This window comes from Parasteatoda tepidariorum, chromosome 1, assembly GCF_982258835.1.
Source record: "Parasteatoda tepidariorum strain Cologne lab strain chromosome 1, Ptep-v5.0, whole genome shotgun sequence".
NCBI classification, from domain to species: Eukaryota; Metazoa; Arthropoda; class Arachnida; order Araneae; family Theridiidae; genus Parasteatoda; species Parasteatoda tepidariorum.
This window is the reverse complement of record NC_141755.1, coordinates 5,663,501-5,907,873: the sequence shown is the minus strand read 5'-3', so window position 1 is coordinate 5,907,873 and position 244,373 is coordinate 5,663,501. Positions and strand designations below refer to the sequence as shown.

Here is a 244,373-nt window from a genome sequence, read left to right as displayed (position 1 = left end):
TCTGCATTTTCGGAAAAAAAATCATTCGATCGTAATAAAAGATCATATATAAATTTAATACTACTTAATTTTAAAAAAAAAAAAACTTTTCCAACTGAGTATTAAGAAAATTCTGAAGTATATAGTAGCAAATTTTTAGTTCAATAGAAAAAAATTTAATTTAGTTAAAATAGTTTGAAATTCATATATTTGTTTCAAGACATTTTGTGAAAAATAGCTTTTTTTAGTTATTAATTACAAATTCTACCTTTGAACAAACGTTTCCTTTTTTAAAACATAAATAACTATAAATATGATCTTATGAACTAGTTAAATAATTCGATGCATTAAAATTTTAAAAATAAACACGATAAGCAAAAACGTTTTTGGGTAAACAGCTAGCAGTTGACAAGAAAATGTAAAGAAAGGAGCGAGGTCAAAACAATAATTCGCCATACCTTTAATTTTTCTGAGATTGAAAAAGTTTTTGTTTTATGTTCAGTCAAATGCTTAAATTTCAAAATTTGTTAGGAAGAAAATAGATTTTTCGAAGAATTAGTTCTGTTTTTGGCAAATCCCAAAGACGCATTTTCGTAGCACTAAAAATGGCGTCAAAAATCAGCTAACAATAAGGAAATCCAAAAGATGATATTCAGGATTATTTGATAATTTTCTATAGAATCGTTTTCTACGTCCGATTATGAATAAGCAAAAAACATGAGCAAGTTTATTTTAATGTGAGGAATTTTTAGGTTTTTTCGTAAACATTTTTCACTTTATGTTTTTTAGTTTCCAAATAATAATTTTTATTAAAACTTAAAATTGTTGTCAAAAAACTTTTTTTTTACAAAATTAAATTATGAGGCTCATATATACTTTTTGCTTATTTTAATGTTTGAAGTAATGATTCTTAAAACTATGGAATGTAAAGTATTCGTCTCATACAACGCCCCCTATAGTTCATTGCGATCGCGAATTAAATGCTTATTGATACGCTTTATTTCATCAATTTATGTAACTTCTCCTATTACTCAAGTTCCCACGCGATCTTGAAGATTCCGTTACTTTGACTACGATGTTATTACGACACGCGAGTTCCTTATCACGAGCTTAAATAATCTCTTTCTGATACTATTTATGCACATTTCGTCGCAAGTATAATTTATTCTTCGTCGCTTCATTTAGCAGTTACCGTAATGCATTTTTAAGTGGCACTTAAAATCTCTAATAAGAGGCTACTGCAACCTAAAAAATATAATCAAGTGGAGGAAAACGAATTAACTGTTCATCGCTCGTAATTTATATTATAAATTTTTCGTAACGTAGATGGTTTCAGGATGTATTTAAATTTCATAAAACCTCTTGTGATTCAAGAAAATTTAAATATTTGATAAGATTCAATACCAAATAAATAGTGAGTCTTATTTTGTACTATAATGGCTTTGTTCTAATATTATGTTTTAACACTATAAACTTTCTTTAATTAAAATATGTATATTTTTTACACTTTATTTGTTCTCTCCCCTAATATTTATTTTTATATTGATAATAAATCAATTATTGATAAAAGGGAAAAAATTAAGAATTATGTTTTAGTTTTTGAATGAATTCTAATAATCAAAAATATTTAATATTCAAGAAATATAGTACTTATATTTTTGATTAAAAAAAATGTAGTGCTTAGAACAATACGTAGATATAAAAACTATATTTGCCGCTATTATGACTAGGACTGGGCTATAAATCGATATATCGCGACACATCGATTTACGCCTATATCGGCAAACCGATACAGCAACTTTCATTCCAAGCGATGCATCAGAAATCTGATTTAAGCCGTCGAGTGAAGAAGACGATATAACGATATAGCGATACACGCAAGGACTTTCTCTTACGTTCCGATGCCAACTCGCGCTGTGGAAGACGATATTGTTTCGTTATGTTGAGACGGCCTTGACTGACGAGCGGTAGAATCAGAATCACTTTTGATCGTTATATCACATGTTCGTTTTCGCACCTTCGCGATTTGAAATCGTTTCTTGTAGATTATTTTCAATGGGATTAACTTCGTGATCGCCGTCATAACCTTGTTCTGAACGCAATCTATTATTGAAAAGAATTTATAAAGAAAAGTTTCTTCATTAATTAGGTAAGTTTTTTATTTATTTTCTGACAAAACTTTTTTTATATTTTTAAATGTGAAAATTATCGGAAATCTAATTTAAGGCATCCATAAGGAATTAAATTACAAAGTAAATAAATTTGTTAGGTTATTTTTTTACTTTCTTTTAATTTATTAAAAACCTTTCGGATAAAACTTCTAATAATTTAATGGGCTTCTATTACTGATTTTAAATTTATAAATCTTGAGTTGTTTTTATTTTTAGAAATAAAGTTAAAACAAAACTTATTTTTTGGACATAAGTCAATAAACTTTATTTGTTCAAAAGAATTTGAAAAGCTTGCGAATTTTATTCATTTCTTTTTTTTTTATCAATTACAGGGCTTCAAGTGGCAAAACATGGTTTTGGAGCAACAAAAAAGCAATTTTGGAGCAGCAAAACAAAGATTTGGAGCACAATAAATAGAATTAAAAGAAGAATTTAATAACAAGAATTTTTAATTTTGTCCATTAATAACATATCTTATTTTTTACACTTTTTTGAAGGTCCCTGCATTAACAAATTAAGTTTCTTTTTGGTACCTTCCAATGCTGTTAAATATTCTGCTATCCTCGACTTAGCCTCAGATAAGAGGATCCGTCCGCTTTCTATAACCGACATGTCTTTATTATTTTACCCATCTTTAATATTTTTCCAGCTGCGGCTAAGAGATCTTGAGAAGCCTTCAATTTTTTTTTGCAAATCAATTTCAGCAGCTTTCAATCTGCTTTCCTCAGTTTCAGTGTTTTTTGCTTTCTTTTTTCTCAACCTCTAGTCGAGCAGAATAATTTTTAAATGCTGCACGAGCCACTTTAATCATATCTTTGTCAACTTAAAAGTTATTTAAACCCCTATTTTGTTGATATGTGACACAACTTCTCTCAAACCATTAACACTATGCAAATTTAAACTTGCCTTATTGTCAAGTAGCTTTTTGTTCACACTTAAACCTCTTTCAACATCGGCATTCCCATGTGGTACGCACAATAGAGCTTTGTTATAAGAGGATATTTGATATTTCCCAAATTATCTTTCTTCACAAAATAGTTTTTCCAAAACACATCAATTTGTGCATATTCATTTGAGTCAGAAGAATAACCTTCTGGTTCCCCATGTAACCTTGCCCCCTTCATCTAGTAACAAAGATGCCTCTCCAGGTTTTATAATGGATGGGGTTACTGTTGCCAGATATCTTATTGACTTAATAGAAGTTTCTTCCATTCTCATTACAGGATGCAACACTTTAAGAGGGCACAGTAACCTATTTTTTAGAGGCAATGCTTTTAATAAATGTTTTGTGCATGCCAGGTAAAAAGATCTGACACCTAAATACATAATTTTTTTTCTGAAGAAGATAAGGATGTCATCACCTTTGTGGTATCTAGTCCAACATCTATTAAATTTGAATTTTGCCAAATTTCTGCGTTTTCAACATCCAATGATTTTAAGTCCTTTCCTGACAAACATGAAAACCAAAACTCTTTAAAAAAAACGCCCTAACAATGCTTTAACTAGGAACACCATTTCATCATACAGCAAGTGAATCAATGGTGTTTCAGTGTGGAAAAGACCTAAAAATTTATTTAATATTGCCGAAATATTAAAAAAAAATTAATAAATTCAACATTGAGTGGCTCATACTATTTTTTAAATTAATAATTACTTTATTTAATTCTGTAAAAGGTAATTCAAAACTCTAATTTAACTATTATTTAAGGTTATCGAGTGTAATTTTATTAAAATTTAAATAAATGTTATTTGTAATAGTATATTAAACACAACATTAACAAGATTAATATTGATCATACCAAATTTATAAAAATATGTAAAGAATTAAGCAAATTAAGAAAACTTTAATAAATTTATATTACAAATGTAAATTAGTGAATGGCCCCAAATAAATTTTTATTAAAATTGGTTACTTATAAAGTACTGCATTAATGAAATGATTAAAAAAAATTAAATAATTTTTAAATGCAAATACAATGAGTATTGAAGCTAAAAAAAAATTTTCAGAAGTAAATTATTATATTGTCCCTACACTCATAATATTTAGCAAATCTGTGATAATTAAAATTTTTTATATCAGTTGCTTTAAATCAAATCATTAAGAGATGAATTAAAGTATTTTTGAATGACAAATCTGAAAAACATAAGATTTTTTGCTGCATTTAAAATATTGAAAACCCCTCTCTTCATACTTATTTAAAATCTTGCCTCTAAATATTATTAAGTTATTTCCTAAAACAAAATAAGAGCACTGAAAATTTTGAAGGTAATAATACAATAATAAAATGCAATAAGTAAAAAAAAAAATTTTTTTAAAAAAGTAACAAAGTAAAATAATTGTTTAAAAACAATCTGCAATTAGTGGATGGTCCCTCAGATAAAAATTTAAGTTATGAAACTCAATTAGTTCTTATCCTTATTGAATCTTATCTTTATCTAATTACATGAATAAAACGGAGATAGAAAGTTTGAGGTTATGAAGCTTTGTGATTCTTGACTGTTCTGAGGATCAACATGAAATTATGTACTTAGTGGATGGTCCCCTAGTTAATTCAAGGATCATGGTACTAATCTATAAATAGAATAGCGCAAGAAGGCCATTAGCTTTCCATTGACGATGGTACATCAATAACGATGAAATCAACAAGAGAAAAATTTTCTTTTGCTATTAAAATTTGGCAATGTTTAGTTGGTCCCCAAAACATTTTTGGCGCTAATTTAACATAAAATGTCGTTTCTGCGCAGTAATGCGCAAATATACCGATTTGGAGCAAAATGCGCAGCACTTGAAGCCCTGCAATTACTACTTCGTACGAGTAAAATCATTATTTTTTTTTAATTTTCGTTTTATATTATTAGTTAATTAGCTAAATATATTACCGAATATCACAATTCTTTTGTTTTTATTTTTAAGAATTTAATTAAGAAACTTTGCCTTACTTTGTTTTTCGTTCGTTCATTATTTAATTTAATTTAATTATTTATATGAAATAATAATAAAAATAGTGTTTAAGAAGCATTTTTTTTTCTAAAATTTATTTAGCTCTTTGTTTTAAGCATACAAATAATTTTTTAACGAACTTATTTTTTAAATTTTGTTCCTATGCTGTTAGGTAAATATATTGATAAATTTCACTTTTATTTATATTTTTATTTTTAAACTAAGAAATCTTTTGTTATTTGCGTGATCATTTTTAGAAAATATAACAAAACTTGTGTTTACTTCTTCATTAAGAATTTGAACATTACGATCGAACTTAATAATTCTGTAATTATTTACGCATAATAGTACAAGCAAATATTGATTTGTTAAAAAAAGTTTCTTTTTTTAAAAAAAAAAAAATATTTTTAACACTTTGTTTTAAGTGTAAAATGAATTTCTTAACAAACTTTTTTTTTAATTTTTTAAATTTTCTTTCAATAATTTCAGCTAGATATCTTTATAGAATTCCCTTTTTATCTTTAAACTGAGAAATCTTTCAGAGAACGAAAATTTTAAGAAATTATTACAATTCTTATGTTTACTTTTTAGATTAAAATTCGAACATTTTTAATTTTAAACTTCGGCTTTTAGTCATAACTTTTATTTTAATTAAAATATATTTTGAAATTTTAAAATCAGCTTTTGTTTAATAACAATATTTTTTTTCATTAAGGGTGTTTTAGGGGTTAACTTAAATTAAGACTGCTTATACCTTATAAACGATAAAGAAGTGCAAATATTTCATTCTGTATCTACACACATTTTTTCAATAAATATTTTAAGTAAGATTTGTACATCTTAGTCAATTTATTTAATATCTTTCTTTAGCAAAACATATATATTTTCAAATTTATAAATTTATTTAAATCAATATGCGTATGAAGTCTTGATAGAAATCTGACTTTCTGTGCCTTAAAGTAAATGAAATTCAAAAATACTATATCGCGATACATCGCTATATCGCGATACATCGCTATATCGCGATGCAAAACTGACGATATATCACGATATATAACTTCTAATATCGCCCAGTCCTAATTATGACTAAATATGCATGTAGTACTTCGTTACAATTATTCTGACTTACATGGAGAAACAGGTCAACTTTCAACAAGCTATTTTGCTTATTATCAGCTGGAGCCGACATAGGTCACAGCTGCGATATTTTCTCTAAGCGCAAGTACCCAATTACTCTGAATAAAATAAATACGTGGATATATCTGACTTAGCGTACAGCTGCATTTTACATATGCGCAGAATGTTCTTATGTCGAAAGCGACCTTTGTGCTTTGAACTTTCTGTATGCCAAATTTCATATAAGACAAGTGAACCTAACACAACATACAAACAGATGTTTTTTTATTTGTAAAGGTTATTTACAAAAGTTTATGCATCAGCAATGGTTACTTCAACTTCAACACCAGGTTCAATACTGATGGAGGTTATCTGTTTCACTATTTCAGATGGACTGTGCAAATCTATAATACGCTTGTGAACTCTCATTTGGAAACGATCCCAGGTTTTGGAACCTTCTCCACAGGGTGTTTTGCGAGTTGTGATACGTAGAACTTTAGTTGGCATACGGACTGGTCCCTTCACCTTCAACTCCTTTTCTTTTGCCCCCTTGATGAGATCATTGCACACTGTAAAGGAACATTCCATAGTTAATTGCTTTGAATAAATGTATTAATAAAATAGACGCTAAGAGCTGAAATTAAGCATTTAATGTTGCAGAGAGAGAGTCGAGATTCACTATCTGCTGGTGAGAGGCCAATGAAAAATATAATTATAATAGGTTTTGGTGAGTCTTTACATACATGCCCAAAAGAGGACTGCAATTGCATTTATGCTTGGATCGTGCACTATTTAAAACAGCTGCATCGTACTTTATTTCATGTTAAAAGTTTGAACGGACCAGGTTCTTAAACCAAACATTACCTTGTTTAAGTGAAAAATACTGCCTTTATTAACACACAAAAGATTAAGACGTGATATAAAAACATGTATCTTTAAAATATACAAAAATTGACACATAAAAAGTAAATTGATGAAAAAACTTGTAGTAACTGTTATGAAAATAGTAACTTTCTGCACTCAGCTTTATTTCTCAGTTTCAATTACATGATTTAAATCAGGTTTACTCATAGGATAGGACAGATAATTCATCACTAAATAAAGCTGAAGTACAACTTTTTATTACAAAGAAACTGAAATAGAAATTTTATATAATGCACTAAACGTCAGAAAATAATTGTTTTCATGTCTTTCAAAGGATTGACAGATAATTTGTAATCATCACTTAAAATAAAACAAAGGATTCACTATCTGCTGATGAGAGGCCAGTGAAAAATATAATTATAATAGGTTTTGGTGAGTCTTTACATTCATGCCCAAAAGAAAAAGAGGACTGCAATTGCATTTATGCTTGGATCATGCACTATTTAAAACAGCTGCATCGTACTTTATTTCATGTTAAAAGTTTGAACGAACCAGGTTCTTAAACCAAACATTACCTTGTTTTTTAAGTGAAAAATACTGCCTTTATTAACACACAAAAGATTAAGACGTGATATAAAAACATGTATCTTTAAAATATACAAAAATTGACACATAAAAAGTAAATTGATGAAAAAACTTGTAGTAACTGTTATGAAAATAGTAACTTTCTGCACTCAGCTTTATTTCTCAGTTTCAATTACATGATTTAAATCAGGTTTACTCATAGGATAGGACAGATAATTCATCACTAAATAAAGCTGAAGTACAACTTTTTATTACAAAGAAACTGAAATAGAAATTTTATATAATGCACTAAACGTCAGAAAATAATTGTTTTCATGTCTTTCAAAGGATTGACAGATAATTTGTAATCATCACTAAAATAAAACAAAGGATTTACGAATAATTTGTTAACATTGTTCAAATAAAACAAGCTTCATTTTTTCAAAATTCCACTCCACTAGACTTAGCACTCCTACTAAATTTTAAGACTAAACTAGGTAGGAAAATCTGCTATTAAAAAAAAAAAAAAAAAAAAAAAAGAGTCTCTGTGTATGTCCTTATTAGGTTTGGTAGTAGTAGGAATGGGCAGAAAATTGATCATTAAATGCAACGTTTTATTACACTACAAAAGAAACTTTGACGGAAACGTATATAACTGTACTAAACTTCAGATAAAAATTGTTTTCATGTCGTTCAAAGGATTGACAGATAATTTGTAATCATCACTTGAAATAGAACAAACTTAAAAACAAATTCTTAACCTCAGCAACTAAAAATAACAAACCTCACTAGACTTCAACTTAAGCATTTCAACAAAATTTCTGGTAGGAAAAAATGCACTGTTGCTTTATGTCAGTAACATCACTTAAATCACAATGATCATAGGATAGGACATAATGAAATTCATCACTCAAAGCTAAAGCACAAGTTTTGAACTCTTATTATAATATAACATATACTTTAACACCAGTAATTATATATACTTTAACACCAGTAATTATATATACTTACTGACTACATTTTCAGTTATAAACCAAATATAAGCATTTGCATTTGCCAAAATAAAAAATATGTATATAAATTTTAATCTAAAGATTATTTAAAACCCATATTTATAATCACTTAAACTATTAACACCCAACATACTGCAGTACTGGCAATAGCACCATCTACTGAGGAATAAAGAAGTATTTTTGCCATCAGCAGATTTACCACCAAAAAAAAATTTTTTTTTTTAAATTTCTGTAACAAATAGAGATATTTGAGAATACACTGGTAAACAGGAGATAATCGCAAAATACAGGAAGTTTCGTTAAAAAGGAGACTTGGCAGACATGGTAATGACTTTCATAAAAAGACAGTAGTATTTAACTCTTTGTTGTTGACATTCAATGGGACACTACCTGCTGCTAAGTAATAAATCCTGCACAACTATTACATGAAATATATTAAAATAAATTCCTAAACTTAAATGTAACAATTATTTCATAAACCTAGATATACGATAATTTAAACAAAATTTTTAAAAAAAATATTTAGCGAATAAATAATTCTGTAAATAAATTATGTCATTAAAAATTTAAAGTATTTCGAAAATTCAAAAAATGTAAGTTTTTTTTAAAAAAATTGTAACAAACTCAGTGAATAATTTTCATCATTCTTCATTCAGGTGAAGAAATTCAATAAACATCATCACAGCATGTTTACTAACTCAAACTTTAACAACACTTAGCATTTATTTCATATTTGCACAAATTTCCTTTAATTTTCCCTCAATACAGAAATCTCATTTAATGTGGGCAGATGTTATTTTGACAGGAATAGCACAGCAAACCAGGTTAAAATATACAGTAGAGCGCCGATTATCCGAACCCTTATTATCCGAACGTCCAATCATCCGAACTGTGTCCGAATTTTCATTTCTTTTTCAAAGTTTAGAATACTTTAACTTATCAACAATTTTTCTAAATTTCTGAAAAAGTAGATCATTCGGATGAAAAAAATGCCAGGTTATGCAGCAGAAGAAATAGAAGACTGGTGTTGAGACACTGAAAACGTCCCGGTATTTCAAATGATGCGAAATAGTTGCTAAAATTTTGAACGAAAATCGGAACTCCACAGACGGAGAGGAAGACGTAGGTGATCAAGATCAAAATAGCGCACCTTCTCATATAGAAGCATGCAATTCATTAGATATTGCAATGAATTGACTAGAACGCCAAAATGATGTTGATCCAGTTCAGTTGATTTATTTAAAAGAATAAGGGATATGGCTGCTCAAAAAAGAGCATCTTCTTTAAAACAAAAGTCTTTGCTGGATTTCTTTTGTAATGAAAATGAAGAAAAATGTGGTTAAATCAGTAATTGACAAAAAAAATTAAAAAGCTGAAATATGATTAAAAAAATTCAAAATGAAAAAAGTTTTTAAAAAAATAAATAAAAGTATTTAAAATTTGAAATTTTTTTTTAAACAGAGCTATTTTAGATAGTACTGCCAGTCCTAAACCTGGAAAAAATGTGAAGGCAAGTTAGTGCATAAATAATGATCATTTAAACTAGATTTTAAACAACCTTCCAATTATCCGAAATTTTCAGATGCAGAGAACCAATTTAGTTTCATAGCAATTTACAAAACTTTGATGAACCTCATGCTAATTAACAGAACCAAATGCAATAAATACTATAATACTCAAAACATTTGGCTATTTCCTAAACATAATCAGAGCCTTACATTCATTCATGTCTGTTCTTCAACTAATTTATTCACCCACCCAAGGTGCTGGAAAAAGAAAATACCAGGAGAACCCTGAAACTCCTCTGTCAAACACTAATGGGCTGTTACAGTGTATAACAGGGTGTTAGATAGAAGAATAGATTCAGAGAATGGATTTATTATCATCACAAATAATTATAATAATTCAATTGACAAACTAAATTACTGAAATACTACACAGCATTTCAGTCATGGCATCTATTTTTAAATTAATCAGAGCCTTTATTTCACCAATTATCACAACTCTTACTATTGACCCACTCACCGTGAATGACAGGAGAACCAACACCTCCTAGAAAAGAGTAGGCCTCTGCACGGGTTACCATAAATATCCTTTAGTAGTCCAAACGCAATGACATATTTCGTATTTTCAACCACTGCGCAGCTTAGTACCCCGAACGTAATAACATCTTTCTTATTTTTCATCAACTGCGCAGTTAACTTCGTCACATCGGACTACTAATTTGATCCGTGCTGAGGCCTTCATTATTCTAGGAGGTGTTGGGAGAACCCTGACATCTCTTCATGATACACTGGTGAGCTTGTAACTGGGCACAAAAAAGAAAATGACTATATTCAGAGAATGGATTAGGCTTCATTACATGTAAGTGCAAATATAACAGTACATATGACATTCCTCAATAGTATTCTTTCAGAAACAAAGCCGCAAAATATGTTATTTTCATCATGATTCAAACGGTAACTCCTAGTTTCATCATCAAGTATGTACCTGCACCTTAGAAATAATCTAACAGCCATCTAAACTTCCTAATGATGTATAGAAAATCATCTCAGAAACAAAGCAGCAAAATAGATATTTTCACAATCATTCAAACTCATAGTTTCAGCAAAGAAATGATCGCCCTTAAGAGTCAAAAGTAGATACAGTCAGACCTCGCTATAAGGTCATCCGCATATAAGGTCACCCCGCATATAAGGTCACTTTTCCAAAGTCCGGGCTCACTGAATAGGAATTCTTTGTTATAGATTATCGGATATATGGTCATGTTTCAAAAACCTTTATCGCTTATAAGGTCACTTTTATCTGAGGCGAGGAAAGCTCTTCTAACAAAAGCCTATTTAACTTCCTTACAAGACGATTACCCCTCTCGAGTTCTAGGAAAATGTTGCAGCCAACGAACACACCTGGACCTGGAGAGAGTTTCCACCCCCCAGTTCACAAAGAACCCCAGCTTTCACTGCCAGTAATTGCTCGTCCCTGTCCATACTTCCAGGGAAGGGGGGGGGGTGCTTTCGCCGTTCGGGCGAGAACAAAAGATAAGTTTTCCCATCGCGTCACGTGACCATTTGCTGACCACACCAGATAAAAGAATTTCATTCGAACCTCTCTCATCGTGTCATCATGTTGGCAAAGAGAAAGACGTTTACTCTATCAGAGAAAGAAAAAATCGCTGAGGATTTTGAAAATTCAAATTTATCAAAAGCACGTTTTGCGGAAGAACGTGGTATACCACGCACCACCTTAAACAATATTCTGTCTTCTCATCGCATTGGAAATGGGAAAAGAAAAAGAATGCGTTTTTCCCCTTATGAGAAAATTGAAGAAGCCATTCTCCAATGGATAAAAATGGCTAGAGCTCAAAATGTTCCGATATCGTGTTCAGTACTGAAAGAAAAAGCTCTGCAAATAGCCGCGGAATTGGGAGAACCTAATTTTATGGCGAGCAATGGATGGATTCAGAGATTTAAAGTAAGGCATGCTTTAACTTTCAAGACAGTATGCGGTGAAGCCGGAGGTGCTGACGAAACTGTTTTAAATGACTGGAGGAAATCTGTGTTAGAAGATGACATCTTGAAACGGTATAAGCCCTGCGATGTATTCAACGTCGACGAATGTGGTCTTTTTTTTCCGAGTCTTACCTGAAAAAACTCTAGCTTTCAAAAATGAGAAATGTGTAAGTGGCAAAAAAAGTAAAGAAAGACTTACAGTATTTTTAGGGGCCAATATGGATGGCTCTGAAAAATTGAGACCTCTTGTTATTGGTAAATTCCAAAAGCCACGTTGCTTTAAAAACGTGAAATCTTTACCAGTGGATTACGACGCTAACAAAAAAGCGTGGATGACCATCGCCATTTGGGAGAAAACAATACGGCGTTTAGACAGGCAGTTTGCGAAGAAGAAGCGAAAAGTTGTTTTCATAGCAGACAATTGCACAGCTCATACCAACATCGCACAGTTAGCCTCGATTGAGCTTGTTTTCTTGCCTCCCAATGTGACCAGCGTTCTCCAACCATTAGATCAAGGAGTTATTCAAAACCTAAAAGTGAACTATCGTAAGCTCCTCCTGAAGGACTTAATCGCTGCCATCGACCGAAAAAAGGAGTTTCACGTTACTGTCTTGGATGCCATTTTCTATGTGCACAAAAGTTGGAACATGGTGTCCACCACATGCATAGCGAATTGTTTTCGTCATGCTGGTTTCGTGAGTTCACTGAATATCGTGGATGACGAAACCGATGAAGACGATATTCCTCTATCTGTTTTGATGGAATATTTGAAAAATCGTGGCCATGCCATTGAAGGGGAGGCTGAATATGGTTTGGTTGATGAGGAAATTGCCACCACTTCTGAAGCTACAATTTCTGAAATTGTTTCACAAGTTTCACAAATTGTGGACAGTGAGGACAATGACAGTGATCCTGAGACTGTAGTTGTAACCCAAGTGGAAGCCTTCAATGCAATAAATGTCTTACGAAATTTTTTTACAAACCATGAGGGAGCTGAGGAACATTTTGAGAAGTTACAAAATCTAGAAAACATTGTTCGAAAAATGAAACCAAAAACGAGACAGACCTGCATAAATGATTATTTTAAATAAGGTAAGATGTAATGTATGTATGTACACTTTGAGAAAATCTGTAAACAGCTTTATTTTAAATTAAATTTTTAAAAAAAAATCTAACTTTCTTTAATTCTTTACTAGTTTTGTTAAAATTTATTGACTTAAATATTTAATTTATTAACTTAAATATTAATATATTTAATTTCTTGGCTTAAATATTTATTTTTCGGTTGTAATACCATTTTTAAAAATCATAATGTGTACTATTTACATGCTTAGTTACGAACTGCTAATGAATCGGTTAAAAGGTCACCCCGCTTATAAGGTCACTTTTGCGATTCCCTTAGGGTGACCTTATATCGAGGTCTGACTGTACTATGGTGTATCCTGATATAAATACAAAACACTTTAACTTATTAATGAAGATTATAATGAGCATCTGGTCTGTATTTATGATTATGCCAGTTGCACACAATAGTTGAAGTAAAAATTAAATATTATGTTAAATGAAAATAAAAATATTCCTTCAGAATAAATGATGCAAATAAATAATCTTTACTTTTAAAAAAAAAAAAAAAAAACCTTAGTTTCATTGTTTGAACAGCAAATTCATCAGCGAACTTAGTAAGTTCATCTATGCAACGCAAAAATCTAAAGAGTTCCTAAGAACTAATTTAGAAATCTAAGTAGTTCCAAGTACTCCTTGTAGACTTTTTTATTTCCAAGGAGTTTCTAAGGAGTATAAGGAGTCTGCGTGCACCCTGTTTTCATTATCCAAACGACGTTCGGTCCCGAGCAGTTCGGATAATCGGCGCTCTACTGTACTATCAATCGCATAAAAAAATTGCTCAGATCAAATTATCATCAATTATGTCAGGTGAAGAAATTCAAAAATAAAAATCATCATAGCAATAATTAAAATATAATTTTTAAAAACCAAAAGCATATAGTAGTCATTCAGAAACTTTACTCTTCATGAACTATCAGTCGGGGAAAGAAATTTTCATCATAGAACTAGACAAAAATAAATATGCTAATAAAAATTTAAAATGGACAAAATAAGACAAAAATAAATATGCTAATAAAAATTTAAAATGGTTACACTAACCCTTTATATAACAAATCAGAAATTTTAATTACAAAATTTCACAAGTAAAACATTCAAAAACACAGAAGACAAAATTTCTAGATGATAGCTGATCAAATAACTTTTCTTTTCATTAACTAGTTCATTAGTTAAATCTAAATATTAATATGCCAAGTGAAATAGTGCGAATAAAAATCCTACTTTAAATTCTAAAAAAAGGTTTAAAAATAACATTCAGAAAACTAAATCCTCATTAGGAAAATCAGTCGGGGAAAGAAATTTTCATCATTTTTATACAACAAATGCTTGGCAATATAGTTTAAAACAATATTTCAAGAAATAGCTCTTCAGAAAACAAATTCCTCATTAAGGATTCAGTCGGGGAAAGAAATTTTCATCATAGAACTACACTGAAAACTTTCAATTCAATTTTATATTTCCTGAGAAATGTTTACTGAAGTTAACTCTCACTCTGATATTCTGAATAACATAAAAGAACATCTTAAATTTTGCTAGAATGATGAGTTTGCAAATATGACGTTTACACTTATATTTTATTACGTATTTTTAATTATGCTATTAAATTTGAGCAAATTATATTTTAAAATATGAAATCAGACGACAAAAGGTACTTTACTTGAATTAACATACTTTTAACAAATTCTGATTCCTGATCCCTAAAATATCAGCAGTTGTAATTTGTAAAATATCACAGCAGTTTAGTCCTGATCAGGCTTGGCTTTTTGCCATGCCAGTGGCAGAAACTGGTTATAACCGGTAAAAACTAAAAAAACATCTATATTCGTTCTAGTAATTGCTAAGTGACATTTTGTCTAAGTAAACTTAAAAATGTTAGAAGAACTGTTCAATTGCAGATTCCTGTGATATTTGGATTAGTCTAACAAAGGAAGAATCTTATGGCTGTTTATGCAGGGTTGCCCCAGAAAAAAAATTGAACAAAATAGTTGCTTTTAGTAGCCTAAAACATGAAAATAGTAGCCAAAAACTAGGAAAACAGTTGCCTAGCTAAGAACAAAAAATCATCAAAAATATGACTAAAATTTTGTTAATGACTTGTCATATACCATGATCCATAGAGTCAAGTTGATGGCAAATATGATAATTTTTATATAAGAGTAAATGTTTATATATATGAAAAGTGATTACTCAAATTCGTAAGTATTAAATATTTTTTTTTTTAAAACATGCGGAATTTTGTAGCAATAATCATTGAAATGGCGATCGAGAAATTAATTAGACTTACAAATGAGTCTTCTAAAGTTTCACGCGCGCATAGCAAATTGAAAAATTGTTTAGGTTTAGAAACTGCATCAAAACTTGTCTTTTGTTATAGATTACTGCAGAGTGTAAACAATGTAATATTATGTATTGAATGGTGATAATTTTGCAAATAAATTTTACTTTGTTTAACATTTAATTGTTTTTTTTTTTGATGAATTACCCATTGTATGTCAATCTCAGTTCATACTTTTATGTCATTTTCTAAACTTCTGCCACAAATGTGGCAGAAAAGGGTTTCGATCAGTGGTTTTAACAACCTCAGCAGAAACTTGCCAACCTTGGTCCTGATAGAGATTTAAAGCTTTAACACATGAACTCCTTGCCTGCAGGGTTGCCACAGAAAAAAATAAACGATGTTGCTTTTAGTCACCTAAAGCATGAAAATAGTTGCCCAAAACTATAAAATTTTAGCTTAAATAAGAACAATTCATCAAAAATATGACTAAAATATTATTAAATGACTTGTCTTATACCAAGATCTATTCAGTCCAAGTTGGTGGCAAATATGATAAACTTAACATAAACGTTAGTGTTCTAGCACTAAATTTTTATATCAAAAAAGTATATTAGCAGAAAATTAAGTACTTTTAATTACAGGGTATCTGCTACATTTTAGATTTTCAAATTCATGACTAATAATCAAAATATATATGACTAATAATAATTTTCATGATTTAATGGAGTTACTATTTTCTCTGACAAAAACACAACAATAAATTTAATAAAGCATTATAATACCATAATTAAATGTTAGGTATAACCAAAACTGTTACGCTCTGCATCTTCATATTTATAGATTTAAAAAACAGAGCAAAGAAAGAGTTGAAGCAATAAAATAGCTAAAAAAAAAATACAAAAGCAGAAAATTTTTCTTTCCTTTTTCTGCAGAAATATATTCTGATACTTTTCTTGTATGGGAAAGAAAAGAAACAGATTTTTCTGTCCTTATTTCAGAATAAAAAAAATTCGCCTATGACTGGCTTGCTTTAGCAAGAGTTTCAAATTGATAAAATGAATAACAAAGATTTTTTTAAAGGAAAACTTTTTAAAAGGTCCAGGAATGATGTTTTTCCTTTTATTTTTTGAAAGAGCACCAATTATTAAGGAACATGATAAAACATTTTATATTTAAAAAAAAAAAATAGGAACACCATGAAATTGGTGGGGGGAACATAACATGACTTTAAATGATTTCTCATGACTTTTTAGGTGCGCAGATACCCAGTAATTACCATTTCTACAAAAAAATAATTTTCATTTTAAAAAGAACATACTTTTTCTAAAATATATTCCCTGTTATCAATAATTGACTTAGCAAATATATAAATACATAATGCGAAGAATTTAGTAGCAATAACCATTTTAAAAATGCGATCGAGAAACGAAACAAACTTTCAAAATTTTTTATTTTTAAAGAAAAAAATTCAGCATGTTCAGAAGATTCTGCAGGTCACAGGTTTTCAACCAAATTAATGCTAAAAAACATTGTTAGGAGTACAGAAAAGTCTCCTAATAGCCTCCTTTTTCTGAAAATAGTTGCCTTTTCAGGTAAAAAAAAAAGTAACCATAGTTGTCTCATGCTGAAAATCTTTATATTACATTGCCTGAACTCACTTCCTCTAATATATAATTTACTATTTTTTCAATAGATGGCAATGCTTGTTTTAGAATTTTCTATGCAAAAAAAACTGATGTTTTGTGTGGTCAAACTTTTGTAATTTTGCAGTTGAATCATAATATTTTTTTATTATATTTATCTTGAAAAATATGCCATTTGATTTACTTAGCTTTAATTTGAGCAAAAATTATAGTAATCCATTAATATTTCCCATAGATATGAAATAATTGAAAGTAGTTTAGTTTAAAAAATTTTATTTTTTCAAAAAATTCTTTACTTCCAACATTTTGATGATAGTAATGAACAATATAAAACACAAGGCTCCCACAAAATTTTAAAAAAAAAGTCAGTCTTTTCAATGACTTTCAAGGACCCAAAAACAAATTTTTCAAGTACCTAATTTCAATTTTTTCAAGGACCTTTAAAAATAAGATGTTATAAAATGTATTATAATTAAATACATATTTTTCCACGTCTATTCGCATTTTTTAATTTTTCGAAATCTCACTTAACTTTTCGAAATCTCACCCTGTTTTTGAGAAAGGGTGAGAAATTCTCTCATTTTTTTTCTGTAATAAAAACACTGATAAATTTTAAAATATGACATTTTAAAGAACTATTTTCATTCAACTAAAATTTATTAATTTTAATTTATTCATAAAATATAAACATTTCATCAAATAATTTTACTATTAACTTAAAATTTGACTACTCCTTACACATTGGACCCACTAATAAATGAACAGTTATGAAAATTTACTGTTTTATATATTTGTACTCCTATATATTTTTTACTGTTATATGATCCTTAAATTGTGATAAAATCATTGTTACCATAAGTAACTTTTTCGTACATATAAACAAGGATACTGGCTTAAACTGATGGACTTGTGAAAAGACGGCTGAAACTATTTTAAAGAATAAAAATCTAAATATGTAAGTAAAAAAAATGTTCCTGTACTGATGTGAATGTTTTATGTACTATTTTATTTATGTAGTAACTTAAATATCTTCATCAAAAATTGGCATATTCTCTCCACAATTAAGACTCCAAGCATAATAAAATCAGTTACAAATATGGCTCTATTTTATACATTTATTTTTATTTTAAAAATGTCAAACTCATTATTGATTTAAATTTATAAAATATTTATCAATAAAAAATGTTAAAGTAACAAGTACTGAAACATAATTACATCTAATATCAAATTTTGAGAACATAAATTAAATACCTTTCTCTAAGCTTCTAACATTTAAACTGGTGAGTGTAATTCGAATTCTGTGATTCAGCCAATTTTGCGTCTCTTCAACACCAGGTTTCATTGAATCCTTGTAAGCTGACTACATAATAAACCAAATGAGCACATAAATAAAACATACTAAATATAACAATCATTAAACTACACGATAAACTCTGATAAAAAAAAATTGCAGGCAAGTGACCAGATATTCAGCAGAAATTTTCGGGAGGAAATAACAATAGCATACAGCAGATCAACAGAAGCTCCAGAAGTATACAGCAGAAAATTTTAAGAAATAAGAGTCAGTTGAAATATAAATATAAAAAAATCAAAAATAAGTGAACACTTAAATTCGCTGTTTTAAAATTCTATTTCCTGAACTCATAAATTTGAATTCTTAACTGAGAAATGAAAGATGTTCAATATTAGTCCATATTCAATTTTCGTCAGAAAATATTAACAATATACATTAATGTAGTTAGGGTGACCTGGGCTAGTTCCTGATCAAAAAATGCGAACATCTATTTTGTGAAAAAACTATTCAAGATAGAATTTTAAAATTTACTGGAAGTTTGAGGCTATATGAGATGAGTCCCATGCTACCTTCTTTTGTTTGAAAATCTAATTAGAATTTAAAAGATTTTAAATTTTTAGTGATCAGGAATTACCCCTTCTCTAGATCATTTCTGGGGTAATTCCAGATCATTTCTGGGGTAAATCCTGATCATTTCTGGGGTAATTACTGATCACCAGTTTTTATAGTAAATGGGCCGTTTAAAAATTATACAATGGTAATTAACAAATAAGGCATTCAGATCAAACAAATAAACCAAAAAGATATGTTTAAGCAGCTAATAAAACGTTTTATTTAATAGCAGAAATAAAGATTAACACTTCAGCTCTGGCAGCAGCTCTCACACTGAAACTTTCATTTTCAATCATTAGAAATTCACTATTTTAGCTTTCAAGAAGTTTATTATCCTTTTTAGGCTTATAATTTATCACCATATTTATATTAGGCTAATTTATCAACTTAAAAATTATTCTATCAATGTACACACATAAAATTGAGATAGAAGCAGGGTAAGACAAGCTAGAAATGGTTCATATCAGAACACATTTGTCTTGTATACAGTTAAAACAAATTTTGTGATTATAGTTAAAAAAAATATTTTATAGTTGTTCCACTTAATAAATATGAACTGTTATTTAAGAAAAGACAATAAACTATTTATTAGCAATTTTTTATACTATTTATAAGAAGAAATTATAATGATCAGGAATTACCCCAGTGATCAATAATTACACCACCTGTAGGGGCAACATTTGATATAGTTTCCTATAATCAATTATAATGTTTACAGTAGATGTGAAACAATTAAACGAAAGCTTACACTATTTTTATATCAAAGAAAGTAACTCAAAATATTTATTATTAGGAGAAGGAGGGGGATCTTTGCAGAAATATGCACATTTTGAATCCCATCTTTGAAATGGAAAATACAGAAAGCATTTTAAAAGATACTTTATTTTGTTAGATTAAACAAAAAACTATTATTAAGTAAATGTAGTTATACTTTAGTAAAGTGTATAAACATTCTTGTCCATGTCTCAAATTTAAAAAAAAAAAAATTTTTTTAAATAAAACTTAGGTGATCATTATTTACCCCAGAAACAGAGTGATCGTGAATTACCCCGGGTCACCCTACTAACAAAATTAGAGCAAACACTAAGCATTCGACACCTTGCTAAATTCAATAAAATATTAAATTTAGAGGAACAGAAAAAGTATGGTAATATGAATGAGACCCTTTAATGTAGGGTCTCATTTTTGGAAGTACAGTGAACTCTCACTTATGCACCGCTTTAAGGGGCCAAGAGAAAAAAGCCAGGGGTCTGTCTAGGTTTTTCTGAGAGCAGGGGTCTGTAAGTTTTCTGAAAAGAACCGATTTTGTGAAAATTTAGACATAATTTGTGAAAAATTATATTTAAAAATCAACACAAAAACATGGTAAAAATATAGATTTATTGTTTCTTAAGGGATACAAAAATAAATTTTTAAGAAAAAGAATTTTTTGAAACTACCATTTTTCCTAAAGTTGAATTTGTGAAACTACCGTTTCACCTAACAATGAATTTGTGAAGGTACCGCTGAACGGTAGTAAATTCAGCCCAGACAGACCCCTGGAGAGGTACCTATTTTGTGATAAATTTAGACATAATTTGTGAAAAATAAAAATTATATTTAAAAATCCAACACAAAAATATGGCAGGAATATGGATTTATCATTTCTTAAGGAATACAAAAATAAAATTAAGAAAAAACATTTTGTGAAACTACTGTATTTCCCAAAATTAAATTTGTTAAACTACCGTTTTTCTAAAGTTGAATTAGTGGTACCGCTAAACGGTAGTAAATTTGGTCTGGACAGACCCCTGAAAACGCACAAGTGAAAAACTTCAAAATTCTAAAACGCAACGTAAATTGCAGCGCTATTCAAAAACAGTTTCTTCCAGTTCATATAAATGGGATAAGGGGGAGTTTCAGAAGCAAAATTAAATTGTAAATAGTCAGGAATAGTGTCGAAAGCTTACAATACTGCAGTGTGATTTGGAGGAACTTTATCATTTCGTCAGTATCATCCACCACGTTTTCATCGTTCACAAGTTTTGGTTAGATATAAATTAACAGTTCTTCACAAAAAATTTGAGTTTTATGGGAGGGGGTGAAACATCACATGATAAATTTCTAAGAAAAGTACTGACGTCATAATATGCTGCACAATAAGTTGTTCAAGTACTTCTGTCACTATACAGATCGCCTCCTTTTACTAAAACACATGGGAGTAAAACTAACCTCTGGACAAGAGGAATGATCATTTTCTAAAAGATTAATGGGCTTTCATTGTTGTTAGTGTAACAGATAAGACACCCTTTTAAAATTCTAGAATTCATGTCTTTCCAGAAACAGCAAAAATTAAAAGGCCACGGGAAGCAAATTCAAATGGATCTAACATATATTTCTTTTTATCTGAAACAAGGATTGCTAATTTGCTTCATTTTTTATTTAAAACATTTTTTTTTAAAAGAAAAAATATTTAAAAGATTAAAAAATTAAAACGTTAGCCTAAAGTTTCAGCGCATAATTGAAAAATTTATTTTTAGAGCGACGCATAAACGAAGGATGTCTATCATTTTCCTATTTAATGTACTGGGACCTATAAAAATCGTCGTATAAATGAAAAAGGTGCATAAAGGAGGTGATTCATAAGTGAGAGGTCACTATAGTATAATCATTATTAAAAATTTAATTAAATTTTCTTAACGCAACTTAAAACTAGGCTAGGACCAAAAAAAATTAAAACTTAGATTAGAACTTCTCTTTTTCTTTACTCAGAGCAAGTAATATAGTTAACATAATTTACTTAGAAGTAAGTAGAGTTTCATCTCTATGCAGAATAAATCTTCGATTTTTTTAAGAACAATATGCATCATTGAATTTATTTAATACCAGGTTTGCCACTCAAATCTGGAAAAAAAATTCCCTGTGTTTTCCCTGTACATGTAATACGCAATATATTAAGAGGAAACGAGCTAACTATATTTATTAGTTTCAATTGCTGGAAAAACAGCTGAACATACTCAAATATGAAATAGTTTAGTATAGGTGAAATATCATGGTTAAATATCCCATTACGCTTTGAGTGGTCACCATTTTTTAAGAGATCAAAATTAAAAAAAAAAAAAAAATTCCCTGTATTTTCCCAGTTTGTAAAGAAAAAATGAAAATTCCCTGCATTTTCCCTGTTATTTTAGGTGATTTTTAAATTCCCTGTATTTTCCAGGTTTTCTCTGTGGAGTGGCAACCCTGAATACGAAAAGGCGCAAACTGAATGCATATTATAATTGCATTGTTGATAGATGTAAATCAGTATACAAAAGCAAATAATAACTAGCAGTGTTTTCCCTACAGAGCGAGAACGCGAGAATCTCGCATATTTTTTTTCTTTTCTGGCATTCAAAAATGATTACCGTGAGAAATTTGGGCATTCTATAAATCAATTTCAAAATTCGGGAATTTCTCGCATTTTGGAAAAAGCTTCGATACGCCCTTTAGAATAAAATCCGTTTCACTTTTCTTCCTGGATCTTTCATTATTTTCAACATCTGCCCCGTTATCTAGCTTCCCTAATTACCAGTATTGTTCAGAACCTTTTCAAACAGAACACAATCACGCAGGGTGTAAATGATTTTAATCAAATGATTAAAATCATTGATTAAAATCATGATTTAAATCAAATGATTTTTTAAAAAAAATCACTGATTTATTCAAAAAAAAAAAAAACAATTTTTTGTATAGTCTTGAACATTTTTTGTATATTTTTCTTAAGTTTCAAACATAAGCAAGTAAGTAGACTGTTCTATATATTTCTCAGATCTCACTCATATAATTCAACATGTCTACTTTCAATGTGACTCATTTGCTTTTAAAAACAGTTTACATATTATATTTATAGTTCATTGGGCAAAGAAATGCAGAAGATATGCTTTTAATGTTAAAACCCATTTCTGTAGCATTAGATAAAATGCAAAAAGATAATTGTAGTTTATCAAATGTTGTCAACATCTGGAAAAATTTAAAGGAAACTCTGAAAGATTCTAATAATAATTGCTGCAAAAATTTTTTTACTAAACGATATGAACAAGCGTTAACACCAGCTCATTTCCTAGCTTACCTCTTGGATCCTAATTCTGAAGTACAATGTTTAACACTAAATGAAAAAGATCAAGCTGTAAACTTTGTTAAAGAAAAGTATGGAGAAACCTCCTTATTAAGTATTTTGCTAAAATTCATTGTACGCTCTCCTCCGTTTAATGGAACTTTGTTTGATAAAGAATCTCTAGAATCTTTAAACATCTTGGAATGGTGGAAATCAATTGCGCTTCTAAAGAACTGTGTAGGTCAAAAAGAGTTTGTTGCAATACAGTTGTTAAGTACTGCAAAAGGAACAACTACAGGGATAGAGAGGATGTTTTTCACTTTTGGACTTGTACATACTAAACTACGGAATGAATTGGGTGTAGAAAAGGCAGCTAAATTAGACCTTATGTTTAAATCTTTAAATAAAACTAATTAAATGATTATTTAAATAATTTGATATTGTAAATGTAGAATTAATAATTATCACATATTGTTTGATAAACAATTTCTTTCTTGATTTGTAGTTTGAAATCACTTTGTTATTGTTTATTTCTTATTTCACCTTTTGCTTTTAAATTATTAAGAAATATTTTGTTGATATTGGTTAGTAATGTTTATTTCCAATGTATACCATAAGTAACAATAGTAATACAATACAACTTTAAATCTATGGTACACAAAATTGATTATATTCCATAGAATTGAAATTATTAAAAAATCATGATTAAAATCAAAAAAATCCGACTTTTTTTATTTCTTTAAAAAAATATGATTTTTATACACCCTGCAATCACGGAACCCCTTTCAGAACACATTTCTCTGCAACCACGTGTTTACCGTAGGTAAGGTTTCTTCATGCAAGACGTTCGAATTTTTTATGTGCTAATGTAGATGTAATGTAATGTAAGATGGACAAATGCATTGTAAAGGCAAAATCTTCTATGATGAACCAAAAATATTCAATGCTTTAAAAAATAGAAGACGTTAAAAATGATTTTTTTTCAAGAGTTTTTAGAAATCTCACTTAACTTTTTGAAATCTCACCCTGTTTTTATGAAAGGGTGAGAAATTCTCCCCCATTTTTTTTCTATGATGAAAACACTGACTAGTAAATACCTAAGCAGACCCAAATAGCATGTGAACTTCGTCGAAAATATTCCACTGCCAAATTTGGAAAATGTTTCGGAACCTTTATTAACTTTACTATAAGACATTGTATATAATATTAAAAAAAACACTTTAAAAAAAGGATATTAGTAAAATTATATAGATTGAGACGGAGAAAAAATGGTGACGATCGAAAATACCAACGACTAATTTTACTAATGGCAGGAATGAAATTATTAATTACCTAGTATGAATATCAATGAAAATTTTTAAAAAAAAATATTAGTTTAATAAAGCACAAAAAAAAGGATTAATAACTTTATAACATGGTCTATGATCGTGAAGGCTTAACTTTTAAGCGTGGATCTTAGAACTAATTATTGATATCCGTCATCAAAATCATTATTTTAAAGATCAGAGAGGAAAGTATGCAATTAAAACACTTACCATTTTTAATTTTTCGTTTGGCCGACTTAATCAATTTCGAATAATAAAAAAATGGAAATTGAACAGCGGTGAGCCAAATTCAACGTTCGCAGTTCAACGTGGTTTCTTGCTTCTTTTCAATGCCGATGCTGGTCGCAGTGATCAGCAGGACACAGTTATAAAATATAAAAACGTTCCTAGAACTTCCGTTGCCGAGCTAAATCTAATAATCTATAGATGGCGCTTTATGTGAAAATCAGGACCAAGTTTTATTCAGTCAATCATCTGTAAAAATATATCATCAAAAATATAGATTTTCTTAATATATCACAATATTTTTCAATATAACTATGCTTTCGTCATCAGTGGGAAGAAATTCATAGGAGAAGGAAGTACAGAAATTTCTCTCTTGATTTTCAAATAGATCAAAAACTTTTAAGCTTGTTAGGAAACTATATAGCACTGAAAACAACATTGTACAAAATTCTAAAAGAAAGCGTCTTGCAAGTTTTTAAAAAATATTTGGTACAATTAAATACGTAAAATATCGTAAGAAAAGGGAAAATATCGTAGTACATTCCTATGTAACTGAAGAAAGGGGATGGGTAGAAGCAGAGAACCGGTTCGGCCGTATTCAAGCGTTGCGAACACGAATCATAACTTCAAAAAATACTGAATTAAATTTATCAATATGTAAACTGGGACATAGAAAAATATTATCTTTATGTAAATTTATGAACAAAATTGCTTATTTCTGTGCATCTTTATTTATCAAGTTCCTAATAAAAATTGGAAAGTGGAGTTACCGTTGCAGTAAAAGAGTAAACAAATGTTTTATAAGTGTCACCTGGAAAAAAAAAATATTAAATTTCACCACTAGATACATTTATTTGGAAATATTAAACGTAGTTGGTATGAAATTAGATAAATCTTATTTTTCTTATTTTTGTTACCACTTTTTAAGATTTTTGCGACGTCAGAACATTGTCCAGTCCAGTTTGTATCCAAAAATCATGTTTACTGTTTTACAAAATCAACACAAAAATTTCAATATTATGGGCTATTTTGACATATAAAAGCTTCTAACTTAAGATGAACAGACGTCTTCAAACTTTGAGGGTAGTCCTGCCCTCGCCTCTTTCATCAAAACTTTCGAACCTTTTCTGGAGCAAAAATGTCCTCCAATCTTAATGTATCGTCTCAAATGTCCTCGTTCCATCCGAAAACACCTCGTCGTTTCTTTTTTTATATACAGCGAAATATTAACAAAAAATCAGAAATGAACATGTTTTATTGAACAAGATACTTTTGTCATACGGAGAGTATTATAAAAAAACTATTAAATAACAAAAAACTAATAATATTGGATGAGTAATAATAATAAAATTAAAATAAATAATACGGTATAATCTCGATAGCTCCAATTTCGATACATCGACAACCTTGTTATATCAAAGAAATATTTTCCCCCTTATAGCAGTACATATCCACTTAATGTTAATTTGAATTCGTATGTTGAAGAGTTCCTTCTCGAAACCTTGTTATGTCAAACATTTTTCGATGCAAAAAATTAATTTTTGGGGGGAAAATCACCGTGCCTAGGTGTATTGTATATGTATCGAAATCAAGAATCTTCAAATAAATGTCTCATATTTTTCGTAACGCTTTTCAAAGACGTACACGATATAAATTCCGACGATTCCAATTGAGCAGCGAGTGAAGGGAGAGAAGTAGGTCTCACACCCACCCAAGGTCAGTTTCAATTATTTTAAATTGAAGGGTAAAAAGTTGAGAAAAACAAATTTCTACAACAAAACATTTTAAGGAAAGGTGCATAGGAACATGCACAGCAAATCCAGGGCCTGATTATAGCCTAGGCCCAGTAGCCATGGGCCTAGGGCCCACAATTTATAAGGGGCCTCAAAAATTAGTAAAAAGTCTAATGAAAGTTGGGCTAACTATGTGTTGGTTAAAATACTAAATCGAAAATAATTCCAGCTTACAATAAAAAATAATTCAGCTAATCAGTGACTTTTAGCAAAAATCACTGATTTCAATTATTTCTGATCACCAAACTATTTTTATTTTGACACAACTTTTTCATTAATAGGACTACTCTTCCGTAATTTAATTTCAAAATATTTTGTAAAGGGCCCAGAAAATTTGGTGGGCCTTGGGCCTGAATTTGTCTTGATCTGTCCCTGAGCAAATCCGTTAGAAGATCGTGACTCATGGGGGAAGAGAAACCATTCTTCTTCGACATGTCTCGCCAGTCATTTGCACAGGTTTGTTACTTAGGTTTGTCTTCTTATCAGAATTTTCTGCGTTTGTTAAAATGAGTCGAGGAAAAGCGGCAGCAAAAAAAATGGAAATTTCTTTAAAAAAAAAAGAAGAAGAAGAAAACAGAGAGTGTAAATATTGTTCGTTAATATTTTTTTTTCAAGAAAATTGTCGATTTATTTTGAAGTTTAGATAAGCTCCATGCGCTAAATGTTTAATTAAATTTAAATATTATTTGTTAATTTCAATTCTATTTACATTTCTTTTCAAATTGAAGGGGGGAAAAAATTATTGATTTTTCAACTAATTTCCATACAGAGTAGAAAAAGCAAGTTTCGGCAAAAAAAAAAAATTAAAATCGCCCTTTTATAAACGTTTAAGACTGTTGAAATGACTATTAAATGTGTTGCGGAACCTCATTTTGAAATTTTTTCTCTAGAAGTTTTTTTTCTCGATCTTCTAGAGCAGGGATGGCGAACCAATGGCACGCGTGCCATTTATGGCACGAGACACAATATTTTGGGCACGCCGCCGATCACAATTGTTATTACACAAATGTTATTACACAAATGTTATTACACTATGAAGCATATGTAACAGTTAAATTAAAATTAAAAAAATAAACAAAATAATAAACAATTATTAATAAAAAAATTAACTATTAAAGCTAAATAAACAATTAATAACCATAAAAAACAAGCTAACAATAAATAACTAACAAAGACAGTCCTGCTTAAACTAACACCTTACAACCTAATATAAGTCATTTATCATCTAATCTGCAACCACAGAAGTCACACTGATGTTACTTTATGTTGTTTTAAGACATGGCAAAATGCATTTTTTTTCAATGTAAATAAAGAGTTTTGAGTTGATAGTATTTAGCATTATTATTTTCCCAATAATCACGAAGTCAAAATTATTTGACGGCACGTCTATGACCTCATTAAACAATTTTTTAGAAGCATTGGCACGTTGGTGTATAAAGGTTCGCCACCCCTGTTCTAGAGAGTGTGTCAAAAAAGTTTAGTCATCAAAATTAAAGAGCATGGAACTATTTCAATTTCCAGTTCGATGTAAAATTTTTGTTTTGAGAAACACTACATAAAACATTCACAATAGCAAATTTTTGTAATAGAAAAGCAAAATAACACTATTGTCAAATGTTTTACAAATTCGTATGATATTAAAAATTAATATGCTTTTTTATATAATTTAATTAATATTAAATGGTCAAAATTAGAAAATCGATTTTTCGAGTGACTTTTACGATTTTGGGAGTCCACTGTAACCTCTTGACAAACTATTCTTTGGACGACACTTACAATACTGATGAAACGGTTCTTCTATTTAAAGAGTAAGTATGTAAGCAAGAGAGCAAGTAAGAAATCGTAAGTGGGAAAGCAACAATATTTTTATTTGCACTTCCGAAAAATTTTATAAGCAAACTACCGAAGTTTGTAATTATTACTCATTCCAACCATATCATCTTCAAAACAATATAATCATCGTTTATACATAGGCTATTTTGTCAAATTTAATTATTGATAGATTATTGATTTAATATTACTCACTTTAAAATGTTCCTAATTAGTAAGATAGTTTTTAAATCCCAATCGTATTTAAAAAAAGAAATCTTCAAAATAATAAATAATTTTTTTTTTCTCCATAAATTAATCGTTCTTGAAACAAATAATAATAATTACTCAAAGAAATTAAAAAGCCAGAGAGATATTCAGTACCATTTATCGACTACTCGGTTGCTTAAAAATGCAAATGCTATTAGGTCCAAAAGAATTTTAATAAAATTTTGCAAGCTTTTTTGTAATCTTGTAAGTTTTTTGTATTTTGATAAAAATAAATAAATTCTTTGATTTGACTTTTCAGAAATAAAATTACCAGCATTCATTATTATTTTTCTTAAATATATTTTGAGCCATAAATTTCGAAGAAAAGAACATATATGCTTCGAAATTACTTTTTTTTTTTTTTTTTATAAAATCGTTATTTTTAAAAATTAGATATATACAGATAAAATGATCAATATACTTATTATAAAGCAAAAATTAACACTGTGTGTTCTATATCTCATCTAAAAAAAAAAAAAAAAAATTCATTTTGATATTTTGTAATTATCGGGTATATAGCTACCCTAATTTAAAGTTGTACCAAATTAAAGATTGCCACAAAACCAGAAAATTAAAAATCTCAAATTTCAACCACATGTTCCTTATTGGTGATCGAAATGGGCTACAGGTGACAAATAGTATGATACAAAACTTGTAGCGTGGCTACCACTACAACTATTAAATTCCAATTCAATACTTCACTAGTATATAAGACATGATAACTTGTTAAGATCTTGGGATGCCTCTTGATAGGTGAAAGTTGACATTGAAGGTAGTGAGCCGAGTTTGTGGGGCTAGACTCTAGCCCCACAAGAGCGGCTCACGGGCTTTCTAGCCCAGATGAACACTCTAAATAGGTAAAATTCGTACGTGATCTGAACACGCCTATTTCCCCAGAAAAATTCAACTTAATATGAACACGCCTAGTTTGATGGGTGCAACACAGTGAACAATTGACTTGCAATTTTTAACTGCTACATTGAACTCCTCGTGCTGTTGCTACACAGTCTAGATAGGTCACAACAGGGTCCTTTAGCCTAGCCCCACATGGGTAACTCCCGAACTTGATCTGAACAAGCTTGCCCCAACCAACACTCTACAAGCCAATATTAGGGTGTCTATATTTTGTAATATTGCTCCTAAAAATGGCTTTCAATAAGGAAACAATATCATTTCATACGTAGGACCCTTGTTGTTGTTATGTAGGATAATGTTGGGTAAGCATTGGAATGTCCAGATTTTTCAATATTGGTCCTAGATAGAAATGAATTTGGTTCCATTATTGAAAGTCATTCTAGGACCAATATTGAAAAATCTAAACTCCCCAATGTCGTTATGGAATCCATATTAGCCAATTTCCAATTAGCCCATATTAGCTCAATTGAAATGTAAAATTGTTGCTAGGGAAGCTTGATGTCAGGCTTCGTGTAAACGGGGAAATAAGTCACGAAGCGTTGTGTAGGGAATGTTATTTACGTCGCACGAGAGCTGTATAATGAGCAATTGACGACAGTCTGGGAAACATCCATGAGGATGATCCCAGAGGATGATCCATGAGGATGGATCATGAGGATGATCCAGATCCGAAGACATGACATCGCAAATTTGATCATCAGTAAGTAGCGGGAATTATACTATTGGAGACTTTGGTAAACGACCTGCGAGAGAAGTCGAGCACTTTACATTAGAACAGTTTAATGAGGACCAATACCGCGCATCCTAGGTCCTTACGCAGGCTGATGAAAGTGGTCACCCACCCGCTTACTGACCGTAGCCAGTGATGCTTATCCTCGGTATTTTACTGAGAACCGTGTCTTTACCACGAAGCGTTGGATTTTCGCAGACGGTGTAGTAACCGCATTTTGGAAAATGTTGGTTTACCATCCATCATTGCAATGAGCGATAAGAATTGGACAGAAATAGGTATTTCAGCTTTTTCTCTTTTCATAAAGCCGGTGTCTGTTTACTTTCTTATCACGTCACACGTCATCATAAAATACAAATATGGCTTCGGAGTATTTGGTAAAATTTTTAATTTTTCCTTTAAATATTTTACTGTTTTCATAAGTTGATAATTTCATTTGTGAAAAAGAAATTCTTTCGATTTCGAAACCTTGTAATAGCTTATTTATCTGACCCCATATTTTTAAGGAACATTTTATTCACTTCATTTTAAATATAGTGGATAAAAGCAAATTTTAAATAAATATCGTTTATTTTGTGTCAATTGAGATACTTTTAAATGGTTACTTAGGTCATTACAAATAATTAAGAATGTAGTCTATTTTTTATTTATTTATTAGAAGTTATTAGGTGCATACTAAGTTGCCGTCTAATTTTGTTTTTTGTTCTAGTAGCCCGATGCATTAACTAATTTTCTTCAATGAAAATAATGGGTCGATGTCAAAATATCCTATATTATCCGAAAATGTTGTATTTGTAAGATATTCGACTTGCTTGCATTATATGGCAATTTTCAGTAATTGCTGTTTTATGTGGAAACCAGACTAAAAAAAAAAACCCTTCGGTTTATTGCTTAAACCTCATACAGAAGATTGGTAAAAATTAAAAAAGGCAACTTTTGTTAAAAAAAATTGTGTGCAAAAGGGACAGAATATTGTTAAAATAAAAACAGTAGCTGGATGCTTGAAGTAATATGGAGTTGACAGTTTCGAAACAGTTTAAATCAGCAGCTTTGTGTAAAATACTGAAAATTAAACTTCTTACTGCTATGCTTACTTCTTCTGACCAATTTATCTACGTTGGCAACAAAATATGTTATCATTTTGGGTAAATCTTAAGTGATTCTGTGGAAAATACCAGATTTAATTTGAATTAAATATTGATAAGTTATGGAAATGGCTATACATTTCTTTGCAATGATAAACGGATTAAAATTTTTTACTATTTTTTGTATTGTGCTTAGATTTGGATATCCAAACTAAACCTAAGTGAAGCAGATTTGGAAAGAAAACAAAAAAAGATTTTTTTTTTTTCTGTTTGAATTAGGTTTTTTAGTAAAACTGTTTTTTTTTCCCCCTTCTGCAATTTTATTTTAAGACCTAAATTTAATCAAACTGAACCACTCAAAAGTATTTCATAGTATTTAACTAAGAGTGAAGTAAAACATTTTTTCAACGGCCTTTTGTGAGTCAGTAGGGGGCTCCCCAATTTCGTGACCAACGGCATAATTGTGGCAATGTGGTCAGCAAGACTGTGCGCAGGCCACCATTGCTTCCCAAACAAGCTAGACCCCTTTGAGCTGAGGGTGGGTGGAGATTGAACCCCAGTTCTTCTCAATACAATTCAGTGCCTTAACCAATGAGCCACCACAGTTCAGTTTTTAGCAATTATTGTTTTCAATAACAATAAAGAAATATTGACTTTTATTCCTAAATTATGCTAACGTAATAATAAAAAAAGCAGTTTTTTAAATATACTTTATATTAATCCACATCATTTCTATTAATTCCACTTAACTTTAATTTCTCCCTTTGCTTGTCTGTAATATAAATATGCAATAGTTCATTATTTTTTTAATATCATTATTTGCTTATAATTTATAATATTAGTATTAAGATTTATAAAATATGCATTTCTCTTTTGTATTTTTTTTAAAAATCAGAGCAAATTTTAATATATTTCATGCAATGTATCGTAGATATTTTAAAACTGTGTAATCTTATATAAACACTTAATATTAAAAATTTATGTTAGTACTATATGTTTAAGAGTGATTGCAACCACCCTTCGCTTGTTTCTATAATGTATATTTGGTAAATATAAACTTTACCAAACTTATCAATAACACAACTTTAAACTTTAAACTTTAGAACTTTTGCCAAATATACATTACTTGTTTTTTTTTTAATCCATTTTATATCAATCTATAGATTTCTTGTTTTTTTAATCACTAAGTTTTAAACATATTAAAATTTGAATCAATACAAATTTTAATATATTCAAGAGACTGTATTGTATGTATTTTATAAATTTATAATAATTAAAAAATACTTGTAAGTAATGGAAGGATGAAAAGGTATGAAAATTACATGGCTTGCATATAAAATAGTTAAAGTAAGTGTTAGTACTAATGGTTTAATAATAAATAAAGTGTGAATGGTTTAATAATAAATAAAGTGTGTTTTAAGTTTAATAATATCAGAGTTAGTAGTTCTGAAATTTCTGATTTTCCTGATAAAAATATTTTGTCGTTATTTGTGCTTTATTTTTAGCTTTTTGTCCTCATATTTCTGGGTTTTGTGTGTTTAGAATTTTCTACAAATATATTCTTGAAATAATTGGTTTGAATAGTCGAAAGATATGGATTTTGGATCTAATATCTTTATATTTTAATATTTTATCCAGAAAATTACTGTAGAACACAATTGTTAAGACTTTTATTCTTTGTGTTTTCGTTTTGTAATTATTGAAACCCTTTTTTAAAATATTTGATTATAAGTCAAGAACTCTATTGTGAATATATGCAATAAAATAGTCATTTTTTTTAAAAAATTTGATTTTTTAAAATGTTTGACACTGTGTTAAATTTAATTGAAATAAATGAAACTATTACAAAGTGAATTCTATTGTTATAATACTTATTTCTAAACAATTTTCTTGATTTTTTTTAGTATCTATTTTGTCTAGATACTAAATTCAATTTGTCTACTTTTTTTTCTCATTCTTTCACTCTAAGAAATAGTAGGTTTGTTCTGCACAAAATCTCGATCCTGCTTTAAATGTGATAATTAGTTTGTGTAGTGGATAGTTTAAGTTACAAAATCAAACTCAAAAATTGTATTTTCTCTGAATATTAAGTAAACTTTTTTTTTTTATCCACTATTTTCCAATTTTCAACCCTTAACATATGAAGTTGGTTGTCACCTAGAAAATATGAAACTAATGGATAAGATAAGCAAGTGGTAAAAACTTTAAACTATGTAATGTTATTTTCTGTTTTTCCTATTTATTTTGCAATATCTCTTAAACTTTTTATTTGAACTAGTTTTTCTGACAGCAGTTGCATACAAAAGAATAATAATTGCAAATAATTTTAAATTAATGTATGCAATACTTTGTTTTGGAAATTTTATCCCTTTAGGGTTGATTATTCAAATTTTTATATAGTCATTTTAACAGTTTAATATTATGCAATACAGTTTTTGCATAGTTTAAAATTATGTAAAAATTTGTATACTTTATAATTCATAAATTTTTTGAACAATGTCGTGCAAAAATATGCGTAACATATTTCATATAATTTAAAAAATAAATTATTTCTTTTAATCCTTTTATTAATAAAATAAATTATTAATATAATTGGCAATCTTTTCATTTATCAAGGTTGAGATATGAATGAAAATCAGTGTGTTAAGAGATCCCATCTCAGGGGTCTGTCTAGACATTTTGTGAAAGGTCCGTTTTTCGTGAAATTGTGAAAAAATTACTCACATTCTTTCAACCAGGGTCCGCTTTTATGAATTTGTGCACATAGGGTCCGTTATTACAAAAAAAAAACTTTTTCAAGGAGTTTTTAAACTGTAAATACATACAAGATTATGCTCAACACTGTAAAATTATAATTAAAAAAATTAAATTTTAAAAATAAACAGCAATAGCTGCTACTAAATTAGAGATGCAACATACAAATATTTGGTATTTAGCCTATAGTGCTGAACGCAGAATATTCATTCCGGACGAATAATGGAAGAATCGTCTGCCGAAGACAATACTTAATTCGTTTACATCCATCTTTCTTGTTTTCTGCCCTGGAAAGGGTTTATTCGATTAACAAAACAATAATGAAGATAAACAAATTTGTGAAGGGTCCGATTAAAAGAAAAATCATATTGTGAAGGGTCCGTTTTTAAGTTATAATATTTTGTGAAGGGTCCGTTTTTATGAAAAGATATTTTGTGAAGGGTCCGTTAACAGACCCAAATTTCTTCTAAACAGACCCCTGCATCTCTACCATGTTTGCATAAAATTAAAAAAACTATTGCATGTTTGCTAATATCTTTTGTCTATTGTAAAAAAGTCATGATTTCGCTTAGCTTTTCTCCAACACATTTGAATGCATAAAGCTAAGGAAAAATATCTTGGTAATTGTTTATAACATATAAGTCAAACTATTGATTTTTTATTATTTAGTCAAAGTTTGATAGCATCTAAAATTTAGCACTTGCTTTCATGATTTTTAGTAGAAGGATATACTCTGTTGCGGTGTGTTTTCCTCCTCATTTGCACATTCATTTCTTTATTATAAATTAGTATTTATGAAATAGCATGTTTTGGAAGTATTCTTTTATTCAACTTTTCTAGATCTGCATTTTTTTTTAAAGAAAGTTTTTATTCTTATTAACCCTTTGCAGTCTTATTAGGTTTATACATGACTGTCTTGCTGGTCGGAATTAATTTACTTAAACACAATTTATAAAATATTATTTCTATTTTCACGTATCTCCAAAGCTTGTCGACTTAATATAATACAGGATCAGTATGGTTCTTTGCTGTGGTGGCTGAGAGCAGACATACGACTAGAATGGTAAAAAAGCGTTGGTGGCTGAGAGTAGACACACGACCGCAAAGGTTCATATCCTAGTTCATCATCCACCATTTATTTTCTCCATAATCTATCTGGAATTTATTTTTATAAGACATAAATGTCATCCTGAACTAAATTTTATTTTCCGTATCAATTCATTTAACAATAATTGTAATGTATTGTATTGAATAAATTGTGGACCAAAAATTTTATTTTTTTTAATTATGCAATTACTATACAATTTATTTAATTATTTCTCTTTTAGCACATTTGTTAAACCTGTTTCTGGCTTGAAAAATAAATCCAGTTTCAGATTTTATGCACTATATTTGTTTCTAAGTCATACATTTTTGAAAATTCACCAATTTTTTACATTTATAAACAGTTGTACCTTTAGACCGGTTTGATTTAGATAGCTAAATTTTGTGTCACTTTGTTCAGTTTTTGTCATAGATATAACTTAGTTTGGTTATTTTTAAAAACTATTTTGTTGTTATTTTGCTATTACTAATTTTTAAAAAACTCTTAACTGAAAATTTTTAATTTTTCTGAATTTTTTTTTGTATAGCTCTTTTTTCAGCAATGTGTGTTTCAAAAAATTTCAAGATGGCATTTTCTAGTTGCATCATAAGGAAAGAGAAAAAAGTTTTCTAGTTTAACACTGAGTTTAAGTTTGCAAAATATTGCCTGCATTAATTAATTTGCATATTTAGGTTAAAACTCTCAAATAATTAGACTTCAAGTTATTAATGTTTTTCATTTCTTTACTTTGGGCTCTGTTAAACAATTATACAGAATCTTAACTCAGAAAACTTTTAACACCATAATTTTTTCTAGAAAGGTAAAAATCAGTCAGTATAAAAATAGTATTAGTAAATATATGATTAAAGTTACATAAATTTTTCTTTTTGCCTGATCAGTGAAAAATATTATTTTTAAAAATATAATATGCACCTTCACTTTATTTTAGGGACAACTTGTGACCAAGCCTTCATTTTGCCAATTAGCCCCCAAAATTACTGTATATTTAACCAATGACCATTTACAAATGAACTATACTATCTGTAACAACTTTGTTCTTAATTCTTTTTATTTGTAAGACTGTATTATGACATTTAATTCTATTTAATTTTTTCAATATTTTTTACATTAGTTTCTTTACAAATCAATTACAGTCAAACCTCGTTAATGCGAAATCGGTGGGACTATCATAATTATTTCATGTTAACTGAATTTTGTTTTATCTGATACATCACGGAAACAATTTATTTCTTGCTATTTATGCATGTTATGTACTACATTAATGTATGCTAACGATTCTATTGTGAACTAAGCAAATTAAAAGTTATAACTACTTTATTAAACTATTTTATTTTAAGTATTTTATTTATTTGCACATCTGCTACTTCTAACAAAGGAAGAAAATAGAAATAACATTCCTCCAAATGAATGAGTGGGATCATTCATTACAATAATACAATAACTCGGTCAGGTAATGTATTAAAACATACTATACTGCCATACCTAATTATTTATTATCTATGCTGTATCCAGTTTCTTTTCATGTTAAGCAATAATCAGCTTGAAAATTTCATGTTAAACTTATAAAATACAACAATAATTGATTGTTGACTCATGGGTCAAACACATGTTTCATGTAAAGCGATATTTCACATTAAGCGGTTTCACATTAGTGGGGTTCAGCTGTATAAGTTAAGCTTATAATTGTTTTGCCAAAGATTAATTTCTTCTCAAACCTGACATTTTATTAATAAATATCTCTTTTTATTTTATGATATATTTTATTCATTAATAATTTGTAGTTTTAATGTACTTTTTGTTTCTAGATGGGTTTGGAACACATGAGTAGATATGTGAGTCCTGTGAATCCTGCAGTTTATCCTCATCTCACTCTTGTTTTATTAGGAATTGGACTTTTTTTCATGGGATGGTTCTTTGTGTATCCTTTTTAAATTTTTTCAATCTGAAGCTTCTTAAATTTTATGAAACTTATTAAAACTTAATAATTTAGTTAATATTTTGCAAATTAATATGTGTAGTTATAAGTAATTGGAAGAGATGGTCATTTTGTCGTGTTTTTTAATTATTATTGGTAATAAGTAATTTAATTTTTTACTTTTTTTTTCCCGAATGCACTGATTCCTTGGAAAAATAATCTTGTAGTCTATAAGAATTTTTGCTTATCTATTTTCATTATCACTAACTCAACAGATAGCTTCTTCATAATTTATATTTTTCATTCTTTCTGAATATACATGTAAATACGCTAGGAAAATTGCATGAAAATCTCTCAGTTATAATTTTACTGTTATATTACAGCTACGATTTAATACTGCTCAACTATAATTTATTTTTAATTTTAAATTAGGATGTGATTACCCAGTGTAAATTTTTGCCTTGGAATTCTTTACACTGACTTTTTTTAGGTTAAAAATAATTCTCGCTTTTTATTTCTTCTTGGCCCAGATAAGTAGGGACTTTTCAAAATAATTTTGAGGTGCATGGGTAATATGCGGTTAATATGAAGTGCGTGACTAATATTCATTCTTGAATCTAATTCAAGAACAATCTTGAATTTAATTTTGTTTTGAATTTCATTAAAAAATAAAGTGTTCTTTGTAACTTCATGTGAACTGAGAAGTTTGTTGTTTTAATATTACAAACTCAATTCCATAGCAGATTAACTGGCTATGGAATTGAGTTTGTAATCTGAAGATTTGATTATTACTGTGCATGACAAATCTACTGTAACATAAATGAATATGATTAACAGAAAGAAAAAAGAATGTCATCAGCCTGAAAGCTATTTTGTAGAAAACAATTTGGATAAGTATTTATATAGATAGTAATTTTCATGTCTTTGTTATAGCATTTTTCATGATTATAAAATGTATATATTTCAATATTTATGGATTTATTTAGTCCTCAATTTTAGTTTACTTTTCTCAAGTCTGGTTTTATTGTTGCTGAGTGCTATGAATTTAATTTGATTTAATGTTGTATGAAAATCATTCAGTTATAATTTTACTGTTATATGCTGCTAAGATTTGATACTGCTCAATATCTATGCGATACCATGCCTTCAAAAGTAAGATAATCCAAGAGACATTGGATAATTCAAATAAATAGGCATCTTATTAATTTATAAAGTTTATTTGATAGTTGCATGGATTACAATGAGAGGTGTCCATAGCAGGAATGTTGGGATTTGGCACAGATTTATCTAGACATGAAAATATGAAAAAACCATGCATTTTAGATGGCTCTTACTATTTAAGCAGGGATTCTGAAAACGAATTAGTTATACGAATATCTTTAACTTAATGAAACATATTTCAAATCAGAAAAAATTAGAGATTTTGATATGTTCCAAAACATGACGATATTCTGACGTTAGGGTATTTTTGGGATTTTCTTAATGTGTATTTTTCTAAGAATCATTAAAGCTTATGATTTAATGTAGTAAGACTCGTTTGAGATGATCTATATTACATATTGGAGGCACTTTGGTTCTGTGGTGTAATTTCCATTTCTGGCAATGAGGTTATACCAGGCTATTTTCTACAAAAATCCAATATAAGCAGTTAAATTAACTTAATATAAATTAATAAGATGCCTATTAATTTGAATTAGCCAAAATCTCTTAGATTATCAGGCCTTTGAAGGCATATTATTACAAGCTGGCAGGATTCGAATCTGTGCAGGGAAACGCCCAATGGATTTCAAATCCATTTAGTATTCTTTTTTAAAAAATTATTTTGTGGAGCTTAAATAGTTGCATATTTATCTATACATTTGTAATAAACATCAATAGATCCCAGAAACCTTTGCAATGATTTTACATCTGTTTGAGGTTTAAATTTTTTAGTAAATCAATATTATTATTGTTATTTGTTGTAACAGTGCCGTTTGTTATTTCATACCCCAAAAAGGCACTTTCAAAAAGTTATAAATATGGCTAGAATTATGGCTAGAATTTACTATTCAACAGTTACCACCTCATTCTGTATGATACTCTTCATAGCTATGGAAGTGTTGCAGATCTTGATGGCAATACACCATGGTATGGGGCCCGACTCTTCCAAAACATTAGCACACATAAGAGTTCTCATGTTAGTGTCCCATCATCGAACTCTGATTCAGATTCCCTTCCGAAAGCTGGGTGGGAAACTGATTTGAATTCTTCAAAGGAAAAAATATATGAAGATAAAATTCAAAACAATCTCAATTCTGTTATCAACGTAGTAAATCAAACTGATAAGAAAATAAAACACGCAGACACAACCCTGTTTGACTCTGTTGTTGATTCATCTGGATATTTTTGAGATGTATCTGATTAGAGCCCACCTGATTAGAGTATTAATAACATTTTCATAGATGAATCTCCAACTGATAGACAGGATTCATCAAGTGTTCAAAGTACTGATTCCAACAGTTTTGTTAGCCAAATTGAGGATACCTGATCAGGATGGAAATGCATGTCAGTAAACTCAAAGATGGCCCTCAAATCTTAGAGATAACCAAATTCAGGATTTATTAAAACATAAAAGAAATTTCTTCCTAGTAACGCTAGTATTTAAAAAGGGGGAAAATAAAAAATAAGAAAACTCGTTTACATGCAGATTTTAGACAATTAAATCAGGTGACGAAGTCGGATGCTGATGCTAAACCGTTACGTTTAATGGAATCTTTGATTGATAAATTTGCTCAAAGTTTTTATTATTCTTGTATTGACCTACTTAGTGGATATTGGCATTTACAAATCCACCCAAAAGACACGGAAAAGCTAGCATTTGCAAACACAATGGGTTGTACGAATGGTTATGTTTACCTTTTTAAATTTATATTCAGTTTATTTTACAGCTTACGTTGGATTTTTGCATATAATGATGGGTTTCCATTGCAGGAATTGTAAAAGTGTGAATGTGAACATTAATTATATTATTATTACATGTTTAGTATTCCATGTTTTGGCAACAGCAGTTCTTGTGTACGATATAAATTTTGAGTTTTTAGAATAACGGTGTGCGTAAATTTTAATAAAAGTAAACAGTAAATTTTTAAAAGAAAACAAAACAACTGTGTTTGTTTTGTTTTTCTTTTAAAAGTTGTTTCTTACATTATCAGAAGTGGGATAAACAGGACTGTAATTAATTTTGAGTTTAAAATGGCATTTTTATCGCGACTTTGTAAAGATCAGTTACGTTATGTAGCTAATGAGATATCTGAAGATGTTACTTCTATTACTTTGAAAATCCCTGACTTGAGAAAGTTAATATTGAATAGAGAGAAATACGATGAGTAAATGGTTCAAGGAATGGTCGAAAATTTGGTTTAAGATGCCGAGCGCCTTTGTCAAGAAGAGAAAGAAAAAGCCGACCTCGAACATGCATTGGAAAAAGAAAAAGCCGATCGGGAACATGCATTGGAACTCAAGAAGTTAGATATTGCTGCTAAAACTTCAGAAGTAGTCAAAACTGAAGTAATAACATCGGCGCCAAAAGTTGATTGGCAGTCACAACTGAGAAAGTTTTCTATGAGTAATGAGGATATCAGCCTTTATTTAGTACATTTCGAGAGAATAATGAAAAGAGTACAAATGCCAAGTACATTGTGGATGGCATGTTTAATTAACCAGTTATCGAGTGAAATTGTCCAAATGATAATGAGAGAACCAGAAGAAGAGTCAGAAAATTATGACTATGTTAAATCTCTTTTGCTTAAGTGTTACAGACTAAGTCCTGAAAAATTTAGACAACTTTTTTATTCTCATGAGAATGCTGGTGGAAAGTCATGGAAAGAATATTACCACGAGCTTGAAATGCATTTAAATGGGTGGACTGCCTGACTTAAAATAAGTAGTTTTGAGAGTTTATCATCACAGATCGAATGAAAGCTCTGGTGCCTCCAGATATACGAGAACGTTACTTGGATCAGTGGACCCATATAATTTCACCTTATACATTAGCTGAAAAGGTAGATGAACTTATTGAACTCAAAGATGTTTATAAGAATCATATTCAGTATAATAATAAATCTAGTAACAATAAGTTTTTGAAGGAAGAAAATATCGCCAAAGGCAAACAAACGGAGCCAAGTTGAAGTACAACTAATAATCAAACTGTTGCTACAATTGTTATGATACCGGCCATTTTGCCCGTGATTTTGTAAAGCCGAAACGTCCAAAGTTTTGTACTGCCTGCAAAACAGAAAGACATGGTACAAAGGAATGTCCAAAGAGAGCGTCTTTCCCATTAGTCAATGCAGTTTCGTTTTTACCCAGTTCCAGTAATAGTACAACGAAGAATATTATCATAGAAGAAGTAAATACTAGTGCTTTTATGGATTCCGCTGCTGATATATCTATGTTAAAATATAGTTTTGATATAGTTAGTTTTTATCGATAAAATATAGCACAAACATTTAATAAAAATATACATAAAAATATAGTTACACGAATTCAAGGTATTGGAGGTGTAAGGGATTCACTAGGAATTATCATACTTAATGTGACTATAGACAGGGTAAAGTTGAAGGAAGTTCTGTTTTATGTAGTGACTGATGATACATTTGAAGGCCCTGATGTTCTCATTGGGAATGACATCATTGATTCACCCGAGATAATAATGGTTAGAAATCAAGGCAGATCCAAGTTAGTTCATGTGGAAGAGCTGGATTTTTTGCATGATTTCCAGAATAATGAAATGCCTGATAGGGTTGTGTTGAAGACCCTCGAAAAGTTCGTGATTGAACCGCGTACAGTTCAATTGGTAACTGTCTTCAGTGCATGTAAATCTCAGAACGGATTTATTTCCTGCAGTGGTCGAGATGATCTAAGCTATCCACGTTTGCTATCCACAATGGCAAATCCCCCCCCCCCCGTGAATCCTAGTAGCATAAATTACAATTAAAGAAAAATCTTGTTATCTTGCGAGGAAATTAGGTATATGAAAATAGTTACAATTCAGTGGTTAAAAAAGATGCGGATTCAACCCCAGCCGTTTTATTAGCAAAAGAAATTGTGCGAAATCCAATCGATAGAGAATGTGTTAAAATTGGACCATCAATAAATAAAGAAAAACAGCAAATTTTATGTGATTTATTAAATGAATTTAGGTTGTGTTTTGCTTTAAAACAAGATGAACTAGAATGCATTAATAATACAGGAGGGAACCGATTATCCGGAACGATCGGGACCATCGATATTCCGGATAACTGATTTTTCTGATTTTCTGAATCTCTACAAAAAACCGTTTTTTTTATAGTTAAACCCAACTAAAAAAAAAATTGGAAATAATCTTAAAAAGAAAAAAAAACGATGAAGAAAAAAAACTAATGATTATTTCCAAAATGATGGTAAGGTAAACAGCTTTAAAAAAAGAACGAAAAATCCTAAAATCTTATGAGGAAAAAAAAATTATTATTTTTTTTAAAAAGCGGGAAAACTAATCGAATTTCGTTTTGGTTTTTTTGGTTTTCCGGTTTTCTGATTTCCGGATAACGGGTTCTGTACTGTACTATAATGCGTATCGTTGAGACACCGGGTAGTAGACACTGTTTCTCGTTCACCCTATTGAGCTTCGAACTACGAGAGACAAGTTTTAAGAGAAATTGTTCAAGAATTAAAAGATCAGGGTGTTATTCGTGACAGTTCTTCTGAATGTAGTAGCCCTGTTTTGCTCGTATCTAAGAAAACTGGTGATCATCGTATGGTAATTGATTACAGACATTTAAATTCAAATGATATGTCAACAGTTTTGGTTTCCACCTATGGCAAGTTATATCAAGCAGCATATACAACAGAGTGTCATATGTGCATTTACAAAAGTACCTGGTAGGAAAGCTCAAGGTAAACTTAATACCATTCCACCTGGTAGTCGCCCATTTGAAGTTGTTCATATGGATTTCCTTGGCCCATTTGTAACAAGTTCAGCTCGCAACAAGGAGCTTTTGGTTTTTGTTGACAATATGACTAAGTTTGTGCACCTCCGTCCATGTCCTAGTTGCTCAACTAAAAGCGTTATGAAGTGTCTTGATGAATTTACTGATGATTTTGGTTCTCCGAGGTGAGTCATTGCAGACAGAGGGAGCAGCTTCACGTCCTCGGCGTTTGAAGGCTATTGTAAGCAATTGGGAATCAAGCATACATTAAACTCCAGTCAAAGACCACAAGCTAATGGACAAGTTGAACGCATAAATCATATACTTATTCTAATGATATTTTCCAATGTCCAAACGGAATCTCACAAGGATTGGGATAAAATATTACCAGAAGTACAAATGTGTATTAACTGGTCTCCGAGTAAGTCGACTGGAAAACCTCCTTTTGAACTCTCGTATGGATACACGCCAGTAAAGCCTGGATATTTTCCACAAGATCTACTACCAACATCAAATGACTACGTAAATCCAACAAAACTGCAAAGAGATGCCCAGGAAAGTATTATCATTGCACAAGAAAAGATGAAAAGGAATTATGACAAACATCGATGTGATGCATTTAAGTACAATATAGATGATGTTGTGGTCGTAAGACGATTACCTGAACAAACTGCCTTATCTAACACTAAAATCCAAGTTAAGTACAGAGGTCCTTAAACAGTCATCAAAATATTACCATCCGACACTTATCAAGTTGCTGATTTACGCGCAGTTGGACAAGGATGAAGAAGGCAACATAATTATACGACTACCGCCCACGCTTCGCAAATAAAACTATTACATCTGGTCAACAACGAAGATCTGTCTGATGATGGGGACAATATTACTGGAAGTAAGGAAAACTTCATTGCTTGTGAACCCATAAACGACAACAGTACAAATCAATGCAATGACGATCCAAATAAAAATTTAAGCCAAGATAACAGTAGACCAAAGAGATGTAAAAGTGTGCCGCTTCACTTGCAGGATTATAAGTTGTTTTGAAGGGACGAGGTCGTCCAAAAGTCAGGATGATCGAGTGTAAAAGTGTGAACGTGAACATTAATTATATTCTTATTACATATTTAGTATTCCATGTTTCGGCAACAGCAGTTCTTGTGTACGATACAGATTGTGAGTTTTTAAAGTAACGGTGCGCGTAAATTTTAATAAAAGTATACAGTAAATGAACTGCGTTTGTTTTGATTTTCTTTTAAAAAGTTGTTTCTTACAGAATGTTGGGATTTGGCACAGATTTGTTAAGCCAAGAAATTATGAAAAAACCACACATTTGTCCATGGCTCCTGCTATTTAAACAGGGATTCAGAAAAGGAATTAGTTGCAAGAATATCCTTAACTTATTCAAATGTCATGCGAATGGGAAAATTTAGAGATTTTGATATCTTCCAAAACATGACACCATTCTGACGATAGGTAATTTTTGGGTTTATCTTAGTGCATTTTTTTTAAAGAATTATTACCTATTAACTTCAGAAAATAATCTTTTAATTGGTATCTTGACTTTTTATGGCTCTTTGTGAAAGTACAATTTTTACCTCTTAAAATTAATAAGAAACAATTAAGTTTATGATTTAATATAGAAAGACTCGTATGAGACATTTTATATTATATGTATTATATATATATATATATATATATATATATATATATATATATATATATATATATATATATATATATATATATATATATATATATATATATATATATATATATATATATATATATATATATATATATATATATATATATATATATATATTTATATATATATATATATATATATATATATATATATATATATATATATTTATATATATATATATTTATATATATATATATATATATATTTATATATATATTTATATATATATATATATATATATATATATATATATTTATATATATATTTATATATATATATATATATATATTTATATATATATTTATATATATATATATATATATATATATATATATATATATATTTATATATATATTTATATATATATATATATATATATATATATATATATATATATATATATATATATATATATATATATATATACAGTGAGTGTATTTCTTAAAATATTTAATGTGCAAACATTTGATATATTTTGTAAAATTACCATCAACTTTTGTAAAATTACTGTCCCAAATATTACAAAATGCCAATAAAACACTATAGATAGTTTTACTTGAATAAAATATAACTTCTGGGTTGCAAAGAACGCAAGTTCTTAGCGAACAGTAAATTTTAATTGCAGTACCATTTATTTTAGGGTCACTAAACTTAGTTTAATTTTCTGTGCCAGGCCAACAGGTACAAGAAAAAGAGGATGACCAAACCTAAGATTTTTAGACTGCCTTGAAAAGGACCTACAAATTTGAAAGATAATTAACTGGAGAACCTTGGATAAGGGAAGAATGTCTTGGCATAGGCTTGTTGAGAAGGCCAAGGCCCATCCTGGGCTGTCGTGCCAATGAGAAGAGAAGAAGAAAACTTAGTTTAAACTGAAAAATCTGATTTTATTGATTCATTTAAGTACTGAACTATCAGGCTACCAGACTTGGATACAATGGAAAATTTTCTGTGAACACAAAATCTCTATTAAAAATATTTCTGCAAGTAGGCTAATTTTTTTTGAACCTTTATAGTTATTGTATTATTATTTATACCAATCAAGTGCAATGATGTAATCACGGGGGAGTGCAGCAACGTGAAGTAGAGGATTCTCATATCAATTTCTGCGACGTTGACGTGTTGGTTGATTACATGGTAGTGATTTTGGCAGTTTTTTTGTTTATAATGAAATCTACTAAAAAATTCATGAAAATTTTGATTATGAAAAGAAAGTATATATTTCTTTGTATATATAGAAATAATGTAGAAACACTGATTAATTAAAAAAATTTAACTTGTTTATTTGTGCTTATTTCACTGTTATTATGTTTTAGCATGGTTACTCCCATTTTTACATGAATATTTTTGTGATAAATTGAAAATATAATCCTTTGAAATTTTTATTATTTTCTAGTGTTTCTTTAAAAAGGCGATTCAACATTAGAGGAAAGTTTACCAGTTTTCTCTGGCAAAATTTAACGTTTTTGGAACAACACTCAACTAGTAAAAAATCTAGTTTGATTATGAAGAGAAAGTAGATATTTTTTGTGTTTATTCCATTGCTATTCTGTTTTAGTATGGTTACTCAAATTTTTAAATGAATATTTTTGTGATAAATTGAAATATTCATTTGCAATTTTTATTATTTTTTAGTGTTTCTTTAAAAAGACAATACAATGAAATTTTTAAATGAAAAGAATTTATTTAGGTTTCTATTATACCTATTAAAAATGTGGTAATTTAAATTTATTATCAAAAATAGGTATGGTTTTCTTTGTGCTAGTGTTAAAATTATATAGTAATATTGATTCATTTAAAAAAAAAAAACTAGCTTATTTGTGTCTATTTAGAATGGTTACCTTTTATTATGTAGTTTTAAATTAGTATATTTTGTAAACATTTTGAACTGTCAACTTGGGTATTTGTTAATCTTTTATAATCGTTTCTATTTATAGTACATTGTACAATAGTTTAGTACTTAGTTTTGTTAAAACATTATCTTTCTTAATATTTGTTAAGTTATGAAGTGACTTCAACAAAGTTTACAAGAGATGTCTTCAAAGAGCTTTTGATATCATTGGTTGCTGCAATTTTCCTGGGATTTGGAGTATTGTTTCTTCTTCTTTGGGTTGGAATATATGTTTAATAGGTAATTTTTTTCTTTTTATAAATCAGTGTTGTCTTTATGTATTTCACTTTTATATTTGACATTTCAAATAATGCTTTTCATATTTCACACAAAAATTCACATTCAAAACTTCGAACAACTTTTTTTTTTTAAAATTCTATGTTCATACAATTAATGTATGACAGACACAGGGCTGGAAATTTTTTTTTTTAAATATCCCAAAAATCTGGATTGTTTTGGTTCAAACTAACTTTTTATAAATTTTTGTAAACAATATGTTGAATAATATTTTATGCCCTTCATTAAAATTAACTTAGCCATTCTAAAGTCTTTTATTCTGTTTATCTATTAAATGTTTTCAATAAACAATATAGAAGTATCCACTTTTGTTTCTATATGCTAACAAAATAATAAAAGTGAATATTTTTAAATATGTTTTTATTTTACTTTATAACTCTTCTTAACATTCAAAGTAAATACTCAACATTTAAAATTTATTTTAGTGAGATTAGTATATTAAAGAGTGATTTTCCCTGTGGTTGTCTGTAATTTAAAAATGCTATATTTCAGTATTTAATTAATATCATTATTTAGCTGTATAGGATTTATAATATTAGTATTAAGTTTTATCAAACATAAATTTTTTTCAATCTCTTGAATATCAATCCATTGATTTCTTGTTCTTTTCAATCCCTTAAATGTAATAAAATTTGAATCAAGACAAACTTCTATGTATTTAAGACAATATATTATATTTATTTTATTTAAATAATAATTTAAAAATACTTTAAAATAAAGGAATGATTAAAAGGTGCAAAAATGACATTGGTTGCCTATAAAATTGTAAACTATTTTCTTTCTAGTAATTAACATTAACTAGTATTTTCATTTCAACATAATAGAGTTTTAAGTTCAATAATATCAGAGTTTGTATTGTCCTAAAATTTCTGATTTTCTTGTTAAAAAATATTGTCCTTTATTCTTAACTTTTTGTATTTCTTAGCATTTATTTTAATTTTTATATTTCTGATTCTGTTATTCAGAACATCCCATTTTCTAAGAATACTACTGCAGTTCTCAACATAATCTGTTTGAATAATCTTAAGATTTAGGATTTCCATTGAATATCTTTTTATTTTAATTAATACTTCTCCCAGAAAATTACTTTTGAACACAAATGCTAAGAGGCATCTTCACTGTGTTATTATTTCAAAATGTTTGAAACCCCATTTTATAATATCTGATTAAAGAAGACCTGAACTCAATTGCAAATTTTAAATAAATATTGGTATGAACGAATATTAACTAATTGTTGCTGATTATTTTTTAATGTAATAGTTCTATTTAAATTGTCTAATTATTGATCTCAAACTAATGAGTTGCTCAGTGCTCCATTAATAGAATTTCACTGAAATAACTTTTAAAAATCGAATATTTTATTTTTTTGCAATAAATTTTGCCCTTATTGTACTTGAGTAGAGCAAATTAAACCTTTTTTAATCTGTTATTTGACCTTTTAAAAGTTGTCTGGTAAACATATACTCTACCAAAAATGTCCTAATTTTTTTTTAATGAGGTCTGCAATTTGCTTATTAACACAATGCAACATTAAATAAAAGGAAATACAAGGAAAATATTGTAAATGTAGGGTGACCTGGGGTGATTCCTGATCAAAAAATGCAAACATCTATTATGTGAAAAAACTATTCAAGATTGAATTTTAATATTTACTGGAAGTTTGAGGCTATATAAGATGAGTCCTATGCCACCTTCTTTTGTTTGAAAATCTAATTAGAATTTAAAATATTTTAAATTTTTAGTGATTAGGAATTACCCCTGGTCTTGATCATTTCTGGGGTAATTCCTGATCACTTCTGGGGTAATTACTGATCACCAGTTTTTATTGTGAAGGGGCTGTTTAAAAATAATTATATAATGGTAATTAACAAATAAGACGTCAAGATCAAACAAATAAACCAAAAAGATATGTTTAATCAACTAGTAAAATGATTTATTTAAAAGCAAGAAGAAAGATTAACACTTTAAATTTTCCAAAAATCTTTGCATCGTGCCATACATTTTAGGCAATCAGCCAACTCATTCTCGTGTTCTGCTGAAATATAAGAGTTCCCATATGGGTTAATTTTGCTGGATTTTTTAACTTCTTTAAGGGATAGTGTACAGTTAAGTAAGGTATGTCAACAGCTCTGGCAGCAGCTCTCACACTGAAATTTTCATTTTCAATCATTAAAAGAATGTCACTAATTTTGCTTTCTAGAAGCTTAGTATCCTTTTTAGGCTTATAATTTCTCACCATATTTATACTAGGCTAATTTATAAACTTAAAAATTATTCTAACAATGTACACGCATAAAATTAAGATTGAAGCAAGGTAAGACAAACCAGAAATGGTGCAAATCAGAATACAGTCTTGTATACAGTTAAAAACAAATTTTGTGATGACAGTTAAAATATATTTTGTAGTTGTTCCACTCAATAAATATGAACTGTTATTTAAGAAAAGACAATTAGCTATTTATTAGCTATTTTATATACTATTTATATGAAGAAATGACAATGATCAGGAATTACCCCAGTGATCAATAATTACCCCATCTGTAGGGGGGCAACATTTGATACAGTTTCTTATAATCAATTATAATGTTTACAGTAGATGTGAAACAATTAAACAAAAGTTTACACTACTTTTATATCAAAGAAAAAGAAAGTAACTCAAAATATTTATTATTAAGAGAAGGAGGGGGATCTTTGCAGAAATGTGCACATTTTGAAACCCATCTTTGAAATGGAAAATACTGAAAGCAGTTTAAAAGATACTTATTTTGTTAGATTAAGCAAAAAACTATTAAGTAAATGTAGTTATACTTTAGTAAAGTGTACAAGCATTCTTGCCCATGTCTCAAATTTAAAAATGTTTTTTTTTTTTTTTTTTTTTTTAAATAAAACTTTGGTGATCATTATTTACCCCAGAAGCAGAGTGATCGTGAATTACCCCGGGTCACCCTATTCTGAATATTTTTTGTTAGAATTGTTTTCTAATATTTAAAATGCATTTTAAAAATATTACAAAAATGAACAAAATTGTACAATGCAAATTTTTGTCTCTGATAATTGAAATATTTTTAAAAAACATAAATTGAGAAGTTAAATATAAAACTTAAACAAGCAATTTATTTCCATTTATTCTTTTGATTGTAAACAAGCATAATGTGTTTTTAACTGGATATATAAAAAGTTCTCTAAAAAAAGTTTCAAACTTTTTTAACTTGTTCATAATTTAATTACATTATTTAACAAATTTTAAAAGTAATTAGAAAATGGATTTGATGTTTTATTTTACATATAGCATTTTTGAAACATTTTTTTTGCATCAATTTATTTTTGAAGCTAATTTTCCAAGAAAGTTATGATATCTAGACATTTAAAAAGTATTTTTAAAGAGATAAAATAAAAATTTTTTTTTTTAAAAATTTACTTGTTAAAAATACCCAATCTTGGCTTTTTTTTAAAAAAAATTTTGGTTTAAACCAACCAACACTGGACAACAAAAGAAAACTGTAATTCAATTCTTCCTGAAATGAAACTTGAGGTTTTTAATTAAAAACAAAGATAATTTTAAAAGTTTTTGATCTGTACTAAATTTTAATGCTGTATGGCTAATATATTTATAGCTTACTTACAAATTGCGCTATGTGTGGCTTTCTAATGTTCACTTAAGGCAATTGAAAAGTAAACCATTAATATATATTCTTAGTGGCTGTTTATTTTTATATTAAAAAATGTGTGACATATCTATAATTTTTAATACGTCTAAAATGTACATTCTTCCTCTCCAATTTAAGTACATTATAACAGTCAGAAAAATAAAATGTACACTTTTTTAAGCTATACTAAGTATATGTATACATATTTTTTTGTAACTTGGCTATTTATGGACAAGGATTACTTTTGTGTAGATCTTTACTTTACATTTGTGTAGATTAATAATTGTATCGATTCATTTCAGATTTTTATATAATATTTTCTTAATATTTTGTATCTTATTTCATTTCTAAAATTTGTTTTCCCCCACTCCTATTTTCTAAATTTAACTAACCCTTATTTCTTTTAATTCCTTTCTTCTCGCTCCCGTCAAAATGAGGTGCTAAAGTGTTGCCCCCTTTTATTGTGGCTATGTTTATTTCTCAATCTATATATTAGATGTCAGTACAAGACTATTTGTAATGCGTTTAGAGATAGTTTTTTTAAACTTTGTGTCAGCACTCATCATCGATTAGTCTAAAAATTAAAAATGAATTGAATACATAAATTGTACACATACTTAGTTTTATATAATTTTCTTGAATAAAATCTGCAATTTTCTTTAAAATTGTCTTGTTTCCATTAAGGTGTTAACTATGGAGATAGTTTGTTTTTTTAAAAGAAAACTTTAAAATCTTAAGATTTTAATTTGTATTCTAGCTATTTAGGATTACAAATTAAAATCTAAAGATTCTAATTTGTATTCTAGCTATTTAAAATTACAAATTAATTCTCAAATTAGTTTGATCTTAAAGGTTTGTCATAATTTTATTACCTTTGCATTAATATAATAACTTGAAATTTCCACCTCCCAGTTTAAGTTAGATCAAGTAAATAATGAGTGCATTTTAATTTAATGTTAATCATGTTGACTTACCTTTAGTCATTGTTAACTACTTGCCTTGGCAAGATATTTTCAGATACACTTACTTAAGCAGTTGATTACTACTCATGCAAGGCTTTAAATGTTTGATACTTTTTAGATGTCAAAAATATCTTTTCTATTGTTGCTATGCATTGCAAAACATGCAAACATTTCCCTGTAGGTGTGTATATCTAGGCACTGGCTATAAAAGCCTTAAGTGTGTAGTTGTTAATTAGTAAGACTTAATTAGTTGTTAATTAGTAAGAGTAAAAGCATCTAATGCTCTAAACATTTATAAACAATTTTAGGTTTGTTTTTGCTTTTATCATAATTTTTCCAGCTCTTCGGATAAAATGTGTTATGCTTTAATATTTCTCTTTTTCAGTTGTCTGAAGTCGAGAAATCATAAGTCATCATGGTCCACTGAGTGTACATTCCTGTCGCTTTGTGTTATAAACAAACTCTTTGTATGTAAAAAAATAAATGTTACTTTTTATTAAAGAGCTTTTTGTTCTTATTTTTAAAAGATATTTTTTATAATTAAACTGATAGGAAATTATACTCTAATGACTATATATTTTTTTTTCTTTGCAGTTCTATTTAATTATGTATTCTAATATTACACCCTATTGCACATTACATTGTAATATACTACTTTAAGTTAGACATTCAGTTACTATATATTCTATTATATTGCTATTACAAGTATTGTAACTTACAATTACTTGGAAATATATTTAATATATTATTTTTGCATGCTTTTGTTTGTTAAATGTTAAAATTGTGATTCGAAAAGTTTGAGAATGTGATAAAATGCCGTATTTAGGAGAAAAATTTATTAATATTTTTACTATGAGATTTCTGAAATTTATGATGCAAAATATAAATCAATGTTAATTTTGAATTCTAGCATATTATAATTGTTAAATATAAATAACAAAAATCAAATACTTATTTATGTGAGGGGAGGGCAGTGACCCTATGTTGTATTACCATTCCTGTTGTCCAGAGAATGAAAATTTAATCAACAATAGCAGGTTTCCCCCGGATCAGAGAGAACCGGGAAAACCTGGAATTGTCGAGGAATTTTATTTTAACTCCAAAAATCAGGGAAAGTTGAATTTTTTTTAATACAAAAATCTGGAAAATTTCTATATCATTCCTGGAAAATAATCAGTCTGAAGATTGCCAATAACAGTAATCAGTTATTGAGATTAGAGTAAAATAATTCTAACATCTATTACAATTATTTGTTATAAAAATTTCTCATTTTAGTCAAACTGAAAGGTTCCCTTTCTCATTTAATGATATTTGTTTTACACAGAAAATCTTATATTTTACATTACAAATAAAGAATCAAAGTTTTCGAATGAAAATATGGTTCCGATTTTCATTGAAATTTACCTGGTATACCTGGAAAAGTCAGGGAGATTTTTTTTTTGAAATTGAGTGAGAACCTTGATATCAGGGTTGCTGCAAAAATAAGATAAGTCATTCTAAATGGGACAGCCCCAGATGGCCTCCAAGTCCCATACTTTTTGTCCATTTTCAAGACCTCGGGTCAATGAAGTATTTTCTCTGGTTTTTTTCCTACTCATTATATGAATCCTTAGATCCATCATATAACTCCAAGCATGTAACTCAAACACTCTCCCTGCATTGGTTTTGTCATTTGAATGCTTTTATCTTTCATTAATTTTTAGTTCCCTTCTCAATTCTTTGTAAGAAACTAAAAATGAAGTATTCTAACATAAAATGAATTTGCTATTAATGAAGAGTATACAAGTGATTTAACTTTTAAGAGTATTTTAACCCATTTCGGCCAAAGGTGTGTAAATGCATCATTTCAAGAAATGTATTTTTTACTAATTTAATATTTCTGCTATTTCTGTTCCGAAGGCATACATAAAATATTAGTAATTCAATTGGTGTAAACTCTTTCTGTTTTGAAATTTTCAAACTTTCATAGTTTTTTGACTGGAAGTGTTTTTGACTTTTTGAAAATATATTATTATTCCATTTCAGATTAATTACATGTTTTTATGATGGATTAAAGTTGCAACTTCTGTGAATAAAATTAAAATAAATCATGAATGAAAAGTAATACTTTAAGAAATAAAATGGTGTGTTTACGCACCATTAATTTGTTCATTGGTGCGTAAACACACCATTTTATTTCTTAAAGTATTATTTTTCATGCACAAAATTTTTTCAGTTTTCATGTCTTAATGAATGTAATTTTAACACATCTCAATGAAAATAATGCCTTATTCTTTAAAAGTTCTATGCTTGGCCTGAAATGTATTCATTTATACTTCATTTTCGAATACCAAGTTTTTTGTTAATGGTTTTTTCCGTTTTAGTGTATGTTTTAGGAAAATATGACAGGAGCTTATTTCTTGATGTTCAAGAAACTTAAGTTTAGAGATTTATAGAGCAAAGACATTTCAGAATTTTTCCATTCTTTTGATAGGATTAATACAAAATGGTGTAGAGTTAGGAGCAGGAAAAATATTGACTCCAGTGTGTTGGGAAAGTTCTTGTTGGTAGTATTGACTATACCTCACAGCGATGTTACCTTTTGGAGAATATTCAGCTTCAGAAGTCCTTAGAAAATTTATTTTCAGAACTTCAGCCGAAAATTCAGATAAAATTTACACTTTTGTCTAAACAAACTTTGGAAATTTAGTTAACTATGAAGGCAAACCAAAAAGAGTTTTGTTTTCAGAAAATTTCTGATTACGTGTTTCAAAAAAATTCTAAGTTTATCAATTAATCTGTTTTTAAAATAATAGATTAATATATATACTGTAACTTTTAGGAGTAAAAATGTTACTGAAGCAATTTTGATGTGTGTATGAATTGTTTTATGTTTTGTTGTTATTTAATTTATCGTACTATGTCGTTGCTGCAAAAAATCTCCAGCTTTTGAATTTCTGAGATTGGCAAGCCTGCCTTAGTCGTACACAGGTAAATATATCACTTGTCTGACTTTCACCTTTTTTTTTTTTTTTTTGACAAAATATTAAAATGGGAAAAGTAGAAGCAAAACAATAGGATCAAATAAAAGGAAAAAAAAAAACACATTCAACACCATTACAATAAAACAAATTATAAAATACGAAATCTCATCCAATTTTAGCCGATGACGGAATTTTTTTACTTCTAAATATGTGGTTTTACTATTTTATTTTTCTGTTCTTAAAATTTAGGAAAGTTAGACTTTCGTCGCGATTTATATTAGAAACTTTCTTCATAAAATTTGCCTGAAACATTTGTTAAAATTGTTTTAATGTAGTCAGGGTGCATCGCGTTTTTAAAAACCGCTTTAAGGTGCTTTTTTTCGATTTTCATTTTTTAAAAGCCCTTAAAGGTGCTTTTTTTCTTTTGGTGTTTTTAAAAAGTGCTTAATTTTCCCTTTTCTAAAATGATATTTTTCCTTTACCATGTTAACTTTCGCTACGAATTATGCAGAAAGACACATTGTTCAATTCAACGTTTTCACAATTAATTCAACCCCAATCTATTTCGCCGCATCGTCAGTCCGTAGCGTATAAAAAGGCCATTCGATTTACATAATTCAAAAATTTTGACAATTGTCAAAAACAATCCCAAAAGTTTTTTTTTTTGACATGACAATTGTAACCAGATAAAACCGTCAACTGTCAAAAACTTTCCAACCCTACCTAATTATATTTTTTAAGTGCTTAAAAATATTCTTTGAGTGCTTGAAAAGTGCTTCAAAGGTGCTTATTTTTTGTTGAATAATTTTGCTGCGCACCCTGTGTAGTGTATGATATAAATTTTTATCAAGGATACATTTAACATCACAGTCATATTGTTCATCATTCAATATTTATTTTATCACATTTAATACAATATACCAATATACAAACGTTTACAAAAGACACGGGCTGATATGAAATATTAAATAAAGGCAAAATCGAAGCCTTTTTTTTAAACTCTGAATATTTGCAACACTTTCTCAACAGTTAGTATATAAGTTATATTTCTTTCATCTATGAATACCAGTCACTAAATAGTCATCTATCTATATTCATCCCATGTGAGGAATAAAATATATAAATATCTATTAGAAAGTTATTAGACTATTATTTGAGCATGATCTAGCTCAATATTTATTCCCTTTTTTGACCAAGTCAAAATTTTAGACACTCACTCACCGTTTTTTTTTGTGATATTATCTTCGTTTTTGTATCTATTTCGGAAAATAGTTACGGTTTATAAATGTATTTTAAAGAGACTCGTTATTTGAAAAAAAGAGAAGCAGTTTTTTAAAGAATTAATTGCAACAAAAGAAACGTTCTCATAGTAGATTCGACGAAAATTTCATAGATGTAAAAGAAAATCTGTAATTAAGATGATAAGCTAGTGAACTGTCATATAGAGGAAACTAGAATACAGTTTAAATTTAATTCTGGGTTACCAGAACCGCGCCGTTAGCATTGTACGTTTATTTGGCAAGCTAAATAGCGAGAAATACTGCACGCAATTTAGTTTGCTCGAATGTTCTGCTCTCATAACATAAATCATATCTCCAAAATAAAATAAATGCGAGAATATTTTTTTCCACCTATATCAAATAAAGGTTATGGCCAATATAAATCTTAATACATCTGATTACTGTAAATAGAACTGCCTAATCCCATAAGAAGGTGTATTCTTTTAACTGATTCGGAAGTGGCGCAAAAAATGTATTTTGCAAATAGTCGTAGTTAGAACTGTTTAATTTATCACTGCAGTGCTTTCTTTCTTGTACTTTACTTTTTGGAAGTAAAATAGGCGTATTAAGTTCACGTGTTAAACCCACTCCGTTACCACGGTATCTACAAATCTTGTCTTTTCTCCACGCCTTCTGTAGAAAGTCTTGTCTATAGAAAGAACTCCCCTTCTCACAAAGTCTAAGGCCGTCTGCTGCTATGGAAACAAGAAGCAGCGCATTTCAAAGCGGGTCGCTTCTCTTCCCCCCGGTTCCCTTTCTCTCGCTGACCCGAACTAAAACCTGCCAAATATTGAGCCACCATCCCTACTCGAAATAGTTAAACTTCGTAACCATAGTAACCGCCCCTGCTCCAGTCGAATGGCGAGGGGAGTTCTTTTTGTAGACAGACTATATATACCACTTGATGATTTCCTGAAACGTAATGATGATTTTCCATAATCATGATAACGAAGCCGTGGTGGCTCAGGTGATAGAGCTTTCGCCTTCCAATGAGGTTAACCGGATTAGAATCCCAGCGATCACTCTGCTCGCACCGACCATAGTGCTGACGTAAAAATATCCTCAGTGGTAGATGGATTATGGGAATCCCCTTGTCTTCGGGCTAACCGTGAGTGGTTTTCCTCTCCATGTAACGCAAATTCGGGTCAGTTTCATTCAATTTCTCCCAATACTTGAAACAGGAGTGACCTTGTCTTCTGGATTGGGTTCAAAAGTACAAGGAAATGAAGTTGGACATAAGTAGTCGTAAACCCAAAATTGGGTCGGCTGTTCAGCAACGGTTATAAAATCAAATCATGGTAACGGAGAGTGGAAAAATTGCGTTACCTCGAGTACCTTGTCAATTCTATCTAAGAAGAGTTTATATACATAGCTAAATTATTTTGAATTTGCGATACTTTTTATTTATTTTCATCAGTTTTCTCATTAGGATGGGAAATTATTTGTTTTCTTCATTAGATATATTTTGAGTGTCTAATGTCACATATTAAAGTTTCGAAATTGATTTGGAATTTTTCTTCACTTCTGCTATAAAAAGCAAGCACCCTCTGCTGAAAAAAACTAAATATTCATTTATTTTAAGCTTTTAAGCAGAGCAAATAATTTCTAACGAGTCGAATATTAGCTTTAGAAGAATGAAGGAAGTTTAAATAGCTACACGGTAGTTAAATTTTACGAGATTGCAGCTCATCAAATTATGAAATTTCTATGCCAAACAATTTCCAGTTAAACAAATAAGGTAAATAGCACCTTTAGCTTTTTTAATAAAACAGTAATCAATGGCAATTAGCCAATCAGATTGATTTTACTAATTCAGACACTCATATGAGAGACTTTTTTTTATTCATTATTATTATTACCATTTCAGTACTGTATTTAGCATAAACTATTTTTAATTCTGAAAAACAGCCAAATTTAGCGTTAAATAGCGCCATTTGGCAAAACCACTTGAAAATGGCTGTTGTAGCCTCAAATACAGAGCAAATACTTTGCTTACTTAATTTGGAATGAAATGTTTAGTATTAAAATCCTAAATTTTATAAATCAGTTTGGATTAATTTCGTTTAAAGTTGGAATAATTATGTTCTCCACACGTATTCATAGAATTTTAATGATTTGTTAATATATAATTAAGATTTAGAAAAGCTGACAAGTTAATCTTTGTTAATTATCGTTCATTATGTTTTTATTTCCTTTCTTTGAAGTTGTTTGAATAAAGTCGATGATTTTATTTATTGGTTTAATTATAAGTATGGATAAAAAAAGAATTATTAATCAAAGCAATTATGCCATCATTTTATAAATTTCATATTTGATTAGCACAAAATAAAGTATTAGAAATTAAGATCAACGATTCTTATGTTCATAAAAAATGAAATTGTTTGTCACAACAATTTTTTTTTAATTGTGAACATTTTTGATGAATATAATAAAATATGTTTCTGACAATCGTATTTAAATTTTTCAATTTAAGTAATTAAATCTATTAAATAACTAAGCAATTAAACGAATAGTTTTATAAATTTTGAAAATTCCTGAGTGCAGAACCATTGTCACTTTTAATTATTTTCTGTTTGACAGCTCCATTTTTCCATTTAAATTTTGCTGATATTTTTTTTTTAAAACTCTTGATAAGAACTATAAAAAATATCGCATGGATGTCCAAGAATGCCCATCATAGAATGCCAAGAATGCCCATAACATTTTAATGAATTCCATTTTTCTGTTTTGAGGATAATTTAAATTCGTGCTTAATAAGATCTAGCTGCGTATTGATTAAATAGTTTAGGTAGTTAGTCATTTTAATCAAGCCTAATATATAAGGCATTTTAAGTGGTAATTTAATTATGAGGAAACTTACAGATTTTAATGCCAGACAACATTAATCAATCTTTGATTAGTTTTAGAAGAGTTGTTTAGCGAGTATATGTTAAGTCACGTAACTATGCATATATGAATATTTTTGTTATGTTACTTATTGCAAATTGTCACCGTTTTTATAAAAAGTGGAAATTTACTTTGAAAGTCTAAGACAAATTGACAGTCGGAATATTTGGAGTATTTATGTTCGAAGGCGAAAAAAAAAATTTCTAGTATCTACTACATAGATTAGCGATTTAGCATTACGGTAAAAGCAAAAATAAAGCAACCATTAATTTTTTTTAAAAAAAAATATTTTTTCTTCAAAACTTTTAACAAATATATCGCGATTCTTCTACGTGGACTAGTAATTCAGCATAATATATAAATAAAATATTATAAAAATAAGGATTAATTTGTTTGAATTCTTTTTCTTCAAATAATTAAATATCTCGCAAATTCGCTACCTGAATCATCTGATCTGCATAAGATTTAAATAAATTACCGTAAATAGTAAAATCAAAGCAACCACTATTTCTTCTTTGAATTTTTTTAAACATAATTTTTTCAAATTGTTCATGAATCTTTTATGTGGATAAGCAATTCCGCATAAGATATAAATATTGTAAAAAATCAAAGGTTAATTTACTTTTTTAATATTTTTACTTCAAATAATTATCTTGTGACTCTGTTACATGCTCCCGTATTTTATTAGAAGTGTTAGAAAACAAACAGAGCCTACAGCGTGTAATAAATATAGCATGAGCATAGATCATATAACAAACATAGCATGAGCATTGAGAATCTTAAAACATATAGATCATGTAATAAAGGTTGTGAATAACGAAGCCACAATGAATTAATTTTAGAATATTTTTGCCTTACATAATTAAAATATATTATTCAGATCTTCCATCAATCTTATAAATCTTTTTTTTTTCTTTGATTTTATTAACTCGGAATATTGAGTCGTCCAAACTTTATAATTGTAATAAAAGATGAAAGCAGGAAATTGTTTACATTTATGCTAACTTTTTAAATATTGTTAAAGCATATCATCACAACATTTCACCAATGCCACAAAGTGCAGAAACATTTAAGTGCACGCACACAAATGCATGAGTTTTAGTAAATAAATTTTTTTCAAATACCAACATTTCCACTTTTTAACCCATGTACGTACAACAGGAAATAGTACATCGAGTCGAATGTGTTACAACAACAATAAACAACAAAGTTTCAAAATAATGAATGATCATAAAACTTTACAACCTGTCAGAAATTATAAATTTTCTTTTCTTTAAATGTGTCGTTTCTTCATGCTAAATGTACATCAGATATCAGTACACTAATTTCATCTATTTTTTGACAACTTTAAAAAAAAAAAAAAATACAATTACTTTTTTTACAACAACAAATTGGTTGAAGTTTTGCGATTCTGTTCGATATAGTTTAACTGGATAGATTTTGGAAGTTAAATAGGAGTATAAATAGTTAACAATAAAATCTATACCGCATTTTGGAAATAATACTTGGCTATAAAAATCAAGTTTTTCAAAATCTCGTTTTTTTTTAAATGAGGTTAAAAGAAGAAAGTACTTACACTGATAGCCGACGAGTATTATGGAAAACTGAGAAAGAGCAAATTGGAATTACAAAGCAAAATTTGCGTTCTACTCAGAAATGAATATGACTCCTTCAGCGAGTCAAAATTTGACTCTATGTTTCATTTCAACGGGATACAGAATGACTAAACATGGTATTTTTTCCTACAAATTTAATAGTTTTATAATTCTCAAACTAATTGTTAAATCTTAAATTTAGACATAAAAATGTCATAAATTCAAATTAGTTATTAAAAATAAGATTAAGTAAAGTTTTATGAACATTCTTATTACCTTTTTTTGTTACAGAAATTCAACAATTAGTTTACAAGTTTTTCACACAAATAAGAGGACCTGTTTTATTTTTAGTTAAAATAGAGATTAAATCATGTTCACATAAAGGGCAAATAATTAAGGACAATTTTTTATTTTAAAAAAAGAGAATTTTATTTAAGCATTTTTTTGCCAAAGCGTAATCACAAGAGGATGAATAATTTTTGAAAATTTAAATAATGTTTCTTTTAAAAAATATGAAAGTGCTGAAGCTGTAAATATGAGAATATCGGTTTCAAAACAAAATTTCTTTAGTTTATTTATTTATTATTTAATCTTGTTCGATTCTGATGGAAAAATAATATTCCACCTGCTTTCGCAATTTTTTAAAACTTCGCAGCTAGATGCATTTATTTTAATTTTATAAAATATTTAAAAATTAAACATAAAAATTAAGATGGGATTATTTTGCTTTTTGAAAAATACTTTTTTTCGAGAGTATTTTTGTGAAAAATTATTTGTAGACCATAAATTTAGAAAAGTAGGTGATCAATGAATTAAATATCAATAAAATTAATAAAGAGCCAGTTCTTGCATAAAAATCTGGTTGAGTAACACTTTAATTTACAAAACAATTATAATTTTTTTTTCAAAAATATTTTTGTAAATTTAAATGTACCTGATAATTCTTTTTTCTTTCATGTGAAAGTTCTAAAAATGTGTTGAGCAGTGGTCACAGCCTTTCTATTAATTTATTAAACAGTGGTAGGAGACTTGTCCATATTTCTTGATGAAGCAAGATGCTTAACTCTAAAGGCATTTTAACTATTTAAGTATTAATATTCAGTTCTAAAATTGCTTAAGGTTTTATTTTCAAAATTATGTAAAGTCTAATAATTAATTATTTTGTTAGTTTTAGATTAAATTAAAACTTTTGATTGCTATTTTGAAGTAAATTGAGTAGAATTTTTATTAAACGCTGTGACCAATGGCTTAAGTTAATGAATGAAATCAATGGTTAATAATAATAAAACAAATAGTAATAAAATCTGGTATATTACTGTTATCATCACAATTATATATCGAGATGGTGCTTTCTATGGTGTATTAAACCAGGGTTCGTATGCAACCTGGAAAAATTATTAACTGGTATTAATTTTGTTATAAAGAAGCTGAAAACTTCTTAAGATCAGCATTCACTGTTGTATTAAAATTCATTTTCGCTACCGTCGGATCTATATATGCTTACTTAGAGAAAATAAAATATTCTGGTAGCTATAAATATAATAATGTAAAAAGCATTATTCCCTTTTTTTAAAAAATTTTTTCCTAGTGTGTATGAACCCTGTAAACATAAAATCTGAGTAATTTAAAGTGTAATCTGGTTTTATAAGTTATTACTGGTTTGTACTTCGACAAATAACCACACCCTCAAAAACTATCAAAATGAGGGAATAAAAATCAATAAAATCCAGTGCATAATTCTTTTAAGACGCGTATTTTGTAAGGAACCACTTTTCAGATTCTTCCACAAATGAACTGACTTTTGATAATTTTAAATCTCCCTTTTGCTCTGATAGACCTAAATGATGATTCGTCATAGTCTGAAAATTTTTCTCTCTCGCTAATATTAATATATTTATAATTTTTTTAAAAAAATCATTTCAATCAAGACTTTAAATATTACGAATCATCTCTGCTGATTTGAGATCGATGATTTTAGTTTTTAATTGATGGAAATACAGTGCCTTGTGCTCGAGAATTATCTTTACAACTGTGTTAGTTAAAGATATTCTGATGAAATTACGATATTGATGTAATTCATACAATGTAGTTGCATGTAATTTATCGTTTTGTTTTCTTATGTATTTAAAACAGATAGAAAGGAACGAAATATGGAATAAAATGTTCATAATAAATGTTTATGTTATTTTTCGTAATTTGAATACAGCTTTATGAACTTGATCAAAAATTAAAAGTGACGATTCTTATGAATTTATGAAATTCTTCCATTACTAGTTTGTGTTTGACTGTAAATATGTCTTCAGGGAGAAAAATTATCCATTCTTTTAATGAAATATTTGACTTATTTTTGTGTTCTTATTTCTCAATTCTTAAAAAAAAAGTAAAATTAAAGCCAGAAATCATTAGTAAAGAATATTATTTATGTATAAATATAAGCAATAAATGCATAAAGTTATGTATCCCGCGATATGAAAAAGCAGTTAGGCCCATGTGAACACATTTAAAAACATTGACAAACAGCATTGGCACATGCCAGGCCCTTTGGAATGTACACAATATTTATTTACCATGAAAAACAAGACGACAAAAGAAGAAGCACGTTATCCGTCCCGCTTCTTGAGGGGATGCCACATAGCTGTAGGTTTCCTTGGAGCTGAGATCATCTGATTCCAGTGGGACAGTTGCTTCCCCGAGCAATGAGGACCTACGAATATATGTCCGATGGCTGGTGTCTTACCTTCCGATTGAAATTCAGCTACTGTCAATCGCAACTGGATGTTCTAGAGGAAAACAAATACCACAGATAATAATCATGAGTAGGGCTGCAGGTTTGTCGCGGCGCGAATTTCCGCGAAATTGTCATCTTTTTTCCTAAAATCCGCGAATTTCTCAATATGTCTTGACTTGTGCGAAAATTGCTTAAAAAATGATTTTTTTCCCATTTTTTATTTATTTTTATTAAACAGAATTTTTTATTTTCCTGAACCTTCAATTAAACATGTAAAATTGATTAGATATTTAGGGGAGTGAATCAATAGCAAAATGACATAAAAGTAGTTCAGAGATAAGAGATAATCACAATCTTGTCAACTAAGGTGGTCTTTCTACACTTAGGGAGGGTAATTACCTTCCTGAATTCAGTAAGAGTACAAAAGAAATTGGAATCACAAAAGAAGGAAAATGTTATAAATCAAATCTTTGACAGAAAAATTGTTATACATGCTATTGCACTGGGCAATGAAATTTCTACTGCCTTTCTACATATCCAGTAAATTTTTCCTAGGCGGCTTCTTGTGATTTCTTAAATATGGATCAGTTTCTAGATGAAGGTGGGGGGGGACTAGTAGTTAGTAGGGACTTGTAACTAGTAGTTTGAGTGTAGAATGTTTGAGTTTTCACAGCAATTACTTCTTACAAAGCAACGGTCAAGGAATTGCGCGTTGGTGAAGGAAAATTGATCGAGTTTTGGAAGTCAAAGACCGAACGCTCCAAAATTGGCAAAAGTGGCAATTCGAAGTTTGTCGGTGCCTAAAAACAGCGTTGACGCAGAAAGATCGTTTTCTAAGTATAAAAATGTATTAAGTGATGAAAGACGAAGGATAGATGAGAATAATCTGACAATGTACAATACTTTGTAGCAAAATTCTGTTCATTTAAATAAAAATATTAATATTGCTTGAAATTCAAAGAAATACTTTTGTTGTGCATTTGTAAGCTTTTTTTATTATTTGCGCAATTTCTGTCTTTTGCATCATTTATATAATAAATTTTTTTTATGTTTAGAATTTGTGTAATTTTCAAAATTTCCCGCGATTTTTCCGCGAATTTGGGGTCTTTTTTCCCGCGACAAACTTGCAGCCCTAATCATGAGCAACAGAGTACCGTCTTTACGCATGGGCACCTCCGGTCACTCAGGAGGCCCTTGAAAATCTTACTTTTTATAAATTGTATTTTTTTTAAAAAACTAAGAATAAACAAAATTGCATTATACATTTTAAAAATAAATAGATTCCACTGTATAAAGTGTACATTTTGTTTTTCTTCCTACAAATAGTTATTGATTATCATGCAAACGACAATAATTTGAATCACCAGGAAAATTTATAAAAGCAACCGAAATCTATTTTTCTGCATTCCAATGGCAATTTTTAAATGTGCTGCCAAGATTTAAACTGTTCTAATCTACATAGGCATTTTAATTATTTTAAGGTATTTTTATTCAAGAAAATAAAATTTTTTTGGTCTCAGCTTTTTTTAAATGTTATTTTTATAATACTTAATATAAAATTTATTTGTTTAGTTACCTGTAGAGCAGCAGCTGGTACGGAAAAGATCATAGCTTCATTAAATACAGGATTTCTGTCCCCTCTTTTAACGGAAGTTTTTTTCTTGCTGATTTTCTTTCCTTTCTGAAGAAGGTAGATTTTCACAAAGGGATCTGTTTTATCAGGAAAAAAACATAGTTTTTGTGAAAAACATAATAAGCCACTTTCCTAAAAAAAATTATTTTAAATAAAAGAAGGGCACAACTAATAAATCATTGTAAATCCCCACAAAAGCAATTCATTCATCAAAAAACTGTATTTTAAATGAATTTAATGAGAAAATTAAATTGTTTATTTAACTTTTCAGGAGGAGTTAATTTAAATCTGCTTTGAAGATCGGCATGTTTTTTTTTATTACATTTTTAAAGAGTAGCTATTATTTTTGAGCTATTATATTTTATCCCTCTTGAAGAATGGTTTATTTACGGAACTGGATTTGAAGAAATAGCAATTACCCCTATTAAACTTAACAAGGCCAAATCACTAACCCTATGACTTTTTGAGCGTTACGTCAGGTGGGAAACCTTAAAAACTTCTAATAGTAATTCGATGTTTCTTAACAGCAATATAATATCGAAAAATAACAAAAAACATAACAGTAAGGATTTTAATGCTTATAGAAATTTGTCAATGTTATTGTCTTTATCAATTAGTTAAAATTTTAAAAAATAAGTTGCAAGTTTTTCAAATTATTTTATTCAACATTTTTACTACATAATGATATAGAATTTCCATTCATGAAATGATCATTATCATCTATCAAAATTTCCATCAATTACTCTTAAATAAAAACAATATTTTTCTCTCTCATAAAAATAACATAATTCAATTCTTTTGTTATCATTATTCAACGCATACTACAGAATAATTTCATAAGTTTAAAACGACCTCCTCATCAGAATAATAACAAACAACAGAAATGCACATCTATAAAATAGATAATGTTAGAAATTCGCAGCAGTAAATTGAAATACTATAATCTTATTCAGATAAAAAAAAAAGTAAATTTACGATCGAGTAGATACACTTTTATTCTCTTGCAACATTGGAATAAAACTTTACATTTATTTTTTTTAAGTTCTAGTTTCTTAAAAAAACCTGTAAGCAGTTTATTTTCAAGCTAGTCTCATTTTTATTTAATAAAGCAGTCAAAAACACGAAAGATACTTTAACTGTTCGGAAGAATTGCTCGTAAAATGCGGACATAAAATCCTAGCCAGTATCATAAACAGCCGCTGTATACTTTTTTACTCTGAGAAATAATCCACCCGTCACTTATTTCTAAAACCAAGTCTTTAAAGTGACTGCATATTATATTATGTATATTTTTTTGAGATAAGAAGTTTAGTGGATGTCACATAAAAAAATATCATAAATTACTTGTAGATAAAATAATGTGATTTCATATTTTTATTTGTTCGTTTCTTTTATTTTTATTGTTTTATTCCTTTAGCGATAATTGAACTCAATTTGTTTGTTTTGTCAAAGTTTCGCTAATTATGAGTATCCATTTAAGTAAAAAATGGATACTCATGTTTAACGAAACTATTTCCTGGTGTATGTTCCGAGTGAACATTTTGTCAAATGTGACGAAACAACTATCGATACTTCTTCGAGAAAACCAATTTTGTCAAAAATAAAGAAATATTCCGTCATTCTATTTTTTTTCAGAGAAAAGAAGAACTTAGAAGTACCTATAGCATTTAACTTTTCTAATAAGCACTTTATCGTCCGCATCATACAGGTGGATCAACGACACGAGAAGAGCAGATAGTAAATAGAGTTGAGAAACATCATCGTCATACATTTCAGAGTTCGCGTTTTGTCACAAATCGCGTGATTTCATGACGAAATGATTCTTAAAATAGACAAACTACAGCTCGAATATTGCTGAATCGTTAAAAAAGAGAGTTTTATTTCTGAGAGTGCAGAAAACAGTTCACCAAAGTTCAATAAGGATATTTTTTGTTCTCTTTTGCATTTTAATGAAAATTCCTAATTAAAAACATTAAGGATATTGACGAGTGGCATCAAAGCATATTGGTTTTACAGCTTATGAAATAAGAAAATTTATTGTGACGGACAATAATCCTTGCACAATTTGATATTAGGACAATAATAATTACATTATTTTTTTCAAGTTTAATTTGATTTTTTTAACAAGTACCTGAAATTAGTAATTTCAGATACATATTTTAAAAAAAGTTTGGAACGTAATGTGACAGTATATATTAAAGTTAGTCATAATGAAATTGTGAGATCATAATTTCTCGGTTAAAATGTACTTTCCGAATGTTGATAAACGATCTCCTTTGTGACTAAAAGCTTTCTATACACTGCATAAAGGGATCAACTATTTTAGACTCGCCCATCATCAAGTGTTATTCTCCCTCATTCAGAGGACATTTACTTTCTAACCACGTTTTTCAAGAGAGAGATATAAAAAATGTACAAAGAGTGATTTGAAAGTAAACTCCCTTTCACTTCACGACTCTTTTGTGTGATCGTTTAGCTATAAATTCATCCAGCTTATTGAAGGACCCAAAAGTTCCTAACGATTTGAAAAATCAATCGAAAAAAAAAACGGAGGGAGATAAAAATGTACAATTTACTTTGTTGTCATCAGGGGCATAATCTTCGTGACTTGATATACAGAAAAAAAAAAGAAATACAAAATGATTGGTATTTTACCTCCAACAGCAGAAACTGCTCTCGCACTGACGACATGGTAATGCCTGACGCTGACATGTTGGTCAACGCTTCCATTTCAATTTCTACTTTTGTGCTGTTTCTTTTGAGGATATTTTTCTTTTGCGAATGTTTTTCTTTTGTATAGTGTTTAGATTATTCACGATATTCTGTTATTGTTGCTGTTTGGATTATTCGCACTGTAATGTTTTTTTATCGGATTCCTGTTTGGAAATTAATTTATTTTGATTAACATTTATATCGTAAACAGCCGACCCAATTTTTTGGGTTTATGACTACTAATGTTCAACTCCGTAGCCTTGAAATTTTGAGCCAATCCAGAAGACAAGGAAACTCCTGAATCAGTACCCCCAGAGGTATTGATTTGTTATGGGAACATGGAGGACTTTGCCGCTCGACAGATTTAACGTGCATCAGTCACCCTTTACAACGCGGGGAGTCTTCGGCCAGCGGGGATCGAACTCACGAACTCTTGGACATGGGCCCAGCGCCCTACCGACTAGGCTATCCCGGCCCGTGATATATATTTTCGTCAAATGCATAGTTCGTGCGTAGTCGAGCAATTTCCAATTGAGCAGTTTCAACGAGGAGCGGTACCATCACAGGTCACCCACTTGCTCACTGACTGCTGTTAGTGATGCTTGACTTCGGAGATCTACTGGGAACCGTATCTTACTATCAGTCCACTGGATCTCCTCCTGGATCAGTACCCCCAGAGGTATTGATTTGTTATGGGAACATGGAGGACTTTGCCACTCGACAGATTTAAAGTGCATCAGTCACCCTTTACAACACGGGGAGTCTTCGGCCAGCGGGGATCGAACTCACGAACTCTTGGACATGGGCCCAGCGCCCTACCGACTAGGCTATCCCGGCCCGTGATATATATTTTCGTCAAATGCATAGTTCGTGCGTAGTCGAGCAATTTCCAATTGAGCAGTTTCAACGAGGAGCGGTACCATCACAGGTCACCCACTCGCTCACTGACTGCAGTCAGTGATGCTTGACTTCGGAGATCTACTGGGAACCGTATCTTACTATCAGTCCACTGGAGGACTGAAAGTAAGAAACGAGAGAATTGTACAAACATAATGCGAGCAAAAATTTTGTTTTTTCTTACCTGCAGAATCTTTTTCGTCAGTCCACACCAAGTTTCTTGCTTTTACAAGGACCACTGTTAAGCGTTCAGCAGTTGGCAAGTAACTTAGGGAAAATAACAATTCTCCGTACCCGATAGGTTTCTATAAGATAAAGGCCTCATTTTAATAGTTAGTATACATTACTGTAAATGACACAACTCGATGAATGTTAACACTGTCCCGTGAATGTTTCTCGACAATCATATAGACTCTCCGGGAGATATTCGAAATATATGTTAAATGTCATCATTTTTTACTTACAATAGCGCATGTTGATAATCATCTTGCACTAATAGTGAACGTTGAATCACTTTTTTATTAGACTTCTCACTTACACTGCAAATGTCAACATTCAGTATGGTGAATATTGAATTTTTTTTCTTCTTTTTTGTATATTACTTTAATTGCTCAATTTCCCCCCACATCAGCAAATTTTAACATTTAGCATGCGCAGTCGATGGAAGTTAGATTTAAGATTTTGTTAAATGTCAATATTTCCTGGCATCTGCAATGATCGAAATTAACCTTTGCTCTGTTGGTACGGATGCAAATAAAAATAAATGATGGTCACAATTTTTTTATTACTACATTTACTATCAATGCATAGTGAAAGTCATCAGTCACCGTTGTAAAAAAAAATGAGGTTAGAAAATAAGGATAAAGAAGTATTCTTGACGTAAAGCCACAACACATGTGACTATCGACAATAACCTGACAACGCTGACATTTACCAGATTTCAATTTCTTATGGTAATAGTAATACCTTACCTTATTTTGATTATTTTTGACCTTGACATTTTTATTTTCCTTTTGGAATATTCGTTACTTTTACTTAATGGAATAAGTATGAATATATCATTGTAGTTGTTAGGTGAATAAACTTATTCTGAATGCAGCAGATTACTACAAGCAACTTAATATATATTATGTTAATATATATTGTACCTAACACATGGGTTCGTTTCGATTGGAGATGAATGAAACAGTCCTTAAGACTTCAAAAACTTATTAGTCGAATCTTCCAAAAAATACAGCTACTTTTAGCACTCAATAACAGTTCAAATAACGGCGTAATACAGCGAAACACAGGCTTCAAACAACACCTTCTAGAAGAGATAAGACCTCAGCACGAACCAATTTAGCAGTCCGACGTTACGAACATGAACTGCGCAGTGGAGAAAAAGTAAGAAGTCACTGCATTTTGGCTAATAAGCTGCGCAGTGGGGGTTACTACGAAGGATATCATAACGTTTGGATTACTAATGGATCAAGTTTCTTGTTTATGATAATCCGTGCTGAGGACTTCTCTCTCCTAAGAGATATCGCTTCAATGCCACAGACGGTACAATGAACTCACTAGAGATTCGCAAATCAGAACACTTTTGCCGTCTCAAGCAGACTAATAATCTACTGTGCGAATCACACTCATATTTATATAGGGTTGGCGACGAAACACGGAAACTTTCGACACGATTCTAGACAATAGTAGCCATAGAGTAAAGAGTATAGGTAGAGTTGACATGAGAAAGTAACAGTGAAGCCATCACTGTAACCGGTCGGCCATATTGGTTTATGCAAAACATTCGAATGCTGCTATCCTCTGCACGTTGAACTTGCTGACATCAATGTTATTTTTATCGTTTTTTTTTATTTCTCTTTAACGATTTTCTTTATTTTACCTTTTAAACATTTAATTTAATTATATTTTGCTTGTAAAAATGACGAACTGCGTTGCATACGGCTGTACGAATCGATGGACAAAGAAAATGCCTGGAATTACATTTCATAGGTAAGTGTAAATTCAATTCTCTTAATCATTTTCTAATTTAGTAATTTTAAATTCTGTTCTTACAATAAACTGTATCTTTAATGTCAGAAGACTAAAGATTTTTTTTCTTCTTCTTAACTATTAGCTGTTCATTTCAAACCCAACCTTGATTCTTATCAATTTTTATTGAAATGAATCAAAATAGAATTTCTAAGTGGCTTATAGAATATCAAAACTAATTATAGATAAGATAATGTAATTTCGTTTACTTTTATACTGCTTAATTGACAATTAATATGGCATAATTATAGTATCATGTGTTATTCGAATTAGTGGGAATGGTTAAAAGTATTTATTTTATTTGCTACAAAATTTTTTTTACTTTTATGAAATTTAATCTATCATGAAGAGTTTCTCAAATAATTTTGTGTGCTTTTCTGTTATTTACTGTTATTGATCATTATTTCGTAATCTAAACATTAAAAATCAGCACTGTTGCTTTTTTAATTGTAATTCCAAACTGTTGCTCTGCTTTTAAGTGGAATTTAAAAATATGATTACAATGTCTAGTTTGTCAACAATTTGATTTTTATTCAACTACTATTTTATTTATGATCACTCTTGCGCTGATGAATGACATGAAACTTTTGAGAGCTTTTATCACACAAACATAATTTAAAAAATCCACCCAAGTTCTTACTTTTTTTCACTTTTATAACCTTGGTGGAAACCTTTCCATAAATTTTGTAATAGAAAATCCAGTGAACTATTGAAACTGGCAAAAATCTGCCATATTCTCATTTTGCGAACTACTTCTGTTCGTGCATTTTATTAATAATTGATATGCATTTAGGTTAATGAAATAAATTAAAAGTTTCAGTTGTGGGTAATCTATATTGGAGTCGTGGGTTTTAGTTGAGCATAATAGACTAAAAACAGATTATTTGTGCTACTGCATTTATTTTTTTGAAATTATCGACCGGATTAACTGTAATTATAAAAATTTTAATAAAGTTGTTTCTAATTGCTAATTATAAATCTTTTGAGTCTGTTCTTTCAAAGACTTATATAATTAACGAGTTCATGCTTTTAAGTTGGTATTTTATTTGCAGTTTTCCTAAAGATGAAAAACGTAAACAGTTATGGATCAAAGCTGTGAGACGAGTCAATTGAGCATTTCTCAGAAGATATGATTGATAGAACAATAAATCTGCTTGATGGTCTTACAGATTCATTGATTAAAAAAAATTTAGTGAACAAAAACTCTTATTGTTAAATAATTTAAATATTAATTTACTCTAATAATTATTAAATTATTTATCATTTTCAATATTATTGCAAAAACCATTTACAAGATCGTGACAAATTAAAGTATTAATTCAAATTTTTTAACAAATGTATGAAATTTTTTTACTACTCTTATTAAAATTCAATTCTTTTCAAAAAATGACAATGCTTCAATTGAGGGATATAATTTATGAAGGGAAAGTTTTTCTTCTAAAATTAATAGAATGAAAAAATAACTAACAAAAAACTTAAGTTTTTTAAGTTTTTTGTTTTTTGTGTACTTTAAAATGTGTGTGTAAATAAGTGTATATTTTTAAATTCTTATTACTTGTAATACATTTAATGCAATATTTTACTGTCGAATAACATATATTATTCATATTAGTGAGTGAAGAATTATTATTCTTGACTAATAAACTCTGATAGTACTTACTGATAGTAAAAAAAAATATGGAAATTGAATGTATATAATGTTAAAATAAATAAAATTATTTATTTTTCTTTTATGTCTGTGTATTTTTTTAAGAATAAAATAAGAAATTCTTTTTCATGAACTGAGAAAAAGGAATTTAAAGTTCAGTGTTATTCTATTGAATGAAAGAAATATATGAGATAAATATAATAAAGTTTTTATTTCAAATTTTTTAATAAATATTAAATGTTTTTTTTACAACTTTTATTAAAGTATTAAAATTAAATTATTTTCTATGATGATTCAATCAACAAAAAATGACTGCTTCAATTGAGGGATATAATTTATGAAAGGGAAAGTTTGTCTTCTAAAATTAATAAATGCATAAAAAAATAACTAACAAAAAACTTAAGTTTTTTTTTTAAATTTTTCTTTTGTAAGCATTAAATAAAAAAATAATAGTTTAAAATAAAAAGCGTTTTAATTTAAACTATTTTTTTTTCATTTATGTGTCAAAAAATAAATCTACATACATGAAATATTAGATTATTTGGCCTAAAAATGATTAAATTTAATCTTTAGTTCTGTTATTTTTATAAATATTAAATTGTAGTAAATGAGGCGCTTTTTTTCGTGTAACTAAGAGCAATAAAAAAATTACGTTTTGTTTGACACTTAAAAACTTCCATTTATTAGCCATGCAACCATAGGTTACAATGAATGCTTTGCATAATCCAAGATGGCCGACAGTTACTTCAGTTTCTACTCATAGGAGGTTGGGAAATGCCATCTCTACTTATACTCTTTACTCTATGATAGTAGCATAACTCCGTAAGTATTGGTACTATCGCTCTGAAACTTGAAGTTTCCAGGACAATCATTTTATTGCCAAAATGGTCGTCAAGATTATCGCCAAGTTGCCAAAAACATCGTCAAACCGAATCTTCCATAAGAAATACATTAGATGTTATTTTCTCTCTAATTAATTACGTTAGCTTTCCGTGTGACTTGTAAGTTTTTTAATTAAACTACTTATTTAGCTTCCTTTTGAGATACTTAGCTATCTAACATAAGAATATCTACAAAACTATACAAATATTTGTAACAATATATTCCTAATCATTTTGTCATTTCTTACTCGATAATTATGCACGTTTTAATTGCAAAATTTTTCATCACGCCTTCAAGTACCACACAATATTCTCATTAACTTTTTTTAAAATAAATTTCCAGAAACTACCATTCTAATTACTTTTTCTAGAACACTTGTTATTTTTGAGCGGCTTAAATGTTTCATATTTTTTGTTATTATTCTCTGAGACAAAAATCGATTTAATCGCTAGAGAAAATCGTTCCCTCAGTTTACTTAAATCTTAAACTGCCGAAGGAATGTAAATGAGTTTTCCTTTAATACCTAAATTTCTTTCGAAAGGTAGTTTGTCCTGAAAATCTGTAGGCAGATTACTTAAATCAAGTCACTGAAAGAGTCTTTAATTAGTATTAGTCTTAAAACTAATTCACTAGGTTTATTTTAGGAAACATCAATTACAAAAACTTTTTTTTTCTCGTTTCTACCGTACTTTTCGTTTATTAATTTTCTATACGAAAGGATTAACTTGATATTGAAGTTTCTGCCCATTTGCAAAAGGCGAACTGTCTAAAATGCGAACACTTTAGAAAATTTAATTGAAGTACAAGGAATATTTATGTCTTATTGTAATTCGAATAATGGTTCTTTAATGTTCTGATTTTCTAAGTTTATTCAAGTATAAGGTTGTCGCTGTAACAAGATATAATTTCATTGAGTAATTCAGTAAAGATAATCTTAAGAAAAATATGAAATATTTTTAGTGTGCTAATTGAAAGATTCAGTTTCCAATCAAAGTTTCGAAGCAAATTCAATCTTCTTTTTTTATCTGACATTAATTTTGTGCTTCATTTTATTTATAGACCTATGTCTACACGCGTTGTGAAAATTAAGAAGATTTTTTACTGAATTGTCTGGAGGTCATGCTTTGAATTTAATATTATTGGATAATATTGTAGGGAAAATTTTCTTCTTCATTTTGCCTGTGAATAATTCAGTATAATGTAGAAATAAAAGCTATAATTAGTTTAAATTCAGATAGGCTAGTTATTCAGTTTCTTGCAAATACATGAAATTAATAATTCTCTCGATATAACAATATCAAAATTAGACACATTTTGAAATTCACAGGAGTTAATGTGCTCCTTTTTATTTATTTATTTTTTTAATTTTTATATAAGTTATTATAGGTAACATTAGAAGATTATGCTTCTTTTATTTCTGTTTGCCTAACGATGTCAATGTCATAGGTGTTATTTTTTTTTAATAGACATATTTAAAATTATGTGTTTTGTTATAACATTCTGACAATCGACCATTGTCATTATCATAACAGGAAAGCTTTTGCGTAAATACAGAGACAGTAAAAAATTACTTAATTGATTACACTTCATTATATAACAATGACCATGTCAAAGAAGTAAATATATTACTTTATCTTACAGATATAGTTAATTAATTTACTGCCTTCGTATTTTTGATGTCGTCAAGGGTGAAAATTTCACTTTTGTACATATTTTTATGCAATTGATTCTTAGATTTTAATTATTATAAATGTGTAAATCACAAAAGTAAATGAAATGTAATCTTTTCCGGGTAATTATAGTAAAAATCATTTTTCATACTTTTTGATTACCGTCATTCGGGGCTACTTTGTGCATCGGGGGCTACTTTGTGCAAATTCAAATTTGGCATTTTTCAAGTGCTGCTATTCAGTATTGTGTTTATTTCACGTTAAAAATGTGTGGAATTTGAAGATAGAAGTCTCTTCTATTACTACAAAAAAATTTTCGAATTTCAAAACAGTCTCAGATTGTGTTTCGTTCATCCAATGTCAACAACTTTCTGAGGACGTCGGATGTCGAAAAGTGTGCGTGGAAACTTTAGGTGTGAAATGCAAAGACGTTGATAAAACAATTGTCGTAAGTGCAAAATTTTTTATTTATATATTAATAAACAATTATATCATGTTAGCTTTAAAAAAATTTGAAAATTAATAACAAATAAACGGAAAATGAAAAAAAAAATGTACTTTGGGGCTACTTTGTGCAAAGTTTCATTCGTTTTTTTTTTCGACAGAAAAATGGTCAGACGTTATAAAAAAAATACCTGGAACGAGAAACTACCGTGATTACACTTTAGAAAAGCTGCAACAATGTTTGCAAGCAGTTGCTGGTGGTATGTCGATTGCAGAAACTTCTCGGAAGTACAAAATCCACAGAAATACTATCTCTAATAAAATTCACAAGAAACACGTGAAACTTCCTGGTAAACTATTATTTTTCCTCTTCAAAGATTTTTCTAATGAATTAATCAAACGATTTAACACATAAAAATATATTTTATAGGACATCAGGTGATTTTGACAGAAACTGAAGAGCAAGTTCTGTCATGTTCATTCAAGGATGTTATGTTCAAATTTAACAATATTATAAATGTTAATGAATATGTAATAATTATTATTTTTAAAATTTCATCCATTTCAATGTTTAAAAATGTATATGGTTTCCTTTTGTTTAAACTCAAATGTTTTGAAATAAACATTCTTTTTAAGAAAAAAATTCTTTATAAAAAATAGTTTTTTAACGCTGAAAATTATTTTCAAACTAATATCTTTACATATCTTGATGTTTTTGTCTTTAAAAATGTCAACAATTAACTTTTTTAACAATTTTATATCAATATTTTACTAAAAACATGATTATTAAATTGAATTCCTATCGCTGCACAAAGTAGCCCCATTTGGGGGCTACTTTGTGCAAGGTATGTTTTGACTTATTATTCGTAAATATTACATACAAATAATGCCAATATTGATCAAATTCACTCGTCTGAGTCCAGTTATGAATATAATATCGATAAATTTTACTTAAGTTTGAATTAACATAGTTTTTTTAAATGTCAAAGTTCAAAAACTGCGAAATCCTGCACAAAGACGGTATCTATCAATGTCAGCATAGAAATAGTTTTTTTTTAACAGATACATTAAAAATTATATGATTGGTTATAACATTCTGATAATCAACTATTGTCATTATTAAAAAAGTAGAGCTTTTACGCAAATGCAGCGACAGTAATAAAATTACTTAATAGTTTTTACTTCTCATTATAGAACAATGACTTTGACATGGGAGAAAATATATTCATTCATGTTACAGATATAGTTAAAATTTCATGGTGAGTTTTTATTTACTGAACATGCCAAAGATGAAAACTATTCTTCTTCAACACATATTTATATGACTGGTTCTTACATTATTATCAATGTGAATGTCATAAAAGATAATCGATTCCTTTCAGGTAAATATACTTAATATCATATGATTGGTTCTTACTTTCTGATTATCTATAAATGTCAGTATTGTAGAAAAAGCGTTTTTTGTACAGATATCTTTAAAATCATATAACTGGTTCTTACTCTCTGATTATCTATAAGTGGAAGCCATGCTTGATAAAGCTCGTTTAAATTGATGCTCAACAGATTTACTTCTGCTTGTCCCAAGGCAACCTGCGCAGCACGATCACTAGTGTACGCTATACACTTGAGCACACGTTCGGGTAATGATGCTTTCGTTACGTTGAAGACGAAACGTTCTTTATATTCAGGATCTTTAGTTCCTCGCTGAACCTGTAACGAAAGTATATAAGTTTCATGTTTATTCAAATTAGAAAAAGGGTTTAGAGCTAAATTTCGGAAAATTATTATAATAATAGAAATGTGAATTTTATGCGTGTCTTACTGTATCTTTCTGCCAATGTGCCAGTATAAATGTCCAGTTAAAACTGCTAGCTTAAACTACATTTCAAGTTTTGACTTTAAAGCAACGATAAAAAATTCATAGCTAGACTATGGTCAGTGACCGGCAAAGAGTGTTCCAGTCATTGGCCATAAAGTTAAATTGTGTCCGTAAAGTTTTTATGACCATAAGAATACAGGCATTATAGCAAGGTTCTTTGTAATATGTTTCTTTTCTCTAGCAGTATAATACAATTTTTTTAATGATTTAAAATATAATGAAGTGTTTTCAATTAAACAAATGCATACAAAGTGCTTTTGTTGAGACATTTAACATTTTTTTTCCGGCTCAGATACATATAGGATTGCTAAGTTTTCACAAAATCTAAACTTACGAACCAAGTTATGTACACATTTTCCATTACTTTGAAAATATTACTTTTACTATAAGCATCATTAAAAGAAACAAACTAGAAAACTGAAAGTGCTTCAATCATAGCTGTGAAAATCCTTATGATAAAATTGGAACGGCCTTATATTTCGCCAAATCATATGTCATTGAAAATAATAGTAAAAGCCTGAACATAAAAAGTTATTTTGACTTATAAAGTAATAGTTTCAAAAATGAAATATACATATTGACTATCAAGTAAATCAATGACTTAGTCATCATATATCATGTTATACATTGACAATCACGTTGTTCTTTTGAAAATGCCCTTATCTAACTTTAATCTTTGGACAGTCGGAGTTCATTTTTTTCCAACAATAGAGTTTTCACTGTAACCATTCATACAAATTTAAAAAAAATATAACGTAAAAAAGTAATTTTAAAAATAAATATTCATCTATTAAATAGATAACAAAATACATTTTTCCTTCAACAAATTCCTTTCAAATTCTCATTTACATTTTCAAGCCTGATGAATAAAACATTAAACCCCTCTTGAAAATAGAATTACTTTCTTTAAATTACTTTCTTTCCCTGAAAACATTATTCGCGACCTTAACGTTACTTAAATTATGTATTTTGTATTTTATTTAAAATAGGTATTGTGTTTTTCAATCATAATTTGTTTGAGAATTATCGTCGATGAACGTTTTTAGAGGTGGAAGATCTCCACATATCTTGACGGCTCCTTGTTTTTGAAAAAAGTTGTTCTTCCGTGGGTTTATTTATTTTTGAAGAATATACTAACTCAAATTTTTAATTTAATAAGTTAAAAATAAAAGAAAAATATTTCCATACATCAGATTCATTAAATGCCTGTTTGCATTTTTAGTTTTTTTTTGGTTGAATAATTATAAAAATTGCTAAAATTAAACCCACGCCAGTTTTCTTATTATTAATTCCAAGAACTGTTTTTAATGTTGACTTGCATAATTTTAGTAATTCCTTCGGAAAATTCTTTAGGTTTATTTTCAGTTTATTTAAGTGAATTTACTTCTACTTGTAGTTAGAAAGGAATTTCTAGAAATGAATATAAAAAGAAAAGACTACTGGGAAACATACAAGATGAAGCAAATAAAAGTGGCCAGAACGAGTGGATACTATTGGACCTGAAGGTATACATGTAACTACACCACGAGTACGCCCACCATGTGATCGAAACTGCTTCAAACCTTAGTACAAGCTGTGTCAGTGTGAGTTGATCTGTGCACAGGTGCAAATGGTACTCACAGTGCAGCAGAGGGTGTCCGCCGTGGAAAGTTGCTTTAAAACAAATTCGAGGAAAGGGTGTGGTCAGTTGTTTGCTCAGGAATTTAATGATGTCAAAGTGACAGAAAAGAGTGCCATGCAATTATTAGTCACACAATGCCGCCTGACCGATCCGTTTTGAACAAGCCAAAAAACATTCCGGAACGTGCCCGAACACCAGAAATTACAATTTATCCGGCAACAAACAAATCAACCTGACGCTTGTCTCAAGAGACCGGCATATCACGTCGAGAATGCTAACGGATATTCCAATTGGATCTGAAAGTGCATCTCTACAGAGAATTCTGTTGTTCATGAATAAAAACCTGCAGATGCTCTTTAGCTACCTTCCCCAGTTTTTTTGATTGGCTGTTCGCTTAGATAACAACGAATGTCTTGGACATGAATCTTTTTTTTCTATTTCTAATGGAATCTAGTTTCACCAGAGTGGTTAGGTCAACTCACAAAATGACAGGTTCTGGATAGCGGAGAGTCCGCATATCATACAGCATCCACTATTGCATGATCTGGCGGTTGTTGGTTGTTGCGCAGTGTTTGCACGCCGAAATATTGGTCCTATCTTCTTTCATTAGATGCCGAATTTGGAGCTTTACATTTCCAACATTTTTCCAGTCATGCGTCGGCTTTAGCTGGTCCCCGGATTTGTCAGTGCATGATTATTTTTCGCGAGGAACTTATAAGTCTAAGATGCATCGCAACACGCTTCATAGTCTTCAAGAACTGAGATTGCAGCAACTCCAGAAGCTCAGATTAGATCTGCATTCAGCAACTTACTTACCAGGGGACAAAAATGTGCCCGGAGATGAATGACGGTCATTTTCAACATCTGTGAAAAGCTGGTTATATCCTTTCCTTTGCTGTGTTATTTTGTATTTCGAAGTCTATTTCCCAGGCCACTTTTATTTGAGCCACCCTGTATTTGTTTTCCTGTATTACTTACAATGCGTTCTAAAACGAAATTATAAGAGATAAGCTTCCATATTGTTATTTGTATTTTAATTTAATTATTTCATTTTAACTCTTAATAATGTTGTCTAAAATAATCATAAACTCTAACTTAAATTAACTCAATTTTACATATAAAATAAAAAAAACGAAATAAAGTCCAAAGTAAGAAAAACGTATTTTTAGAACTGTTCTAAAATGACAGAGTAAATTACAAATAATGTTAATTCTAAAACATGCATTAAGTTACTTATTTGTTGTTACCAAATAGTAAATACTAGACATGGTATTCGCGTAACATCTGAGTATTTATATTTCTTCTTATTTTTGCGTTAATCACTCTTGTTGTTCTTAATTTACGTCGCACTAGAGCTGCACAATGGACTATTGGCGACGGTCTGGGAAACATCCCGGAGGATGATCCGAAGACATGCCATCACAATTTTGATCCACTGCGGAGGGGATGGCACCCCGCTTCGGTAGCCCGACGACCTGCGCGCGAAGTCGAGCACTTTACGGTAGCACAGTTTAACGAGGACCAATACCGCACACCCTCGATCACAACGCAGACTGATCCAAGTGGTCACCCACCCACACACTGACAGTAGCCAGTGATGCTTGACTGCTGGGAACCGTGTCTTAACGATCAGTCCACTGCGGGACAATCACTCTTGTTAACATATTTGAAACAGTTCAGTTGGATTGAAGCCCTTTTGAAATTGCCAGTCAATAACCGATATTTTCCAGAGAAATTAATTGTGTTTCAAAACATATATTTATTTCGATTAGTATCCTTCTCTTGAGGGAATATGTTACCTAAACCTGCTGCTTGTCCCAAAAGACTGGCTTGGCTAAACCATATCTATATTATACACTAAAAAAATCCTCACTCGTAACCAACAATAGGTTAAGAGTAAGGTCTTGCTTGAACAGTAGGCTGACAGACAAGGATATATTCAAGACAAAACCGAGCAGTGGAACATTTGATGCAGACTGCTAAAAACTTAAATCCGCCAGTATATGTTAAGGGCGGGGATAGTCAGGTTGGTAAGGGTGCTGGGCCCATGTTTAAGAGGTCGGGAGTTCGATCTCGGCCGGTCGTAGTAAATGGTGACTGGTGCATGTTAAATTTGTCAAGTCAGAAAGTTTTTAAAGCTCCCATAACGAATCGATTTATTATGGCTGAATTGGAGTTCTCTGGTTCAGGTAAAAATTATTATCCGTGGATGAATGAATGGATGCATTAATGGTTCCCCCCTTTTGAAATGGGATGTGACGTGCGTGTGTGGGTGAGTATGCATTCTTGGCCATAGATGGTGCCACCAAAAAACAAAAACACACACCCCATCTTAAATTCACTTGGTTTCACCAAGCAAGGTTGCTGGTATTTGGAAAGTGGCTTTCGAAACAACAACAGCAATGTGTGCCAAAGAATTTAGATGGCGATTGAGAGTAGTTGACCTTCCTGTCACAACTAAATGCGAAGAACTACTTAGTATTAGAGTTATCAGATAGTTATGACTAGCATTAGAGTTATCATACAAACAACTCTAATATTAGTCATGAGGTGGTGGAACAAACTAATCACTTATAATTTGAACCACCCAATTCATCAAAATGCTTGCACAGAGTATTCATCTTTTTAACAATCGAAAATTGAAAAATGCATTAAATATAGAAATACATCGATTCTAGATCATTGCTCATAAAGTCCTTGCGCATAATAAAAGTCCGAACTGTCACAGAACTGCCTCTCAGACAGAAACTGTGCTACTGCACTTATTTATTGCATAAAACATGTCAATAATTATTCGTCACATCAGTTTTAATAAAATTAAACTGTTTTGATGAAAAGAAAGGAAAGAAAACTATTGATTCCTTCAGGATATTAATATTTAAGACAACAGAACAAAACGTTTTTTAATACAGTTACATTTTTAGGAAAATTTGTTTTAATATTCCATCATTTCACAAATTTTATTTTCTTAAAAACTTTACCTGCTCGATTTCATTCAAAAGCCATATTACTATTGAATATCGCAAAATTTGTCGAATTCGATCTGAAATCGATCGGCTACTAAATCACTTAAAGTTTTACTTCTTTTTCCAGATTTAATGTATAGACGCACATTTAATTCCAGGGGTTAAAAATTACTTAATCTCAACAATATTCCATTCAAATGCAGGGATCAATCTGGGAATTTTAAGCAATATTATTTTATTATATTTTACAGGCTTATGTTTCATTAATACGAGATTTGTCAAAAACCATCAGAGCTTTACGTTCCTATTAAAAGTCAAACATGTTTTACAGGTCAGCAGACATTGAAAATCGCAAATTAAATATTATTTTTTAAGTAAACTAAGCTTTAAAGCAATATATGCTATTTGTAATTTTTTTTTAATCGTTTTGCGACGTAATTTGTTTTCACAAATATATGAATATGAAAACATGTAAGGTGTCATACTTTATCTTATTAACCGGTTTAAATTTCTAGAATTTATGTAATAATAAAATTATTCAATACGTAATATTATGCAATATGTAATTATGTAATAAATTTAAGTAATGAAATCAAATTCATCTAAGAATGAATCGATAAAAGATTACAGCTGATAAAATATGCAAGAAAAAAATAAAGTATAGTGCCATTTTTTATTTTATTAAATTGCACAGAAATTATGTAACAATAAAATTATGTAAGAAGTTAATTAATTAATAAATAATTAAATAACACGAAGGAATAATCAATAGATGAAAAATTATGGCTGATAAAATATGCAAGAAAAAAATCAATTATTGTGTCATTTTTTATTTTATTAAATTGCTTGAATACAGAGAAATTATGTAACAATAAAATTATGTAAGAAGTTAATTAATTTAAATAACACCGAGGAATAATTAATAGATGAAAAGTTATGACTGATAAAATATGCAAGAAAAAAATCAATTATTGTGTCATTTTTTATTTTATTAAATTGCTTGAATACAGAGAAATTATGTAACAATAAAATTATGTAAGAAGTTAATTAATTTAAATAACACGGAGGAATAATCAATAGATGAAAAATTATAGCTGATAAAATATGCAAGAAAAAAAAAGAAGTAAAATGCCATCTTTTACGGTATTAAATTATTAGAATTTATAGAATATATGTAACAATTAAACCTATGTAAGAAGTTTTCAAATTCATATAACAAGGAATAATAATCAGTCAATGAAAGATTACCGCTGTCTGCATGATTGTGCTGTCATCAGGTTGCAGGACGACACGGATGTAACTGTCCAGTTTGGTCGATGGAGAATCCGGAAGTGTTAATCCCCGACCTCTGATTACTGTCACAATAAGCTCTTCAGATTGACTGAAAGAAAAAAAGAACAATATTAATGATGAGAATGGAACTTTTATTCTTTACTCGATTCATCTCCTTGCGAATAAAAGTTAGTTTATTCAAATTCCATGCATCCATTAACATCTGTTATAAGTAAAGTTATCCCGAAAATAAGATCAATTTAGAAGAAGTGTTAACGCATTTAAATTATGGCTCACATATAACTTATATAAATGCCATTCTATTTCTCAGCCTTCCTTCATCTTTCAGGCAACTTGGAAATACCGTCATTTATTTTACTTCTTTGGGTTTTGACAATTGAGATTTTCACATGAGTTTTTTTTTTTTTGTAAACTATTTAAGGGAATTTCGTTATAATTGACATAGTTTTAGATATGAGGACATAAAGTCTGGTGAATATAGTGGGTAAGATCGAGCATCCTTTTCAAGTCCTAATATGTGAGTTGTTTATCACATGAGATGGTGCATTTTCTTGATGAGATATGGGCACTTCCAATCCATTTTCAATCGTTGTCTCTAATTCATTTAATGGGAAGTATTACTTTTCTGAGTTCTGTCTTTTAGAATCTGTACTTATGTATACCAAACAATGTAGATATATTCAGACATACCGAAGTGCTTTCTATTAATATTGCGTATTAAACCTAACGGACAACATAATATTACGAATAAAAATATTTTCTAAGTAATAGTTGGGGTAAAATATAAAAACAATAAAAATATTACATTCAAACTAAATATTACGAAGGGGATAATTTTGTTTAAACTCTAATACCTGTCTCATTGTTCTCAGTCTTTGTTTCTCCACACAAAAAAGACACACAGAGAAGAACAAAAATAATTACGAATGATATGAGATGGTCATGAGGGATCTAGATGTACCTTACTCAAATGATGGGTGTAAAAGTCCACATTGAAGCCTTGGTATGCTTCCTTAAAGTTCATCGCTTTTATAATTAACATTATTATCACCCATCATCCAGCCATGTTTTCATGGATCTCCAGGAAAAAAACTTTTAGTTCAACGAAGAGATAAAATACAATGTTTAGGTCCAGCTCACTGGAAGATAGGCAAACTTACATTCATGATAAAGGGAGTTGGTTTTTTATTGGTGAGGCATATAGATCAAAGAGTTCAAACCAACAAGGAGCTATAAGCCAATCATGACCTTCTCCCAGAATTAGTGGGACCATTTTTTATAAGGACTCTTGTTCTTAAGACCTAACTCAACCATTGACTATTTTAAAAGTAGAACTCTTCTGGATTTCAGTTATTGACCCAGGGGATTATGGAGGTTTAAAGGCTCCCCAATTTCGAAATTAGAGCAAGATGGTGGCAATGTGGTCAGCATCGCACACTGGTCACCTTTACTTGGTGAGCAAACTGGTGTCCGTTAGTCTGAAGGTGGGTCATCTTTTTGCTGCTACTGGGGATAGAACCTTAATCTTGCACAACGACGTGTCAGTGCCTAACAACTGTGCTGTTGTTGTTCCCTAATTTAATAAAGCGATTATATCCTTCTGATATTTTTTAAAACTTATTGTTAAGTTTTTTTGTGTGTCACAAACTACTATTCTTATGTTCTAAACAAATTTTTTTGTTCTTAAAAAATACTTATCTCAAGTTCATTAAGAACAAAAACTACTTAAAGAAGCATAAATCAAATATTAAGCTTGAAATCCAAAAAAACAAATTAAGCGGGTTTCAATTACACAAATTTAATCATATAAATAATTACTAAATTGTTCAGTCTTTTTCGACAAGTTTTATAAGAGGCATTAATTAACTAACACACTGTACTTACTGAAGACTTGTAGCAATTACTTTAACCTATTATAACGTCTAAAAGCGATTATTAAATTATAAGGAGTTAAAATTTAAGCAGTATGTGTATAATCTTTAATGTTACTCATATTAGCGAATTAAATATGCAAGAATGAGTAAATTGTATTAAAAGTTTATTCTGAGATGTATAATGAAATAATACGATAATTTAAATTTAATTAGATGAATTAAGCTTTAAGACTTACTCTTGCAGCAAGATATTAAATTTAATTATGCTTAAACAAATTATATACATTAAAATTAGTATTAAGTAATAAAGCATTTTATCCTAAGATAACTATTATTTTATAGTAGAAGTTGGAAAGAAGAAAATTTTATAATTTACGAGAATTTTCTAACTGAAGATTTTAATAATTAAGTTAGTAATAAAATTACGATTTAAGAAGATTTAATTTCTAATAACAAAAAGTCTGACGTTTTTGCAATTTATTGCCATTAGAGGAATAAGAATAAGCCGTAATAGGAAACTTCAAAATAAGAAATAAAACAAAAGAAGACAGAACAAGGAACTTTTAATTTTGGATCCGAACAATGAAAAATGAAAGAATGTATTTAGTCAGGTCTTTATTCTGTACTTTACATTAATGAATCGACATAATTTTTTTCGAAAAGTTTATAAGACCAATGCGAAATTGAATATGCAGTATAAGAAAATAGCTATAACGCTTTAAACTATTAGCTTTACATCGATTCTTAAACTTTTCAAAACACAATTCCTGAAATTACCTCGAACGAACCGTTTCCGTTCGTGAAAGTCGTTTGAAAGATTAATGTTATTATTTCGTGTTATGGCTGGAACCCAAATGTGGTATTACGTTTTTGTTTACTTCTTTCGAAAATGGTATAAAGAAAGAAATGAATAATTGATATGAAGAAAATAGAACTCTATAAACGTCTCCAAATGTTAAACGTTTTTCATATTGTTATCGAAATATGCTCGTGATGTGAATTCTTATGCATTTTAACGGCCATTTAAAGATATTCGGTTTCAGAGAATATCCATTTCATAAGTATGTATGTAAGTGGATAAATGAAGAACTCTAAATAGGGTATACAATTTATCCATGTTATTTCTAGAGAACAGTATTATTTTTGATAATGGATGTTTTAGTTGAAAGAAAATTATATGATTCTGTGGAATCTCTGAATATTTACCTTAAGGGGAAGTTTGACAAATGATAAGGCAAAATTATAGAGTTGTTTCAAAATGAATCTAAATAAGTTTTGGAGAAATAGATGAAAATCTGCATGCAAATTATTCGAATTCTTTTTTTAACATTACTTACTTATTCTCTACGTGCCTTGGGCACTTAAGGCCTCCAGCATATCCCTCCAACGCCCCCCTGTCTTTAGCAATAGATCTTTTTTAACATTACTCGTCTATAAATATGTTTTCAAATTATATCCAAAATACCATCGGCAGAAAATAATAAATGAAACAAGTAAATAAATAAAAATACTGGATGGATGTTTGGGTTGAAATAAAACATTACGATCAACAATATATCGTTTGTTTTTGTTTAAAAAGGGGTGGGAAAAGGAGAACAAAAAATTTTTATAAAAAAAATAAAAAAAAAAAAAAAATTGGGGAAAAATTGAGAACCAAAATTTTTGTTTTTAAGGAACATATATATAAAGAACTGTGAAAGAACCAGGTAAGTGTCATTTTAATGTATTTGAGTAAATGAGCTTTAAAGTTTGCTCGTTCTTCGGTTTTGCTACGTCGAATAATCTTTATGTTTTGTGTATAATTTTAAGACATAACTTATAAAATTCCTTTGGTATATTTATTGGGCCTTAACTGTTTTGTAAAGGAGAATTTTTAATGATTTTGTAACATCTGAAAAGTAATCCACATAAATAATCAATGCATATATATTCACGAAATAAAAGTTTAGCAACCGCAGTTTGGAAAATAGGCATCAAGTCTTATCTAACCTTGTTTATCTGAAAATCGCCCAAAAACGATTCAGTGGTAGCGTGTGCTTGACACTCGTGGAGTAAATGTTTTATTGGTCGCTTCTATGTTTTATTATCGCTTCAATTGGCGAAAGTTCAGTATTAGTTTCAAAAAGAATTAATAGCGCTGATTGTGGTCAAAATATTTTGTCATTTAAAAGTATGTCTAAAACTAAATAAAAGTATTTTTGTTAGTTTTAATACAAAATAGAGCTGTTAAAATACATAAATTATCTTTAATTGAAAATTAGCAGTTTCAGGCATTTTTTAGTTATTAAAATAATTATAAAACTGCTTTGGGTATTTTTTCTGTCGAGGTAGACTACGTGATCATGATTAACTACGCCACTCTCATTTTTTTTCCCTTCATAATTTAGGTTACCATTTTACAAACAGTTAATCCACGCAGTGGATATACAGTTTTTTCCCCTTTCCAACTTCTTAATGGCCTCAAATCTAGAAGACAAAATGTTTACAGAGCCAAGTCATATTCACCTCCAAGAAGAATGTTTTTAAGCAAAACTAATCAGCATTTGAGCAAAATGAAGGTGAAAACCACGAAATACTCTCATTGCTAATCCGATGTCCAGAAAGCTCGGATCTCTCTCCATGGGCATGCAGCAAAATAAAAATTAACCATCTATCTCTATAACTCACTCATATGTAAACTTAATGTCTTCGTTGAGCTATGGCGAATTTCATGAGAAAGTTGCCTTTAGTTATGTGAAATATATAAGATGTATGCTTCACGATTCGGATTTAGCACCTACATACCTGCAAACTTTTACGCATTTTGCGTAAAAATTTATTATTAGATTTAAAGTGATAGAAAAATGTATGTTTGCTATTTATTCTTTGCATTTATAAATTTAGTTCAAAATGATTCTGGCCACCACTACACTTAAATTAATTCTACATATATATAAATGTATAATAATCTGTGTATAAGCTAACGCCAAATGAAGGTAAATTTTCGCATTTAAATATAATTTACTATTAATCTTACGATCACTAGGGTAAATCATCTTCGAAGAGATTACAAGTTGGCAGGTATGCACTTAGTATTTTACGTGTGCACATATTTTAAAGATTGTAGACGAGCCCCTAGTTGTTTTTAATTTAGACGTGATAACGTGATAAATAGTATTGATTTATTCCTATGAAATCAAACACTTCACCACTAAAAATATTTAAGTACCAACAAATTAATTAAAGGAAAAATATTTTTCTTTGTTAAAAAAGTAAAACTCAAGCTCAAGCTGACTATAAGTAAAGATATGTTTTAGTATTTCTTTAATTATAAAAAAACAATCTAATAATTATTAAAAATATCAGTCAGATTGTCGAAATTACATTTGTATAAAAGTATAAAAATCTAAAAAAAGTACTTAGAAAAAAATTCCTTTTTATTCATATCCAAAAATTTATCAATGACTTATTTTGTAAATTAAAGAAATTTCAATGATAAATAACTATTTCTCATAGATCTAAATAAGTGACAATTTGAAAATTATTGTTTGGAAGATAACGCTGACAAAGACATCGATGTTTCATGCAGCATTTCATAGCCATAAGTTATTAAAATGCTACATAAAATATTTTTCACTTATTTTGATCTAAATTAATGCAAAACAAAGAAAAAAGTAAGGAAAATAGGTTTAATAACAATTTTGCGTCAAAGGGTTAATACATATCTGAGCTATCACGATCCGTGAATTGTGTCTCAAACTTACTGAGAGGCATTGACACTAGGTGTCTATTTTACAATCATGTTCAGCCTTTGTAATTTTTATAATTAAGGAAATTTGTTTTTAAACTTAAATGGGTTCTTCTTAATTTTCGATTTCATTTGAAAGTTTTATCTAACATAACACTGCTAAAAAAAATCGGATCAAATTACGTCATAAGGAACCGGCACTTTGGGTGCACTATCCATAAAATCCATTTTCACTGTAAAATATTATACCGTTCTTTTTACAGTAATATTTATTTTATTAGAGGCATTCAGTGATTTCATGAATATTATTGCTCTAAAACATATTGTAATAAAAGTGGATTTCACGGTAAAAAGTGCCTGCACCCTGAATGCTGGTACTTTTTTACCGTAATTTGAACTGGAATTTCCTACAGTGAACCCTGAGAGTCGTTGGTGGGGAGGACATTGGGTATATATCCCCTCAATTATTAGAAATTTCTGAAAGTTTCCCTCGCTATTTCAGACAAATAAAGAATATTTTTGCGAATCATTAGCGAATTAAATTCATGAAAGTTTTTCAGAAAATATAAGATTCAGAAAATATTAGAATATTTTTTTTTATGTCCGAGAATTATTGTAACAGTGTATTTAAATTTCATTCCTTTTAAAATTGGACCCCCATGTTGAAAACAATTCTTCTCTTAAAACTGACTTTCTTATTGTGATGTTCACAATTATGAATTAATATGTATTATTTTCTGGGAAATTGTAAATTATAAGTTAGTCATAAAAACGAATATCTTCGTCAATTTTTCTTTTTAAATATTTGAACCTTGGGAATTTGTTTGGTTATCTATGTAACAAGTATCGGAGATTTTCCTGTACTGAAAGTGAAATTCGTTTTTGTGAGAAAAATTAAGCAGGATAAAACAAAACGAAATAAAAAAAAAATTAAACTTCCAAATAAATGGTCAAACTTTTTTTCTAAAGTAACTAGCTATTTTTAAATAAAAAAAACAGGAAAAATTAAAACAATATTTTTCACAGCTGTAAAATATCAGTTGAAAAAGCGTTAAAAAACTTCACTTTGAAAAATATATTATGCGTTTTAAACAAAAAATTCTTTTCCTAACTTAAAATGTATAAATTGCTTAGATATGGCAAATTTTATTCAGTTATAACTTTATGTAGACAGCACTATCTAAACCTATTAAATAAACAGAAAAAATAAGATTACTTTATATTGAATTTTCCTCAAGCATTAAATTGCCTCGACATATTAGACTTTGGTCCAATAATAGCCCAGTATTTTTTATCCTTCATATTTTAGTATACATCTTTTCTTCAGACAGGCGGCAAGTAAACATTTCTTTTTCGTTGGCAGCGTCTCATCAGCATATGAAGAACATGACATTGCTTGAAGCAGGCGATTTCGTAACGTTGCCACTCCTATCTTAGAAATATATGCAATAAACGTTAGATTCCCTCCAGCTGTCTACTCTTCTGTGAAAGTAAATTTACCCTTGTCAGAAGAGGATTTAAGGAAGAAAAAATTATTTGAAAGATCGGGTACTTTTCTTATTGGAAACTTCCATGATAAATTAGGTAAACAAATAAATTCTAAATTCTTATTTCTCATTTTTTGGTTAATATGCATATAGCATGACTATTTTCAATGCCATGTAATGTGGAAGATTCCGTAAGGATCGAAATTAAGTTTTATTGAATAAAGAATGAGAGAAAGTTTCGCAAAATGTAACATTTAGATTAAATTAAATAAACTGGAATAATTCAAAAATAGGATCTTTTTCTTATTGGAATCTTTTAAGATAAATTAAGTAAACAAACAAATTTCGAAATTTTTTTCTACTCTTTTCGGTTAATATAATATTGCTTGGATACGATACAATAAGATATATCCTGTAAAGGTTGAAATGAAGTTTCATTGAATAAAGAGTATGAAAAAGCTTCCTAAATGGTAAAATATTCTATGAATTACATGAATAGAGAAAAATTCTTTGTTTATAGCAAGTTGCCGATATAAACTAATAATCTCATTGTATTATTTTTGACAACTCTATTGTATTGCAGTTTCTCTCATACAAACAATGTATAGGAAAGAATGTAAGATTTCAATCATTTGATTGCAATAAATCACGCAAGTGTTTATTTCTCTATGAATTTAGTTTCACTATTTTAATCAATTTTTGCCAATAACAAGTTTTTGTTAGAAAACATTCTTGAGTGATGAAAATTAAATTTCTTGTTTAAAATAACTAATTTTTCTGTTATTGTACATTTTATTTTGAAAAAAAAAAAAGACAAAAATGTACTTTTAAACGTTTGAACAGAATTGCCATTTTTACCGATTTTTGTCTCAACCATGAAAGCGATGATTACTTTTTATTGGATGCTAATCAATAGGGTCTAGTCAACATTTTTCAAGAATTCTGATTAAAGTATCGATTGAAAAGAAGTCCAATTGGTTGAAGTTCGTTAACATGAATCTGTTTTTGTAAAGCAATTGGAACGCTCTGTATAAATAATGCATGGCAACGAGATTCAAAGACGACGCAAAAATCTGTATCTACAGCTTTGCCCTAAAATTCCTGCACAAAGTAATTTGATAAAAATCACAGATTTTTAATTGAAAATGGTTAACTTTTTTTATTTATTCATGAAGCATACAGTAGAGGTTATCTGATGAACAGCATATCAGGCTTTTTCGTCGCTTATTCCCTCTTTTGACGACATTTTCAATTAACATTTTGCATAAATGTGGCTGAATTCCGTTCGTACAACTCTCAATTCGGCTGTTTTTCGAAAGCTCAGTCGTAATATGAAATAATACTTTTCTGCGAATAATTAGGTATTTTTATAACTGCTGGGAATTTCCGATGAAAACACGTTAAGCTTTCGTAGTGCTCCGCTTTTAATAACCCTAAACTATCAGCTGTCACTTAATCTTTTTCCGTTGGCTTTTCAACTCAAAAATTCATATTTTTCTCTCATTTAGGGTACCCATTATTACTCGGACTTCAAAGGCATTTTTATCTAACACTAATTCTTGGAAATGTACTAGAGGATAACGAAATAGCAAAAACTGTTTGTCGTTGAAGTTTCATACATGTCCCGATATCACATGAAAAAAATATTGTGCGGTAATACTATAAATAAAATAAATAAATTTTCTTTTCTGTTATTGTATTCTTCGCCAAATGATATCCTTTTTTTCCCCAACAGGAGACTTAATTGCATATTTTCGCAGCCAACTTCACGCTTAAGTTCAATTGTTATATATTTTGACAGATGGTAAGATTTGCTTATCAAACAATGTCTATTTGAATTTGTGCAATGGTATATGTTTTGAAGGATTTCAAGGGCATTTTTTTTTTTTAAATTTCCAATCAGACAACTAACTGTTAAGTGTTCTGTCATTAACTAGACAATTCGAATACCCAAGGAGGGTATAGTTAAGGTAGAATTTAAGGTTGAATTTGAGGGTATAGTTAAGGTAGAATTCCCCACCAAGAAAATTTGAGACTTCCTACAAGTTGTGTTTTACAGCTCGCTTTTACAAATTGGATAAGATCAATTTTACCACATCAGGCATTTTTTTTCAAATCTGGCAGAATGAATTACCTTTTCATGACTTTTGAACTGCAACACAATCGGCTACTTGCATCTCGAGAAGAAGCGAGACTACGCCTAACTATGTGATTTAAATAAGATTTAATTGGATACCAGTCAGCGACGTCGCACACGTGTGTCGAACCTGATTAGCTTCTGAATCGACAAATGCCACGATTTACGTATTATGACGTCACTTGCAGACATCCAATTATGACGCTGACCGTAAACAGTGAGTTATTTCTTTGTCACAATATTTTCAACATTTCTCTTTTACGTTTTATGTTTTTATCCTCAGAGTTTTGATTAAATAATTAGACTAGGACGCTTACAGTAAAAAAGTAAATTAAACAATTTTAATTACTTTATCACACTTTTGCTCTACAATATATTTAGTTTAGGATAAATTGATCAAATTTGAATTTACATACTTAAATTATATCAAATTTATTTTTTGACGGAACGATTCCCTCGCGTGTTTCCATTTGAAAAAAAATAAGATTTCTAATTTAATATAATTTGCATGTTTCAACACATGTTTTTTTAGTTTTCAATCGCAATTTTGTGCCAATCTAATCCACTGAGAAAAATCCATAAACTGCGTCGGACGGAAAACATGTTTTTCTATTCCCTTGCCAAATTCAGAAAATCCTCTCATACAAATAAATTGCTAGAAAATCTTCAGGAAATCACCTCACATATCAAAGAATATCACAGAACTGGAAAAGAAATAAGGTCAAAATGTATTTTTTTCTCTTTTTATTCCCTTCTCAATGAAATCTAGTTGGCAAGATTGGACAAGCATAACAGAAAGTTGGCGAAAAGTTTGGGACAGTAGATTACTGAAATTGATACACAGTGAAAGAAGTAACAAAAAATGTTGGATATGGTTACATTCCAATATAAATAGAACGGTGAACTTTCAAAATATTAAGATACTCAGAATGAGATGTTTCTTGATATTATTAACTTAAAAAAATATAAGGATATGAATCTAGAGCACCATGCCTATATTTTAGAAATAATTCATAAAGCAATGCAAAATAATTTTTAATTAAAGCTGATCTGAATTTTGTCTTTTATGCTAAACTTTAATATATTGGGTGCCGATCCAGCTGCAATTTTTTAGGGACCTTATATATTTCTAAATTATCCAGTATATATCTTTAAATTATCCAGTAAAATATTACCTTGCAAGCATTCATTTTCGGGCCAAATCTTGGTAGCTAACAAATCACACACGCTTCAGTATTGGAGTAAGAATGCGCTATAAAACGAAATCCCTCTATTTAAGCTTTTACCTCAATTTGCGCTTCTATTTTCATATTTTGTAATCTGGCAATCTTATTACGAAAATATTTTAAATCATTCTTGAAAATTTTCAAGTACGTGTAAGTTCATTTGAATTTGCTACTCACTTTATTGATTTCGTTCAGTATTTTGTTCTGTTTTTTCTTTAAATTTTATTTTCTGCTTTTTATTTGTTATTCATTACTTAATGTGTTCTATTTTGTTTCAAAATTTTTTTCAGTGCTCCCCACACTATTGTATTTATATATTTTGCTCCGGTTATACTGATGCAAAATTAGAAAGCACTCCTTTTTGTGGATATAATCGTGTAAGCTGATGAAGAGATTATATCTTTTCTTCTCGAATTTTTATTTAATAAAATGAAAAAAAAATTCTCAATTTTTTTTATTTTATTTTCTTATGTTTTTTTGTCTTAATAATTTTCTCCTTTATTTATTTATTTATTGTTATTTAGTAATTTTTCAAATGTTCTCTCTAAATTTTGAGCCTATATATATATATATATATATATATATATATATATATATATATATATATATATATATATATATATATATATATATATATATATATATATATATATATATATATATATATATATATATATATATATATATATATATATATATATATATATATATATATATATGTAATACAAAAATTAAATACTTTTGTATTAATAAAAGCATTAAAACTTCATTCCTTTTCATTAAATATCTTTAGTAAAGGATAAGGGTAGAAATTCTATTTTGGGACTTCAAGGCTAAAAACATGCCAATGAATAATAATTAGATTAATACTTCAAAAGAGAAGTTATTTTAAGATCTTTCACTTCCATATAAGGAAAGATTAAACGATTTGCTTTGAGTAATAAATAAATTTGATGAGGCGTAAGAATACAAAAAGATATATGACTGGAGCCTTTTTACTCTTTTTAATCATCCTATAAAATGCAGAGCGCAAGATTTTGCGTGGCTTTTTGTTGTTTATCTTGCTAAAATAAAATCCGTCAGCTTAGACGGGATATCTGTTCCCCCTCTCCCGCTTCGGAGAGGGGTTAAACTGCTATTTCACCATCGCTTAGTAAAATAAAAGATTGAACTGAATCTGGACTCTTCAATCATGCTGCTTTCACGCATTTAACTAAAAAAATATCGGTGTGGATACACCGCATATTATAAGACGGCAGGACTGTTGCTTTGTGCAGGAAACCCCTTAAAAGAAAATTTTTGTGCAATACTATTGCGAACTATGCCTAAAATGACTGCTACTTCGTCGCCTTGGAAATCCCTGTTTCACCCCCTTTAATTTGAAGAGAAAAAACTTCATTGGACTCCTGAGATTAAAAAGTTCTCGATTGTGGGGGAAAATGAAAAGACTTCCCAACCGGAAGAGATCGCCTAACGCCGCCCTGAAGGTCCTGAAGGATTCCTCACCCACCCGGGAGAAAAATTGCTTCATCGGTGATTTTACGGTACCAGAATGCTTCGCTTGGAGACAGACCGTTCGATGTTGCCTGAATGTTGAAAGAAACTGTGACAGCCATGAAAACGTTTGTGTCTACAATGCCTGTTAGTGCCCTCAGAAGCAAGGAAGTGTACGATTTATAGTGCGAAAGTCCTAATCAAGTGTGCGAAAGTCCTAATCAAGATGTTGTGAAAAAAATAAAAAAAAAGAAGAAAAGAAAAATGTGCGCGATTTATAGTAGAGGAGCTTTTTGCTCCTATGGAAAATTCCTTTATAGGAAAAAGATTTTTTTTTTCTCCTTCGAAGTGTGATAAAAGTGCTTATTTTTTTTTTAAGTAACAAAAATTAATCCAGTGAACATCTGTATATTTTTTTTTTCCTCGATAATGAATAAGTTTTACTTCATATTTTAGTAATCTAATTTTTTTATTTTATTACGAATCTTTGGAAGAGTGAAGTATGAAGTGCATTCTTGTGTTTATATTGTTTTTTTTATTTTTATGATATATAGTTTTTTATGATATAGTGCATTTATACTGCTTTTAAAATGTTTTTAAAAGAAATAGATGTGGTTCAAACGTCAATTAAAGTAACGAAGGCAAACAAAATTAAGTTATTATTTAAACTTTTATTTCCAAATGATTTGTCTAGATTAAACCGTAACAAAATTCTTAATTTTTCAGAATTTTCTTTTGAAACTAACGATAATGAATTTGCAAACAAACTAAAATAAATTTGTGATACTTTTAATTTTTCGGATTTAATCAAAATTTCAGATATTCTAAATATTTCCAGTGAAGGAAATAAGGAGGAAATTGCCAAGCATATTTTAAATTGTTTATGTGATTTTAATTACCTAAAAAATTCAATTGTAAATGAAAACCCCTCCGAAGATGAGGAGGAAGCTATTCAGTTTAAAAGTAAGCAAACTCAAACTGATTTTGAACCACATTTACCAACTAAAACTTGTGTAAATCAATTTACACAAGTTAATTTAAATTCTATATGTACAAAAAGTAGTGTTGATGAAGATATGGTATCATACAGTCAAAGTTCTAGTAATAATATAAATAGGGAAAATGAAACAAAATTAGTAGTTAGTTTTTCAGATATTGAAGCAGTTACCCCTATGTTTAATGGAAACCGCTTTGATAACATAAATTCTTGGTTTGAAAATTTTGAAACTCATGCTAATTTATTTAAATTGTCTGATATGCAAAAATTTTTATTTGCAAAAAGATGTATGAAACAAAATGCATTAACTTTAATTAGAAGTGAAACTCAGTTAAATTCATATGAAAAGTTAAAAAATCTTTTGCTTGAAGAATTTGGACTTAGTTGCAATAGTGCAGAAGTACATGCAATGTTGCAAAAAAGAAAACAAAGGTATAATGAAACTCTTCAAGAATATTTCCTAAAAATGAGAGAAATAGCTACTCAAAGTGATATTGATGACTTAGCTCTAATCACTTATATAATTCAAGGAATACCAGACCAAACAAATAATAAAACAGTTCTTTATGGAGCCAGTAATCTTTTTGAATTTAAACAAAAACTTAAACTTTATGAAAAAATTAAAAGTGACTTAGATAAAAATAAATTTCAAGCTAATAAGGGACCATATGTTAGGAAGTTAGAAAACCCGAAATATGACATTAAGTGCTTTAAGTGTAATGCACCAGGACATAAAGCCCCGGCTTGTCCTAAAAATAAAATTGTAACCCCGAATGTGACAAAACCCAAAATACATCATACTACACAGGAGAACCCATTGAATCAATGTAAATATTGCTCAAAGAAAGGACTTTTGAATCAATTTCACATGGGCTCCACGTGTGTAAACAACCCTAGTAATGTGGTTGATGTGAACGTTCAAAATATGACAAGTAATCAATAGCAATTACTCATATCCGGATATATAGTAGAAAATAGGTACCTAAATGGATATAAAGTGGAAAATGGATATATAGTTAAAAATGAATACCTAAATGGAGGTAAAGTGAAAAATAAATACCTAAAGGGACGTCCAAAACAAAATAAAAATGAAAAAGTAAAAGAGATATTATTGAATGTTGATACCGGGTCAACATTAAATGTAATACCAAAAGATTTGATGTTAAAATTGAATATTCCTATTAAAAAATGTGAGGAATTAAAGGTTACCCAAACAAAAGGACAACTAACACTTAACAAAATTTGTGAGTTTCCCCTTAAATTAGGCAAAATTGTTAAGTCAGTTAAGTTTTTTGTAATTGATACTGATTTACCATATGCTTTACTTGGGTTGCAGGCTTGCAAAGAGTTTTGTTTGTTTATTGATTGTGTCGGGCCAGTTGTTACTCAATTTGGTAAGAGATTGATCACCTCTGCTAATTCTAACAATGACAACTTATCTTTGCACATTAGACAGCAAAATTCTCAAAATGTAAAGGGTAACAAAAATAAAAGGAAAAGGACAAATAGGAAAAAGAAAAAATGTCCAAAAATTTCAAATGATTCGAAGATAGATCTAGGTAATGGGTGCACACATTATCAGGTTAATATCGACGAAAAAATAAAAAATGAAAGCAAAATAGAAAATGTGGACTTAAAAGAAATTTTAGAAAGTTATGATGATATTTTTGCAAAACATAAACACGACGTAGGAGAAATTAGAATGGAACCGCAAAGAGTCAGGTTAACCTCAGATTTACCTATATCTCTAAGGCCGTACAAAACATCCCCAAAACAACAACAAGAAATTGATTTACAAATAGAGGAATTGTTAAAAAATAACATTATAAAAGAAAGTTCATCCCCTTATGCTGCCCCAGTAACTTTAGTTTTTAAAAAAGATGAAAATAAAAAGAGTCGTTTATGTATTGACTATCGAAAACTAAATCAAATTACAAAAACAGATTCTGAACCTCTACCTTTAATACAAACTTTAATAGAAAAATTGTCTAATAGTAGTTATTATTCTAAAATAGATTTATCACAGGGATATCACCATGTTCGTATTCATCCTGATGACACTGAGAAATTAGCATTCGCTACTCACAATGGTCTATTTGAATACTTAAGATTACCTTTTGGCTGGAAGAATGCCCCGAGCATTTTTCAACGTACAGTTCGTAGAATTTTAAATAAACATAAAATTAAGTTTGCTACAAACTACTTTGATGATATCATTATACTTTCTAATTCTTATGATGAACATTTAACCCATCTTAAAAAGATTTTTGATATTTGTAAACAAGAAAACTTAAAATTAAAACTTTCAAAATGTTCATTTTTGCAAAAACAAATAGAATTTTTAGGATATGAAATTAAAAATGGAATTGTATCATCCGATAACCATAATATTGAAGTGATTAAAAAATTAGTGCCCCCTAAAAATGTAAAATCATTACAAAGATTTCTCGGATCAATAAATGTTTACAATAAATTTATTGATAATTATGCGAGTATTCGACATCCTTTAAATAATTTGTTAAAGAAAGATGTAAAATGGGTGTGGTCAGATAAATGTCAACAATCTTTTGAACTTTTAAAAAATGCTATTATTTGTAAGCCAATTTTGAAAATTTTTAACCCTAATCATGAATGTCATCTTTTTGTTGATGCATCATTAGTTGGAATTGGATGTGTGCTAAAACAGACAGATGAATGTGGTGTATTGCATCCTGTAGCTTTTCATTCTCGTTCATTAAGGGACTATGAAAAAAACTATGCAATTACAGAACTTGAATGTCTTGCTATTGTCGATTCTCTAAATAAATTCCATCATTACCTTTTTGGACAAAAATTCACCATACATACTGACCATGCTGCTTTAGTTTGGCTAAGAAATGTTAAAAATTTAAAAGGTAGATTATTTAGATGGTCATTATTGTTAAGTATGTATGAATATGATATTAAATACACAAAAGGCTCTGCTAATTTTGAAGCAGATTGGCTTTCGAGAGATGCAACACATTCAATTGTCCAAAGTAATAGTAAAAATAATAATGTTCATGTTTCACATTTATTGAATTTGAGTGAAATAGTGGAAGCTCAAAGGAAAGATAACTTACAAGGTAAATTTTTTGATATCAATAATGTATTGTGTGTACGTAAGAAAAATTTTACTAAAATAGTTGTTCCATTTTCGTTAAGATTAAAACTTCTACAAAGTGCTCATGATAAATTTAATCACCCAGGAGTTCAGAAAATGATTAACTTAATAACCCCTGTTTATTATTGGAACAACATAACTGCAGATATAACAAAATTTTGTAAACATTGTCATACGTGCCAATTAAATAAAAAACCGCGACAAAAAAGATTTGGATTATTACAATCCTTACCCCCTGTTAATCAGTCTTTTGACTTACTAGCAATAGATAGTGTTGGTGGATTGAATTACTATAATTCAACAAAAAAATATTTAACTTTAATTATTGACCACCTTACACGCTACATTTGGGCTTTTGCATCAAAATCCATTAGCTCAGAAACTTATACAAATTTTTTGCATCAAATTTTTCAAAATCAAATCCCCAAATCCTTGTTGAGTGATCGAAACGCTGCTTTTACTTCTTCTCATTTTAAAAAGTTTTTGAAACATAATAAAATTCAACAATTATTGACAACTGCACATCATCCGCAGTCTAATGGCAAGGTTGAACGCCTTGGTCAAACAATAATTACCCGTTTAAAATGTAAAATTAATGAAAAACCTACTAAAACTCTCTGGCCTGTTTTGTTAAAAGATATAGTTAATACTTATAACTTAACTCCCCATTCTGTAACAAAATTTCCACCTGCATACCTCATGCATGGTAGACTCCCCTACGAAAATCCCTTAAATGAAAAAGTCTATCCACCTGTTGAAGAAGCTAAAAAAATAGCAATTCAAAGAACTAGAGAATATCATGAAAGAAATAAAATTTATTATGATTCTAGATTTTTAGATATAGACTTTAAAAATGATGAATTAGTTCTGTTTGAAGAATTTACTTATCCTAATACAAGGAAGTTGTCACCTCCTTTCAGTGGACCGTATAAAATTCTTCAAAAAATTTCAGAAGTTAATTACAAAATAAATAAAAAGAATAATTTGAGTAAACAAAATTTTGAAATAGTACATGTTTCAAAGCTTAGGAAATATCACAACCCACAAATGTTAAAATTAAATCATGAATAGTCACCAACAGAAATTTTTACTTTCTTCAAGGGAAGAAGTAATCCCTATTTTTTTGAGAGATCCGAATCGCGTTTTGTGGAGATGTTTACCTCAGCATCAGTTAGGAGTGAGGGCGAAGTAACTTGAACTTTTTTTTTCTCAACACAGTGAGAAAAAACTCTCTAAGCTATTTTTGTTTTATCCAGTCTGGATCTCTCAATTACACAGTGCTTCATGAAATTCTGTTTTCTTCCATTTTAACGGGGAATACAAAATTTCATCTAGTAAAAAACCCCATTAACCATACAGAATCTTAAATTCTGATTAAATGACACTTAGTTGTCCATCTCTTTCACATAAAAATTGTGAATATTTTTTTTAACCATACAGAATCGTAAATTCTGATTAAATGACAATTGTTGTCCAGGTCGTTTTACATAAAAATTTTGTATATTTTTGTGTGAAAAATTTTGAAAAGATTTTTTGGAATAGTTATATTAAATGTTTAAATTTTTCTTTCTGTTTAGTTCACTAAATAGATAAATTGTATTATTATGTTTTTATTGTTGTTGCTGTAAATAATTTTTTCACATTTTGGAAAAAGGTTATTTATAGTAGGAAAGAGGACAGTCATACCAACATAAAGTATATATTCATAGTATTCTAAATTTTTTTTGGCTTACCAAAATTTTTTTTTTGGGGGGGGGGGGATGTAATACAAAAATTAAATACTTTTGTATTAATAAAAGCATTAAAACTTCATTCCTTTTCATTAAATATCTTTAGTAAAGGATAAGGGTAGAAATTCTATTTTGGGACTTCAAGGCTAAAAACATGCCAATGAATAATAATTAGATTAATACTTCAAAAGAGAAGTTATTTTAAGATCTTTCACTTCCATATAAGGAAAGATTAAACGATTTGCTTTGAGTAATAAATAAATTTGATGAGGCGTAAGAATACAAAAAGATATATGACTGGAGCCTTTTTACTCTTTTTAATCATCCTATAAAATGCAGAGCGCAAGATTTTGCGTGGCTTTTTGTTGTTTATCTTGCTAAAATAAAATCCGTCAGCTTAGACGGGATATCTGTTCCCCCTCTCCCGCTTCGGAGAGGGGTTAAACTGCTATTTCACCATCGCTTAGTAAAATAAAAGATTAAACTGAATCTGGACTCTTCAATCATGCTGCTTTCACGCATTTAACTAAAAAAATATCGGTGTGGATACACCGCATATTATATATATATATATATATATATATATATATATATATAGTTATTTACGACCCCTAATGTGCATATATTTTTCCTCAATTTTTAAAAATTATTCTTAAAATATACATGAAAGGGGTCGTTTTAAGGGGATTAGTTCAGAAGTTGTGAACGGTTCTTATTCTCACCAAGATTTTTGAAGAAATCGCCGCGAGGAAAGTACCCAAATAATAATATAGGTAAAAAGCTAGTGGGAATAACAAGAAAAATGTGTTTTTTCTCACCTTAAATATTCTAATGATACTTCTAATTCTCCGTTATGAGCTGGAGATTCTAACGTGTCCAACACAACTGATGTATCTGAACAGACGCTATCACAGGACATAGCTCTTTGAAGCTTTGCCGAGGAACCTCCTCCTTCGACAGCTTTTCAGAAGACAAGAATAAAACACATTTTCATACAAATAAATAAAACCGAATAAATCAGATCTAAATCAGAAATAAATGATAATAAAATTTATCTAAATCAGAAATAAATGGACGAAATAATCGAAAGATAGAAAAAACTAATACAAAGTATGCATAACAATATAAAATATTAACTGCACATAAAAGTATTACTAAATACAATATAATAACTTCTATTTAAAGAGTATTGATTACACTGGGGGACAAATTTTTTGTTGCATTGATGCAAATACTTGATATTGCCTGATTTGACTAACGGTTTTCAAATCTGAAATTAGTTTTGCTCATAAGCTAGTAAATTTACTTTATTTTTAAAATGACGTTTTTAGTCTATGTACACGTTTTAAAACGTTATATATAAAAGGGGGTGCATAAATGTTGCGACAAACTTCTAGGGAAGTTGGGAAGCATCCTCATCATTAAAATTGCGCAGAAATTAATGTTCGGAAATATCGTTGTGTGCGGTTTGGGGCGCTTAAACCTATTATGACCGCTTCAGGGGCACACGAAAAAACAGCGCTTTATAAGGAAGCATCTCTAACCGCGTATGGTGGCATTTCTGTGCATGGGTTCCGAGGCAGTTTCAAACCTGGTAATGTGCTCCTAGATTTTTGTTGCTACCTACTGTAATATATAACGTTTTTGAACTTGTATATTTTGACAAAAAATGGACTAAAAATGCTATTTAAAAGAATAGAGTTTGGAGAGGGAAACTAGTTGGAGATTTGAAATCAGTGATACAAAAGAATCTAAGATCTGTTAAAAAAAATATCATGCAAGCAGAAAACAAAATATATTGACGCATAACACGCAGTAAGCTAATTATTAAATATAAGATTATTTTACAATCTTATTTCCTATTGTATTTAGATTATATTAAGTAAAAAAGGATTTCATTACATATTGTTTGATAAAAGGAACTTTGCATTAGTGATGAAATGCACCTTTTATCGAAGTCTTCAATAAAAAGTGATCGAATGCTTTATAATGTATTAATTAATTTAAAACAAGAGTTAAATTATGAAAAAATTATTTTCCAGCATATTTGTATGATTAATAAAATATTACTTTCCCTTCGAAATGAATATGCAGCGATATAAGTTAAACTTTTCATTTGAAATTCAAGGCGACTAAAAGTGTGTGTCGCGACTAAAATGCATCCAAGTTAAATAAACCTTTAAAAATGCCTACAGGTATATCACGTACTACACTGCTCGAGCAATATTTAATTTTGATGCTGGAATAGATAACGCAACTGCTCTGATTTCATCATAAATTAAATTTAGCTCGAACAACAATTCACTTAGACGTGCCTGGAGTCAAATGTGCGTGATTCAGAGCGTCGGAGCTTTAACGCTATTAAATTGAATGGAATTTTAAATAAGCATAAATGAATATGTTTTATCTTAATATCACGGGAAGGAGAAGGGTGCTCATTTCGATGTCCTAATAGAAGACATTATTTTAATAATGTTTAATGTGATTGTAGGAGGGGGGGATGAACATTTTCTTAAAACATAACAAAATATAGCGCTACGAATTTGCAAATGTCTGTATAATTTTGTGAATATTTCTTTGTTACGAATTTCAATACTTTAGAATAAATTTTTGAGGTTTTAAGAACTGCTTTATTCATCTCCAATCGAAACGAACCTCTGTGCAATGGAAACAACGAATGAATTTTACTAAATTATATAATCAAAGTTTTTAATGAATGATTTACGAAGAAATTTAACTCATATGCAAAAGGAAATTTTGATATATTGGTATTTATGAAAGTCTTTAATAAACTCGTCCTACACAGTATTTTGAAGATAGTGACTCACATAATGACTCACATAAATCACAAATTAAATACTAGTGACCTTATCTCAGTTCACGATTTATGGTAAAAATGTGCGAGAATGCTATACCACGCAAGACATTTTTTAATGCAAATTTTCATTCTCCTTTATAAGTTATTCAGAATTTTTAAATTTGCAAGAAGGAGTTTAGACAAATCCAGAGTATGCTATAAAGATTCAATTGCTGAAATTTTCTCTTTCGGATATCTAAATTCATACAAATTATTGGAAAAGAACTTCCCCCATTGCGTTATCCTAAGTACTCTCAGAGTTAATTTTTTAGTATTTACACTCTCAGAATTAATTTTTATTCTAATATTTTAAAATTTTCCTTTCAGAATTTGAAATTTCCTCTCTTATTCTAGGTATGCTTGAACTCACTTTTTCCATTCTTTAAATTTTAAATTACTTATGGAGGTGAAAGGTACTTGCAATGGAAAATTTCTCCCATTGTATAGCGTCCTTTTAAAAAGTACTTAACTTTTATTCATAATGCATTGACAAGCTTCGTTCATGAAACTATTCAGTCTCAATGTTTGTTCCAGAAAAAACCTATAATTGTAAGTACAATAATATGCCAAGAGCTCCTCTCCACATCTACTTCCACTTTAAGTCAAAGACGGTAGCAACAAAAAATGGTTGACACGAACATAAATAGTCAATTTTTTTTATTTACATTTGTTAAGATTGTAGATGATACTATTTTGCAGAAGATTAATGACTCATTTTGAAAAATAAAGTTAAATAGAGACAATGGATTTGAAAACCAAATCGCTCTTTTGGTTTTATCATTATTTTCAAATCGAGGTTTTTTTCGAAATTCCTAATGACTTCTAATGGTATTTGTGTTTTATATTTCATATGAGTAGGACTTCGAAATGAGCATCACAGTGATTTAAAAACTTCTTTTGGTGAGACTGGCACGTTTCATTTTACTCCAATACCAGCGTCCTTATCTCCCCCCCCCCGCCTGAAAAAAAAATCGTTTTTTTTTTTTTTTTAAAAAAATGAATAACGTCATATACAGTTACTTACAAACATGCAAAATTGGACTTAGTTCCCCACATAACTTAATTCCCTCGTAACCTTTTAAACCTGTAACTACAGTGTCTGCTATACCAGTGATCGCCAAACCGTCGATGGCGAAGCTCGTTAGAACGTCGATCGCGTTAACGCTCTGGACGGTGAATCTTGATTTCTCTACTCAACTGATAAACCAAATTTAAATTTTTTATTTACTTATTTATTCTTTTTAAAGATGGTTCTTCTTTTGGTTCGTAGCCCACAGTAAGATTTAAAAACGAAATGGTAGTTCAGAGTTAAGTTCGGTGACCAGTGGTCTATATCTTATCTAATCGAAATTGATAAAATAATTGAATTTTCTTTTTTTCCACAAGTTTATATTTTCTAGAGGGTTCCGTTCTGGAGGATTCCTGTCACTAGGGGCGTGTAAAACCTATCTTCAATGTCTTGACTATTTTTTTACAACATGATATAAAAACTAGGAATTGTGGGGGCATTCTCATCTTGCAGATATACCTATCTTACTCAAACTCACCCTAATTTTATAATTGGAAGAATGCGTTAAAAGGAAATCCATCATCGTTTGTCGAAAATGGGTAGCCAAAAATTCCTTCCAAATTGTGATAGAAAATTGAGAATCAGCGAAAGCCTTATATACAAGACCATTCAGAATTAAAGTTTTTCCATTGAGGAAAAATGGAAATGATCGAAGTAACTTTAAGTTCGAGAGGAGCGAATTTAATGAATATAGTAAATCGGATAAATCATTCTAACCGTGATTGTAAAACTTTTGACGACTACCTTTCATAAGACGAATGTTTTTAAAAAAAATTTTTTTAAACCTAAAATCATCGTAGAAGAATGAATTCATCAACACTTTTCAATTTATGTAGAATATTATAAATTAGTAATTTAATACTGTAGAATATTTATTTATTTGATTTATATAATTTTGTGCTTTCTTATAAGCATACTAATTACATGTTTTATTCAATATGGTAAGAATTTTTTGACTATTATAAAGCTTTTCTTGTATTGTATCATAAATTTAACAGTATATTGATATTCCATAATAATATCTGATTCTTAAAACAAAAATTGTTTGTGAGTCGCCATAAATATCTCTAAATATCTCAATATTCTGATTGTATTGCATGTTTTAAGTTAATGAAAAAAATCTGTTAAAATTTAATTAATACCTTATGCTTCTAATCATTATAAATTCTATGCAGCTTTTATATGTATATTTTTAATTTCAATCAAAAATTTTAAAAGTTTCAATTTTCAAATCAAAACATTTGATTAAAATTTTAAAACAGTACAAAAATCTAAAATTTAGAAAACACTGAATCCAGAAATGTTCGCCTATTAACCACAATACGCTTTGCCGAGAGACTACTGTATATGTTATTGAACTTTATATTGACACACGGTATCTAATATTTATGTATGCATAAGTTCATCATGACTGTCTGCCTCTAGGGAAAAAATAAAGAAGTGCATTTAAAAAAAAAAAAAGGAACTTCTAAGTTATTTTACCCCTTAATGGTTGCATAATTTTGAAGAAAGCGGTCAGAAAAGTGTTAATTTATTTATTCAAGAAAATTATATAAAGTGTATATACAATCTATGCATTTTTGCTTAATTTCCAAAAATAATTATTAAATTGATTAATTTAAGTAATTAGGTTAATTAATCATCATTAGGTCAATTCTTATCTCGACGTAAGTGGTGACATCAAGTTTAAAATTAACTACATATCTAAACATATAAAAAGTCTGGTATTGCCATCTGGTGTATAGACTGAGAAATAAACATGATTCTTAGAGTAAAATATAAATTGTTTCCATCTTTTCGACCTGCTACTTTTTTGGCATGTTAGTTTATTGCTTTCATTTTGACGGAAAAGTGAAAGAATGAATTAATGTAATAATTGGAAAGATAAATAAATTACTTTATTCATTTCCTTTTCGATAACAAATGTTTTTAAAGTGTATGGAAGAAGTAACATAAAGGAAACCATCTATTCCAAGATAGAAATATGTTAATTCAATCATAAACTTTCAATGGAATCAAAATTCAAAATTAACTGATTATTCAAATTGACTGACATAAAAGCCACTTCAATTTGGAAAGTCTTTGTACTTTAGATGCTTCATCCATTCTCTTATTTAAATAGTTCAAAAGGAAATATGTTATTGAATCGGTGAATTTAAACTTAAAAGTATGAATAACTAAATGGGTTACTTATTTCATTTAAATCTTGCGGGAAATAACGTTGCAATGGAATATGCATTTATCTCAAAGCAGATGCTTAATTGTGTAGCAAATCAGATTCTATCAGGGATTAAATTATTTTGTAGCCTTTTCGTAAATATTTATTATGTAAGACTGTATGTATATATGTAATACAAAAATTATAAATACTTTTGTATTAATAACAACATTAAAACTCATTCGTTTTCATAAAATGTCTTTGGTAAAGAATAGATGTGGAAATTCTATTTTGGGACTTCAAGGCTGAAAACATACCATTGAATCATAATTAGATTTATATTTCAAAGGAGAAGTCATTTTTAGAATCTTGTCCCTCTTTCGCTTCCATATTAGGAAGCATTAAATGATTTTCCATAATGCGTAGAGTTACAAAGGTATGTGCGACTGGAACCTAATTACATCAAAATCAGTAAGTATTTAATGCGGGACCGATGGTTTTCGCATGTCTCTTGCTGATTAACGTGTTCCAATAAACATTTGCCGGAACCATCCGGAGATTTGTCCACCCCTCCCATCCCTTGTGGAGTGGGGATGTGAACTGTTATAACCACCAGCCTAACTTTAAATAAACCTTTTCATAACATATTATGGCTTTTGACTGCATTATTAAAGTTGAATACAACAATGATAACAGGGATGTAGCCCTGTTATTATATATATATATATATATATATATATATATATATATATATATATATATATATATATATATATATATATATATATATATATATATATATATATATATATATATATATATATATATATATATATATATATATATATATATATATATATATATATATATATATATATATAATAAATCATTAAAGGTACAGTGAAAAAAAAAACTTCAGCAATATTAGTCTGTTTGAAATGCAACATTTTGTTATTATTACGGTTTGAATGAATAACAGCGTATACTTCAAAATTGGTAAACAATTAATAAAAAAATAGATTGTGGATGAAATGCTATGGAATCTGATAAATTTTCATCAAAATAAACTAACTATAAATACATAAAAAATTTACTTTAAAACGTAATTTTAGGCACATGAATACGATGGTCACATTTTGGAAATGTTTCAAAATTTGATGCATCTGGAAATAGCATATCTATTATTATAAAGTAAGACACAGTATATAAAAACACAGATCAGCTGATACTTTCAGTACAAATAACAAACACGATCATTCAATGATGAGACTCAAAAATATTACTGTAGCAAAACAGTATTTTCTAACAGTATCATCACAGTCTGAGAATTTAGCACTATAACAATTTCAATCATCATTACTTCTACCCTGATGTATAGTATTGAAACGATCTCTGTTAATTGTACTATTTGCGTTTTAATTATGTTATGTTCTAAATTATTTATTATTCGGCAGCACAAAGATATTCTTTATTCGGTACTTTTTTGAAGAGCTTAGTAGAGGGTACCGAGTGGCATGCTAAAAAAATAAAATAAAAGCACTAAACTTTGGGTTTAAAGCTGTTTATCGAAGACTCTGTAGCCCTTTTTTAGCGAATAATATGCTATTTTTATTACTGTTCTCTGTTTACCATAGCTTTTCATGAGTCCTAGGTTAAGTTTTGCCTATCTTTAGTTAGCGCCTTCATCGCTACTTATGAAAATGACGCAAAACATCAGTATGAAGAAAAGTTACCATTTCGTTAGAATGAGCTGCGTTTCTGATTTAAAATTTAGAGATTTAAACAATTAATCTAATGCTGGTTCATAAAAATATGCAAAAAATGAGAATTATTCGTCTACTTTAATAATCTTCAGCAAAGATGTATAATCTAGCCTAATTGGCGATTTTTAAGAACGTTTCATAATTTTTTAAAAATTTGAGCTTTTTTCTCGTTTTAAAGACCAGATACGGCAAGATAATACACGTAGTTTAAAATTATAGCTTTGCTTCGAGTTAAAGGTACTTAATAGATGGCTTTTCTGTTTTCCTTATTAAAAGAGATTCAATAATCACCCTTAATAACATATTATAGTCAAATGCCAGGGAAACTTTTTTCCCCCTATCAATTCATCAAATAAAACAGTTTTTAGTAGGAAAAAGTGTACAGTAAACATTTGACTGCTGTTACAATATTTTCCAAACTTTTAAATGTATTAAAACATCACTTAAGAATCTTCTACCATTAAATCCTTCATTTATTTTTTATCAAGCAAAGAGATGAACTCACATAGGATGTCTGGAAGCTCGGTGTCAATGCTGGCTCGCCTGGCCATGTCAAGTGAAAATCTTCGAGAAGGATGATCTGATGCTGGAGGTGGAGGTATGGGTGGAACATTGTGTTTTGGCACACCCTGTACTTGCACTGACTTGAGCGTGTCTGAGAAACTTTGCTGGGGTATGAAGGTTTGCCGATTGTTTGGAAGGTAACCAGGAGGTGGATACGACTGAAAAATTGACAAAAATGTTAAATTAAGCAAATTGGAAATAAAATACAGGGTGTTCTGTAATCACCTCCCTTAAGCTCTATTTTTATAAACCTCATCAAAAATGATAGGTATGTAGGTACTTTATTAACGTCACACTAGATCTGCACAATGGACTATTGGCGACGGTTTGGCAAATATCCCTAAGGATGATTCGAAGAGATGCCATTGCAATTTCGATCCTCTGCAGAGGGGATCTCTCCCCTGCTTTGGTGCCCAGGCGATCTGCGTGCGAAGTTGAGCACTTTGCGGTAGAACAGTTTAACGAAGGCCGATACCACACACCCTTGGTCCCTACGCAGGCTGATCAAAGAGGTAGCCCACCCGCTTACTGACAGCAGCCAGTGATGCTTCACTTCGGTGTTCTACTGGGAACCGTGTTCTTACGATCAGTCGACAGCGGGACTCGTCAAAAATGAAGCATCTACTCATTAGGCGTCGTAAAACGATTGTTGGTAAGAAGAAAGAAAACATAATTAAAATTCGAGAAATCATGGCAAAGGTCGAATTTCATTCTTCAAAACAAAGTTATTTCTCAAAAATGGATTGGTGGTTGTTTTTCGATAATGAATTCAAGACTAGTTTTAATAGCTTAATTTAAATTTCAATTCAGATTACTGATTTAATATTTTTTTCTGACTATCAATATTTTTTATTAAATAAACTTAATATATTTTTGACATTTATGATCGACAGTGTTCAACACACGGAACTGTCATTATGCAGGACCAAGATTCTATCAACGGTGGCTGTCTGGGAACTAAAGGCGGTTAGCAATGCTTATAACATTAACAAAATCATGCCTGCTGTCGGTCATGAAATTGTGGATTTTTCGTCTGCCTCCCTCATTTGACTGTTTCGGTCAAACTTTATTTACAAGTACTTTATTTCTTTATTTAAAAATATTTCCTCAAATTATTTTTTTTCTTCTCGGATTGGGTAATGAAAGAATAAACAGCTGAAATCACACGATTGGACTTAATTACGTGGTTGTGTTTGGCGTGTTAAAGTTATTAATCCTTATCTATTATCACGCTGAATCTTTTTTCGGATCAGATTAAATTCGATTCTTGCAAGCGACGTCACGCGCGTGTGTCGATACCTGATTGGCTGCTGTACCAAAGCCTTAACAATTGCCACGATTTACCAAAGCGTGACGTCGCTTGTAGGTACCCAAATAAATATTTGCAAAAGAAAAAAAATGACATAGATGAATGTACGGCTCAATATCAAACAAAGAAAGTAAACTCAAAGTAGTATTTCGAAACTAGAACATTATTAAATAAAACATTTTAATCAAAATAATCGTTTTCAAACGACATCGAAATGAATTCAATTTTAGTCGATCTGTAATCGATTCGATTTAGCTTTAACCATTTCTCTTTTCTATTAAAACGCTTATTTATTTTGCATAGACTATTCCCGTCTTTTTCTCAAAAAAAGAAATGCAAAGCAATTTCCTCAGCATAAGTAAAGCTCTCAGACATTTTCAACGACAATCCAAGACCCTGAAAAGACATCGAAAAATACCAATTTCTGACTTTTTAGATCCAAATAGAGAATTATCTGTGTACCTTAAGAAATCTTTTTCGGAAAGACTTAAGGAAATGGCTTTTGTACATACTATACTGAATCAATCGATTAAGAGGAAATGGTGATAAATCTGACAACTCAAGCGAAACTAGAAAACGAAATAGTGCGCTGATGTAATTGGAAAAAAGTTCTAAGACAAATAAATGACTATTTGATTGGTATTTCACGAAAATTAACGCTTAAATTTTCTGAAGATTGAATTTAGACAGTCGTGTTTTTTTTTATTATTTACAATTATTGATTTGCTGCAATAACGAAATTTTTGTAGTTGGCGGTTTTTTTCCTTTTACTTTTATACAAAATAATTTTATTTTGTGAGAAAGATCTTTCCGAAATAAACATGCAAAAAGAACTAATAATTTTTTATCGAGTTCATTTTAATTGTATTTTGGGAAATAAATAGTTATGAACTAAGTTAGGATTCGATTTAGATCAGCGATGGTAAAATTGTTGCATTTGGTAGATCTCCTTTTCCATCAAATTGAGTTCAATTTTTTTTAAGTATTACAAGAAATTACGTCGTATTGATTAGAATAAGGTAAATCGATTATGAGATTAGAGTATAATAAATTACTTAGTATTAATTATGATTATAAGTTTGGAGTTAAACAAATTACATACTTAGTATTGATTATGATTTTAAATTTTGAGTATAACAAGTTACTTAGTTTTAATTATGATTATGAGATTAGAGTATAACAAATTACTTAGTATTGATTAAAATAAGTCGTATTGATTGTTAGATAAATTTCATAAGAAATGGCATAGCATAATTAGAAGAAGTCATATTGATTTGAAGAAGCCATATTGATTGTAAGAAAAGATCATAAAAAATTAGGTTGTACTCATTAGAAGAAGTTGTTTTGATTTTAAGATAATAATAAATTACGTTTTGTTTATTGTAAGATAAGATTATATGAAGTTACGTAGATCGTATTGAAACTATGTATTTGATTATGAATTATGCCAATATAAGATGTTTATCAGTGATTATGAAATTATTGCTGTTTCCGTGATACGCCAATATAAGATGCTGTTATGTTCAAAAAAGAAAAAAAAAATCTGCATGGCGTTAATTTTGAGTGACGGAAGAATGCTAGGAAAATGTTCGAACGCCAATTCGTTAAAATATCCACCGAAAGAATGTCCTTCCAATTTAAAATCGCATTTACTAACTATTTTAAATCCAAATTTTAACCTAACAGGTCTACTTTGGTGAATTTTTTTAATTTCAACCGATAATTTAAAATTATATTTTTCTATGCGAGTACTAGAGCAGGCAGTTACGACTATAATCTTCATTGTTATTATCATAACAAGGTAAAAAAAGAAAATTTTACAACTTTTGCACTCTGAAGGTAATACCAAAATACTATTTCAAAGAAAAATATCAGCTTTATAAATGCGGATTAGAAAAAAATTGGTATGAATAATACAGAATAAATTAAAATAAATAATAAATTTCTATAGAAAGGAAAATTTCTGTTTATAAATTAACAAAAGGCTTTCTTTATATATCAATAAAATTCGTAATACGTAAAAAAACTATCTTCCTAATTAATTTTAATGGATTTAATATATGAAATAAATATATATCAAACAGGGAAACAAATCAGAATAATTTTTATCTTTACTATTATTATTGTGGTTTTGCTGTTTAAACACATTATCCATTATTGCCTGAGGCATATGTCCATTTTAATTTGAAAATCTATTCAGCAGTTTCTTTAAATTCATTTTTGTTCCCTCATTAGAAATCAAAATAATTATTCGGAAATACTTTTTAAGAGCTCTTGTTGAAATTAAGTTTTAAATTGAGTTTCTACTATCGATCCACAAAGAATCGTAAGTTGCGATTGATATTTTTAATTAACAAAAGTTATAAATGTAGTTATTTGCTTATTAATTATCTGAACCGCTGTCTGTATTATTTTTTAAATTATAGATAGTTAGAGTATAACAAATTCCAATACCAGTACCAATAACAGTACCAATCAAATGATTGATCTTCCTCTATTTATATCAGGGATTTGGTTTTCCCAAAATGAATTTAAAATAATTAGGAAAAATTTTGTGGAAATGATGAATATTATTGATTGGCTTATCATCTTAATTTGTATTGACGATTTTTTGAATAGTAAAATAAGAAATATTTTTCTACTTTAGATAATTTTTTCGTTTCATTACGAAATATACTTTCAAAATTTTTTTTCTCCAGTGAATGAAGATCTAACGAAGGCAGATTTATAGAGCTAAATGTGTGTCACTGCTGCGTAGTAGGTGTTGCTATTAGCTGAAAGTGCAATGAATTTGATTACAGAACCCTAAAGAATGGTAGGACTCTAAAGTGCTCTTATTGTTTTTGATTTGCAAAACAATAAATCAAGATCCGCGATGATTACATTAACAGGTTTTTAATCAAGATTTGATTACAGAACCCTAAAGAATGGTAGGACTCTAAAGGGCTCTTATTGTTTTTGATTTGCAAAACAATAAGATCAAGATCCGCGATGATTACATTAACAGGTTTTTAACCAAGATTTGATTACAGAACCCTAAAGAATGGTAGGACTCTAAAGTGCTCTTATTGTTTTTGATTTGCAAAACAATAAAATCAAGATCCGCGATGGCTGAAGTGATTGAGTATTCGCCGCTCAGTCAGGAGACTCCGGTTTCAAGATTTCTGTCTTAACTTTGAATGAATATTTTATTCTTCCTTTGGGATACCCTTCAGTTATATGTGTTCACCTCTCTTTCAATTTGAGAAACGAGTCACTTTTGTTTTAGTCTTATAAATCTGCATATTAATGTCTGATTTGGTTTTGTTTGGTAGTAAACGTCGTCTAAGAGCTACACTAATGCACAATTGGAACCAGTTTGGGATTCATTTTGTATAATTATACAAACGAAATATGAGTATTTGTGTGCACTAAACTACCACAGTTTAGATTGGGAGTCATTGTTTAATTTTGTTTGCTTTGAATATTAAATACAAAGTGCAATCCGAACAAGGAAATAGGGCGGTCGAAACTTGACCACGTCTTAGTAGACGAAAACATTAGCCATCACAAAGACTATTCATAAAAATATGATAATACGGTGTGGATGATTTATTTTGCTTTATTGTTATTATTCATATGCCAGCTTATGGGCTAAATTAAAAAAAAAAACGGCTTAAATAGGAGTCAAACTGAAGAACACGTAGCAAAAATCAAAGGACAACATAAAAACGCATCTAGGGTGACGATGAGATTTGAACACGCTTCAGAAAGTTTGACCTTGGAAGATCCCTTGACCATGTAAGACCAAAAACGTGTTAAACAATGAAAACGAATAAAGCATTTATGATACGACTACTGTTTGTGTCAATTATTCACAGTTACAATTTGTCCCAACTTTTTATGTCAACAATGAGTTTATTCGAATAGAACGTTCATGAGCCACGATGGCTCAGGGGATAGAGCGTTCGCTTTCCTATTAGGTGAATCGGGTTCGAATCCCAGTCGATACGAATTCCGAATCCAGCTTGCACCGACCACAGTGCTGACGTGAAATATCCTCAGTGGTGGACGAATCATGGGCTGGAGTCCCCTTATCGTCAGGCTAACAGTGGGAGGTTCTCATGGTCTTCTCCTCCAAGTAACGCTCCATCAAAAAGTCTTCCACGAAGACAAATTTCTAACAATACTTGATCCAGGAGTTCCTTTGTCTTCTGGATTGGGTTCAAAGTGACAAGGCTACGGAGTTGAACATTAGTAGTCATAAACCCATAAAATTGGGTCGGCTGTTCAACGACTGTTGTAAAAATTATTAAAAAAAATAGAGTGCTCATGGGGCCGGGATAGCCCTGCTGGTAGGGCACTGGGCTCATATCCAAGAATTCGTGGGTTCTATCCGTGTAGGCCGAAGACTCCCCTTGTAGTAAATGGTGACTAATACACGCTAAATCTGTCGAGTCGCAAAGTTCTCCATGTTCAAATAACAAATCAATACCTCTGGGGATACTGATCCAGGAGTTTTCTTGTCTTCTGGATTGGTTCAAAATTACAAAGATACGGAGTTGAGCATTAGCAATCGTTAACCCAAAACAGGGTCGGCTGTTCAGCGACGGATATAAAATAAAATAGAGTGTTCATATTTCACAAATCCTACAGTCGACTGATCGCAGTAACCGGTTCCCAGTACATCACCAAAGCCAAGTATCACTGGCTGTGGCCAGTTGCGAGTTGGTGACCATTATGATCAGCCTGCGAAGGGACCTAGGGTACACGGTATTGGTTCTTATTAAACTGCTTGATTTCGCAGGCAGGTTATCGGGATACCAAGGTGGAATGTAAATGTAACCGAAAAACTGAGCCGAACTGATCAGTAAATATAATCGAATAAATGAATGGTATTTATGCCATTCTCTAAGGTATCACGAATAAACTTACCGAATTTTATCACGTTTTCAAAATTTTATCATGTATTTAAGAACCATATTTAAATGTTAACTTTACCAAATCGCTTTGGTACAAATTACCGAGCTTTTTTGGCGATCTCATAGAACCGCAAACACGAAGAATTGTACTATATTCTGATAGTTTTGACCACACATTTTTTCTCAGTGCATATATAGGTTGTCCCGAAATTCACGCTAAAAGGAATTCCAATCACATATACAGGTTTTTAATTACATATTTTGAATTTTTGTTGATTCATTAAGCATTCAGTATAGCATTGTAGATAGAATGGCACATTAGTTGAATGGTTTCCACTGCTCTGCTGGCACGCAACGAGTGTTTTGTCCAAATCTTCAGTGATCATCAACTTTTTGCTTATGCTGCTTATCATGATAGCAACAATAACGGTGGTCTATCAGTTGACCTGTTATTCTGGTTCATCAGCCCTAAGCAAAGGGTTAAGTATAAATTGACAGAATTTTATTGATTTAGTGCTCTGAAGGTTCTTTTTACAACAAGGCGTGGGTGGTTATGAATTTGTTGCCATAAACGGTAGACTTATGTATTTTATTAAAAAGAGTTTTTCGGCGTTAAGTGTCATGATCTGAGTGGCCAATGTTAATCACCAAAACGAAAAATTACGCAGCCAAGATATGACTCCACAATTATCTAATACATTGCTCAAAAAGGATCACAGTTCAGGATTAATAATCCTGAACTGTGAGCTGTCCCGATTCGCTTCTTCGAAAACATTATATGACACAGATGGAACAAAATTCAAATCTTGCATGAATTTTGAAACACCGTTTACATCCAGAAATTCCAGTACGGAACACCATATTATACTTTTTATAGATAGATTCATTTTAACTTTTACTATAAAAGTGATTCCTCACCAGTAATTAACTTTTTTTAACCAGTTTTACGTATATATTGGCTTCAGAAACCGATAAAATTTTATCATAAATCAGTATGTTTAAAAAGGATTTTAATCGGTCAAAAGTGTGCGGAAGCTCTATTTTTAAACGTACCTCATTTAATTATTTAAATCATGTATGAGATTTCTTTCTGCTTAATCTCCCGTTTCTTTTATCTGCCGACAATGTCATTGATTACAGATACTTTATTCTTTTATTTTTGTAACACGTCTGCTAATTAAACCAGGGAATTTTTTTTTACGTAAGCCAGTTTTATTTTTATGTCTGAACAATAGTTTTAATTATGAAAAAAATGCTTCATATTAAATGAAAGGTTCAATAATTTTTTTCAATTTCAATAGATATTTTACTTACACTGTAGTCTCTTTATTTTAGGTACCGTAAAATATTTTCATTGTTGAAAATTAAATTTATGCTTAATTTTAATTCTTTATGTAAATCACTGTTGCTGATTTTAAATAATTTAACCCTATGTTAATATATATTTTCAAAGTTACTTTAATTTCAATTATAAATCTGTTTGCAATATATTACCTGTCCAACTTGGCAAAGAATAGCAAAAGATTAACATTTTTAAACTATAATATGATTTAACCTAGACTTCTCAACTACTGCTTAAAAATTAATATATACAATTTCACTGATTTAAAATATTGACTGAGTTATCTTAGCATTAAAATAACTCAGGTTAATAAAAATATTAAAGTAATAAGAAATTGCGAATTTCGGTTGATGAATTCAACATACCACATATTAAATAATTGATGAGTTTATCAATTATCATCTAGCAATAAGCAGCTTAAAAATATCTGTTATTTAAGTATTTAATATTTAACATTATAGCAAATCATCAAAAAAAGATTTTTTTTTTGTATTTTTCATTTTAGATATAAAATAAAATTTTAGTTTAACTATAATAATATAAAATTTAATTTCAATTAATCATAAAAGATAACATTTTAAATGAGACAGGGTATAAATTTTAGTTACTTTTTAAAATGATACTGTTGTGTCTGTGACTTTCACGATCAATGCTTTGTCTATTCAATGATGTACCAATTCATTCTTTCACTTTTTCGCATAAATTCTTTCCTTATTCTGATCTTCTTTTCATCAAGAATCATTCCCAGTAATGACTTTCCTAAGATATGTGCTATTCATAAAAATGACCATTGATATGAAATAGCTATCTTTTTTAGTCTATATCCTCTTCCCAAGATTAATATATATATATATATATATATATATATATATATATATATATATATATATATATATATATATATATATATATATATATATATATATATATATATATATATATATATATTTATTTATTTATTTATAAATTTATAACAATTAATGCTCAATTTCTAAAACATTTCGACTAATTTTGTTAGACTTAAAACTTTTTGTAAAAAATATTAAACAATAGTATATAGCTCTAAAATATTTTATCTGTAATAAGAAATAAGAAAATTAAAACAATGCATGCATTTTTCCTTACTATATAGCCGTTTGATCCAAATTCTTCGTGTGTAGCTAACTGGGTTCGTTCTTCTTTGTTTCCTGTGATAAATGCAAATAAAAATGTCCATCCTCCGAGCATCCGGCACATTCCTATAAGTCCGGCAGTCACCAGGACACTCACACCGATTAATATCAAAGCCACTGCCCACTCATCCATCTTTATCTTCCGGCAGTCAATTCCTTCTAAATAAGTGAAAGAAATGCAAAATTATTAATGCACATATTAATCAAGCGAAAATTTAATTGCTTAAAATATAATATTCACCATAACTATATGCTAGGAGATAAGATGCTTTTAATGCAACTTTCCCAACTTGAAAATATATATAATAAAATAAAATCATGGTTCAAGGGAGACTATTAAGTAAGGAGGTCAGTTTAAGATCATACACGAAGAAAGCACCTATCACCATTAAAGAGGCCGAAGTGCTGTTTAAAAGGATAAATGGCGGGGATGAATGGGTACCTGAACCTGGTGCGTTTTGTAAGGCAAAACTTGGTTCTGGAACTTTAATGGACATAATGCTAATTTTTACTTTTTACTTATAATTTAAACTTTCTTATTGAAATTTTTTAAATCATAATCTGCTTGTAATTCTAACAAATTGAAGACTAGTTTTGCTAATGTGTTAAGTTAGAAAACAACATGGAGAAAAATATTCTGGTAAAATTACTGTTCTGTATGGTAATGGCATTTCTGGTAAAAATCCATAATTCTTATTAATAAAACCAAAACATACTCTATTTAATCCATTCATTTGGTAATGTAATTTTTCAACTCATATGTTTACAGTTTACAGAAAATTATGGCTTTCATTATTATAGTTCGTATTACCACACATTCAAGAAAATCTTCAAAACTGAAGAATAAATATTACCGAATTAATGGTTTATATGCTAGGTTCTAAGTTATCATGATAAAGTTACCAAATTTTACCGCAATTGCGAAATTTCATTACAAATTCAAAAAGCTGTATTTGTTCTGTCAATTTTACCAAAGCGCTTCGATGAAAGCTATCGAACTTTTTTACTGTTCCATTAATGCCAGAAACGCGGTAAAATTTACCATATGTTATGTGGAACAAGAGGTATAGCCCTCTTCCGTAAAGTTAACCAAGAGATGAATATTTATTCCCATATAACATGAATGCTACTTAGTTTTACTAAAAACCTTCTCAATACCCCTCCTGGTACTTTACACAAAAACTTTATTTTGCTATCCAAATTTTAAGATTATTTCCATGACTGCCTATAATTCAAAACACAGATTGGCTACTTATGGTCAATAATAAAATAGATGGATGGAGAAGGAGAAAGAAAAGAAATAATAATGAAAATAACAATTATAATAATAATTACAATTATTTACATCTATATCTATAAATTATGACTTCTCTCATTTGTTTGATATATTAGCTAATGAGGATGAACATTCATCATAATCGTCATAAGTAATTGAAATGAAACTTTAGCATTTGTTACCATTCGCATTCAATCTATCAAATCGTTCAGCAACATTCCGAATTGAAATTAGGTGAATATATTACTACTGGATAATTTATTAATTAGTATACAAGGAATAAGTTTGTTAATTGTTATTACTTTGCACACTGCAAAAAGTAACTGTAAATTCTACAGGAAAAAAGCATTTTTTACAAAAAAAAAAAAAAAAAAAAAACTGTTTAAAAATAAATGCAGAATTTTTTTCCTATTTTCAATCGCTTCCCGCACTGCAAAAAAACTTCCTCCCTTTTTTGTAGAATTTCTCCGTACATTTGACTGTTTAAAACTGTTTCTCACAAAACCATTTTATATCTTTGTCACACAAGTCATAAACAGACTAAAACTACTAATTCAAATTTTAGTTCTTGCCCGACAGTTGTGCTTACCGTATGATAACTTTATCTTTTTTTCCAATCATTTTATAGATATTTTCTGTAGTTGTGCTGACTTTCTAGCGATTATTTTATGGTTTTGAACAGCTGATGAATAAAATAGTGTTTCGACTTTATTATCAAATTAATATTCCATCTGATTATTGTCAGTCTTTAGATACAATTTTTCGGTAAGTTAAATGACCAGGCATTTTTAATGTTAAAAGGGCGGTCCAGTATTGTTTTAAAAATGCTCAAATTTTAACATGATTTAAGTGAGGTAGATAAACGAATTTTATAATTTTGTTCAAAAATTGTAAGATTTGCTTAAAAAATTCTCAAGATATGTAGAAATATTCAAATAATATTAATATTTAAGACGTCCAAACTTTCGATCGCTCCTCCTGACCAAATATTGGAACCATATTTTCCAAATTATGGCTAATCCCGCTCCATATTTTGTGGAATTATGAATCCAAATCTGTCAAAAACAGTATATTTATTCAAAGGAAGTACGTTTTTGTGCCTGAAATCCTAATTTGAATTTTCTTTTTCACTAACTGCTTAGCTTATTGAAGGTTAGTTCCTCCAGCTATTAAGATCGTGTCCTAGTACCTAAAAATCCAATCATTCGATCAAAAGTTATTCAGGGTGTTCAGCCTTTTTCATTTTGCACTCTGTATAAAATTATGCCAAAGCAAATAATTTAGTACCTATAGGGTACAATATTAGCTTTTCACAGCTTTTAGAATGGAATCATCAGAGCTTATAGAATAGTTGACTATACGAAAATATATTTACATACATATATAGCGGAAAAATAATAATTTTTATTTTTATATTTTTAACTGACAGGCTATATAACTGATGAAACTTATAAAATATTTCATCTTTTCAAAACATATATTGCCTTTATAAAAGTGTGCAATAATAAAACCTTTCAATTTAAAATGGCTTTAGCTATCTAAGATTAAAAAGTAAAAATAGTCTCCAAACTTTAATTAAGAGTGTGGGTAAGTTATCAGTTACATGAGCATTATGTTTATGCAGACATTAAAAGAATATATCAAATATTACTCATAATAAGAATAAAATAAAATGTGAAAGAAAAGAAAATTTTTAATAAAAGGGTAATGAAAATCCTCTTGTTAGTCTAAGAAATATTTTCTTAAAACTTTCTTTCAATGCATTATTTCAATAGAGGAAACGAACTAAAATCAACTCCAAACTAACTGACATGCACTTCCTTTTCATTCTCCTGATTCTCTTTTAATACTTGCTTCTGAAGTTTTGTCGTAGAAAGAGTCTGGGTTCGCAAAAAAGATTGATATGAGCTTGAATAATAGCAATGATGGGTGCCTTTAAAATAGCTTCACTATTGTTCGAGCACTGATCTTTTTCATCGAAAGAGTTTTATTCTGTGGAAAAGTCGTTGGAAAAGTTTTAATGACAAAGAGCACAGCATTACTCCCACGAGATTAAAAAGAGATTAAATGTTTTTGGTTTGGATTTATTTGTAAGGGTTATTTCTTAAAGTCTTTAACATGGATATTTCTTGGAGTCTTTACTGTATTCAATGTTTTGTAAGCCTTTTTTTTGTAATTTGAAGCTAAACATAAATGAAAATGATTTGTATAGAATATTTATTTTCCCCAAGAAAGATTATTTTAGATATATCAGTTCTTCCAAAATAAATGCTTGCTATAAAAATATTTTTGGTAATGAGACTTCCTTGAAGTATGAGAGTATTTTTTTGAATATCAAACCAGAAGTACTCAATTTTAATGGAAAAAAACTTCTATCTAGTTTTGACAATCGACTTAATTTTTTCAATGAGAATGTGACTTTTAACAGATATTTAAAAAAAGTTTATTTGTATTGTAACGTATTCAGATCGATCAGATTTTGAGTTTGCAACTACTATTGTTCAATGCCTTAACTTTATAGTTTGGACCCAATTCAGAAGACAAGGGAACTCCTGGAACAAGTATACCGAGACATTTGTCTTCGTGAACTTTTTGCGAAAACTTACCTGCACTTGTATTACATGAAGAGGAGAACCACGGAAATCTCCCTCGGCTAGTCGGATAGGAAGGGGTATATATATATATAGGATTGTCATTGAAGGGGTATCCCATGATGCATTTACCACTGAGGATATTTTACGTCAGCAGTGTGGTTGGTGCGAGACGGGGACGGAATTCGTATCGACCAGCCATCATTGGGATTCAAACCCGGCTCAAATCACAGGGAAGCAAGTGCTCTATCCTCTGAGCGACCTCGGCTCGAGGAGTTCTATTTCACAGTTAGCATCGCTGTGCAGCCGGAATAGCCTGATTGGTAGCAGGTTGGACCCATATCAAAGAGGTCATGAGTTCGATCCCCGCTTGCCGAAGACACACCGTGTACAAAATGGTGACTGGTGCAAGCTAAATCTGCCGTGGTCACAAAGTCCTCCAAGGTCTCATAAAAAATCAACACCTCTGGGGGAACTGAATTGGATATTGATCAATCTCTGGGTCAGGTCAAAATTACAATCTGTGGATGAATGAATCGAATGGGTTCGAACTATACACGGACAGTGACTTGTACATTTCTGCAGTCGTATTCTCGGCCATAGATGGCACCACTGAAAAACAAATAACGCACCCTCTACCATAAATTCGCTTCGTTTCATCAAGCAGGCTTGCTGGTATTAGCAAGTTACATTAGAAACAACAACAATAACGGCATCTTTGCTGCAATACCTCTACAGAATCGTATTAAAAAAAGTTTAATACCAGAGAATAGAAATAAATAAATAATCGGAAGAAGTCGGATAGCCAGCTAATTTGAAATAAAATAATGCATTCTTTGATACATTACTTCCTTCTTTCACACACTCTACTGTTTTATATCTCAACATGCAACAGCTCTACAAAAGCCTCCTAATCTACATTTAATAATCTACACTTCCAGAATAGCTTGCGTAAAAAGCTCTTCACTGCAAACATAAAGAAGCATTTTCTCAAGCTTCACCACACGTTGTGTCCTGACAAATAACCTCGAGGGACGTCAATTATCTCGCCGAATCCTTTAATAGCGGAATTCCGTTCGCCTCTTAATAACTTCGCATTAAGTAGGACATTGCAGCCCCATAAAAGGAAAGTGAAGTTCCTGAATCCACTGGGGAATTAATTAGTGGTTGCTGTGTTACACTAATTGAAGCATAGACTAAACTACGGAGATGTTGTATACTCCATGATGTGTGCGCCAATTTCACTAGGACCGGATTGATTCTAAATCTTGTAATGTCGATGGAAGTAAGATTTATCAAGCTCTGATTCATTTCCATAGCATTTGCAGATTTCCGTAGGTTTGAAAACATAATTTAAAGAGGTGTTGGAAGAATTTAGTCACTGTAAAATATTCCGAATCAAATAACGTTAAAAAGTCATGGAACTCAGCGTGTGCGGCATCGGTCAAATCAACTTTTTCCGCAAAAATTTACCATTTTTTTTTTACTGTAGTATTTATTGAATTAAATTAATTTAGCGATTTTACAGTAAGTTCTACTGAAAAAATTAGATTCATAAGATTTTGTGTTTAGTAACATTTTATGGTAAAAAGTACTGTCCCCCTAAATGCCGGTACTTATAAACGTAATTTGATCTGGAATTGTTTACAGGGAAGTAGCTCTAATTTGGAACGAATAATTTATTAAAAAATACCGTGTTCCATTTAAAACTGGATAGCAATAAGATTAATCGAACGTTTATCATTAAAGGTGGCGTGTGAATGCTTTCAAAATATCACTTAACATACTTTTCATCTGCGAACTTTATTTCTAAGGTTTTAGCAATGTAATAAGAGTAAAATTATTAAAATGCTCAGGAAAAATAAAGAACTTATCTTTTGCTCCTCTTAACTCTTATTTTACTAAATGCACGAATTTGTCAATCTATAGTATTTTGTGAATACTCAAGCTTTCGGGTTTAAAATTACGTTACGGTTACTGTAAAGCGTGTAAAACTCGTTTACTTTGGTTGCAAAACAAATTTCAGAAAATGTTCCACATTTATGGCGAAATGTTTGACATAGTTTAGCATTTTTAACAATGAAATTTGAGTGCTTTTAAAGTATAATTTAGCATATTCTTCCACTAAGATTTTAATTTGATAGATTTGGGGCAGTAATATAAAGAGTCATGTTCTCAAAATGTTCAGGAAAAATGATGAGATTTGAATGATTAGTGGAAAAAATGGATTAGAAAAATATGATGTGTTGAAGAACATAATAAATGATATTTTTAAGGCACCTAAATTCTTCTTTGGTTAAAAATTATATTTCGTCTGCCATGAATATAAAAGACTTCCAAAAATTATAGCCAACAGAGTAAAAAAATGTACTACATTTACGTTAGACTTATTTTTAAACTCGTAAATTTGAGTACTTTAAGAATATCATTTGTCGTGCTCTTTTATTAAACTTTTAATTCGAAGGACATGATGCAATATAATATTAAACCACGTGTTTTTTGATGTGAAACACTACAAATTCCATATAGGCAATAAAATGCTTTAGAATCTAGTGTTTTTATTGAATAGAAACTATGAAAAAAATTAAAAGTAACTATCTTAACCATCCCGAAGAACGGTTTGATTTTTATATCAAACCATTCTTCGGGATGGTTAAGATAGTCACTTTTAATTTTTGAAACGAATTTTAATTCGTTTTTTAATAATTTAAAGGCCAAACGAATTAAAAATGTGACTCATCAGTAGCTGTTTCAAACCTTTCATTTGGTTTAAGATTTTAAAATTTTATATGATGTTTTTTATTTTGTCTTTATGACAAGTTCACTGTTAAAATCTTGGTTAACAATTTAGCCATAATTTCTGATTAGTTAAGAATATTGAAATTTTCTTAGTATCCAATTGTCAATTCAATTCGACAAGAAGAAATGAGATTCCCTGTTTACTTCATGTAATGAAACCGCCATCTTGGTAGCCATATTGTCACTATCTGGAAATGACTCAATGATTCGCCTTTAAATTCGGCTAATAATCCAAAAGCATTTGTTATCCGTTTCAAACGTGCACTACCATCATTTCACTCAAAAATTTAGTAAATAATTAAAATATACAATAATTATTCTTCAAAATTATGGAGCTCCGAAACCTACGAGCAGCAGGTTGTTGTGAGTTTTATCAATTATTGGTGTTAAGATTTAACTAAACCCTTTGAAGTGTATAAGAAGGCTCGATTCGGTGTTAGCTTGAAATAAACATTCACACAAATTTTAGGGTTTTCATAACCAATTTCGGACAGGCTTTACCCCACAGTCTTAATACAAATTTTATTATTATAATGACCCGGTGTTATGGTGTCATTAAAAGCTTAAATAAACTTTATTATCGTAAGTTATATCTCTCATAACCATTTACGTCAAGTAAATGGTTATGTTAAAGTTAAAAGTTAAAGTTTTACTTTAAGGTATCCGACTACCTTAAAAAAGAGGATTTTCACAAAAAAATCACTTTTTTATTTTATTGCTTTATAATAATGCCCAATTTTTCTAGTTTTAAAAACTGTTTTGTTTTTGAATGCACGTCAAGCAGAACTTTAGTTATAGCTATTTTAGTAGCAGATGACAGCTGTCCAACTTACCGGAAATTACAAAAATGAAGCCGGTAGTAGGTAATAGTTTCGGTTCCATTTCTATTTGTGTGTTTATTTTTCTAAGATATTTAATTTTTAAAAGCTCTTAAACTCACGGCTAATAATCTGAATTATATTTTAATTTGATTTTACGTTTCGTGGTTACTGTTTGTGGGTAACATGAAAAGTTAGCATATTTTCTGATAGTTTGTTTACATTTGAAGCGTACTTTCTATATCTTGATTTTGATTTGTTTTGAAGAAATTTATTGATTTCTTTCAAAAAAATTTGTTATTTATTTTGATGAATTTATTGAAATGGGTAAAGGACGTACTTCTCGATCTAAGAAACGTAATCAACATGCCACCAAAAGCGATGATTTGAGTAAAGTTGATTATACCATTTACTCAAAATTGTGCAAAGCAGATGAATCTATTACTTCAAGCTCTTCAAAATTATCGATTTCTATGGATGTCAATAAAGACCTGATGCCTTTGGATAAAAACAGTCTGTGTGGCAATCGAATAATTGATATTGAGATCCTAATGGTGATATTAGCTTCATTATGTTGTCCGGTTTGCTATGATAACAAATTGCATTTAGAAGAAAATTCTAGATTTGAGCTATTATAAATATTATAAAAAATATTTTTTACTTCTAATTATTAATAAAAACTATATTTAGACATATATATTAAAGTGTGAAAATACAGTAAGATGGTTGTTTAATAAAAAATTGTTCCTGTGTTAAATGCTTTATAAGTAGTAGACTTTTGATGTTATTCACTAAATACTTTAAAATATCGCTAAATAATACGTTAAAATATCGCTACGCTAAATAAAACTAAGAGAATGTGTGAAGGAATGTGCCCCCTATAAAATATAATAACTTCCTACTGACAAACATTCATAGTTTTTAGAAAAAATGTAATTATAAACTTTAATTGTGTTTTTCTCAAAATGACAATTTTGCTGTTTTTTTGTCAACGGAAAACAAGATAACTCAACTAATTATAATAAATTTGTCTTCAAACTTTCAGAGATTGTTTCTTGTATTGGTGGTGTGGGGGGCGGAGTTAATCGACCATGCCAACCGTCATCTATCAAAAGGTACCTCGTGATAGAATCAAGTTAGCATGCTTTATATACTAGTGAATGATGTTAAACTTTTGTAGTGGTAGTTACGCCACAGTACTCCCCCACCAGAATTTTATCAGGGATAAGATTCGATGAACAGATCTCACTAGTTGATGTACTTGTGAAAGACCGGGAGAGAGTCACCGGATTTTTTGAGTGCTGAATGTGAGAGGTGTATTAACATCACAGTCGAAGTCGCAGCTCCTGTGTTGCCATTAGCAGTCGAGAGTATGCAGGCGTTGAGAGTGTCGGCGATGTGTGAATGTTCGAGACGAGACTGAGAAGCAACAGCGCAGGAGGTGAAATGATGCATTCACAAATAGCAAGTCAACTGTTCAATGTGGACTATTCATTGAAGTAGGCGTTACCTGTCAAGAGATTGTGAAGTGGGCGTTACTTGCGTGATCAAATCACGTCCGAAGGTCACCAATGTGGGGGCGGAGTTATCGACCATGCCAACCGTCATCTATCAAAAGGTACCTCTTGATAGAATCAAGTTAGCATGCTTTATATACTAGTGAATGATGTTAAACTTTTGTAGTGGTAGTTACGCCACAGTGGTTATGTAACAGACCTCCAGAATTCAGATAACTGTATTATTTTTTGTTTTATGAGATATTTTGCAGTAGATAATGTGAGGAAAATGTGAAAAAAAATGGAAAAATATGCTTAACACTCCATAAATTTTTTTAATTTCATGCTATCATTTAAGTTGAGGTTCATAACACTTCAGAGGGTTATACGAAACGGCTCAAAAAGTTTGATAGCTGCATGTACAATAGTTTTTTGTGTAGAGTGTTTTCCGTTAATGAGTTATTTTCATTAAAATTATCTAAAAAATACTCTTTAAACAAAAAATTTCCTGTATATTAAAATTTTCTCTATTAAATATGTTTACTTAAATTAATATACAATATAAATTGCAATAATGTTGTGAAAAATACTTATTTTTCAAAAATTTTGTCCCGAAGGTAGTCGGATACCTTAAAACATTGAAACGGAAATTCACGTGAAAAAAATTTTAATTTTAAAGTAAATAAAGCTTTTTTACAGCAAATATTGAAAAGAAATAAATTTAAAATAATATCTTTTGAAGTTATACTTCTTATGAGACTTCCAACAAGGTTGCGCTAAACGCTTAACGCTACATTTTTATTGGCTGGAAAATCACGTGGTAGGGTCCAGTTTTCCCTCATTCATTTCCATATTGTTCTGGTTCTCACTAGCATAAAAATAATAAAAGTCATGAAAGTATTGTTTTTGAAGTTATACTTCTTATGCGACTTCCAACAAGGTTGCGTTAAACGTTTAACGCAACATTTTTATTGGCCGGGAAATCACGTGGTAGGATCCAGTTTTCCCTCATTCATTTCCATATTTTTTTGGTTCTCACTAGCATAAAAATAATAAAAGTCATAAAAGTATTCGCGATCGCAACGAACTATAGGGGGCGTTGTTGTATGAGACGCATACCTGCGATTTCTATATGAACCGTCATTTAGTTACTCTGGAGACGTCGTTAATGTAGCGTGTAGCATTGCAACGTTCCTTCTTTAATGTGGCTTATTAAATTTAAAAAGGAAAAATGCTTGATCTTCTTTCTTGTACAACCGAAAACAAAATGGTATCTCTTTTTATTAGAGAAGGAACATCCAAAACACATCGGAAAAATATTTGTACATTAACAGAAAAAAATATGTATGTTCTTATAAGAGTTAAAACCTTATGCCCGAGAAATAGTATTACTAAATTTAATGATATAAAATGAAAGGACCATTTAAACTTTACATTCTATAGTTTTAAGAATCATATTAGTTAAAAAATTAAAATGAACAAAAAGTATACATAAGCCTCATAATTTTATAAAATTTAATTTTGTAAACAACGTTTTTTGACAACAATTTTTATCAAAAAATTTCAGGTTTCAATAAAAATCATTATTTAGAAACTAAGAAACGTAAAATAAAGAATGCTGACGAAACAAAAACAAAAAAACTATTCTTTTTTGTCGCCATTTTTAGTGCTACGAATATTCGTCTTTGGGATTTGCCAAAAACAAAACAAGATGCAATTTTATTTTTTCAGGAGGGAAATATTTTACCGAAAAAACGAAAATGTACCAATTCCCACAACATAAAACTTTATCTTGGTAAACGTACGTTTTGGAAATGTTATTTCATTTGGAATCTTATTCATCAGAGTTCATATGGCGATATGATTGTTTTGAATCTATGCTAAACTCTATATCGGCTCATTTTCCACCGAAATCCGATTAACTATTTTGATTTTAAATAAAGTGTTTTATTTTATGAATTGTCGCAAAAATTTTAAGTGCAGATTGGCGGCACTTAAAAACCGCCAAATCTGTAGCGGCGGTTGCGTTAATACGTAAGTCCATGCTTTTCTGAATCATATTATTTCAAACATTGGAATATACAAGAAGTATACATAAACACATAATTTTATACCATTTAATTTTTCAAAAGTATTTTGAGAACAATTTTTATCAAAAAATTATAAACTAAAAAACGGAAAATAAAGAATTCTTAGGATAAAAAAAACGATTTTAAGAATTCTTAACATTGAAATAAAAACTTTCATATTGTTTCTTTTTTTATTATTCTTATAGTTCTTAATCAGACGTAAAAAACCATTCTGTAGAGAACCATCATCAAATGAAAAAAAAAATATTTACAAGCAAATTTTTTATTGTAAAAATCATTGCACTTACCTGATTTATGATTCCCGGAGAATTCCAAAATGATAAGTTCCTTGTTTGAAAACTTTATTCTCAAATAATAGATACATGGTTTATACCTTCATTACTTTTAGATAACATACTACACAGCAAAATTTTATAATTGATATGAATTTGAATATGTAGCTAAAAACAGAATAGCTGAATTCTAGTTGAACTTATTCTTTCAAAATTAAAAAAAACTTACCAAGAAAACGATTTAAATTAATTAAGAATCAGCACAAATGGCACTATTTCAAGTAACTTGGATAATTTTTTATTGTTGTTTTCCGAATTATATGGATACACAAATATATACTATTCTATAACGAAGAAGAATATGCTATAACTATTACAATTCTGTATGTTCTGAATTCATATTTATTCACTGGAATGACGAAAGCAATGTTGACTTCACTTTAATTCGTAATGAATTGAAGACAGAAGAAATGCATTTTACCTTAATACACACATCTGTAACAGTATCCGAAATCGGAAGTCATCAGTTGCAAGTTTGTTGATAATAGAAATTAAAAATTATTGAGGAATTTTTCTTCAAATGTTTGGCGTGTTCTGTTCCTGAAAGATTTACTAATATTCTGGAGATTTCTTTCAAGTTCTTCGGCCTTTTCCTTAGGGAAATTTTGTTTCTTATTTGCTGCTAAAAAATGGCGTCTGATTCAGTCAATGACTTTGATGGAACTAAATGAAAACGTGATAAATTAATGTCCGATATTTACAGGCTCCCGCTAGACGGCGTACTCGAGCGTTGCGATCGCGAATTGTTTTTCTATAAATATTTTTTAGTTTGTTTTGATACACATATAATTTAATAGGGTAGTATTTTTTATTTTCAAATTTAGTGGATAACAATTGTAAAAAAAAATAATTTAAAGTTTTTTTTTTAAAGAAATTTAAATTGGTCACGTAATCACATTTTTTATTATGTACTTTAATATTCTTTTTCCAAAATGTGGTTGAACGTAGACACAATAGGAATCGCAAATTGAGATTCTGGCTAGGAAGAAACAAAACCGCTGTCTAAAACTGTCAAACCACTACTGAGAAAGGCGGGATGAAAACATCAAAGCCAGTTTGACAACTTATTGAAAATTAGAAGTGCTTCTAATAGTCACTTTTAAACTCTTTTCGGATCTTCTGACAATCAAACTGGTGTTGATTTTTTTCCAGTCCGGTCTCTATTAAAAGTGATCTTTGATATTTCAATAGAAATTTTTTATGCACTTATTTATATCGGACGCCTAGGGTATTCACCTTTTTTATCGGCAAGTATAATGAAAATGCATGCTAAGGAAGACCATTACTAAATAATCAATATAATTAATAACGATTTACATTATCGATTAAATTACTTGATGGATTTTAAATAACAAACGATGAGTATATTGTTCTAGATCATAGGTAATTATTTAGTTCTGAATAAAAATAATAGTATTAATAATAATAGATAAATGAATAAGCAAGCAATTACATGCATTTATAAAAGCTAACATTTTAATAGAAAATTGAAGTAAATTCTAACCATAATTAAATATGGAATAAAAGCTTAAATTTGCATAAAATAAAATTTAAAAAGAGCGTTACTTTACTATAATCTTATCTTTTAGTAGCACAAAGAAAATTCTGCGAAGAAAGATTCATTGAATAAACAGGAAAAAGTTCCGGTAAAAATTTAACGTAAAAAACGGCTTTCAATCTGGAAATAGCGAAGCATAAATAAAACAAACTTCGGTTAGAATTTTTGTCTCATCCTCCATTAAATAATAATAAGGCTAAACGAAGTTTAAATACAAAAGAAAAAAAAAAGGAAATTATTTTCATAAATGTTAAAATTTTTTGACGCCATATAAATATGCTTTCGAACTTTAATTTCACTTTAGGTAAATTTAAATTTTTTTAAATGATATCTTATTCTATTAATTTGCATATTTAAGCTGAAAATGGAATTCTTGAAAAACTGCTAACTGCAATATTTATCTAAAATAATTTTTTTATATATATATTCGCCTTAATATGATATTTCCCCCAGTTTTGGCGAAGTCTACCGAAAAGTAATGCGTTACCATAGCTACAAAAAGACATACTTTATTAAATATCTTTTTTGCTCCTTTATTCTATAATATTATCTTTTTTCTTTTCTTCTAATATAAAAAGGATGCCTTCATCTCCTCTTTTAAAGATGAAAAATTTGTTTTCGTAAAGTATTATTTTTCACTTTAATTTTATCAATACGAAAACGGAACTGTTTGAAAAATTATCTTTTAGGAACTTTGATGTGGAATAATTAATAATATTCTTTCATCTACTTAAAACAACTAATGATAATGTATTTTATACATCTAGTAAATGTTTAATGAAGATGAAGGAACATTTAATAAAATTTAAAAGAAATTTGATAGCTTGGCTTTTTTGAGTTTGAAGCTTTATTTTGGATTAGTGGAAGAGTCCAATTTTTTAGTTGCATTTAATGTTCATTTAATTACATGATAACAAAATTTATGGGTCGAAAAGTAATGCTCAACATTTTAACAATCTAATCATAATATATGCATCAAAAATAGAGACCATGACATTTAAATCTTTGCTGCTACTGCCAGCTACTTCAATTTTTCAGATAAGAAAGAGTTTAATTTCATCTTACTCTGGCTCTGACTAAATAAGAAAATGCAATTTGAAGTACAATCAAGAGAATTAATTTCTTCGTAACTAAGCATCTCGAGTTTCTAAAAAGGATCTTTCATGATACTTTTGGTAAATTAGGCGAAATTAAATGCCTGAAACATTTTCTTCCATCTTAAAACTTGCTGAATAGGATAATATCACAGATAAATGATCCTTTAATTGGTTTCGCATGCAGACAATTGCGTGAATTGATTCTTCCACAAAAACTCTTACTGGAGAATCTGGGTTCCTTCTAGTATTTATTTTGTTTATTCAAAAGATTCTAAAAAAGATGCTGCTTGATTTATATAAAAAACGATATTTTTGACTCCCTTATATAGACGAATTTATTGCAAACACGATACTTTTCCTCTTTAAGTTCATGCATAATTGAAGAATGATAAGAATTACACTCAGTTTCAAATAATATGAACAAGTTATGATCGAACAAGGTAATACACAAATTAAAATGACTAAATTTCGTTTTTGATTAATTGTTCTATAAGAAAAAGTAATCAAAGTAAAGCCAGCAAGTAATGCTTATGATTTGAGTTTTTTGCAAAGCCCGATCACATATATATATATATATATATATATATATATATATATATATATATACATATATATATATATATATATTTATATATATATATCCTCCATGTTCCAGGTAATAAATCTATTCCTCTGGAGGTACTGCATTGGAGATAGATCGTTCTCTGCTTTAGGTCAAAATTACCATAGGTGTATGAATGAATGGATGTATAAGCGGGCCTGTCCTATAAACTGAAATTAGAAAAATACTAATAATTTAAATTTTAAGTTTAGGATTATACCTTTGATATCCATATTACTATATATACTTTTATCTGCAACAAATGTCTAACTTTTTCTTTACTGTTTTAGCAGGTTACGAAGTTTTCTAGTGCGGAATTGTGAGGTTTCACTTTTTCGGAATCTTCAAAATATGTTTTATTATCTAAAGAAATATATGTTTATGGTGTTCTCTTTCAACTTTCAGCTGGAAGCCAAACATACATCACTCACGCTATATACTTTACCCAAAGATCACAAAAAGTTGTTCTGATTTTTTTTCCTTCTTCTTTTTTTAGTTGCGAGAAGCCCTGTTTGAGGGATAAAAAGAAGAGCGTAAAATTTCCTTCCCCTTCTTTTCTTTTTCATCTCAAACCAAGTAACCATGACAACGAATGACGCTGAAATCTTAGCTTCGATTCTAAAATTTCTCATTTTTCATCGATTTGGTAGAAAAGAAGGGTTAAAAAAAACCTTACCTCTTATCTTTTTTCTTTTCGTTTCCAACCCGAGAATTTCAGAAAGTAATCATTATCAGTGATGATTGTATGAAAGCGGCCATCAAATTTTATCGCGAAGATATTTTATTAGAACAAAAAGTTGAATAAATCTTTCTTCTCTTTTTTTCAAATGCTCTCCATAATCCCTCAGCCATTTATCGTTCGTAAAACATTCAGTTTCAGTTCATTTACTTTAGTTTAAATTTTGTCTGTTTTTAGACCAAGTTTTATTTCGAACCAATATTTACTTTGAATGTAATGGTACAAAACGTATACGTTTCTATCAGAATGGAATTTTTGTTTTAAACCAACATTTAAAGAATACGATTATTAGAATTGATGCGGGGAAGAATTATTCACATCTGAAAATTTTATACCCCAGATTTATGTATATGCAATATTATGAAGATCTTTATATTTCCAAACGAAGATCGAAATGCTGGAATGGTTCAGGAAATAGTTGGGATGGTTCAGGGGATAGAGCACTCGCCTCTGATTCGGAAACTAGAATAACGACTCTAAGATCATGAGGTTAGAATCCTCTTATCCTCGAACTAGCCGTAAGAGATTTTTGTGATTTCCCTCTTCGCAAAAGCAAATTATTTCTATAAAAAAAAGTCTCCATAAAGGCAAGCTTGATCTAAGCTTGCACTAGGAATTCATTTGTCCTATGGGTTGAATTTAAAATTTTAATGTGAAGGTGTTGAATCTTGATAGCCAGAAATACGATATAGACCAAATTTTTAGGCTAAAATGAAATTATGCTACAAGTTCTAAAAATTAATCTAAAAACTTGTTTGAAAAATTTTATTAGACAAATGAAACTCAATAAAGGAAAATAAGTACTTTTCTAAAAATGTGACAAAACTTTTCCTAGTCCCCAAATTAAAAAAGTAAAGAAACATAAAGTTATTTGTAAAACAAAGTCAAAGTTAAATAAAAAGAAAGAAATATGAATTTTTATTGGTGTATTAAATCTGGGGCTGCAACATTCCAAGATTTAAATTTCTTGAAAGTGTTACGTGACTTTTTAATATATTTTCTCATTTGTAATATTTTAGTAACTGAAAGCAATTAAAAGACACAAAAAGTAATAAAAATTGAATTTATGTGTGATTAATGTACAAAGAATTGCTGGTAGAAATTGCTCAAAAGATTTTACTCCAGCGGCTTGGGGAGTGACATACATTTGTGAAAATATCAAGCTTATTTCTTTGAGCGTCTCTTCGAGCAATTCTTTGTACATCAAATACATATTTTTCTTCTCTACAATTTCTTATGATTCAATAAATACATCAACCATACTTCCATGAATAAAAAGTTTTATGATGCATCGTTTACCTTGTTCTTTTCACAAACGTATGCCACTCCCTACTCTGCTGGTGTAAGACCTTTTGAGCATTTATTTGTACATTAATTACACATAAATTCAATTATTATTACTTTTTGTATTTTTTATTGATTTTTATTTACAATTAAACTCAATTACTCATTTTTACAATTATTAGAAATAAATGTAAAAATGAGAAAGTAGAAAATTTTAAAGTTACTAAATTTACAAAGCGGGGAAATAAGTAACACATTGCGTTTTAACATCAACTTTCTAACGGACGTGATTTAAGAAAGTTTCCGCGACGACGTTCGAAATATGATTTATGAGAGCTTTCTTCCAATGATTTATCAAAAATACGTGACTTTCAAAAAATGAGGTAATTTCAGACTCTCTGACCTTTTAAAGTTTTAATAAAAAGAGTTACTGTTGTTTGCTGAATTTTTCAAATTCTTAAGATCTTTGAACGTAATACTTGAGTTTTCTTAAAAAAGGCAATCGATTTTTTTTCTTTACCAGCCTTCGTTCATGCATTTCACCTTTAAATCGAGATGAATATGCGAGTTTAATTAGCTGAAATTTTATTTTTTCTATCATGATTTTTTTCCTACCGTGTACGACAACATCATCAGAAAAAGCTTTCTTCAACTAAACACCAGTCACACGTCCCCGAAAGGGATCAGTGATTTTTCTTACTTTCAATCCGTTTCTGTGTCTGACGTAGCTAATAATACCATTTTATTAGCTTAACTGGATAACTTGATACTGTTTCCATTTGGTGCTGTTAATTCAATTCCAGCTCTTAAGCCATTTTGACTCAACTTTTCAAAGGACTCTCAGCTGAAGCCATTCGGACTAGATCTTCGTGACCAAGGTTCGAATTCCGGCATAGTTAGTTGTTTTGCATACTTCTCTAGGTTCGCACCGACGACCCTGCTGATAAAGAATATCTTCTTTATTGGATGGATTATAAGTTAGTTTTCTCTGGCTTTTATGCCAGCCAAAGGGTGTTTACATCAACACTTAATGAAAATGCATATTAATTTCACTCAATCTTTCTCATAGGGGAGATTGTCTCTTTGTTAAGAACAAAAGTTCCCCAGTATTCTTTGCTTTGTCCAAATTTAAATGGTTACGGAGTTGAACATAGTTAGTCTTAAATCCAATTATAATATTTTATTTTACAACCGACGTTGAACAGTCGACCCAATTTTGAGTTTACGTCTACCGATATTGTACTCCAAAGTCTTGTAATTTTGAACTCAATCCAGACTACAAGGGAACTCCTGAATCAAGTATTGTGACACGAAACTGCATTTGTGTTACATGAAGAGAAAAGCCACGGAAACATCTCATGGTCAGCCCTATGGCAAAGGAATTCTAACCCATCATCGGTCTATCATTGAAGATATTTTACCTCACTGTGGTCGATGCGAGCCGGAAGCAGAATTCGTATCAATCAGTCACCACTGATATTCGAACCTGGAGCACCTCATTGGAAAGCTAACCTCTTTCATCTGAGCCACCACGGCTCAAATGTGAGCATTATTAAGTTTTTTTTGCCGATAACACAAGTTTCAGTGAATCACGAATATAAACATTATGTATGTTACATAAGAATGGAAATGACGCTCTCCAGGCCCATTGGGCCTATACCCTAAGATTCGACACGTCACGCGGCAGCAATCCCTCCGTAATACAAGTTACAAAGCAGTACGCAGATATGAGGCACAAGACCTGGTACCACACCAGAGTAATTGATCACCATAAATTGAGTCAATGGAAAAAAAAGAGACCTGACGCACTAAGGTCCGCATCCAGAACCCACAGGGAGGCAGTGCCAATATGGGTGTGGGTGACGATCAAAATTGAGCCAATAGCACAGATGTAACTGCCACACTGTTGTCCACCGAGCGGTACTCAGCCTGAAAGGTCTTGCTTACCTTACTTCATTTTCAGACACATAAAACAAAATTATACTAAAATGCGATTTAAAATATAATACATCAAAATTGGAGGAGGAGGGAACACCATTGATCGGTTTACAAAATTATAGGCAGATGAAAACCTTGGGCAAATTTAGTACGTTATTCATCGTTAGATGCGCACCAAGACTCTATGGTAGAAAAAACACTTCTTGCTTAGTGTGCTATGATTTGTGGATTTGTGATTTGCTTTGTGCCGAACTTAAAATTCGCTTCGGTGAAATTCACGTAGGAGCTTTTCTGCTTTCCCTCGTCACCTCGCTGCCCTGGCACTCCACATTTAACGCGAAATTCTTCCTGGCTTCAGTCCTTGGATAGACGACCAAGTCGATTACACTTGCAGCATTTAAGTGCTCTGAGGTATTCCTTGAAGTTTAAACATCGCCATCCAAGACTTTGGGCCTCCAAGAACTTATATAAAAAACTTTGGGCTTCAAAGTCAAGAACTCAGTGAGTTCCCCTTTCGAAGCTTATCAGCAAAATGATTTCAACTTTGTTTTATTTCAAGCTCTTTGTTACTTTGTTTGAGGAGTTACTTGTCCTTATCTGAGTGGCTGCTTCATTCACGTTAAAAATTATGATTCCTGGCCTCTTTTGTGGATAGACCTTCACACTCATCAGACTCGCTTAAGCTCATTTTCTCAGACTCGGTCTTTGGACAACTATTTTTCTTAAAACCTGAAGGGGGACTCTGCCGCACATTCTTTTCATCAGGCGCTTCTCTCCGAGTTTTCACTCTGTAGGATTGATCTTTTCTTAAATGGCTTTCTCAGTATCCTCTGACGTGCCGCTCTGCTCTGGTTTGACAAGTTTGGCCTGTTTTCCTTTTAAATATGTGCTTAAATATAGACATTTGTAAAACATATGTTTAGTTTTAATTACTCCCAGTTATATTGAAAAAATAAAGGTGGCTTTATTCAGTTGGGGCACATTGTAGAAATGACATATAATGAGCCGGTACGGCGAAGTTTTGAAGGCAAACAACTTGTTCCGTACGATGCATAAACTTTCTTTGATTTGAACAACTAATTACCACTCAAAAAGCTATCGGAATAAGCTGTAGCAGCTGCAGGATAGCTCATTTTTAGTACCTAGCCTGATGTTTAGAAAAATGCATACGCATTTTATTTGAAAGCAAATTTTTCATATCTCCCCCAGAATTATTTCTGCATTTAATAATATTTGCTTACTTATTGAGCAAATTTCTATGTTGTTATTTTAGCTTTTAGATGGCTAAATAAATGGACAAATCAATGATTTCAATCGAAAAAGCTTTATTATTGATTCTCGCTTGAATGTTGTTTAGAATTAAGTAAATGGCTTAGAAGATGGAGCTCTCACCTCCCAAAAAACGTGATAAAGTTCGAATCCCAGCAAGTTCGATAGACACATATTCTGCTTCGAGCTCATACTTCGATCACAGTGCTGAAGTAAAATATCCTCAGTCCTAGACCGCTTAGGGGTTGAAATCCTTTTTCCATCTAATTGACGGTGGGAGTTTTTCGTAGTTCACCTTTTCATTTAACGTAAATGAGGGTTTGTTCCATCAAAAAAGTCTTCCATTAAAGCTTGTCAGTCCTAATGATTGATCCAGGAGTTCCTTTCTCTTTTGGATTGGGTTCCAATTACAAGGCTACGGAGTTGAACACTACTAGTTGTAAACTCAGCAATTAATAGGACATTAAATACAATTTTTTAATGAAATTTTTACATTTTTGAAATTGTTAAACGAAGATACGTGATCAGATTTTGTTTTGTTTCACAAATTTCTTATTATTATGCTGAGAAAAAATTTTGTATTCTACGAAATGTACTTTTTCTTATAGGTTTCCAAAAAGGTTTCACACGTGCCCTACTACTTGCGAGAAAATACAAAATTTTGTTGAAGTAATAGAAAAAAAATAAAACAATGGATCGCATTCTAATAAACAAAAACGCGATCTCATTTAAATTACCTTAATTACTCAGAGCAAATGAAATAGCATTTATATCTCAAAAGCCATTTTCCATACCTTAAAAATAAAAACTAAAGAATATTAGCAATCAGAATATGAACTTTTGTAACACTCATTTAATAGATAATGTAATTTAAAGAAGTCACTAATATATTTAAAATTCAATTTTCTTCCAGGTTTAGCTGTCCATTTAATTTATAAATGCAAGAACACTACATATTAGGAACAGAAAAAAATATAAAAGTTTTCAATTAAACTCAAGAATTCCTTAAAGAAAGCTAAAGCTTTTTGAATTTCACAAAGAATTTTTTCGCTCGTTACTAAATCTTATAACTGCTTTTTTTTCACTTGAATTTCGCAAATAATTATTTTGTCTCGCTGATTTTTCTTTCTTTCTTTCCTGTGTTCTCCTCTTTCAATTTCGTGCGTTTTTATTTCGTGTTATACGTACATGCATTTTTTCAACGAGAAATTGTACTCTGTCTGCTCTTGCCCATTAAATGATGGTGCTTATATTTTAATGGAATATTAAATTAAATTGCTGGGCATTTCATTTTATTATTTCATTTTTTAAACTTATTGCGAAAGAATGTTATTTGTTCAAGAAAATTCTAGGTATTATGTGGCCTGTTTTGTGTATAGACTTTTACACAGTTCATTCTTCTCAAAATGCGTCATTGCTAATGCAACAATCTGTTTGAAAAAGAAACTATTTGGAAATAATCAGTAGATTTAACAATAGTTTTATACATTTATGAAGAAAAAAAACAATTTTAGATTATAAATAAAATTATAGAATGAATTATTAATTTAATAACAGATTATTTCGTTATTTATATTAGTTTCTATCCCCTTTTACAACTCCCCGAACCAAACCCTGAGACACAAGTTACGCAACTTTGTACCTAGCTACTATGAGAAGATACTGAACATTTTGTAACAGGATGTCTGGATTTTACCAGTTTCTTAGTTATTTTATTATACTACTGAGTTACATTAACATGGTGTTAAGCTTTGACGTTGTTGTCAAGCAAATCTAGCATTTTAGTGTAAAGACATTTTGAGACTACTAATGTTTAACTCCATAGTCTTGTAATTTTGAACCTAATACAGAAGACAGGGGAATTCCCGGATCAAGTATTGGGAGAAATTTTGCTTCGTGGAAGACTTTTTGATGGAACTAACCAGCATTCGCGTTACACGGAGAGAAAAACAATGAAACCATTCCACGGTTATTCTGTCGACAAGGGAACTCTAACCCATTATCCGTCTACCACTGAGGATATTTTACGTTAGCACTGTGGTTGATGCAAGTAGGATGCGCAATTCGTATAAACCAGCCATCACTGGTATTTGAACCCGGTTCACCTCATTGGGAGGCGAACGCTCTATCCTCCTTGAGCCATTACGGCTAAAATTTCTTGATTATCGTGGTAATTATGAAGAAAGTTAAATGTTTAGTATCATGTTTGATTTTTGGTAACAAATTAAGTTTCCTTTATCTTTTTATGTGCTCTAATGGAGATTAAAAATTAGGTAAGAAATTACTTATTTTTAATAAATACACAAGTTCTTTATTCATTTTTTTGCGTTCCTATTAAAAAGTATTATTAACTATTTCTACTCAAACGATGCTATTATAAAGATAGTTTTCTCTCCTTTTATTGAAAAGGGCTCTTCAATCTCAAACATGGCTCCGTGTAGACACAGAGCCTGCTAAATAGTACTTTTTTTCTTCAAAATATTCCATCGACGGAAATACAATTAAAACCAAATCTTTTAGGTTATTTTGGCAACTTTGGTAACTTTTCCAACATTTTGAAAACCTAATTATGAGAGAGCTGGAACAATCTAGCTTTACATATGAACTTTTGGATCATTTGCATGTAGTGGTGGGAAGAATAACTTTAAAACAAAACTACAGAACAAAGAGTCATACATTTAAACATGAACGTAGCAACTACTAGGAGGCATTTTCCTAAAAAAACGTTGACAGTTGGCATTCCCTTAGGCGAAGTTGTTCTCAAACAAAAATCTTGGCATTGAGGATAAAACGGTAGTAGAAATACTGCTTTAAGAGCATACATCTTTCTTGATGCTATTGTAGCCATCTTGAGTTTCTTTTAACCAGATTTCTGTTCTAACCGAGTTAAAAAATATCCTTTTTTTTCAAGTAAATTATGAAATAGTGTAAAGAATTTAAAAAAAAAAGTTTAAGTTGCGCTGTGGGGAATTTTTATTTGTGCACTCTGTCAAAATATACGAAAAAATTATACATTTTTAAAAGAGAAAGAAAAGAACTGCTAAGATTTTTTTCTCATTAACATCTGATATGTGTTTCATGCAAAAATTTATCCTGGGCTTGCTCTCCTAAATATCAAAAAAATAGGATATAACTTACCGGGTATTTCGATTCTAATTCGATTTAAGATCACCATTCAAACATTTGGTATGAATTTAAAAAAAATTTATAAGGAATGAGAATTCTACAGTTTTACTGTTCCTTGTTCTCATAGTAGCATAAATTGTAAGCAAAAGTCAAAACTTTTTAACATACATAATCTAATGCAGTAAAATATTGTCTATATACAATTTGTTCTCTTGACATTGCGTCAAATAGTGGACGTGACAAGAATATTCTAAATATACATGGAGTAAATATTTCAAACAGTCATTCTATATCTCGGGAACATAATAGGAGCTACTACTATGCACATAGAATAATATATGACCCAGATAAGTAAGCATCTAAATATATCTCAGTCTCTCTTGACAATTCTCTATACGATTGCTGAGAATACTTCCGGTTCCTGCTCTAAATATTACGATTAAACAAAGCAATTATTGTTCAATCAATAAAATGAGTAATGTTCATTGACAATATGTACTAGATTTATAAAAAATTGTAAATATAACGCAAAAATTGCACATAATTTAAAATGATAATAATTAGATTATAAGACTATATGCACAATTTAATAGGATAGATTTATAATTTAAAGAATAATCACATAGTTTTTACAATATATATATACTTTTGTAAAAATAAAATTATGACATTGCTTTATTTGATCCTGTTCATGTTTTTATCAAAGGATATTTAAAGGGAAACAGAAAATATATGAAAAACTTTTTAAGAAAGGGTTTTTAATGTCATTTTTGAAAAAAGTTGAGATTTGCTCGGGGAAGATTTCTAATATTATTTAGACTTTTTTAGTTTTATTTTGACTCATTGCTTACACCATTATTACCAACATCGCTTCATTTTTGGAATCATCAAATTTTAGAGATCTCAGTGGATGAAGGTTATTCTGGACATTCTTCGATTGCTATCCGATTATAAAAATATTCCAAATGCATTTGGCAACATATTATTGACGAGCAGTAGATTTTCAGCAAGATTGAGGATGCTACGTCGCGAATAGTTTAAGTGAGCGTTAACGGATTTCGTCAATTGGAAACATGCTGACAATGAATAAAAGCAAGAAGTAATTTTTATTTCCTGTTGTCGACATATGAACTTAAAATCTAATTTACTCAAATTTACTGAAATGAGAGCTTCGTTTTATCATCCCCTTATATGTTAACTCTACCACATTGCCCCAACTTAATAAAGCCACCTTTACTTATTTTTGCCTCAACTGGACGTAAAGAAAGCCAAAAAGAATCAAACATATATATTATGAATGTCTATAGCTAAACACAAATTTAAAAGGAGTAACTCATTTCCTGCTTCATCTGGATAGAAAAAGTACATCAAATTAGTAAAAAAAAATGGAGGAAAATAAGTGCCCCATCAAAATAAAGACATCTCTGATTTAGTCAAAATATCCACCCTATTTTCAATCTGACTTAAAATACGTGATGCTGCAAGTCATTTACAAATCCTAGGTGGAAAATAGCATCAATATTATGTCAAGCTACAATGATAGTAGTCTTCAATTCTGCCACATACTGCAGAATTTCTTCCGCTGCATATGCAGTCTTACTAATTATAGACTTTCATGTTTTCTTATGGCGATTGAGGTAGAGAAAGAGAAGACCATTCCTGATATGCACCTTATTACCTAAAAATCACTACTTTGAAGATTCTGCATCGTAAATGAAGGCATTATCTTACTGGAAAATCCGACTTACGTCAACAATTCTGTCTTTAAATACCAATAAATGAATTTCTAGCATTTTTTTGGTAATCGGTAGCTTTCATTCGGCTTAAGGGAAAGGCCATGGTAAGATTACAACCATAGCCGAAGCATTCATGGGCCATCGCTGCCCATTTGGAGATTTTCTTGTTTTTTTCTCTTTATTTCTTTTTATACATTCTAAATTTGCGATATAGAAAGTAATTGAAGGCTGAGATTAGCAGTAGCCCATGCTGAAAGCAAATCATAACCAAAGAAGATTAAAAAAATAAAGGAACTTAGTTGATTCAGATAGTTCTGTGTGCAATTACAATATCGTGAGAAAAGAAAAACATTTCTTCTCCATTATACAGCAAGATAAAGGCTCATTAATTTGTGTGGGAAGGCTTCAAATGAAGTAATAAACATAATCTAGCCTCTCTCTCAGGCTTTAAGGTGGCTGCCGGTAATCAAAAAATTCTGAAAATCTGCTTATTGCCGTTTGCAAAGAAAATGGGTGGCTTCAGTTGGATTTCAAGTAAGACAATGCCTACATTGACGTTGCATAATTTCCACAGTGTTTGTTTTTTGAAGGAAAAAGTTATGTCACGAATGGCCAGCTCTCCCATGGAAGGTTATCCTCAGTAGGACTGCATATGCTAAAAAGGAGCAGTTTTAGTTTGTGACCGAATTCGAGGGTGATATCATTGAAATCTGGGGTAATATTGATGATAATGTTCTCCAGGATTTAGTAAGTGGCACACAACTTCACATATTTCAAGTCATACATGAAAACGACACATATATTGGATATATTAGTTATAACCAGGAGTAACTTTAATCCAATGGGGACACTCCCCCCCCCCCTTCTTTTTAACTTTTTCGATATTTCTTACCTGTCCATTTGGAGCAAGACGTGGGTTACTCCTTATATAACAATATGGGTCAAATATAGACTTTCTTAATTCTTAGTTCAGATATGGATATGCTTGGTTCTCATACTCCCAGTTATATGACCAAAGAAATCAAGTTAGCTTATTTCGTTAGACATACTGTAGTTAAGTTTTTTAAATTGGTATTATTTGTCACGAATGTCTTCAAAATTTTTTAAATAATGAAAATGTCTAAAAAAAAAGAAGAAATGAAACGAGTTTAACTACTTTTGCTTCAAGTTATTTCTGTTTTATGAAAGAATAAAAATAATTGGAATGTCTTAGATATAAAATAAAGGGAAAAAGCACATTAAGAATGCTTTAGTATGGCTCTTTCACATCCCATTCTTCACCTTTTCACTAACGTCAAAAAGTTTTTGATCACATGATTGTCTAAAATAAACAGCTAGGCAATCAAGTTTAATTCCAAATTCTTTTCTTTAGCTTTCGTTTACAAATTTTATTAACGGCAAGCAAAACATGGTATTTTTCATATTAGCATGCATTTCTTATTGAAACAAAAAAATAATACAATGACTACGCCGGAAAATTAGGTGAGTTTTGTCACAAAAGCAAATTATTTAATGAAATTAACTTAACAGAAATAATTAAACCAACTTTTTACTTCAATTATAGAGCTTTCTCTCGATGAAATTGAAATTCATTGGTATTACTTATTAAACGTTAATTAATGTATGTAGGATTATTAATTATATTAAACATAATGATGAACTTTATTTCACATTATCATCTTACTTATTTTTGCCAACTTTGTATTATTTTTTACGTTAAGTAACTATAAAATTTAAAGGTATCTAGATTTATATTTTAGGTAGAAACTCTACACAAAAGAATTCATTTAATGCATCTGAATTACGTTAATGTATGATCAGGAACTACAAATAATTTGAAAACTGAAGAATGTAGTTTTTAAATTTTTATTTAAGTGTTTTCTTTCTTTCATTTTTTTTTCTTTCTATAAATTTGCATTGTCATTAAGCACAGAAATACTGTCGCAATTTGACTGAATTAGCTAGTTCGAAAGTGATCAGAATTTTAATTGACGATGAATTTGATTTGATAATAAAATGAATGGCATTGATCGATAGTGATTATGATTGAATTGATCTTACGTTGAACAGCGGATATAAACAACTTGCACGTGAGGATTCAGTTGAAGTTTGAGGTCTCAAGCTAGCCAGAAAGCGATAAAACTTTCATTTATGAGATTCCTTTGTCACACAAATGAACGAGAGTTAATAAAGTTGCTGTAAAAAGCAAAATTAGTTATTGTTGATTTACGGGCCACAAAATATAGATTTACATTTTTTTAAATTTTTCAATTGATATTAGATGATTTATATATTTACTTATATGCTTATTAATCTATCAAGTGTTTTGGTTATTCACTTAGTAGCCCATTCATCAATAAGCGAATTTTCTTATTCGGTAATTTATCCGTTTACATATTAGAGAATTCACTGAGTAAAAGTAAATAAGCATAAATATAAACACGTGTAAAGTAGACTAACTACACAAACAAGTGTAAAACTTAAAAAATAATCTTGCTTAAAATAAGTTATAAAAAATAATAGTAATAATTTTATAATAATTATACATAATACAGCTGGTGATAATTTTTTATAATAATTATAAATAATAATAATTATTATAAAAGAAAAATAGAACGTCACAGTAAAGGAAAATATCAAGATTGTCGTACCAATTAATGAACGATAAAGGCAAGATTCTTTCTCCTCAAACTATCACTATCTGTCAAATTTGTAATAGATAAGAACGATAAACGCATTTAGAGATGAACGTTTTAATCACATTTAAACAAAAGTAACTTCATTTGGAAAGTAATAGTATTATCACTCATTAACTAAATGTGTTATCCAAAATCTTCATCTGCCTCCGAACAATCGAGGCTTTTTTTAATATTTTTATTTAGCAAACAAATGTAAAAAGAAGTGCTTGGTAAGTGGCACTTCAGAGAAGGGAGAAAATATGTAACATATTTTTTTTTATTTATTTCAGCTTGCTTAAAACGAAAAATAAGTATTTAATATGGTTAACGTTGTCATTGCCTGGAATTTAAAAGGTTTATGTACACTTAATTCTCCTCAAAAAAATTCTAAACTAGAAAAATAATTTAAAGACGTCTTTCGCTCAATTGACTACTGAAGTCCCAATTTATGCTCTGAAATCGAAAGGTTTTTAAGCGAAATCAATTATTTAAACTTCAATAACTTCGAGTAGAAGATTCCTCTTCCGTAAATCTTAGGGAAAGAAGAAGGGAATAAAAAGTAAGAAAATTGTCAGCAATTTACACTGGAAATTTCTAAACAAAGCAACCGTAAAAGAATTCGTTTCATATTTTTAAATAATTAAATGAAGATTTAAAATTTTAGCCGTTCTACAAGCAGAGCATTTCTAATGAAATCTTTAAAAAAAGTTTATTTTTTATACTCATTATATTTAATGAGATGCTGACCGGAGTGTGTCGGGGTCAGGAAACTGGCCTTGCATTAGAAAGGTTCCAGGTTCGAATCCCGGGCAAGGCAGGGATGCTCTTTCATTCTCCGCACTCTCTGTCCTTACTGTGGGAGCAATGTTGGCCCCACCTAAAAGGGTGTTCCTGAAGGAGTGGCGAACAAATATGCACTGTAAATGCCTGATTTGACGAAAGGTGGGCATTGAAAAAAATTTTTTTTAATGGGATCAGTTTGTGGTGTTCATAAATATTAGATAAGGAAACCGTTCAATTCAAACTAACTAACATGGAACAAAAAATTTCCATTTGATGAACTTACTGGGAAAAGATTCTAACTATAACCTTTTTTGAGTTATAGAAGCTGTCTACAAAACTCGTTTTCCACTTAAATTCATCTCATTTCATGATCAGACAGACAAAAGACAGTGATTACGGCTACAGAGTGTGAATAAAGCAAAATAGCGTCGATGAAGCTCACAAAAAAATAAAAAGAATCAGTAGCATTACATATGTCCCTCATGTAATGTCACTGATTTTATGGTGAAATTTATGCGTTACAGAGTTTTTAAGTGGGTTATATGATATGATAGATATAGGCGGGTGGGCGGTCAGTTGATATTGCGTATTCTCGAAACGATCTCTACATACGTAATCTCGATACGATGGTACGAAAGTACGTAATCATCAAATAAGAACAGACATTTACGTGAAATTAATTTTTGCCTTCAGTCCTGGCAGCTAGCAGCCCCTGATGAATTGCCATCAGTTTTCGCACGAATCTTGGTACTTTCTCTTTGGAAAATTCCTTCGTGATGATGATTGTTTATCTGGAGCGCAAAATACATTCTGAAGGACATAAAAATAAGATCAGCGCTGGTGCTCACACTGGAAGGCAATCAGCGACCACCACAGACGACGAAGTGACTGAATTCTTGAACTTTTAATGTTGTTTTAGTGTTATTTGAATGGCACAGACGAGAATATTTCAGAAAGTCCCGAACAGACACCACGGACGATTTAAGACTTAACCATGACAATCGGAATTAAACTACTCCGCATTCCCTGAGATCCGTTTCCGACCGATTTAGAGAGGCATCGGTTTCCTCTCTGCTCGTAAGTCTTGTCGAGTCTCCTCCCTAATTCTTGATGGTCCGACATTTGACAATTTTCCAAAACAGAACTTAATTTCGGAACAAATGACGAAATCATGAGGCCTGCATTAATGGAGGGTCTAAGAAACACACACTAGAAAAGTCTTCTGGCTTACTGTGACACATTCAGTTGCTGGAATTTTTGCTGGAAGTGATTTTTGGATGCAAGGGATACAATTTTAGTCCATTTTAATGCGCTGTAGCTATCAGATAAATAACTTTTTTTAATCGATTCAGTGAGTATTAATCATTTTTTATAACACGGAATATTACTTTTGTTTTTTGAGTTAAGCGTAATTTCTCAAAACATTTCATCTCATTTTCTTGTGAGTTAAATAAACATAAATATTACAATTTTTACAGATTGTTTAGTATTTGAAATTAACTTATTGAAAAAAGACTTGATTACAAGGTAAGTAATTACAAGAAATTGGTACCATTTTTTTAAACTATGGTGGTACTCTATTATAACGTAGTCAATGATTTCAATGTTAACAATATGGAAAAATAAATGGCTCCTAATTATAAAAAAGGATATACGAGTGATCAATATGAAACAAAAGAGATTCAGTAACTCATTTCCCTCAGGACTCAATAACAGAAAAAGACTTTTAGGGAATCAATCCAACTCCGAATATTTTTCTTTCCCAGTAGACAAAAGAATTTTTATGTCTGTTTCCCAATGAGTATTGTCGATTAATTTTTCGAAGCATGTCATTAAATGTCAGAGAGATGATAGGAATTATGTCGCAACAAGAAAAAATACAATAATAAAATGAAAAAGTAAAATTGAATTATTCTTCAGATTTGAAAGCATATTTTGAGGGACTTCAAATATAAAGAAGGATTACTCTGATTACTCAAATAAACGTTATGTATTGAATTTCAGTGCATTTATTTTATTTTTGTAGCACTCTCTTAATGTGCAATGCTTCATGCTTGCAAAACACCTCGATTTTGAAACTATGCTTGTACTTTTTGAATGAATTTTAAAGAAGCTGTATATTAAAAATTCGATTTCTCAGAAACTATCCAATCGATTTTATTCAAATTTTCCATATTGCCTCATAAAATTGCATTCATCAATATGATGTCAAGATTTGAATACCTGAAAACTCAAAATTTTTTGACTATTATTAAATAAAATAATAAGCAATTATTACAAATTATTTTTTTTTGCATTGTAATTATCTTTTAATAGACGAATTTCGTAATTGTGTGCAAAATTTTTTCGATTCGCTTAAATTCACTCGAGATATGGTGAAATACGCAAAAAGCAAAAAACTAATATTTAAGGGTCTGAGATTTAAACCACTTTCCTGGCCAAAATAATAGGACCTATTTCTCAAATTGTGACTGCGCCCTATATTTTAAGGGTCAGAAAGCATGTTTATCAGAAGGTGTTAAACGTATTCTTATTCAGAAGAAATACGTTTTTGTGTCTGATTTTGTAACTTTAAATATCATCTGCATTATTTAATTAGCATTTTTGTGTCCACACTCTCAAACCCTTAGGATTAAGTCCAAAGGCATGAAAATCCGATTATTTGATCAAAAATCATTCAGTGTGGTCTTTTTGAGCTCAGAACATCTGAGCAACAATGTCACTAATTTTGCTCACTAGAATGGTTATTAGATAATCAACTATGCAGTTCGATTAGCATTGAAGCTTTTAGTTTTATTATTAGTGGGAAAATAGTCTTATTACTTACAAATTTTATAATTATTGAAGTAACTATTTTGATTTCTACTAAAGTAACTAATTTGGTAACTAGTGAGGTTGCAAACTTGAATATTAGTGAGGTAATTAATTTAATTACAAATCTGAGTCTTGAAAAAATAATTTCTCAGAAATTTTTTTTTATTTAGAATTAAAATTTTTTTGTACTTTTTATTTTTCACACTTTTTTTGTTATTTTCTTACAAAATTAAAAAAAAGTATATGACTTGGGTATTGAGATGAATATTAATTCAAAACGAGAAAATATATATCCAATGCTCTTAATATTTTTTGTCAATTAGAATCTTTCATGTAGTACATAAGAACATTTATTATAGTCTTCAACGCATTCCGAATTAGCAAAGTTAGTCAACCTTCTCTTATGTGCTTACATGATATATTAAATACGCTTTATTATTTACCAAATTGAAAGTTTTGATCTTGTTCATAGTATTTTGTCATAGACATTCATTTTACGGTGGTATATTTGAACTCGATTTACTGTTTAAGAAAACTTGAATTCAGTCTCAAAATTGAGATATAAGTCACAAAACTTTTTCAATATTTGGTTTGGAAATTGAAAATTCAGTAACTGAGAAAATATTTGATATTTTTTCTTAGATTGAAAATACTTCCTCTGTAACATCTTTCGTTTCATTAAAAATCCTGAAAAAGAATTTTTACAGATTCATATTTTAATTCAGAAGGTAGTAGAATTGCGAGATATACACAAAAATAATAAATAAAATTAACGGAATTTTATAAATTTTGTTCTGTTTTAATGCATATTTGCATTTGATTCAAAAGCAAACTTATTAATAAATTTGTAATGAATCAAAGTTATTCAGTTACGATAAATGAAATTCGATTCATATTTAAAGGAACAGATGAGGAGATACAAAAATAAATTTTAGTAGGATATCTTTTTGATTGAAAAAACAATTAAGAAACGAATAACTTTGTTATAAAATACAAATTAGAATTAAAAATTCTAGTTATTTCTAATATTTATTTGCTTCAAATTGATTTCATTCATCTAAAACTTATATTAGTTTCTTTTCTTCCTATTTTATTCAAACATTTAGTATAGTTTTTAACTATATTACTTAAAATAATTATCTTGAGAAATTTTAGAGCATTAAATAAAAATTTCAAGACTCTGACCTTTATAAAAGTACAGAAATAATTTTTTACCTAGCTTAAAAGTAAATGTTGAAATTTACAATTCAATGAAATTATTAGTCTTCAGATATTTGTACAAAAAAAACTAAATAAACTGCTTTGTATTATAACTCTTTATGTTGAGCATAAATTTAAATTTTATAAAATTCTATTACAAATACGCAATAAGTTTAAAACTATTTTCAATGCTTTAAATTTTCGATTGCTTGAATAAACATTCATTTTATGCTTTAAATGTCCCTAACAAAGCGCAAGTTAGAGGATACTTTTGTGTCATGCTTTCAGTTAAAAATCTGGGAAATTTTAAAATAACATAAAGTGAGATTCATTGATAGTGTTAATTTATGTGCTAGAGGAACAAGGTTTCGAACACTGCGTTTGTAATAATATTGGAACCATATTTCCCAGTCCCTAACTACCCCTTATAATTTGAGGACCAAAAACAATTTTTTTTCCAAATGCTCACCCAATTGACGCTGGCCATTCAGGTATCAATAGAGCAAATTTGATGGCCACTCTTTCAGGGGCACCCTATGAGGTGGGCCAACGTTGCTCACGTTGTAAGGACGGATCGCACGGCGAATGAAAGAACTCCATGCCTTGTCTAAGATTCGAAGCCAGGACTTTTCTGATGCGAGGTTAGCTCCCTGATCACTACACTTTCCTATCGGCAAGGGTCAAAAATATAAATCCCTCGAAAAAAGGTTTAATGAAGGACTAATAGTGTTTGCACACTTTAATTAGCGTATGCCAGGAGATAAACAGCTGACTCATCTCTCGGGGTATTCGGCATAATCGACAACGAGAAGTGTGAGGATGCGCCCGTACAGGAGCCAAAGACGCCTGACTCCCGCCAAAATTAGCGTATGCAGGGTAACCATTCAGATTGCAGCATGTCTATCTGATCAGAGGATCAAAAGATATTAAGGTATTCCTTTTTTTAAAATTTTGTACTGTGCGCAAAATAAATAAATAAGTAAATAAAAACGGATTACCCTCAATAACTTTTAACCTAATTATTCGGATCTTCACATTCTAGAACTCGATCTTAATACTTAGAGGGGATGGGGATGACTTTGAATGAAATCGATCAAAAAGCTCATGAAACATTGAATTTTGAAAATTTGATTTCTCAGGAACTATTTGACCAACTTTGCTCAAATTTCATAATTTGCCTTGTAAAATTAGATTTTTTGAAATGATGCAAATATTGTATGCCTTGCAATTCAAAATTTTTCGACTATTATTAAATAAAATAATAAAAAATATATATATATATATATATATATATATATATATATATATATATATATATATATATATATATATATATATATATATATATATATATATATATATATATATATATATATATATATATATATATATATATATATATAAATTTTTTTTTCTCTGTTATATGAAAAACTTTTTAACAAATATTTTTGTGAAAAACAAACGAGATTTTAAAATTACTAATTTTCAATTTTAATACTATTTATGATAAATTAATATAGCTTATTTTATTTTTATAAAATACATATGTAACAATAGGTACATGAGTTAGTTAAATATAATAAATATATGAAATTTCCTCGTGTTTCTTCTTTTTGGCAATTATATTCTAATCGATGTAAGACAATGTATATGTATATTCTAATCGATGACAATTACATTCTGATCGATGACCTACTAAAATTAATTTCAAAATGAATTAAATAACAGAAAATTAGCAACCTAATGCATATATCTTTCCTACAATGTCAATCGATATGGAAAAAGTTAGAAAACAGAAAAAATATTTTTTTCACTAATGATGTTTCATATTTCGTAAAATTTACCTTTCACAGATGTTGTTAATGGGGACCATCAAGTCATCAAGTAATTATTACTTTAATTATTTCTCAGATCACTTTCATGGAAGTTATTATTTTATTAAATAGCTTTATTCAAGTGAGGATTTTAAAAATTTGGAGAACTGCATAATTGATAATTTGTAGATTTTTAAAATATAAAAAGGATTAAATCTTAAACGTGTAAAACAATGTCAGTTTATTATTTGATCTCCCATATTGTAGGTTTTAGAGTTAAAAGGTTTTGTGATAATTATCAGTAACAAAATGGTATTTATAAAAAAATAAGGATATTTAACTTTTTTTAAAAAATATTTTTGCAATATTTAAAGTTAGAAGCACAAAATGTATAAAAGTTTTCATGCTTAAATAAAATTTTACACGGGAAAAAATGAAAAAAAAAATTCAAAATCTGTACAGCATTTTGCTTTTCTCTTTATTTTGAAAAATGTTTTGCAGAGATTGGCATTTTTGAGTAAAATAATAGTTTTCGAATATATCAAAAGAATTTCTCATTGACTGATGTACCTCTGCAGCTAAATTTTACTATGTTCCATACAAAATAGTTCGTAAAATTAATAGTAAAGTAACTATAGTCTTTCTGATCATAAGAATATTGGTAGCTCATACTTGCAGGGAGTAAGAGTAGATTGCGTTATAAGACGATATGTTCCAGTAAAATCAATGTAATGGAACAAAATAAACATGCTTAAAGTTTTTTCAAAGGTAAACTGAAAATGAGAATATTATTCTGCTCTTGAAACGAAACGAAAAACGTAGGGCGCATTGTTCTAAAAAGAATTTTTTTTTTCTTCAACCAATTTAAAAATACAATTCTTAAAGATTCTATTTTATTTTATGTAATTTTCAGTAGTTCTATTATGTTTTTTATTTTATTTTTCAGTTAGTTTTTTTTTTAATGGAAAGCCGCTGAAAATTCGATCGGCGATAAAATGTCAAATTTTTCGTTCGCATATTCTGAGAAACAATCCTAAGTTGAATTGACATGAGACACAAAGCTTAAGTTACCACTCAAGCTAGTCAGAAAATGTCTTCTTTAGCAATCTTTAGCGATTAGGAAACTAAGAGCCGTGAGGGCTCAGGGGATGAAGCTTTCGCCATCCAATGAGGTGAACCGGGCTCGAATCCCAGAGATCGATACGTCACAAAGCTAGCGTAAAATATCCTCAGTGGTAGACGGACCAAGTCCCCCGCCGTCGTTCGAACCGTGTGAGGTTTTCGTGGTTTTCCTCTGGATATAACGTAAATGCGGGTTAGTTCCACCAAAAAGTCCTCCACGAAGGAAAATTTCTCCCAATACTTGATCCAGGAGTTCCTTTGTCTTCTCGATTGGTTTCAAAATTACAAGGCTATGAAGTTGAACATTAGTAGCCGAAAAACCCAAAAATTGGGTTGTCTGCTCAACGCAGGCTATAAAAAGTAAAATAATTAAAGCAAAATTAATAATTAATTATAATAAAATTAGGAAACCGAATAAAACTATTTTCAGACACATATCGTCATCAGACGCAAAACCTCAGTAACGATTAGATCATTTAAGCTAGCTCTGATGACGATAAATTCCGTTTCACGATATGATAGTACATTTTGCTTGCAGGAAACTATTGAAACTCGCATAATGGTCGAGTACAGAGGTGTAGTTAAGACTTGATTCTTTTAGATAGTTGAAAGTGATCATAATTTTAATTGGAAACGAATGGAAAGTGAACGAGAAAGTCATTTCATTTCAAGAGACTACTGTTTACAAGTCAGGTTATGCTTTACCTAGACAATTAACGAGACTCACGGACAGTCTGATCAGCACGTTGGAGTGGACATGAAAGAGAACTGCCAGTACTGTTAAGTACTTTTGTTCATATGTACCCTGTTCCATGGTTAGTTGTACGATCAATTAGATAATTTTTGCAACTGGATGGATGCACGACGGTTGGCGAGAAAATAATAACCATCAACTGCCCCAACAAAAATTAGATTTAAAGGTGAACAAGCTAGTCCCTGATGGCGGAAGTAAATAGAATAAAAAGTTGATAATGTTGAAAGAAAAAAACTCTTGAACAAAAATCTGCGTGGATGTAATAAATTGTAAAAAAAATCTTGCGTGCGAACATAATCTTGACTTAATTTTATACAATCCTAACTTCGATGAGACATAATGAACTAATGTGAAATATCACGCAAAGGAATTGTAATGGACGGCGTTGGATAACTTAGATAATATTTAGTACGTGAGAGAAGGAGAGTGTTGGCTACCAAAAACAATTCTCTATTTTTTTTCTTTCTTTTTTTTCGATTTTCGCAATTTTTTAGTTGAAAGAGGAATTTGATAAAGATAAAAAAATCACCTCTAGATCTTATTATATTTTAATTAATTCAGACATAATTTCGACTAGACTTAGTTTTTCGGAAATATTATCTCACATGAACGCAAGACTTGACGAAGACTTGACAAGCCTTTGACGAATAAATGTTATTACATTTTTCATACTTTTTCGTTATTTTGTATCAATTTATGTCAAAACAAGTGAAAAATAGTATATTTAACATTTTAATAATTTTTGGCTATGAAATAAAGCATGAAATGCCAGAGACTTTTCCAGAGCTAAAGATAGAATCTTCCAAATATATGACTCACTTCCAAACAAACATTTTTTGAATATGCATTAATTTGCAGTTATTTTGATCTGAGAGAAAAAAAGTATTTATCCAAGAAATTTCTTTAAATTTGCAAAATCAATTATTGATAAATTTTTGAATATCAATGAAAATAACGTTTTCAAACAACTTTTCTTGGATTTCATATTTTAGTACATATTATATATAATTCCGATAATCTGACAGATTTTCTGTAACTATTAGACTGTTTCTTAGAATTAAAAACTTATTATTAGAATTAAAACTTATTAAAAACCAAAATTTATTTTTCCTTATAATAAGAGTGTCAGAAAATATATATATAAGGGACACTGGTGTCCCATCTGCGTCAAAGGGTTAATATCGCATGAGCTGTAAGGACAGATTTCTCGTACAGATGGAATGAACGATAAAACCACATTTCTATATTATATATTCCATATTGTACATTATTCCATAGAAAAATGTCTCCATAGTGTATATTTGTTTGCAACTTCCATTATGAAGGACATCTTTCCGTTAAACACGCCAAGCACAAATGTGAAGGAATTATACTTTTTTCAAGCAACCAATTCGTAAATAGAATGCGCAGACATCTTTGAATTGTTCTGTACCGCTCCATCTAATAAACATTTCATGTTCTTCCTAAAAATTTAAGACTATCAGCATTGTAATCAACATGCTAAAGTAGTTTCATATGAGTCAATAACTACAGTGACATTCTTAACCAGTTGTTGGAGTGACAATCAGACCAGCAAACTCCCATCTGTCAAACGCGATAACTATGAATAAATTACTCGAAAACAACTCCTCAATGTCTTTGTCGATGGTCGATGGAAGATTTGTGTATTTCCAATGACAAATAATGCGCCAAATAAGTTTTCAAGCCTTTCCAATTTGAACAGAGTGACATCCTACATTGCGTAAGATTTCCAAATCTAGACAATTGTTCTTTAAATGGATAAAATCTTTGTTCAAATTTTAGTTCGCATGTATTTATTCGAAAAATCAACTTGTAACACTACATTATTGCTAATTTTAGTCTGTCTCGCCAGTAACTATTATATACAATTCTTTTTAATAGTGAGCAAGGGATAAAACTTGCATTTTATGTTTTCAATAGTTTGAATTGGCCGGAATAGCCTGGTTGGCAGGTAGCTGGACTCACCTTCGTGAGAACGGGAGTTCGAATCTTGGAGGTCGAACACTCCCCGTGTAGTAAATGGTGATTGGTGCACGCTAAATTTGTCGGGTCACAAAATCCTCCTTTGTTCTCATAACATAGTAGACCTCTTAGTAACTGAATTGGAGATTTGTGGTTCTCTGGTTCGTGTCAAAATTACGATCCGTGGATGAATCAATGGGTCCACCCTATAAACGGGAGCGGCGTATGGGTGTAGCAGAAGTCAAATTCTTGGCGCCACTGAAAAAAAAACAATCGCACCCCTTGCTTTATTGGTCTACGACAACAACAACAAAAACAATAGTTTAAATGGACAATTACCCAATTAAATATATTATTATAACTAAAATTCGATAATACGATGCTTGATTATAGGATACTCTAACAACCAAACGAATCTGTTAGGTTTGCATACACTTTTTCAGGCAATAAAACGGATAATTGAGCAATGCGATAATAATAAATCATCTGAGTTTAATAAATCATAAGTCATCTGAGACGCATAATGAGATTCTCAAATCACGTGATTATGAATCTTGATATATTAATAGCACTGGAGAACAAATTTTTTGTTGTATTTATACAAATATTTGTATAAATACAACTAATTCGGGTGTGGAGATGTCAAATCTAAAATCAGTTTTGCTCCAAAAGCTGAAGTATTTTTGAATGACATTTTCAGTAGATTTTGTCGAAATGTGCAAGTTTAAGAACGTTACATATAACAGGAGTGCCGTAAATGTTGCGACAAACTTTCGGGGAAGTGTTAGAGCTCAGTGTCAGAATTAAAGTTGCATAGTAAATCATGCTCGGAGATGTCGTTGCATGCGGCTAGGTGTTCTTCTCTCATATAACTTTTTCAAGAGCACACGAAGAAATAGTTCATCATATGGAGGCGACCCTAGCTCAGTATTACAACATTTCCGGGCAATTTCAATCCTGATGTTGTGCTCCAACTCCCTCAGAAGTTTTTCAGCAGTATTTAGCGTTTTTAAGCTTCGACATTTGGGAAAAAAATGTTATTATAACAAACTGTAAAAAACTGCAGCTTGGAGAGAGAAATTGATTGCAGATCTGAAATCAGCAACGTAAAAATATCTAAGATCAATTAAAAAATCTCTTGCTACAAAAAAACAAGGAAAAAAAAGGTCCCCCAGATGATTGAGAAAATAATTATTAATCTAGATGTATGCTATGCAAATCGAATTATTATGCAAATTGAATCTGATCGCATGAATACAATTATAAAACTTAAATAATCAAAATCCTGATTTATGATTTGTGAATAACATGTTTGATTTACGAGCCACCTGAATGCAAATCAACATCCATGAGTTATAGGTTAAAAAAATTTCTCATTAATATTTATTTAGTTTTCTGTACATTATTTGATAATAAAGCACATATTTTATCTCTTATTCATCAACTATCAGTAGTGAAAAAAAATTTGCCTTTTAAATTAGAAATTCAAATCTTTATTTATTTTTATTCTTAGCAGAATTAATTATAGAATTGTTTTTTTTTATAATAACACTTATTAACTGACAGTGGTTTTTTCCTTAAGTACTTTCAGATTTAACTCACAGGATACACTAATTTGATGTAATTGATAATCCATATCTTCTCAAAGAACTTTTCCTTTAGTCACGATAGCTCGAAAGTGTACCTATTAAAATTGATATGAATTTTATTTACTACTTCTATCATGTAACAAGTATTTTTCAAGTCAATGTTTTTTTTCAAGTCAATGTTATTAAAAAAAAACAAAGATCATTTCGTTAATAAAGTACATAATTATTACTATTTTATGTAGGCACATTTTGATAGTATATTAATCATAATGAAATGAACAAGTATCTTGAATGGAAAAATTATTAACAGTACTTCAAAAATAAATTAATAAAAAAAAAACTTGAGAAAAACAGAATGTATGGCATAACAAGAATAAACAAAAGAAAAGCAATTATACTTTAACGATATGTAAGAATAATCTTAAGTTACTTTATCAATTTAAGTAATAGACATTTTTAACTCGATTGAACTGCGGAATTGAATTTTTTATAGTTTTAAAAATTTGAATATGAATGTTACGATGTTACAACTGGCAACATTTATTCACTTTCTCTATCTTTCCTTTTTTTTGTTACTCTCGATATCAACTTCAGCACAAGCATATAAAATAAATATTTCGAGAAATAGGAAAAATTCTTTGCATTTATAGATCAATAATCATTAATCAAAAAAGTGAGACGAAGTACCTGAAAAAAAGCACTTAAAACTGTAATAACTTTAAGAAAATAAATAAATAAATGAATAGATAAAAAATTCGAATGATGTTCATAAATGAAAGTGGCCCTTCTAACACGCTACTTTTCAATTCTTTTGCTGCATTCCTACAGGCTGCAGAACGATTCGCACGGCAATGTTTACTCCGAAGTTAACAGTTAGTAATCCACAAATTAATTATTGAATATTATTTTTGCATTTCATTTTACTCCCTGTACATTTTTCTACACACCTATCATAATTTTAAGTAAGTCATAGTTTTTGCGTAGCGGAACAAAATGTAACTTAACGTTACATTTACGTTACTTAACGCAACTTAACGGTTAACATCCAAGATAGCGACGGCGTTACGAACATTTTTTGTGGAACAGAGAGACTTTAGTTTATCTGCTAATACTGCTTCAGAGTTTGAAAAAGATATATTTTAAAGATATTTCCGAAGAATGGTTATACCTGATGTAGTGTGGGTATCTCGGCCCTGTTTGGTTGTTAAAATGTAGCATTTGTTTGCGCTAGCAATTGTTCTTTCCACTCCATTTCGAGTAAGCCAAGTTCATCAAGTATTAATTCTTTTAAGTGACGCATTCTATATTATTTCACAAAGATTTCAATTCTTTCACTATATATTTCATACTTAGCACAAAGACATGCTCGAAGCCACGTAGAACATAAACAAGCTTACATCGATGTTGCCAGGTATACGAAACGAAATATATCATGATTATTATAAAATACATAAATAAATAACAAATCTAAGGTAAGTAAAAGACGTAGACGAGTAAGAATTACATTTCAATAAATTTGAAGCATGGTTTGGTGTTGTATTTAACTAATCTCTTATCAAATAGCATTCTAACTAGTGTGGAGAAGCTTAGCTGAACTTTATCGCGTCATTCGGCCTACAAACGATCAGCTGGCGTGGACGTCATAGGTCAAATGTGTGGGTATCCGTGATCTTCTTCCTGAGGAGCAAGTACCCAACTAAATTCCAACGTCTGAAATCATTTAATATACGCACTTCATTACTGAACGCTTTGTATAATTTATCATATTTTTTGACAAGTGGAATTAACAAAATTGAATAGAAATGTTTTAAAGAAACTGTGTAAAATTTGCAAAACAAAATATGTATAAATTAATGATCATTCTATAAGCTAAAATTTCCGAAGTCTTTAAATTTTCTAAAATGGCAACATGTGTACAAATCATGTAAAGATCTCGCAAACATTTCATTAACCAAGAAAAATAATTTGCATAAGCTATCTAACACATTAATAATGTTACCCCACAACACAACCGGTAAACATTCAATTTAATTAAATTTCAAAGCTAATCGATTGCAGTGGCCAATGCCCTATAAAACATCAATTTTCTCTCTAGTATAGATTAACAGTGACAGCTTAAGCTTCGATAAGTAAATGTCTAAAAGCCATGTGTTGCTTTAGTAAAATCTGACACAACGTGATACAAGTTTCATTACCATGGAGTTCTATAGTGGCACAATATAATATATGGCAGTTTCTCCTCCACTGATTAAAATTGGAGAGGCAACTGAGTGTTTTCGATCAACATATTGCTGAAACATGATAAGGAAATTGACAAACTAGAGGAACATTTCAAATATTTACTTTCTTTTTTTTTTTCATTTTTATTCTGCGATAATTTTACAGCGATTCTAATTTAAAATATTTGCATATTGATTGGTGTATTATGTCGAAATCGATGGGAGTATTCTTTTGTATTTTAATGAATTATAAGGCAGTTATTTTTGATAAATTGTTTCACGACATGTTTTTTGAGATATGAGATTATAGAGATTATTAGAGAATTGAATGATTAAAGAAATTTTGGAAAAGATACATGAATGCTAAACATTTTGACCCCCTCTTAATAACGAGTTGGTCCACCTTTAGCCTACAACGCAGCTGCAGCCCGCTTTGGCATGGATGCCACAAGTCCTTGTCAGATGGCCGGAAAAGTATTGTACCAGATGTTTAAGCAACGATCACGCAAATCCGAGATATTGTGACTTAGTGGTCTTTGAACTCTGAGCTGCAGTTCCATGACATCCCAAATGTGTTCTACCGGATTGAGATCCGGTGAGTTAGGCGGCCAGGACGTTAACTGGAATTCAGCATCATGTTCCTGGAACCACTCCAACAAAATTTGAGCCTTGTGACACGGGGTGTTGTCCTGTTGGAAAATTCCATTTCCAGCTGGAAAAACAGAGGCCGTATAAGGGTGCACCTGGTCCGCAAAGATGTTAAGATACCCTGTAGCACTCACGGTCTGCTCTACTACAACAACGGGTCCCAGAGACGCCTAAGAGAACGTCCCCCAAAGCATAATACCGCCACCACCGGCCTGTGTATGACCTACTGTACATTAAGGGAGTAACTGTTCGCCTGGAAGACGGCGTATCCTGACACGGCCCTTAGGCGTTGATGAAAGACAAACAGTGATTCATCTGACCAGGCAACTCTCTCCCACTGATCCATGGACCAGTCGCGATGTTCCCGGGCCCAGCGCAGGCGTATTGGCAATGGCACTTGGTCAGCAAAGGCCCACGAGTAGGCCGTTTGCTGTGTGGCCCCATATCTAACAGTGACCGCTGAGCAGTGTGCTCTGATGCTATTCTACTTGACCCTGCATTGTATTGGGCTGTCAGCTGAGCCACTGTCTTGCTCCGGTTTTGCTTCACCAAGCGAGACAATCTTTGACGACCTTTTTCTTTGATAGCGTGTGAACGTCCAGCACCATGTCGTCTACTGCTGGTTTCACCGTCATTCATCCACTTTGCATAAGTACTAACAACTGTAGATCGCGAGCAACCCACGAGTTGTGCAGTTTCGGAAATACTTTCTCCGAGCTTTCGAGCCATTACAATACATATGTATAGTTGTAAATTGTAAAACGACGGACCAGGTAAAATTAATTACCAAATAAAAAAAGAGAAAGAAAAAAAATATATATTGTAAAATTTAAACCCTGACAAATTAAGAATCTTAGGAACATTTTATTCTGCAAATAATATATTGAACAATTAACAATACTGGATATTAATTGATTTCACAAAATATAAACTTGAATTGAAATTTTAACAGTAAACAAGTTGAAAATAAGATAGCAGCAAATTATTTAGTTAATTAAACATGAAAACGATTTCAGACAGTTCAGCACAACTAATGACAACAAAACATAAAAACGACTCACCTCGAAAATTAATATAGCTAATAGCTATCGATAAATAACAATTTTGAACGTATCATCGTAATATCTTTGGGAGCTGGTCCCGAAAAGAAAATTATAACCATCTACAACACATCGAATCCGTATAATATATATTGCTCCGTGACGAAAAACAAAGTAAAAGTAAAGGTTCGAAAATGAAACTTACTACTGCGCAGACTCAAACAAAAATTGTGCTGACATCTCTGAATTTGAATTAAACAAAATAAATGATATATGATGAATTGATGCTGCTAGCGTTTAAAGTTACAATTAAGAAATAAAATATACTATATTCAGATTGAAAATTAAATAGCAATGAATAATAAATTTTTTAAAAACTAAACATCCTGCCGGCCAAAGCGGTGGAGGAGTCAGTTCTTGGGTAATGGGCAGATTTTTGTAATGGGTCTGGTGAATTGTCCATTAGAAGTCTTGACTTCTACGACCCGAACCAGTCCGTCACTGCCAGGAAAAGTCCTTATTATTCGGGCTGAAGTCCATTTTAAAGGTGTGGAGATCGAGTCAGTTTTTAAGAGAACTAAGTCCCCAACGGCAACATTCGTTGATGTACCAGTCCACTTAGATTTAGTTTGTAGAGTTTGGAGATAATCTTTACTCCATTTGTTCCAAAATTGAGGACGAAGTTTTTGAATTAAAAACCATCTAGACTTGAGACACATGGATGGTGATGGGTCTCTCTCAGGCAATGAAAGAAGTGGAGCACCCACTATAAAATGTCCAGGGGTAAGAGCCTCTAGATCACTTATTTCTGAGGTTAAGGGACATAACGGTCGAGAATTGAGGCAAGCCTCAATTTGGCACAAGAGCGTAGCCAGTTCTTCGAAATTTAGCATAGCTGAGCCGCATACTTTTAGCAGGTGTCTCTTGGTTGATTTAATATTAGACTCCCAGAGTCCGCCAAAATGAGGTGTTGCAGGAGGAATAAAGTGCCAAGAGATTTGAAGATTGCTGGAAAAATCTTGAACTGAATTGTCTCGAACAATTTTGTATAGAGACTTCAAATAGTTACTGGCTCCTTTAAAATTTGTGGCATTATCACTGTATACATCAGATGGCAACCCTCGTCTAGCAATAAATCGACGAAAGGATGCTAGGAAGGTTTCTGTTGACAAATCAGAGACAAGTTCCAAGTGGACAGCCTTCGTAGCAAAACAAATGAAAAGTGCAATGTACGACTTTAAGGTGACTTTAGATCTTGGTAAATTTGGTTTGGTTGAAATTGGACCTGCAAAGTCCAACCCAACACGTTGGAAAGGTTTAGATGGAATAACTCGATCACGAGGCAAATCGGCCATGAGCTGGCTTGAAGAAACAGCATTTACCTTTAAACAAGTTATACAGTCTCTGAGGATCTTTCTTACTGTGTTTCTCCCAGCTGGAAACCAAAATTTTTGCCGAATTAAAGATAAAACTACAGAAATGCCAGAATGTAACGAAAGCTTATAATAATATTCTATAATAATCGTGACAAAATGATGACTTTTCGGCAAAAGAATAGGATGTTTAGCCGACAGTGACAGATTTGAATTTTTGAGTCTCCCACCAATTCTTAAGACCATGTCAGAATCTAGAAAAGGTGAAAGGGTTATTATTTTAGAGTTTCTTGGAACACAGCCTTTATTTTTTATTGACTTAATTTCATCACTGAATTCCACCCTTTGAATTTCTTTAATAATTGCGATAACAGCATTATCCAATTCACAAACTTGAAGGCAACCGTTTATCCGATTTTCCGAATTTCTCGAGTTGAACACGAATCTTTTACACCAAGCAATCACTCTTATTAATTTGCTGAATGATGAATATTTTTGAGTTAACTCTTGCATCGAATTACTTTCAACTGCTGAGGCATGTATTAAAGTGTCAGGGTTGGAAGTGTGAGCAGAGTTTGGTTTAACCTCTTCAGTGAATGCTGAATTTGCATTAGATAGCCACTCCGGGCCCTGCCACCAAAGTTCCAAGTCCATAAGCTTCTTTGGAAAAATTCCTCGAGTGGCGCAGTCGGCAGGATTGGTAATACCAGCCACATGGTTCCACTCGCCAATATTAGTAAGTGATGTTATGGCTGCAACTCTATTTTTTACGAACTGATCCTTTAAAGAGTCTGATCGAATCCAACTCAGAACGATTTCTGAATCCGACCATAAGAACACTTGCTTCCAAAATTGATCTATCGAAATTTGAAGATTACTATACAATTTTGCTAGCAAATGAGCTGCACACAGTTCGAGGCGAGGTAGTGATACTGTTTTCAAAGGGGCGACCCTGGTTTTTGCTGCCACTATGTTCACTGAAGCTCTATTTTCGTTGTCCACTACTTTCAAATAAAAAACAGCTGAATATGCTTTGAGTGAGGCGTCGCAAAATCCGTGTAACTGGGCATCAATGATTATATTATTTATAGAGATCAGTCTTCTTTGAATTGCTATTTCCTTTAGAGCTTGTTTTTCAGCCTGGAAGGTTTTCCAGACACATAAGAGTTCTTCGGTTAAAGGTTCGTCCCAAGTTAATTTATTTTTCCATAGGCTTTGCATCAAAATTTTTAAGATGATTGTGGCAGGTGAAAGAAAGCCCAGGGGATCAAAAATCCTAGCTATGACAGAAAGCAGTTCTCTTTTTGAGGTAACTATCTCTGGAAATGAAATGTTCACCTGAAAAGTATCTTGTTGTGTATTCCAATACAGTCCTAAGACCTTCTGACATCGATTTTCTTCTATAGTAACATTGTGCTGCTGTGCAAGAGAGTCTTTGGAAAGATCTGATAGAACCTCTGGACAGTTAGACGACCATTTTCTGAGATTGAAACCTCCTCGTTGCAAAAGTGATTTTAAGTTTGAAACTAGATTTTTGGCATTGGGGATGGAATCTGTACCTGATAACAGATCATCAACATAAAATTCTTCCTTAAGAACTCTTGAAGCATCAGGAAAAGCTTTCTCTTCGTCCTTAGCGAGTTGTTGAAGTGTTTTTACAGCAAGATAGGGAGCACAGGCTGTTCCATAGGTGACAATTAATAATCTGTATATCTGGATTTCTTCTTCAGGTTTGAACCTCCAGAGTATTCGTTGGTAATCAGCATCCTCTTCATGAATACGAATTTGACGAAACATTTTCTCGATGTCAGCAGTAAATGCAACTTTGAAAGTTCTAAATTTTAGTAATAGAGAAAATAATTCGGGCTGCAAACGAGGACCTGCATGCAATGCATTGTTGAGAGAATTCCCTGAAGAATCCTTAGCTGACGCATCGAAGACCACTCTTAGTTTGGTTGTGTTGCTGTCTTCTTTAATAACGAAATGATGAGGTAGATAAAATGTTGATTCCTTAATCAGTTCGTCGGAAGGAACTCTTTCCATATGACCTAATTGAAGATATTCCGACATGAAAGTTGTGTACTGATGTTCAAGTTCATTATTCTTACTTAGTTTTCTTTCAATGTAGTTGAATCTTTTACTTGCTTGAGTAGCTGAGTCACCAAATTCTATAGAATGTTTGAAAGGTATTCTCACAATATACCGTCCAGATGGATCTCTAGCAACCGTTTTTTCGTAAAATGCTTCACAATCTATATCATTCTTTGATTTCAGTTCAGCTTGAGGTAAAGATTCGAGCTCCCAGAATTTTGCCAACTGACAATCCAAAGATGAGGTAAGATGACAGTTCACAAAGGAGTTTTCCTTATTGGAGTTTGAGAACACTCTTCCTGATAATAGCCAGCCTAGATGAGAATTGAGTGCAGCTGGAGTACCTTTCTTCCCTAAAATTGGTTCTCCAATTAGCAAGTCAGCGTATAAGTCGGCTCCTAACAGAATGTCTATTGGACCAGTTGCATGAAATGTTGGATCTGCAAGCATTAGACCATGCAGGTGTGGCCAGTTGCATGAAGAAAATGTGAAGTTCGGTAAATCACTTGTTATGCAGTCTACAATTAAAGCTTTACAGCAAAAAATGTTCTCATTAAAATGTGGAGAAAAGACCAAAGATACTTCAGATAAAGAAGATTTTACTAGCGTATTATTAATTCCTGAAATCGAATGATTTGTAACAGTCTTTGATAATTGCAGTCTTTTAACACAGTTTTTGCTCACTAGAGATTTCTGACTGCCGTTGTCAATCAGCGCTCGGCAATTAACGAAATGCCCCTCAGCATTTTTAACCTTTATTAAAGCTGTTGATAATAAAGTATGTTCCTCACTTTTAAAGTTTTGTTGACAAGTTGTGCTGAGCTGAATATTATCCCTAGCTTCAACTAAATTTTCAGATCTGGCTGCAGTATTAGCAAATGAATTTGAATTTTGCCTAACTGAATTGTAAACATTAGAATTTATAGGGTAAAATCGATGCAGTGAAGTGTGATGTCTTTTTTGACAAGATTTACAAGTAGAGTTCGAAGAACAAGAATTCGGAAAATGACCCTTCCTTAAACAATTAGCACAAATTTTGTGGCTTTTTATGAGATTCCACCTGTCATCGATGGTCATTTTACCATAAATAGGACATTTAAAAATTGGATGGCTTTCACTGCATGTAAAACATGAATTTTCTTTTTTATTCAGAACAATATTGTTAACGAATGCTTTCTTAGGAATCGAATTTTGTTTTATTTCCGTTTGCATTCCATCTTTACAAGATAAACCTTTCGCCTGTTGTTCTAAAAATTTAGCCAAATCAGAAAATTTTGGAAAATCTTGATTTGTCAAACTTAGTTCCCATCTTTGCCTAAGTGTTTCGTCTAATTTACCCAAAATAAAATGAATTAAAATTAAATCGACAAACGAGTTTACTTCTAAACCTAAAGTTAATAAAATTCGCGTAACTTCGTTACAAGTGTCTAAAATTTCAAAAATAGACTTAGCTGAATTCGGTTTCATAGACTTTAATCGAAATAATTTGGAAATTTGAGCAAACGCTAATTCTCTTTTATTATCAAATCTTAAATTTAAAGTTTCCCAAGCATGCTTATAATTTTCTTCGGTAAGTGAAAAACCTGAAATTAATTTAAGAGCGGATCCCTTTACGCTAGCGTATAAATACTGAAATTTCTGAAGTTCCGTTAAATCAGAATTTTTATCGATAGACGTCAAAAATAATTCTTTAAATGACAACCATTTCTCGCTTTCACCAAAAAACGTTGGTAATTCAAATTTTGGGAGCCTTAAACAAGTTTCTGAAAGTTTCGATTTATTATTACTAACATTAGCGGCATTATTACTACATACTTCCGTTTTACTCTTTGAAAATTCACGAGCAATTTTGATTTTTAATAAATCAATTTTAGATGCGATTTCATCAAATTCATTTGAATTCGTTTCAAATTCATCTTCTTTACATTGTAACATAATATCGTTATGTATGCTGTTTAATTCAGACCAAATTTCGTTAATTTGTTCTTTAAATACTTCTAACTCTGCGACATCAATAGAAACAACATCAAATTTCGGATGAAGAATGTTTGAAATTCTAGTAATTTTCCCCTTTAACACACTACGCTTCTTTTTTAACATATCCATATCGAAATCGAAAATACGAAATGCTAATCAAAACAAACAAAAGACTCAGCGTCGTTTCCGGTACGAAATCAAAAGCACGAAAATGCAAATTCTCACGACAAAACAATAGCTCAGTGGCCGTCTCCGGCTCGACGGACCAAAAAATGTATAGTTGTAAATTGTAAAACGACGGACCAGGTAAAATTAATTACCAAATAAAAAAAGAGAAAGAAAAAAAATATATATTGTAAAATTTAAACCCTGACAAATTAAGAATCTTAGGAACATTTTATTCTGCAAATAATATATTGAACAATTAACAATACTGGATATTAATTGATTTCACAAAATATAAACTTGAATTGAAATTTTAACAGTAAACAAGTTGAAAATAAGATAGCAGCAAATTATTTAGTTAATTAAACATGAAAACGATTTCAGACAGTTCAGCACAACTAATGACAACAAAACATAAAAACGACTCACCTCGAAAATTAATATAGCTAATAGCTATCGATAAATAACAATTTTGAACGTATCATCGTAATATCTTTGGGAGCTGGTCCCGAAAAGAAAATTATAACCATCTACAACACATCGAATCCGTATAATATATATTGCTCCGTGACGAAAAACAAAGTAAAAGTAAAGGTTCGAAAATGAAACTTACTACTGCGCAGACTCAAACAAAAATTGTGCTGACATCTCTGAATTTGAATTAAACAAAATAAATGATATATGATGAATTGATGCTGCTAGCGTTTAAAGTTACAATTAAGAAATAAAATATACTATATTCAGATTGAAAATTAAATAGCAATGAATAATAAATTTTTTAAAAACTAAACAACATATATATATATATATATATATATATATATATATATATATATATATATATATATATATATATATATATATTCAAAATGAAGATAAAACAAAGAAAAATTATAGACATAAGAAAAAAAGGGGGGGAAATAATAAGTAAAAAAATAACAAACAACAGTTTAAAAAAAAAGGAAGAAATTTTATTTAAAAAAACCGGAAAAAAAAGATATAATCTTTTCATCAGCCCACACGATTATATCCGCAAAACAGAGTGCTTTCTGATATTGTATCAATAAAGCCAAAGCAAAATATATTAATACAATAGTGTGAGGAGCACTCAAAAAATTTTTTTACAAAAATTACAACAAATAAAATAGAACACAAAAAGTAAAAATAAGTAAAAATTGCGTGTAAAAATAGAAAATAAAGAAAAAGAAAAAACAGTATAAAAATGGACTATAAAGCGAGTAGCGAAATCAGATCAACTTACATGGACGGGAAATTTTTCAAGAATGATTTAAAAATGTTTTCGAGGAAAGATTGCCAGATTACAAAATATGAAAACAAAAGCGCAAATTGAGTGTAAATAGAGGGTTTTAAAGTGCCGTTCTTACTGCACTGCTGAAGTGATTTGTGATTCTGTGCATTGATTTGTTAGTGGATGGGCTCGAAATGGATGTGCGCAAGGTAATATTATACAGGATAATTTTATAAATTGACCATAAATAGTTTTAGTTTTAAATTGCCTCTTTTGCAAATAATTTTAGTCACGGATTTGCACGAAATGGATTTTCACATGGAAAAATTATATACATTATCAAAGAAAAAAAATTTTAATAGATAATTTTAACACGGATTTGCCTGAAATGGATTTGCACACGGAAAAAATAACAAAGAAAAAATTTAGTAGATAATTTCAGCCACGGATTTGCCCGAAATGGATTTGCACATGGAAAAATTGTATAGATTAACAAAGGAAATTACTTAGATATTATTATTACTATTATTATTATTATTATTATATATATATATATATATATATATATATATATATATATATATATATATATATATATATATATATATATATATATATATATTTATCCGAAAGGTATAATTTTTTAATACAGAGAGAAAATACTGGTAATAAATTTATATTATTTTGAATAATTTATTTTAAGTTATTAAACTTACGTATATTGGAACACCAAAAGTCGTGGCACCTACTTTACACCATAGTGGTGCTTGACAAAGTGTTCTACTACATCAAAACCGAGGATAGTTCCTGGTGTAGTGTATCACCTAGTACACTACTTGTTGTAAAGTAGCTGCCACCATGTTTGTTATTAAGTAACACGTTATAATTATAGTGAGATATGATACGCACAAGAATTAGTGAAGTTATATATATGCACTTGTTAAAATAAAATGTGTTGATTTAAACATACGCACAATTCATACAGAATATTATTATGAATTCGAACAAAACAAAACAGAAGTGAATAGAAATTAAATATTATAGTATTATTTCATAGAATAGACAGATTTATGAACATTTTATGAGAATATAAATAATTTTTTGAAACAACAAAAAACATACATGCATTTTATAACAATTTACGTGAGTAGTTTTGTAAATTAATCCGGAAAGAAAGAGTGAAATTACTTGGTGAATAATTGACCGCTATAAATATTCTTGGTAAATCAGTAAAGTGGATTGAAACTTCGTATTAAGTAGGCAATGACCATATTTTGTTATTTCAACTGACAAGAAGAACTTCCATTTCAGCAGAAAACTTCATGTAAACAAGCCGCCATCTTGGCCGCGATAGTATTACCATCTTGAAAGTGCCAAATTATTCATTTTTAAATTTCTAACAATAATCCAAAAGCATTTATTATAGGTTTAAGACATTCCCTGCTATCATTTCCCACAAGAAATTAGTAAAACAGTTTAAATATACAATAATTGTTCGTTAAGTTTACGGAGCCCCGAAAAACATTACCTTCCTCTCCAACAAGTTGCAGATGGGTATAAGCTTTATCAATTATTGGTGTTAAGATTTGACTAATTCTTTTAAAATGTGTAAGAGCGCTCAAATTGTTCTTATCTTGAAGTATAGTAACCATTCACACAATTTTCGGAATTTTTCTAACACCGAATTCGGATTCGTATTGCACCACAATTTTTTACAGTGTGCAAAATTAAATAAAAATTTTCAACAGAAACTTACTTTACAAACTATCTAATTTGAAAGAACTATAATTTCAAACCAGATTTAAACTTCAGGACTATCCATCTTAAATGAAATTAAATCTTGTTTTCGAGAATTCAAATATGCAACTTTCTTTTCCTAAAAAATGTTTTGCTTTTATTTACGTTGAATAAAACTCGAAGGAGCTTTATAAAACAGCCAAACAAGTATAATAGAATAAAAAAGCAAGAATGGTATTAGGTTTCGGGAGCATGTCTTTTCAAAAAATATAGTTCTGAGTAGTGTTTCCATTTCATTCGCCTGACGGGAGTTGTTTTTTACATTTTTGAGTGTATAACTAAAAGTGACGCTTTTAAAATGAAACGTCAAAATCAAAGCAAAAGAAAACCCTTAAGTTTTAAATTAAGGCTCAGTCAGTGTTGTAATATAACTTAACAAATCGTCTTAATGTGGTGTTACTGAGTTATTTCATGAACCAAATTGGACTTGGTCACAGGTTGTCCAGATAATCGACTCCTTACTGTATCGATTAATTGTGTTATGGCCTTAAATCTAAAAACCTGTGTAATAAAAGTATAATTCTGCGCTTATTGCTTTTTTATAAACGCCATAAATAACCATATATTTTATAAACACCGTGAATTGAACATTGTTTTGTCAATGTCTTAAAATATTTAAGTTTATTATTATGCTATGTTTTAAAGATGTTGAAATACACGTTTGAAAATTTTTAAAAAAAAATTTTTTTTTTTTACTCAGGTAGTCAGATTACGTTTTAATACTAAAAATTTTTCTATTGTATATTTCTAATATCTTACAATGTTAAATGATTAAAATCATATATATTTCTTCATTAAATTATGAACTTCATGAAACTCCTGAATTAAGTAGTGGAAGAAATTTGCCTTCATTGGAGAACCTTTCGACGGAATTAACCCACGTTTGCGTTGAACAGGAAGGAAAACCACGAAATCCTCCCACGACTAGGCTGTCAGCAGAGGTGAGTCTAACCCATGATCCGACCTCAATTGAGAATATTTACGTCATCACTGTGGTGGGTGCGGAATTCCTATCAACCAGCCATCGCTGGGATTCGAATCCGGTTCAACTCATTGGAAGGTGAACACTCCATCTACTGAGCCACCACGGCTCAAAAAAAAAAAAAAAAAACATGATTTCAATAATTAACTTCATCTATTTGCAAAAAAAAAAAAACTTTAAGTTTAAAAAAAAAATTTGCCAAAATACGTCTTTACACCGAATCGCAAGTCATTAGCCATCACTTTGTCAATATCATTATATCATTTTTCCATTATCGGATTTAGTTGAAATTGAAATGATGATAAAAACTTGCTTTTATTACATTTTCTTAGTATTCTTTCTTTTTGTTTCAAGTAAGGAAGTTAATAGAGTAATTATTTCAAATAGTACAAACTGAATCGGAAATAATTTTTATTGAAAGCATTTTTAATCGAGATAATTATTTCCGAAAAGAAAAGAGAATTTTTTTTTTTTTAATATTTAGATCTGTTGATAATTTATCTGTCTTTATATAAAATTAAACAAATGCTCATTTATGCATTTAAAAATAAATTAATAAAAATATTTTTAATTGAAATCGTTACGAACCTCAGCATCAGTTTTGTACTTTCTAATTATAAAATCCTATAATAAATTTTAGGGCTTCTTTTCATAAAATTTTATTTTCCCAGGAAGCTTTTCTCATTCGGTAGTAAATTAATTGAAGTTTAGTAAAAAAGCGAACTCCCCGAATAACTTATGATTTAATCATTGGATTCATTCTTAATCGAAGTCAATCCTAATGATTCGAGGGTATAAGTTTAAATATGCTAATTAAATAGTCAGACGATATTTTAAGTTACGAAATCAGGCAGAAAAACGTATTTCCTCTGAATAAACATATTTCTTTTTCCAATGGTTTTTCAATTTCTGAAAGTATGGAGGGTAGCTGCTATCTAGAAAATGTGGTTCAAATACTTTAGGCAAGAAAACGATTGAAAAGTTCGGAACCTTAATGTTAATTTCACTTTTTACTTTCTTCGCTATATTTCGAGAAGGGGCCAAGTGAATCAGCAAAATTTGCACACAATTATAAAAAATTATTTTTCCTGTAATACATATTTTTTAAAAATTATTAATTTATTTAAAAATAGTCTCATTATTTCATTTAAAAATAGTCGCATAGCTTTTGCATCGTAAAACACAAAGGACTTTTCAATTATTTTACTAATTCTCATGAAATCAAATTTTAAATATACGACTCTAGACAATCAGAAAACTCAAAAACTATTGCATTCATTTCATTCAAGTTTATGCAGTTTCTCTGTTAAAATTACATATTTTACAAAGATGTATAAGTTTGTTAACTTTCTAAATCAAATTTTTTTCAAACCATTATCAAACATAAAAATAAAATAATAATAAATAATTATTGAGTAAATTTTTTTCAGTGAATTATCTTTGGTTAAGTGAATTTCATAATTGAGTGGAAAAAAAATTCGGTTTCCCTTAAATTTAACGAAATACGTAAAAAAATCTGATTGGCTTGTGAATTTTATATTTAAAATCGATTTCATAATTAGGTTATTTGCATAAGTTGTTCCGCTTTAGTTTATTGTTTATTGATGATTTGAAAAACTACGCAATTAAGAAGAAAATGTTGCTTTTCACATTTTCCACGTTAGTTCGAAAACTATATAAATAAATGAATGCTCACAATTTTTTACGAAATCATTTGAATGAAAGAAAATTTTCGTAGTTACGGTTACTAACAACAACATGTAAATGCTGAAAATTGGCATTTATCCAAAAAATAGACACACTTTAAGCGCTCGTGTTAAGAAAATCTGTTGTTCAAATGAATAGATTCAGCGAATAAAACATGACTGAATTAAGCGATTGAAGTACTTTACTGAAGAAATTTAATTCATGTAAGTAATTTAGTAGAAGATAGTGGCTGAATAACTTAAAAATATTTTACGCATTATGATGGTAGCATGCAAGTTTCACAAAGATTTTGCCTTAAAGCAAGCAATTTTCTTTCAGTATAACTGTAACCTGTGAAATGAAATAATTGGTTGCAGTTTTGTTTTTATTTCCGTCATCATTTGCGGATCATGTAGAATCATAAGATGATGCAAAGGTAAAATTGAGAGAAAAAAAGTCTAAGTTACAATTTATGACGGGACAATTTATGACGGGGTTCGAGAACGTGACGTCAAATATGCGTATTAATTAGTTTAGATGTTATTTCAAGTTGCGAAATTAGACGCAAAAACGCACTTTTTCTGAATAAACATAATTTGTTTTCAACGGGTTCGGATTTCTAACTAAAATATAGGAGAAAGTGTGCAATTGTGGAGATTAGGTCCCCATAGTTTGGTCAAGATAGCTATCCAAAGTTTGGACCCCTTAATGCAGATTTTACTATTTGCGTATTTCACCGTATTTCGAGAACTTTTTGAGAGAATTGAAGAATTTTACACACAATTATAAAATCAATTTATCCAAAGAGAGTTCCATTCAAAAAATAAATTTTCGTAAATATTTATTATTATTTTATTTAACTATGGAGGAAAAAAATTTGAATTATAAAGTGTACAATTTCGTACGTCATTTTAAATTATGTAATCTGTGTAAAAAACCAAAATATACGTATTCCAAATACAAAATTTTAACGGAATTGGTTGAATAGATTTTGAGAAATCAAATTTTGAATTAACGACTTCTTTAAAACTCGATTTCTCCGAAACTATCACTATTTCTCGATAATTTTTTTCAATATACAGTCAAACCCCGCTATAGTGAACACGGTTTATAGTGAACTCCTGGATATAGTGAATGAAATGTTAAGTCCCGTGCCTTGCTATACACGCATAATGTTATTTTTTGTGGATATAGTGAACCAAAAAATGAGGAAGTTGGATATAATGAACTTTTTTCTGTCTTCAACTGATTTTTTCTTTCTTTTTTTAAGTAATAATTTTGAAATTTTTACTTTAAAATAAATACATATACCGATTTTTAAAATCATCTATCGAGGGGAATTTAGCGATAAGCTTCTTTTATCTCACTTTCCCATCCCTAAACAGCCCAAGCAGATAGTGCACCTGTAAGGTGTCAGTGAGATCAATATGAATTTTCTGTCAAGATTGCTCATCAGCTAAAGATTACTAATTTATTTATTTATTTATTTTTTTTTGAATGCAAGACGAAGAGTAATGAAAAATAACACATTTTTCGTTAATAAAAAATATTTTTCAGTCATTTATTTAAACAATGTGTAATAAAAGGGAGGAGTTTGGGAGCCATTAGTTAAATTGCCTGCGTAACGGATATAGTGAACTCCCGGTTATAGTGAACCAAAATTTCGGTCCCTTGAAGGTTCACTATAGTGGGGTTTGACTGTATTCATATTCAAGTATATTCATAAGATGATATGAAACATTTTATTTTTATAAATTTTTACAGGATATGGAAAATTATAACGGAATGAAAATTTAAAACACTCAACATAATTTTAACTAGTTAAATTTGATGCAAAGAATAAAACTAGCAATAAAAGCAATCCGAGGAGAAAATTTGCTATAAAATAAGAACATGTGAGAGAAAATATAATGTAATTAAGTTTCAGACACAAGATATTATTTATCAGTACGGTTAAGAATTTTTTAATAGTGTTGCAGAGAACTACCCTTTGGAACATTTTTATTGCTTTTTGGTGCAAAAAAAATATTCTTGAGAGGATTTTTTTCTTACAAGAATCTTTTAAAGCCATTTTTTCAACAGCTGTCGCAAGTGAGACAAAATTGATTTTTCCTCAGCGTCCTTTTTTGTCCCTGCTTGAACTTTTCATATTGACTTACATCGAATTAGCAACTAAGCACATTAAAACTTAGTTATCGTCTGTATTTTAAGTGTTTTTTTTCGAGCAACAATCGAGCTCCACATTGAAAATAATTAACGTGAATTGTGATAGGAGAATAATAGTAGTTATACTTTAATGGGCTAAAAATACCTTTAAACGTGCCCATATGTTTAGTGAAGATTCAAGTTTTTTATTTATTTATGCATTAAGTTTATTTATTATTTTGAATGAATGAAATTTTTACTTAATTTCTTTCGTCTGTTAAAATAAATTTATGTAAAAATATTTCACGATTGATTTTCTTCTTCTTCCCCAATGTCAAAAATGTTTTCCTAACGTCTAATTTACTAAAGTTTTGTATGTTTCCGTCTGCGGAAAAACAGAAAAGCTCGGTAATTTTTGCCGAATTGCTATAATAATGACTTATTGTAAAATTAACTATAAAATACGTTTTTATATTATGTCATAAAATTTGATAAATGTGGTTAAATTTAGTAATTTTATCATGACAACTTGGATAATGGCGAATAAACCATTTATGGTTAAACGTTTTAGTTTTGTATTTTTTACTAAATATATTTGTTAATAAGAACTATAATTTTGAAGACCGTTAACCGTTGCCATATGAGCAGAAAAGTTACAAAATGAATAGTTTAAATAACGTGTATTTTGATTTTATTAACCACTATTGTGGTTTTTAGGATTTTATTATTATGGTTTTTAACCAGAATTACTCATTTGTTAACCAGAAATGTTATTACAATACAGTAGTAATTTTAACAGAATTTGTTTTCTCTGTGTAACTAAGGATTAAATTTAATGTACCTTTTTTTCCTAGGGATTTCTAGTTTTGTTTTTTATTTCACTTTTTTAAAAATCATTTCAATATAAACTATGCACTCTTTATCTGCTTTTTTTTTCAACTGAATAATTTTTATTGTGATTAAGGAAATCGGTAAAACTTAAAATCTTGAAAAATGTTTGAAAACTTTATATATTTCTCACCTTGTTAGAATCAAACAAGAAAAATTTATATTAGTAATAGAAAATTTAATTATGTAACACATTAAAAAAAATGAGCTCGTTTTTTTCCCCGCTTGAACCGCATTGGTTTAAATCTGCCAACCTTGTTCATATTACTAGCTCTTTTATCAGTTTCAAGAGGGTGTCCCCAACTCGATTCTATAAATAAGTTTGGAAGATTAAATTTACTTAATATTTACGTTATTTTGAAGATCGAGCGTTTGTTTATTTCTTACCAAATTACCACTGAATCGATAAATTCCCTTCCATACTTCGTGACAGTTTTAGTAAACTCACATCATACCTGCTTCCCACCATTTCCCAACCTCATCCTTCACGTCGTCGAAGAGCTGAAATACCTTCCGACAAATTATGCCTTTAAATTAGAGAGCTGATAGTAGTCACAGGGTTCAGATGTAGAACGTGTGTGTGACCCTCCAAAAAAAACCAGATTTCCTTATTAAAAATTAATTATTAACATTTTTACAAAATTTCTTTGGTCATCTTCTAAGTACTCTTCATTAGATGCGATGCACTTGTTAAGTATTCTTTCCCAAATTTTTGATGCACCTTCGATGCTTTTCAGCGTTGATATCGTCCAGAACAGTCTCAACATCATGAAAATTATTTTTATAGACTTTTTTTTCATTCTGCGATGCAGAAAAAAGTCACACGGAGTAAGATCTGGCGAATACGGAGGGTTCAGAACTACAGTCCATTCCTGAGAGGCTGTTTTTTTTTAATCATATAGCGAGAAGCAAATTTAGCGGAAACACAATTTAGCGAAAATTTAGCAAAGTCACTATCGGTTAGCATACTCATGCCTGTTTCTTTTGAAATTCGGTTGATCTTGAAACGGCGAACCTCGTAGTGTTTTAGGCATATTTTTTTTAACTTTTTCGTCGTTCCAGGATGCTAAAGACGCCCAGAACGAACTTGATCTTCAACACTCATTAAGCGACTCGAAAATGTGTGTGCCGCTCCTTAAAACCAAGTTGAAGCATTTTACAACCTTACATTTTCAATTTTTGAAAAATTTCAAACACACTTTTAGTTTTTAAAAAAAAATTGTCATGACGACTTCGCAACGGGAATAAAATAAAGAGTAAGTGAAACACAACGTTCGTATTTTCTAGAATAAGGTTAATCATCCCCCCCCCCCATTTTTGAGGGTATCGAAATTTGTCGAAAAATGTTTCGTTTATTTATGGAAAACACATTTTTGTATATGTTTGGGTGATTTAAATAATCATTTACACTAATTAGCATATTTTAGGTTAGGTCTTTGAACCATTAAGATTTAATTTAAGATAAGGTCGTTAAGATTGAGTCCTAGTACATAAAAATGCTGTCGTTAGAGCAGAAAATTTTTAGATGCCTTCCTTTTGCTTGGCATACCTTATACTATCCTCAGTTGAATATTTACATTTTATTCCACTATTCCGCATAAATCTCATAACTTATATTGCTTGTCATCTTTATAAGTTATTAAACAAAAAATAACACTGAAAAATGAGTAAAAAATTTCGAAACTATAGACTGCAGTATTGATTTCTTTTATTTTTTACTGAAAAATAAGTCTCTATTTATGCATATGTGATATACTTCGAATTGTTTACTTGGTTGGCATCAGAGATGAAAAAACAAACTGTTCTTTCCAGTTTTTATTGATCATGTTTTGCCTCTAAAACACATTCGTGGATTTAAACTTACGTTATTTTAGTAGATTCAATGCAAGTATTTTTTATCTAATGGTCTATTGATCGGACAAAATATGCCATAAAACCCATAATCATTGCATGATCGTATATGAATTCTTTAGGGTAAGCACATTTCTAAATTTCTAAATAAGGATTTTTTTGTTTTGTTGCTAGGCAGTCTCAATTTACTTTTTTCCGTAAGGGGCCATCTATAAAATATGACCATCAAAAAGGGATTAAATTGAACTCACAATTTTAAGCAAGTTTTTCTGGAGTTTTTTACCCCCTTTTCTTTAAATCAAGTTGGAATTTTGTCCATTTTTTTGTCTCTTTCTTGTGACGTGCATAATTTATTGTACTACTTGCTTTTTTTTTATCTCAAGTACATATAGTTGTAATTTTTTAACACGAATTCAGCGCAGTTTGGTCACATTTGGCTTTTTCGACAGTATGCCGAAATCAATAAACTAATAGTAGTTCTTATTAAAAAATTTCACATTACCTCATAAAAGTCCTCAACTGAAATTTATAAAAGCAAATTTTAAGTTAAGTTCATAAGTTATCTAATCTTCTTTGAAATCTGTCATTTGACCAATTAACAATTTTATTTTAAAAAAAATAGAGTCAAAATTGATTTTAATCTCTTACCTTAAATGATATGGATATTTTATTTTTTAAAAAATGCGCAGTTTCACACAAATAGGAAGCAAATATTTCTGTTAGCCTGATTTTAAAAGTTTATTTCATTTTTTATTTTCTTCAGTTACATTTGTCATTGATTTAATCTCGAATGTAATTGCATTAAAAGGTTTGCACTTATATAAATACGAGTTCAACCCCTCCAAGGTTCCCTAGGTATATTTTCTACCTTTTTGTCACTTTTCTCGTTTGCGAATTTCCAGTTCAGCGTCTTTTAACGACCCCGCTCTTCTGTTTGCCTTGCTTTAAACAGAAAAAACTTGATTCTTGACTTTTTTTAATTCAGGTGATAAATCTTAAAATAAGTAAAAACTTGGATTATAATTGCGACGAAATAAAACCAGGAAAAAAATCTGCAAAAAAAAAAGAGAGTGAGTCGTTAAAGGCCGCTAGATTGGAAGTTAGCTTCCCGCTCTATTATCTTTTTTCAATAATACACAGTTTCTACCATTGTTTACTTTTATTTCCTTGACCGCATTGTAGTTTCATGGTAGTATTTGACTTAAGTACTTAAGTGTCATTAAAACATTATTTAAAAATAAATTTTAAAAACAATTGCATAAATGTAGGACAAAAATAATCAATCAGTTCAAATCTCTTTATTATTTTTCGAAGCAAAGGTTAAAATTTCAAATAATAAATAAATGAAAGATTTTAAATGTTCTACACAGATTTGTATGATTCATAGATTTTTAATTGAAATAAACAACGTAAGACTAACCAACATTAACCTCTTCACAAACGAAATATTTTTATATCTTCAAGATATTCCCCTTCATTTCGAATATGCTCTGTAGCTTCAAGATGTCTCCGGAATATGACCTATAACTCAAGACTATAACTCAAGAATGTAATTCTGATGCTTATTAATTAAGTTAATACGGATTTTATTTTATTTTGTAATCGTCGTTGGACAGCCGACCCAATTTTTCGGGTTTATCACGACAAACTTTGTAGCCTTGTCATTTTGGACTCAATACAAGAAAACAAGAAAATTTCTGAATCAAGTATTGGGAGAAATTTGCTTTCGTGGAGGACTTTTTGATGGAACTAACCAGCATTTACGTTACACGGAGAGGAAAACCACGAAAACCTTTCACTGCTAGCTTGACGGCAAGGGGACTCTCACCCGTAATTACCACGGGGATATTTTACACCAGCATTGTGGTCGGTGCGAGCAGGGTGCGGAATTCGAATCAACCGGTCATCACTGGGATTCGAATCCGGTTAACCTCATTGGAAAGCGAACGCTCTATCCCTTGAGCGTGGATTATGGATTAAAAATTATGTCGGACATACCAGACACCAGAACCGAGGGGATTAAATAAAATCCAAAAGTACTTTGATGTTTAGTTAATTAGTTAAATATTTAAATTTAATTTTTAATTAGTTTGATGTTTGAATCACAGACATCAAAAAATAATTTTGTTGTATTGTTCACTTTTATTTGGAAAAGATTTTCTATCTAATACCCAATCCATTTGAATTCCTAATGCAAAAAAAAAAAAAGTTTCGCGTTGTTTTCTGGACATTGGAAAAAGGTGTGAAAAAGAGAAAAGAAAGCAGGTCGATGGCTTCTCAAAATCCAAATCTGGCACCGGACCAAGAAAAGGGACCCGTTATTGGAGTATCAGAACGTCACTTTTCTGGCGTAACAATAAAGAACAGCGGCAGCCTCAGTTGACGCAAATCAATAAAAGTTACCACCACCCCTCTTATGTTCGGATCTTTTCCTCTTTAACGTCTTCTGGCGAGATTGCCTCTCTAATTTGGAAAGTTTGTCACTTTGTGTACTCTCTTGACAGAAGCAATCCTATTGCGATGGTATATAGGCTCGATTTATGAAAAACATCGCGAGAGCTTATGCCAAAAGTAGGGAATTTGTATCGAAATGTCACTCTTCTTAAATCGTATCGCAACTTTAGCAATATCGAGATTTATACTTTTTGTTGTTGTTGTTTTTATGGTGAGTGAGAATTCCGAAAGCATTTCTTAGGATTGCATATGTGTTTTTCTATAAATTATGATCAACAGAAAAGACTCGTAAGAAGTATCTTCTTTTGAAAAAGTGTATATATAAATATTTGTTAGTAAACTGAATTTTTAAAAGTGAAACCCCCTGCTAAATGCGCAGTTTTTAACACAAATGAATGATAAGATTTTAAAAGTTTATATCTTTGAAACTATTACTCTCATTACAATAAATGATACACGAAATTACTGTTTATATATACACATATATATCTATATACTTATATATCCATGTTTGACATCAACCGAAAACTGCATAGAATCAGTCGAACTTTTTGTTCGCTTGAAGCTTTGTTATAATATATCATGATTATATGTTTATGTGGCTTAAGCGTGAAGTTGGCTGCGAAAAATTACAATTGAGATACAATTAAGTCTTCCGTGAGGAAGAACAACCCAATGTTTTATCTAAAGTTATTATACTTTTATTAATTTTATTTGCGTATGAAAATGCATCGAAACTACAGTTCCGACAACGTCTGTCGTCACCCAAAAAGAGTCAATATGAATTCTACAAAATTAAACAGATGAGTTTAAGTAAGTACTTCTAGAAATACTGTAAATATTTTCCCTGAGAAGTCGCTTCACAAGCATAAAGAGTAATATATGAATAATGTCAAAGAGGCCATTACACTTTGTTTTGCTGCGTGGAAACTATGGAATTTAGAAACGGTAAGATTACAAATGCGTGTATAAAAATGTACAAGGAGTTAGGGTGATATAAAAAAAATTGTGTTCAATAATTAGTTTGAGAATTATTAACTGTTAAACTTAAAATAAAATTATTCTACTCGAGCAGCTTCGCTGACCAGAAAAATTCATTTACTATCTTGAAATTTGATGTGATGAAAGGGTAATTGTTTTTGTGTATTTAAAAATAATTTTTTTTTCAAAGCTTCAATTTAGGGCCGGCATAGGTTTGGACCAGGTATAAGGTTTGCATAAGGTTTTGGGTTCGATCTCCGGCAGCTGAAGACTTTCCGTATAGTAAATGGTGACTGATGCATGTTAAATCTGTCGAGTCACAAAGTCCTCCATGTTCAAACAACAAATCATACCTCTGGGGGTATTGATCCAGGAGTTTCCTTGTCTTCTGGATTGCTTCAAAACTGCTGAACATTAGTAGTCATAAACCCAAAATTGGGTCCGCTGCTCAACGACGGTTATAAAATATAAAATAAAATGAAATTATAAAAAAGTTTCAATTTGGTTTAAATAATAATTCAATTTTAAACTATTTTCCCTCAGATTTATGCTTTGAATAATAATAAATTCACCCATTAACTCTTTCTAGATGGATTTTTAATTTCATATAGAGAAAGCTTTTTTTTGGCAGCACATTGTTTACTTATCATTTATATTTATATTGTGCATATAGTAAAATGGCAGATCTGGGAGAGGAGTTGAAGCATTGAAAATTTTTCGACTTCTAGTCTCTGCTCACAATGCAAATAGAACGGACCAGAATCTGCCTTTTATTAAACAAAATACTTTGTAAAAATTCTTTTTCACTGTATCAAACGTAAACATTGACTCATATGAAATGCATCATTCGTTTGATTGGTCTTATAGTATAAAACTTTTTAAATATTAATATATAGAAGCCTCGAAAGTTTGGGGATCCTGGGCTAGATCAACATTTGACCTTAAGGCCCTGCGTTATAGATAAATTAGAAAATACTTATATTATTACATTCACTTTTTCTTAGCTTTATTTAAGTTATTTTCCTCACAAAATGATGCAAATTTTCCCAATTACGTGATTTCTTTAAAGCTATGTCACCATGACAGTTTTACAAGTTTTGCCAACCACCCCATTAGGAGGAGTGAAGTTCAAAAGATTGTTGTTTGAAATCTAATGTTAAAAAAAGGGTTGTCCAACAGTCTTCTAGAATTAAAACCTGATGAGATATACATTTCCCGTCAGGTTCAATGTAGGAAAGTTTATTTATTTCTTGAGATTTTTATTTTATAAGCTTTCGTTTGTATGGATGTCAAAAATAAAGGTTAAAGAGATAGAAAAAAATCCTTTGTTGACAAAAAAAATCATCTCAACATTTATGATCAACAGCAAGTTATTTTTGAACACATAAAAAACTTATTCCAGAGATATAAAAACAAGACGTTTCATTTACGAGTAGAATTATTTTTCACTTATTTCTTCGATTCGCATCACGGATTTTATAAACCTAAGAAAGAATTTCATTTTTTTCCAATGAAGCTTATTATTTTCTAATTCCAAATAATCTTTACTTTTAATATGATTATGTATAATTATACATAATTTTAAAGTCTTTATTGAATGAATTGACTCATGTTATCAGAGTGAATTGTATACATATCATTCCTTTGTTTCCTTCAGTGACTATTTGGTAAGTTTAAAGTTTATTATTAGCACATTTTGAAAAGGTTTTGCTTATAATTAGCTCAAAACTCTCAAGCAATTTTTCTTCAGAAAATTCTTAGCAGATTTCTTTTAAATATTTCTCTTTTATTTTGTTATTACCATTTTTAATTCCAGGAAACTGCTTCCAAGGATTAAAAATAAATTAGCACAACATTTGGTGTAATCTGATGGTTCTTATTTTATTTTATTTCATTTGGTTACTGTTTAGGATTTCTCGCCTTATTTTCTTGTTTTGCATCACAGTAATTTTTTTGTTGCTATTTCTTGTAATATTATTTTTCTTTTCCTTTCTAAAAGAATTACACTGGGGAGCAATTTTTTTGCTGCATTTATGCAAATACTTGATCTTTCCTTCTTCGGGTGTGGGTATTTCATATCTGAATTAATTTTGCACCTAAAGCAACAGATCGTTTTTAAAACTTTACTTTAAACAGAGATTCGCATAAATCTTGCGACAAACTTCTAGAGAAGTTAGGGCACATTATTAGGATAAAAATTGTGTAGGCACCAATGCCCGGAAATGTCGTCGTACTCAACTAGGAGTACTTTTATACAATGACCTGTTTCAGAAACACACAAAGAAACAGTTCATAATCGGGAAACGTCTCTAGCGGCGTATTAAGGTATTTCCGAGCAAGGCTTCAGATGCAGTTTTAATTCAGATGATGTTCCCCAACTACGCTAGAAGATTGCCGCAACATTTATGCGACCTTCTTTTATATATAACGTTCTTAAAGTTGTGCATTTAAAAAAACAGACAAAAAATATCATTTGAGAAAAACTGTAGCTTGGTAAGAGAAACCAATTGCAGATTTGAAATTAGCGATACGAAAGCATCTAAGATCTGTTAAAAAATCTTATGCAACAAAAAAAATTTGTTCTCCAGTGTTATTTTTCTTATAGTTTTCATATTTTTGTTTTCTTGAATTATCATTTTTCTTTTAATTCTCTTATTATATTTTGTTGTGTTATTTTTCTTATAATTTCTGTAGTTTATTTGTTACCATGTCCAGTTATTTTTGAATTATGCTATAATTTATTTTATTTAATCTACTTTTTTTAAGATTCACTAAATTATGAATTAAAATAACTCTCAATGCACTTTGAATGCGCAAATTGTTTTATAATGATTTGTTTTCTCGAAATGTTTTCATAAAGATTCGAGGAATTTTTCTAATCATTTAAAACTTTTCATTCACCTGTTTTGTCCCAGTGTTATATTTATAAGACAGTTTCATTTTTCGAAAACATATATTGTGGTTGAGCAATTGTTTCAGTATTATCAGTTGTTTGGAGGAATCTAAACATTATCATCCACCATGATTTATTAATGGTATCTGCGACTAAATCTCAAATTATAAGGAGCAGGTATTTTTTTTTTTTTCTAAATGAAATGGTGGCTAACAGTTGAAGATGGACATGTAGCCAAATATTATGTATAATACCACTTTTTTCGTAAAGGTACTTTTTGTATTACTTCAGTATAAAAAATCGGGATTAAACAGGTTAATATTGAAGGATTTTAATTAAATTTATTTTTCCAAAATTCTAAAGGAAATAGAACTTATTTAAATGTAGTACTTTTAACTTAAGAGAGCGAAAATTCCTTTCTAACTGAAGTTAATTTTTAAAACCTACTTTTTCCGCAGGGCAATCAAGCTAATAACTACACTTAGAAAGAGTTAAAATATGATGGCTATGTGCATGCATGATTAAACACAAAGGAATGGAGATTTAAGAAAAGATACCTTCAAGAAAATGGAAATCATTATTCAAAATGTGAATATTTGATGTTGTTATTACCAGATATTCCCTTGCTGACTGGAACATTTTGACAAGTATTATAGTTGATCAATTTTTAAAAGAAGTTTTTAATAGAATTTACTTATCTTAATTAAAAATTTCTTTATAAGATGAATAAAGTCTCTTTTATTTTTATTCTTGAAAAAACATTTTAAATGGGTTTTGTTCGAGATTTAATGGAAAATGCAATCTGAAAAAAACTCACACTAAGCTCAACCTCCAACAAATAAGTTTCAGAACTTATTTCCCTCTCAGTATTGTTATTATGTGATACATACAATTAAGTTACTCTAATCGTAATTTCTGCTGTATATTAGAAATTATTATTAAAGTATTTCAGTTTATAATAACAATTTGAATAATTCATTTGCAATAATTACTTAGTTATGCATTGATTATACTGTTAAATAACTTTTTTGTGTATTTTATACAAATATTTTTGCTTGCCTAATTTAGGAGTAAGAATTTCAAATCTAAACTTAGTTTCGCTCCTAAAGCTAAAGATTTCTTTTAAAATGACATTTTCAGTCTATTTTTAGACGGAATGTACTACAAGATTACTAACGTATAACAAGGGGTGACAATAACAGTTTATGTTACGTCAAACTTCTACGTGAGTTATGGCACATCATCAGGATAATAATTACAAAGAACCCTCTCTGGGAAATGTCGTCGTACAATGCTAGGGGCGCTTCCCCTATTATGACTTGTTCAGAAAAACACGAAGAAATAGTTCATAATATAGAAGCGTTCCTAGCTGCGTATGACGATATTTCCAAGGGATGGATTTCTATGCAATTTTAATTCTAATGATGTGCCTTAATTCCCCTAGAAGTTATGCTACTCCTTGTTATACATAATGTCACGAAGTGATGCGAAATATTTAAGATCTGTTTTATAGTTTTCTTATTGTTGCTTTCTTGTTATATTTTTAAGTGTCATTGTTTCGAAATTTTCTTATAATTTTTGTGGTTTTCTTGCTACCTTCTCCTGTTATTGTCTGTTGTGAAGTATTCTTGTTACTATTTCAAATTAAAAATAATGTTTTGAAACAAGTTAAATGTCTATATTGTTTCATAATAATTCGTATAACAATACTTTAATTCTTGTTGTTCTTTTTTCTTTTTAATAAAAACCTGTTTTATTATTTGTAAAAATAATTCAAGAATCATTTTTGAATGCTATGCAATTCAAAATTTAAACGAAAAAATTGTTTTAAAAGAAAGGATAAATTCTCCTAAAATAACAGCACTAAAACGTTTTAATTAAATTTATTTTTTACTAAAAATTTTTAAAGGAAGTAAAAATTGTTTAGAAGCAGTAATTTAAACTTAAGTTAGCAAAAAATTCCTTTTTAACTAAAACTAATTTCCTAACTTATTGGAGGGCAATAAAGCTGATGATTTTACTCTTTAAAAGAGTTAAATTTTGATCACTCTACGCTTGCATGATTAAACATAAAGAATCGGAGATTCGCGAAAGATATCTTCAGGAAAATGGTAATCAGTATTCAGGATACGAATATTTGATGGGATTATTACGAGATATTCCCTTGCTGACTAGAATATTTTAACAAGTATTATGATTGATCAATTTTTAAAAGAATTCTTTCATAGAACTTGACTGTCTTAATTATTAAAACTGAATTATTAAAACTGAATAAATGAATTTCTAAGAGATAGAAACCGCTTTTTTAATGGTGAAGGTAATATGGGGTTCGTTTTACTTAAAAAATCACCTTTAGTGGCTTTTGTTCAAGATTTAATGGAAAATGTAATCATAATCTAAGGACATATTAAACGCAACCTTCAACAAATAACTTTCAAAATTTATTTCACTTTCAGTATTATTATTTTTTATTATTATTATTATTAGATATTATTCTTAAACAATTCGAATCGTGATCATTATTGTTAATATTAATTGTAATTATTAAAGTTTTTAAGTTCATGATATCAATGTGAACAATTTATTTGCATTTATGTATTAGTTATGTATTAATTACCCATGGGAAACATGCTTTTTATTGCATTTATACTATTATTTGATCTTGCCTAATTCAAGTGTGGGGATTTCGAATCTAAAACTAGTTTTGTTTCTAGGGTTAGGCAATTTTTCAAAAATGACACTTTTAGTGCACTTTTCTCGAAATGTACAAATTTAAAAACGTTACAGGAGGTCACACAAATGTTGCTTCAAATTTTAAGGAGAGTCAGAATACATTATTAGTATTAAAACTGACCAGGTCTGGAAACGTCGATATCACGCGTTGCTTAAAGAGTTCTTCCCCTTTTATTACATGTTCAGAAGCACGCGTATAAACAGTTCATAATAAGGAAGGCTGTTTAAAAACATTTCCGAACCTGGGTTTCTATCAATTTAAGTCCTGTTTATGTTTTAACGGTATGTTTTTACAGTGTCTGGTCTGTCGTTACTTGAGGTTCTTTATGAGTAATTTTGGGGAAAAAAATCCTTTTGAATAGTTTTCAAAAATTATTTTGTTTTAAGAATGAAAAACAAGTATATTATAATAAAAGCTTTAGTGCATTATTTCTATTGAAAATTTAAGGTAACAATACTTTTTACGTTTTTTGAGAGGGGAAATCTTTTATCACATCATTAAAATCAATTTCCTGCAACACATAACATTCAGTCCTCATGATAGGATTTAATCTTTCTTCAGTCATACTATTTCTTAACTCATTTTTTATTATTCTAGTCTGGAGAATGAACGCTCGGCACTACAATTAGTTTTTATGAGGGACAAAAAAATCGAATGTCAGTGTTTGGAATTATGTCTTCGAGATTATTGTTTTTTACTATTTCACGCATGGCATCTATGCCTAATGGGCCGAATTTATTCTCATGGACCGAACAATGCTTGAAATGTTATAATTCTAGCTCTGGTTCCTTTTCATTCACATCATTGGCTTAATATTCGCAAAACTTTTTACAGTGAAACATTAATTCCTTGGACTTAAAAGAAAACAGTTTTAAAAAATATTCGAACCAATCATTTTTATACGCCATTGTACGAGATTTTGATAGACTTATTAATGTGGCGATTACTAACATTAAGTAGTTCGCTACCTTGTTATATAACATCCTCCACATCTCCATTATGAAATGCTAAACGAGAACTTCCTTGTAAAGTGCGCATCATCTCATCTTTATGCGTGATTTATAACTATTTTTCTTAGATTTGAAACAAATATATTTAAACTTATGCTAAAAATACTTTTAAGCTTTTGCTATACATAATATTTTCGAGCAAAAAAAAAGGAAAAATGAAATAAACACCAGTTAAATAGTTGGCATCATTTTTTTAACAAAAATTATTATTTAAATGACTACACTCTAAAGGAAAACGTAGTCCTCTTCTTAAAAAACGTATCATTCCATTATCTGCAACATGACATGATAGATGAAACGCATAGCTGAACTAATTTTTGCTTTCAATATTTGGTCTCAAACTCATTAGAATTTTTTTTTGAAAAATTAATTAAGATTAACAGAATTTTAATGTAATGAGACTTTTGATTTTTTGATGGCCGCATCGAATCTCGGAGCCATGGACCCGGACCCCCAGGGCCCATTCTTAAAATAAGCTTATTTAACGTATTATTTATGCTTATATTAATTAAATGCAATTTAAAAATAAAACAAGTTTTCTCACAAAGCAAAAAAGCTTACTTTCAGAAGATTAAAAGAAAATCATTTCTTGAAAATAAATACTTCATTGTATTCGTTGACGCTTCTCTTTCCTTTTTCACAAATTCAAAAACATGTCACTAAAATATTGAAAATTTTTTCTTCACATCAAAAGTGACAAAGCTTCAAAATGGAATTTGTCAGATTTGCATTTACAGGGAATACTTTATCAACAAAAATAGCGTATTTTATAATAAAGCATTGACGTTTTACATTATTTCCTTCGACAACTCTTATTTTCTTTATCATTTTCCTGACTGCTTCAGGCTATATTTGTTTAAAAAAGAGATATGCATGGCAACACAATTTCGTAACAATATAATCCCATTCAATAATAGGAATCTCATAAAAAAATCACTACCTTAAGAGCTTTTAAATTTAGAACAGTGTGAAATGTTAATAAAGCTTAAGATTTTCTGTATCTAAAGTTTTTAAAAATACCATTGTTATAATTTAGCCTTTAAGACGTCGTTTTAAGGATTGTTAAGAAATATTGAAAATTTCTATTTTTACCTTAGTTTAAGGGAAAGTTTTGAAATCATTTTCCATTCATATAATTTCAGTTTTACCAAAACAATTCTAAGAAAAATAATTTTTATTTGACTACATTTTAAATGCGCTTTTTTAATTAATCATAATTTTTTTTAAAATCCTAAACACAGGAAATTCAAAAGAAGCTTAGAGCTCTAAGATTAACTTTCTTGGTCATAGCTTAAAGCAATTTATAGCTAAACCAAGTTTAGTGTTTTCATCTTTCAATAATTCACCATCCCTTTCTATTCCACCAAAATCTTTCCATAAATAAAAACAAAACATCGGTACTTACTTATTATCCCGTCACCCATTTTCGTTAACACCACGCCTAAATCATTTTAGTATTTTCCAAATTTATTTTTATACAGTAATTGATTAAAACAAAAAACAAAATAGACCACATGCAAATATTATTTATTGCAGGCCGAAAATGAGAAAATATACAATTTTGAACTACAAACTTAATTTCAGATTTATCAAAAATGGTGAGCGAAATAATATGCAAGTATCAAAACATCCACTATACATTTTGAAATTCTAATCAAGGAAAACGTGCTTTAAGGAAATGAAAAATAATTCAAAAGATTGTAACTGAGTTTGGAATTTGAAGCCTAATTTTATTAATTACAGAATGTTCCCATCGTTGCAGTACCAAAATTATTTGATTCAAGTCACCAGTAAATACCACATTTAGGTCGCAAGCTGTAAACCATGTCACCCCAACCTATTTTTAATACAGAGGAAGTTTTAGTTAGATGGCCATAGTGGAGAGTTGACCAGTTTAAATATCCTCCGATATTGAAACAAAAAGTGGTTTCGCAGGAAGCAGTTTAAATTGTTTATTAATTTGGACGAAGTATTTCTTTTCGTGAGAGCAAAAAGTATGTAAAATTTCAATATTTATTTTATTCAGGGATCAAACATTTTTCATGAATTAAGTATTTTGTGGTTTTTTTCTTACAACTAGCTGGACCTTTAGAGCACATTTATTATCCGATCTTTGTTTTTGAGTACGGAGAGATATTAATATTGGAGTGAAGCTATAAGCTCGATTGCAATATCATCAACAACTTCTGGATAAATGGACATTTTAAATAGACGAGTCATGACCACTTTTCTTTAACACGAATTGATTTATCAGAGATCGTAGAGCCCTTAAATATTTAAAAAGTGGTTTTAAAAGTAAGGGAATTCGATGATATTTTAGATTCGATGATATATATATATATATATATATTATTTATCTCGAAATGTTTCCCTAGAATAATGCACCCTTAGAGACATTGATTCAAATTGAAATTATATATTTCATTTTTACAAAATATATATTTTCCTCGATTCCATTATTTATCCATTCTTGGATAAAAATCATATTTTAAAAGAATACAAGTACTAGAAAAATTTAATAACTTTTAAATGGCTAGATCAAACTGTGCGTCTTCTTTGTGCTATAAAACCTTAATTATGAATGTAAATATTTTAATTTAAAAAGTACTTTAGATTTGAGGAAAGTTCCTAAGTGTAAAAAAATTAATCAAACTGTCAAAAAAAATGAGTAAAAAAGCTTTAAAATGGTGTCAAATTGTCTATTGAAGAATGACTGCATATTCTCGGATGTAACAATAATTTAAACTCAGAAATGAGATACAATTAAGAATATGTTTTGTTTTAATGAAAAAGTGTTAAATACAAGAGAAATTTTATTTTTTTATATCTCAATAAATGTCATACATTAGACTTCTTCGCATTGGAAAAATTCCAAAATTTAATTTTAAAATTAAAAATTTACATTAGAAATTTAACATATGTTATCCTTAAATATCGTAAAAAAATCAAAATTTTATTTTTATGAAAAAGCTGTATTTTAATTGAATTTTTATTTAAATATTATATGAATTTTTAAACTTTTTTGTATATTATTTATCTAGATGTAAATATTTTACAAAACATTGATGATTAAAGTTACAAAAGCAAGTATTTAAGATCATGCTCAATATTGTTCGAAGTATCCCACTAAATTTGGCACCCTTAACTCCTTCAAAAATATGAAAGCAAACTGACTTTTAGATAAAATGCATCAACGACAACTTCCAAAACTGTTACTGCAACTTGCAAAAAGAACGCCATTAATTATGGAAGTAGTGTTAATATATTATTTGAAATCTACTATTACTTCTTCTGTCGTTAAAAGAATGGATCGTTAATTATCTAAAGTGCTTGGAATAAAGAAAAAGTAACAAAAAGATAACGATATATATATTTTTTTGGACAGAAGTACTTCAGTTTCTCCTGTTTGGCCAATTAAATCAATGTAATAGGTGAATAATATGAAGTCCTTTTTACTTTCTTTTGAATTGTTCCTTTTTCAGTCTTTCGATTTTAAGTTTGTTCTGGGAAATACATATGTTGCGAAAAGTTGATCAGCAAATATTTGTCAAAAAGGCAAAAAAAAAGAAGTTTAAAGAAATCAGAACAGATTAAAAACAGGTTTTGATATTTCACTGTTGAAAGTTCTGTTCACATTGTTGATCCTGTTCATGTATTTCAAAATATGTGTCATTTAAACATTATAACTGTGTAAAGTTAGTTCTCTTACTGCACAAAACAATGTTCGTAAAATTATTGTACTGCATGGTAGTGATATTTCTAGTTTAAGAAAAAACATTTTTGTTCATAAAACCAAAATATACGGTATTTGAACTATTTGTTTGGATTTATTACTTTTCCGTTTTATATTAATGATTTACCTGAAATTCTAGTTTTTGAAAGCATAATTCTTATTACCACACATTTAGTAAAAAATAAAGAACTACAAAGTAAATTTAACCAAAAAACATAGTTTTCCTGCCATGCTCTAAGGTATTATGATAAAACTACCAAATTTATCCCATTCGCCAAATTTTATCACATATTATAAAACCATATTTTAATGCTAATTTTATCAAATTCATTACCAAAGCGCTTCAGTAAAAACTAATGATCTTTTTAGTGTTCCCATAGCGACAGAAACGAGACAAATTTTAACATACTTTGGTCGTTTTGATTAATTTAAAAAAAATGGCCCAACTTGGGTAGTAACATGAGTCAAGTTGATGAAATGTGAAAAAAATGTGCATAAAAATTACACAAAAATAATTCTAATCATATATCATAGCTTTGATTCACGTTAAACCATAATGATCAAGAAAAGCAACTGTAGTGTGAAATGTGTCAAATTTAAATCATTTTATAGTATAAAGTTGATATCTTACTGGATAATGAAATTCAACTTGGGAAGTAACATGGTTCGATTTGGCATCATGCAAAAGATCCTAGAAAAGGTGACGTAAATGTCTAACATTGTTATAAAAATGACTTTAATAATAAATTATCAAATATTTGGTCCTCATTGGAGCATAATGATCCAGTACTTGTAAATGTAGAGCAAAATATTTATAATAATAATCATATAACTATGTATATCATTCCATATATTTTATGCGTTATTATATATTATATGATTCCCTAATATTTTTCCATACTTGATAATGGGATTCAACTTGGATCATAGCATGATTCGCGTAGTCATCATATGAGATTTCTTAAAATGTTAAAAAAAGTGCTTCAAAAACTCGTACAGAGATTATTTTAATAATATACTGCCATAATGATTCAATCATAATAACCCAAATTTTGCATATGTATTATGTCTAATATAAATCATATAACTATAAACTATGGGGACTTTTATACTAAGGATAGTGACATATTTAGACTTCACGTCATACAAAAATTTTATATCATCCTCATTCATCAACGTAAAAAAATTTTGCATATTTTTGAGCAAACATGACAGACAAAAAAATACACTTTGAAGTTAAATCACTTTCAATGAGAAAAAAATTATCTTCAAAATTTTTATAACTTATTTTTCAGTTTGTGAAAGGCAAACTGAATGAGGTAGTTACTTTCAAGACTGAAATAATTTGTTTGCAAAAACGAATTTGATCACAGGAGTATTTTTATAATTGGGAATAAATTAACATATTGATTATATTGTAGATGGTGGTGAGTTATTATTTATGTTATCATTTCTAACATGCTTAACAACTATATTATATTTTTACTCATTTTACTATAATAGGTAATAGTTAAGCATTAAATTGGTATCAAAAGTTCAGAGTTCAACAAGTTCAAAATTCCTTTGTTGTAATTTCATTCTTTCAAACGCAAACCTTTAACTAATAAAACTATCGATCTCGCACAAATTGTTCCCTTATAATCAGTGTAAAAACAAATAATTTTATGTTTGATATTTTTTATATTAGATTGTTCAATAAAATACAATTTTCAGAAATATTTTACATTATCTCTTCTTATAAAGAGCTAAGTTCAATATTTAATTTGAACTATTTTTAGAAATAATCAATAACGGTCTTTATAAGAATAATAGAAGAAATAAATATGATGGAGAGATAAAAAGGATTAGGAATGACAGAAAATACTAATTAGAGTCGAAGCCTGCTTTTCCCGGATGGGATGAGCCGGAATTCCCTATCCAACAAAATTACTCTCCTGTGATAGACGGGCTGAGAGCTGTCAGTAACAAGAGCTGACTACAAGCGAGAAATTTACACCTCAATTAGTTATCTGGCACTGGAATTAAAAGTTCTGAAAACCCACACAGATTATTTCATAATTCTTCGCTTAAGTAATGAATTTATGATAGCGATTAATAAGTAGGTACGGAAGAATGAGGTAATTACGCTTTTCATTGTATTTAGAAAATATATTGTCTGACAAATATTATATGTTTTTAAAGTATCTAAGACATGTATTTAAATGCTTAAACATATTTTATTTTTAATAATTTTCAACTCAAATCAAGGTTTATAAAATATTTTATTGTGTGCATTGAATATGTAAAATTTGCAACGAGAAAAATTTTTAATAAATAACAGTAGTAAGAAACGGAAGTTTTTTTTTGGAATAAAGAAGTAACAAAGCAAATAACACCAAACGTGGCCAAAATATCATTCGATATAAGACCAATATATGGGAAAACAAACCTGTTCCCCAATTTGGGAAGCTGCTCTCTTGTCCAGCACAACAGCTGACTGACACCGTGTCAGAGAGAGAAAAAACATGTCTAATAGGGAGCACAATCGCCTTAACAGCCACACAATTCCCGCATCGGCGTTTCATACTGTTTGTTTATCAGGATCTTTGTCAATTCCTAAAGGAGCAAGACACCCTTGAGCACATCAATGGTCGTAGGAACTGGTCTTCAAGTCGCAGTTGAGCGTCCAAACGTCAAACTGCTATTGAGCGTCCCATGTGTGCTTGATAGGATTGAAGTCAAGGGACATTTTAGTGCAATCCAATCTTTGAATATTTTACGATTCGATGTATTCGAACAGCAACTGAGTCCAATGCAGGGAAAAAGATGAAATAATAGTGAAAAAAACGTGAATCGTTTATAAAAGTGAAATTTGTTCCACGTGATCTGTTGAAAAAGCTCTCATGGGGTGCAATGATTTCTTCCCTGTACTGCTGATATGACAGAGCACCTCTATCGAGTACACGAAGGTTGGTGTGCCAATTTCTCATGATTTCGGTCCAGATCGTCATACAACCTCGACCGTAGTAATCCATTACGAAAATGTTAGAGGGCTGATATCGACTTTCAGGTTCTCTCTAGATGAGAGCGCGTTTCGAGTCGCTCTCCAGACTGAATCGCATTTCACCACTTAAGAAATGCACCCCAATCATCCTCTGTCCAAGACAAGTGTTGTCAACAACTAGACAGTCTTTTTGTAGTTTACAATCAACGGTATGCATACTACAAAATGCCTGGCATGCAAACCAACTGCATTAAGTCTCTGGGCGATTGTTATCCGTGAAATGGATACACCTGTTGCATTATGCAGGTTGCGAGACAGTTTGGTCACTGTCTCGGACCTATCCTTTTTGACCAGAAGTCTCAAATAACGGCCTTGAGCCAGCTCTGTTGCCATTTTGAGGCTTTGACCAGGTTGGTGGATCAGTCTCCCTGTCTTTATGAACTGTTTCCATAGAGAGGACACTACATTTCTCGTAACATCAAGATCCCTACAACAGTTAGCCTTCATTTATCTACCAAATATCCGCCATCTTCTGGGTCCAAATGATGTCGACTGGTCACACTAATAATGGGTAAATAAAGAAAATCCAAAAACAAGGATTGGGCAACGCTATGATCCTTCAAAACGTTCTTTTGCTACAAGCTTCGGCGAGTTAATGAAATACCTCTACTACAAACGTGATCACGGCCTTACGGCGTCACAAGCCGCTGCGAGACAGAAGAGTCTGTGAAGATCTTAGCTATTATCTGATACCTTACTTGAGTATAGGCGTTACTTATTTTGTTCTTTTTTGAAAAGAAAAACTGTACTTCACCTTAATTGTTTTCCTCAGTGTATAGTACAGGGTGCCTAAAATCTCTTAGAAAATTGAGGAATTGGTATTTTATATAGAATGATGATTGAGAGTTTAAATGAGTACTGGGAATTGAAGATTTATCTAATCGAACCACTAATCAATAATTATCAAATGTTTTTCAAGTTACAAAATTTCTTAAAAATTTGCGCATTTTTAAATTTTTTTTCTACAAAAAAATATCACATCAACTAATTTTATTCACATTTTTGCATTTTCTCACTATAAATTACTTATTTTAAAATATTGCGAAAATCTGCTCTCCTTACAATTCATAAAGTTCTCAGTCATTTTCAAAATTAGGCAATAAAACATTAGGAATAATTATAAAGAAAATACTTTTGCATGGAAATATCGTGGGATAAACGAGTTTTATATTGTATGAAAAAATATTTCGATTCGTTTAAAAAGTTACTAAGATATGGCTATAAATATAAAAGTAAGATTGAGATGAAGGAATACAAATTTTCAACAGCTCTCCTCATAAAATTATAACTCATATTTTACAGTTACCGTCAATAAAAAAGACACATCTGATTTCCTGAGATATTTTTGTTTAAAATATTATCCGCATAGGTTAATTAGCATATTTAATATCATCCTCAAGAACCATTACGCTTCCACGTAACAGTTTGATCATTTGATCAAAAATTCTTAATTTTTATTATGTACACTGTAAAAAGAAAATTAAACAAGAAGGTCATTCTATATATTATAGGGCTATCTTTCATATGTGATATTTTATTACTGCTAGATGGATAATAATAGATTTATATCAACTTCAGTAAGTTTCGACCCTTTATAGTTGAAACTTCTTCCCTTTTTTGAAATTTTTCTGTCTCTATTTAGATGGTAACAGTACAAAACTGTTAGGACTATAAAATATGTTTGTTTAAAGTTACAAATATACACCGGTGAAATTGTTAAAAGTTCAGGGTGAAGCACTTTTGGCTAATTAAATGATCTTGGTTAACTGTGCAATTTTCTTTTTACCCTCTCAAATGATTAAAAATGTTTTACACATTCTAGATGAAGACACTTTATCTCCGAATAAGTTCTAGAATAACGAAATACCGTATGCTTTTTATAGTTCTCATTTCCCACAACGATAAAACATAAAAAATACTTATAATATATTCTACTATGAACTTTTGTGGCTGTATGTCTACTATCTGCTACCAAATCTTTCCTACTGGTTCAGAAGTGCATCTGCTCTCAACTCCCACAGCAAATAACCATTTTGATCTTCGTTGAACAATGCTGTTAACTTAAGTCGATAGGATGGGAATAAATAGATAATTCAAAAGAATATTTTACAAATAGTACTTAAGTGTAAAGGGGTTTTTCCCTTTAAAAAAAGAATGATGTATATTTTCAATGATTGCTCCACATGTTATGTTCATTTGATCAGCATGAAAACTATGTAGAAATTTATTTCATCCATAAATAATTAAATGTCCCGTGACAATTGGTGAAAGGAGTAAAATACATTATATCATCCCTTTATATTTAATTACTATATCTATATTAATAATAGTAAGTTAGTAAATAGGTTTTTTTTATATTAAAAAATCGTTAAACCGTCGATGCCGCTGCTTTGGGTGTGCAACTAAATGTTACATTTTGCTTAAACTTGTAATCTTGACATTACTAAGATGCGTAGAAAAGTGTACGGGAATAAAAAAGATAACATTCAATAATTTGCTTGAGAATTATTAACTGCCAAACTTGTTGAGAAAAATAGCATACGGACCAGTCTACAGGCCGCTGAAATTCAATTACCGAGTTGAAAGGGCCAAATTTGTTTATACACTTAACACAAAGTTTTTTTTTTCGATATTTCTGTTTTTTCAAAAGTTATTTAAATTTTAAGTGTTTTTTTTTGCGAATTTTTCTCATTTTTTTTATATTTTCTTTTTCTTTAACGGTACATATTGCTTTGCTGCTCAAACATATAAGTCTTGGAAACTTGAAGTCAAGAAGGTGTGTGAAAAAATATATAAGGAGTTTGTTGGCATAAAAATAAATTACGATTCGATTGTTAGCATGCAAATTATTAACAGTTAAACTTTTTTAAAAAAAAACAACAACATGTTATTCGATTTGTCAGTTGAAATGCAATTACAGAGCTGCTGTGCTGATAGCATCAATTTGTATTATATTTTTAACGAGAGTTTTTTTCCGAAATCCCCATTTGTTCAAAAGTAATTGCCAATTTAAATGCTTTTTTCGAGATTTTTTTCAGCCCTTTTGCTTTATTGACTAGTTATCCATTGTTGAAAAGAAAAATTTTCCCTCATAAAATCTTCCCTTTTTTATTTTATAAACTCAAGCTCGCGTAGAAAAAGTAGCATAAGAGAGAAAGAGAGAGAGATTACGGGTTGAGAGTTATAAACCTTAACTTTCATAGTGAAATTTAAAAAAAAATTATAACGAGCTAAGAATCATTTCCATTTAAATTGATATAAGTTTCGTCAACTAGTAAAATCATCTTCGTTATTTCTTCTTATTGAGCCACACATTCTGTGTTTAGATTAACTTTTTTTAAAAAAAAATTTTAAAATTTAGATGATTATTTTTGAAATCCAAGTAATTATCCATTTCGTTATTCTTCACACGTTAATAAAAATGTTATTACATTAAGCTAAAACAAATTTATATTTTGAAATCCTAATGCTCTGTGGAAAGTATTGACGTTTGAGAAAAAATAAACAATGCTAAATGAGAATCGATTATGAGATTTTTAGCATTTAAAAAAAATTTCTAGTGCATATAAGAGAAAAACAATTTTTTTGACAGCAAAATATATTTTATTAAATAGAAAGTAAAAATGAATACACTGGTAAGGGAAATCAACATATACCAGTATATTCATGGCATTTATCATAAAAAAAAATGATTAACTACGTTAAATCATCCAGCAATATATTTTTATTCATCGCAGCGGCTCAGAAGTACTCCCACGCATATATAGTGCCGCATTCAGCCAGTCTCATTACAGCGGCTTAATACTTATACATTCCCTTATCGTATCTGTATGGCCATGGCATGGGAATTCTCTGATGAGGAATTAGAAGCCGTGGCTGGCCATTTTCTTTCTCTGTCTTTGAACCGCTTGATGGATGGGTTAGTGCATTGATCTATTTACGAAAACTCACATCTTCTCTCTTCCCTGTTTGGACTGGAATTGTTTAGGCCAAGCGGTCCACTTTCATACTTTATTATGGAAAAGGGTTCTTTGTTCCGGGTTGATATATCCATCGGCTGGATCGTGTAGGGACAGAAAGATAAATATTGACAGCAATGAAAATGATAAGTTTCCGCTCTTATCATATTTATGTCAAAAGATGCTATTAGAAAAATTCTAATAAAGGTTTTTTTTTAGAACGTGAAGTGCAGCACTGCCAACTTTCTACGCTTTTGAGGAAAATTTCTTCGAATGGTAGGTAACTTTATGTTTTAATGAACGATTTTTTGCTTTAAAAATTTCATTTAAAGCTATTTTTCACACGAGTGCATGAAAATGATTTAAAAAATGCATATAAAAAGCCAGATCTTTCGTGGTGAAATTTCTGAAATGTTGGCAAAATTATCGAAAATTCTGGAAGCTTTATTTTAAACTGTTCACTACTCTTCAAAATATTTTGCAAAAAGCCGTTGACAGTATCAGATGCGAAATGCAGTTGACAGTTAACTTTACGAAATGGATACACGCATCAACTGTTTTAAACTTATATGTAAATGGTGTTAATATTATAAATGTATGTTGTGTGTTAATTTAAGTTAAATGCTACTTATTTTGAAACAAGCTGATTCCCTTATAAATGGAATATTTAATGAATTTTTTCAAACCAAGGAAAAGATATGTATACTGACTTTCATTTTTTGCTCTTATTAACCCTATGCTATACTGGGTGCTCAGTAAATTCAGCCTTTAATAAATTTTTTTAAGAATCTTGATCGAAAAGTATACACATTATTGGGCACAAAAAATTCAGGGGTTTCGAATAACAGTCTTTCAACTTCTCTCAATTCACTCCAGAAATCATTCAAGCTTTATTGTTTCTTACATTCTTCTCTCTCAACCGTAATTTGCTAAATTTTGGTTTTGTTATACCTCTCTTTATTAATCTGCAACCCTTATTAAGTATGCTTGTTTTCTTCATTTACTATTAAGACTTTAAAGTATATATTAAAAGCATTCTTTACGGAGCACCCTGTATTCTATTATTTTGAATAAAGCATTTCTTTAGCTCTTTGGCGTTAATAACACCCATATCATCCTCCCATTATTCTACCATGCTATATCATATTACCGTGCAAATTAATCCTCCTTGAACTTCGTTTTACGATAGTAAATAAACAAGCACCTGGGTCAACGTAATACTTTAATAAAGTCAATCAAATTGACTCGACAGTATGGTTCAAGATTCCGGTATTATTATTCAATGTTGAACTGAATTTTAAGAAAGTGAAAATTGAAAACCTCTGGGGACTCATTTCTCATCAGATATATAAATCTAATGTAATAATTTTTCACGGAGTATATTTTTACTTCATAAAGCACAGATGTGGCATTCTGTTTCGGAATTTAATTTAATAATAGGTATGAAATTAATTACAAGTTCCTTTATACTAATCATTGAAAGTGATAATTAAGAAATTCAAAACTGTGAACTTTTTTTTTTCACGAAAATTCTTTTCATTCTCACATTTTAATAACACCAAAATTGGAACTTTCATTTATTAAATAAAATTTCAGTTCTTTATGTCTTTTCCCTGAAGGTATTCTCTTTAAAAAAACCTTTTGATTATTTAAACATTGACTGAGTTGTTTCCATACTTACTGCTTTGAATAAAATGTTATTCTTTGACGCATAGAAATATTAAAATAGTTTTATAAAGTATTATTAAGAGGTTTTTTTTTCTTCATATAAATATTCTAGAAAATTTCTTCTTTTGAGAAAATTTCTCCTTTTCAACTTCGAATTTCGAAATTGCTAGATTTTATGAATTCCAGTTTTTAATTTTCTTAAGTATAGCTTTATATGCTACCAATATTGAAAGCAGTTTTTTTTTTTGGTTTTGTTTTCGAAATAAATGCAAATTATTTTTTTATAACTATTGCTGATGATTCATAAAATATTTTTAAAAGAGATATATAGATTCAAAATACATTTTGCTTTTAGTTTATAAATTATTATTTATTAAATATCATCAAAAGATTTTCAATTATGAATAATTAAGGATTTTTGTCTTAAAAAACATTTACATTGATACAAGCAGTTAGCGGGAAATGTTTTAGCTAGATACTTCTCAAAGAAAGTAAGTAATTGATATTGGTGAATTTTTAAAATTTGAAAAAGGGCGCCTTAAAAGTTTTATAAATAATATTTTTAGCATTTTTTAACAGCTTATAGTGAGTGAAACAATGTATCCACGTCATTACATGAAATTCAAACATTTGGATTTACAAAAACCAAAACAAAGTTGTGTCAAAGACAACAAATGTGGATCTTAGCACTCACGTTTTTCTCAAAGCAAGAATATTTACATTTTTTTAAATCGAAGTGTGGAAAACTCATTTCTGATTTCCATTTGGTTTTTATTGGACTAGATCACACGAGCCAATGTAAAATTGTTTGAAAGACAGTACATACAGATCATCAAACTTCAAACTACAAGAGCCTTGGCAGAATTGTGTGGAAGCCAAGACATACCGATCATCAAACTTCAATTCACAAGAGCCTGTGCAGATTTGTGTAAAAGCCAGAACATACGGATCATCAAACTTCAAATCACAAGAGCCTGTACAAAATCTTGTATAAGCCAGAACATACAGATAATCAAACTTCAATTCACAAGAGTCTTTGCAGAATTGTGTGAAAGACATCACATACAGATCATCAAACTTTAAATCACAACAGCCTAGGCAGAATAGTGTGAAATACAGCATAAGTAAATCATCAAACTTCGAATCACAAGAGACTACACAAAATTGTGTGAAATACTGCATAAACTAATCATCAAACCTGAATCACATTTGTGATACACCCATAATTTCCAAATTTTTCCAATCTAGATATTTGAGACTATTAATCTGGTTTTACATTTTGCTTTTTTCAAAATATTTATTATTAAATTACAAAAGCCAGTACAGAGTAAAGTCAGAGATGCGGATACGGATTTTCAATTTTCATCCGCATTTTTCATGAATCCATAATTTATAGCGTTGTACTTTCGAAATCTCAGAAACTATTTATTCTCTTTTCTTTTTGTTTTTAAGAGAATATTGATAATTGGATTTTAATGTATGGTAGAATAGGTATTTTATATATTTATGGATGAATGTCTTATAAGTTATGAAAATTTTTTATTTAGAGGTAATAAGCACAATTTAAAATATATAAATCAGCATTATAATTTTTTTTTAAATTAAAAACAAAAATTCTACGTCACGTAGAATGGGGTTACGTAGAATATATGGGTTTATGGCAAATGTGATTGAAGTTTGATGATCTGTCTCCGCTGTCTTTCAAACAATTTTGTATACTCTCTAAGTAAGTTTGGTGATCTTCTTGTAAATTTGGTGATCTGTAGAATTATATATTTTGTGTTCATTTTTAAGATTTTGTATTAAGTATCAAAATACTATGTTTGTACAAACTCAGATGTACCTGATGTGACAGTGTAAAACAAGCAAAGGAAAGTGGGGTATGACCGGGTTGAAACCGTTTACCTTGATGATAAAGAAATTAATTCTGTCACAAACTCTGAATTAATCTAGAAGAAAACATACAATATTGTCATACTGTTGTTGATTAATTCCCGGTTTTTAATTTTGTTCCCGGTAATTAAAGTTCGCTTCATTACTTTTATGTGGTTTATTATGTATGTTGTATGATTTACTATCTCTAATTCTTTCGTTTACAAACCATCTTTACAGATTGGTCATTACAGTTACAAAAATTATCTTTGGTCCGGCTTATTATACGCTTATTAAGGATTCATACCCTAACAAACAATAAGGATTTAGTTCTATAATAACACTGTTATGTTCCTATAACTTCTTCTCTTCGAATAAGACTGAGTACTGCATGGTTATGCTAGAACCCCCTTGATATGAGTACATATTAGGCGAATGAAAGCTGCAGTACAGCGGGGGAAGAAGATAGCTATACTAAATCATATGTAAATTACGAGCATAATTTTTTAATAGTTATATAAAATAGAAATGCCTTCTTCTTTTCACTGAAATTCTAGTATTTCTAAATTTATCATAGAGTTAACATGAAATACCCGGTTTTTACCCATTAGAGCAGGGTTTCTTAACCTGTGGTTCATGGACCCCTTAGGGGTCCATGGGTCATATTTTGGGGGTCCACCGACTGCTCCTAATTTTTAAAACGTTTCGATCAATAATATTTAAATAACATTGATCGTTTTTTCTTTCTAAAAGGTGAAAATACATACATATTTGAAACTAGGTGATCGAGATACCCCAAATTCAGTACGTACTGCACATAGCCCTCTAATATCCCTGTCATATTTTTAACATCCTCCACTAATCGGCTTTCAGTTTGCACCATCAGGGGCAACCCCCTGATGACGTCCGCTGTACTATTTTTATTATCCCCTATCAAGCTATGCACATTTGACACCTTGTTCAGGTTACTAGATCTAGAATTTTTTACTAAGAAGAAAGCCCAGTTTTTGAAATCTGGAACATTAGACAAACTTGGATTTGGTATTCCACAAAAACCTCTGGTTGAGGCATCTCTCAAAATTGCATATCATATTGCTAAAAGCAAGAAACCGCATACTATTGGAGAGACGTTAATTAAGCCAGGTGCGCTGGAGATGGTTGAATTAGTTTGTAGATTGGAACAGAGAAAAAAAACTTGAGGCAATTTCATTTTCAAATGATGTGACACAATCAAGAATAGTTGAAATTTCTTGCAATATCTTGAAAAAGATCATCGATTAATTGAAAGTATCGCCACTTCCCTTTAGTATGCAACTGGATGAAACTACAGATATCTCGAATTATAGTCAACTTCTTGTTTTTGTTCGTTACGTGTCTCTTGATACTATCAAAGAATAATTTTTATTTTGTGAGTCTCTTTTGCAAACTACAAAGGCAGTTGATGTTTTAGCAATGTTAAATGTTTTCTTTACCAAACAAGACTTCGGCTGGAAAGAAAAACTTCATTCACTTTGTACAGATGGAGCACCTGTGATGCTTGGCAATAAATCTGGTTTTGCCCTGTTGGTAAAAAAAAAGTCTCCTAATGTTCTTGTTACTCATTGTTTTTTGACATAAACATGCACTGGCTACAAAAACTCTTCCAACCAGCTTAAAAGTAGCATTATCAAAAGTTATTAAAACCGTAAATTTTATTAGAGATAGAGCTCTTAATCATCGTCTCTTTAAAACGCTGTGTCAAGAAATGGACGCAGAACATGAGGTACTCCTGTACTACACGGAATTGCGCTGGCTGTTACGAGGACAGGTCTTGAAATAATTTTTCATGCTGAAGATCGAATTATCACTTGTTCTAGAAGAAAAAGATAACTCATTCTTCGAATATTTAAACAAAAAAGATTTTACCTATAGATTGGCTTACCTGGCAGATAATTTTAACCACATGAACAATATAAGTCTTTTAATTCAAGGACCCGATATCACCATTATGGACGCAACTGAGAAATTACAAGCATTCTAATTGAAGATGCCACTTTGAAAAAAATCGAATTCAAAATGAGATATATGCAAACTTTTAAATGTTGGACGAAGTGCTTTCTGAAAATGGATCTTGGCAAGACTTCAAGTTTCATTGAAAAAATATTTTAATTTAGATGAGATAAAAATAAAAGATGAGTTGTAGATTCGTCATCCTTTTCTTTGTGATATTGACTGTATCGATGATATGAACCTTGCCAAAGATGAGCTTATTGATCTTAGAACAAAGTCCTTGCTAAAAATGGATTTCGATTCAAAAACACTCGGAGAGTTCTGGTCTTCTGTGAAAGAAGCCTACCCATTGCTTGTAAAGCGAGCTATTTCAGCTATAATTCCGTTAGCTATAGTGTATCTTAACGAAGCCGGACTTTCCACAGTTGTGACAATAAAAACATAACATCGTTATCGATTGAATGTTAAACATGTTATGCTCGTTGCTTTGGCGAAAACCATCCCTCTATTCAATTTATTAATTAAGGAAAAGCAGCAACAACCTTCAGAATAAAAATTTTAATTTTAAATATTTTGTATACTATTGAAATAATAAAATTAAATGCTAAAATAAATTATCTGTGTGAAAATATTTATAAAATATTTATTAATAATAATTATATTAATTATTATTAATAAATATTTTAATAATATAATTAATAATAATTATATTTTTAAAATATTTATCTGTGTGAAAAGTTGTTCATTTTTCAAAAAACTTTAATAGTGTTTGGAAAAAGAATGAAACAATATAAAACAACGAATGTTTAACATATAAAAAAGTGACGCGAATATTTCTTAAATTAATAAGTTTCAGACAACAACGAAGATTGCTCCCTTAGCAGTGAATTGTTACCTTATTCCCTCAAAAAGGAGTCCTGGTATGTAAATGAAGAATTTACCCTTACCATAATAGAGACAAAATATTTATCTAAACATTTTTTTTTTATTTATTATCACAATGTGTAAAATATGAATTTATGAAAAATTGATTGTAAGCCTTACTCGTATATTGTTAAACATTTTTAAAATTTTTTACACTATAACTGCATTATATATATTTTTAAAGAATAATTTGAAAAATGTTTAAGTTACCTGGTTTTTATTGTTACATAAATAAATCTTATATAATAGGGAATATGAAAAATAGCTAAGAACTAACAATAAATTATTATTTCCAAAAAAAAACTTTACTCTCTTTTACCTATAAGAAAAATATAAGAAAATTTATTGAAATTAGAATTTTATGAATGCAATTCTTATTCATATGAAATTCGACCGATTAAAAAATTTAAAGGCCATAAAAATCGCGAGCTTGTAATAAATTTTATCATGTTAGTATTTGTCACATATAAAATATACATTTACTCATCAAGTAATTACCCTTTCAACCTTCTATTTTTGTTCTTTATACATCTCGAATTGAAAAAGTCGTTGAAGATGAATAGAGCTCTTAAATACTTGTTTTTATTACTTTTTCACTACGAAAAGATCATTAATTGGATTCATTTCGTATAACAAACTGTGCTACTTAAGGAGTTTTATTATCTAATTTAGGGCCTATATTGGCCATAAAATTAAGAAAACATGCTTAGAAACTTTGATTTGCGTTTTTGTTTGAAAGAATAAAACATTTAACGTGTATGATAGGAGGTAAATCGATTAAAAAAGAGATTGTGCACATAAAAAAAGAATATGCTTGCAATCATTGCATCTATTTTATTTGAAAATGGTATGTAGATAAAATAACTAAATTTGCTTAAAACTGATTTGTTTTACTGACATTTCTATTACGAATCACTAGTTAATTTAATTGAGTTTCTGCGCAAAGCATTTTTATTAGCCGGCCGGACTGTATAGTAGTCAAGGAACTGACCTCACAGCCGAAAGGTTCTGGGTTCGAATCGAGGAAAAAGGCATGGATGTTCTCGGAATTTTCTGTACTATCTGTCCTTACTGTGGGAGGTACGTTTACCCGCCTAATAGGATGTCCCTGATAGATTGACCAACAAATCTGCGCTACTACTACCTGAGTGACAGACAAGTGACTGACTAATAAAGTGACTCCTTCATTTTTTTTTATCCTTTTTGGAAGGTAATGTGCTCTCTATATCATTAGACTTTAAGTCCATGAAAACATCAAGAAAACGCAAATCAAAATCTTAGCCTTAAATTCAAAATGTCAGAGGTTCTTTCGCTTCCAATCGAAATTAACTGCCGACGGAGTGGAGAAAGGGTGGGAAAATTCTAAATATGCTTTTAATCTATTTTTAATACGTAGATAAGTAGTTAACAGTTACCTGCTTTTAAATTTTTAATAAGTATCTCTGTTTTTATGAAATTGACGTTAAAAGAATTTTGTAGCGTTCAATTTTGTATCATTTGTTCAAATCTATTTTCATCAGTTTAAATTGTAATGAAATTAGATTTTTATAAAAAAAAAACCCCGAAAACTAAGAAACTTACGATTTTAAATTATTTACTCAAGACCAAAAATTACATCTTTTTATTGCTTTAAAATTGGGGAAAAATTTATGAGAAAAATTTATAAAAATTATAGAGATATCCAGGCGCTATTTCTTTAAAATTATTAATGCCTTTTTTAAAGGAATTAGGCTGCCTAATAATAATATTATATCGTCAAAATTTTGTTAAGCACAAAAAATATCAAGAAAACACAAATTAAAAATTTAATTTAATTCAATTTAATTTAAATTTATTAATCCAAAATAAAATTTTATTTTATTTTGATTTTAAGCTTAAAATGCAAAAAATTACGCCTCTTAAGGGACGCTTCTTTTGCATATTATTTGTGCTAATGGTTTAGGCACGAATCAATACGTACCCCCAACCGGTAATACTGCTTGTTTTATAGATTCAATTTATACACACACACTTGGTACTTCTGTAGGATTCTGCTGTTTTCATTTATAGACTCCCACTGGGTAATGTTGCTCGTTTTAATGGTTTCAATACATAAGAGTCAACTAAATTCATAAGTTAATGAACTTATCTGGCTTTTATTTGACTATGCTTAAAACTGAGTATGACTGAGTTTAAATCCCAAGAATCTTTGTTGAATATCATGCTAATCCTTCAGTAGATCTACTGGGCTGGGATAGCCTGTTTGGCAGGACAATGGACTCACGTTCGCGTGAATGGGAGTTCGAATCCAGCCGGTCGAAAAGTCCCTGGGTAGTAGTAAATGGTAACTGGTGCTCGTTAAATCTGTCGTGTCACAAAGTCCTCCATGTTCCTATAACAAATTAAATCTCTGGGGTACTGAATTGGAGATGGATCGTCAGGTCAAAATTACGATCTGTGGGTGAATGAATGTGGATGTGTGGAGTATGGGTGTGGCAGAAGTCGATTTCCTGGCCGTAGATGGCGCCACTTGAAAACAAGAAAAATCGCATCCCCTCTGCCTTAATGGTCGACCAACAACAATAGATCTACTTGGGAAAACTGGTGCAAAGAAAGAGATTTTGCTTGAAATTTATTTGAAGTGCGGTAAAGAAATCGGCTCCTCTCCAAACTAAGTTTAATGGTTTAAAGAAAAAATATGAAAGAATCTGTCAAAAGTACAATAGCTACTCGGAATTTTTCTTATTTGGTTGAAAGTAAAATGACCTCAACGCCAGTAATAACTTTTATGTACAATGCATACGCAGGAAAAAAAATCTGGTAAAATTTTTACAGTATGGTATGGTAAAGACATTTCTGGAAAATAAACCTAATTATATGCAATAAAACCAAATTATATGGTATTTAAATCAGTCATTAGCTAGATTTACTTTCATATAGTAACGCTTTACCGAAAATTTTGGTTTTCAAAATCATAATTCTTATTACCACTCATTTAGTAAAAAATACAAAACTGAAAAGTAAATTTAACCGAATAAATGTTTTTTATGGCATGCTCTAAGGTATCATGACAAAATTAGCAAATTTTACCATTTATACCTGATTTTAGCAAATATTATAGAAATAAATTTTATAATTAATTATACCAAAATCAATACCAAAGAGCTTCGGTAAAAATTACGGAGCTTTCTGGTGTTAACGGTAAATTTTGCCATATTCTTTTAGTTTTCACTATTCTGTACTCTTGTACCTGTTTACTTTGTTTTGCCACTGTCTACTTTCTAATAGCAGCCATTGCCATATTTTATTGAGACTGAATTAAAGGATTTATCAAATATTATTACGTAGAACTTGATTTGTGGCTGAGCACACAAAATTTTTCCTTCTATTATTAGCTTAAAAATTTCCTCATTTTCTTGTTTTAGAAAATGAAATATTATTAACCTTTTTTTAACTTTTACAGCAAACCTCATTTATTGATTTAAAATATTTATTTTACAATCAATATTTTTAATAATCTATATTTAAGACACTGAAATAGCGTATAAGAATAATACTTTTAAGAACCCCTAAACATATCTGCGTTTTGGGCCTATTTTATTGTATCTCAGCTATTACTCAGCTTTTATTACCAAATCCCTGATATTTTTGTGTCAATGATCGTCGTTAGCAACATTAGAGGACATTTCATTTAATATTTCTAGAGGATGGTGGCAAAGAGTATCATTATGCTATATGAGCAATAAACTGCTCACACATGACTTTATTGTCCATCCTACATATTCTATATTTGTGACGCATCTGGGAGATGATTTCGTTTGATCAAAAATGACTTGCAGAATATTTTTCTCCGACTGTTGACTGCAATTAATTCTTAGCTCTATTGCTGATCGATTACTAGGATCTAATTATAAAAACAAAATAAAGCGGCAACAAAATTCTTTTTAAAAAAAAAAAAAATATTCAAACAATAACGTTTTCAAGATTATTACTTACTTTCAAAGAATTTAACTGACTTTTGCATTGAGAAACGCGTATAATAAATTTAATAAACCGATATTCATAACACTCCAACTTTAAATCAAATAAAAAAGAGTCTAGAATTAGCAATACTGTTACCATTACTTTTTTAAAAAGATAGTTATACATCTTCCCCCATTTTATTTGCCGAAAAATATCATAAACTGCATAAAGGATGTTCCGCAATCACTACTTTAATATATACTTTTCGAATTCTATTTAACAAGTAAAAAAGTCACAAATTAGGCTATGAAAATTAATATTTAAGTCAGAGATAGAATTCTTAAAATCTGGTGGATCACTATAGAGGAAGGCGAAATTCCACAAGCGCTAAAACATGTTTGATTGCTGGAGGTAGGTGAGAGGTAGAGTGGTTGAGAGGATTTTAGAAACGACTGCAAGAATCAGTTTATAACTGAACAGGCTTTGTGAGTTCCTTGAACCATATGTCTTAATAAGTATGCGACGAAATCTGGTAGCGTTTTTTTTTTCCTCATTTGTTTCGAATTTTAAATTCTAACCCTTAATAAGAATGATTCATGTCATTTTTTGACAAGGTTTCTGAATTGTATAGGGTGTTTCTTAATGATTATTTCTTAATGATTATTTCTTAAGTACTTTTTTAAAAATGAAGTCAAAATTTTACTAGTTTCTAATACTCACAAATTATTATTTTTATTTAGTAATGAAAGTACTAATAAAAATGATTATTCAGCAATACTCAATTTTAAATAAATACTTTACTTTTTTGAGATAATTGGCATAATTGGCAAATGCATGCTTTTCTTAATTTTATATGCTTTAAATAGTTTAGCACATTAAAAATTGTAACAAGAAAACAAATGGGTCCAAAAATATATTGGGGATCCTTAATCTATATTTCTTAAATCCTTTTTTTTTAAAAATGAAGTCAAAACTTATACTAGTCATTTATGCTCACAAATTTTTGTTCTAATTTAGTAATGAAATATTACTGTTTATAAAAATGATTATTTGATTAAGCTCAATTTGAAATAGGTGTTTCACTTTTTTATGAATAGTTGACATAATTGAAAATTGTTCTTTTTTTTTAAATTTTATATGCTTTCAATAGTTACGCATATTATAGCCATCATTGAATAGCTGACCCAATTTAGGGCTTAGAACTACAAATGTTCAACTCCGTAGCCTTGTAATTTTTAAAACAATCCAGAACACCAGGAAACTCTTGGATCAAGAAATGGGAAACATTTTAATTCGTGGATGACTTTTCGAGGGAACTAACTAGCATTTGCGTTACATGGCGTGAAAAACAACGAAAAGTTCCCGAGGTTAATCTGACAGCAAGTAAACTCTATCCCATGATCCGTCTACCACTGAGGATATTTCACTTCAGCACTGTGGTCGGCTCGAGCCGGGTGAGGAATTCGCATCGACCAGCCATCACTGAGACTCGAACCCAGTTCACCTCATTTGGAAGCGAGCGCTCTATCCCCTAAGCCAACATAGTTTATCATATAAACAATTTTAACTCACAATAAGAGCATTAAGCTTAATGAGTATCAAAAAATTTTAATCATTCAGTGAAAACGTGCTACATAAAGTGATAAAGAACGATATGAAAATGCCTTAAAACACCATATGAAATTAATAAGAATTTCGAATAGAAAATTTTAAAACTGGTTATGATAATTATTTGTTTTTCCATCCAAACTGAATAAAGTGAAAAAGAAAATTCTATAAAGAGCAGAAAAAAAAATAAGCAGATTGAAAAGAGAAAAAACATCTGTGGATTTCCACAAGATTATCTATTCTAAAAACATCCAAGAAAAAATTCCATTTCGTAAATAACAGATTTCACTTTCAGCCACAACAATACGGGGAAAACTTTCTCTCTTAAAAATAAAACTTGAATACTGAGTAAAAGTATAAAAAAAAACAACAACAAAATAATAACATAAGTTTGCGAAATTTCCGTTCCTTTGAGTCAAAAACCTTTAAACTTTCGTGGAATTTTCTTACTTTACGAACGGTGAGATGGAAAATGTTCGCACCGATCAGCATTACGGATATGGAGGACGCAACTGACGGAAGTGCGTTGAATTTGGGTTTCGAAAATATAATCTTACGAAGTTGAGAAAGTAATTTCCTTGTTTTTATAGCACCCAACGTTTGTTTTCTTCCTAAGAAGCCTAAGAAAAATTTATACAAAAAATTAAGTAACTTAACTGGCGCCATTTTGTTTTTGTAAAATCGTCTCTAAGTTCTGCAGCAGGAAGATGTTGAATGTTAATTAAAAATATGTATTATTCTTAATACCAAAAAAAATTTCAATGTTAAACAAAGCAAAATTAAAAAAAAATTTGCTGTACAAAAATATAGCAGCTGATGCAATATTAGTATTTTCTTATTCATATCTAAACATGGCATGTACAAAAATATAGCAACTGATACAATATTAGTATTTTCTTATTCATATATTAGCACTCATGAATTAGCCGTGTTTTAGGACATGCGAGATTCCAATGCGTTATATACAGTAATCATGATAAAATTTTGTTTTGCACAACTAAGTAATACAGTAATATATAACATCACATTTCTGTCACTAAAATTCACCTTTACCAAAATAGTATGGCAATTCCAAGCGAATCGATGTCCCAACCAAGATATCCACTCAACTCCAGAAATACAGCTATGGCTTTCTGTTAGTTTCAAGTTTATAGGACGTAAATCAGACAGTGCTGCCCTCTGCTTATTAGATAAAAGACTAATTTTTTAGAATAAAGGATTAAGCGGAATTATATGAACAAAAAAAAATCCACGATTTAACTTTGTTTCACTCTGTAAATGGCTTAAAAGATAATTTAAGGTAATAATACTTTACTGATTGAAGTAATTTTTTTCAGTGCTTCCTACGTTAGACACTTTCACTGCGATTTGAATCTGAAAAACTCGGTTGCGCTTCTCTAATCGTCTGATAAAACGTAACGAGATTTTCCTTTTCTATTGTTATGATATATTTACTGCTGAGTCGAAAAAGTCTAAGTCCTAGATATTTAAAATATCCTTGAAATGAACCATTACATATTTGTTTATTGCAAAATGACGTCCCAAAAATGTTTTGAAAGCTACAAAAATATTTTATTTCTAAGATCTGTTGTGTTTCAACGATTAAAACCACCATACACTATAGTGCCACAGGTAATAAAGCATTGAAATCTATTCTTTATTTTCTATTAACTAAAAAATTTTCACGGTAAATAAGCTAAAATTATGAACCTTGCGTACAGAGTGAGTTAGGATCAAAAAGGGGTCGTGAAAATTCGCAACCAGATTTTGAGAGTTGGTGAGCAGTAGCAAGCACATGTGGACATTCCTGCAGATGTGGATATTAGTTCCTGGACACTTAATATGTTTGAAGAATGAACCGTATTTCATTGTATACTTTTTAATTTTAACATTTCTAAATTTATTGTTATAATGAAATTTAAATTTAACTTAAAATTTTTCATAAACTGTCGTTAGAAAAAATATACAATCATCTGTTTAAACTAAAAGTCTTATAAAAAATAGTTTGATTCTTGGACACAAAAATTGCAGATGTTTAATTGATATTATTGGTGATATTGGCGAAATATTGCTCAAAAAGATTCAATTAGTTTCTGAGAATTATTGCGACCGAGACAGTGAATCTTTTTATTAATGAAGAACTACTGTAATTATACAGTTATTAAAATATTAAAATATGCCTCTTAAAATTATTCTTTTGTCTCAAATATATCTCTTTAAGTATGAAAATTCCCCTACGTGGTTTTCAAAAGGGAACCTTTAAGTGAAAAATTTAACACCTTAAAAATCAGAAATTTTCTAGATAGAATATGGTAAAAAGAGCAGAAATTATCCCTTTCCTTTTCATTTACTACTGTTTAGAAAAAAAATACGAAATGTGTCTCTCGATATTCGAAAATTAAACTACCCGATAGTTCTGATTGCAAAATGAGATCTCTTTATTGAAACAGAAATCTTAAAGCTAAAATATGTTAAAAAACGTAAAAAATAATTAAAACTACAATTTTCTGACTGATTTATTAAATATTTATATAAATACGCGACTCTATTTGCAGTTTCAAATCTATTCATCATTCGATAAAAAAAAAACTACAAAAAATTTTTTCTTCCTAAATTAAGAAACTATAACCATCGAAATAAAAGAAAGACACTGTATCTTTACATTTTACAGAAAAATTAATTAAAATCAATAACCAGAGAGAACTGAAAATGAAGAAGCAAGCTGCTTTTTAAACAACGAAACATTTTTTAAAAATAGTGATCCTTTATAATATAAATCGCACCAATAGAGCTTTTTTTTAACTGACTAATATTATTTTAGATATTGTGTTGCATGAGCAAAAGCAGTTCTAAATAACCTCTAAGAAAATTTCTTTGTAAGAAAGAACAGATTAAAGTTAAAAACAATATTTTACGAAAAAATAAGTGAAATAAATTTCGGGTTTGTTATTTAAATTTTTAATTACTATCCCATAATTTTCTTTATACCTTTATTATGGATAAAATTATATTGGATATAAAAAAAGACTATTTTAATACATGCAATATAATTATTGGCTTTTATATATATCTTAACAAAACTAAGTATTTTATACTAATTAAACTTATGCATACTAAACAAATATAACAAAACTGATTTATTTTAAAATTACGAAAAAACTTAAAGCCGGGAGTTTTTATTAATACAATTCGATAAAATAATTTAGAAGAAATGATAAAATTATGATATGATGTTGAAAAATGTTTGTAACATAATTGAAAAATGTGAAAAGTGTAACATTGCCAGAGAAATATGATGCTAAGATAATATTTATCATGTCTAAAGTGATTTTTTTATCTTTTTTTCTAATATATTTTACATAAACAGGAAGATTAAAAAGGGTTAATTCTATTACAAACTTTAATTATTAAGTTCTATTACGTTTTTCAATAAGGTTACAAAATTTAAAAATTGTTCAACATTCTTTTTTGCTGTATGTATTTTTTCAAAATATTTACAAATGGTTTTATTGTGTCGTACTTTAAATTATCTTATAGTTCCTTTAGAAGAAAGTATTTTCATAGTGTTAAAAGATTATTATAACACAATATAAATTTATGTATAAAATTTTTAATAAAATATTCCCTTTTTGGTAATGTAGCTATACATTGCGTCTGGTTTCATGAAACATTTACTAATCTGAGAAAATAAGTTTTTAAAATATTTTCATGAACTTTTTTATTTTCCGCATGGTAATGTAGCTGCATATTGTTCCTCGTTTAATAAAGCATTTTCTCATCTAATAAAATACGCTGTTTATATATTCTGATAATTTTTTCTATTCTCCATGCGATAATGTAGGCTGTATATTGTTTCTAGTTTCATGAAAAAAAAATTTAATTTAAGAAAATAAGTTTTGTTCATACTCTGATAAATTCCTTTATTTTTCATACAGTACTGTAGCTATACATTGTTTCTGGTGCCATAGAATTTTCTAATCTAAAACAGTATGTTTTATACATATTCTGATTTTTTTTCACGCTGCAACGTAGCTGTATATTCTTTCTGGTTCCATAAAACAATTTCCAATTTAAGAAAATAAATTTTATTTAATTTCTGATGAATTCATTTAAATTTAAATGTTTAAATTTTTGTTTTAATTTTACTGTAACTGTTTCTACTTCTACATATTTTCCTGGACGATTTCCAAGATTTAAAATTCAATCTCGAACATTTCCTCTCCAGAAGCTTTTGAAGTTGAGTTTAAATCAAAAACACTTTCAGTTAAAAAGTAAACCCAATTCCTTCTGGAAATTCAGTAACGTTATTTTTCTTTCGCTTAGAAGTATTTTTTAGAATACGCTGGATTTTATTAAAACTTAAGATAATTTTTTTCCTTAAATTTATACAATACTTTAGTGCGATTCAAAAAGATTTAGAATACTTTTTAGAACGTTTTCGAAAAAAGTATTTCAGAAACAATTTATTTTGCATTTTATATTGTGTCAGACAAATATCCATTTTAGTTTAATTTTTATGTCAACAATTACATAAATCACAAAATAAAGAAGATTGAATAAGAAAATTTTTGACATAGAATAAAATTTGATTCTTTCCATGTTATTAATTTAAATCATGTGTAATACTTGATTTAAATTACTCTGAAAAGTTTTGCATAAATATTTGAAAGCATATTTTATGCTTATAAAAATTACTCAACAAAATAAAGCAGACAGAATTAAGTAGAAATACACAAAAATAAAGTAGATACAATTAGAAAACTATTGACAAGAATAAAAATCTGATTTTTTCTATGTTATTATATTATTTATAATACTTTATTCAAATTACACTAAAAAATTCAGCATAAATATTTGAAAGAAGAATTTTTGTTTTATTTTACAGAAATTTAGAACTAAATGCGCTGACAGTAAATTTTTCAAAAATTTAATAAGATTAATAAAATACAGAGAAAAGCCTGCTATAAAGATGTATGAAATAAATAAATACCGATTCCAATGTGCAGGGTACTTGATAATAACCACTCTTAACATATAGTTTTGGAATCTTTGTCAAAAATGGAGACAAAGCGCAATCACATTGAGCCGGCAATTAATATTTAAGTGAGATAAGAACGAAAACGCTATCGAAATTTGACTAACCAATATTGATAAAAGTAGAAACCTGTTTGGTTACCGGAAGACACAGAAGGGAGCTAAAAGATGATTATTCAAAAGCAATTTCCTACCACAATAAGACCGATTTTGATGTTTTCTACTTATGTCACACAATAGTTATTTGCCACACTTCCATATTATTATTATTTTTAAATAATAAATCGCGACACCCAATGTACATGCATTTTAATCTTCAATTTCGAAAAGGATACTAAATGTATTTACGAATTGTGGTCGTTACGGAACACCCTGTATTTTATTAATGTCAAACACAAATCACATTAACAGTAGGAAAATGACTATTAAAATATTGTTGAAATGGAATAATTTCCATTCTTACGATCGTTTTTTATGACTTATCTGTTCTAAGACATAAATCTAAACTTTTGGGTGTAATTAATTATGCATAAAAAGCAAGCATGACATAAATTCAATTTATTAAAACTGGTATAAGACAATTTTATGTAATTGAGTTATTTTTTAATGTCTTTTTATTTGCAGAAATTTAATTCATAAATATTATAAATTTTGTTTTCAAATATTGAATTAAAGAACACAATTGAAAGGATACGTAATTTATTTTCAACAAAAAACTGTCGTAAAATTAAAAAAAGAAATTGGGCATTATTTAACATGTTTATATCTATAATTCTAACTTGAATCAGCTTTTAAATATTTGATTAAATGACTACCAAACCAAGCAAAAACAAAATTAAAAAGCCGTTATTTAAAATAAATTATTTTGAAGATCCCTCCCTCATTGTTTTGAACAACACTTCAAATAATCGTTTTTATGATAAATAAATGAGTTACAATACATATCGTACCGTTTAAACAAAGACAGTATTAAATTAATTGCATTATTTATATGCATAATTGCACAGTGGTTAAGGTACTGGTGTAGGAATGAGATTCTATCACCGCGCGTGGTTTCAATCCTATTAAATTGCAAATCTATATGCGACAGGTTTCGTAGATAGTAAAGATGATTGATCGATATGCAATCACACACGGAGAAATAAATTTTGGTAAATTTACCGTACTATAGGTAATGACAATTCTGGTAAAATAAAACCTGTCCCTAGTTAATAAAAATAGACTGTACGGTATTTAAACTATTCATTTGGTAAATTTTCTGTATATACGGTATCGATTTATCAGAAATTTTGGATTTTAAAATTATAGTTCTTATTACCACACATTTTGTAAAAAATACATAACTGAAAAGTAATTTTAACTAAATAAATGGTTTTCATGCCATGTTCCAAGGTATCATAATAAAATTACTGACCTTTACAACTGAGACTTTACTGACATTTACCAAATCACATATCACATATTTTACCAAAATCACTTTGATAGAAGTCCGAGCTTTTTGGTTTTCCCATGGAGTATAGGACACGGTAAATTTTACCATATTCTGGTAGTTTTGATCATGTTTTTTTTTCTTCTTAGTGCGCTAAACTTAGTGCACTGATACATTGATATAAAAATAATGGAATATAAACTTCCATGATTTCCTCAACCAGCAACCGACTGCTGCAAAAGTGCTTTTTTTAATACTCTGAAATGTTCTTAAAACAATAAGAATTTTTTTTATCCTTTCTAATTGAAATAAGAGTGCTGTGTAACGCAGAATAAAAATATACTGAGCACCACATATCTGCTTGAAAAATAATTTTTTATGGAAATAGATTACTACTTAAAGCAAAGTTATTTAAATCATTTAACACGTGATATTGATACTTTAATATGCACTATAAGCTGTTGCATTATGTTGTAAAAAGTTTTCAAAGTATTTAACTAAAGTCCATAATTTCGAGTTCTTACTAACAAATTAAATTAAGATTGAATAAAATAGTGTAATTATTACTGTCCTTCATAGTATATACTTAATAATAATATTTTTATAAGTATATAAAATCAAGATGAGGTAACTTATCAATGTCCTAATAATTTTAATAAATACTTAAATGTGAAAGAAAAATATCTTTATCTTTTATTATAAAACTCAGATGAATCGTTATTTGGCGACCATTCACAGAAAGGCAACTTTATGTTTGTGCTAATTAAGTATGTTTATGCTAATATTTTTATGCTAATTTGACATTAAAACAAAATGAATGCTCATCTATTTAATTTACTTTTTACCAGGAAAAACTTTGGTAGAATTTTAATTACTTGAATTCCTTCACTTCATTTGAAGCATTTTGTGATTTTAAAATATTTTGTAAAGTAATGCGCAATAAGAAAACTATGGTTTTTTAAATTCCATACCAGTGTTAATCAAAACCATCTCAACAAGAAGCAAAATTAGAATCAGCACTTTCAGCACTTTCGCATTAAAAAATTGTATAATGCATTAATATGATTAAAGAAATATAATTTTGCAAACACATAAAAATGCTTTAAAATGGAATTACAGATTAAATTAGCAGAAAAATATTTCATTATACTGACGTAAATTATGAAAACTTTTGTTTTAAAAAGTTATTTAAGTTAAACTTATTGCAAGCACCGAGATATAATAACTCTATTCACGTTGACGAAAACATTAAAAAGCATACGTGAATATTTAAACGCAGTGCTAACATTTCCTTCTAAATCGATTATTTCTTTTATTTAGCAGCTCTTTTTAAGGTAACGAAGCTTTTATCTCGAAAAAAGGTGAAGTTACTTCCGAAATTACACTAATTACTTGAAAGGATTACGTGCTAAGGCTAGAGATTTTTCCTCCTTGTTGTTCTGAAAAAGTGGCCATTTTCACCTGCAACTAGTTTTAAAGTACTAGATGTAACGCAGAAGGACTTTTCTCAGATTAAATACGTATTATAAAGTTATTCAGATGTTGTATTTTCAGAAATTATTGAGCATTTCAAATGTGAAATATTTTTATGTAATTATATATTAATTAAAAGTTTAATATAATATTGATTTTCTTCATGTTCATCCAGAGTAGATCCCGCAGAGGACTGATTGTACAGACACAGTTCCCAGTAACCAGTTAAGTGAAGTAGAGCATTCCCACAACAGCCTGTTGTAGGCTAAAAGGGTCATGGTGGATGGAGTTCTACAATTTCGTGACCAATAGCATGATTGTGGCAGAGTAGTCAGCACTGCTCACAGGATGCCTTTACTTCTCAGCCAAGGTGATACCCATTGATCTGAAACTGAGTGAGCATCAAATCGCCACTGGGGATCAAACTCCAGTTCAAGGTTCCCAGGTCAAACATCACTGGTTGTGATCAGTGAGAGGGTGGGAGATCATTTTGATCGGCCTGCGAAGGGTACGACGGTGCGAGGAATCGGTCCTCATTAAACCTCGACTTCGGGTAAAAGTCGTCCGGATTTTTTCCCTTCGAGAAAAAGCGGAAGAGTCATCTCCTCTGCATTGGATCAAAAGTGTGATGTCATCAACAGAGATGCTTCACAGACCACCACAAATGGCCCATTGTGCAGCTCTAGTGCTACGTGAATAAATTACAACTCATCAAGAGTACTTGAATAAATTCGAAATTGAAAAGTATTAAAAAAATTAGGTATTCTATCGTTTTCCCCCTTTCACTGATTTTTCAGAGACGCCATGTTGCGTACATATCTACTTTTATCAAATTTTGATGCAAACTAAAATCTCAAGAAATTTAAAAAAAAGTCGATTCTTGAGAAAATATCAGAAATGACAATTTCTCTAAAAAACACTCATTAAAGATTTTTTTAAGATATCGTATTATTTATTTGCTACTTATATAATTGAAAACATGATTTATTTTAGTAAATAAGCTTACTCTAATTCTAATTTTAAATTAAGAAAAACCTAAATTGTTTGACGTAACTTGCCTCTATCACACGAGAGAAAAATATGTGCAACTGCAAGTGTAAGTGCAACTGTAAGTGAAATTCCTCCGTTCGGAGTTGCCGAAAGGGTTGCTTAATTGCCTGAACGGTTGCATGAAATTGGGTTACCATATTTTGTTATTTATCTTTACTTTTGGCTCATATTTAATTTTATCATATGATTCTATTATATCATAGTTTCTCAACGATGTTCGTAAAGATGCTGTAGAATATTGATTGATTTTGATTTAATTTTTTACATTTGTATTTGTGTTAAGTCTTTTCTTCAGCAGGAAATTAAAATTCTGAAAACTTTATTTCCCCATTAGTGAAGTAGCATAGTATAAAAAGGATTATGATTTCTACCTCATAATATGAGATAATATTAAGATATCATTGAATTTCATGCTGCGTCCCTAAAAAGATAAAGGGGTGAAAGGGGGATGGACTTAAATACTATCTAGAATTTTGACGATTTTTTTACGTTGATTTGAGTGACTAATGTATAAAACATGGTGCGTAGCATTTTTAAAAAGTGCTTTTTAAGTGAAGTAGCATAGTATAAAAAGGATTATGATTTCTACCTCATAATATAAAATGATATTAAGATATCGATGAATTTCATGTTGTGTCCCTAAAAGGATAAGGGGGTGAAAGGGGGATGGACTTAAATACTATCTAGAATTTTGACGATTTTTTTTGTCTTGATTTGAGTGACTAAGGTATAAAACATGGTGCGTAGCGTTTTTAAAAAGTGCTTAAAGGTGCTTATTTTTTATTTTCATTTTTTAAAGGCCCTTAAAGGTGCTTTTCTTAATAAGTGTTTTTAAAAAGTGCCTTATTTTCCTTTTTCGAAAAAGAGATTTATGAAAAGGAATGTCGATTTTCGCCACATATTATGTAAAAACGTACTTTTCACATTTTTCTATTTCATGTTTTCAGAATTCATTCGTCCCGCACTGGACTGATCGTTAAGACACGGTTCCCAGCAAATCACCGAAGTCAAGCATCACTGGCTATGGTCAGTGTGCGGGTGGGTGACCACTTGGATCAGTCTGCGTAGGGACCGAGGGTGTGCGGTATGGGTCCTCGTTAAACTGTGCTACCGCAAAGTGCTCAACTTCGCTCGCAGGTCGTCGGGCTACCGAGGCGGGGGTGCCATCCCCTCCGCAGAGGATCAAAATTGTGATGGCATGTCTTCGGATCATCCTCCGGGATGTTTCCCAGACCGTCGCCAATAGCCCATTGTGCAGCTCTAGTGCGACGTAAATTAACAACAACAGCAGAATTCATTCAACCATGATCAATTTCAGCGTACCGTCAGTCCATAGCGTATGAAAACGCCAATCATTTTACAGGTTTGGTGAAATACTTGCGAGTCCGCATGTGCGTCTAGTGAGCTGGGTTCGGTGAGATTCTTGCTCTCTCATGCTGTATTTTGCAAGATATTCTCAATTTCAGGCTTTATTTTCCACCCTCTGAAATCGAACCGAAAAATCTCTTGATCATTTTTTTAATGGCTAATATAATCAAGAAAACAGTTCTTTGTCAAATTCTAGTTATTTTATCATGATCATGTAAAGTCTGAGAATTATTTTGCATTTTGTCAATTTACCTAGAGCTTTAAAATATTTTTTGAGTGCCTAAAATGTTCTTAAAAGTTGCTTATTTTTTGTTGAAAGATTTGGCTCCGCACCCTGTAAAAGCATAGTTTATTTATATATATTTACTATGTAACATGCTAGCTAGGCAAGAGCGGTATCATTATCTATGTAAACACTAAATCGAATGAGAATAAAAACAAGCTGTCTGATTTAATAGTTTAACAATTCGAAAATTTATAAAAAGTTTAATGTGTAGAAAGGACAATTTTATGACTTATACCACTTTATGCAACTGACATTGCTATCTAATCAAGTAAGGCATTTCTTCAAATTTATTTTTTAAGCTTAATTCAAAAACATAGTCCTTTGAAATAATTCTGTAGAAGAAATGATGGTTTAATGTATGAAATATAAATTTTTGAATTACCTTTCACTCATAAAATATTTATAACATCAAAACTATTAGATCTATCAAATCAATTCTATTTTTTAAATTCAGTCTAAAAAATACATAATAAATAATGTCAGACTTGTCTATACTGCAATGTCTCAGAATTTTATTTTCATCAAATTAATTTACATTACATGAAGGGATCATCAATTTTATTCATTTACACATTGCATATCAGGAATATCACTTTTATGAAAATTATTTTTTCCACTTTCTTAGTAAAATTGCTTTTTAAATATAAGAGGATTTTCAATGTCATACTTACATTTTATTATTGTAAAATTTATATCATTCATTATTGGTATAAGATAATTTAATTAAAAATTATAGGATTTATTTTGGGACAATTAAAATTTATTTATAACTATAAGAAAAACAATATTTTATTAAGAACATACTTTTAATGTATCATATTATTTTGTTATAGCCCTTTACGTGTTTTGTTTTGCATTTTAAATAATACAAGAATCAATTTAAAAAATAAAACATTTATTGTCAAGTGAAACATTTAGAACATTATTCATTTTTATTTCTTATTTTTTAATTTCTTCCATAAAAATAGTATTACATCTCTTTCCTTCTTTACCAGATAAACCTTACAGGATTATACGAAATATCTGAAATAAAAGAAAGAAATCACTTTCATGATAAAATTTTACCAACACATTAGAATAAGGAAGATTAAATGCCATTAATTTGAAATCATTTTAAGTCCTTAGGTATCCCTTTTAAACTTATTTTAAGTTTGACAGATATTTTGATTATAGTTCTAAGATTATTCTATACACTAATGAAAGATGGCAGGTGTGTTTAGTTTTGTAGTTCTTATGTTTGGATTGAAATTTGTTTCAAGAAAAATAAATTGTATTTATAAACGAAGACTCTTAAAAATGTAAGTATATTGAAAAATTAGTAAGGTACACTTACATACTTACTGTCATTATAGAAAAGCTAAGTATCAAGAGATAAATGTGAAGTATAAATAAAAAGTAAAGTATCATTAGTTAACTTTGAATAATTATAAACAAAATATTATGCAAATCATCATACACACAAAAAAAAAAAAAAATAGAAGGGATGAATGTAGAAACAGACAAGGAGATTGGGAATTTGCATTTTTAATAATTACTTTTTATATATAATATACTACCTTTCTTGTAATACTTTTCAATAATTACTGGAAAATGGGGTAACTTTGTGAGAAACAATTTAAATATTTACCACACATATTTTCTAACTTGTTTTAAAATGAGATTTTCAAAAATTAAAAGAATTCTTAGGGAAGAATAAAATAATTATTTCACTAATAATTATAAAACTTTCAAATAATCGGACACATGCTTTTACAATCAACAGAAACAAAGATTAAAATTTAAAAATAAAGAAATATAATCATTATTATATTTTATGTTATAATACTGAAACAAAGTTTGGCGAGTTGCTTGGCGAATATTTCAAAGTAAAGCTTTTCGCCAGTATAATTCTTTACATATATAAAAATAGAAATTATTTCTATTTAAAGTAATTAAAACTTTGATCGGAACAAACTACAATAAGTTTTAATTTTATTAGCTTAAAATAAATAAATATTTTAAAAGAAAATTTATCGCAAAAATAATGTACTATACTTACCGATACTAAAACCATGTGCAGGTTCCTGTTATGGTAGTACATCAACTGCATTGAGATGGTCATCTCATAGTGCGAAAGTATTTTTAATGCTTTCATTTTAAAGGAAATGTTATTATTAAACTAAAAACTTGTTCCGTCTCATCTATAAAAAAATTTTATCCGATCATCCTCTTCCTAACGTCGCCGCCATTTTTATTTACATTTGTATATGTCATCACATAAAATTGAAACGTCATAAAAAGCAAACGATCTGATTGGTTCATGAAAGAAATTGCCTGAACGGTTGCAGATATTTCGTGCAACCGTAATTTCTATATCACACGAGCGTTTTTTGGAGAAATTTCACTTGCAGTTGCACTTACACTTGCAGTTACACTTGCAGTTGCACATATTTTCTCTCGTGTGATATAGCCATTATTGTTTCATTATGATTCTAACTATGTTATCATTATGAATCTAACTTATGTATTTCATAATGAACTTAACTTATTTATGATTATTTTTGGATATAAAACACAATGCAACTGCTTTTAAATAAAAATTGCTTGTAGAAAAATAAAACACTTAAAGAGTTTATCTCCTCAAGTTATAACACCTTTATATTTTTAAACCCTCAATAAACTAGAAAAGATAGATTATAGATAGATTCTAAGATAGTTTTTTTATACCACCTATTCTGAAAAATAAATGAAGGAATAAATAAATTTGTAGTTCAATTACACAAGAATGAGTAAGGTGGGAAGACGATAGACAAAATCTGTAGAATTCTTTCGCATTCCAGACGATAAATAATAAAAGTGGATATTTTTCTTTATTTTTAAATTTCATTCCTAGGGTAAGGTTTATAGGAAATCGATGCTAAACGGAATCTTTTGGATTTAGAAAGAAATCGTACGGAACATACAGTCTTTTTTCATCTATTTCTATTTTTGAAATTCCTGATATTTTAAACGAGTGAGGATACTCATAAACTTGAACAGACTTGAGTTAATATCACTAAAAAATCGTTTTAAGCATATCTTTTTAAAGAGTAAATAAATACTAGTTACATGATACTATTACATATTAAAAATAAATAAATACTATTTGCAAATATGAATAAATATAGGAGGATAACAAGTTTTTTTCAAAAATAAAATTGTATTACTGTTAATATTTCATTCATATCTACTTGAATGTAGTAATATTAAAAAAAAACTATTTTATCTTTATTTATAAACATGGCAAATATTAAAAGTGGAAATATTTTTTCCATGAGGTGTTTTCATTTTTCTCTGATTTTGAAATATTTGATTTTTATAAAAATACGTATATGTTTTAAATGCATAAGGCATGGTTTATTTTAATTATTTTCAGATTTTCAAACAATCAATTTTTATTAAAATACGCATATATTTTAAGTAAATTAAAATGAAAAAAAAATAGTTTTGGTTGTTTATATATAGATTGAGAACGATGAGTGAAAACATAAGCATGAATATTGAAATGGTTTTTTATTTCTTCTATTTCTTCATTTTGATGTATTTATTTTCCGTTTCTTTAAAAATATGCCATATGCATAAATTAAATTAAATATGTTTATAAATATGGAAGCATCTTTTATTTTACAAGTTACTTTTAATTTCAAATTTTTGTATCTCGTATCATGTCGACATCTAAGAGAAATGTACAATGTTAAAATGAATTAAAGTTTCTCTGATAAAATAATAGGATATTCATAAGAGCCTTTGATTAAATAATGCAAATATTTTTAAAAAATTAACTTAGCTATTCCGATTTCTAATAAGTTTCTTCGTCATTTTAATATTGAGACGAATCATAGTTTCGCATTTTTATATTTTTACGCATAATTTAGAATGTCTGGATTATTTAGCTTAATTATTTTTTATTTCCATTGCATTATCGTAAATAGTCAAATTGAATAAATGTAGAAAATGAAAATTAATAACATTAGATTATATGTTAAAAAATTCATAAATAACTAAATCAGATTTTGTGTTAAAATTAAAAAATGGTTATATTCCACATTTCTCGCATAACTTACTTGCGCATTTTTACCATAAAATTTAATATTAATGAAAACGGGTGGAAACTAGAATCAAAGACAAGTCAAATTACAACCATTATTAAAACATTTGTTTGATTATTAAAGCAGAAAATCGAAGTAGAAGGCAATAAGAAGAAAGTCGAAATCAAAGAAGAAATTGAAGAAGGTCAGAGGTGCGTTTATTTAAGTCAAGAATTAGCAATAAATAATAACATCATGAATAAAATTTTAAAACAAATGAACATTGAAGAATTCTTTTGATAAAAGTAGCATAAAAAAAATGCCAATCTGTCCGATAAAAAAAGTGTTTCTTTCAGTGAAAAGTAACCGTTGCTAATTTAAAAAACAAAATTTTAGATTTTCACTAGCAAATCAGAAGAAGAATTTATTTTGACATAAAAAAATTTGAAAGTTTAAAAACATACAGTTTAAAAGATTGGTCATATCAAAAGGTAAAAAACAAGATGGTCTAATGAAAGTAGGAAAGCAGCAGTTGTGAATTGATGGGCAGATGTAGGTATCCTCATGACAAGAAACTACCAATTGAATGACTAAGAACAAGATAGTCTAACAAAATTTGAAAAAAAAAAAACTGTTCACTGTAGAACATTTTTAATGATATTACTATATCAAGTACTGGCATCCTGAGTGCAGTATCCGTAAAAACCGTAAAATTTTACTGTACCCGTGAAATTTACCATAAAATGTTATACCAAAATTTTTACAGTAGTATTTATTTAATTGTAGTTATTCAGGGATTTTACCGTAAAAATTATTCCAAAAATAACAATATATCATGTGTTCTGTTCCGTTAAACGTTAGGATAAAAATTGATTTTAAGGCAAAAATGGATTTTATTTTTTAAAAAAAATGATTTTATGGTAAAAAGTGCATACACCCTGAGGGTCGGTACATTTTACCGTATTTTGATCCTGAACTTTTTACAGTGCAACTGTGAATTGAAAGACAGGTGCCCTCGTGACATCAAATGACTAAGAAAACGACCCCCCAAAAAAGATTATTTAATAAAATAAGAAAAAGAGGCAGGTGGGAAATTTAAGACAGACGGAAGTGCCCTCGTAATAACAAATGAAGAAATGAATCTAGAAATTGTCCAAAAGTAAGACTATATAATGAAATTAGAAAAACAGCTCACTGTAAGAAATTCTTGAACAAATTACGATAGAAAGTACTGGCACCCTGAGTGCAACATCCATAAAATTCATTTTACCGTAAAATCTATTTTTACCGAAAAATTTTATTCCGTAATATTTATAGTAATATTTATTTAATTACGGTGATTCAAGGATTTTACAGTAAAGATTATTGCAAAAATAACTGTATATCAGAGGTTCTGTTCCATAAAACTTCACGACAAAAAGTACTGGCACTCTGGGTGCCAGTTCTTCTTACCGTAATTTGATCCAGAACTCTTTACAGAGCAGGTAGGAATTGGAAGGCAGATTCAGGTACCCTCAGGTGTCAAATGACCAAAAAAAGATGGTTTAATGAAATTAAAAAAACAGCAGGGGTTAATTAGAAGGTAGATGCAGGCACCCACGAGACGTCAAACGATCAAAAAGACGGTGGTCTAATGAAATTAAAAAAACAGCAGATATAAAGTGAAAAGCAGATGAAGCTGATGGTAACTTTCGGTAAAGTTTGAAGAAGTCCTTTATTCAGTAGAATAATGATAACGGTAAAAACTCATGGTGTCAAATTTTTTTTTACTTAGTACCCAGTTGGACAATTCCATAAAAATAATAATCGATTTCAAAATCATACTCTAATAGGATCCCTTTGAAGAATTTACTGTACAAGACTTTTCAAAAGGTAGTTATTGCGCAGTTTGGAAAATAAAGTCAAGAAAAGCCGATCACCAAACACAAAACTGAAACTAATCAAATGAAAATAAAGTTACTAAAAATAACCTGTGTCCGCTTTTCCCGAATCATCCAATTCTTTCTTCCTTCGGTAAAATTGTTTTCTTCGTAGAAACCAATAAGATATTCTTCATCCAAAATAAAACTGCATGCTTTATCTTCAGTTGTACAATTCCGGAAATTGGAACCAATCAAATCAAACCTGCCCTTCCTCTCGATCTGGATCAAAAAATATCTTTTATCTCATCCATATTTTTGTTTACAACATATTATTTATTAAAGGAATTTTTTTTTCCAACTCGATGATTGTCAACCCTTTATGGAGCCTTTATTTATTTTCATCATGTGTATTTTCGTTAGATTAAGATATGGATGATATTTTTATCATTTATGGGGCTAAAAAATATTCTTATTTTAAAGTCTTATCTAAATTAAAGTTGCAAATTCTTGATAAATTATAAAGATTTTTTTTTTAATATTCTAATTGAGGAAAAAATTATGTGTTGTGTGTTTCTTATTCTGATGAAGGCCTGCAACGTTTGAGAAACCTTAGACATGTGCTTAATAAAAATCAAATACTATCCAGACTATATGAAGGACATATAATGATAAGCCACACTGTTTTCAATTACTCGAAAGAGTGTTTTTGATATTAAAAAATAAACAATTTCTATGCAGGCAGTAAGATGTTATTTTTGCATGTCGTGCTGTTGTCGAAGGGAAATAACCTAGTAGATTGTACTTTGAAAGCCATTATAAGGAAGAGTTTGATATTTAAATTGCTAATTTTGGAGAAAATGTGCTTATTATACTACATTGCCTCCAAGCTCTTCAAGCTCAACAAAACCTACAGAAACTACATTACATTGACAAATCTTACGCTTCCAATACACACAGAAACAATTAACCCGGCAAAATTACCGTATTGTATGGTAATAACGTAATATGGTTAGTAAAATTAAAATATCAGGTATTTAATCCTTTTCTCTCGGTAATTTTTCCGTTTTTATGCTAACAGTTTACCGGAAACTCTGGTTTTCGAAAGTATAGTTCTGACCACATGGTTAGTAAAATATACAAAACTAAAAAGTAAGTTTAACCGAACAAATGGATTTTATGCCGTGCTCTAAGATATCATCATAAAATTATCAAATTTTACACATTTGCCAGATTTTATTACATATTATAAAACCATGTTTTATTGTCAATTTTACCAAATCATAACTAAAGTTCTTCAGTAAAAATTACCGAGCTTTTTGGTGTTCCCATAGAGCCAGAAAAACGGTTAATTTTACCACTTTCAGATCAAAACAAAAATTATAAGGCGTATTACTTTCGTGATCAACTTCTATCAACAAAACAGTCTCTCCATGTCTCATAAAAGTGTTGGGCCTTTTTTTTATTTTTTTAAATCTTTTAAAATAAAGCTGCTTTCTCCTTTATAGTCTATTTAAAGAAAAGTTTTTAAAAAGCATTTATTTAATATTTTTCGTATTGTATTTAGCAAGTTATAAGAAGAGTTCTAATATAGTACTTATACCTTATTTTTTTTTAATTTTTTCAGCATAAATTAGTCATCATATTCTTACTATATTTTATAACTTAAAATATACTCACAATGAATATGTAATTGATAAATAATTAATACGGATTAAATACATTAAAAATATATTAATCAATAAATTTAGTATAATTTTATCTAAATTATTAAAAATTTGGTTTTTAAATATCTTAAAAAGATTAAATTGATCTAACCATTTTAAAATTTCATTAGTAAGTCAGTAATATTATATTTAAATAAATCGATAAGTCAATAAATCATTGGAAATCATTTATTTATTAACAATTTCAGACATGGCATAACTAATTACTGAGAAACAGAGTTAGTATTTCCTAATTAAAAAAAAAGGCAAAATTTTTTTGGATAAAATTTTTTTTATAAAAGAGTAAAAAAAAGAAGAAAAAAAGAGTAATAAAACGCGTTTAAACATGTCAATGAAATTTTTTATCGCATTTAGATGTGTTTTACTTATACATTGTCCTACTTTTTGATAAAACAAGAGAAATACTGCTGATTTCTGTTTTTCTTGCCACGAAGTAGTGTCTGATTAATTTCTATCATGCAATATTCTTAATTAATAATTTTTTGGTAGCTCTTGGCACGCTTTCAAAGTCATTTTTATTGCCTTTGGTCGTATTAACGCCGAAATGGGAGAAATACTGTACGCAGGTGTTGGAAATGTGTGTTATGTACATTTAATTAAAGTTTAGATTTCTCATTTAATTGCTCTTTACAACACAGAAAATGTATGTAGAACACGCGATATAGTAATCAGCCGTAAAATTTCTTTTGCATATAATACTTGTACTGTTTAACAACTTTGTGATGCTTGAAAAACTATCTGACCAAAGATTTTAAGGAGAAATGATGCTTTCTTTTTCGTGTATGCCATAATAAAGCAACTTATTTTTCATACAAAAGCATACTAAGATTCTAGCAATTTGTAACAATCACTTTTCACAAAATGATCCATTTTAGTCTTAAGTCTTTACAATTCGTATTCTATCTCATTCTAGTCTTAAAATTTAATTTTACAAAAATAATTATTTTTCTTAAAATTTTGGTTTTTATCCAAAAGCTTAATTTTTTAATGATTTTAATCATATCTTTTATATTATTTGTGAAATCATAAAAATATTATATTTTAATAATTCGAAGAACAGAAGATCGTTTGTTGCATTAACAAATTTAGCTTTTGTTTGATGTATTTTCTAACAATAGCTTACTATAAAATTTGTGTTGCGATTTTTCTAATAAGCAAAGTTTTACCACGATCAATAAAGTTTCAGCCAGCAACCAAGTTGTCTGATATTAAGTTTAAGACGATGCTTAAATAGAGCATTATTTTTAATTATAAGAAAGTTGTCTACATTTTTTATTTCCAATTTGAATTTTTATCAATGGCAAATCACTGATAATTGCATTCAAACTATTTTAATAATGAATTGCAGTTATTTAGCTACCAAAATTATTTTTTAAGTCGCAATACTTATGCAGTGAGTTAAAAATTAGTTGCTACGATTTAAAAAAATAGTTACATAAATCATGTCACCTGCTCCCTAAATCATACCAATCTTAAAAATATTGTATATTTATGTTTAAGTGATAGGCGATAATTAATCTGAATGAATAGTTTAGTAACATGATGAGAAACATTAAATTTTTGAGCTGTTATAAATATAGTAACAGTATTATCAGCCAGGAAAATGCTTATAGAACGTTATAATGTGTACTACAAAGTTTAAGAAAGACTTTTATAAGTGCTACTTCAACCTTTTGTTCTATAATCAGCTTTATTTTAAGTTTTGATAACGGAGAAATCGGTTCGGTAGAAAGCTACAACGAAGAAGGGACTGAGACAAATCGGTCCATCAAATCAGATTGCAAACCAATCATTACTTGACTAACCAGGGGGCTTTTATTAAAAGATACATTTCGGCACTTTTTCCTCGCTTTTTTCTTTCTGAGAATGAAGAAACTAAACCTAATCATGAAGATGTGAAATCTAATTTAATTTACTGAAATATTTTCGCTTTTTTTTCGATTTATTTACATAAAGATTGAAGTTTTCTCCTGGCAAAAAGTTGCTTCAGTTTATGAGTGTTACTCCAGAATAGTTAAATCCTTTAGAGCGATGATCACTAAACTCCGAGCCACGGGCCGGTCAGTGGATAGTAGGGTACCAGGCCGCACTAGGAGCATTATTTCCATTTATTTCCATTTATTCCCATTTACTTCCATTTTATTTACTGTGGTGCATTTCTCTCGGGTTTGAACGACTTTTCATGGACGAGAGTTTTTACCTGGAACTGCGAGACGTCACCTAAAACCACACAAAAACTGCGCGTGTAATTGTATTTTATTTTTATGGCATGTTTAGATACAGTTTAACTGAAATTATTAAGTAAAAGCAATCAATGTCTCGGGTGGTGGTAAAATTATCGAACGTTGAGCTGTTCGCCATGATAAAAATGCTGGGTTGCACTGCTCTTTAGAGTTCTCAATTATTTATGTATTATTAAAAACCTCACTCACGAGAAGAAAAATTTGGCATCAGGGGAAAACTATGATATAATATTTTTCAGTCACTTTTCGAGTGTATGAATAGAGTAAGTGTAAAAGGCTTAAAAAAACGATCCCTTCTTGTAGTTGATCAAATGCTGCATTATCTGGGCTCATAAGAATTTGCGAAAACTGAGAATACGGCAATGATTTTGATGATTTTCATCCAGGTGGAAAAATCTCCCCAAATTGGTGATCTTAAAAACATTTAATAACTTTTAAAATATTTAGGTTATTTGTCCATTCTAAAGCCCAGATAACTCTTCACGGCAAGATTATATATATTGTTTGAAATCATTGTATTGCCTCAAGCGTAAGACACTTAAACTACGGCTTTTTTGTTTTCCTCAGCGACGAAGATTCAAAAAACAGCGTCTCAACTGCTTCGCTAAATTACCAATTAACCGATTTATTGATTCGATTTAGTTTTCCCTCATTCACTCGGCTATATAAAAAATCATTTATGGAAACCATTGCTGTAGCTTCTCAAACTAATAATGATATTTTTTTTTCAAATTAAAAGTAAACAGTTTTAATAGAAACTGAGCCTTACAAACTTAAATAACTTAAAAAAACTTAAAAATGACCACACATTGTTTTAAGAAAAAAAAAGACGAATGATCGTCATCGTAATTGAATATATTGAATTACGTGCCCTATTATATAATATTTTCAAGAATTAAGATCCTTTCTCTTCTCCCTAGCATAGGTTTACCAAACAAAATAATTCAAATTTTTACTTTTTGATGGTATCAAAATAAACGATGCTTTGTGTGGAAAAAAAAATGAATGTAGACGAAAAAGTTTGTGAGACATCTGCCGCTCAAAGAACTCATATTTACATAAAGAAAATAAGCCACTATGAGAAAAACGATGAAAAGAATCAAAATGTTACGTAAATTCATATAGTTTTTGCAATCAAACACTTGGTTTAATCCTAATGATAATCGTAATTGCCATGGAAGTTCGTGGCAGCATTTACGCGACTCTCTGTTATATATAACGGGATTAAATTTGTATAGTTCGACAAAAAAATTCGCTAAAAATTTCCTTTTGAGAAAAAAAACTATTGTATAGAGGGAGAAACCGGTTGCAGATTTGAAATCAGTGATACAAAAGTACTTAAGATCTAAAAGTGACTACGTTAAAAAGACAAGTGAATGTACATACATGCACATACTATAGTTTCAGTTCTATAAACAAAAACCTTCCTCAGAGTCTAAACGTCAAATGAAGGTAGAAAAGTAAAGAGACAAACGTGTGTAAAACTGTTTAACCAATAGGGACAAAGGAACAAGTTTGAACAAAGAAATAAGGAAACATGTGTGAGGAGATTAGGCGAAAACCCAAGGATGTAACGATTAAATTAAAATAGACTTCCAAATATAGGGAAATGGTGGGATACTCCAGTAAATTATTAGAATTTTCAAAATATAGAATGACTCCCGAAAATCAAATTCGTAAGGCAAAGAGCAGTGTTGAATAATTTTAGTCGACGAAAATTAAAACTTGTGATTTGTGTTCTAACTGTGTAGGTAGAGCGATAGAAGATCGGTTAATGTTCTGGTTTTGAACGCATTTTTCATTTTCTTTCAGTCGAAGTTTAAGGGTACGTTCAGTTTGTTCAATATATGCAAGACTACATTGTCATGAAATTTGATAAATACCCCATCTATTAATATCATAAATATGGTGCTTAAGATTCGTGAAACTTAGTTTATTTAGAGGAGTAACAAAAGACTTTAAATTCAAATTTATTCACAATCTTAGCAACTTGAGCACTGATTTTTGGATAATTAGATAAAACAATCAAATTTTTTAAGCTCGATTTGGAGGGTTTGAAGGATTGGGATTTAGTTTTCTAAGGGTGGAATCAATAATATTTAATGAATTAATATTATTGATTCCACCTGTAGAAATAATATTATTGATTCATATCTCGTAATCCTTCAAAGTCGTTTTTTCCTTTGTTAATAAACTAAATTTCACAAATAAAGCCCCTATTGCTGATATTAAGAGCTGGGGTATTTATCAAATTTCGCTTCAATGTGGTTTTCCGTATAATGAACCAACTAAACGTACCAACTTCTACTTAAAGAACACAAAAGATGTATCTAAAATCAGGAAATTAACCGATCTTTTATCACTCTACACAGTCGACATTTAAATCACAAGTTTGAACTTTCTTCTACTTAAATCATTCAGCACTGCTCATCGATTACCGGACTTGAATTTTGGGAGTCATTCTATACTTGAAAAAATTCTAATAATTTAATGACCTTTCGAATATCCCACAGTTTCCTAATATTTGGAAGTAAATTTTAATTTATTTTGTTGCACCCTTAGGTTCCCGCCTAATCCCTTCATACTTATTTCTTATCTTTCCCTTGTTATTTCCTTGTTCAAACTTGTTCCTCCGTCTCTATTGGTTAAACCACTTTACACGTATCTTTCTACTTGATTATCTTCATTTGATGTTTGGACACTGAGGAAGGTTTTTGTTTATAAAACTGGAACTTCAGTATGCCTATTTATGTACTTTCATTTGTGCTTTTTGACGTTGCTTTTTGTTTATGATCACACAGAATACCCCCTCGTAAAAATTACACAGAATACCCCCTCTTTTGTTGGATCTTTACAATCAGTTAAGAATTCTCATGTAACAGAAAACAAAAATTGTTTCCCAGTGTTATTCGTATTAAGAGTATTTAAACCTCTTTTGATAGCACTATTTTTCAGGTCCAGGACCACTTCTTTTAGAAACATTACAAATGACTAGAAATGTAAAACTATTTGCCTCTATTCGCCCTTTTTAAGCCATTCCTTCTAAAACATGCTGAAATATATATTTTTACTTAGAGCGTACTATCGACGAGCGCACTACGAACGTACTATCTATCTACGAGTAATGTTTGACAATGTGATCTTTCCTGTGTCATAAAGAGTTAATATGGTGCAGTCATAAGATATTTTGTATGCTAAAGATTTCGTTACTGCCACATTTTGGTCTAATAACATCCTGACAGTACGATTTTGTTTCCGCAATATTTTTTACGGAAAATGGTGCTCCAACGATTTTTTTGCTTTTACGATTGTACGCGAGATTCTGTTTTTATAAGAATATGTCTGTGGTCATCAAGAGATTTTGCATTTGTGATATTCTGATCAAATCTGCTCGAGATTATGACTGAGCGAGATTTTGTTCATGCTAGATTCTGTGTCATTGAAATTAAATACGCACGAGATTGTTGTAAAAAAATTTTGTCCTCAGGAGATTCCGCATCCAGGAATTAATGTCTTTACGAGACATGTCATCGAAAGATTCTACACTCGTAAGAATCTGTCCGCGTGAGATTATCTCTTCACAAGATTTTATCGATACCAAATTACCTATATACAAGAACCTTTTTAAATGATATTGCATCCCTAAGAAATATTATTCGTGCAAGATTCTTCCTTCGCATTATTCGGTCCAAGCGAATTATTTACCATGTGAACACAAACTAGAAACATTAAACATTTAAAAAATATTTTATGTGAAAAATTATTTTTTATGCACACTACCTAACTCTAAAAAAAATAACTTACTGAAATAAATATTTAATTTTATAACAATTCAATTTTTGAAAACCCTGTTTATTAATCAATTTTATTGTTACTTAACTTTTAAACTCTGTCATACGTGTTTCTTATTTTTTCTTTACCATTATCTTCAATACTTTTAGGTTGCTTTTAGAACTCTTATTTCCTTCATGGTATCATGTAGCTACTGGAGACCCATAATTTAATAGCAAAAAATTTTTTGTTCGATTTATTTCCGAAAATTATTCGACAAACCAGTTTCAAACTCTAGAGAGAATTAAATAATTTTTTCCCCTAAGTGAAACGAAAATGTTTTTTTTTCTTCATTTTTTTTCCAAATTATAATTGAAATATTTGTAACATCAATAAATAACCATTTCTTATCAAAAATCTCGTTGTAGTAGTGTTAAATCTAAGAAAATAAACGCGAACCACTTTACACGTAATATATTAATATAATAATCCCTTTTTAATAACCTTACTGAAATTGATAGCTAAATATTGTTTCATTCAATGCATGAATTTGATTCCCTTTTTTTTCAAAATGAATTATCATTTAAATTTTTTAAAAATTAATCAAAAGATTTTGTTTACCAAAAAAAACCCATTTGGAGTACTGTTTTAAAACATTTAAATAACTAAGTGAAGCCTATTTCATTAAAATATATGTTATTTTACAAGTAAATACTTAAGCACTTGTGTTCCAAAGTATATTCCTCAATTTTAATTATATTTAAACAAAATAATAATAAATTTAAATAAAATATTGAACTTCAGGACATAATCAAAAACTTTAATTTATATAACAATAGATTTTTGTAATTTTATCAAAATTTTCGTAATAATTAAGTCTGCATTATTCTATCTACTCACTAATAAGGTTCCTACATTTCAAAACAAAATTTAAATATTTATTTTAAACTGTACTTGAATAAAAATGAGCTCACAATAGTTTATAAAGTAAAAATTTAAAATCCTAAACAATTTCTATTTACCTGAAAACAGCGTGAAACAAAATTTCCAAATCAAAACAAACAGCAAACATAACTTTAGAATCCTAGACCCACGGGACAAGTGTTAACAAAACTTCATTAACTTACCTTTTGAAGTTTAAGTAGTTGGTACAAATAAAATTTCTCTAGTTTTCCTCTCTACTGTTCACTTTATGCGTTAAAATTATGTCACACTATAACGAAATGTCCCACTATACTGAATGGTTAACGTTAGACATCTGATCAAAATAATGCACTCCTTCTCTTAGGTTCTCTCTCAAGATCAATATTTTGTACTTGGCGACTAGGGTTACCTAAAATAGAATTTTAATCATCGCCAGAGCTAAGCTGTGAAGCCAACTTTATAAATCAGGAAAAAAATAAATAACAAAGCAACAGGTAATTGTTAAGCAAAATTCCTCATATGGTATTTAATATTATGTACAAAAACGAATTTATATGTGAATTTTAAATAAAATGTGTGAAGAACATTTTACTCGCCTTAAATTAAAAATTCCCGCCAAAATTGCAATTACTTGTATCAATATGGTACTCTCCAAATCTTAAGGATTCTTATTTTGATCTTTTATTAGAATTTAACATACATTCCTCTGTACAAAAAAATTTCTATTGTATGAAAACCTGCCTTACAGATAAAGTTTAGTTCGGAGGAAATTTATGACTGTTAGCATTTGACATAATGTTATACAGTTGCATTTTTGTTTATCGACGTTCTACTTAACGACATTCTTTATTTGAAAACGATTTATTGCCGTCCCAGTTCCTTCATAGTTGAAAAATCTTTATTTAATGACGACTGTGTCACGGTTTCAGGACAACATATTTTAAAGTACAGAAAAAAAATTTAAAAACTTTTTTCTTCGTTGTAATGGAGTATAGAAAGACGAATAAAATGTTCGGTTATAGGATTTGTTTAACAGTTATGAAGATAGTTTAAAAACTGCTTTAGGGGGCCGTCCTTAAATGAGTGTCGCTCTTTACCATAACCCTATTCTCGTTTAGTCATATGACAAATTGTGTTTCATAAACATGTACTTGAAGCTCAGAAGAAAATATTATATGTTTCAAATTTTATTGTTTTACTTTATTCGAGTGTTTCAACGTTAGAATTTTAAGTCTGGAATTACGCTAAAATAAGTGGCATCAGTCTGTCCATCCGATTAACCATAATGTTTATGGTAAGAATGTTTCTTTACATTTACGGTTTTGAAACTTTTTAACACTGGTACTGTTAAAAATCAGTTAACACAGAGCTATACTGTTTTGTAATCATTTACAACTACTACAGTTTTTAAACCATTAAAATACAACTTAAACAGACATTGGAGCTCCATGCGTGCTTCGCCATTTAAGCGTGAATGATAATTTCGTATTCTAATAATCTGGGGTCACTGATTAAAGAGTGCAGAGTGTCTTTTCATCTATTCAAGGAATGGAAGAAATATTGTTGTATCAACGCTGAGATTCGAACCTCTGTTCAACCAGTCTCTCAACTACAGTTGTTACCTAACTACATGAAAGAAAATGGCTTCATAATGTGTGTTTAGGTTCGCGCAAATAGAATTCTGGTTGCTAAACCGTATTCGGTGAAAACAATCAATAAACGTTTAACAATGTGACTTTTTTATGGTTATTTTATTATTTTGGTTACAAAGGTAAAATAAAAATTTATGAAGCTGCTATTTAACGATTTTTACCTAGAAATTTATAACAGTGTTTAGTGTCAACCATGACTGTAACAATAATAGTTATTATGTCTGTACTAATTTTGATGAAAAGTATTAGGGGGGCCGGCAAGTAATGTCGTTTCGGTGCATTAGATATTTTTTATCAAGATTTTATTTTTAATCAATAATGTATTCACCCTCGTTAGCGGCAGCCTTTCAATGCCAGATTGAAAATGAATCGAAAGGGATAAAAAAAAAATGAATTAGTTTTTAAGACTAACGAATATACAATGTGACGAAACTAAATTACTTTCCAGTCCCCGTAATATTTAATCTGTTGATTTTATATGTTGTTTATTTCAAGTAAAATGTGGGATGACACACTTTTCGTTGCACCCTCACCCTCACTCTCTCTTGTCTCAAATTTTCCTGAACCTCTTCCCTCACCTTCAAATATGCCATTTATGAAAGCTCCCTATGAGATGTAGAGTAAACGAACGATAACAAAGAAAATGAGATAGAGTTTGTCTCTCCTTCTTATGCGAAAAGCAATTACTGCTATTGATATTTAAAGAAGATAGATTATCATATCCAGTTTGCTTTCTTTAGTATGCTTGAAAAAAAGGAAAAAATTATTAAAACGGGACAACAATCTGTAAATTTTTTCTTAAATTTTAATTTCCTTTTAGTGCAAAATTATTTATATTTTATTATTCCATTTTTTTCCCTCGTAATGTGGACGGAGAAAAAATGTCTTGTAAAATTATCATGCTGTACGGTAATGAATTTTGGTAAATATATATATATATATATATATATATATATATATATATATATATATATATATATATATATAATTCTGGTCATAAAAATCAAAATATACTGTATTAAAATCATCATTGGGTAATTTTTCTGTTTATATGGTAACGATTTACCGAACATTTTGGTTTTCAAAATTATGGTTTTTATTACCACACATTTAGTAAAAAGTATCAAACTAAAAAGTAAATTTAACCGAATAAATAGTTTTTATCCCACAGTTTAAGGCATCGTGATAAAATTACCAAATTTTATCACATATTATAAAATCGCATTTCATTAATAATTTTATTAAAATCATTACCAAAGCACTTCGGTATAAATTACAGTATTTTTTGTTCCCATACAGTCAGAAACACGGTATATCTACCACGGTACTTCAATTACTAAAACCCAGGTTATGCAGGCCTACGAAGTGCAAGGTAAATAAAAGCACGGAAGGTGGTAAATAAATAAACATTTAGAATTAACTCTCGAGCGTCATTAGGCAGTCTTGCAAGGTAAATAAGTTTATCCGAGAAGCTTTTGGACGTAAATAATCTTTCAAGAAGCTTGTTTTTGTTTAACTAAAATGTTATGCATTACATTTCAAAAAGCTACAATAAATGTAATTTTTGCAGTTCACATTTAAATCGGAGAAAATTTTCTGATTTGCATTTAATTTAACATTTGAATCAAATGTATCGAATTGAATTAATTTAATAGTTTCTGTATTTACATTTAAATTCTATGTGTTTTTTGAACGTACAGTAATTTGTGTTTAATATTTAAATTATAGAGAAATTGAACATAGTAAACATGGAATTGAATTAAAGTAAACATTTGAAATATCCTTTAGGGGGTTTATTCTCATTAGACAAATGAAGTCTGACGACTTCTGGATTCTCTACATAGTAAAACAAAATTCCGTTAAATTTACGAAAAAAAATCTCTCAGCTGTTGTGCCAGTATAAAACCGTTTATTTCACAGAAAAATACTGCTATTTGCAAACAGACGTCTGTTTTTCAAGTAGATAAGTACTGTAATTGCAAAAAAACAAACTTCGTTATTTTAACAAGCAAAATATGTTATTTTAAATTAAAGAAATGTGTAAAACAACTATGTTATTATGTGGTCGATGTCAGCCGAGATCAGTATTTGTAGTACCAGTCGACGCTGGGATTTGAACCTGGGACCGGGAGGCAAGCGCTCTGTCCTCAGAGCTGACGCATCTCTAATATCTTAGAATAAAGAAAAATCTTAAACTGCTTTATCATTAAAATATTATTTATTGAAGTAATATTTCAGTGTAAAAACATCCATAATTGTGGTGGCTCATACGCATAAAAACATTTGGCAATTTGATTTTCCAAAAAAATTATAGCGAAAGAAAGATATTAATCAGGTGAAGTATCAATTTGATAATAAAATTGAGTAACAATTTTATTTATGCGATGTTCAAAACCATGAAATAATCACTAAAAAAAAAAGAGCAAGTATTAAAAACAATCGTAAAATTATTTTTTTTAAAAAAAGTTTTCGAATGGTAAGCAAAACTACATGGAAGCAACTAGAATTTAAACTGACGATTCAAATCAGTTAATATTTAAGATGAAAAACAGAGAAAAATCATTTTGTCAACAAAACAGTTTTAAACCGTCAAATTTGCAGAGAAAATCTGTAAGAAGAATGAGAATTTTTTCACAGTGCCGGGATTAGGATAAAAACAAAAAAGATCAGTATTTTTCTTTAATTTTTTCTGTGAAAAATATGTTTTTCTCCTGAAGAACGTACAGTTATTTTTTACAGTGTAGTGTCTTTATATATGCAGTGGCGTGCGAAAATCTTCGACCACTATATTATCATTTTTATTTTATTACAATAAAAAAATGCAATGAAAACTATTTGCCTTTTAATTCAGCACAGTTTCGATATACATCATCAAAGAGATTTTAAAGTTATGTCTATAAGCATCCAAATTCTGAAAAAAGTTATTATTGTGTCCTTTTCGAAGACTTTTGCACGCCACTGTAAATATTTTTTAGTTTCTTTCTATTTCTTTTTTCGTTTTTTTTTGTTTTTATGTTTGTTCTACTGCTTTATTTCACCTCCTTTATAATGTACAATAAATTTATTTCGCATAATATTGCTGTTTTTGATTTTTATACCATATACTTCAACAATCACAATGAGTTTACACTTATTTTTTAATTATATTGTAGAAAAAGTGTAACTATCTTTTTATAAAAGTAATGTAGCCAAAATGCGACAGCAATTATTATGATTAACTTCATGACATTTTAAAAAATGGTTTATTCCTCAATTTGCAAGGCATCAGTTTCTTTAAATTTAAAATAAGCTTTTAACTAATAAGGTAAAGTAAACGGAACTGACTCAATAACAATTAACTAGTTTTCCTTGAAATTCGTATAAAAGCTAAAACTTATGTTTATACAAGTAAGCCGTAAACATATTTTATTAAGGGTTAAAAAGATCCTCTATAAAATTAATAATCGTAACTAGGTCAAAAAAATTATTTTTTGAAATACAGCCATGAAAACGGATGCCAACTATTTTGTTATATGTTGATTTTGTTTTAGTTTTCTTGTTATAAATTGTTGGCCGATGCTGATAGCTAAATTTACGTAGGTTTAAGCGAGGACCAATTACTAAAAGTCATACAAATCATAAAAATCAGTTATTAATTAAGCAAAAGGGTTAAAGCGCTGCTAAATATCTTTGAAATCTTAAAATAAAATGAAAATAAATGTTTGGTCATAGCTACAATATTTACAATGAAAAAATTTATCACGTTTCTGACCCTATGAGAACACGAAAAAGCTTTATAATTTTCACTAAAGCACTTTTGTAATGATATGACGGTAAAATTAACAATAAAGTATAATTTTAGAAAATGTGGTAAAATTTGGTAAATGTGGAAAGATTTGGATATTTTATCATGATTCTTAAGAGCATAACATAAAGACCAATTTATTGGTTAAATTTGCTTTTTAGCTTTTTTTTATTTTATTTATTTATTTATTTTTTTACTAAATGTGTGATATTAAGGAAGATAGTTTTGAAAACCAGGATTTCTGGTATACCATTTACATTCGAATAGAAAAACTACTTATGAAAATTATAATGGATTAAATACCATATATTTTAATTTCATTAACCAGTATTTTGTTTTTTTTTTCCTTACCAGAAATGTCATTACCATATGTTTTGATAATTTTACCTGAATTTATATCTTTGTGTACAATGTTAGATCGCATTGGTGTGCTCACAATTTTTGTCATAAATTCCTTTTATTTCTTTCAAACAGATGGCTATAATATCTTTTTAGATTTAAAAAAAAGAATCTATTATCAACAAATTTTTGTTTGAGATTCAATTTTATCACTATTCAGCAAATTATCTAGCTAATTAGTTAACAAATTACGTATTCTACAGATTATCTCACTGATGCGCTAATAAATGACGTATTCTACAGATTGTTTAGCCAGTGAGCTAATAAATGACGTCTTCCACGGATTATCTCGCTAATGAGCAAATATATCACGTATTCCACACATTAGGGAGCTAATGAGCTAATAAATCACCTATTCTTCAGATAATCGAGATAATGAGCTAATAAATCACCTATTCTTCAGATAATCTAGATAATGAGCTAATAAATCACGCATTCTTCAAATTACCTAGCTAATGTGTAGATTAACAAGGGCGATCCACTGAAGTGTGAAAAACATTGTTTAATTTCTTACACCACCAACTAAGCACCTTGAAGAAAAAAAAAGAATATGTTCCGTAAATGTTGCGATAAACATAAAATTTCTAGGGGAAGTAGGGCAGATCATAAGGATTGAAAATTACCTAGGAAACCATGATCGGAAATGTTATCGTATGCAGCTGAGAGCGCTTTCCAATTATAAACAGTTACACCGAGTGCCTTTGAACATCAGGTACTTTTATTTATCTAAATTATTTTAATATTTTGTTTTCGATTAATTATTGTCACAACATGCTTTCAAATAGGTACAATATTAGGTGTTTTATCGTAATTTAATGATTTGGAAACTAATTGGACAAGCTCACCTAATTTTTAAATTACGATAAACAGCATTTCTGAGCCTATTTTAATGGAACTCTCTACAATAACTAATGGTAACATAAGAGCCGTAGTTGCGCAGGGGATAGAACGTTCGCCTTTGAATGAGGTGACCCGGGTTCGAATCCCAGTGAATGTGGGTCGATAAAAATACTGCACCCGGCTCGCACCTGTCACAGTGCTGATGTAAAAATATCCTCAGTAATCGACGGATCAAAATATTAGAGTCCCCTTGCCGCCAGGCTAACCGTGGGAGGTAACTTCTCCATGTAACACAAATGCGGATTAGTTCCATCAAAAAGACCTCCACAAAAGCGAAGTTTTTCCCAATACTTGATGTAGGAGTTCCCTTGTCTTCAGGAGTGGGTTCAAAATTACAAGTCTGTGGAATTGAACTTTGGTAGTCGAAAACCCAAAATTGGGGTGATTGTTCAACGATGGTTATAAAATAAAATAAAGTTTAATCTGAAATCATTATACAACCGACTTTAGCACTCTATACTATTAACTGGAAGTTGAGAACGTAAAATAATAAAACAATTTTCTGCTTATATAACGGTAGTTATATCACAATATCCAGGAAGTCCTGTATATTGTGATATAACTACCGTAATTCCTGTCATTTATTGTTTACAATAAGTTAATTTTCTTCATAATCCTGCATAAGAGTAGCTAATTTTAAATAGCTTTGACATATAGAAGACTTTTAATATTGTACTTCCAAAGAAATATTTAGAATTTGCTTAAATTATGAAACATTAAATATAAAATTTACCAGTCAACAATTAAATGAAACAAATGTTTCATAGATTAGAGGTAAAATTCGACAAAGAAGAAATGTTTCAAAATTATCAAACATAGTTATCTCTCTAATGTCTGAGAGTTACCTGTAACCTCGTTTTATATAACTTACTTCTTAAAAGAAATATTAATGTTTGGAAGCAAGCTTTAAAACTTATTATTATGAACTAAGTTTTAATTCATTTTTAGCTTGCTATATAATTGCTTTGGTATAAAATAGCTAGGATAAACTATTCGTTTACATTTGTTTATTCTCCGGTTGCTATATGTCTGCAAGTGTGAAGTTTCAATTAAGCGAATCGTGCTTATTTAAACTAAGTACGTTTTTTTTATTAATTAGCTACTTAAAAAATGATTATTATGTACGTCAATTGTTTAAATACAATTTATTGTGCATGTTTTAAATAATTAATCTTAAAAAGGAGGAATATCATTTATTTATGGTTAATTAAGTATTTAAATAAGACTTATTATTAATCATTTAGTAGTTGATTAAGTAGATAAAAAACCTATTGAAAATATTTAGGTAATTAACATATTAATTCTGAGGTATAATTTTTGAATAATATTTTGTATATGGATGTTAAATCGTCTGATTAAATATTAATTGTTTACCACTGCCACCTTGTTTCAGTTTTAAAAAAAGTTACTGGAAAAGTTGTAGGGACGCAATGCACATTTTCAGAAAACTATCAAAACTCAAATTTATTTCTGTTTCCAAATAATAAAAAAAATCTCACAACTATCTTTACTTAAATGAAGTTGCAGGATTTATAACAATTAAATAATTGATTAACAAACACATTTCCGAACGCATAATAAGTGCAATAACGAAATTTAATTAAAATAAAATAATTAAAAATAAATTATGTCAAATTTATGTCTAAAGTGCGTTTATGGTGCGTTTTTAGATTTGCTCTTCAAAGAAGACTTTTGTCTAAAATGGGAAAAACTGAGTGAATCATTTATTGCTAACTAAATAATCAATTATTTAAGAACTGCCTTATTATCAAGCCCAGATAATGGTACATTGTTGATTTTAATGTCAGCAGCAACCTTTATCACAAGACTCAAAAACAATTTATAAAGAATTAGCGAGTAAACCATGCATTCTTGAAACAATGTTAAATTTAACTCTGCTGCTAGCTTCCGCTTTAGAAGTTTAGCACTAAGCTTAAATAACAATCCTTATATACCGGAATAGAATCTGCCTTTACAAGACAAGGCTAGAAAATCTTCTTAAATCAGGGATGAATAATCATTCGAAACCAGGAGTAGGAGGTGTTCTGAAGGTGAGACCTTCTCAAGGTTTGTTTTAGATTTTATGACCATAACTGAAACAAGATTTATTTGCGCTGTCTTTTCTTTACTTTAACACTTTAAAATGAAAGTTGGTCTGATCATTAAGTTTTCAACACAAATAAATTGTTACCTTTGAAAGTCAGGACAAAGATAGAATGAAAAAAAAAAAAAACTGCAAAAGCAAGTCTTAGTGTAAAGGCTAAAAAATGAGATATATTCTTTTTTTTGTGACGATTTTTGAATGTCTCTATTCAATTTTAATAGAAGCAGGTTCGCATACTAATATTACTTCTATGTTTAGAAAAAGATTATTTAGTCAACCTTCCTA

General features: G+C 29.7%; 4 protein-coding genes and 1 non-coding gene across 5 annotated transcripts; 1 reads left to right on the top strand and 4 right to left on the bottom strand.

The window, feature by feature from the left end:
* Positions 1-6,475: 6,475 nt before the first annotated feature.
* On the bottom strand, positions 6,476-24,823 carry RpS20 (ribosomal protein S20). The gene is made up of 3 exons (XM_016068271.4): positions 24,717-24,823; positions 18,452-18,560; positions 6,476-6,776 (listed from the first exon to the last, which is right to left on the bottom strand). The coding sequence occupies exons 1-3, from the start codon at positions 24,717-24,719 to the stop codon at positions 6,520-6,522; spliced, it is 369 nt and encodes a 122-aa protein (XP_015923757.1). The 5' UTR covers positions 24,720-24,823; the 3' UTR covers positions 6,476-6,519.
* Positions 9,261-9,333, bottom strand: LOC147816261 (small nucleolar RNA SNORD36). The gene has a single exon (XR_015430318.1). It is a non-coding gene; the product is annotated as a small nucleolar RNA SNORD36 (small nucleolar RNA).
* Positions 24,824-30,484: 5,661 nt separating the features above from the next.
* Positions 30,485-52,055, top strand: kud (oligosaccharyltransferase subunit 5 kud). Its single transcript, XM_071180220.2, has 4 exons — positions 30,485-30,625; positions 36,998-37,110; positions 46,759-46,888; positions 51,940-52,055. Exons 1-3 carry the CDS (start codon positions 30,608-30,610, stop codon positions 46,883-46,885), a joined length of 258 nt encoding a protein of 85 aa, XP_071036321.1. The 5' UTR covers positions 30,485-30,607; the 3' UTR covers positions 46,886-46,888; positions 51,940-52,055.
* Positions 52,056-62,156: 10,101 nt separating this feature from the next.
* On the bottom strand, positions 62,157-235,610 carry LOC107451997 (synaptotagmin-12). The gene is made up of 9 exons (XM_043042166.3): positions 235,453-235,610; positions 117,585-117,790; positions 108,849-109,065; positions 101,315-101,456; positions 82,638-82,770; positions 76,424-76,633; positions 68,433-68,553; positions 64,583-64,716; positions 62,157-63,058 (listed from the first exon to the last, which is right to left on the bottom strand). The coding sequence occupies exons 2-9, from the start codon at positions 117,762-117,764 to the stop codon at positions 62,879-62,881; spliced, it is 1,317 nt and encodes a 438-aa protein (XP_042898100.1). The 5' UTR covers positions 117,765-117,790; positions 235,453-235,610; the 3' UTR covers positions 62,157-62,878.
* On the bottom strand, positions 161,436-166,595 carry LOC147816260 (uncharacterized). The gene is made up of 3 exons (XM_087154708.1): positions 165,281-166,595; positions 163,737-165,007; positions 161,436-163,538 (listed from the first exon to the last, which is right to left on the bottom strand). The coding sequence occupies exons 1-3, from the start codon at positions 166,593-166,595 to the stop codon at positions 161,436-161,438; spliced, it is 4,689 nt and encodes a 1,562-aa protein (XP_087010834.1).
* Positions 235,611-244,373: the final 8,763 nt, after the last annotated feature.

Coding starts and splice junctions, on each gene's coding strand:
- RpS20 (XM_016068271.4), bottom strand. Junction 6,777..18,451: donor TGTTAGAAGCTTAGAGAAAG/GTATTTAATTTA, acceptor GTTCCTTTACAG/TGTGCAATGATCTCATCAAG.
- kud (XM_071180220.2), top strand. Junction 37,111..46,758: donor TTCATGGGATGGTTCTTTGT/GTATCCTTTTTA, acceptor ATATTTGTTAAG/TTATGAAGTGACTTCAACAA.
- LOC107451997 (XM_043042166.3), bottom strand. CDS start 117,764: ATGGATGAGTGGGCAGTGGCTTTGATATTAATCGGTGTGAGTGTCCTG. Junction 82,771..101,314: donor GTATCATTAGAATATTTAAG/GTGAGAAAAAAC, acceptor TTTTTCTTTCAG/TCAATCTGAAGAGCTTATTG. Junction 68,554..76,423: donor CACTTATAGATAATCAGAGA/GTAAGAACCAGT, acceptor TTTATCTTATAG/AAACCTATCGGGTACGGAGA.
- LOC147816260 (XM_087154708.1), bottom strand. CDS start 166,595: ATGGATATGTTAAAAAAGAAGCGTAGTGTGTTAAAGGGGAAAATTACT. Junction 165,008..165,280: donor TTGTCAACAAAACTTTAAAA/GTGAGGAACATA, acceptor CTTTAATTGTAG/ACTGCATAACAAGTGATTTA. Junction 163,539..163,736: donor CACAACAAGATACTTTTCAG/GTGAACATTTCA, acceptor AAAACCTTCCAG/GCTGAAAAACAAGCTCTAAA.